Source organism: Carcharodon carcharias, chromosome 20 (assembly GCF_017639515.1).
Source record: "Carcharodon carcharias isolate sCarCar2 chromosome 20, sCarCar2.pri, whole genome shotgun sequence".
Lineage (NCBI taxonomy): Eukaryota > Metazoa > Chordata > Chondrichthyes > Lamniformes > Lamnidae > Carcharodon > Carcharodon carcharias.
Window position 1 is genome coordinate 77,341,030 of NC_054486.1, and position 250,894 is coordinate 77,591,923.

The following is a 250,894-nucleotide window of genomic DNA, read 5'->3' on the forward strand; positions in this document are numbered from 1 at the left end:
TGAGATTGGCCCCTCTGACCATGGAGAAGCTCATGCACTCATAGCCCTGAGCTATTGTGGAACATATGAGGTGCATGGACTTCTCCATTCTCTACCCATGACCCCATTCTGCTTCAGGGAACGCATCTGCTGCTGCTGGTCTACGTGAGATTCTTCTAGTGACTCCTAAGGCCCTGCATCTGTGCCCAACTGGGCAGGGCTGTGACTGTTCTCCATCCTCCCAGGGAAACTGTCCACAGCTGTTTCATGGATGGAGGGGATGGCATGGTGGTATTGTTGCTGAACTAATAATCCAGAGACCCAGGGTTCGAATCCCACCAGGACAGATGGTGGAATTTGAATTCAATAAAAATCTGGAATTAAAAGACTAATTTGATTGTTGTAAAAACCCATCTGGTTCACTAATGCCCTTTAGGGAAGGAAATCTATTGTCATTACCTGGTCTGGCCTACATGTGATTCCAGACCCACAGCAATATGGTTGACTCTTAAATGGCCTAGCAAGCCACTCAGTTGAAAACTGCGACAAAGTCACAAAAAAATGAAACTGGAGGAATCACCCGGAAACGACAATGGAAGAATGCAGATCGACCCTGCAAAGTCCTCCTTACTAACATCTGGGGGCTAGAGCCAAAACTGGGATAGCTGTCTCACAGACTAGTCAAGCAACAGCCTGACATAGTCATCCTCATGGAATCATACCTTACAGATAATGTCCCAGACTCCACCATCACCATTCCTGTCTGTTCTCCATCCTCCTGTCCAGCCACAGCAGAGGTTGCTGCACAGTTGCCTTGGGAGTCCTCAACATTGACTCTAGACCCCATGAAGTCTCATGGCAGCAAACATGGGCAAGGAAACCTCCTGCTGATTACCACGTACTGCCCTACCTCAGCTGATGAATCAGTGCTCCTCCATGTTGAACATAACTTGGAGGAACCCCTGATGGGGCAAGGGTGCAGAATGTACTCTGGTTGGGGACCTCAATATCCATCACCATGAGTGGTTTGGTAGCACCGCTACTGACCGAGCTGGCCGAGTCTTCAATGACATTGCTAGACTGGATCTGCAGCAGGGGTGAGGGAACCAACAAGAGGGAAAACATACTTGACCTCATCCTCACCAACTTGCCTGCCGCAGATGCATCTGTCCAAGACAGTATTGGTAGGAGCACAGTCATTTTGGAGACAAATTCCTGCCTTCACATTGAGGATACCCTCCATCATGTGTGGCACTACACTGTGCTAAATGGGATAGATTTCGAACAGATCGAGCAACTGAAGACTGGGCACCCATGAGGCGCTGTGAGCCATCAGCAGCAGAATTGTACAAACATAATCTGTTACCTCATGGCCTGGCATATCCCCCATTCTACCATTACCCTCAAGCCAGAGGATCAACCTTGGTTCAATGAAGAGTGCAGGAGGGCTTGCCAGGAGCAGCACTAGGCATCACTAAAAATGAGGTGTCAACCTGGTGAAGCTACAACACAGGACTACTTGCGTACCAGAGAGCATAAGCAGCAAGTGATAGAGCTAAGCGATCCCACAACCAACAGATCAGATTGAAGTTCTGCAGTCCTGCCAAATCCAGTTGTGAATGGTGTTGGACAATTAAATAACTCAGTGGAGGAGGAGGCTCCACAAATATCTCCATCCTCAATGATGGAGGAGCCCAGCACAGCAGTGCAAAAGATAAGGCTGAAGCATTCGCAACAATCTTCAGCCAGAAGTGCCGAGTGGATGATCCATCTCAGCCTCCTCCAGAGGTCCCCAGCAGCACAGATGCCAGTCTTCAGCCAATTTGATTCACTCTACATGATATCAAGAAACAGCTGAAGGTACTAGATACTGCAAAGACTATGGGTCCTGACAATATTCCGGCTATAGTACTGAAGACTTGTGCTCCAGAACTTTCTGCGCCCCCTAGCCAAGCTGTTCCAGTACAGCCTCAACACGGGTATTTAACCAGCTGTGTGGAAAATTGCCCAATTATGTCCTATACACAAAAAGCAGGACAAATCCAATCCGGCCAATTACTGCCCCATCAGTCTACTCTCCATCATCAGTAAAGTAATGGAAGGGGTGATCAACAGTACTATCAAGTGGCACTTCTTAGCAATAACCTGCTTACTGATGCCCAGTTTGGGTTCCGTCAGGGCCACTCAGCTCCTGACCTCATTACAGCCTTAGTTCAAACATGGACAAAAAAGCTGAACTCCTGAGGTGAGGTGAGAGTGACTGCCCTTGACATCAAGGCAGCATTTGACCAAGTGTAGCATCAAGAACCCCTAGCGAAACTGGAGTCAATGGGTATCAGGTTGAAAACTCTCCGCTGGTTGGAATCAAACCCAGCACAAAGGAATTAAAAAAAACTGCGGATGCTGGAAATCCAAAACAAAAACAGAATTACCTGGAAAAACTCAGCAGGTCTGGCAGCATCGGCGGAGAAGAAAAGAGTTGACGTTTCGAGTTCTCATGACCCTTCGACAGAACTGGGTGAATCCAAGGAGAGGGGTGAAATATAAGCTGGTTTAAGGTGGGGGGGAGGGAGGAGGGGGGTGGGGGGTGTTGGGTGGGGGAAGAGAAGTGGAGGGGGGTGGTGTGGTTGTAGGGACAAGCAAGCAGTGATAGGAGCAGATGATCAAAAGATGTCACAGACAAAAGAACACAGGTGTTGAAGTTGGTGATATTATCTAAACGAATGTGCTAATTAAGAATGGATGGTAGGCCACTCAAGGTATAGCTCTAGTGGGGTTGGGGGGGCATAAAAGATTTAAAAATAATGGAAATAGGTGGGAAAAGAAAAATTTATATAAATTATTGGAAAAAACAAAAGGAAGGGGGAAGAAACGGAAAGGGGGTGGGGAAGGAGGAGGAGGGAGTTCAAGATCTAAAGTTGTTGAATTCAATATTCAGTCCAGAAGGCTGTAAAGTGCCTAGTTGGAAGATGAGGTGCTGTTCCTCCAGTTTGCACTGGGCTTCACTGGAACAATGCAGCAAGCCAAGGACAGACATGTGGGCAAGAGAGCAGGGTGGAGTGTTAAAATGGCAAGCGACAGGGAGGTTTGGGTCAATTCCTCTGCTTCTCTCACCCATTCTAATCTGTCTCTCTCTGAACTTACTGCACTCTGTTCTCTCAGGTCCAACCCCAACATTGTCATCAAACCCGCTGACAAGCGTGGTGCTGTTTTGTCTGGCGCACTGACCTCTACCTCGCGGAGGCTGAGCGTAAACTTGCAGACACTTCCTCCTACCTCTCCCTGGACCATGACCCCACCACTGAACATCAAGCCATTGTATCCAGGACTGTCACTGACCTCATCTCCTCTGGAGATCTTCCTCCCACAGCTTCCAACCTGATAGTCGCCCAACCTCGGACGGCCCGCTTCTACCTCCTACCCAAAATCCACAAACAGAACTGTCCCGGTAGACCGATTGTGTCAGCTTGCTCCTGCCCCATGGAACTCATTTCTCGTTATCTTGACTCCCTTCTCTCTCCCCTTGTCCAGTCCCTTCCCACCTACATCCGTGATTCCTCTGACACCTTGCGTCACATCAACAATTTCCAGTTCCCTGGCCCCAACCGCTTCCTCTTCACCATGGACGTCCCATCCCTCTACACCTCCATCCCCCACCAGGATGGTCTGAGGGCCCTTAGCTTCTTCCTCGAACAGAGGCCCGAACAATCCTCATCCACCACTACTCTCTTCCATCTGGCTGAACTTGTTCTCACACTGCACAATTTCTGCTTCAACTTCTCTCACTTCCTCCAAATAAAAGGTGTGGCTATGGTTACCCGCATGGGCCCCAGCTATGCCTGTCTCTTTATGGGGTATGTGGAACATTCCTTGTTCCAGTCCTACTCTAGCCCCCTTCCACAACTCTTTCTCCGGTATATCGATGATTACTTCAGTGCTGCTTCATGGTCTCGTCGGGACTTGGAAAAATTTATTAATTTTGCTTCCAATCTCCACGCCTCCATCATTTTCACGTGGTCCATTTCTGACACTTCCCTTCCCTTCTTTGACCTCTCTGTCTCAATCTCTGGTGATAGACTGTCCACCAATATCCATTACAAGCCTACCGACTCCCACAGCTACATTGACTACAGCTCCTCACACCCCGCTTCCTGTAAGGACTCCATCCCATTCTCTCAGTTCCTTCGCCTCCGTCGCATCTGTTCTGATGATGCTACCTTCAAAAACAGTTCCTCTGACATGTCCTCCTTCTTCCTTAACCGAGGTTTCCCACCCACGGTCTTTGACAGGGCCTTCAACCGTGTCCGGCCCATCTCCCGCGCATCCGCCCTCATGCCTTCTCCCTCCCAGAAACATGATAGGGTCCCCCTTGTCCTCACTTATCACCCCACCAGCCTCCGCATTCAAAGCATCATCCTCCGCCATTTCTACCAACTCCAGCATGATGCTACCACCAAACACATCTTCCCTTCACCTCCCCGGCAGCATTCCGTAGGGATCGCTCCCTCCGGGACACCCTGGTCCACTCCTGCATCACCCCCTACTCCTCAACCCCCACCTATGGCACCTCCCCATGCCCACGCAAAAGATGCAACACCTGCCCCTTCACTTCCTCTCTCCTCACCGTCCAAGGGCCCAAACACTCCTTTCAAGTGAAGCAGCATTTCACTTGCATTTCCCCCAACTTAGTCTACTGCATTTGTTGCTCCCAATGCGGTCTCCTCTACATTGGAGAGACCAGACGTAAACTGGGCAACCGCTTTGCAGAACACCTGCGGTCTGTCCGCAAGAATGACCCAAACCTCCCTGTTGCTTGCCATTTTAACACTCCACCCTGCTCTCTTGCCCACATGTCTGTCCTTGGCTTGCTGCCTTGTTCCAATGAAGCCCAACGCAAGCTGGAGGAACAGCGCCTCATCTTCCAACTAGGCACTTTACAGACTTCTGGACTGAATATTGAATTCAACAACTTTAGATCTTGAACTCCTTCCCCACCCCCTTTCCGTTTCTTCCCCCCTCCTTTTGTTTTTTCCAATAATTTATATAGATTTTTCTTTTCCCACCTATTTCCATTATTTTTAAATCTTTTATGCCCCCCCACCCCCACTAGAGCTATACCTTGAGTGCCCTACCATCCATTCTTAATTAGCACATTCATTTAGATAATATCACCAACTTCAACACCTGTGTTCTTTTGTCTGTGACATCTTTTGATCATCTGCTCCTATCACTGCTTGCTTGTCCCAACAACCACACCACCCCCCTCCACTTCTCTTCCCCCACCCAACACCCCCCACCCCCCTCACCCCCACCTTAAACCAGCTTATATTTCACCCCTCTCCTTGGATTCACCCAGTTCTGTTGAAGGGTCATGAGAACCCGAAATGTCAACTCTTCTCCGCCGATGCTGCCAGACCTGCTGAGTTTTTCCAGGTAATTCTGTTTTTGTCCAGCACAAAGGACGATGGTTGTGGTTGTTGGAGGTCAGTCATCTCAGCTCCAGGACATCACTACAGGAGTTCCTCAGAGTAGTGTCCTAGACCAAAACATCTTCAGCTGCATCATCAATGACCGTCCTTCCTTCATTTGGTCAGAAATGGGGATGTTTGCTGATGATTGCACAATGTTCAGCACCATTTGTAATTCCTCAGATGCCGAAGCAGTCCATGTCCAAATGCAGCAAGACCTGGACAATATCCAGGCTTGGGCTGACAAGTGGTAAGTTAGATTTGCACCACACAAGTGTCAGGCAATGATCATCTCCAACAAGAGAGAATCCAAGCATCGCCCCTTCATGTTCAATGGCATTATCATCACTGAATCCCCCACTATTAATATCCTGAGTGTTACCATTGACCAGAAACTAACCTGGACTAGCCATATAAATACTGTGGCTACAAGAGCAGGTCAGAGGCTAGGAATCATGCGATGAATAATTCACCTCCTGACTCCCCAAAGCCTGCGCACCATCTACAAGGCACAAGTCAGGAGTGTGATGGAATACTGCTTGCTTGCCTGGATGAGTGCAGCTCCCACAACACTGAAAAAACTAGACACCGCCCAGGACAAAGCAGTCTGCTTGATTGGCACCATATCCACAAACATTCACTCCCTCCACCATAGTAGCAGCATAGTAGCAGCAGTGTGTACCAGCTACAAGATGCACTGCAGGAATTCACCAAGGTTCCTTAGACAGCACCTTCCAAACCCACGATCACTACCACCTAGAAGGTCAAGGGCAGCAGATAAGTGGGAACACCACCACCAACTCCTGACTTGGAAATATAACACCATTCCTTCACTGTTGCTGGATCGAAATCCTGGAACTCCCTTCCTAACAGCACTCTGGGTGTACCTACACCACATGGACTGCAGTGGTTCAAGAAGGCAGCTCACCATTACCTTCTCAAGGGCAACTAGGGATGGACAATAAATGCTGGCCCAGCCAGCGAGGCCCACATCCCGTGACTGAGTTTTTAAAAATTCTCTGGCACCTCCTCCTGCACAAGTGCCCTGCTTCTCACCCAGTGCCCGCATATGTGAGGACCCACCGAGGTGAGTGTATCTGTATTGGTGGACAGTGCACCTAGATGGTGTGAAGGTGCTTTTTTCGAATCTTGATCTATTGATCGAGAGGGAGAAGGTCTCCTTGGGTGGACGTTTGCAACTGTGGCAGACAGAGAGATCATGACAGTTAACTCTTAGAAAGCAGAGCCTTTGCAGTGCTGAGGCTTCCCAATGCAACTCAGTGTTCTGGCATGCTGTTGGACAGGGTGGCATTGCTGTCCAATTCATTGGAGGATGCATGTTTCAGTGTTGGCAGGTTCTCAGCAGCACTATGGCTCAGAGAAGGGGCCAGCAATATCCCTGTGCACACACAACTCTCATGTTCTGGTGCAGTATGCGCCCTAAGGCTCCTCAGCTGGTGTGTCTGATGGAGGTTGAATACCCAGAGGCCTGTCCTTATAGTTGGGGAAAGCATGTGACTTACCAGAGTGTATCAGGTTCTTGAACCAATCCTGCACTGGATCCAGATTCTTCTCACCATACTTCTTCCTCTAACAGTGACAACGATGTCCATCCAAGCCTGCTTGGTTTGTGTGCGTGATTTTCTCCTGCCACCCTCCAAGCAGGACTTCCTTCCAGATTGGTGTCTGAAAAATGAAGGCCAGGTTCTCCTGAGACGACGTTGAAATGAAAAATCCAAACCAAAGTTTTCTGTGATTCTTCACTCTCTGGTTAAGGCAGTGAAATGGCAGTCACAATAATGGCTGCTGTGGTAGTTTTAGTCAGGCCTGCACTTTGAGTGTCCCACCTTTGTTCCCATACCCATGGCCATTAATTGACCACCAAACCCATCTCCATATCAATTAAGAGTTTGCCCCCATGAAACTGGCCTTATTTCTGTGTCCCCCAGGGGTGGGTTCAGGACCCAGAAGCAATACCGATTTCTCATGCAGGCTGAGCACAAGTCTGCACTTCAAGTTACAGTAAATGCTCAGTTGTGCAAAAGAATTTAAAGGGCCCATATATTTAAATGCATCTGTTATTGGTTCTTCTTCAGCTCTCTGTCAGAAGACAGGTCCTTGGCGATCATTTAATGAACCTCAACAAAATGCCATGATTTTTTACCACTGAAGGGGGCAGGCTCTGAGTGTACCTCAGCGGGAATGGGGATCAAACCTCATGCCATTGGAGTTAATCTGATTCACACGCTAGCCGTCAAGCCAACTGAGCTAACTGCACCACTGGCAGCACCACACCACCACCTCACATTCTCAGTTCCAGTTTAACATTCTCAGTGATAAAGAGTAAGTTGAACAGGCAGCAGGAAAGTGACTCCCTCTCCTATAAACTGAATTCAAGCTGGAACCTTGTTTTAACCATGTAGCTGTAGGACACAGAAGGATATTGCACTTGGAACCTTTATTTTTCTGTTGTTGCCATGCACAACAACAAAAAATTACAAAGAACATTAGTTACACCTTCACATTACTTTTGGCTGCTGCCATGCTACCTGGCCCAAAACCTTGCTGCCCTAGCTATAATGCATTCCTCCATACCAATTCCCACAGAAGAAACAGAAAAATTAATTAACATAAAAAAGACAAAACGTAAATAAAAAGAAAAACACAATTGGGACTTATAAAAGAGATAAGCAAAAGAGCCACAAAATGACAGAATAAACAGAAACAATCAGAAAGGAGACATACAACCATAATGCAGGTGATACTGACTGGTAAGGCAGATGTCATATCCTGCAATATATCACGAGCAAAGTTATGTGACAACCATTAGTAATATGAAAGTGGAGTATCGCAACCTTTCTGCTTCTGGGGATCTATCATGTTATGAAAGACCCCCTGTTAAACAACACAAATTCTTTCCTGCTTCAAGAGAGAATGGATTACATAACCTGTTAATTTATGCACTTTCAACATGTAATAAACATGCACCAAAGGATGGGCATAATGACAACGTAGCCCACATCCCAAGAATCAATATAGATTAAAAATACCCCAGCTGTCACTTCGAGGTTGAGTAAAGTATGATACCCCAATCTCTATTATAAGATACCCCACATGGATGAGCAAAGCATCAAATATGCCAGGTTGGTGATAAAAGGATCAGGCACCCCAACCCCTTCTGAGGAAATGTCTGATCTCCCTGTTTTCCTATATTTCTGTTTTAGCAATTTGCATTTCATCTCTCTATAAAGGATAAGTTATTATGAGCTTGCACCATATTAATTCCTAGTTTTAGGAAGGTGCTTAATGATGAGTTGTCATGTGTGATCTTTTGCCTTGTTGGTTATTGGAGCAGTGGCCTGCAGTTGACTAAATTGCAACCCCTGTTCAGCCTGAAGGCAGAGCCTAAGACAGAGGCTGTGAGGGTAGGATGTGGGATGGGTAGGAATGCAACCGATCCAGTTAGCTACCAGCACCCTCCTTCCCTCATAAACACCTGAGGAAAAATGGGACTTATCTCTCACTGTGTTGTTCACAATGATATGTTGGTTATAAAGAACATAGAGAATGGGTGAAGGACAGAACATAGTTGTGGAACAACAAATTGCCCTATGTCTGCACAATATTACATGATGGCTTACATCCAATGGTTCTGAATGAGGTAGCTGCAGGGATAGTGGAAGCACTAGTTACGATTTTCCAAAATTCTCTGAATTCTTAACTGGTCCCAGGGGATTGGAAGTAAACAAATATAATTCTGTTATTCAAGAAAGGAGAGAGAAAGAAAACAGTGAACTACAGGCCAATTAACCTGATGCCAGTCATCAGGAAAATGCTGGAAACTAGTTTTAAGGAAGTTTTAGCAATGTACTTAGAAAATAATAGTATGATCGGATAAAGTCAACAGGTTTTTATGAGGGAAATTGTGGTTGAAAAATTTATTAAAGTTTTTTAAGAATGTATCTGGTAGAGTAGATAAAGGGGAACTAAGATGTAATATATTCAGATTTCCAAAAGACATAGTCAATAAGGTGCCATACAAAAGGTTAAGAATGTGCAAGATAAAGAAGCTCATGGAGTTTGGGGTAATATATTACCATGGCTAGATGATTGATTAATGAACAGGAAGCAGAGAGATGGAATAAATGAGGTATTTTTGTGTTGTCAAAATGATCGGTGCTGGAGCCTCAACTATTTACAATGACTTGGACAAAGATTCTGGGAGTAATATTTCTAAAATGCTGTAGCTAGGTGGTAATGTAAGCTGTGAGGAGGACACAAAGATGCTGCAAAGGGATATAGATAGGTGAATGAGTGGGCAACAAGATGACAGTATAACATGGATAACTGAGGTTATTTACTTTGGCAGTTAAGAGAAACTTGGGTGTACTCGTACAAGGAATGTAGAAAGTTAGCATGCAGTTACAGTAAACAATTAGGAAGGCAAATGCCATGTTGGCTTTTATTGCAAGGAGATTAGAGTGCAGGTATAGTTGTCTTGCTATAATTGTATAGGGCTTTGGTGAGACCACATCTGGAATACAATGTGCAGCTGGTATCCATATCTCAAGAAGGATATATTGGCTTGAAGGCTGTTCAGCGAAGTTTCATTAGATTGATTCCTGGGATAACAGCAGTGTCCTATGATGAAAGGCTGAGTAAATTGGGCCTATGCTCTATGCGGTTTATAAGAATGAGAGGTAATCTCATTGAAACATGATTCTGAAGTGACTTGACAGGGTAGACACAGAGGTTGTTTCCCCTGGCTGGGGAAACTAGGAATGTAAATTAAAAGGATAAAATCCATGATCAAATAAGTGATGAGGGCACTCAGTAGAGTGAATAATTCTGCCATGCTGGGTTAACTCAACATTATTACATATTATTCATCCTTGAGGCTTTTTCCTGCCTGGTTGATGTTCTGTAACTACAAAGCTGAAAAAAGAAATCTTTTTATTAAGAGCTTCCATCTCACTGAGGGAGCTTCAAGCCAATCCATGTCCAACAAACTGCTCTGAAAGCTCTGCTCATATTTTGACAGCTGTGACAAATTCCACCACAGCAGCTGAGACAACCCACAATATTCAAAAACAATCAACAAAATTGTCAATTCACTCCATTTCCCGATGTTAACAGATCCTTTAAAAAAAATCTTGGATCCAGATCTGCATTCTTGGCAAAAACTAACCAGTTCTTCCTTGTGCCATTACCTATTTGTGTACCAGGTTTTGTTGAAATCCATCCATTTGTTTTTGAGATATATTGTTCACAAACAGGCCAACAACCAGGGAAGAAAACATTATCACCACCCATCTTGAGTGGCCAAAGCAATCAGGTACAGAAAGAGAAAATATTGCATTGAAAAAAAAGCCAGAAAGGCTTTTAAATAATTAGTTTAAAATCTGACATTTTCAAAACAATCCAAAACAATCCATTACCTGAAGGAATGAGACCCCATACTTGCAATTATTAAATTTTGATGGCAGAGAGGTTGATTGTTTCACATTGTTAAAGGGCTGTTTATGCTGTGGTGTAATGGGTTTAGTTTGCATCCACCATGTAAATGCAACAACTTTGTGACATTCAATGCATGTCAGTGGTGAGACACATGACAAAATGCTATTTTTGAGAAGCTAAAGGTGAAGTGTGCAATTCGAACAGCAACTTCTGGATATTGCACATCTGGCCCTTGCCTGAAGCATTATTAATTTATGTATGCACAATTAACAGGGAGAGTCGTAAGTCCCACCATTATTTTGATACCAAAATCGGGTCCAAAAGAGAACCATCCACTGACTAAAGCTGTAGAAATCTTTATTGACAATGTTGTTGTCACTGGATGCATTTTTAGAAAATATATAAATAAATAATCTGTATATGATTGAGGAACTGTATATCATTTTTACTCAGCAGAGGCATCCACAAACCTGGAACAGGTAAGCTTGATGAAAGAGGACTGACTGTTAGTATTGCCACAAAGAGTAAGGAGGCAATTTGTTGCCATTGTTCCATTGCACATTAGGACTTATCTGCACAATGTAAATCCCTATATCAAAAGGGAACAGTTTGAAAACCTTGATGTAGATTATAATATGTGGATTTCTCTATGTAAATAGAAGCAATGTCACCATTCTTAATGCACATAACAACTGATTATAATTTGGGGCTCTGGTAGCCTAATGGTTACTGGAATAACAACCCTGAGATTGAGTTCAAGCTCCAACCTGCTGAGTAGTGAAGTTGAATTCAATTGGCTGACACCTGACAAGATGACTGTTAATGTCCTTCTAGAGGAGACCTCTATCTGATCTGGTCCATAAAAGCAGAATGTTGTGGATCCTGGAAATCTGTCATAAAAACAGAAAATGCTGGAAAAACTCAGCAGTCTGGCAGCATCTGTGGAGTCTCTGTTTCTGTCTCCACAGATGCTGCCAGACCTGCTGAGTTTTTCCAGCATTTTCTGTTTTTATTCCATATAAGAATGTATTTGATATTGTTTTGCTATGCTTCAAATTCAATTTCATATTCGTCTGTTCTGATCTTAATTATGTTTTCTTTGGTGACTTCTAAATTTAATTTATAAACAAACCAGCTATGACATGTATCTTAGCTGTTGCTTTAAGATTTCAAGTTCTTCACAAGAAATATGTTGCACAGGAATTGGACAGAGTTAGGGTAGAGTTTAGGAAGATGACCTAAGGTGTAGTTGAAGAGGTAAGTTTTGAGGAAATTTTTGTAGACAGGAAGAGACGTATCAAGGTGGAAGAGTATAGGAAGGGAATTCTGGAATGCAGGGTCAATTAAGATTTCAACATTTTATCATTTTGCAAAAATCTCAAATGATCAGTAGATGGCACTCTTTGATCGAGAGTCTCATGTGAACATAAACATGATTACAATCAAACGTGTTCTTAACTAAACATTTGTTGATAGAAGAGCAAGTAATATCATTGTTTATTATTTTTTCAAGTAGCTTAAGTTACAAACTTCAGGAAGTCTAGTTGAAAGTAACTGATGTAAAAAAAGTATACATGTGGTTTGTGTACTGGAAACAAAATATAGAATCCAATGTTCTTGTAACTGTGTTACTAGGTGATTTTTTTAAACTAATGGGCATACGTACGCAGGATAATGTAAACAATCTTACGGCCTGACTATAGAGATGGTGAATATGGGGATATGCTCCACAGCATTCCTACAACAATTGGGTTAAGATGTAAAGTGTTTTTATCTAAGTTGGAACTATTGTTTATGAGTCACTACACCATCAGAGTCCTCTAGTTATTCCTCTAGAATTACATTGGCCCAAACCTCTGGTCTCTGGATCGTTAGAGACCAGACATACGACTGAGGATGTGCCTGTGGAAGTCCTGGCATGCAGACCTAGGTGGCAATTTCCTGGGAAGTTTAAACATCCGATGGGCAATTCCCCTGCTCCCTGTGACCCTCTGAGCTAGAGTCAGAGACTTGGAAGAGATAGTTACCTAGAAAATGTTAGACAGTTTAAAACCTGGTCCAGCATCTGGGTAACTCCACAACTGAACCTCCCCAATCAACTCCCCTGACCACCCTACTGCCCCCTGACCTGACTATCCCCTCAACCTGATTACCCTTCCAAGCACCCAACTAACCCCATTCCACCTGACCGCCTCTGGACCACTCAACTAACCCACCCAACCTGAACAACTACCATCCAACTACAACCCCTGACCAGACACGACTACCAACCAAAAGTCCACTTACTCACTGTTCTAGGGTGTTCGTTACATCTCAGTAGGTTTATTGAAGTCTTTGTAGCCTTTAAAGGTTTACTGTAAATCTTTATTAACTACTAGAACTAATCATAAGTATACAGTAAAGGGTACAAGATGAGAGCTATCTCCATGCTTAGGCCTGCATTTGGCTTTGTCCAACACCAGACTGACTCTGGGTATGGGTCATGTGCTCTCTTACATCACTGTGTGGGTGGTACTATGCTCAGTCCCACATTAACTCTATATGTGCCAGACCCATATACTACACCCCCCAAGTCTTTATCCAATGTATTTTAAGTGATTGTAGTTTACCTTACATCTTACATTGTTATGACTATCATACATTTACAGTGTCATTGTCATCACTACCCAATCTCCCCCTTCAAGTTCTTGAATTCAAAGGTTCTGGTAGTCTTGAGGCCTTATATCCCTTCCATATCTCCTTCCCTGCTATCAAACAACCCTGGGCACTAAAAATTAACTTTAATAATTGTGGAATATCATTTATTCAGATGTTTATTGTTATTGGAGATTTACTAAAATTAAAATTTAAAAAGATTAAGACTTTTTTCTGTCTCTGTTATATCTCTCTCACTAAATCCAATTTTTTTCCTTTCTTTATTTCACTTGTTCTATCTGATTTGGCATTAAATTCACTATTCAACTTACACTTCCTAGTTCAGATTTTGCACTGCTTATTAACTATTCTTCAACCTGACTGGTCACAGAGATGCATAGTTTTTTGACTTGTTGACATGGGTCCCTGTAGAGGATGCTGCACCATTTGGATGTATCCCTGACAGCAACTTGCCATGCAGAATCTCTTGTCTAGGCATATGCAAGTCTAATGAACAGCTGAAGTATCTTTTGTTTGCAGCTCATATCAAAGGCCGGCCCATTGAGTTTATTTACTTAGTAGCTTGGCCATATAGATGAGGTATGTGCCAGATTTGGGCTATGCTTGGTCAGTTGGTCTCAGCAAAAATATTGTGTTGTTGAGATTATGGGTTCCTGACTATCCTGGGAGCTCCAGTAGGAGCAGAGTCAATGACTTTAGGAGAACAAAGGAGGGAAGAAAATTAGTGAAAATAAGAAAGTGCAGACTCCCTATATGTTGATGCTCCATGCTACACAACTTCTGAACAACTAGAATCATCTACTTTTCAGAAACCCACCTGGGTGATTTATATCTTAATCTTGTTTAAAAGTTTTGTTCTAACCTTAATTTCCAAAGCATTAATTACAAAATTTAGCAGATTCTTTATTATCAATGAAAGTCTTTTGCACAAATTCTATCAGCTTATTATATGAAAGAGAAGAAAATACAGTGTGGAATACAAATTAATAACAGGAAAACCAAAGCAGTTTTTAATGTGTTTTTTGCAAATAATGTAATATGACCCAGTTGTTAATAATAGTTACTGAGATTGTGGTTTCAGCACATTTGTAACTTTGCATTAAAACATAAATGTATTTATTCACTAGTGCATTTCTTGTGGCAATCCTCAAATGGATAGTATGATGGTTTTGGCGAGAGCGTTGTGCAGATTGGGCAATGTTTGTACAGTTTGGACTGCAGATCAGAAGCAGTTAAAACACTAACTTTGTTTTCCTTTTTAAAATTGTTTTACGTCTATAATGAAGTGTGATAGGTGAAACATGTATACTGGTTTTATATATTCAGTAGTGGGTAGCCTTTTTAAAATAAGTACAGGAGTGCCACAATATAGAATACAGGATGTATTGTTCTGTTGTTCAATGAAGCAATAATACTTTAAGGCTATGAAGGCTGATTCTGTGAACACCGGGTGAGGTCAATTAAAGATTCATCACCTTGGTAGCTGACAACTGTGGGACTCCTGTGAAGTGCAGAATCTCCATGGAACTTTCTTCTGTGTTAAATATCAGTGGACAAATGTGCTTTTGGCAGAAAGCAAACCACAGAGTATTTTTCAAAAAGGCTATATTTTACATTGCACTGCATAGTTTAGAGCATGTGTATTTCACTATTTGCTTTGATGTTTTATACCTTTTCTAGTGTTCCTGTAATGTTTTTTGTGTATCATTTAGTTAAAATGTTTTAATTTGCACTGTTTGATGATTCTGTTTCCTTTTCAAGTATGAAAGCTACTTCAAACATCAGGTGTAGATTGTGGTACAAACAGTTTCACAGAGTCTGACTTGAAGGCATGTGTCCTATATTTAATCATAATAATCGGTATTCATAGAAGTCATCAAACATCTTAAAAGTTTAAAAAATGCCTCAACAGCCATTATAGTCGTTTAAAATTTATGTCAATGGTAAAATGCTGATTACCCTATGAATCCTTTTCTATCATTACAAATTTCATCAGCACTTGGAAGCTAACAAACAGAAATCATATGTGTTGGAAAATGTATGCACTAAGTTCTGCTTTCTTCCATTCAAAAGGTGAGTGGATAGTACAGCCAAAATCTCTGTTAACATTTTGTTTTAGCGGCATGCTATATTGCATTATTTGGTATAGGACAACTGAAGCACAGGAATCTATTTAGCACTTTCTCCTCATAACATATACATAGGATGGGATCATCCCAGATTTCCACAAAGTGCGGTAGCGGGCAGGAAAAATGTTGTTTTACCCGCCAGCCGCAATGATGGGTTTTCGTGCCATATCATACCATTCCCGCCGTATTAATTATGCAGCCACAGGAAACATGCCGTTTCACTGGTGGGTGGCCTCTGATTTTCCTGCCATGCCATTACCTCGCTGCTTCCTCACGCAGGGCACCATATTTAAACGCACACTTCTCAATGCTTGCAGCCCAGGAAGGCTCTGGTGAAAACATGCCCCCAAATGCCAAGAGTGCACCCCCCCCAGATTCAGTGATGCATACCTAGGGTGCATTCTAAACACCGTGGAGGCCTGCTGCGATGTCCTTTGCCCCCACTCTGGCTGCAGGAGGTCCATCAGTCTCACCACTCTAGCTTGGGTGGTGGTGGCAGAGATGGTCAGTGCCATGCTGCACACAAGAGGTCAGCCATCCAGTGCAGACGTCAATGGGGCTGGAAAATTTCAGCCATAATCTTAAATTTCCTTGTGAGGGAAATTTGGGCACATACGAAGATACAAATTAGAAGATCCCTCCCAGTCCTTCGAGCTTGCTTTGCCGTTCAATAAGATCATGGTTGATCTGATTGTAACATCAACTCCACACTCTCAACCCCCCCACCCCGATAACCTTTCACCCCCTTGCTTATCAAGAATCTGTCTACCTTTGCCTTAAAAATATTCCAAGATTCTGCTTCCACTGGCTTTTGAGAGAGTTCCAAAGACTCACAACCCTCTGAGAGAAAAAAATTCTCCTCATCTCTGTCCTAAATGGGCAACCCCTTATTTTTAAACAGTGGCCCCTAGTGCTAGATTCTCCCACAAGAGGAAACATCCTATCCATATTGACCCTGTCAGGACCCGTCAGGATCTTATATGTTTAAATCAAGTCGCCTCTTCTAAACTCCAGCAGATACAAGCCTAGCCTGTCCAACCTTTCCTCATAAGGTGACCTGCCTAATCCAGGTATTAGTTTAGTAAACCTTCTCTGAATTGCTTCTGATGCATTTACATCCTTCCTTAAATAAGGAGACCAATACTATACACAGTACTCCAGATGTGATCTCATCAACACCCTGTATAACAGAAGCAAAACTTCCCTACTTTTGTATTGAATTCCCCTCGCAATAAATTATAACATTCTATTAGCTTTCCTAATGACTTGCTGTACCTACATACTAGACTTTTGCAATTTATGCACTAGGACACCTAGATACCTCTGCATCTCAGCACTCTGCAAACTCTTACCATTTAAATAATATGCCTTTTTACTTTTCCTGCCAACATGGACAATTTAACACTTTCTCACATTATAGTCCATTTACCAGATCTTTGCCCACTCATTTAACCTACCTATATCCCTTTGAAACCTCCTTGTGTCCTCTTCACAACTTACCATCCTGTCTTGTCCCCAATCAGCAAATTTAGCAACATACCTTCAGCCCCTTCATCCAAGTCGTTTATATAAACTGTAAAAAGTTGAGGCCCCAACACTGATCCCTGTTGGCACACCACTTGTTACATCCTGCTAACCAGAAAATGACTTATTCATGCCTATCCTCTGTTTCCTGTTAGCTAGCCAATCTTCTATCCATGCCAAAATGTTACCCCCTACACCATGAACTTTAATTTTCCGCAACAACCTTTGATGTGGCACCTTATCAAATGACTTTGGAAATTTAAATACAGTACATCCACCAATTTCCCTTTATCCACAGTATATGTTACTTCTTCAAAGAACTCCAATAAATTGGTTAAACATGATTTCCCATTCACAAAACCATGGTGACGTTGTCTGATTTCTTTGAATTTTTCCAAGTGCCCTGCTATAACAACTTTAATAATAGCTTCTAACATTTTCCCTATGACAGATGTTAAGCTAACTGGCCTGTATTTTCCGTCTTTCTGTCTCCCTTTTTGAATAAAAGGAGTTAACATTCACTTTTTTCCAATCTAATGGAACCTTCCCTGAATCTAGGGAATTTTGGAAAATTAACACCAATGCATTGACTATCTCATTAGACACTTCTTTTAAGACCCTAGGATGAAATGCATCAAGACCTGGGGATTCAGCCCGCAGCTGCAACAATTTTCTTGGTACCACTTCCCTGGTGGTTGTAATTGAGATTCTCTCTCCCTTCCATTTCCTGATTTACAGCGATTTAATGGGATGTTACTTGTATCCTCTATAGTGAAGACCATTGCAAAATACCAGTTCATTTCATGCCATCTTCTTATTTTCCAGTATTAATTCCCCAGACTCACTTTTTATAGGACCAACACTCACTTAGTTAACTCTTTTTAAAATATCTATAGAAACTTACTATTTGTCTTTGTATTTCTAGCTAGCTTTCCCCCGGACTCTAATTTTTCCTTTCTTATCAATCTTTTGGTCATTCTTTGCTGTTTTTTATATTCTGTCCAATCTTCTGACCTGCCACCCATCTTTGCATAATTATATGCTTTCCCTCTAAGTTTTATGCTATCTTTAATTTTCTTAAATTAACCACAGATGGTGGGTCCTCCCCTTGGAATTTTTCTTTCTTGTTGGAACATATCTATTCTGTGTATTCTGAAATATCCCCTTAAATGTCCACCATTGCATCTCTATTGATCTATCCCTTAACTTAATTTGTCAGTTCACTTTAGCTGGCTGTGCTTTCATGCCCTCATAATTGCCCTTATTTAAGTTAAGAAAACTAGTCTTGGACCCACTTTTCTCTTCAGCAAACTGAATGTGAAATTCAATCATATTATGATTGCTGTTAGGGTTGTCTTCACTATGAGGTCATTAATTAATCCTATCTTGTTGAACAGTACCAAGTCTAGCATAGCCTGCTCTCTAGTTTGTGGTAGAATGTGCTGTTCTAAGAAACTATCCTAAAAACATTGTATGAATTCCTCATCTAGGCTACCTTTGCCCATCTGATTTTCATAGTCTATTTGCTGACTAAAATCCCCCATGATTGTCACCATACTTTTCTGACAAGTTCCCATTATTTCTTCCTATATACCCCATTCTACTGTATGGTTACTGTTAGGGGCCTGCACACCACTCCCGCAAGTGACTTCTTGCCTTTATCATTTCTCATCTCGACCAAAACCATTTCTACGTCCTGGTTTCTTGAACATAGATCATCCCTCTCTAATGTGCTAATACCATCATTAATTAACAGAGCCACCCCTCAACCTTTTCCTAGCTTCCTGTCCTTCCTAAATGTCATGTGCTCTTCAATATTCAGATCTCAATCTATGTCATCCTGCAGCCATGTCTCTGTAATGGCTATCAGATCATACTTATTTGTTTCTATTTGCGCTCTTAGTTCAACTGTTTTGTTTGGAATGCTATGTGCATTTAGATACAGAGCCTTTAGTTTTGTCCTTTGATTATCCTTATCTGCTTTCATGTCTTAGATTTGTACTCTCTGTCCCTTCCTGTCATTGTCCGTTTATAATTTCCTACATTAATACATTTCTCTCTTGTCTTTTCTCTACTCTTTGATTTACCACATCTTCCCAAATGTTATCCCTTTCCCCCACTATTTAGTTTAAAACCCTCTCCATTTCCCTAGGTATGTGGCTCACTAGAACACTGGTCCCAGCACAGCTCAGATGTAGACCGTCTCAACAGTACAGCCCCCACTTTTCCCAGTACTGGTGCCATTGCCTTACGGACTAGAACCCAGTTGACCCACACCGGTCCTTGAGCCATGTTTTCATCTCTCTAATTTTATGTACCCTATGCCAATTTGTGCGTGGCTCAGGTAATACGTTTTAAGGTTCTACCTTTTAATTTAGTGCCCAGCTCTTCATACTGTCTATGCAGAACCTCTTTCCTAGTTCTACCTTTGTCATTGGTACCGACATGGACCACAACAACTGGATCCTCCCCCTTCTACTGTAAGTTCCTCTCCAGCCCTTAGCAGATATCCCAAGCCCTGGCACTGGGCAGGCAACCCAGCTGTCTGGACTCTCGCTCTTTGCTGCAAAGAACAGTGTCAATCCCCCTCACAATACTGTCCCCTACTACCACTACATTCCTTTTTGTTCCCCCACTTGAATGGCTTCCTGTACCATGGTGCCAGGATCAGTTTGTTCATCCATCCTGCAGCCCCACTTTCATCCAAACAAGCTGAGAGAACCTCACATCTATTGGACAATTGAAAAGGCTGGGGTTCCTGCACTCCTGTGCTGTGGGTCCCCTTATCTGCCTCATTCGCATTCACACCCTCCTGTCCCTGACCACTGACCAAATCAGAAGACCCTATCCTAAGTGGTGTGATTGCCTCCTGGTACAAAGCATCTAGGTAGCTTTCCCCCTCCCTGATGTGTCATAGTGTCTGCAGCTCAGCCTCCAGCTCAATGACTTCATGCCGAAGCTCCTTCAGCTGTAAACGCTTACAGCAGACATGTTTGCCCTGGATCAGACTGGGACTCAGGAACTCCCATACGCTGCAGGCTTGACACATTACCTGTCCTGCCATCATTGTGTTTTAAATAATTACCTAATTATATTATTCACTTATTTATTTTCCTTTTTTTATATATTTTAACTTTACCACCAGTTTGTATGTATATTATTTCAAATCTTAGGACTGAAATAGACATTAATCACTTACCAAATATTCACCAAACAGCTAGATCCTTTCCCTGTAGGATAGTAATGGAAACAATTCCTATAGGGTGAAAAAGGTAGAAAAAAGCAAAAGGAAAAGAAAGGAACACATCCTTCCCCTCCTCACTACCCCATTCACCAAACTCCCAGGTATGCATGCAGTTCCAAAGCTGCACTCGTTTGTCTTGTTTCAAGCATTGTTATTCACCATACCACAGGGACTTAATGGTATTAACAAAGCAGTACTACTATACTGCACAGCAGCCATATCTTTGGTGAAATTAGTTAGCTTCTAGCAGGAAGGAAATGGTTATTTTGTGAAGGTTAATCTCAGCAAAAATAATCACATACAAATGAGACAGTGAAAAAAAAAACACATGGATGAGTTGCATGAATTTTGGAAGGTCTTACATTGGAGGTAAATCTCCAAAATTTTAATGTTGGACAGTATAAGTAAGCAGTCATTACTTTTCAGGATTTAAAATATCTTAATTTGTAGCTATGTGCATGTGGGATTGCATGGTACAGTAGAATGGTGCATTGTCCTTTACCATTGGAGCTTGGGTTATTTGGTGTTCTCCATGTAATCACAGAATCATGATTTGATAAATTTATATCTCATTCATATGTTCAAGGCAATTGTATAATTGGCCTCAGGACACATCTTAGCAAACGTCATGGATCAGGCAAATACCTTTCCTGACTTCTGTAGACCACTGCTTGAACAATTGTTTTGAACATTGCACTGTGAATTATATTTTCAATATTTGTTTACGAGAGGTGGATCACTTCAAATCTGTCTTTATTTAAAAAGTCTATTTTTGAAACAATATTGAGATTTGATAGAAGTATTCAAAATCAAGAGGGGCCTGGACAGGATAAATATGGAAAAACTGTTCCCATTGTCGTCAGGATTGAGAACCAAAGGACACAGATTTTAGGTAATTGGTAAAAGAAGCAAAACAATAGAGATGAGAAAAAACTTTTTCACACAGCAAGTGGTTAGATCTGAAATGCACTGCCTGAGTGTGGTGGAGGCAGGTTCAATCGAGGTCTTCAAGAAGAAATTAGATGATTATTTGAAAAGAAACAATGTGCAGGGTTATTGGGAGGAGGCAGGAGAATGGCACTAGGTGAAATGCTTATTCAGAGAGCAGTTGCAGACACGATGGGCCGAATGGCCTCCACCTGCTTTGTAACAACTCTGTGATTCTGTGAAATGCTATAAGTCAAATTCTGTATGTGTGATTAGAAATGGTATTCCACAGTTAGCTTGTCCTTAGGTGGAATCAGATAGAAGGAAGGTGAGGCATTCAGCCCTGTCACCAACAGCTTGCCAGCTGCTAGAATTTCTGAAAGTGATGGTGAGCATTCAATTTGTTCACCCAAATTTAGGAAGTTATCTTTTCCTGAGGTGCAAATGATGGGAAATCATTACAATTTCTCCCATATTTATGTTAAAGCAGTGCTGAACGCTAGGGGGAGAATTTTCTCCCTGTCGGGCCGGCTAGTTGGGAGCGGGTGGGAGCGGGTGGGCGTGGAGCCGATCGCTGCCCACGATCGGCTGCGCGCCGCCATTTTACGTAGGCGGGCCAATTAAGGCCCGACCAGCGTGATGCGCACCCGGAAGAGCACAGCGCTACCTGTGTGGGTAGGGGGAGGAGGGAGAGTCAGGGCCTGCGCTCTTTCACACATGCATGTGAAAGAGCTTCGTGCCTCAGGGAGATTAAGTTCAGTTCTAATCATGGAAAAAATAAAATTATTCAGGCATGTCCCCTCATGTGACAGTGTCACATGAGCTAGGACATGTTTATGAATTTTCATTTAAAAAAATTATTTAATTAATAAATCCTTCATGAAACCTCATCCCGCCTGTGGATGAGGCTTCATGAAAAATGCGAAGGCCACCTGGTTGGATGGGCAGCCCTAACAATTACTTTAATTAGTTTATTAATGGCCTTAACAGGCCTTTGACAGTTCGGCGGGCGCGCAGCCGACTCCAGTGTGCGCCTGCCAAATGGAAGATCAGAATGATGCATGGTGACGTCGGGATGCATGCCCGATGTCACCGCATGTCATTTTATGTGTCGGCATGCAGTGATAAGCCCCACACATCGAGCAGAAGATTTTGCCCCAGGAATCCTATGCATTCCTGCTGCAATAGTGGAGGGGGTTGGAGTGTAACCATTCCTTCTGTACCAACTTTACAAAATATCTCTAAGGCCATTTTCTTTAGTTGTCCCAGTGGCACACAACTTGGCTGTTGGGTTCTGAGGTATGGAGCAGTGATTGCCTTTTCTAACTTTAAACAAACTTTCTGACAGAGGTAGGAATCCCACCATGAGCTCAATACAAATATTTGAATGACCCTTAAACTGGGAAGCCAGCTCAAGGAAGGAGCAGATCCAGCTGAAGTTGAGACAGCATTGTGGCAGGAAACACAATTGGGCCAAGTCTAGATGGCCTGGATTTTGTAAATATCTTAAATTGCAGCAAAATCTTTCTGATACCTTGCGAATAATTTTCAGTGATTGATTCCATAAGATTGATCATTTGTTACCTTGACTGGAGGCCAATCTTGTGCCTCTTCATGAACGACATCTATTTTTGTTTATGCAGCTATTTTGATTACTTTTTTCCAGCGAATAAATGACATATTTTGTGAAAGTAACCTAGTTATTGATAAGAGGAAGTCATTTGAGTGAGAGGATTGATTGACAATTTTATTTCCTTGAAGAGATATATCTGTGACCATAGCCCTTAAAAGTTCAGTCCCTTACTACTCCTTATGTAGAAATAAAATTGAAGAGTTCCAGTTATCATTATGAGTACTTAAGTGTGAAAATTACAATAGATGTGCTCATTCATGTTCAGCATTAGCATAAAATGTGAAAAGTCATGTATTCTATTATTCTGGTATATAAAAAGAGAACTCACAAAGATGCAATCAACTGTACTGTCAAATTCTGCTGATTATCTGTTCCTTTTAATAAGCCTACTGTGTAGTTTTTAACTTAAGCAATGATTGATATAATACCAAAGTCTGAAAAATCACAAGCACAATGTGTTCTATTTGGCTCTTAGACAATGCTACGTTATCAAATATCATGCATGTGAAGTCACACTGTACTTTGTGGGGAGCAAGGGCTTATGGGATTGTTATTTCCAATTGGAAAAGGTTTTATTTTCAATTTGAAGAAAATTTTAATGAAGAAAATGGTTTATGAAAAACCCAAGCAGACCTGGTATTTTTCAGACATGATCCTGTTGCTGAATTCGGTCTGCTTCCAGATTCCCTTGTAGATTTGATCTTTGCCACAGATCATAAAATACCTAGGTGAAGTCTAAAACCACTTGTTGGCCACTCTCTGAGGCTGAAGCATACTGTTTGCACCTTAAACTTTCTATTTGATCCTGAGGCTGACCTTCTGACGCCATATCCATTGCATCAAGACTGCCTGCTTCCAGCTCCTTAATATCCATAATCCCCCCACCTCAGTATATGTGCTGCTGAAACTCTCATGTTTGCTTTTGCTACCTCCAGATGTGACCGTTTCTTGTGCTCCTGGCTAGCCTGTACCCTCCCCAAAAACTAGAGCTCATTCAAACCTCTCCTGCCAGTATCCTAGCTTGCACAGTCTCATTCGCCAATCACTCTTGCTGACCTATGTTGCCTCTTGGTCCAGCAACACCTTGATTTTAAAATTTTCATTCATGTGTTCAAATCTGTGCTTGGCCTTGCCCCAACCTACCTCTATAATCTCCTTCAGCCTCTAGCCCTCTGAGAACTCTCCGCTTCTCCAATTCTAGCCTCTTGCACATCCCGATTTTTACTGCTCCATTGCCAGTTGTTTAGACTCTAAACTCTGGAACGCTCTCCTTAAACCTCGCTGCCTCCCTCTTTTTCCTTCTCCTTCAACCTACCGCTTTGCCCAGTCTGTGCTAGTATCTCTTTATGTAGCATGGTGAAGTTTTTAAAAAAAGTTATTGTGAAGCATTTTGGTAAGTATTTATGACGATAAAGGCGTATATAAAAACAATTTTTTGTTATAACAACAGGGTCCCAGAAGTTAGAATCGGTCTGCATGATGCAATTCCGAGTACAGACATGGATAACGCATGCACGCTACCCAAACAGTGTCAACATAAAATGCAGACAAGTGGCATACATGAAGTCGAGTCATGGATCTTCACCTAATGCACCAGCAGAAAAATGAGTCATGGTTTAACCTTTCATCCGGAGAACGGCACTATGGACGGTGCAGCACTCCCTCACTGGTGCACTGGAATGTCAGCATAAACGATATATTCAATTATCAGTGGTGAGGGAAAAGTGCTGCCATGGAACCAATCGGGATTGGCTTTGCGACGCCATATCTGAAATGAAGGGAAACGAATACAAAACAAAGTTCCCCGCCCCTGAGAATATTTCAGTGCATCATGTTCTGAGCACAAGTTTACAACCAATGAGCAGTTGTGGTTTCGGAATGAGGTCTTCGATGTTTGCCTTTGACAGGCTCAAGTAACATTTCCGCCCCCAAAGTCACGTGACTGCGTATCGTGCGTCAAAGACGTCATCGCGTCGTGGAAGCCAGCGGTTTACGCAGGCGTCCTGAGTAACATCCGGGTTCGGATAGGATGAATCCTAAATTACAACATGGCGACCGAGGGAGGAGGGAAGGAGATGAACGAAATTAAAACTCAGTTTACTACCAGGGAAGGTGTTTATAAAGTGTTGACCCATTCCGAATATAGCCGGCCGAATAGGGTGCCTTTTAATTCCCAAGGATCGAATCCAGTCAAGGTGTCATTCGTAAATGTGAACGACCAGTCCGGCAATGGGGACAGAATCTGCTTTAATGTGGGCCGGGAGTTGTACTTTTACATTTACAAAGGCATAAGGAAGGTAAACATCGGGATGTTTTGTCTGTGTTTGTTTCGGCCGGCCGGCGGGCGGTGGTGGTGGTGAGGGGGTGGTGGGGGGGCGGGGTGGGTAGGGTAGGGGGCGTGGAAGCGGATGAAGAGCAAGGCCTTAAAAATATATATACACGTACGTTTAATATTGTGCAGTACCTGGTTGGCGATCAGTTGTTATTGCGGGTGTTGAGGATGGGAGCCCACTCCCTTAGGCTAGTTTGTCACCTCTACCCCCGCCCCCAAGCAGTTATGCAAGTAGCGTTCAGTTTGCAATCACGTTTGGATCAGTGCAATGGATTTGTAATTGAGGGTTCGTGGAGATTCCAACCCCTTAAATTGAACAGAGGTCATTTTGCGTATTTAATGTATTATGGTTTATACGAATATTTAATAATTTCGTCCAGCAGTTTAGCCGTTGATAAAAATAATAACTGTGTAAAAAGTAATCGCACAGTGCGGTTTAAATGGTCTTTTCTAAAATGTCAAAAGTTCGCAGTTTTATCCTACTAATTATGGGTGTAAGATTAAAAACGATCTGGGATTTCCTTTAGCATATCTTAAAACGTTATTTAGTACCTTTTCAAAATGCAAGTCCAATGAAGATTTTTGTTGGGGGAGTGGGTAGCTTGCTTAACGTCTGACCTTTTTAGAAAGCACCAGGCATTAAGCTATCAAATTTGACATGTTTTCTGATATTTTTCAAAGGTGGCACAGTGTAATATGTCTTGCAGCTTTATACATATTGCAATTATTTGCTTGATGTCTAGGTTGTGTAACTTTCGTGATGTATCTTGTACATATGTTCATTTACAGGGTTCAAATGCTCTCCTAGTCCAAGGTCCAACAGTAACTGTTTATTTTTTGATTAAGAAATATATTAATATAATTAAGATACAGAGGGTGAGATGAAGAGACAATAGGTTACTTCATTTGAATGTGTTGAATTTGCCTTTTAAAAAAAAACGATTTAAAGAAATGGGGGAAAGTGAGGCAATAAGAAACACAAGGAAAACTGAAAGGGGGGGGCGAAATGGATGTATTTCTTGAGTTTACAATATCTGAAACAGTGAGTTTGAAATTATATTAATATTTTTCTATGTATGTTGGAGAGAGCAATCCAGAAGAAAGGTAATTTCACACCATCTAAGTTATTTAACTATTAGGAAAAAATGGGGAGGAAAAATGAACAAAATGCTGAAGTACTTTGTAGAACGTTGTGAATTATTGAGAACGTACAGTTGTTTTCTTGATCTTGGGAGATGGAGAAGGAAATATCTTCTGAACATTGGACAAACTAAAAATGTGAAATTAGAATTTCACCTATTGCATTTTTACAGAAAGAGATTTGAACATTTTAATTTGCAGATTGAGAGATAGTTGCAGGGCTATGCATTTTAAAATGATCTGTAGCAAGTGTTTTATAAAACTTATAATATTAAAGCATACGTGGGTTGTTCACTGACATTGTTACTGAAACCTTCGTAAACAGTAAGGTAACCATTTTTGGTCAGCAGTTTGTTGCATTTGACTTGATCACTGATCATTAAAACCTGTACATAATATTGGCTGTGGAAGCACAATAATATCTATTTTTCCCAGGTGATTTGTAATCTCCCCTTTATATATTTTGGACGTTGAGATTGAGCTGCTGCAATACGATTGATCTTAGAAATTATACAATAACTAAACAAGTCAGTAACCACAAAGTATTATTACATCCTACTAAGTGGACTTTTGCCAAGTGTTGATTTGGCTGAAATATTTTATAGGTTTCAATAATGTAAAAAACACAAGCTTATTTTGCTCTTTCTCCTTTTCCCATTTTAACTTTGTGTCTCCTTGAAGCATATGCCGTCACTAAAGTTACACAACCTAGACATCAAGCAAATAATTGCAATATGTATAAAGCTGTAAGACATATTACACTGTGCCACCTTTGAAAAATGTCAGAAAACACGTCAAATTTGATAGCAGTTTTAGCAGGCGATTTTCCTCCATGATTATTGATAGTGTTATCCTTGATGTCATTGTGTCTTCCTTTGGCAGGTGTGCAAGTAAGCAACGTTTATATGGGGTTGAGATTGTTATCATGATGACACATGCTGCCAGAAGCTCATAACCGAGTTAACTTTCTGTGGCATACTCAATAAAATGATCCCGGAGGCAATCAGATCTGCAGCGCACTGGAGCACTTTTAATGGTTAATTAGCTAGCTTGGCTTACTAATTGGAACTTGGAGGGGTAGACCTATTGTTCAAGTCTGAGATACTTCCTACTCTTCCAGATAACTAACCCTGTGTGTACGATGGGCTTGGATGGAGAAACAGTACTGTATCAGGTTATGTTGTTCATGCTGACTAAACTCCACTGTTACCTGGTGAATATTTAAAGTTGATGGGGGTGTTGTAATTCCTAAGCCTTAGCTCTGTCAGTCTGCACCTAAGTTCTCTGGATTTAGGTAAGCGAGGTGTGCTCCTAAAGTGTACACTCTATTCTGGATGAAGAGAAACTCCACCTTGTGGATTTCTCTATATCTTGGCTTAGAGACTTAAACTTAAAATGAAGATAGCTTTCTTTGTATGTCAGCCACCTAGCTGACCAAAAGGAAATTCAGCTGCTAAAAGATGCACAAGAGCAGTCCAAGGTGATAGATTTCCTTCCATGCTGTGTGAAGACACTAAGTCTGACTCACTGCCCAAAACCTAATCCAAAATGTTTTTTTTAGTTGGAAACCTATGCTCTAATATTGCTAGTAAATTACAAAACTAATCTAGAATACAAAACAAAATAACTGGTGCAGAACATTCTCCCCTCTTGAGTCAGAAGGTTGTGGGTTCAAATTGTACTTCAGAACTTGAGCACATAACAAAGTTGACCCTTCAGTGAAATAGTGAGGGAGAAGTGTTATCTTTTGGATGAGATATTAAACTGAGTCCCAGTTTTACAGGCCCAGTGGTTTAGGTGGATGCTAAGTTTCCAATGACACAACCTGAAAACAGCAGGGAGTCCTGTAGCTGCCTGGCCAACATGCCTCCCTCAAGCAACTAGCATTCATCTTATTGCTGTTTGTAGGACCTTGCCATATGTAAAATGGTTGCTACATTTGGCTATCTAAGAGTAATTGCCCTCATAACTGCACTTCAAAGTAGCTCTTTGAATGCAAAGACTTTTAGGATTTTTGAGAAACATAAGAAAAGTTCTTGCAGTTTTGGGAAAAGAGTTCCATGTAATAGCAAAAAAGATGCTAAGCAGCAAGTAGAACATCCTTCATGGTAGTTGTAAATAAGTTAACGTTGTGAAGAAAATGCTTTTATGGTAATTTCTAGTTTTATTGTAAAAATGTTTTGATTGAAAAAAAATGAGCTGAAGGTCCAAAGTTCAAGACCATACAAAATACTGTGGTTTCAAGGGCAGGTCAGAGGCTGGGAATTCTGTAGCTTCTATAGAAAGTAACTTACCTCCTGACTCCCAAATGTCTGTCCACCATCTACAAGGCACAAACCAAGTGTGTGATGGAATACTTTCCACTTGCCTGGAAAAATGCAGCCCCAACAACACTTAAGAAGCTTGACATCATCCAGGACCAAACAGCCTGCTTGATCGGCACCCCATCCATCACCTTAAACATTCACTCCCTCCAGCATTGGCGCATAATGGTACAGTGGTGCATCCACAAGATGCATTGCAGCAATTCATGAAACTTTCTTTGGCAACACCTCCCGAACCTGCGGCCTATACAACCTATAAAAACAAGAGCAGTAGACAAATGGGAACACCGCCATCTGCAAGTTTCCCTCCAAGCCACCACACATTATCCTAACTTTGAACTATATTGCCATTCCTTCACAATTGGTGAGTCAAAATCCTGGAGCTGCTTCCCTAATAGCACGATGGGTGGACCTATGCCAGATGGACTGCAGTGGTTCAATGACTCACCACCACCTTCTTGAAGGCAGTTAGGGATGGGCAATAAATACTGGCCTTGCAAACGAGAAACAACATTTTGTTGGTTTTAAAGTGCAGCAGAAATTTGTTACCATGAAGCTAAATTTCTGTAAGCATTCTAACCTTACTTACCTAAAGATGCCATACATGAAAAGACATATAACAGCATTAACAATGCTTTCCAGGTACACTTGTGCTACTGGAAGAATTATTTTGCATGTATCAATTTAGCTTTCATCAGAAGAGTGAGAAAATCCCTGCTGCCGCATAAATATTTGTTTGGAGAGGGATTGTTTGAAAATTTGAGATGTGGTCTTAGGTTAGGTTTTAGGCGAATTACATTTGAGGTGTGTTTGATGAAAGGAAAATCAGATTAAAATTGAAACAACTCTGGATGCTTTTCTGAAAAACACCTTTTGTCGTTTCCTTTTTAAAAAAATCTCTTTGGAAGGAGGACAGGTACAATTTATTAAAACTCCTGGTCTATAAATTTGCTTATGTTTTTATTAAAATAAATTATTATTAAACATTTGGTCAGAAATGCAGCAGTTTAGACATTAGCCTATCATCTCTGCAACATAGATTTAAATCCAGCCCAGACTGATGGAATGAAAGTCTTCCCTGCTGCCTAAACAAAGCCTTGTGGAATAAATTTGGTGATCTTAACCTAGATCCTTCTGAATGTGTACTTGAATTGTAGAACTACCCTCTAATTAACAATCTTGCTCAGAGAGCTGAAATTATTTAGTATTGTGAAGAAGCAGTTAAAACAGATACTTAGAATGGCTGCCTATATAGACTGAACAGCAGGGATATGCTAAAGTTTGGATCAAATTTAGAAGAGGGTCATAAAATTAGAAGGACCTTATTAAATGATATAGGTAATTCAAACCAAAAAGAAAAGCTGGACCCAAGGATGTAATTGGAAATTAATGATAAATTAAAAAACTTTACTCAGATTTACTATTTTTTAATCTACCAAAGAAGGTAATAAAAACAAAGATATGATGCTTATTCAATATACAATTGAATGCCAGGAAGGGGGTGTGCTGCACTATGAGGAATGAGCTTCAGTGGGCTTTTTATTATGTTCTTATGGTAGCTAGCATGGGCAGTGGAAAATCACACATCATCTTGACTAAGTTGTTATTCATATGTGAATTAAGATTATCTGTGGGGGTGCAGTACAGTTAACTGTGACCTTACTGTAGCCTGTGTCCATGCGTGCATGCCACTTTCATCAGGGGTTGTTGAATTCTGATCAGGAGTGGAAGTGCTTGCCATTTCCTGCCTTCCCCCAACCCAGATGCAATGAGGCCAGGTGGGTGGGACTGGAAGCAGAGAGAACTGCAAATGCCTTGCCACCCTGTGGCAAGAATTGAGCATTACAGTGTATTTCAGTATGGTTCCTCATTATGATGTCACTTAACACTTGTTTAAAAAAATCTGGCACATAAGGACTTGAAAATTTTTTCTTGTTGCTATTCTTTGGAAATAGTTTCAGCCTTTGCCTATGATTTTGTTGCTCTGTACCCTATGAGGTATGGAGCAGCAGTACTGGAAAGCTCTTGAATTGTGGTTGGTAAGATGGAAGGCTTAATCAGCTACATTTTTTGGGATATCTGTTTTTAAGTATTTATCGGTGACATATACATGCAAGAGTAACCGTAGTTGTATGACTTCTCTCTAAATTTGCTTATGCATTACTACAGGGCTTCTGAGATTTCCATGTTTTTCTACTGTTAATAAAGACTTGTGTTTATATAGTGCCTTTTATGGTCACTGGACATCTCAAAGTGCCTTACAGCCAACAAAATACTTTTAAAGTGTACTCACTGTTGTAATGTAAGAAGCAAGCCAATTTGCGCATGCAAAATCCCACAAACAGCAATGTGATAGAGACCAGATAATCTGGGGGGGATTTTATGGAGTCTGCAAGAGTGGGAAATGTGGCAAGTGGGGTGACTGAATTAAGCGGGAACTGAAATCTTGATTTCTGATGGCAGGCTGAGATGCAAAGATTAAATCAGCAGCGTGTTTGTAGCATGTCGGACTTAGTGCCATCGGTGGTGGATTTCCACTTGCAATACATAATAATGCCCTGAATACTGATCAGTGTAATTTTCTTTTTAGTTACATCCCACCTTCAAGATAAAGTCACTGGCACATGCGTATCTTATGGCACCCGTTTCACGTTTGTTTAAAGGGGACGTGATTGCATGTGTCCTGTGCATGCAGCTGGCATTTAAATTGTAATCATGTGGGAAGCAGCAAAAAACAAGAGAATGGACGCCCTCTTCCTTTCTGCTGTCAGGAACAGTGCCCCACGACTAAAATTCTCCCCTCTGTTTTTAAGATGTTCATTGAGGGATAAATATTGTCTAGGATACTGGGGATAACTCCCATGTTCTTTTGAAATAGTGCCATGGGACCTTTTACATCCACCTGAGTAGTCAGATGAGGCCTTGGTTTAAAGCCTCATCAGAAAGTTGGCACCCCCAACAATGCCAAACTTCCTCACTACTGCACTGGAGTTTCAGCCTTGATTTTTGTGCTCAAGTCCTGGAGTGGGACTTAAACCCACAACCTACTGACTCAGATGAGAATGCTCCCAACTGATCCATGGCTGATATCCGCCTGAATTTCATGTGTGTAATCCAGTTCCCCAAAGTTCCAATTAAATGGCTGTGGTTTCCTCCATCATTCACTTAAGTTGCAGTCTTTGCATGCTCCCCTACCTGTCCATCTCTTCTCAATTCTGTGTCTGCCTTTGTGTTATCAGACTGTTTGTCCAAAGTTATGCACTCTTCCAGGTCAACAATGGGGTGATCAGTGCCATTATCCATCACCACAAATTCTGCCCCTTTTGCAACTGATCATCCCACCATCTCTGTCAGGCAGAATCAAGCTGTTGTAATCTTGGACAACCTATTTGACCCTGAAGTGAGTTTTCAACACCACATCCAATCTATCATTAAGACCACTTATTTCAACTCTGAAACATTGCTGGCCTCTTCCCACTCCTTAACATCTCTGCCACTAAAACTTTAACACATGCCTTTGCCATCTCTAGACTTGACTATTTTTCTTGCTGACCTCTGACTCTCCACCCTTCATAAAGTTAACCACAAATGTTGCACATATCTTCTCCCTTGCTGAGCACTGCTTGCTTATTAACTGCATCCTTCCTATTAATCCCCAAAGCATTTAATTCAAAATCTTTGACCTTGTCTGTACCTTCCTCAATGGCGTTGCCTCATCCCATCTTTGCAATTTCCTCCAGCTCTTTATTCTTTCCAAAATATTCCATTCTTTGATTATGGCCTCCATGTTCTTCATGCCCCCCATTGATGACTGAAAGCCATCAGCTGCTTCAGTCCTATTCTCTGGAGTTAACATCCTTAAACTTCACCTCTTTCTTTGTCTCCCCTGTTAATTTGCTCCAGGCTAGATTGGATCATCACTTGGAGGCCTTCTCAGGAAGTGGCTGTTGGCCTGCCCCCTCTGTTCAAACCAGCTGAGCAACTAAGAACTGAATAGAACTTTGTGCCTTAGTGCATATATTTTATTAAATATGTGAAATAATAAACAAAACAAAACCACTGATTAACTGAATTGACCTTTTAAACTTTAAACAAAATTTGAATGATGGATCGTATCCTCGTCAGATAACTATGGAATTCATTTCCATTACTTATATTACAAAAGCCCTGTATGATTTTCTGTCTCTAGAAACTGATTATATAATAGAACCTGGACAGGTATTATTTCCTTAGATTAATCATAGAGTCATTACAACAGAGGAGGTCATTTAGCCCATTGAATCCACATGAGCTCTTTGTAGAGCAATCCAGTCAGTTCCATCCCCCCCTCTATCCCTGTAGCCCTGTTCTTAAAATGTAAAAGAGGCTATTTACTATAATTATTTGTAGTGTATCTGCATGCATGATTATAGTCAAGCTGAGCTTTAAAAGAGGGGTGTGAAAAGTGAACACAGGCAATTGAATACAAAAGCAGAATTACCTGGAAAAACTCAGCAGGTCTGGCAATTGAATGGCATTTTTGGGAAATGTACTGGTACATTTGCACCACTTACCTGTCTTGGACCATGGCTACAGTAGCAGTTGCAACCAAACAAGATGCCATTTATACCATCTATTTAGAACTTGCTTAGGAGAGTTCTGCTCTCAATGATTAATTGTAAGTGCTTGGATTTTCTTTTTATTCTTTCCTGGGAGTTTTGGCCAGGATTTCTTGCCCATCTCTAATTGCCCTTGACAAGCTGGTAATGAGACTTCTTCTTGAAATGTTGCAGTCCATTTGGTGCAGGTACACCCTCAGTACTGCTGGGAAGGGAGTTCCTTGATTTTGACTCAGCAACAGTAAAGAAACAGCAATATAGTTCTGAGTCAGGATGGTGTGTGGGTTGGCGGGGAACTTGCAGTTGGTGACATTCCCATGGATCTGCTGCCCTTGTCCTTCAAACTGGTAGGGGTCATGGGTTTAGAAGGTGCTGTTGAAGGAGCCTTGGTGAGTCGCTGCGATATATCTTGTATGTGGTACATGCTGCTGCCACTGTGCATTGGTAGTGGAAGGAGTGAATGTTTAAGTTGGTGGATGGGGTACTGATTAAGCTGACTGCTTTGTCCTGGATGGTATTGAGCTTCTTGTGTGTTGTTGGAATCCATTCATCCAGGCAAGTGGAAAGTATTCCATCACACTCCTGACTTGCATGTGGTGATCAGGCTTTAGGGAGTCGAGAGATGAGTTACTCATCACAGAATTCCCAGCCTCTGACTTGTTCTTGTAGCTACAGTATTTATATGGCTGTTTCAGTTTCAGGTCAGTGGTAACCCCAGGATGTTGACAGTGGAGGATTCAGTGACATTAAGCCATTGAATGTTAAGGGGAGATGATTAGATTCTCTTATGTTGGAGATGGTCATTGCCTGGCAATTGTGTGGCATGAATGTTACTTACTTGTGCTAGGTGTGACTTCAAACAGTGGTGAGTTTTCCCTATGATTCCCATTGACTTCAATTTTACCAGGTCTCTTTGATGCCACACTTGGTCAAATGCATCCTTGAGGTCAAGGGCAGTCACTCTTATCTCACCTCTCGAATTTAGTTCTTTTGTCCATATTTGGACCAAGATTGTAATAAGGTCAGGAGCTGAGTGACCCTGGCGAAACCCAAACTGAGCGTCATTGAGCAGTTATTGCTGAGTAAGTGCTGCTTTCTAGCACAGTCGATGACACCTTCCTTCAATTTTCTGATGATCAAGGGAGGCTGATGGGATAATAATTGGCCAGGTTGGATTTGTCTTTATTTTTGTGGAGGGAACATACCTGGACAATTTTCCACATTGTTGGGTAGATGCCAGTGTTGTAATTGTACTTGAACATTTTGGCTAGGGGCATGGCTGGTTCTGAAGCATAGCTTCAGAAAGTGCCGTTTCTTGATATCACAAGAAGTGAATCGAATTGGCTGCAGATTGGCACCTGAGATTCTGGGGACCTCAGGAGGTGAGATGGATCATCCATTCGGCACTTCTGGATGAAGCTGATTGCAAAGGTTTCAGCTTTGCCTTTTGCACTTATGTGCTGTGCTCCCCCACCCTTGAGGATGAGGATATTGATAGCGCCTCCTTCTCCTCCTCCTCCTCCTGTTGTTTAAGTGTCCACCACCATACATGACTGAATGCGGCAGGGCTGCAGAGCTTTGATCTGATCTTTGTTGTGGGATTGCTTAGCTCTGCCTATTGCATGCTGCTGCTGCTCTGTTGTAGCTTCATCAGGTTTACTCTTTCATTTTAGTGATACATGGTGCTGCACCTGGCATGCTTCTAACACTGAGATAAAAACAAAAAAACTGCGGATGCTGGAAATCCAGAACAAAAACAGAATTACCTGGAAAAACTCAGCAGGTCTGGCAGCATCGGCGGAGAAGAAAAGAGTTGACGTTTCGAGTCCTTATGACCCTTCGACAGAACTTGAGTTCGAGTCCAAGAAAGAGTTGAAATATAAGCTGGTTTAAGGTGTGTGTGTGGGGGGCGGAGAGATAGAGAGAGAGAGAGGTGGAGGGGGGTGTTTGGTTGTAGGGACAAACAAGCAGTGATAGAAGCAGATCATCAAAAGATGTCAACGACAATAGTACAATAGAACACATAGGTGTTAAAGTTAAAGAGTTGGTGATATTATCTAAACGAATGTGCTAATTAAGAATGGATGGTAGGGCACTCAAGGTATAGCTCTAGTGGGGGTTTTCTTTAAAATTTTTTTTTAAATAATGGAAATAGGTGGGAAAAGGAAAATCTTTATAATTTATTGGAAAAAAAAAGGAAAGGGGAAATGGAAAGGGGGTGGGGATGGGGGAGGGAGCTCACGACCTAAAGTTGTTGAATTCAATATCCAGTCCGGAAGGCTGTAAAGTGCCTAGTCGGAAGATGAGGTGTTGTTCCTCCAGTTTGCGTTGGGCTTCACTGGAACAATGCAGCAAGCCAAGGACAGACATGTGGGCAAGAGAGCAGGGTGGAGTGTTAAAATGGCAAGCGACAGGGAGGTTTGGGTCATTCTTGCGGACAGACCGCAGGTGTTCTGCAAAGCGGTCGCCCAGTTTACGTTTGGTCTCTCCAATGTAGAGGAGACCACATTGGGAGCAACGAATGCAGTAGACTAAGTTGGGGGAAATGCAAGTGAAATGCTGCTTCACTTGAAAGGAGTGTTTGGGTCCTTGGACGGTGAGGAGAGAGGAAGTGAAGGGGCAGGTGTTGCATCTTTTGCGTGGGCATGGGGAAGTGCCATAGGAAGGGGTTGAGGAGTAGGGGGTGATGGAGGAGTGGACCAGGGTGTCCTGGAGGGAGCGATCCCTACGGAATGCCGATAAGGGGGGTGAAGGGAAGATGTGTTTGGTGGTGGCATCATGCTGGAGTTGGCGGAAATGGCGGAGGATGATCCTTTGAATGCGGAGGCTGGTGGGGTGATAAGTGAGGACAAGGGGGACCCTATCATGTTTCTGGGAGGGAGGAGAAGGCGTGAGGGCGGATGCGCGGGAGATGGGCCGGACATGGTTGAGGGCCCTGTCAACGACCGTGGGTGGAAAACCTCGGTTAAGCAAGAAGGAGGACATGTCAGAGGAACTGTTTTTGAATGTAGCATCATCGGAACAGATGCGACGGTGGCGAAGGAACTGAGAGAATGGGATGGAGTCCTTACAGGAAGCGGGGTGTGAGGAGCTGTAGTCGAGATAGCTGTGGGAGTCGGTGGGTTTGTAATGGATATTGGTGGACAGTCTATCACCAGAGATTGAGACAGAGAGGTCAGGGAAGGGAAGGGAAGTGTCAGAGATGGACCACGTGAAAATGATGGAGGGGTGGAGATTGGAAGCAAAATTAATAAATTTTTCCAAGCTTCCAATCTCCACCCCTCCATCATTTTCACGTGGTCCATCTCTGACACTTCCCTTCCCTTCCTTGACCTCTCTGTCTCAATCTCTGGTGATAGACTGTCCACCAATATCCATTACAAACCCACCGACTCCCACAGCTATCTCGACTACAGCTCCTCACACCCCGCTTCCTGTAAGGACTCCATCCCATTCTCTCAGTTCCTTCGCCTCCGTCGCATCTGTTCCGATGATGCTACATTCAAAAACAGTTCCTCTGACATGTCCTTCGTCTTCCTTAACCGAGGTTTTCCACCCACAGTCGTTGACAGGGCCCTCAACCGTGTCCGGCCCATCTCCCGCGCATCCGCCCTCACGCCTTCTCCTCCCTCCCAGAAACATGATAGGGTCCCCCTTGTCCTCACTTATCACCCCACCAGCCTCCGCATTCAAAGGATCATCCTCCGCCATTTCCGCCAACTCCAGCATGATGCCACCACCAAACACATCTTCCCTTTACCCACCCTATTGGCATTCCGTAGGGATCGCTCCCTCCGGGACACTCTGGTCCACTCCTCCATCACCCCCTACTCCTCAACCCCTTCCTATGGCACTTCCCCATGCCCAAGCAAAAGATGCAACACCTGCCCCTTCACTTCCTCTCTCCTCACCGTCCAAGGACCCAAACACTCCTTTCAAGTGAAGCAGCATTTCACTTGCATTTCCCCCAACTTAGTCTACTGCATTCGTTGCTCCCAATGTGGTCTCCTCTACATTGGAGAGACCAAACGTAAACTGGGCGACCGCTTTGCAGAACACCTGCAGTCTGTCCGCGAGAATGACCCAAACCTCCCTGTTGCTTGCTATTTTAACACTCCACCCTGCTCTCTTGCCCACATGTCTGTCCTTGGCTTGCTGCATTGTTCCAGTGAAGCCCAACGCAAACTGGAGGAACAACACCTCATCTTCCGACTAGGCACTTTACAGCCTTCCGGACTGAATATTGAATTCAACAACTTTAGGTCGTGAGCTCCCTCCCCCATCCCCACCCCCTTTCTGTTTCCCCCTTCCTTTTTTTTCCAATAAATTATAAAGATTTTCCTTTTCCCACCTATTTCCATTATTTAAAAAAAATAAAAAAAAACCCTCACTAGAGCTATACCTTGAGTGCCCTACCATCCATTTTTAATTAGCACATTCGTTTAGATAATATCACCAATTTTAACTTTAACACCTATGTGTTCTATTGTACTATTGTTGTTGACATCTTTTGATGATCTGCTTCTATCACTGCTTGTTTGTCCCTACAACCAAACACCCCCCTCCACCTCTCTCTCTCTCTCTATCTCTCCGCCCCCCACACACACACCTTAAACCAGCTTATATTTCAACTCTTTCTTGGACTCGAACTCAAGTTCTGTCGAAGGGTCATGAGGACTCGAAACGTCAACTCTTTTCTTCTCCGCCGATGCTGCCAGACCTGCTGAGTTTTTCCAGGTAATTCTGTTTTTGTTATGCTTCTAACACTCTTCATTGAACCAGGAATGGGTGCTGATACATTTATAAATTAATCACAAAGAGATTTTAAAAATGTATGATTTTAAAAAAGCTCCTTGGGTAGTTTTTATACCTGGTTTTACAGTTCATTGGAGTTGCAATATAAGAATAAAGAAAGGGAATAGATTTTAAATGGTAACCTTTTAAATAGAGCAGGGGTGTGCACATTCTCATCATTAGAAGTGACAGCATAAGTATGTAAGACCATAAAAGGCGAATGCAATCCTTATCTTGTATGTAGGCATAACAGCAGCTTGTAGTTATATGGAATCTTTAAGGGAGAAAAACATTCCTGCTGCTTCATTCTATAAAAATAGTGCAGTGGCTAATTAGTGTGCAAATTATTTTTGTAGTAGGACAATAATGGATATTGCACCAAAGAAGAAGCTATTGAGGTGGGATGGAGGGAATGTGGTCAGAGATCAGGACCTTTAAAGGAGATCTTTAAAGAAGAGGGAGGTGGTGGGATTAAAGGTGGAAATCCAGAGCTTGGGGCCTTGACAGCTGAGGTAATGTCTTAATGCTAGTGCCAAGGGGAAGGGCGCAGTTAGGAGAGTAGTGAATTGTGAAGATGGGTGGAGGGTTGAGGAGATTACAGAAATGGGAAGAAGTAAGATTATGAAGGTATATGAAAATGTTAAATTTGAGGTGTTAAGATACTAGTAGTCAACTTAGGTCAGCAAAAAACAGGCATGATAGGTGACTGGGACTTGCTGCAGCATAGAATATATACATCAGAGTTTTGATAAACTGAAGTGTTCAGAAGATGGAGGGTGGGGAGGCCAGCAAGGTTAGGAAATGGTTGGAACAGTTGATTATGGAGGTGACAAAGGCATGGATGAGGGTTTCAATGGTGATTGAGGTAGAGGCAAAGATAGTTTAGAGACAGAGAAAGATTTACGGTATACAGGGAGGCCATTTGGCACATTGGGTCCATGCTGACCAAGAGAAAAGAAAGCTATTCAGTCTAATCCTACCTTCTGGCTCTTGGTCCATAGCCCTTAAATCCATATCCAAGTATTTTTTTATACACGATCAGAGTTTCTGCCTCGATCATCTTTCAGGCAGTGTGTTCCAAACCCTCAACACCCTCTGGGTGGAAAATTTACCCCCTTTAGCTTCTACTAATTTATATTTATATGAGGGAGGTGGTGACATAGTGGTACTGTCACTTGACCAGTATTCCAGAGACCAAAAGTAATGCTCTTGGAAACTGGGTTCGAATCCCACCACAGCAAATGGTGAAATTTGAATTCAATAAAAATCTGGAATTAAAAATCTGATGATAACCATGTAACCATTGCGGATTGTCATAAAAATCCATGTGATTCACTTATGTCCTTTAGGGAAGGAAATCTGCCATACTTAGCTGGTTTGGCTACAAAGGTCTGTGACTTCAGACCCACAGCAGTGGGGTTGACTTTTAAATGCCTCTGAACAATTAGGGATGGGCAATAAATGCTGGCTCAGCCAGTGATGCTTGCATACCCTCAATGAATTTTTAAAAATTATTCAAATCTATGCTCCTTGGTTATTGACCTCTTTACTAAGGGAAATAGACCCTTCTTACCTACTCTATCTAGGTCCCTCATAATTTTATGCACCTCAATTAAATCTCTTCTCAGCTTCCACAGTTTCAAAGAAAACAACCCCAACAAATCCAATCCTTCCCCATAACTAAAATTCTCGCTTCCTGGTAAGCTCTTTGTAAATCATTTCTGTACCACTTCGAGTGTGATCACCTCCTTCCTGTAACATGGCGACCAGACTATACATTATACTTTAGCTCTGCTATAACTGCCATTTTATGCAGCTTTAGCATATCCTCCTGCTCTTATATGCTTTGGCCAACAAAGGAAAATATCTTTGCCTTCTTAATCACCTTATTCACCTTTCCTTCTACTCAGACATGTAGACTAATGTGGGGCTGGGAGTTGTATTATTGTATCAATATTAACCTGATGAGAAGTGTTGTAAAGTATAATTTTGAGTTAAATATCAAGACAAGTTAGAGATTACAAAGCGAATTTCCACCCTGCCACAAAATAACCAACCTGTCATTCTTTTCTGACAAAAGGAAGCTCATTTCTCCCTTTGTGCCATATGTAGCCCTACTTAACAATTTTACAGATTTACCCTAAAGACCAACAGGCGTACAGCAACGTCTTTCTGTACAGCATTGTATCAGATACCTCCCGAGTCCCCTTGAGAGTGCGAGAAACCAGGGAAATTGTTTTTTGCTGCAGGCCTGAAAGCTTGCTTGTTACTTATGCCTGCTTTGTTTTCCACAAATGGGAAAGGAAAGGTACCCACCCTTCAGTATGACCTAATCACCTAAATAAAACATTCTAATGCAAAGCTTCTTTGGATATTAACTTTATTGCTGCATAAGATTTTTTGCATCTCTCATAGGATAAAGTTGCTTTCAACTATTGATTAAAGATTTTGTTTTTTAAACAAAATATTTGGGAAATGAAGTGATTTTATTGGAGAGAGAGCTCTACCTTCAGGTGTCAGGAAGAGATTTTGTAATCAAACAAAAGAGAAAATCCTGCTGTAGGAATGCAACCCATTTAGCTCATCTTACAATTGAGATCTGATTTCAGGACCCAATCTGACCACCTGTGTCTTTTTTAAAACTCTATAGGCGTTTGCTCCTGCTGATTGTGGAGGCAATCTGGCTTTCTTTTGTTTGTTTAAAATTCAGAATAGTTTGGTCTACTTAAACACCATAGTATGTTTTTTTGTTCCTGCATCTGTGTCAAATTTTGCTGAGATTTTCAGTATGAAAATTCTTCCTAACAGGAAAGCACATGCCCTGAGAAAAAGTTCAAATTCAGGAAATGTTGCTGTTGCAAATAATTTGCTACCAAGCATATTGCATTTAAGCTTATTCATAAACAAGTTGCTTTTTGCTTCAACAGCCCAGTATTTTAAAAATGTATTCAAGCTAACAGACAATATTCTCCTATGCAATCAATCTGCTTTTACAGTCTATTATGAATTCCCTGACACAGCACTAGGATTGCTAAGGATGACATGGATAGCTAAAATCTTAGACCTTCCCGCGGTCAAAAATTTGTATCATGGGGGATTTCTTTCAGATAATGTGCAGGACAGTTACACTGAAAAAATATACAAGAGCCAACTTGTAATAATTTTATGGTATGAAATAGACACAAGTATCTTCGGTTGGAGAATCTTTGGACAGTACAAATTATTTCCATAATTTACAGAATTCACCCATACATTGAGAACGACCAATATTTTATGGAATTTTTTTCTCTCTCTTTCTTGAACACATTAGCTCTTTGCTCATTCATTTGATTCCAGGGTCATTCAATAACACGTGTTTGACTATTATCCATGTATTAACCTCAATAATAACTGTAGCCAGACTGTTGAACCGCAGGTGACATTATAGCTGAGCTCACTTCTGACCACACCCCTAGAAGGATTTTCTTGATGGTGCCAGGAAGCCCAAACTTTGTCCTTTTTATTTCCTCATTACCCCTTCCCCTCAACTCATGATGTAGAGGCTAGTTTTATTGCCCTTTACTTTCACCACTTCGATCAGCTAACGTATTCAAAATGTACTGAGCATTGAACCTGAACTTTTCTGACCTATGCCTTAGACACTTATTGGACTGTCAGCAAATCAATATAGTATTCTTGTTGTAGAATTTTTTGATAAAATGAAAATCACATTCTTGGTGCATATGAGTTGGACTGAGAAAACTTTATTTATGTAGCCCCATCAACCCCTCTTTTCTTGGCAGATCCCCTTGTTTGAAATGTCGGTCCTCTGGGTAAATATAAAATTTCTAATGGATTCTGGAAAGGTTCCTGCAGACTGGGAAGGAGCAAATGTAACCCCGCTACTTAAGAAGAGAAGGAGAGAGAAAACTGAGAACTACAGATCTGTTAGTTTGACGTCAATAGTAGGGAAATGTTACAATCTATTATAAAGGATGTGATAACTGGACAGTTAGGAAATAATGATATGATTGGGAAGAGTCAACATGGATTTATGAAAGGAAAATCATGTTTGACAAACCTGTTGGAATTTTTTTGAGGATGTTATTATAACATAGATAGAGGAGAACCAGTGGATCTGGTTTATTCAGAATTTCATAAGGCTCTTGATAAGGTCCCACACAGGAGGTTAGTAAACAAAATTGGAGCATGTGGGATTGGAGATAATATGCTGGTATGGATTGAGAAGTGGTTAATTGTTTCCTGTCAGAGTAGCAATACACAGGTCATTCTCAGGATAGCAGGCTGTTACTAGTGGGGTACCACAAGGATCATTGCTGGGGCCACAGCTGTTCACAATTGATATAAATGATTTGGATGTGGGGGCCAAATGTAATATTTCCAAATTTGCTGATGACACAAAACCAGCTGAGAATGTAAGTTGTGAGGAAGTTGCAAGGAGGTTTCAAGGGGATTTGGACAACCTAGCTAAGTCGGCAAGAACATGGAAGAAAAAATATAATGTGAATATGTGTGAAGTTATCCACATTAGTAGAAAAAGCAGAAAGGCAGAGTATTTTTTAAGTGGTGAGACATTGGAAACTGTTGATGTCCCAGTGGACCTAGGTGTCCTTGTTCACGAGTCACTAAGAGCTAGCATGCAGGCGCAGCAAGCAATTGGGAAGGCAAATGGTATGTTGGCCTTCATCGGAAGCGGATTTGAGCACATGAGTAAAGATCTCTTGCTGCATTTGTATAGACCCTTGGTAAGACCTCACCTGGAGTATTGTGTACAGTTTTGGTCCCCTTATCTAAGGAGGGATATACTTGCCATAGAGAGAGTACAATGGAGGTTCACCAGGTCAAACCCTGAGATGGTGGGATTGGCTTATGAGGGGAGATCGAGGAAGCTGGGCCTGTATTCTCTCGAGTTTCATAGAATGAGAAGTGATTTCATTGAAACTTACAAAATCCTTTCAGGCCATGACGAGGTAGATGTAGATAGGACGTTTCCCCTTGCTGGTGAGTCTAGAACCAGGGGACACAGTCTCAGAATAAGGAGCTAGCCATTTAAAACTGAGATGAGGAGGAATTTCTTCAGAGGGTGGTGAATCTTTGGAATTCTCTACCCCAGAGGGCTTTGGAAGTTCAGAGATTGGGCATGTTCAAACCAGAAAATGATAAATTTCTGGATGCTAATGACATCAGGGTGATATGGGGATAGTGGGGAAAATGGCGTAGAGGTAGATGATCAGCCATGAACTGTTTGAATGGCGGAGCAGGCTCGAATGACCCCCCTCCTGCTTCTATGTTCCTATATATTAGTCGTATGAGATTCCTGGCAGTATTATGCTGCTGACTGCTTATGTACAATCTTACACAGTTGTATATGCTCCGGTATGTTCCCTGATTGAATTAAATTCCCATATAATACTTTTCTTGCGTATACAAAGGACAATTACATACATACAAATTCTCCCCCTTTCTCTCTTCCATTGAGCTGTTTGGAGGAATTGTTTTGCATTGTTATTGTTAAAATGCACTTGTCAAAGATTCACCTAAGGGACAAGTTGAGAATTTATGTCCATGATTTCCCATACTGTGTTATGGATATCCATCATACTGCTGTGCAGGTACAGAGTCTTCACTAGAAGCGAGTAGGGTAAATTGAAGAGTAACTTAACAGGCTTGCATTCATATTCTAATGATCAGTTTGAGTAGCATTAATGAAGGCCTGGATGTAGACAGTGCACACATTCTTGGTCAAGGATGCTGCCTGTTTCTAGGGTACCAAGAAAAAGTAAAACAAAAACAGCTGGCAAATTAAAAGGGGAGATATTAACATAGAGGTAGTAATATAAAGAGGATTTATGCACATTACATGTGAGATGCTGTCGTAAATTCAATGTTTACAGTAAATTTCTTCAAAGCTAGCTGTTCAACATGACTGTTTATGTTTTGCCAGAATTGAAAACACAACTTGAATTTATGTAATGTCTTTAACACGGTAAAACTTTATAGAAACATAATCAGAAAAAAAGTACACCAACCAAAGGAATTATTGGATGGGATGACAGCAAGCTTGTCACAGGGTAGGTTTAAAAAAATCATCTTGAAGGGGGAGAGAAAGGCAGGGAGGTGATTGGTTTAAGAAGGCAATTCCAGAAAATTGGCAGCCATGCCTTAAGGCGTATAGGTACAATGGTGGGGCAAAGGGGGAAAGTTGTTAAAAAGGCAGGAATCAGAAGAACAGGGAAGAAGAAAGGGGCTATAGGGCTGGAGGAGGTTGGAGATTGGGAGCCGTAAGGCCATGAAGGGAATTAAACGCAAGGATATGAATTTTATATTGGCTCTTAGTGCCTCATATCCTCCAAGACAGATTGGGGAGGGTAGCGTTGACAGGTGGGTGGGATTTGTTGCAGGCATGAACAAATAATTGTCTGCTGTAAATATATTTAAAGTGGAATATGAACTTAGAAATTCCTTTTAATTACCTGATTTTTAAATATGGCATTGAAAATTATTATTCAGAAGCCCCTGCTTTTGGGTGAAGATGGACTGCAAGCCTGGTGGAATGTAAGATTGATTTGTGTTCAATGGAATAGCACCATCAATGAAAGTACTTTGACTTGAATTGATGACAATCAAGTAAAACAAAGTTGCAAGGATTATATTTTAACTTTAATTTTTAAAAAAGACATTGTACTGAAATTTTAACTTTATTTTTCTCCAAGTGTTTTTTTGAGCTCTTGGTGGTGAGATATATTAATGCTGACAATTAAAACTAGTTTTGCTTTTGCTATTTTAATCCCTACATTAAACATTCTCAGATCAGACATAGCAGGGCCAGATGGAGAGTAAAGAAGGATCAGGCTTGCTTTTATCTGACATGTCCTCCTTCTTCCTTAACCGAGGTTTTCCACCCACGGTCGTTGACAGGGCCTTCAACCGTGTCCGGCCCATCTCCCGCGCATCCGCCCTCACGCCTTCTCCTCCCTCCCAGAAACATGATAGGGTCCCCCTTGTCCTCATTTATCACCCCACCAGCCTCCGTATTCAAAGGATCATCCTCCGCCATTTCCGCCAACTCCAGCATGATGCCACCACCAAACACATCTTCCCTTCACCCACCCTATCGGCATTCCGTAGGGATCGCTCCCTCCGGGACACCCTGGTCCACTCCTCCATCACCCCCTACTCCTCAACCCCCTCCTATGGCACCACCCCATGCCCACGCAAAAGATGCAACACCTGCCCCTTCACTTCCTCTCTCCTCACCGTCCAAGGACCCAAACACTCCTTTCAAGTGAAGCAGCATTTCACTTGCATTTCCCCCAACTTAGTCTACTGCATTCGTTGCTCCCAATGTGGTCTCCTCTACATTGGAGAGACCAAACGTAAACTGGGCGACCGCTTTGCAGAACACCTGCGGTCTGTCCGCAAGAATGACCCAAACCTCCCTGTTGCTTGCCATTTTAACACTCCACCCTGCTCTCTTGCCCACATGTCTGTCCTTGGCTTGCTGCATTGTTCCAGTGAAGCCCAACGCAAACTGGAGGAACAACACCTCATCTTCCGACTAAGCACTTTACAGCCTTCCGGACTGAATATTGAATTCAACAACTTTAGGTCATGAGCTCACCCCCCCCCGCCCCCCCTTTCTGTTTCCCCCTTCCTTTTTTTTTCCAATAAATTATAAAGATTTTCCTTTTCCCACTTATTTCCATTATTTTTTAAAAAAAACACCCCCACTAGAGCTATACCTTGAGTGCCCTACCATCCATTCTTAATTAGCACATTCGTTTAGATAATATCACCAACTCTTTAACTTTAACACCTATGTGTTCTTTTGTACTATTGTCGTTGACATCTTTTGATGATCTGCTTCTATCATTGCTTGTTTGTCCCTACAACCACACCCCCCCCCCACCTCTCTCTCTCTCTCTCTCCGCCCCCCCCCCACACACACACCTTAAACCAGCTTATATTTCAACTCTTTCTTGGACTCGAACTCAAGTTCTGTCGAAGGGTCATGAGGACTCGAAACGTCAACTTTTTTCTTCTCTGCCGATGCTGCCAGACCTGCTGAGTTTTTCCAGGTAATTCTGTTTTTGTTTTTGCTTTTATATAGATCATTTCCTGACCTCTGGATAGTTCAAAGTACTTTACAACTTAAGTGTAGTCACTGTTGCAAGATAAAGAAATGCTGCAGCCAGTTTGTACACAGCAAGATCCTACAAGCAGCCTCAATATAATGACTAGATAATTTGTTTTATCAGTGTTGGCTGAGGACAAATATTGGCCAGTAATTGAGGAGAATATGGCCTGCTCTTCTTCGAATAGTGTCAAAGATTCTGAGGGTCAGTTTAACCTTTCATCTGAAAGATAGCATTTCTGATGGTGCAGCTCTTTCTCATTGCTGTTACTAAGCCAAGGTTCCTGCTACTCTGCTACAACAATGTATTAAAGCCTCAAACTGAGAAGAACACCCCAGAATTGCACTAACACAGATTGTTTCACTTTCTGCCTGGTAACTTCTGAGTTTCACAGTTTAGTGTGAATTTGTGCCTGATTAGGGGGAGTTTTGTGTTGCAAGCTCACAATCAGTGGGATGAGACTTTTGAAAGTTATGCCTGCAGCTGACGTTCAAAACCAGGTCCCAGAGATGAACACGCTATGTTGTGACCCACTGTCTCACCCAGTTCCTTTCCAATTTTTAAATTTGATTTCTGCTTAACACTTGGCTTAGTTTTCATTTTCCTTGTTCACTATTCTAGTTATTTCATGGGTAGAGTTTTATGTTCTCCTGCTGGTGGGTTTGTAGGCGGGGCCTGGCTGTAAAAATTCTACCGATGGCCTTCCCACTGGGCTGTCACTGTCCTGACCTCTCCACAACTTTGCGGTGGGATGGGCAAGGCCTAGGTTGGACACCCCCCCCCCAAACTGCCCTTATTCCAATCGAGGCCCTTAAGTGGCCAATTAATGACCACTTAAGGGCTGTCTCCCATCCAGCCCCAATTTTGAGTGAGTTCAGGGACAGGCTGGAAACCCATAAAGTGACCCACTTTATGTGGATGGGGAGGCCTCCATCAACTGCTTGCTTTCAACATTGGGCACCTCTCCCAAAAGGTTTGGCCCCTGTGGTTGCCCCCTACCCTGACCACCCACTCCAGCCTCTCCACCAACACCCTTACCTCCCCTCTGCCCACCCTCTGCAGACCTCACCTCCCTTCCCTGCCCTGAGAACCCCATACTTAACTGGTCCTGAACTCCCAGGACAGTCTCTGGGAGACTGCTTACAGTCCCAGTCCTGTCTACTGCAACTCCTGGCACTGCTGGGACTAGAGAGCTGCTGGCCAATCAGATTGGTTGGCAGCTCTCTGAGGTGGGACTTCTCTCAAGGTGGGACCGTTAATTAACCCTCACTGGAGCATTAAGTGGCTGTCGAGCAGCCAGTATCCATGGAAATGCCAACTGCTCGGATGGCAGGAAGTGAAACCCCGCGTTTCTTTTAGTCATTTATGGGATGTGGGAGTTGCTGGCTAGGCCAGCGTTTATTGCCCATCCCCAATTGTCCTTGAGCAGGTTGTGGTGAGCTACCTTCTTGACCCACTGCAGTCCCTGTGGTTTAGGTACACCCACAGTGCTGTCAGGGAGGGAATTCTAGGATTTTGACCAAAAGACAGTGAAGAACAGCGATATATTTCCAAGTCAGAATAGTGAGTGGCTTGGATGGTGGTGTTCCCATCTATCTGCTGTCCTTGTCCTTCTAGATGGGAGCATTCGTGGGTTTGGAAGGTGCTGCCTAAGGACCCTTGGTGAGTTTCTGTAGTGGATCTCGTAGACGGTACACACTGCTGCCACTCTTTGTCGGTAGCGGAGCGAGTGAATGTTTGTGGAAGGGGTGCCATCAAGCGGGCTGTGTCCTGGGTAGTGTCAAGCTTCTTGTGTGTTGTTGGAGCTCCACTCATCCAGGCAAGTGGAGGGTATTCCATCCCAGTGTTGACTTGTGCCTTATAGATGGTAGACAGGCTTTGGAGAGTCAGGAGGTGGGTTACTCAATGCTGGATTCCTGCTTTTGTAACCACTGTATTTATATGGCTAGTCCAGATCAGTTTTTGGTCAATGGTAACCTCCAGGATGTTGATAGTGGGGGATTCAGTGCTGCTAATGCCATTGAATGTCAAGTGGCGATGGCTAGATTACCCCTTGTTGGGGATGGTCATTGCCTGGCACTTGTGTGGTACGAATGTTACTTGCCACTTGTCAGCTGAAGCCTGGATATTGTCCAGGTCTTGCTGCATTTGGACATGGACTGCTTTAGCATCTGAGAAGTCACGAATGGTGCTCAACATTGTGCAATCACCAACGAACATCTCCACTTCTGACCTTATGATGGAAGGAAGGCCATTGATGAAGCAGCTGAAGATGGTTGGGCCTAGGACACTACGCTGAGGAACTCCTGCAGTGATGCCCTGGAACTGAGATGATTGACCTTCAACAACCACAAACATCTTCCTTTGTGTTAGGTATGACTCCAACCAGTGGAGAGTTTTCCCCATGATTCCCATTGACTCCAGTTTTGCTAGGAGTCCTTGATGCCACACTTGGTCAAATGCTGCCTTGATGTCAAGGGCAATCACTCTGACCTCACCTCTGGAGTTCCGCTCTTTTGTTCATGTTTGAACCAAGGCTGTAATGAGGTCAGAAGTTGAGTCACCCTGGCAGAACCCAAACTCGGCATCAGCGGGTGGGTTATTGCTAAGCAAGTACTACTTGATAGCACTGTAGATGACCCCTTCCATCGCTTTACTGATGATGGAGAGTAGAATGATGGGGCAGTAATTGGCTGGGTTGGATTTCTCCTGCTTTTTGTGTACAGGACATTCCCGGGCAATTTTCCACATAGCTGGATAGATCTTAGTGTAGTAGATGTACTGGAACAGCTTGGCTAGGGGCATGGCAAGTTCTAGAGCACAAGTCTTCAGTACAATTGCTGGAATATTGTCAGGCCCCTGAAAAATCCAGGCCCATGAAAACTTTAGCAGCAATTTCTTAACCGAGCATTTGTGTTTTCATGGAATGCTTTTTTACTATTGAAGTACGTGTCATACGATTTGGGGGAAACATGTTGAAAAGTGAGTTCAAGAATGTTTACAGGAAGAAATTTAAAAGCCTTAGGAGGGAAGTTTAAAACTGACAAGATAGAGTGATTGAACTGAAGAGGTCGCAAGCATGATCATGGTTTAGGCTTGAAATACATTTAATACTGAAACATTAATTGATCATCTATGACTAGGCAATTTCCTTGTATATACGTTAAATTCATTGCAAAAATACAGATCTATCATGGATGTCAGTGACAATAACTGAGTTAATAACTGAAGATCTACTTGTTAAACAAGGCAAAGAAATACAATTCTGAAGCAGATGACAATTGTATTGTGAGGGAGAAGCAAGTCCTACTTTTAAGTATTAAGTGTATCAAACAAAAAGCTTGCCTGTGTTGTAGATCAGTGTTTCAGAACAAAATAGCAGTAACTAAATGAGTATACTTGTCATTCTTTTTGGAACTTAATATTAAAAAGCAAGAAAAGTTTATAAGATGCTTTCTAATTTAACCCCTCAATTTTAGTTTTGGGACCTGTTTAATAAATTATTTTTATATTTGGACTGGATCATTGAATGCTACCATTTCATTGGATAATATGAGGAAGCTAATATTTAGCTTTTCAGAAAGCACTGCAAATCAACATCTTTTTTTCCTTTGAGTTGTTATTTTGGGTAAGGATCAAGTAGTTTTGAATTGGAGTCAGTAATCCGTTTACAACAATTTCTATTTATATAGATCCTTTAATTTAAAACATCCCAAGGTGCTTCTCAAGAGCATTGTAAGACAACATTTGACACCACACCACAGAAGAGATATTGGAGAAGATAATCAAAAGCCTTGTAGGGTTTAGGAATATCTTAAAGAGGAAATAAAGTAGAGACACAGAGATCTAGGGAAGAAATTCCAGACTTTATGGCCATGGCAACAGAAGGCAGGGCCACCAATGGTGAACCAGTTGAAATCAGGGACGCTCAAGAGGCCGGAATTAGAGGAGTGTAGATATCTTATAGAGATAGGGAAGGCCGAAGCCATTGAGGGATTTGAAAACAACGGTGAACATTTTAAAATTGGGATGTTGCTTAATCAAGAGCTATTGTAGGTCAGTGAGCACAGGAGTGATGGGAGAATGGGACTTTGTGTGAATTAGGACACAGCTAAAATTTGGTTAGGATTTCATTACAGTATCTGCATACTGACTTTATTTAGTAGCAATATGAAAGGTAAATTTTAGAAATTGAGTAGAACAAAGAAAGTGTAGACTGTTGTTCTGTCACTGTAAATTATCATATGCAAGTAATCCATAAAGTAATAACTTTATATCACAACTTAATCTTAGGTCAACTTAATCCAATGTCCTTTAGGAAAGGAAGTCTGCGGGCCTTAGATGGTTTGGCATACATGTTTCTCCATTCCCACAGCATTGCCTCTTAACAGCCCTCTGAAATGACCTAGCAAGCCACTCAGTGGTATCAAACTGCTACAGAAAAGTTGATGAGAATTAACTGGTTGGACCACTGGCATCAACTTGGGTACTGGAAACAACAATGGCACATCCTGCCCAGTCAACCATGCAAAGTCCTCTTTACTGACATCTGTGGGCTTGTACCAAAATTAGAAGAACTATCCCACAGACTAGTCAAGCAACAGCCTGACCTAGTCATACAAATTATAAGTTACAGCCAATGTCTCTGATTCCTCCATCATCATTCCTGGGTATGGCTTGTCTCACTGACAGGGTGGACCCACTTGTGATTTTGGTGCAGTGGTACACAGTCAGAAGAGAGATGCCCTGGGAGTTGTCAAGATAGACACAGTACCCATAGAAACATAAAATAGAAGCAGGAGCCTGCTCCACCATTCATTATGATCATTGCTGATCCACTATCTCAACGCCATACTCCAGCTCTCTCTCCATACCCCTTGATGCCTTTAGAGTCTATAAATCTATTTCCTTCTTAAACATATTCAGAGACTTGGCCTCCACAGCTCTCTGTGGTAGAGAATTCCAAAGGTTCATCACTCTCTGAAGAAGTTTCTCCTCATCTCAGTCCTAAATGGCCTACCCTGTATCCTGAGATTGAAACCCCTTGTTCTACACCCTCTAGCCAGAAGAAACATCATCCCTGCATCCAGTCTGTCAGAATTTTATACGTTTCAATGAGATCCCCTCTCATTCTTCTAAACTCAAGCGAATACAGGCCCAGTTGGCTCAATCTCTCCTCATACGACAAACCTGCAATCCCAGGAATCAGTCTGGTGACCCTTCACTGCACTCTCTCTATGACAAGCATATCCTTTCTTAGGTAAGGAGACCAAAACTACACACACTACTCCAAGTGTGGTCTCACCAAGGCCCTATATTACTGCAGTAGGACATCCTTGCTCCTGTACTCCTGCCCCCTCACAATGAAGGCCAACATACCATTTGCTGCCTTAACTGTTTGCTGCACCTGCTTGCTTGCTTTCAGTGATTAGTGTACAAGGACACCCAGGTCCCTTTGTGCATCAACATTTCCCAATCTCTCATCACTTAAATAATACCCTGCCATCCTGTTTTTCCTCCCAAAGTGGATGAAACCTCATGGCATCAGGCCAAATATGGACAAGGAAATCTTCTCCTGATTACCACTTACTGCCCACCCTCAACTTATGAATCAGTACTCCTCCATGTTGGACACTATTCGGAAGGAGCACTGGGAGCAGCAAGGGCATAGAATGTGCTGTGGGTGGGGGACTTCAGTGTCCACACAGTGGCTTTATAGCACCACTATTGACTGAGTTGGCTGAGTCTTGAAGGACATATTTACCAGACTGGGCCTGCAATAGGTGGTGAGGAAGGAAACAGGAGAGAAAAACCTAATTCACCTTGCCACCTACCTGATGCAGATGCATCTGCCCATGGCAGTGTTGGTAGAAGTGACCACTACACAGTACTAGTGGAGACAAAGTCCCGTCTTTACATTGAGGATACCTTGCATCATGTTGCTTGCTAAATGGGACAAATTCAGAACAGATCTAGCACCTCAAACCTAGGCAACCATGAGGTGCTGTGGGCCATCAGCAGCAACATAACTGTTTTCAACCACAACCTATAACTTCATGGTGCAGCATATCCCCCACTCTACCATGAAGTCAGGGGACCAACCCTGGTTCAGTGAGGAGTGCAGGAGAGCTTGTCAGGAGCAGTATTAAGTATATCTAAAGGTGAGTGCCAACCTGGTGAAGCTACATGAATACGAAATAGCAGAAGCAGCATGAGATAGAGCTAATTGATCTTGCAACAAACGGATTAGATCAAAGCTCTGCACTCCTGTTACATCCATTTGTGAATGATGGTGGACAATTAAACAACTAACCAGAAGAGGAGGCTCCACAAATATTCCCATCCGCACCGATGGGGGGGGAGCGTGTCAGTGTAAAAGAGAAGGTTGCAGTTGCAACCATCTTCAGTCAGAAGTGCCGAGTGGGTAATCAATCTCTGCTTCCTCCTGAGGTCCCAACACCACATGCCACTCTTTAGCCAATTCGACTCGCTCCACATATCATCAAGAAATGTCTAAAGTATTGGGCACAGCAAAAGGCTATGCACCCTGACAATATCCCAGCAGTAGTAGTGAAGATTTGTGCTCTAGACCTAGCCATGCCCCTAGCCAAGCTAGTCAAGTAGAGCTACAACACTAGTATCTATCTGACAATGTGGAAAATTACCAAGATATGCCCTGGCCACAAAAAAAGGACAATCCAATCCACCAATTACTATACCATCAGTTTATTCTGGCTCATTGGCAACGTGCTGGTAGATGTCATTGACAGTGCTATCAAGTGCCACTTTGGACCTTATTACGACCTTGGTCCAAACATGAACAATGAATTCTAGAGATGAGGTGCGAGTGACTGCCCTTGTCATCAAGGCAATGTTTAACTGAGTGTAGGGTCAAGGAGCTTTGGCAAAATTGAACTCAGGAATTGGGAGGGTGGGGGGGCAGGGTGGCGATGGAGGAAACTTTCCACTGCTTGGAATCATGCTTAGTGCAAAGGAAGGTGGTTGTGGTTGGTGGAGGCCAATCTTCTCAGCTTCAGGACACTGCTGTAGGAGTTCCTCAGGGTAGTGTCAAAGACCCATCCATCCTTAGCTGCTTCATCAATGGCCTTTCCTCAGTCATAAGGTCTGAAGTGGGAATGTTTGCTGATGATTGCGCACTGTTCAGCACCATTCATGACTTCTCAGACACTGAAGCAATCTGGTGTCTGAATGCATCAAGACCAAGACAACATTCAGGCTTGAGCTGATAAGTGGCAAGTAACATTTGCAACATAAATCCCAGGCAATGACCATTCCCAACAACAAAGAATCAAACCATCTCCCTATGACAGTCAACTGTATTACCATCAACATCCTGGCGGTTACTATTGATCAAAAATTTAACTGGGGCAGCCATTTAAAAATACTGTGGCTACAAGAGCAGGTCAGAGACTGGGAATTCTGCAGCGAGTAACTCACCTCCTGACTCCCCAAAGCCTGTCCGCCATCTGCAAGGCAAATGTCAGGAGTGTGATGGAATAGTCTCTACTTTTCTGAATAAGTACAGCGCCAACAACACTTGGAAGCTCAACATTATTCAGATCAAAGCAGCCTGCTTCATCTGCACTCCAACCATCTAACTTAAACATTCATTCTCTCTGCCACTGATGCACAGTGACAGTAGTATGTACAAGATGCACTGCGGCATCTCACTAAGCCTGCTTTGACAGCACCGTCCAAATCCAACCTCTACCAAAGACAAGGGTGCAGCATGGGAACAGCACCACCTGCAAGTTTCCCTCCAAGTTACACAACATTCTCACCTGGAACTGTGTCACCATTCCATCACTGTTGCTGGGTCAAATACCTGGAACTCCCTTCCTAGGATTGTTTGTGTACCTTCACCACATGGACTACAGTAGTTCAAGAAGCCGGCTCACCACCACCTTCCCGTGGGCAATTAGGAATGTGCAACAAATGATGGCCTTGCCAGTGATGCTCACATCCCACAAAAGAATAAAAAAAGATTTTATTTTCTATATTAGTACATCTCAGTTTATTAAAGGATTTATTAAAATTAAAAATTAAAGCATTTTAGTTGTCTTTATGGAAATATTTTTTGTCATCTTGGCATTATTCAAAGCGCAGCATAATTTTTCAAGATTTCGTTTTATGCTTGATTAATTTGCCTTAAGAGCAATCTATGTGCTATGAATAATTTTTGCATTGTCTAGTTCTCCACACAATGATATGAGTATCTTGCTGCCAAAATTAATACTTCTGACAAAGAGCCTAATTTTGTTTATGGTGATTCTTATCATCATTCCCATTTGAAATTGTTGCTGCCAAGCCTCTTTAGTGTCCAAAAGCAGATGATATATATTGGAAATTGGAAAAATTCTTGCTTTGGTACTTATACCACCAGTATTTCGATTGTCCCTATATTATTGTCCCTATATTATACAATGCTGTCCTAAAGGACAGATTTTCACAATTTATGGATTTTTCATTCTGCATCTCACCTGAACTCATGCTGTTTAGGGTTAGAAATTGGCATGAAAGAAAAGACTTTTATTTGTACAATGCCTTATTATGTCCTAATGATATCCCAAAGAACTCTATAGCCATTTGATTATTTTTTGAAGTTAAATCACTAATGTTATATAAGATCCTGAGGGGACTTGACAGGGTGGATGCTCTTCTGGGAGAGACTAGAACTAGGGAATACAGTTTCAAAATAAGAGGTCTCCCATTTAAGACGGAGATGAGAAGAAATTTTTTCTCTGAGGGTCATGATTCTTTGGAATTTTTCCCCAGAGAGGAATTGAGGCAGGGTCAATGAATATTTTTAAGGCCGAGATAGATAGATTCTTGACTAACAAGAGAGTCGAAGGTTATTGGGGGTAGGCGGAATGTAGATTTGAGGCCACAATCAAATCAGCCATTATATTGAATGGCAGAGCAAGCTCGAGGGACCGAATGGCCTACTCCTCTTAATTCATATGTTCGTACATTATATAGCTTGGGCCACAGTTTGTAAGGTTATTATTAAAAAACAGCAATTCTCTTTTCTTGTGTTATTTTCACAGCTCTTTCAAATGGCAAATTTACAAGTATCTAGAATACATTGAAAATTTCAGTGGCCTGATGTTCTCACTAACCTCATGTACTTCTCAACCAACCATGAAATAAATGAGGTATCAATATCATGAACTGCAAATTTACATGCAGTGACACAATTTGTATTTATACAAGTAATAGCCATCATCCTTTGCCCTGTTATAGGTATTTGTGCCTTTAACCATTGACAATGAAGTTTTGCAAATAACTAGCCAACCAGGAATTTGTAAAGGGTAAATGCACTTTTAACCACATATTACTGGTGTAAGTAAGTAAGTGGTCTACCTTGATGCAGAAAGGCTCAGCATCCTCCTGTTTTATCATGAAAGCTTATTTTTTGAAGTTTCTTGTAAACGTGGTTTATTGTAAGCACAAGACAATGAAGGGGCTACATCTACATTAACTTCTCTTTTCTCTCCAGATGCAGGCTGATCTGCTCAATGTTTCTGCCATTTTCTGTTCATGTTTCAGATTTCCATTCTTTGCTACTCTCTCCAACTCTCTTCTGCCTCCTTATTAAGAAAAGCCAAAAAAATGTTATGCCATATAACTAGCAGTCTCTCGAAGGCAAAATCCTTTGTTATGTTTAAACTGATTTTGTCTAAATATGACTGAATTGTATGTCAGGCAGTATGTTTTAATTATGTTTCACAACACTGATAACTCCAGTATGATTAAATATGATTTTAGATTTTTTGAGAAGCAGTTCTCAAACAACCACGAGATTCCATATGTTTCTTTCAACACAAATGCCTGATATCAGGCTATCTGTAGTGCTACGGGAACTAGAAGAATTTGTTGTTTAGTTTGAGTATTGTCCATAGCTTATCAAGCAGGTACACAACTAAAAAATGATTGTCATTAGTAAGTTACATGTGTTATTATATCCTCAGGGTATCATTGAAACGTTTGATTAACTTGACTTCTTCCTAGCTGTAATTCAAAGAGAACGGTCAATGTATAGGTTCAAATCCATAGTAGACCATTAATGCAAATGGTTCTAAATGTTTTGCAGAATAATATCTTCGTGTGAAGTCACTATCTCAAACTTTTTTTAAAAAAAGTAGGAGTCTGCCAACTCTATTCATTTGCACCTACTATTCTTGAATTTGGCCTTTGTTCAAATGACTTGCTAACATCTTGAACTTTGTCTTTCTTTATGATGCCATTTAGTTATCTTAATTAGGCTGCTCCCTTAGTAATTGCTCTAGAGAATTCATGATTCTATATTTGCATTCCAATAGCGAGCTATAGGTGATAGATTTTAACAGGAAAGTCATTTATTAAGATATGAGAGGTTAATGCTAGGAAATTGAGCCTTTTTATACTTGGGGCACTTGATACTATGTAAAGCATTCCTGTGCCTGATCCAATAAGAGCTGACTGCAGAGTGAAATTCCTTTTCAAAAACAAAAATACCTGGAAGTATTATATGATACTAATCTCAGAAGTACACTCCCTCTTGGCTTTGATAGGAAAGAGTGGGAGGTGATGGCATACCATTAGTTTGTCGTTGAGCCCTGGTTGCAGAATTAAAAAGACTTTGCTAACCCATTACACCTCCCAAACTTCTGCAGTTGGCATAAGTATTCATTATAGACTCAAATGTGGCATGCCAGCAAATACAAATATATAGTAGTTGCAAATATATATGCAAGCTATGCTGTTGCAAGTCTGGCAGCCAGCCCCTCCTCCCTGGCAGCTAGCCCCTCTTCCCTGGGGTCCCCAGCACATATCTGTCCCTCTCTTTCTTTCTCACTGCTGCTGGTGTTCGGTGCTGCTCCATCACTAATGAGCCCATCAGCAGCAAATGCAGGAGAGGAGTGGCCTGTGATTGGAGGAGCAGCTTCTTGCAGAACTCTCCACTCCAACTTGCCAGTTTGAGTGGCATTTTGAAAACTGGCTCGGGGGCTGCATAGCGGGGCTTCAGGGGCCGGATGTGGCCGATGGGCCGCGAGTTGAACAAGCTGCTCTAGAACCTTTTTGTGACATGAAGATCAGAACTGTCCACAGTGCTTAGCATAACTTCTCTGCTTTTCAGTTCTATTGCTTTGGAAATGGACCCTTGTGCTTTGTATGGCCTTATTAACCTACATTGCTTTGAGATGATTTGTGAATATGTATCCCGAGGTCCCTTTGCTCGACTGCCTCATTTAGAACTCTATTTTCCAAGAAGTAGGTGTCTTCTAAATCCTCTGAGCAAAATGCACAAATCCTGGCTTGTATAGATTGAAGTTCATATGCCATTTACAGTTCCATTCTGTAAGTTTATTAATGCTTTGTGTTGCATTGCAATTTTCCTCTGTATAATGTATGTAATTTATTTTGTACGTAAGTATTACATTTTGCCATAATTTAATCCAACCTTTTAAGTTACTATGTTAGAATTCTAAATAACTGCAGTATTAATCCATCCAATTCTGTCTACATCTGATATTTTAGGATCAGCTATAATGGCAGGCTTACTGCTACGCGCATATTTTGCTGATGTAGGACAGGCCGCAGATGGATCGAAATACACCAGCACTATTACTTACAAAAAGTTAGGACTGATTACAGCAATTTAAATCTTCACAATAGCAAACTGATTAAATAGTGATTTTGCTGCTGGCAGGATGCTATTAAATTGCACTTGCTGTGATTCCTGAACATGAAAAGAATAACATCAATATGCCTTTATTTTGTAAAACTCCAAATGGAAACCCATCCTGTAGGAATCACTGTGTTTTACCTCTGTCTCCCATGTTTTAAGATATTTGATCTTTTACATCGATTAAATAGACTGCAATTAATGTTTTGATGTAGTTTGAATATTCTTGACCTTAGAGATGAGGTGAATGGCAGTTGATCTGCAGCTATCAGTTTGCATTTTATAATCAATGCATCTGTTCCGACGATACCATCTTTGATACCACTGCTTCCAATATTTCTTCTTTTTTCCTCCAGTGAGGATTCCCCTTAATCATGGTTGAGGGCCCTTGACCATACTTATGAGTTTCCAAACTAAGCTACTGAAAAATCCACACAGGCGGAGTTTCTGTTTGTCCAATATGGAATACAAACGTGCCCCTCCTAAGGGTATAATCAATTATCTAAGTCCAGAGAGCTTAAATATAAGTTACCAAGAATCATAAATATACACATACATACCTACAGGAGAACCGCTATAACAACACAGCTTATCAGCACAGAGCATTAGCAGTTTTCCTGCTGAGTTTCTCTACCAAGGACCACCATACTCATTGGAGAATAGGCTTGTGAGATTATCTGGAACTGAGTGGAAAGAATCTGACTCCCAGATGACGCTTCCATTCTGGATCTTGTTACATGTCCTGGATTACTGTAGATCTGCACATAGTGCAAATTGTGGCAATTTTGAAAAGTGTTTTTCCCATTAATTTCCACATAGCTCACCAGAAGTATGATTCCTGGGTCTTGCTATCTGTTGAGATTTGAGAGCTTCAATCTTTTCACAGAGAAAGGATATGGATTTGACTTATGTTAAAGTTTCTCTTTTAAATTAAAGCAACTTTACAGAATGTTAAAATCTTCCCTTACAAATCACATGGTACAGAAAAGAAGTTTTAGTTTCTTTCGTTGGGGGGTTTGGGAGGGGGGATGGGGGGGATTGGGAGGGTAGTCGGGGGTGGGGATTCGGGAGGGTAGTCGGGGGCAGGGGTTCGGTAGGGTAGTCGGGGGTTAGGGTTCGGGGCTTGGGAAGGGCGGGAGGAGGGGGTTGTTCGTCTTTGGGAGGGTAGCACGGGGAGGGGGGTTCAGGCGGGTAGTCAGGGGTTCCAATTGAGGGGGAGGTTTTGTTAGTACAATAGTAACCCATGATCTAGAGGTGGTTTTAATTCAAACATTTCCTTGCTAGCCATTCTGCTAAGGCAATCGGAACCATCCAAAGTCTCCAATTTAAATCGGAGTATCGAATGGTTCCCATTGGGGTAATTGCCCATTGGAAGTTTGAACTTCCTGGGTCCCTTGCGCAGGGACTTCCAGGGATGTCTCCTAGCGCATCTTCTGGATTACCTCCTAGCTATGACCCTCCGGAGATTGGAAGTTATGGGCCATTAGGACATGCGTTCAAAAGCTTGGTCAAAGAGAGGTTTTAAGGAAGATCTTGAAGGAGGAGACAGAGGCAGAAATTTATGGAGGGAATTCCAGTGCCTAGGCTCTAGGCAGCGAAAGGCATGTTTACCAAAGGAATGTATTAAAATCTGAGCTACACAAGTGGCCGGAAGTGGAGGGGTGCAGAGATCTGAGGGTTTTAGGGCTGAAGGAGGTGACAGGGACAAGGAGAGGTGAGGCCATAAAGGGAACTGAAAATGAGGATGAGCATTTCAAAATCAAGATGTTGCAGGGCCAGGGGCCAAAGCAAGTCAGTGAATACTGAAATGATGAGTGAATGGGTCTTGGTGCAAATTAGGAGCAGAGTTTTGGATGTCTAGTCTAGGTAAGGTGGAAGTTTGGAGGCCAGCCAGGTGAGCATTGTAATCATGAATCTTAGAGGTCACAGAGGCATGGATGAGCTTTTCGGTAGCAGATGAGCAGAGGCAGGGGTAGCAAGAGGTGATGTTGCAGAGTTGGAAATAGGTGGTCTTAGTGAGGGTGTGAGCATATTTATCCTACTAACCAGGACGGTGTCGTTGATGTGGTTCATATTTTTCTTATTTATAAGGAGAGCCTGAGGCTAAGTTGGAAAAATTGAATTTATTTTACAACTGTTCACTTTCTGACTGTAAAATAGACTATTTATTAATATCCAACCCATTTGAAAGTGGTAATCAGCTCATCTACTAAAATATCGGAGAAGCACACAATAGCATGTGACAAGGAAAGGTGCACATTATTACGCACCCTCCCTTACCCAGATTAATGCTACGTATAAGTAGATATTGGGCAGTCCAACTTATGTTTGGTGTATAAGTTGTAGAGTCCTCTTATGGGATTGAACAGTCCTGTTTAAGTCAAGAGACTATCTATGGAAGACCCAAAATTTCTAAACCTATTGTTTAACTAGACATTGGACAGTAAAACAGGAACAGGAGTGACTACTGACATTAAATTTTGAGTGCAAAGCCCCATGTTTATAGCATTCCTTTGTGGATTATTGCCATTGCGCCTCAACTGTCTCCTTCAGTAATCAATCTTTCTTAAGTGCACTGTGCTAGCTCCAGTTAATATATGGCAGACATTTTATGTAGTTCAATGGCTAACTGCTCTACATGTCCAAATGATCATTTTAAAAACAGAAAGTAAACTCTGGCATGCACCACACCTAGCAATTTTACGATTTTAAAAATTCTGCATGTTATTTTCCTCTGCTTATACAACATATCAAATATATCTAAAGGAACATTAGAGTTTGATTCTGTAATCTTCTTCGAAGTGTTAAACATGGCAGATGATATGTGCCAAATGGACCAAATCCACAAGGGAAACTTGATGCACTCACAACGGCTTTACAATTTATGTTTATTATGAGAAGATGTGTGTATTGAATTCAGAAATAATGAGTCCACCAAGACCTTTAGAGATTCTTAAAAAATTAGATTAAAATATTTATTAACAAAATAAAAGATTTCAAGCACATATATATGACTACAATTACTTTTTACTGTAACAATCCTAAAATTCCTAACTGACCTGATTCCCAGTTATACACCCACTTTTAGGCAACAGTCCAAAGTAGATTTTAGATTTAAAATGAAATCAGCAAGTTACCGCACTACCCACTTGACAGTGGAATTCCAAATGGCTTCCCCACCTTCAGTTACTTTACAAAGCAGACTTATGCACAAATGGCTGGGGGCTTCTTGAAGGCTGTTTGCCACACTCCTGTTGGATCTTACATGACCTTCTCCACATAGCCTTTCATTCTCCTTTATATATGTTTCTCTTTTTTTATAGGTAAATTCCATTGTTGCATATGCCTTTGAAACTCTTTTCCTCAATATAAAAATGTTCGTGTTGCCAATATTGTCAGTAACCTTTGGAAAAAATAAACACACCCCTTAGTCTTGCTTATTTGGCTATTGTAAACAGACTAACATCCCTTTGAAATCCAACAATCCCTTCGTTTATCTAAAAATGCAAATTCCCTTCACACCTTACATGCTATTCATGTTTACTCATTAACATGTCAAGTACATTTTTACACCTAGCTTCTTTTGATGATTTCAAGCTTGTAGTCTACTTGACTCCAAATGTAATTAAATCACAGAGAACCACCTATACTTACCACCATAAACCTACTTCACAATAAACCAGAAAAATATTATGAAAATTATTATACTTTTGTCGCAGAAGACATGTCTAATTTAAAATGCTTTTGATGGAGTTTATTCTCGTGAGTTTTTTAGGTGTTTTGATTTGCATGTAATTATTCTAATAACTTAAATTTGAGGTGCAAGTTTATATATTTAATTTTTTAATTTCTGTATCCAGCCAGTGTCAAGAAGATGTAATGATGTCTATAATGTTATTGGAAATTATTTTAAAATGGAGTTCTAGTGGTATCCGTGTGTTTGTATGTTTGTGTGTGTGTGTGTCTGTGTCTTAATTGGATTAAAGCCAGCTGGTCTGGAGACTTTGATGTATAGAAGAGAAGTAGGTTTTATATGTTAATTAGGTAAATTACAAGGTGAAGTATAAAGGGGGAAATTTGCATTTTTAAAGAAACAATTCAAAAGAATGGGTGAATTACCACACCTAGCCTGAAGAAGCCAATGTGTTTACTTTTTTCAAAGCTTACTAATAAAATTGGTGTTATGAAAGAGTTTTATTGCTAGAAGAGGTTAAGTTCAAAAAACCTAGTGATACGATGAGAATTTGCATTCAAAGAGGAAAATATGTATAAAGGAAGAGGAAGTTGTTGGTAAAAGGAAGAGGGATTCTAAGATCTAAAGCTTCCAGCCTGTAAGCCTCAAGCTGTTGTCAGCAAGTACCCAGAGCTGAAAGAAACTTATTTTGAATTCAACTGTCCAGGGCGTGCTTTGCCAGGGGCCTGTTTAAATCTGTGTGTTTTACTGTTGCTTTAATGAAGGTGTAACTGAGAGTCAAATTAATTGGAGAATTTTTGTAGTTATAGCGGTAGTAATTTTGTAGACATATGTATGTGCTTACAATCTTTCTTGTCTTAATTGTTTAATTTAGTTTTATAAAAAATCTCTTGAAACTCTGTGGTCTTATTACTACTGAATTCAAAGCTTGCATCTCGAAACATAAAAATTGCAAAAATGGGTTATGACAGTTGTTTCAAGTTTCCCTCTGGGATTTGAACAACTCAGCCTTTACCATCGGCTGTGTCATACCACCAGTTAATGAATTGTAACAACCTAGCCTTTCTGGAATTTGTCTAGGGTCATATTGTATACTATGTGCCCCAGTGGATCTACTTTCAGCTGAAATTTACACCCTGGTGTACAGTAGAATGTTAAACTCTTCCCAGCCTGGACAACCACAGTTATGAAAGCAACATTCCTTGCTAGTTTTGTGCTCACTTGCCATGAAAGCAGTGCTGAGTTTTTGGTTTCTGGATTCCATGCAAGTAGTGTATCATGTAGAGATGTAGATGATGCCATATATAGAGCCACTGGGAAGGGGGTCATGCCTCCCCTGCACCCACACATTCACTTTTTATATGTTGTACCCTTGCATGATGCACATAATATAAAGTAATGGACAGGCAACGTTCGGTCAAAATTAGGTTTTCTTAAACCTATCAAAGAGTGAGCACAAGAAACAGTTCATGATTGTTAATGCATTTCTGGGTTTCCTGAAATAAAAACAGAAAATCCTGGAAATATTCAGCAGGTCTGGCAACATCTGTGGAGAGAGAAAGAGTTAACATTTCAGATCTGTGACCTTTTGTCTTGTGATTTCCTGCTGTTCTATCAGCTTTCCAGCCATCATCTTCGCTTGCTTGTCAAAATGACAGAACTGAAATGATTTTACAAATTTGAAAAACTTGCCAATATATTTGTGAAACAAGGTGCAGCATTAACATAATGGTTAAAATCCCCTTAAGATCAACATTTAAATATCTCTCATCTCCACATTTTCTGTCACAAATTCCAAACTCAGTTTTGTAATCAGGTCACGGTTCAGTTTATTGTCTGTTCTATTTGGAACTACAGCAAGGTACCAAGATAGGTTTCAATGGAAATTGCCCTTTAGCCCATTTGATATCCACCAGCTAGACTACTATATCAATTTCTCGTGGCAACTTCTGGCTTTTTATTCATTGTTTCTGCCAGGTAGTCCTATTTGTTGATGTGTATATTTAAAAAAATCCTAACCACCCTAAATCAGTAAGTTAAGGAATTTCTTTGCTACTGGAAAACAGAGGCTTATTGTGATAGGCACTGTAATGTTTAGATGTGGGGTAAGATAGCACAAATGGGCTTAAGTAGAAAACCCTAGAAACCTTCTTTCCAAACTGGGAAAGACTTTTGTTATGCCATTCGTGTTGCCTGATGCCAGATATGCAAGGAAAAATTACTAAACCTAGTTGCCACTCTACAGAAGTGAATAGGTTTTACCTTCACCCAAAGTCTTTAGTTTACCCCTTGGATTAAATAGCTTGTGAGCTCAGGTAAAATGGATATTCCTTCCCTTTAGTCTCTACTGCTACATATGATGGGTTTCTTTTTTAGTTAGGATGAGATGTTGAGGATCCTACACTGCTCCAGTGTTGCTGTCACTGCTGGTTTCAGGATTTGAACAGATTTTCTTCAGCATGGTGGAACTGGTTTACATTTCTTTCGATGTGAAAGTGGAGCGAAATGCCTCTATGCAGCCAGCATGCCTAGCATTCATCACTGAGTATCAACAAAACTTGCCTGATGGTGGCCAAGGTTATTTGGACCTGAATTGTCTTGAAGTTTACTGCCCAACCACTGGAGCTGTTCGGCTGGCATTCTTTTAATGATTAAAATTGATTCTTTTTATTCCAGAGAATGTACAAAGTATTTTAATGTGTAAGTACTTAGTAAGTGCTTCAATATCTTTACATGGATATTTGCTGCATGATATCAAAGTATTTATCTTTGATAAGATCTGGATCAGTTAATTTTTGAAAAGCGTGTGTTCTATTAATATGGTCATGAAGGAGATTTGTTTCAATCTGCTAACCATAATATTCCTGGATTACTTATTTCAAGAAAATAAATAGACATTCATTTTATCAGCATCTTAACTTAAAAGTTTGATGCTTTTATAGCTGTTTTGCAGCAGGATCGTTATAAATAATTTAAAAAGACTTGTGTAACCACTTCTTTAAACTGGCTCTTCACTGTACAGCAGCTTGATGATAGCATTTCCTGTTTTTTGAAGGCAATGTCAAACTTTTCAGCAGTGGAAATTCAGTAATACGGGAAGAGAATTTGCAGGCTGGCTGCATATGATGGTAATTTGAAGTAAAAATTAAAAATAATGAAAGGGAGAAGGAAAATACAATAAAGTAAAATTCAAACTGATGTTTATTTTAATATGTCAGCTTAATTTTTGTGTAACTTTGTTCTATAACAGACAATATATCTTTCATCGCAAGTCTGTCTTGATATCGAGGAGATAGACATTCAGCATAGTTTGACTAAATAGCTGGCCTGATTTTAATTTGTTAGAATTCTCTTTCTTAAAAAAAAAAAGTTTGTGTGGGCTATTTCTGAACCTTTCCATAGGGCACAGATACTTGAGACAAACTTCAGTATTCTAGGTACTGTGCCATTAAACTCCCTTCATCCAGAGGATCATTTTTAAATGAAGCAGCTGTATTGAAAATGTAAGCTACTTTTATGTTGTTTATTTGTAATACAAGGCAATATGATTTGGTTCCAAATTACTTGTTTTGAGGGAAAGAAAAAATAGCTAAGGTACATAAAATTTAAACAATCTTAAAGTTAGTGTGCTATATGAAATCACTTTTATAAATTCCTATAAAGAATAATTGTATAATAATTTAAATTTATCTTTCCTCTTTTCCACACCACTATCCCTCTGGCCACCCCTCCTCTCTCTCCCTCCCACCCCCCCAACTTTCTCACAAGCCCTTTGATTGTCATTAGTTACTGCAATTCAGCTTTTGATCACAAAATTGTTACTTAGGAGCATGTATGAGTTAGGGAATTTTAATTCAAAACAGAAAATGCTGGAAATACTAGAGGTGCAATTGGAAGTAGGCAAAATGTTTTTCAAACTGTTGGAAATTTAGAAAATTTATAAATTAAAGTCTGATTATACCTGAGTGACGAATAAAAATATGATAAATGTGCCTTTTTCTCCCTTAGGCTGCAGATTTAAGTAAACCTATAGACAAGCGGATATATAAAGGAACACAGCCCACCTGCCATGACTTCAACCATCTGACAGCTACAGCAGAAAGTGTCTCCCTACTTGTGGGCTTCTCTGCAGGACAGGTTCAACTTATAGACCCTGTAAAGAAAGAAACTAGCAAGTTATTTAATGAGGAAGTAAGTATCACACGATGAGGATTTAATCTTGTCATTGTGCAGCAGTAGTTGGTCAACCTTCGTTTGCACTTATTTTTACTATCCAAGTTCACTTTTGGCAATCATAAACTGATCATTCTCCTGCATTCAGAAACAATTACATACTGCAGGGGTAAGTGTGGTTCTCAAAAGGTAGGACTGCAAAATCAAAGTCCCTTTTACAATTTTCTGACATCATGATGACAATACAGCTCTACTATTCAACCTTGCATAAAGATATCTGTGAAAATAAATTAACTTTTTCCATTACTGTCTGTGGGTAACTTAATGTGGCTTCCTTGAGATAGTGTTCAAAAGCTAAAGAATGGCAGCTAAAAGTTAATGTGGACTAATATCAAATATAAATGAAATATCAGTATAAGAAACTTACTGAATGATGGGTATTCATTAGCAAAGGATAAAAAGTTGAGAATAATTATATGTTACTGAAATTACGCAGTTAATATAAGACAGTTGTTAAGCCCTGTTATGTTTGTTGAGAACATTTAATTTCCTATCAAACAAATTGGTAATAGTTTTATTTATCCAAATTATATTAGACTATTATTCAAAGACTGAAGTCACAAGACACCATACTTTTTAACAGTATATTTGTAGTCATCTTGAGGGCAACATTATCCCTTTATCACGTAGACTGCCTCTGTTCTCTTGCTCCTACGTCAGCAGCATCTCAATGTTACAGATGGTTCAAGACTAAAAAATCTCTCTACTCCCCAATATTTCTTCAATAACCCACTGGGGTTTAATTAGATGATTTTGTGAGCTTTTCTTAAATTTACTTCTTGCCGCAAAAAGGTGATTTGCATGTTCAATCATAAGATGGTCACATTTTGGCATATTATGCTGTACCCCTCCTAAGCCAATGTATCTTTCCTGAAGTTTGATTCCCAAAACTGGAAAAAAAAGAGGTTTTAAGCAAGTACAGAAGCAAAGGTGCGATCTGGTGTGGGTGGTGGGCTAATGGGGGGACCAAGAACCCAAGAAAGTCTGTGATAGGATGGGAGGCAGAAGAGATTAAATGGTAAAATCTATAGTTTGAGAGGATAAGAAGTGAGCTGAGCACTGTTTGGAGGATAAAGCATTGAAGATAAAGTAGCTTGCGTTCAAAAAATACTATAAACTGAGCTAAGCAAGAAAAGACAAAACTCAGAAAGAAGGAGGTTAATAGAGGAAAAAGGTCATTCTGAACAACGGCAGAAGTAATGTAGGAAATAAAGGCAAAGGAACAGATTGTTCATAAAGTAATGGGTAGCGCAATGAAGTGAGGTGAATATAAAACAAGATAAAGGAGATGTAGGAGCTAGTCAGAAAACCTAAAATTAAAAATGAGGTTAGGCCACAGGAATATTAAATGTCACGCATTTCTTCTTAAAAGCATTTCTGCAACAGGCCGATAAGAGAGGAAATTGTACCATTATCGAATCATTCAAAAAGTTACTCAAAATCAAGGGATAGGAAATTTACTGTAAATTATTTGCAGCACAGAAACAGACCATTTGGCCAAACGACCATGTAGGTGTTACCGCTCTGCATGAACCTCCTCCCACCCCTGTTCATCTAACCCCATCAACACATCTTTCTATGCTATTCACTCCAACTGCTCCTTGTAGTAGCAGGTTCCACATATTAACCATTTTCTGGGTAAAGACATTTCTTGTGATTTCCCCACTGTATTTATTAGATGCTGTTTTATATTTATGACCCCGACCTCTGCTATCATCTGCAAGTGAAAACATCTCTATGTCTATCCTAACAAGCCCTATTATAATCTTAAAGACCTCTATCAAGTAACCTCCTCAGCTTTCTTTTTAACCAGAGAAAAGAGCCCCTGCTTATTGAACCTTTCCTGATGGGTACAACCACTCCATGCTGGTTTCACTTCAGTAAATCTTTTTTGCACCTTCTCCAGTGCCTTAGTATCCTTTTTATAATATGGAGACCAAAAGTGTGCTCGGATTGTAGTCTCCGGTCACTAAAGTGTAGTGACATAGGTTAATAAGGCCATAAAATGAATAAGCAAAACACTAGGGTTTGTTTCTAAAGCGATAGAATTGAAAAGTTTAGAAATTATGTTCAACTTGTATAGAACCTTGATAGAATCAGAGCCATAGTCATTATGTGCCATTATGACTGTCATTGTGACTATCTATAAAAGTTAAACATATGTTCTCAGCTTTTCAGTTCAATCTTTCTGGAAACACAGAATCATAGAAAGGTTACTGCATAGAAGTCATTCTGCCCATCATGTCCATGCCAGTTCTCTGCAAAAGCAACTCCGCTAATACCACTTCCCAGCCTTTTCCCCGCAGCGTTGCAAGTTTTTTCTCTTCAGATAATTCTGTTTAGAAAGCCATAATTGAATTTGCCGCCACCACCCTCTCAGGCAGTGCATTCCAGATCCTAACCACTTGTGGTATAAAAGATAAAGTTTGTGCCTGGCTACTTCATTGAGATCTCTCATGATGTTGAATACCTTTATCAAATTTCTTGTCAACCTTCTCTTATCTAAGGAGAACTGCTCCAGCTTCTCCAATCTTTCCATGTAACTGAAATCCCTGATCCCTGGAACCATTTTCGTAAATGTTTTCTGCACCCTTGGTAATGCCTTTACATCCTTTCTAGAGTGCGGTGCTCGGAATTGAACATATTACTTCAGTTGAGTTCGAACCAGTGTTTTATAAAGTTTCACCAAAACTTACTTGCTTTTGTATTCATTGCCTCAATTTACAAATCCCATTTGCTTTAGTAACCATTTTCTCAACTTTTAAATTGAAAAGTAGGGAAGTTATGCTAAACCTGTATTGAACACCGGGTAGATCACACTTAAGTAGGCTTGTCCAACTCAAGGTCCACAGCTAGGTTGTGGCCCACCAAACTTGTTGGTCAGTCAGCTGGATTATATTTGTAAAATGCTGTAAAGCTGTTCATCCAATCACAGGCTGGTTTCCCCCACCTCCACCCTGTAATTTACTGCTCAAAGGTGAGCCTATCAGCAACAAATGCAGAGAGAAATCATCCTGTGATTGGATGAGCAGCAAACCGTGGGAAGGTAAGTTTTTAAGGTAAGTTTCTGGGCTTGGAGAAGAGGGGAGTGGGTGGGGGAAGGGTGGAGGGGGGAGTGGATGGGTGGAGGAGGTGGGGTGGGGGAAGGGTGGAGGAGGTGGGGTGGGGGAAGGGTGGAGGGGGGAGTGGGTGGGTGGAAGAGGTGGGGAGAGGGTGGGTGGAGGGAGGAGAGAGTGGGTGGGGAGGGTGGAGGGGGGTGAAGAGGAGGGGGTGGTGGAATGGTGGGGGGGATAGGGTGGAAGGGGGAGTGGAAGGGAGAAGGGAGGGGGAGTGGGGTGTAGGTGAATGTGAGTGGGGGAGGGGGGAAGGGTGAGGGTTTTGAGGGAGGTGAGGGGGAGAGTGAGAGGGCTGGATGGGGTTCGAGGCGGTGAGGGGAGAGGAGGAGGGTAAAGGTCAGCAAGGGCGATGAAGAGGGGAATGGGGTTGAGGGTGGCAAGATGGAGGGGTCAAAAGGAGGAGTAGGGGGTTGAGTGAGGGGAGAGTTGCGGGGTGGACGGAGAGTGTGGGAGTGAGAGGTGTGTCTGTGTAAGTCTGGCTCGCCCCTCGCCATACACTCCCACCCACATTCTGTGGGTGAGCAGAAGTGAGCATCCTCGGACTAGAAGTGAGCTGGACGCATACACTCGCTCCGTCATGTTTATTTTTTACTTGTTTTTAAAAATTATCAATTCATTGCTTTGACATTGTTTTGTTGCTCAGCAAGTTGTTTCTTTTCATACCTCAACTTTTCTTTTTGAAATTCATGTTTAATGTTTGTGCCAAATCTTCTTTCCAAAATTTGCTCAATGAGTGAAAGAAAATTTGAAATGTGGCCCCCCCCCACATAAAAAGCTTGCGCTTAAGAGTAGTATGCGCAGTTCTGGTCACCATATTATAAAAAGGATCTAGAGGCACTGGAGAGGGTGCATAGAAGGTTTACAAAGATGATACCAGAAATATGTGGGTATAAATATCAGGAAAGATTTGACAGGCTGGGACTCTTTTCTCTTGGAGGGGCGAAAAAAGGCTAAGGGGTGTCCTAACAGAGATCTTTAATATCATGAAAGGTATTGATAGTGTAGATACAGAGAGAATGTTTCTTCTTGTGGAGAAAAGCATCAATATAAGATAGTCACTAAGAAATCCAACAGTGAATCCAGAAGAAACATCTTTACCCAGAGAACGGTAAGAAGGTGGAACTTGCTATCACAGGGAGTGGCTGAAGCAAATAGCATAGAAGGGGAAGCTAAACAAGAATTTGAGGGAGAAGGGAATAGATGGTTACAGTGGTAAATTTCGATGAGGGAAGATGGGAGGAGGCTCAAGTGGAGTATAAACACCGGCATGGACTGAATGGCCTGTTTCTGTGCTGCATATCTTATGTTAATCTGTCCTGCATTCTTCACAGATTTGTGCACATAAACCTCCAGGTCTTTCTGTTCCTGCATTCCCTTTAGAATTTTATCTTTTATTTGCCTATCCTCATTCATCCTACCAAAATGTATCACTTCACATTTCTCTGCATTAAATTTCATCTGTCATGTTCTGTCCATTCCACCGACCTGTCTGTGTCCACTTGAAGTCTATAACTATTGTCCTCACAGTTCACAATGCCCCAAAGTTTTGTGTCATCTGCAAATTTTGAAATTGCGCCTTGTATACCGAAGTCTAGGTCATTAATATACATCAAGAAAAGCAGCAGTTCTAATGAAGACCCCCAGGGAATCCCACTGTATACTTTCTCCTGGTCCAAAAAAATGCATTCACTCTTCCGCTGTTTTCTATCACTCAGCCAACTTTGTATTCATGCTGCCACCGTCCCTTTTATTCCATGGGCTTCAACTTTGCTGACAAACCTGTCATGTGGCACTTTATCAAATGCCTTTTGAAAGTTCAAGTACACCCTCATCAAAAAGTCCAATCAGAATCGAAAGCCAGTGCTTTGTTTACTCTTTTTGTGACCTTAACAATCTGTGCTACAACTTTGTGATCTGTGCATCTGTTTCCCCAGACCCCTCTGTTCCCCCACAGCTCTTAGAGATTTATTTTCCAAGGAGTGTGTGACCTTATTATTACCAAATTGTACTGCCTGACATTTATCTATATTGTAGTTCACCTGCTGATTACACACCCATTTTTCAGGTTTATTACAGCCTTCCTATATTGTGTTGTAGTGCTTCTCTATATTAACTGCAACTCCCCAGTTTGGTGTCATTCACAAAATTTGAAATTGAACTTAAAAATCATTGATGTAAATGGGGAACAACAGTGGTCCAAACACTGATCCTTGTGGAACCCCGCTTCAGCCCTTTTGTCAATCTGAGGAGCTACCTTTAACCCCTACTCTCTCTTTTTTGTAGCCAGCGTACTATCCATTCTGATACTTGGCCCCTGACTACTAAATTATTTTTTCTGTGTTCACTAATGTTATGACCGCAGCCAATGTTAATTGCTCTGCAAACCAAATCCTGAAGGGAAGCTTGTGTTATGGCCCAAACCCTTTTATCATTTGTTCTGAAAACACGAAGAAGTCATACTGATCTCAGCAGCAAGAAGTCTAGTAACACTTCTGGGAGTCTAAAAATTAAAAGTAAAGTTTTACTAATGAGTAAAAGAAAACTTAAGCGCACAAGATTACAATTGCACAATTCAAAATAGTCTTACAAAATATTCCCCAAAAAACTCTCTACTTGGTCAGACCTGCAAGTAAACAACTTCTAGGCAACACTCCCTTATAGGTGTTTAATTATAAAAGTCCAGTTATTATTACCCAAGGCAAGCTGCTGTAGCTTCAATAAAGGCATATAACATGACCCCTTAAATGCTCTTCCACTTTGCTGGATATCCAAGCTTCAGAATAAAACTGCTTTGTGTAGCCAAAGACTTTTCTGGCTTGACTGCATGGCTGATTCAGATTGCATATTCCCCCAGCCCCGAGCCGCAGCTCCCAGTCCTGAACCACAGCTCAGATATTAGTGATTTCACACCTCGTTGAAATTCTCATCCTTCCAAACATGAGACCTTTTATGTCTTTGCTTTTAGGTCAGTAAAATATAATCCCACTTCTGTTTACGCATGGAACTCCTGCAAGACGCAGACATGTCTCTTGTCACCTCTGACTTTCTTTTGATATTCAAACAAACTCTCAACTTATCTAAAAATGCAAATGTTAGATCCAAGTTATTTACTTGTTCCTCAAACCTAACACCTCTATCTTTTCATGTTTTAAGCCCCCTTAGACAACCTGTTTCCTATTAATATTTGCCCATCTTAATTAAATCATACAAACACATACACACACACACACACACACACACACACACACACACACACACACACACCCTTCTTCACACAATAACACATTTCCCCAAAATATTTTTAAAAATCTATCATTTTCATACCAAGGAGACCAGGCAGTCTTACGATATCAGTAGTTGAGCAGGGGAAATACTAAACTAAATGGAAATTTCTGATGAGGTGGTCACTCTGGGACTGTTGAAGTTAGAGGAAGGTGAGGTATAGGCCTTGATGGATTTCATAAGCATACATAAAGTAGCCAATGAAACTGATTATATCAATGCAGCTATCTTTCTTTTAGTGTCATTAAGAGCTGAAGTAGTTATTTTGTATTGGAAAGTAGCTAAATAATTCCGGAAAGGGATATCATCCTGAAAGAGGAATTGGTAAACATTTAGAAAATAAAGAATGGGTATGGTAAGATGTTTGGCTTGATTAAATTTAATGAAGTTCTTTGAGAGAATGATGGACATTGTTGACAGTAGGAATTCTCTAGATGTGATTGTAAAACTTTTGAAACAGTGCCACACAAGTGCATTTATAAGGTAAAAAGTCATGAAGAGGATGGAAAATTAACTAAACCAGAAAAGCAAAAAGGAGCTGTGACAAGAGATCACTCAGAGTTCCACGAGGCCACTGCTTTGGTGAATACAAATGATTTGAAGAAAAGCTATTATTAACTAAGTTTGCAGATGACACCAGTCTGTCTCCAGAGGTAATTGCATTGTGAGCAGTGAGTACAGCAGACTAAATTGAAAGAAGTACAAGTAAATCAGATAATTGTTTGGTAGTACACAACTTGAGTATTGCTGAAAAAAGAGACTTTTGTTGAAGCTTTTCATCTTGCGCTTATCAGGACACTTCTCAAGAATATCAATATAAGTGGAAAACATCAATTTACACTGTATGAGAAGGGAGTGTTAATTGGTTGGCCAGTGGACTCTGATTAGTAGAGGCGTTGCCCTGGAAAATGCACCAGTTGATGGTGACTGGCAGTTTTAAATTGGCTGTCAGCGTAATTTTTAGCATGCTGTGGATTATTTGGTAAATGTTGTCCAATCATTGGACACTGTGTTTTGAGTTTTGCAAGCATGGGATGCTTGGATACAGTCTGTACCTTGCCTGTTGCGGAAGCAGAAGGGACACGATCTGCTAGTCTTTGTGGCATACAGCCTACATATCCAGCATCACATTGGCACTGAAATTCATATACCATGCAACTCATTTGTGTGATAGGCAGAATGTCTTTTTAGCTTGATGGCAATATCCTTTTAATGGCGAATACCACTCGTGTTGCTGCTATAGCAGCATGAAACAGCTAGCTTCACTTATTGCTCAAATTTTTGAAATACCTTGCCCTTCCAGGGTAATCTGAGGTAGACTGTACACTTTCAGATTGGAAAGTAGGCCTGTCTTTTTTCAGCAATACAAGTTAATCTTTGCTTCACCTGGAAGGAGCGTTTGGGATCCTGACTGGCATGAAGGGGGGAGGCAGAAGTGTAGGTGTTACATCTTCCGCGCTTGCATAGGAAGGTGCTGTGGGCAGGGGAGAGGTGTGCTGAAGGTGATTGAAGACTAGCCAGCAGGATGGAAAAGGAATGGTCCCTTTTAGAAGCCTGCAAGGGGAGGGTGAGGGACAGATGTGTTCAGTGGTGGAATCAGTTGCTGTCAGACCTTCTGAGTATTTCCAGCATTTTCTGCTTCTCTTTCACATTCCACAATGTATTGCTCTTGTAAAATTTGTGAGAATAGGGAGAGTGAGAATTCTGTGCAAAGGGGATGTAGGTGCTCCGTTTTGCCTCCAGCATTTGTAGAGTTTGATATATGTAGGCTTGAGGCAGTAAGTATTTAAAAGTTTCGTCCAATTATTTTATGATTTGTGCATGTTAGTGTGTAGAAAAAAACCCAGCAAACTATAAAGTAGATAGTATAACAAACTAAAAGGTAGGCATAAATGAACTAGACTAAGATTAGACAAAGCAGGCTGTGTGGCTGTACTGCAATATGTGCAAATTTGTCAGCGAGACAATTCCAAGTGAACACATCTGCAGTGTATTCATTTCAAACCTCTCCAGCTGAGACTTATTGAATTGGATGCATGTTGAAGACACTCCAACACATAAGCAAGGGGGAGAAGTATTAGAACAGTTTGCTTCAGACCTTGGTTACACTTTGTAGAAAGGTGCATGCTTAGAATGCAATTAGTGTGACTGGTAATGTGCAGAGTAACAGGAACTCGGGTGGGATGGAGAATCTTGCTCCTTTTGAGGATAAGGATTAAGACTGTCGGAAGGGCGGCTAGAATTTGAACCATTGCAACCTGGAGCAGCAGAATGTTCAAAGAGGAAGGGAAGCATAATATGGTAGTTGTAAGGAATTCCGTAATTAGGGGACAGATAGCCTCCTTTGTAAGATCAAGAGTCCCACAGGGTATGTTTCCTAACTGGTGCCAGGGTGAGGGACATCTCGAACAGGCTTGGGAGGATATTGGAGAGAGAGGGGTGAATTCAGTCATTGTGATCCATTTTGGGACCAACAACTAGTGAAGAGTAGGCAAGACGTTCTGTTTGGTGAGTATCAGAAACCACATGCTAAATGAAAGAACCGGACCTCAAGGGTTATAATCTCTGCACTATTATCCAAACCACGTGCTAATTGACATAGAGATTAAGGAGGTGATACATGGAGTGGTGCGAGAAAATGTCCATTTTGTGGGGCATTGGCACCAGTACTGGGGCTGGAAGGAACTGTACCATTGGGATAGACCTCACCTGAATATGGCTAGAACAGGATACTAGTGGAAATGATAAATAAGGCAGTCATGAGGAATGACTAAATGCGTGGTGGGGCATAGGTGGAAAAGCTAGTATAAATAGTTTGAAAACAAACAAAAGATAAGAGAGTTGAGTTAGTCAGAAATTGTGCATTGACCACCACAGGTAAAGGGAAAATTGAATGATGTAATTAAATCAGATGATAGAAATAAGAACCATGTAATTAAAACATTAGAACAGAAAGACAGGTTGGGATATATGGACCAGATGAGTATTTTGTATACAAAGGCACAGGGTATAAAGAGCAAATTGAACGAATTGCAGGCACAAATTCAACTTGGGAGGATAGGACATGGTAGCTATTACTGAGATGTTGCTGCTAGATGGCCAGGACTGGAAAATAATTATACCAGGTTATAAGGTCTACTGCAAAGATAGGAAAAACAGTCGACGGGGAGGAGTAGCTTTAGTGATTAAGGATGAAATCGGTTCAATAGAAAGGAGGAATATAACAAGAGGTAAGCAGGCAGTGGTGACTTTATTGGTAGAATTAAGAAATAGAAAAGGATTAAGACTGTAGTGGGTATTGTTTGTTGGCTCCTTTAGTAGCAGTTGTGAAATATCCTACTCTTATTCTTAAGTTTGAGGTTACTCTAGAATTAAGACATAAAGGTTTAGAAGAGGGAAGATGCAGTTAGTTTACATTAGACTATTACACAGGTGCTGGTGAACAAATGTAATGGATCACTCAAGGAGGCAGATGATGTGGGAAAAGATGTGGCGTAGTGGATGAGTTGTGGATGAGTTATCCAGAGACCGAGGGTAATGCTCTGGGGATCTGCATTCGATCCCTGCCATGGCAGATATTGGAATTTGAATTTGATAAACAATGATGACCATGAAATCATTGTCGATTGCTGTAAAAACCCATGTGGTTCACTAATGCCCTTTAGGGAAGGAAATCTGCCGTCCTTATCTGGTCTGGCCTACGTGTGACTCTAGACCCACAGCAATGTGGTTGACTCTTAAGTGCCCTCTGAAATGGTCCAGCAAACCACTCAGTTCTCAAGGGCAATCAGGGACGAGCAATAAATATTGTCCTAGTTAGCAACACTGCCATCCCATGAACAAATAAAAAAATAAGGGATTTAACTATATATTTAGTGAGGTATTAGTTTTTAGCACCAGTAGAATACTGCATTCCTTTTCTGGTCCTGTACTTCTGTGTACCTATGATTATGCTAATTATTGTATTTTATACTTGCTACTCTTGCAGAATTTCATGAGCAAAGTTCTGACTTGTGAAAGGGTAAGACCAGCACATTTATCACATGGTTCATCACACCTTTTTTTTCACCTTTTTCATCTGATGGATTTTACAATAGCAATTTGTTCTGGACCAAGACAAGAAATATGAAGATGAACTAGAACATAGGTCCCAAGTATTTTGAACAAGATTTTTTCGATACCATGTATAGGGTTGAAGTTTTCTTTGTTTCACTGCACTTCTTTTTGAGGCTTTGAAATTCCCAGAGATTTTTTTTGGTTATGTCACGGATGGTACACTTTAGGATACTGCTACCAAAGCTTTGTGTCAAACATAGTTTACCAATTGGCTATTGAATTCTGGCATAACTTTGTAGCTCACAGATTTGGTTCTCTGCTGTACCTTTCTCATTAGGAGTTGCTAATTTAAATTGGCTAATCTTGTAAGCCAGGTTTTTGAAGTATATTCCCGACTGAAAGATGACAAATTTAGACTTGGATATAAAATGCACCTTTTCTTTTCATGGTACCCTGTATTCATATTTTGACTATTTCCCCAGAACTAAAGTGAAGAAATGCAATTTCAAATATCATCCAGATGGATCACCCAATAGCATAATTAGTTGTACTGTTTTAATTTACCTGAGCAGCCGTATCAGTTCAAGTCCTTGGATCTCCTTCACTGTAGTTGCCTGGAACTATTTTAAATGTTCAATTTTGCTTTCAGGGCCTCATTTTAATTGAAAAATATTGCCCTAGGACTTCATTGTGAGAAATAAATATATGCAAGTATAAAACGATAACTGGAATGACATTGGATCTGTTAGGAAGTTAACAGATGAAATCTGTAACAGCAAAGTATCAAAGCAGAGATGAAAATGTTGCTTAATCCCCTTCTTAATGTTTGTATTGACAATACATTAAGTATCCAATGAGTCATTTAATCAAAGTACAGAATATCCTGTGATTCTACGGCAGGAGAAAGCACACACATGCACACACAATCATAAGTAAATACAGAAAAGGACTATTCAAGGCCTGCTTCCCCATTCACCCGTCACTTATAACTGGGAGGTATAACAATGAAAGACTCATGTATCCCATTGGGGCAATATTTGAGGAAAAAGAAGGAAACCATACCTTCATAAATTTCCCTAGTTGGTATATTATATTCCTTACTTTCAGGGGCATACTGACTTCTGAAGCATAACTTAGTGTATGATATGGAAAGGTAACAGACTTTCATCTTCCTTTAAATGTTTGTGAAATCAGCTGAATGTTCAGCATCATCCAAATTTGTGATATTGGATTTAAAGCCTCTGCAAAAATTCTTTTCTTCAAGTTTTATGAATGTCTATGGATTTAGTATGTTATAGCTTTAACTGATCAGAAGGTGGAAGGAATGGATTCAATTGCTTTTGTAATTGTGCAGTTGGAATGTTATGCTTTTATCAGGAAAAAGTATATTAAAGCAATTATTTTAGTAAGATGCAGAGAGGTTAAACAATGATAAAGTGGAAGGTTGAGTGGAGACTTGATAGAGGCATTCAAGATTATGAGGTGTCTGGACAGAGTAGATAGGGAGAAACTGTTCCCATTGGTGGAAAGATTGAGAACCATAGGGCACTGATGTAAAGTGATTGGCAAAAGAACCAGAGGTGATGTGAGGAAAAACTTTTATATGCAACAAGTGATCAGGATCTGGACTGCACTCCCTGAGAGTGTGGTGGAGGCAGATTCAATTATGGCTTCCAAAAGAGAATTGGATGATTACCTGATAAGAGAAGATTTGGAGGGCTGCGGGGGAAAAGGCAGGGGAATGGGACTAACTGGAAGTTGCTGTCATAGAGCTGATACGGACATGATGGACTGAATGGCCTCCTGCTGTGCTGCAACCATTCTATGATTCTTAAATATGTTTGAAAATAAGGGAGTAGTGGGATACTGAAGACAATGGTCCAAATTTTGCTGTGACTGGTGCAGTAACAGCTTTTGCTATTCACCCTGTGTACAGTTGCCTACAAATTTTTGCGAGCTTGTGCGGAGTCTTCACTCATCCAGTACCTGTTGGATTTGCACCCACTAAATGGGATTTATGGTGCCTATGAATGGGGCAAACAGCACAGAGGTTTGTTAACCAGTCAGACTGAAGAATTCTCACTGAGATATGCAGACTGCAATAACGGTGGTTTAGAAAAAGTTGGAAATATAGACTGTACTTAAATCATGGTATGTGAAGCGAAATAAAGATTGGGACATACAGATGGGATTGAGGAAAAGACATAAAGAGCAAAAAAACTATTTAAAGATTGCAAAATTAATCTTCTGAGGGAATGATAACTCCACACTTTAAAATTTTTTTTCAGGATCAGAGAAGTTATTCAACAATTGTCACTTACTGCACTCTTTAAACATTCAGTTACTCCCAATTGAACAAGCCCCAGCTTTTCATCCATCTTTAGTGTGAGAATAGTGGGTAATTACCCTCAGATCTCACCATGATAGTGATCTGTGTATAGATTACATTGGGGGAGATTACAACCTTTGGAGGAACAGGGTTATCACTCTTAGCAGCTTTCGGATTTCTGCTTTTAATCATGCATGTAGGAATGCTAGAAGTTGCAATCAGTTTTACCCAGTAATAACAGCAAATGCTGATAGCCTCACCGTTATTAGTAGAGCAAAATCTGGGCTGTAGCCCAAGTTACCTGGGGAATGTGCCATGTATGAGATGGAAAACTGTTGATTAGACATGGGCCAAATAATTTTTGCCTAACTCTATTCCCAAGTTGGATTGTTAGCCCGGGGACATCCATGATCTGAAGTTATGATACTTATGTTGCTTCAGTGACCCACTCATGAAGTATAATGCAGTGACTATGTGTTTGTGGCTTGATTTATTAAAGATCAAAATGACTAACCCAGCAGGTATGATTGTGATATATATTTAGATTTGGTCATTTAGATCCTTTTTATTCAACATTCATTAGTAAATGGCTCATTGTTTTAGTTATCAAAATATATAGCACTCACTGTTTGTAGTTGGCTAATATAAGTTTTTAATAGTACTTTAATTATTTGCAAAAAAAAATTGAATGTATTTTGCTTTAATTTTGTTAACTATTCTATCCATTACATGCTTCAATACAGTTTAGAAGATATTGCACAGAAGTATTAATTGGTTTGTCTTTTTCCTCAACAGAGGTTAATAGACAAGTCACGAGTAACTTGTGTAAAATGGGTGCCTGGTTCAGAAAGCCTGTTTTTAGTATCTCATTCCAGTGGCAATATGTACTTGTATAATGTGGAACATTCTTGTGGTACCACAGCACCACATTATCAGCCACTGAAACAAGGAGACAATTATGCGGTTCACACCTGCAAAAGCAAATCTACAAGAAACCCTTTACTCAAATGGACAGTTGGAGAGGGGGCCCTGAATGAATTCGCGTTCTCTCCTGATGGGAAGTACCTTGCTTGTGTAAGTCAGGATGGATTTCTCCGTGTGTTTAATTTTGATTCGGTGGAGTTGCATGGTACAATGAAAAGTTACTTTGGAGGACTGCTATGTGTGTGTTGGAGTCCAGATGGAAAATACATTGTAACAGGTGGAGAGGATGATCTGGTGACCGTGTGGTCTTTTATAGACTGTCGTGTAATAGCCAGGGGACATGGACATAAGTCATGGGTCAGTGTTGTTGCATTTGATCCTTATACCACTAGTGTAGAAGAAAATGATCCTATGGAGTTCAGTGGGAGTGATGAGGACTTCCAAGACCAAATACACTTTGGCAGAGACCGAGCAAATAGTACACAATCTAGGTTGTCTAAAAGGAATTCTACAGACAGTCGTCCTGTAAGTGTCACATATAGGTTTGGCTCTGTTGGCCAAGACACACAGCTCTGTTTATGGGATCTGACGGAAGATATTCTGTTCCCTCATCAACCTCTTTCACGTGCTCGGACACACACAAATGTGATGAATGCCACAAGCCCATCAGCTGGAAATATTGCAACCAACACTGGAAGCAATGGCAACAGCAACATCACAACACCCAGCAACTCCTTACCACCTCCTCTTCCTCGATCAAATAGCCTTCCACATTCAGCAGTTACAAATGTTAATAACAAAAGTAGTGTCATGGATGGTGCAATTGCTTCTGGAGTCAGTAAATTTGCAACCTTATCACTACACGACCGCAAAGAAAGACACCATGAGAAGGATCACAAACGAAATCACAGCATGGGTCACATTTCCAGCAAAAGCAGCGACAAACTAAACCTAGTCACCAAAACGAAAATGGACTCAGCTAAGACTCTGGGAACTTCTCTCTGCCCTAGAATGGATGATGTGCCCTTGTTAGAGCCTCTTATCTGTAAAAAGATAGCACATGAAAGACTGACTGTGTTAATATTTCTTGAAGACTGTATAGTCACTGCCTGTCAAGAGGGATTTATTTGCACATGGGCAAGGCCTGGTAAAGTGGTAAGTCTGAGCTCTTAGACTTAAGTTATAAAAAAAATCGAAGTTCAGTCAAATCCTCTTTGGAGCGAATAAATTATTTTCAAAAAGCTGCTTTTTGACCAAAATCATGATTTTCTTTTCACAGCCACTGTTAAGTCCAAATATTGATAGATATCAATTGTTCTGCAGCAACCTGCTCTTAAAGCAATGCTGAAAATCACTGATGTAATACTAATAAAACTTGAGATGCAGTAAATATATTTTTTTAGATTACAAAATGAGAAGGTGTAATCTCTTTCGCCAGGCCTGCCATTTCAGGTCCACATTGTGGAGGGATTACAACATAATTTCCAGAAAATATTGGACCACCTTTACTACCATTAACATTAGTGTGGTATATCAGATTTATTGTATCCTATTTGATTTCTTTCCCTTCACAAATGGAATTTGTGGATGAGGATGTATTTCCCTTTCACTAATATAAAGTATTGAAATGGTTGTATGTGTGTGTGTGTGTGTGTATATATATATATTTATAGATGTGTATATATACATATGTATGTGTATATAGAGATATATATCTCTGTATATGAAAAGCATCATTTATAAAAGGATAATTTTTTTCTAATGAAGATTAAGTGCTTCTTTAAATGGAGTAATGTGTATAATGTCTTTAAACATGGGGTATATTTATCATGTCCTGTATTAACTACTGTACATCTCTGTAAAAAGTTGTGCATGTTTTCACGATCTGGTGTGTACCAGAACAGTCCACAATTTTTACAGTGGAATTGAATGAGATGTCAATTTCTTTAATTCGCAGTTTGGACAGGAAGACCAGTGGATACTGCTAGTGTATATTAAATGAATGTATGCTGTATATAAAAGCTGTGGTTTCAGTTTTTCTGACTGTGGTAACACAATTTCATTTACATAAATGTCGCCACATCTAAAAATGAAAACTTTTGAATCAAAAATTACATGCTCAATACAGCCATTAATACTCTAGTCTTTTTGGCACTTTTTTTAAAGTACATAATTTTATTTGTTTTGAAACATGAGATAAGAATATACTTTACACAATTACCTCGCTTTTAAAAAGGTAAATACTTCAGATTCATTTTTCCTGTAACTAAGTAAATAGAATTATGACTGCACCATTTCAATTTTATTTGTATTGGAAGCATGCTAGCAATCAACAATTCTCAAATTTGAGTAAATACAATAACAATCAATGAAATAAATGTTGATATTTATGGTCTAGTGCTTTTAACAGTAACCTTATATTGTCAATGATTTAACTATTCATGTTTATGAATAAATGGCACAATGGATGAATGTACAGAAAATTATGAAACCTTATACAATTTGAACAGATGTTAAAATTTTAAATCCAAATCTTAACTCAAGTTATTTAAAACTGATTTCCCAATGAACTTATATGATCTTTGGTAAAATTGAATCATTACTGCATTAGCTGTGATATGTGTAATCCCCAACACGTGTAGGCAAGTGTCTTCTGATGCCATGAATTTATGGAGGGTGAGCAAGCGTCACACAGTAATGGATTATGTAATTGAGTAGTTTTGCTTTATTTTTAAACATGCATTGCTTTCACTTTTGTTCTTAAACAACAATTACTTCACCGGGTATATTTTTTTAACATTAGTACTTTCAGACAAAATATTTCTTTCTTAAAAAGAAAGTGGAGCTTCTGCCTATTGCTCTAGCTGATCTTGCCATTTGTATTGATTATTGAGTTATTGTCACTCCGAGGTCATGACCCATTTTATTTTCTATATAAACTAAGGTATTTCACAATGACCAGCCAACACAACTGTTCCTATGGTTTTTGATTGTATTACATTGCAATATGTTTGTAATTTGTAACTGAATTCATGAAAATATTGCAAATGTTTAATATTTTTTGCTGTGCAATGTAGCACCAATAATCTGTTGTAACACAAAACAGGCTGTATTGATCCACATTTAATATTTCTCATTGTGTTTCATGGATTAAGGAGGACACTGAGTTTGACAAACTCTATTTATGGTCGATGCATATATTAAGTATGAAGATATAAGTTATCTGAAATATACATATTTAAATGTTTAATCTAGTTTCAAAGTAAATGTGAAGCTTGCATTTTATGAACAGTTTCCCAAATTGACTATTATGTGGTGAACAGGCATTTTTTTAGGCAGTAAACTAATTGTGTCCATAAGTAATTTCCATGCAAGGCTAAACAAATAAGAATTTGATACCAATCCATCCTTTTTCCTTTCACTTGAAACGAAGCACTTCAGTAGACCATAATTTGCTCTAGTACTTGGAGCTGGTGTACTTGGTCACCGTCTTTGTCCCTTCCGACATGGCGTGCTTGGCCAGTTCCCCAGGCAGCAGCAGGCGCACGGCAGTCTGGATCTCCCGGGAGCTGATGGTGCTGCGTTTGTTATAATGGGCCAGGCGGGAAGCCTCACCCGCGATGCGATAATTTGCTCTAGTAGGGTACCAAATGGTGCCTGTCTTTGGTTAGATTTACCCGTTTAATCTGGTTGACATTTTAGTTTGCAAGTTGCTGGATTGTGAGCTGATAAATGCTGCTATGGGGGAAACTGGGCACCTGTGACCTGAGTGAACGAGGCAAGCAATTGCATATCTCTAACCAATCAAATTGTGAAATTAACAGCACAAGGACAGAGAAGAATGTTTAAATTAGATTCTGAATACCATGTCAAGCAGGAATAGAAAAAGAGGGAAAGATTGGATTGAGGAAAAAATAAAGGAAAAGGTTTTTTGAAAAATACGTTTTAATTTTGTATTTTGACATCCCTGCTAATTCAAACCAGAAAGAATGAGACACCACACTTGCAATAGTTAATTTTCAATGCTAACGAGGTGGTTTGGCAGTAATTGACACTAATGACATTGTTAAAAGTGTCCTTGGACTGAAATGAACAAGACAACTTTGTAGTAAATTTAGTACGTGTCTACTGCTCAAGTATAACATTATGCTGCTCAGTGCATTTCAATGGGGATGCAGACAGCAAAATGCCATTTCCATGAAGCTAACAATGAAGCGGTGTGACTTGGACAGCAACTTTTGAATTTCCATGTATGTGCCTGCATCTGAGGTTGCTGAGGCATATGCACATAAATAAGAGAGCACCATTGCCCTCTGTTATTTTTGGCAGCAAATGATGACCCAATGTCTCAAATAGTGATCCATGAACATTTGAATGGGTGCTCTTAATTGCTGTCTGATTCCCCTAATGCCCAGTGCTTAGGTCATAGATAGTTTCAGTTTTAAAAGTAGGTACTATTGTCCACACCCTACTTTTCAAGGAAGCTTTCAATAAGCCAATTTTAAACAGCATCAACAGTGATTGCAGAAGAGACTACAGCCCTACTAAAGGTTGCTACTTGGTATTGAGGCAAGGAATAACCAGTTTTCTTCAGTAGGTAACTGGAAATTATTTCCATAACTGGCTATGAATAAGTGAAATTATCATTTGAATTTATTTTGAATACAGCACTAATAAATGTTGGATGCTGTGTACTTGGGGATTGTGTCAATTACTGTTAAAGGAAGTAAAATACTGCATAATTTAATTAACTTATTGGAGGGGTGTTAGAGTTGGATGTTTTAAGGTTAACCGAAAAAGAGGGCTTTAGTCCATATTAAAATAAGCAGCCATCAATGGGAAGAAATCAAAATCGGTCTTGATCTCTTTTGAAACACTGGAACTTTAATCTTCATTATTTAACTCTCAATATTAAGATAAAAAAGTGTAATTGTCATTAATCAGTTAATACTGCTGTGCACCTTTTTGCTAAATTATGCACTTGATTTCCCTATAAATTAATTGCCCCATTGGAGGTAGTTTTGCCACTTGGAAAGAAGTGGCAGTGTTCCTTTTAGTAATGGTCTAAAGGTTAAGTTTAAAGTACCTGACCAATCAAATCCCTTTTTAGCTGCATATAATTCTAATTTTGAAGTGAAAGCAATGTATCTTGCCTAGCAGTAATCTTTCATCAATGAAATCAATTTTAAAGGTGAAATAGAAGTTTTAAATCAAATTCTCTCTTTCCTGCTCTTCACCCCCAAAGCAGCTGCCCCCTACAATTGTTTTAGCTAGAGTTTTATGTAGCTGCATAGGCTTCATGCTTTTTCATCTGTTGGCACCGGTGCTGTTTGTAAGAAAAATCTGGTATATGGTTTTATCCCTATGGCAATGCTCTACTTAGTGGCCCAGAAATGAAATAATTTAGTTGTTCGCACTGACAAATGGACTGGATTGTCATGCGCAATCTGAGAAATGTGAAATGAAGACCTTAAAGGAGAGCTCAGTGTGATGAATATTTTTTTAAAATGTAAATTTTCAAAATGTTGTTCTACAGCAGTCTGTCATTTTGCTCTCAGTACATACTGCTTTATTATGGACAGATGCAACTTCCAACACTATACGCAGTGTTGGTTTGCTGAATTTTCCATGCATTCAAAAACTCGAGCCACTTAGAAAATATCATATTTCACCAAGATTTAGAAAAACACTATAAACGCTGTTCAGATTCAACCATTTGATGAAAAGTACATCGTTATTGTGCAGAACAAAAATGTGGTTAATGCAGTATAAATGGTGAGTAATTAATTGAAATTTCCCAATTTCTTTCTCCTTTAATTGCTTTGTTGCACTAAGCTTTCATGATTATGAATTGGTATTAATTTCAAAATGCTTTGAAACATTGACAGTTTGTTAATGTGTTTAAACTTAGTCATTTTGAAGCTTTGTGTGTATGTGTGCAATTTTTATAAAGATAAAATGCTCTGCTGATCCTTCAACGTGCAGGAAAGCTAGTGAGTAGGCTAGCTTTAATGTCCACTGCCATTGACATTGGTTCAGCTGCTGGATGGTACTGTGAATGACTTACACTTGACTTGCCCTTTTCTCTGCATAGTGCACTTTAAGGACAGGTTTTCTGCAAGTGGTTGTTGGCAATGATCAGACCAGGAGAATTTAAGCTGGACTGTTCTGCCCATGGCTAATTCACAAGTTTCCTTACAGCTTAATGTGCATTCTAATGTCTGTGGTTCACCTCCTCAAATTTTAAATACAGGGAACAGCATTCAAGATAACTTGGGTTGCATGGGAAAGAGTTTCAGTGACAGAAGGTGCATGTAAAGATCTGCTATTGTTTTTCGTGCAGACTTTGTGCACTGTTGAAGAGTGGAAGCAGTTGCAACAGCTGTTCTGTTTTGATACAAAAAGGAACAGCCTGACTTGATCAGGTGATGCTCGTGGACCTGGCACTGAATAGGTTTGATAACTATGGCAGTTCACTGTATATGAAAATTGTATAAATACTAATGGAGACCTGGATTAGAAATTAAAACAAATTGTAACTGCAATTTGAGTTATAAATGTTTTGAAAAGTCTAGCACTAAAGAAACACAAGCTCAAAATGATTAATTTAACCAATACATATTATTGGTATACCTGGAAAATATTTGAGCTTTGTTTTTTTAGTTGCTTTACAAAAATATTCATCTATTGATTATTGAGGTTGACTTCTGGAAGTAATATGCTAATCTTGCATTAATGTCGCAAGGTTTAGTTCAAAGAGTTTTTAACCACATGATGTGTTTAGTCTTTATTTAGCTGAGCAACATCTTGGGGAAATCCAAGAGAAAACCTAATAGTAGATTCTCCCCACCTATTGGCATCAGGTGGTGAGTTTCCAATTCCATTAACATTAAAGTAAATTTGTGCATTTCATGTTGGTTTAATAATATTGTAAGTTCAAACTAAATCTGAAAACAAAAATTAAAATTAACTTCAAAAGCAGACACCATTATTCTTGTGACCAAATATGATTCAATACTCTGGTTGGTTTAGCAAATGCAGCAGATGAGTACATGTGAAACTTTGTTGTAATTTCTATGATTTTAGGCTCATATGTCTAGGTAATCTGGGAAATTCATTAGTTGTCACAAAGAGAAAGCTAAGATCTTTGCAGTAGTGTATATGCATCTTTATATTTATGTATCTAGGATGAGATCCATAATCATAGATTCCATAATTGTCTAACTCCACCCTAGGCTGATTTTATTCTTGCCCCTTAACCCTTCCCCTTGAAATACTTCCATGATCCTCATGGCTAATTGAGGAGGTGCAGGGCCAACTAATTACTTTGCAGATTAACTTAGTTTTATGTGTGCATGTAGCAACTTCTGTGTATGAGTCTCTAGTGTTATTTGCCTGGGATAGAGTATAAATTTTGAATTGGTGCAAATCATTCCAATTTCCTATTATGCAATACCAATGCACTATAATCCCCTGCCTGCTACCAACTCTGGCTAGCACGAGCACAGTTCCTGCCTCAGGCGCTATCACTCAGCCTCGCCTGCGCACGCGGTTTCTCTCACCCGCCCGGCCAGCCTTGCAAGCCTGCGTAGGCCTGCCTTCACTACCCCTGGCCTTGCCATTCTCTGCCCTCGAACACCCCCTGCCTTGACCGCGATCCTTACCCCGTCACGCACTCTCCCTCCCACATGCCCTTACTCTCACACCTCCCTCTTCCCCATGCCGCTCCCCCTCCCCGTCCTGCCCTACCGCTCCGCATCCCCCCCACCCCACTCAGTCGCATGTGCACCCTATTTCTTGCACACGTATATACATTTTCTCTCGTGTGCATGCACCCCCTCACACACCCACATATACATCCTCTGTCTCACACTCACGCACACCCTCTCTCTTCCATGCACGCACACGCCATTTCTCTCTCTCACCCACATGCCGTCCCTTTGTCTCATGCTCACAGACACATGCGCAAGCCCTCCCTCTTGCCCCATCTTGGGCCTGCCCTCAATCTCTCACATTCCCTCTCACTCACTCGCGCCCTATCTCATTCACATGCTACAGCCACAGACCCTCTCTCTCTTGCGCGCGTTACTTTTCTCTCATGCGTGCGTGTTCCCTCTTGCGCGTGCGCACCCCTCTCTCTCCTGTAGGCCCTCACACCCGTGTGCACTGTCTTTTATGCATGCACGTGCACCCTCTCTGTCTCTCACACACCACACACCGTCTCTCGTGAAAACACCCTCTCTCGCGAAAACACCCTTTCCCTCTCGCCCACGCCCCATCTCTTAGGCACACACACACAGGTATCTTTTCATGCGGACACACACCCCCTCTCTTGTGCACGCACACAGCTGCTCTGTATGAGCAAGCTTCAGTATCAGAAGTCGGAAAAGGAAATGAGCTATGTTTTTGATTTTGCTTTAAGAGGGTGCAAGTATTGCCAAATAAGCACCTTTGATTCAATTTGGAAAAATACCATTGAAACATCCTTTTTTGTAGCTGGAATTGTATTTGTGAACTTCTTAAAAATATAAATTTTGAACTTGCCTTTGTAGTATGACTAAACCAGGCAGTGCTTTACATTTGTTATAATTTCATAGTTTGTCACCTTAGAATAAAATGTTTTCCAATTATCTACTTTTTTGTGCTCGGTACTTGAGTCATCTGACTTGCCAAATTTAGATTGTAGCCACCTGCAAAATAGCAGTTTAACAATTTCTATATTAATATTTTGGTCCTTTCTGTTGGTGCTGGACCTGTTGAATGAGTTTAGTTTTTATTTGCATTTCTACATTTGTGAATTCAAGCAATTTACTAATAAAGCATTTATCAGGATTTCCTTGCTTTTGTCAAGGTTCCCAATTTACCTATACTTTATGATGCCTCATCAGAAAAACTTGAAACACTTATTGGGTCATAAATAACAAATGAACTAATATTTAGTACAAACGACAGCGGTATAACAATTTGAAATGCTGTATTTACAGGGCTTATTGTCATCCCAAAACCAAGCCAATTCGCCGAGTGGGACTGTAGTATAGCCATCGCACTACTGCTAGCAAACCTACGCCACAGAATAAGAAGTAATGACATTGGAGCCAGGAGCTGGTCTTCAGCCACAGAGCTTTAGAAGTTTTATTATAGTAGTGTTTTTGTTCAGGATCCTGCTGTGAATTGTGTAGAGTTAACACTGGGGGAACAATGTCGAGTGTAAGCTGTTGACATGGGGCTTATCTGTTCAAGTAAAATGGGAAGGCTGCTAACTTCAAGAATCTTGCTAACTTATTTCTTCGGCGTTAGCAGTAAAAAAACCAAAAACCATTTCATTAATCTTAACTTTTCAATTTTCTTTGGTCTTCTCAGAGTTGGTGTATTTTAATCATATGTATAGTGAAAAAGTTATTAAAACAAAAAAGTCTACTTGCAGTACATTAAATGTTCCTGCGAATTAGTATCTCACTGTATTTTGCACTGATTTTTGTTTTGCTTTTTTCATTTTTAAATTGAAACTGGTTGGAAGGCAGCTTGAAATGCACTCACTGGAATTGAGTCATTACTTTCTGGCTTGAATTTGAGATTCAGGAGGTGGATGTTGCAATTATAGATTTATATTAAAAAAAAGTTGCACTTAATAGTTTAATGCAAGTAGAGAATGACTTAAAATGGGATGTGCAAAAACTCCCAGAACAGGTATGTTGCAGACAAAAAAGAAAATTCTTCTCTATCTATTAAACATTTATTTTAATATTGTTTCAAATTAAACCAACTGTATACTATATATATATATAAATACTGTTCGTCATGGGGCAATAATCATTTACACTATTTGAAGTTTTGTCCTCAATGAAAATGGTTTCTAATTCAGAAAATATACAAAATCTTGAATATAGTTTTTCTGTTCATTTATTTTCAGTTGTAAAAAAATAAATTTGGCTGTAATTAATCCTTTGTTGAATTAACTGTTTGGTACAAAAGAAAATCTTTGTATTAAAAAATTAAGATTATTTCAGCTGTAGAGTTCTCATAACCAATGCATATTTTAAATTTCTGAGCTTTGTATTTCTGTGGTTGATGCAACACCAAGGTCCAGAAACCAGCATATGGATGCCAATTAGGAACAGTTGCATTGAAGAATTGGTTGACGCAATTTTTTGTGGGTTAGAATTGCTAAATCATAACAGACCCTCATCAATGTAAAAAAATTTAGGATGTGCCAAACACTTTACAGTTGTCATGCAATCTAACCCGGAATTGCTGTGGGTTGGGTTATGTTACATTATAAATTTGCTGTACAGATTAATGCTGATTTCTTCGAAGAATGTAAAAGACAGATGAAGCTTGAATAAATGATACCTTACATACTACTTGACAGTTTTTTTCACTTGGTAGGTCATTTAACATGGACGTTAAAGTCTCCACTGATGAGAACTGACTTGATTTTTTTGATGTGAGATCCCTCTGTACTGTTTTTTTTTGCTGAATATGGAAATCATGAACTCACTGAAAGCATGATATTCTACCATCGGTAGTTTTGGCAGATCCATTTATAATGTCCTAACTTTGCTTCAGTGAAAATCAACAAATTATTGCACTAATTAACCAGCCAGTTTGATAAAAATAGGAGCAGGGTGCTAAATGCACTTCTTTCGAGGTGGATACTAAAGTTTGAACATATGCAATTAGCTATCAGCAAATGTCTGCAGTAAACCTTTTTGTGTAAAGAGTATTGCTGTTAGAAGAAGCCAGTCTTTCAAAACTGGACCTGCAGAACAAAAATGTGAAAACAAACAATATCTTTTACTTTGCTGCTCAACTTTAGCATTAAAGTTTCAATTTTTTTTCTTGCAATGTTTGTTTCAAATTCTGAATCAGTCCCTTTTACTAAATACTAAATTTAATTTAAAACTACAGATGGCATTTTTAAATGACTGCTATACATCTGCCTTTTACTTAGTTATTTGTACATTTATATCTATTTAAGTGAGATGTGGGCAATTGTTGCAGCAACCTTGTTAGCGAGCAGTACAGCACTTAAGAGCTGTATGCCTTAAATTAGTAATGTCTCAGGACAGCCCACAGACCAGTGTGGCCTATGAGCTACATCGATCCATTCTGCAAAGCTCCTGATTCTCCTCTTTATTTCTTGCATGGTATTCTTGAATTTGTATTTAGTGAGAAAATGTTAGTATGCTACTTTGTGGCTTTTGTGTCAGACAAATTATTCTCTGGTTATTGAGCTGTGCAAAGTTGGCTTCGCCTTCTAAAGGATTTGAAAGGTAAAAGACAATAAATATTTAACTAAATTATAATTGCTTTCATAGACAGGGAAAAATTCAGAATTTGCTAACTGTTTAATAAATTATCTATATATACACATATATACGTAATTACTTACTGTTGATTTTTGTCATTCCTTGCAAGTTCTTTAGAGTTTCCATACAAAATAGGAACTACTTGAATTCTAAAGGGAAGAAAAATCACAATCAAGGAGATTCACTTTACAAATTTGTTTCAGGCCAGCTCATCTCCCTCCCACCCTCATGGTTTTGAGGCAGCCCCTCACTTCTGTACATAGAAGCATCAGGAAGGCCTTCACATCCAGCAACAGAACTACATTCAAAAATGTAATTACAATTAAGATTTCTCCTACACTACAATTCAAGAAAATAAAATGGGTGTTCCTGACTCTACTCGATAGAATGATTACATCACAGGAAGCCATTTGGCTTGCCATGTTTCACTCCCTTGCCTTTTCCCTATAGCCCTGCAATTCTTTTGTCTTCAGATAAACAGCTTTTGTTTATATGATAACCCTTGACCCTAAAAGCTGCAGCCTGTTTGGTAGAGTGATGCCATCAAAAGTAGGCCTACAGATTATTGTGGCATGTCTCCCTTCATCAAACTGAGTAGAGAACTTGAGTTTTCAAATTTCCATGGGTCAGTATGGAGTATGAATCACTGTTTTCTCATGTTTTTTTTTTTCGTAATTTAGTATTCATATCTTTCTTATTCTGAATATCTTCTCTCCGGTGTACCTTCATGCCCTTCTTCCTTTGATACAAACCATTCAAAGAATATCTGACCAAAGATTTAAAGATGAACAAATTAATGCTCTGTTCACGGAATATTAAGAGTTTTTATATTCATTCATGAGACGTGGGCATCGCCAGCCAGGCCAGCATGTATTGCCCATCCTTAATTGTCCTTGAGAAGGTGATAGTGAGCGGTCTTGAACCACTGCAGTTTGCTGTTATGGAGGGAATTCCAGGATTTTGACCCAGGAGTTGTGCATAATGGGGAGCCATTATCCATGAGCTCCATGTCTAAATATTTCTTGTGGAAAATGACTTAGATGAGCACTTGGAGTGTCCAGTCACATGACTAAGATTGAGTTCTGCTGAGTATATCTGTTGTCTTGATTTAACACTCAAACTGCTGTGCAGGTAGATAAACTGATCTTTGTTTACACAGGTGCCAGATTTTCAGCATGAAGATATGATAGAGTATTCAAAATCATGGAAGGGTCTTCTTGACAGAGTAGATAGGAAGAAACTGTTCTCATTGTTGGAAATATCGAGAACCAGAGGGCACAGACTTAAGGTAATGCAAAAGAATTAATGATGACATGAGGAAAACTTCTACAGTAAGTGGTTAGGTTCTGGAATGCACATTCTGAGTGTGTGATGGAGGCAGGTTCAATTGAGGCATTCAAGAAGGAATTGGATTATTGTATGCAAAGGAAAAATGTGCAGGGCTACAGGGAGGTGGTGGGGGATTGGCACTAGGTGAACTGCTCCTTCAGAGAGCCACCATAGACATTACGGGCCAAATGGCCTCCTCCTCTAAACATTCTGTGTAATATCACCATAGACTACCAATGATGGTTTAGCTAGATCATAGGGTAAGCCACTGGTTGTATTATTCTTTAGTTTGTATTTTGAATATACTCTCCTGACATCAGTTTTCTAAGCAGAGAACCAAAGTCCCCCAAACTAGAACTGGTTCACATGCCATAACATGGAGGGAGGGTGCAGTACTTTCCTTGGATCAGTGTTCTATATGCAAGGAAAGGGTTGGTCACTGCTGGTAGCAAGGTGTCAAACACAGTCTGATTAAGCATCAACTTGGGATAATGGTAAATACATTAGAGACCACTGATTAAAAAAATTTAGTTGCATTGAAACATGGGAAAGATCAGTTGTATGCATAGATATGGCTGTTAAGAGATCAAAGTCAATTAGCAATACTACGTATTAATATGGATCGAATACTTTGAAAGAGATACACCTCCTGTTTGGAAAATTATATCTGTAAGCAAGTCTTACATAGCTACAGCTGGGATTTCCAACCTTTAATAAGTCTCACCCATTGGAGTAGGAGCGATAGTCTTGAACTGATTCTCTCAAGCAATTCTACTGACAGCACATGACGTGGCCAGTTTAATTGAAGTAATTTTGCTTTTCAATATGGATGCTAATAATCAAAGGAATTTGATTTAAAAATTCCAAAAACTGAGAAACCAAATTGCAATACTTGGGTTCAATATTGGGAAGGTGAACAAAAAGATATTTTCTGCAACATTTATCCAGTGATATATAGCATTCTTTTAAGTTGACTGATTTGCAACCAACAATAACTAGTCAATCATCCTTAGAACCAAAATCAGCCACAATGATACCTAAATTACTACGAACAAATACATAGCTATGCAGTGTAATATACAAAAAGAACAAATCTACATTAAAACTATTATATAACCTCTGCATGCCCTCTTGTTGATTACCTTGCCCTGATCCACACTTTTTTTGCTCGTTGCAAGATTAGCATTTTACAGAAGGCCAACTGTCTCGATGGTTAATAGTATTGGTTCTTAAATCTTGTTGCCTGAAATCCAGAAACTGCCTTGTTTGGTAATTTGCCCTTGCAAAGATAAGTACCCTGAGAATTTAAAATTGCTCCAGTTGCTGGTACCTGTATGTTGAATTTAAACATAGTCACAAACTGCATTATCAGCCTTATTTGGAATGGTGGTATTAAATAAAACAGATTTTACTAACCAGATTTTAATGCGACTAATATTTATTTACAATCAAATCAAAATTTGAAGCACAAAAGTTGAGCAAATACTGTAAATTACAAACTAATTTATACATTCAGCAAAATCTTCAATGGGCCAATTATTATGAAACCCAAATGGAAAAATGAAGTCTGATAATTGGACAGAGTTCAATCTGAGAATGGCAAATTCTCTCAGCTTTTGTCTACTTCTGTCACTGCCAGTGTTGCATCACTGTTGAATCAACTTAATACCCACCAGGAGGAATGGAACAAAATCATTTAGCTATCCGTATACTGGAACTCAACTGTTGAACAAAACAAAATTCCACTTTTAGCCTATTTTCAAGTAGAGATAATTCAATATTATATTCAAATATACAACTGACAATTATACATAAATTATCCAAAAAAATAAGATGTGGAAAGATTTAAGACCAAATTCAACAGGAAATACATTTATGACTCCCTTTTGAAAATTGCTACTGAAACTGCTTCACCACCCTTTCTGGTGGTACATTACTGTCATCACAAATTGCTACTTAATAAAAACTCATCACCCCCTCTGGTTCTTTTGCTAATTATCTTAAACCTGTGTCCTCTGGTAGTTCATCCCATCACTCTTGATTTGTATGTTCTTGAGTTTACAGATGGTTATGGCCAAACTTGTTCTCCTTAACTCTTATTTCAACCCCTCTTACTCTTCCAGCTTTGGTCTCTGCAATCTGAAACCCTGTCAATATTTTAGCCAGTTAGATTGATACTGATATTTTTCTTCAAGATTGTTGGGCATCCTTGCTGATTGTAAATTATAAAATATCAGTCTTCCTGGCCAAAAGCTTTTGCAGCTTTTTGTGACAGTGTTAAATCTTTAATGGTTTGTACTGCGCCGAGCTTATCTTCAGTGGTTGTCAAGCTTTAAGACTGGTTTATTTATGATGCTTTTATAATTCTAGTTTAAAACATAACTTGCTCTTTTTCGATTAGTGCGGATCTTGGTACTTTCCATTTGCTTTCCAGTCAAGTTGGGAGGGGCTTGCAGAGTATCTGTCATTACGCCTGACAATGGTGAGAGTTTTCAGGATTAGAAGTGACAGCTGGCATAAAATACGCTGATTTCAAATCTCATGTGGCAGTCTGTAGCCGTTGACCATGCCATCCTCCTCCATACTGCCATCGATGACATTATCTGAATGTCACCAGTTTCCATATGCCCTTGATAACACCTAGCTCTCCCTCACCGCGACCTACCTCCCTTAACAATTTAGAGACATTGGAGTGGTTAAGACTGCTTGTCCAGCATCCAATACTGGATGAGCAGAAATTTGTCCCAAGTAAATATTGGGAAGACTGAAACTATTGTCTTTGGTCCTTAGTATAAACTCTGTACCCTCGCCTCCAACTCCATCCCTCCACCAGACTGTTCACAATCTTAGTGTCCTATTTGACCTCAATGATCTCCTGACTACATATCTGCACATCACTAAGACCCTCATTTCCACCTCTAATTGCTCAATGACCTCTCTGACTCAGCTGCTCTCCTGAAACCATCGTCTATCCCTCTTGCCTCTAGACTTGACTAATCCAAAGCACTCCTGACCAGCCTATGATAAACTTGTCATCCAAAACTCAGTATGATTTACGATACGAAGTCCCATTCACCCATCACCCTTTTCTTGCTGAGCTACATTGCCAGTTGAGCTACACTTTGATTTTAAAATGTACATCCTTTTTTAAAATCTCTCCATGGCCAATCTCTGTAATCTTCTCCAGTCCTACGACCCTCCAAGATATTTGCGCTCCTCCAATTCTAGCATCTTGAGCATGCCCGATTTTAATTGCTCCACCATTATCAGCTATGCCTTCAGCTCCCAACATCCTTAGCTCTGGAATTTTGTCCTGAAATCTACCTCTTTCCTCCTATAAGACACTCCTTTAAATCCATCTCTTTGACCAAGCTTTTGGTTATCTGCCCTATTATTTCCTTACGTGAGTTGGTTCAAATTTTGTTTGATAATGCTCCTATGAAGCACCTTGAGGCATTTTACTACATTAAGGATGTTATATAAATGTAAGTTGTTTTGTTGTGTAGTTCAAAAGTATTATGAAGAAATAGCATGCAGACTACATTTTAACATTATACGAAGAAACAATACAAATATAACAGTTTATTAAATTGATTTTTTTTCCAAATGGATTTGATAAATACCAAAATGCTACTTAGAAAATACAATGATTAGTCTGATATTTTAATTTTACTCTATTTATAATTCTGTAAAATGTTAATATTTAACACTAGAATGTGGATAAATCAATATTCACAATGACTTACCAATAACTTTGGAATCATCCATGTAGTTGAAAAACAAAACATCTACAGGAAGTATGCTTCCATGCAATTTACAGCCACTATTTATTCCACTAAAACATTTTTGAGACTTTGACAACAATTTAAATGGGCTGAAGATAAAGTAAATGAGAAATGGAGCAAAGTAGCATTTTGTTCTCTCTTTTCTCAATAAAGGAGACAAAAATGAAAAGAATATAAACTTCATGAGAGAGAGATGCATTCACCGAAGAGCAAATTCCGAAAAGAATGTTTAACCGTTTTATTAAACTGTGTGTTGTGGTATAGTAAACTATATTTTATCAGGCATTTTATTTATTACTCATTGAAACCTTTTAATAAAACTGCCATTAATTGGCTAGAAAAATAATGTTGAGATCACAGTCTATTAAAATACTCTATATGAACTTTGGCCTAAAGAAAATTAAAAATCTCTTTTGCACAGTCAAATTGTCATATTTCTGTGAAATGTTACTTTTTATGAAAAGTGAGTGAAATTTCACTCTTAAGCTGATTATGTTATAAGATTGATGATAACACACCCTGGCTCCATTTTATGCAGACATTTTGTGGAGATTGGAGAAAAAAAGCATTTGTAACTCTTCATGTATTAACCCAAGTCTTCAGTTTTTGATCAGCAAGTAAAATAACTTTATCTAATAATAGGAACCCTTGTCTCAGGTTAATTCCACAACTAAATTGAAACTTGTTACATGTATTAAAGTGCCAATTTTTTTCAGATCAGCATATCAAATGTCATACTGAAAAAATTGGAATAAGCCAAACAATGTGAGCTTTTAACACATGATCTTCCAATATCAACTGAATGAACATTTGATTGTAATCCTTAGCTAATGTGTCATTTGATTAAAAACTGAAGTTAGGAATAAGGCACAAACCCAATGATTGGCCTGTATCCCAGTGGAAGACAGTTTAAAATATGGTCTCTTACAACTTTTTTTTAAAAACATTACAAGAGCTTTGATGTGTAAAGGAGTGGTTATTGAAATTTCTTGAATTGTAATTGTTCTCAGTAGCCATCACTTTTTCTTTCTGTAGAAGAGGGTAAATTGTAACATTTTGTAGTAGGTTTCCGTTGTCCTGGACACTATAAATAAATGAAAACTTAAGAATGAATACAGTACAGTAGTAACACTATCAACTGAACTTGTTTCTCTGACATCCAATTCAAAATATGAAAACTGGATTGCAAATATTATGCATTATAATCAAATACACAACTGTTTTAAAAATGTTAAGGAGCTTCTATACTGGAGTGTCAAAACTGTTCATTATATTATATTTCAGTATTAGTTTGAAAATAATGCATGGCTTTCAAATTGCTATGCAAAACAGGTGTATATAGTTTAAATTGAACTGTTGATCAAATAATTTCCCTCTGTCATGCTTAATATCACAAATAATGAAAGACCAAGTATTTTTCAATTTGAAATTATTCAAGTGCCACTCATGCTCTTATATCAACACATACCATGGGTAAGGAAAGCTATACAAGTCTGGAAATTGCAAAGGATACTTATTTTTAATTCTTTCAATTAAAAAGTAGCATCAAAACAACAAAACCTTGCATGTCCATTATAATGCAAAACACCCCAAACCATTTCACAGGAGTATTATCAAACAACATTTGGCAGAGGACAGGAAATCAAAAACTTGGTCAAAGTAGTATGGTTTAAGGATGGTCTTAAAGAGAGGGAGGTACTGTGACTGAGAGGTTTAGGGAGAGAATTCTAAAGCTTAAGCCTAGGTAGCTGAAGGCACAGCCACCAAAGATGGTGCAATAAAAACCAGGGATGTGCAAGAGGCCAAATTGAAGGAGTTCAGAGAGCTGGAGGAATTATAGAGACGGGGAAGCTTGAAACACAAGAGGGCTTTGAAAACAAGGATGTGAATTTTCAAATCATTGCTGGACTAAGAACTGAGCACAGGGGTGATGGGTGACTTTGTGGAAGTTAAAAAAAATTATGGATAAGCTAAAGCTTAGACTGCAAGGTTTGAAGCCAGCCCGGAAAGCATGGCAAGAGATAAGTCTGTACCTTACAAAGCCCGGATGAGACTTTCAGCAGAAAGGAAGGAGTGTAGTTGGGTGATATTGTGGAGGTGGAATTAAGCAGTCATGGTGACAGAGGATATTGGGTTGGAAGCACAGTTCCAGGTCAAGGAATATGCCACGATTGCAAACATCTAGTTCAGCTTCACTCAGTTGCCAGGGAGAGAGAGGCTATGGAATGGAATTTAATTTGGGAACTAAAGACAATGGCCTTGATCTTTCCAATACTTAATTAAAGTAATACTGGATGTCAAGCAAGCCACGTAACAGATCAGAAGCAGTGGAGGGGTCAAGAGAGGTTCTGGTGAAGTAGAGCTGGGTGTCATCTAAGTACGTGTGGTACACTTTTCGGATGATGTCACTGAGGCAGAGGTGTAGATGTTAAGTATAAAGAACCAGGAAGAGCGGCCATTTCAGGTGATTTGCTAGCATTACTGCATTGCTAGGAATGAAACCAGGTAAGGACAGTGCCACATAGTTAGATGACAGAAGGAAACATTGGAGGAGTATGGTGTGGTCAACCATTTCAAAGACTGTAGACAGTTTGAGAAGGATGAGAAAGGATAGTTTATCATAGTCACATAGAATATTATTTGTAATTTTGATACAACTGTTTTTGTAGTGTTAAATTTGCTATTCACTGGTTTGAACCCATGCTTCTTGTCCTATTAACACAGTTTGAAATTGTGGTGTTCCAGTTGTACCTTTCCTATACTTTTAATTATTTTATATATTTTTGAGGTCCCTTCTTACTTGCCTTCTTTCAAAGACAAGTTTGTCTTGTCTTCTCCTCAGCCCATCAGTCCCTGGTTCCTTTCTACAGAAGTTCTGAGATTGAATGTCTCCCTTGTACCTTGGTAATCAAAACTGGACAAGTTCTCAAACAAAACATTGGACAATTTTAGAATGACATGCTCTGACTTATATCTACTTAAATCGGCAGTACTATCCAATATTTAATTTACTTTAATTGCTGCTTCATAGTGCCAAAAACCCTTAGACCTTTATTATTAGCTACTGTTACATGTTTCACATAGCACACGTGGACTTCTTTTTAACTTAAATGCTCTTACGTACAATAAATTGTACATAAATTATCAGGGAAACTCGCATGGGCAAAAGAAAACCCAGGCAAACATTCAAGCACGATCTTTACTCAGTCTGTCAACTCATACTGCCTGTCAAGCGATCTGCTGGTCTTCAAGGACACAGTTTTCCACCTCACAGGATGCATGTATTCCTATGGGGCCTTGACTATCCAGTTGTGTTTAACATTGTTACCTCTCCCTCCAACGGAAATGTTTGTCAGAAATGCCACCAAAACGAACAGCAGCACCAAGTATACCAAGAATGAGGTGCCAACCTGATGAAGCGACAATATAGGACTACTTGCATTAGAATAACAAGCATCATGTAATAGAGCTAAGCGATCCCACAAAAGATCAGATACAAGTTCTGTAGTCCTGCCACATCCAGTTGGAAAAGATGGTGGACAATTAACCAACTAAAATGAGGAGGAAACTTTGCAATAGCCCCAACCCCAATTAAGAAAAAAAAGGGGGAGCCTAGCACATCAGTACAAAAGATAAGGCTGCTGCATTTGCAACCATCTCTAGCCAGAAGTCGCGAGTGGATAATCCATCTTAGCCCCTTTCTGAGGTCTCCTGTATTACGGGTGCCAGTCTTCAGCCAGTTCCATTCACTCTGCATTATATGAAGAAGTGGCTGAAGGCACTGGATACAGCAAAGGTTATGGGTCCTAGCAAGATCTCAGTTGTGGTGCTGAAGCATTAGCCATGCCCCTCACCATGCTGTTCCAACACAGCTAAAAAAACTGGAACTTACCCAAAAATGTGGAAAATTACCCAAGCATGTCCTGTCCACAAGAAAATAGGACAAATCCAATCTGGCCAATTACTGCCACATCAGTCTACTTTCAGTTATCAAACTGATGGAAGGTGGTTTTGACAGTGCTATCGAGCAGCACTTACTCAGTAATAACCTGCTTATCGATGTTCAGTTTGGGTTCTACCAGGGCCACTCAGCTCCAGACCTCATTACAGCCTTGGTGCAAATGTGGACAAAAGAGCTGAACTTCCAAGGTGAGGCAAATCAGCATTTGAATTCAATGGGAATCAGAGGAATAAGTGCCACTGGTTGGAATTATACCTTGCACAAGGGAAGATGGTTGTGGTTATTAAAGGCCAGTCATCTCAATCCCAGGACATCGCTATAGTAGTGCCTCAAGGTAGTGTCCCAGGCTAACCATTTTCAGCTGCTTCATCAATGACCTTTCCTCAATCATAGGATCAGAAGCAGGAATGTTCTCTGATGATTGCAAAGTATTCAGTGCCATTTGCAACTCCTTGGGTAATGAAGCTGAACATACCCGCATGCAACAAGACCTGAACAGCATTCAGGCTTGGGCTGATAAATGTCAAGTAACATTTGCTCCAGACAATGGTCAGGCAATGCCCACCTCCAACAGGAAAGAATCTAATCATCTCCCCTTGACATTTGAAGGTATTACCATCACTGAATCCTCCATCATCAACATCTTGGGATTACCATTGACCAGGCACTTTACTGGACCAGCCATGTAAATATTGTGGCTACAAGAGCAGTCAGAGAAAAGGAATTCTGTGGCAAGTAACTCACCTCCTGACTCTCTAAAGCCTTTGTACCATTTACAAGGCACAAATATGATGGAATAATCTCCACTTGTCTGGATGAGTGTGGCTCAAGAAGCTTGACACCATCCAGGACAAAGCAGCCTGCTAGATTGGCACCCTTAAACATTCCCTCCCTCCACCACTGGGGCACAGTGGCAGTACTGTGTACCATCTACAAAATACCATCTGCAAGTACCTCTCCAAGACACAGACCATCCTGACTTGGAACTATATTGTCATTCCTACACTGGTGCTGCAATCAAATCCAGGAACACTCTTCCTAACAGCACAATGGGTGTACCTACACTACACAGGCTGCAGCTGTTCAAGGAGGCAGCTCACCATCACCTTCTAAGGCAATTAGGGATACACAACAAATGCTGGCCTTGCTAGCAACAATCACATCCCATGAACTGATTAAAAAAGAGCACTAAAACCCCAGCTTAGAAATTCAATCACATTGTAGCCATTTTACATTCCTAAGAGTTCAATGTCATGAACCATCTCTTCCACCCCAAATACAGCAACAACTGTCACCATCACATCCTTATCACCACTGTTTGTTTTCTTCAGTTCAACCTTATGGGTCTTGCCCTGATTTCAAATATTAGCATCAATACTGAATCCAGAAAAGTAATCCAACAATTCAATCCCACATGTGCGTAACAATAATAATAGTAAAAAAAACACCCTTGTCAAGCTTAGTGCTGCTCTTAGTCTTTGTTCATCAATCTCTTTACACCTACAAAGTGTTTTCCCATTGGCTATAGTTTGCAAAGTGGAAAGCTGCTGAGTTTTCATTGAGGACACAAGATGGCTGTGATGGACAGCTATAAGCAGCTTTCTTGAGGGTACAGCTGACAGCTGCAGCACCTTGAATGTGGACTGTGGCAGTCTGCCTAGCTGGCTGTGGGGCATAACCAAGGGAACTGAGAAATGGATGACAGAAGAGCAAGCATGCTGTCATCCTAAAAGAGGACAAGACTTGCCACTTTCCTGGTTGGGACTGTGCATCAACATATCAAGTGGCACTGCATGAGAACCGAGTGTAAGAAGCATACAACACTATGAAGGCTCCTGCCAACATTGGCTCTTGAAGCCAAACTTTCTTGGAAGCTGTCTAAACATCCATGACAACAATGCAAGAAGCCACAAACCTGTCAGAGGTATCAGCAGAGGCTCCATCATGTTCACAGAGCTGCATATTGGACAGAATGGTCTTGATGCTCCATGCAAAGCCCTGAATCAAGCTGGAGCGGGACCACTCCATGCTTTGAGCCATTGTGTACAAGTTTGCTGGCAGACTGCCGAGTGCACCTAGTGTTTCCTGGTGTATATCCATTAGCCTTCTTTGATAGACTGAATCTGCAGTCAGCAGGTGCATCCTGTGTCTGCAACAGAGCTAGCATGTGATCTTGCCCTCCAGACAATTGGCATTTTTGGCATCCTAACTCCCTGCCCCATCTCCTGCACATGTGTAGACCCCTCTATCTTAACCTCTAAAGGACACAAGGTACCAGTCTTTGAGTTAGTGTTTGATAGAGTCAGCACAAATGACATTGCATCTCCAAGAAACTGGCTTCCTCTTCCTGAAGTAGCATATGGAGCTGAATTTTATCTGCTGTTTGGGCCAGGCTGGGAGACTGGAAGGCTAGGAAAATGGGGCAGGAAGGCATCAGATGGCAAGCTTGACATCCTTCTGCCACCTGGTATCCAACTGAACTACTTTAATGGCTAATTAAGGATCTCTCAGCCTCCAGCAGCATTTTGCCAGCGGCTAGGGAAAGCCAGGGGAGGGGGGGGTACTTCTCGCTCCACAGGGTGACCGTTTAGTGAAACCTGGTGGTCTGCCAGTGGAGGGCCTAGTTTTTTGGGCACTCTTTGGCGCGTGGAGGTGTCTCCCCCCAATCCCTGGCAGCAATGGCTGTCCCCGTAGCAATGGCACTGCCTATCCATTGAGCCCAACCACCGCCACTCTCCCCCCCCCCCCACCCCCCCCCCGCCCTGCAGGGTTTGCCTGGCAGGCCCTCATGTCCCCCAGCCCTACTTACCCCTATTTGAGGGTGCCAACCATTGATGTGCCATCATCCTCCAGGTGCAACATAGCAAAGGCCACTGCTAACAGTGGCACTGCTTAGCTACAAATCGTATAGCAGCTTTTGGGAGGAGACTGCTATCCTTAAGTGGCAAAATGGCAACAGCAGAATTTCAGCTTGGCAGAAAATTCAGTCCAATGTTCCCTCCCTCCCTCCATCCACATGCCCCATCCAGGCCCCAACCTACCTCTTCTTGTATCTGTCGCGGGGGTAGGGGAATATATCCTTTGGCTCTCCATTCACCACCGCATTTCTGCAGCTACTGACTTGCTCAACTGCATATTTACCTCCACCTTCATGCTCTAGTACCAATAAAACCACTACTCTTTCTCAGCCTGACCATTCTGCTGGTAAGGCCCTCATCTCCGCTCCCTTAAGTCCAAGGGACTAACTTGAAAGGATATGGCAGACAACTGGTTGACCATCCATCGGAAGATCTGACTGCATCACATAAAACATTATCAGGTCCTGTTGTCATCTGATAAAACTACTCACTATTCCAGCAACATCCTGGAATGCAAAGATAACCTCAGCTTCTTTTCAGAACTGCAAATCATCTTAAACCCCTCTCCCCTGTTACCTCCACCAATTCCAACAATGACAATTTTTGTCATTAAGATCAAAACCATCAATCAACTGCCTTTGCTGCGACTCCCTCTCCCACCTGTCAAACTTCCACTAATGCTCCCCCTCCCCTAGCCCTGAACTTGCATCTTTCTCTGGTTTCTCCTTATGTCACCCCTCATGCCCTCTCTGAGCTCATCTAGTCCATGAGACCTATTTCCTGTTTCCTTGATTCTATTCCCACTAAACTGTTGACCACCCAACTTGCCCTGTGGTCCCCATCTTGGACAGTATTGTTAACGGTTCTCTTTCTTCAGGTATTGTCCCTCTCTCCTTTAAATCTGCCATCCTTCTCAACAAGTCAACCCTTGACCCCACTGACCTTGTAAATTACCCTCCATCTCCAATCTCCGTTGCGTCTCCAAAAACCTTGATCGTGTTGTTGTCTCCCACATCCATGCCTATTTTTCCTGGAACTCCTTTTTTGAATCCCTCCAATCAGGTTTTCCACCCATCACATTACCAAAATAGATCTTCTCAAAGTCATACGTGACAGCCTATGTGACCGCAACAAAAGTAAACTTTCCCTCCTATAGTCCTTCTTGACTTGTCTTCAGCCTTTGACATGTTTGACCACACCATCCTCCTCCAATATCCCACCATTGTCATCCAGTTGGCTAGGGCTACTCTCATCTGGTTATTTTATCTAATTGGATCTAGAATATTCACTTGCAATGGCTTCTCTTCCTGCTCCCACACCATTACTTCTGTTGCACCTCAAGGATCTATCTTTGACACTCTCCTAATTTTCATCTACATGCTGCCCCTCAGCAACATCATCCAAAAGCACGGTGTTAGTTTTCACACATACTCCAATGACACCCAGCTCTCCTCACCACCACCTCTCTCAGTTCCTCAACTGTTGCTAAATTATCAGACTGCTTACCCAACATCCAGTAGACTTGAAAGTGGGAGCAGGAATAGGCCATTCAGCCCCTTGAGCCTGCTCCGCCATTCAATACGATCACGGCTGATCCTCTGTGTCAATGCCATATTCCCGTTTTCTCTCCCTACCCCTTGATGCCCCAATATCCAAAAAATTATCAGTTTCTTTCTTGAATATACCCAGTGACCCGGCCTCCACAGCCTTCTGTGGTAGAGAATTCCACAGGTTGACCACCCTCTGAGTGAAGAAATTTTTCCTCAAATTGGTCCTAAATGGTCTTCCCCATATCCTGAGTGTGTGGTCCCTGGTTCTAGACTCCTTAACCAGGGGAAACATACTCCCTGCATCTAGTCTGTCTAGCCCCGTTAGAATTTTGTGTGTTTCAATCAGATCCCCTCTCACTCTTCTAAACCCCAGTAATTACAGGCTCAGTTGAACCAATCTCTCTTCATACGACAGTCCTGCCAGAGCAGAAATTTCCTCCACTTAAGTATTGGGAAGACTGAAGCCATTGTTTTTAGTCCCTATTCCAAACTCTGTACTCTAGCTACTGACTCCATCTTCCTAGCGTCTGAGATTAAACCAGTCTGTTCATAACCTTGATGACCCTGAGATGACCTTCTAGCCACGTATTCACACCATTACTAAGACTGCCTATTTTTACCTCTGTAACAACACCCAACTTCACCCCTGTCTCACCTACTGCTGAAAACCTCATTCATGCCTTCATTACCTCTAAACCTAACTGTTCCAACACACTCCTGACTGGTTTCCCATATTCTATCCTCTCGAAACTTGAGGTCATCCAAAATTCTGCTGCCCATGTCTTAACTTGCACTAAGTTCCATTCACCTATCAGCTCATTGCTGACCTACGTTGGTCCATTAGACCACGTGAAGATAATTATGCAGCAGTGCCTCTTCCCTTCTGTGACTAAACTTCTACCCCTGAATCCATATACAAAAGAGGTTAGATGTCAATGACAAGCTGCTTCTGACGTTTAACATGCAAGTAGCCTTATAGTGTAGTTTCTCTTAAGTTGGTCCCTCATTTGAAATTATACATGGTGTTGACGCTGGCCTGCTCCTCTACACTGTCCATGAACGAGAGTTGATCATTTGACTTGATGAAACTAAAGGAATGATGGATGTGTTGGACCATGATATTACAAACGGTGGGGGTATACAATTCTGGCGGTAGTTCAGAGTACCCCATGGATACCCAGTTTTCAGTTGCTAGTTCTGTCTTTAGTCTGCCCACTTAGCACAGCAATAGTATTCTCACTGTAAGATGAGACTTTATCTTCACCAGGACTGTGCAGGCAGTGGTCACCCTTACCTATCGTGGAAAAACACATCTACAGCACACAGGTGATGACAGGGTCAAGTAAGTCCAACAGCTATGTCCTTTAGGATTTGCCCAACTTGGTCAATTGTGGTACTTCAGGTAATCTTGATGGTAGATGTTGATGGCCCCAACCAGAGTATATTTTACACCTTTGCTTCTCTCTGCTTCTTACAAATGGTGTTCAACATGAAAGAGTATTGATTCATCAATTGAATAGGAACAGTAGGTGGTAATCAGGAGGTTGTTTTGGTCTTGAAATGAAGCCATGAGATTTCATGGAATCTGCTGTCAATATTGAGGATTCTCAGGACCACACACACACATGATTGTACCCTCAGCTCCAGTCTCAGAGGGGTAGGACATACCAAGGATGGTAAAGGGAGACTGTGGGATGTTGGCTGAAAGATATGACTCTAAGCATGACTATATCAGTCTATTGCTTCACTGGCCAGGATTTTCCCCTCGGCGATTTGGGGGCGGGGCCAGCTCGCCGAGGGGAACATGATGTGGGATGACGTCGGGAGGAATCCCTGACGTCATCCTGGTCCCTTTAAATTATTAGGAAGGTGGGTGGACAGCGAAATAATGTTAATAATTTTAATACATTTCTATTTTCAGAGTTTACTTACCTCTCACGAATCTCCCTGAGACAGGACTTTGCCTCAGGGAGCAGTGCGCTCTTTCGCACTCTCTTTGGAACAGTTTTCTATTTTGGGTACCAGTCACTAGATGTGGGTGAGGAGGATTTTGAAAGGTTGACTGGCTGTGATTATCTGAGTTTTGCTCTTCTTTGGTGACTGCAGGGGGCATTAAGAATCAACATAGAGCCTGAATTTCCAGAGTCATCTTTGCTGGTGTTCCTGCCTCAAACTGCACAACCTTCAGGTTATCCACAACACTGCAGCTCATCTTTTCCCCTCACCAAGACCTGTACACTAATCATTCCTGTCCTTACAGAACTACACAGACTTCCCATACTAGTGACTGAACTCCTCCTTGCCCCTCCAAATGTTGAACTGTTAAATTTTATGTATTCATTATTGTAAATGGAAAATGCATCTAAAAGATTAATAATCATCTGTTCTGCACACAGGAAGATGGAGAAAAGTAGAAGTCTAATCACACAAGTTATTTTTCTCCCATGTAATCAGAACTATAGGTCTCCCTGAACTATTAATACAATCATAACATTAATACTATTAACATTGCTTTGAGCTTCTACATTATCATATTTTTATAACATAAAATTATCTTAGTGATGTTAAGATTATCACAAATTAAAAATTTGAACACAAGTCACAAAGTGAAAAAATATGCAAAGTACAAAATGACGTTCATTTGACTGGATCACAATGCTTATGTTCTTAACTGACATATTTAAAAGACATCTCCCAACATTCAGCCATTAGTCTTGTAAGGCAAGAGCCAATATTATAGAGCTATTATCAATCAAAATTCTGACCTTTATGCCAATGTTAAACTATGGCCTGCATTTTGTGGTCCCAATGGTGGCAAACACTGAGACGGTTGCCATTATTGAAGGTTTGCACAGCACTGCAACTTCTGTGCTGAAAACTGGAAATTGCAATGCACCTCAATGGGCTCTGGACGAATGTATGATAATGGTCCTGGCGGGCAGCTTTGTAAAGTGACAAGGACCTGTAATTTGACAATTTGGGCTGATTGCCGACAGCTTACACTCATCTTCATTGATTTTTTTTTTAGAACTGATATAGCAGGTATAGAGCCTGCTCAGGAGCGCATCCACCATTAGCAAGGCACCGGGAGCAGCATGTTGATAAATTTGCTGGTCATTTTTATACATCATCTTAATTATAAATTTTCACTGCAATTTGCAACAAAATATCACTAGTTAAAAATCTTGGGGTTATGTTTGCAAACTGGTTTAAACAGGTTTTATTCTACTTTTACTTTGTAAATATCCTAGAGAACAAATTCACTAGAAACCAATATTACCCAGAATTTTGTTCCAGAGAAGTGAAGCAGTTATCTATTTTTGCACCAGTGCAGAAAAGCATTCATCCAGGGAGCTATTATAAGCTTCAGCAAATCATTCAGAGAGCTCTTGTACATTGAAATGAATCATTCAGTGAGCTCCATTGGTGCTGAGGAGCAAGGCCTGTCAAGAAAATTAAAAAAACATTTCTCCTCAGCTTGTCAGCAGGAGGAGCTGGGTCATCATCTCAAAAAATTAGCGTTAAAAGAAGCGAAGTGTGAAGCAGCATAACCTATTTGCTCAGAGATTGATGCAAGCAAAAGAATGCAGTTTCTGCTTTCCAAAGTAGTGAATGCAAAATTATCTTTACATGGCTTAAAATGCTCACATTAAAATATTTAAAGTTAATCAAGCAGAGTAACATTGCATGCCACATGACAATTCAGCACTCTGCATGTGAATTAAAGAGACATTTCAGCCCGGATTTTTGCTCCTGAGTCAGGTAGCAGGAGTCGGAAAATCTCCTGGCTCGCCCCGTCTGCCTTGGTAGGAACTCATCCAAATGGCAGGATCTGTGCCCAGGGGGCGTGGGTGCAAGATAGAATTGGGCCCCCCCCATCCCTGGACACATGTCAGAGGGCCACAGAGGCTGCAAAGGCAGGGTGTTTAAAAGGCCCATCTCGGTTCTCTGGAACTTTGTCCTAGTTGTTTTGTTAAATATTAGGGCCTCTCACCCTCACCTCTACCACCCCCACCACTCCCCATGCCCCATTCATGACAACTCATGCCAAGTCATGCCCACACACCCCCAATGGCCCCTCATACCTCTCAATGCCAACTCATGACCCCAGCACCCCATGGCCCCTTACAGTCCCCATGCCAACTGAATGGCAATTCACCACCAACGTTTGCATTTACACCCTCCATGTCAACTCACCCGTATCCACCATTGGCAGACCCAAGGAGCCATATTGAGATGAAATAATGTTCTAAATATCTTTTGCAGCCTTTACTCTATTAAAAAATACTCATTCATGAAAACTCATTCAAAACATTTAAATCCCCCCAGTACTTAATCCCTTATCAAAACAAACAGAGGGCTATTAATAATCCCCCAAAGTCAGCTAATCTTTTAATAATCTGGCTGTGGAAAGCAGCCAAGGTATTAATAATGAGATAATGATAGTCCTTGGGGTGATGTCAGCAAACAGCTATTGTAACTGCTAGAACAGATTTTTTTTCAACTCTCACTGACACAAGGAGGCTATTTTAGACTTTTTTTAAAAGGACTGGGGATTTAAGTATCTTCGCAGCTTGTTTTTTTTTAACCTCGCACTGACACAGGCAGCCTGATTTTTTAAAATTTTAAATGGCTGGGTTTTAAATAACTTCACAGCTTGACAGTTCTACAGACCTTTTTCACCCTTCAAGGGCATTTACATCTATTCTCAAACTTCATAACTCCCCCACCATGGGTTAAGACCCTTACTACAGTGAAAATGGGGTCTATTTGAACTCAGCATTGAGTTCAAATGGCCCAGCTGAGCTTGGGTTTCCCTGATGTGAGTCACACCCCACCCCATCTCCTACTGGTGAAAACAGGATCCGTCAGAAATGGGGGGAGGAGCTTCCAAATACAGGTCTCGTCCGTCATTTTTAAAGGTCCACAGAATCTCCACAACGCCATGAAAATCCAGGAGTTCTTGTTTGCTTTGGGGCTTACTATAGCTAATCACATTCACTTCTGCATCATTTTGTAAAATCTGGATTTCTCCTCTTTTTCTTTCAGCTTTTCCCATTTTACTTGGGGCTCTACAATGCTTTTTGATCACCCTTCTCCATTCCTCCTGTCAGTTAGCCATTCATCTTCCAATCCCACTGCATTTAAGTCTCTTGCCACTGTATCTTTCCATCTGATCTTAGGCCTTTCTCTTCTCCTCCCTGGCAGTCCCATCTCCACCACTTGCCTCATCACATCCTCTCTCTCTCCGCAACAGATGATCACACCATTTGAACAACTTCTCAGCTGCTTTCTTTGATATTCCCGCAACCTTCACTGATCCTTGATATACTGGTTCCTGATTTTGTCCTTTCTTGTTACTCCACACATCTCAACATCTGCATCTCATTAATATCCAATCTTTGTTCCTCTCTTCTTGATGTTGCCCAAGTTTCTGCACTATATAGCAAGGCTAGTCTCACAATTACCTTGTAGATTCTTCCAGTTTCAGTGATACTTTATCACATAATGCTCTACTGCACTTCTTCCAATTACCCCAACCAGAGCTAATCTGCTTAATTTCCATTTCTATACTTCCATATTCTGTCACTTAAAAACATTGACCACGGCACTTCCTGCCCCACTTGCTCAGTTAGGACATCCATGACAATCAGGAACAGGGAGGGGCTCAGTGCTGATCCCTGATGTATGCAACTTTGGCTTTGAAACTCTCACTCTCCCCTACACTGCTTCTTACTCTTTTCTGGTGCTCCCTGTACATGTCTTGTAATAGTCTTATGTACTTCTCAGGGGCTCCACGACTTCTAGCACATCTCCAGACTTCCTCCTTATGCATCTGGTCATAAGCCCTCTCTAGATCGATGAATACAATCTTCATGTTGCATTGGCCTTCCCAATATTTTTCCATCATTTGTCTCAAAACAAAAATGGGATTGGTGGTGCTTCTTTCAGGTGAGATTCTGAACTGACCTTCATGGATTTCCGCAATTTTTCTCAATCTCTGGTCAATGACTCTCTCCCATATCTTGAAGGTAGGAGTAGGAGTTTAATTCCTCAATAGGTTGTACAACCTTGAATGTCTCCCTTTCCTTTGAATATTGGTACCAACATGCTTTATCTCCACGTCCTTGAGAGATTTTCTCTCATCATAACAAAATTAAGCTTGATCTGGATCCTGGACCGCATATTCACCTAGGCAGGTCCATACTTCTCCTGGTATCTAATTTGGTCTTACTGCTTTCTTCCAGATTGAACTAGGAGAGAGAGTTTAAAAATAAGAGGTCTCCCATTTAAGATGGAGGTAAGATTTTTTTTCTTTCAAATGATGGTGAATATTTGGAACTCTCTGGTGGAGGCAGGGTCAATGAATATTTTTAAGGCAGAGATAGATTCTTGAGTAACAAAGGAGTCAAAGATTATTGAGGATAGGCAGAACGTAGAGATGAGGCCACAATCTGGTCAGCCATGACCTTACTGAATGGTAGACCAGGCTGAAGGGGCTGAATGGCCTACTCTTGCTCCTAGTTTGTATGTATATATATGATGTTATTGGTCATTCCTTGATTTGCTGCTACCTCTTCAGTCTTTGTTCTTGTGTTATGTTCATTCATAAGCCAGTTAAAGTATCGGCTCCACCTCTCTTTGATCTCAATCTCTTTTGCTAAAGGTGCATCCTTAATCGTATGTATATTTCCCACATCTTTGTTACCTTCAGAATAGCAGCTGCTAGAGATAGGTTATCATTTTGTCCTCCTTTGGCATTCAGACTTTCATCAATTTCTTCCACAGCCAAAGATTGCAATCACTTTCTTTACGTTCCCTTTTGCTTTTTTGATCTGTTCTTTACCTTCTTTGTGACTGTTTCTATTTCTTCTTTTATTGCACTGTGTGTTTTCATTCCATCACTAAGTTTCTTTTCCAGGTTTTCTCCTCCCTGATGATCTTGCACACACTTCTTCACCAGTTTTCCTAATCAAGTCTGCCACCAGGTTCCACCAGTCTTCTGTGGTGTTTGTCATGATTTCTTCTATTTCTCTTAGCTCTCTATCCATCTGCTCTCTGAATTCCCTATTCACTTGAGGATCTTTGAGCTTCTACCTCTTGCCGCTGCCATTTTGTGTCCCATGCAATCAGTTCTGCCTTGCTTGGCAAGACTTTGCAGTTCTTTGTTTCCTTTGCATGTTCTTTCCCAACCATGTTGTAATCCAGCTGTGTTTCTCTTCTACCACTGTTGTAGGTTATAAGGTGATTTCTGCTTTTTGGTATCAGGTATTTAGGATAACAGTCAGTTTGACAATGACACAGTAAACTCCACGACCTTGGCTCCTTCTTCATCTCTCCAAAATCCTGTCCATCATCGACAACCTTGTATTCTAATCTTTCTCTTCCTACATGTCCATTCAGGTCACCTGCCACCACTAGCCTGTCAATGCTTGGCATTGTTTATATAATCTGGCTTTTTGAGACAGAATAAATAAAAGAATCCAAAACAAGATGAAACAAAAGCCGAAGAATTATGGGTTGAAATTGCATTCTTTAATGGAAGATCTTTGTATCTTCACTTGATGGCAGAGTGTGCAGAAGGGAACCTTTGAAATACATGGGCTAAAGATGGCAGCTTGGGCAATATGATCTTAGCAGTTCAAATGAATGAAGCAGAATATTTTCATTAATAACTATCTGTTAACACCATTAAATTATACACAATGTGGAGGGATGATAAGTGGAGATAGCTGTTTACTGTGGGTTTAATAAAGGATATGGAAACAAAAATAAGCAAGCATTTGAGTTTTTCCACTGCCTTCTTTTCTGAAAGCACGGTGTTAGTTGCATAAATAAGGATTAGAAAGGATTATACTAGTTTTTGCCTATCCTTTCTCTATCCATGTTTGAAGAGTGGGGGCGGAGGTGCGGTGGGGAAGAAGCTTCTTCTGAATCACTCTGGATAGTTCAAGTGCAGTTCCAGACTAGGAGGGGGGAGGGATATTATGTGCTACTACTGTGAGATGGGTCTGAATTTATATTTATAGAAATATCGTTCGCTCTTTTCTCAGATAATTTTAAGTATTTCAAGTTCCAAGGCCCACTATGGACTCGCACCTCCTGTTTAAACCAAGGCAGGTTGTCCAAGATATTCCCCAGCAGCAGTCACTGTGGATTCAAAGTGAGTTAAAGTGTTTAACTTTAAGCTTTTTAAAAATGTTTGAAGTGTTTAAAAGTATTTAGAAATATAATAAAAAGTTCATCAGCCTAATAATATTTGGATTATTACCTGAGTCACAAGCAATTGAGTTGGGCAAATAAGATTAGAGAGTTAAATGCATGGCTGAAAGATTGGTGTGGGAGAAATGGGTTTCGATACCAGTAGTGGGCAAATTTGGAACTGTACTATTGGGACAGTCTTCATCTGAACTGGGCTGAGACCAGTTTTATGGCAAGTTGTATAACTGGGGCTGCAGAGAGGGCTTTAAACTAAATAGTGGGGATGAAGTATCAAGTGAGGGAAGCTGTGGTAAATTAGAGAGAGAGCACAAGGCAAGAGAGCAATAAGGGAATTGATAATCTGAGTGTGGCAGGAGGGACAAAGCATACAAACTTAAGAGCAGATAAGGCTGGAAGTTGCAAAAATAATAAGACAAAATTGAAAGCACTCTATCTGAATGCACACGGCATTCACAAAAAGGTAGATGAATTGATGCCACAAATGGAAGTAAACAGGTATAATTTAATTGCCATTACAGACACGTGGCTGCAGGATGACCAAGGCTGGGAACTGAATGTTCAAAGGTATTCAACATTTAAGAAGAATAGGCAAAAAGAAAAAGGAAGTGGTGTAATGCTTTTAGTAAAGGATAAGAAGAGTACATTAGATAGGATCTTAGATCGGAAGTCAAGATATAGAATTAATTTGGATGGAGCTAAGGAACAGCAAAGGGGCAGCAAACAGTAGTGGTACTGTAGGGCACAGTTTAAATCAGGAAACTAGAGGTGCATGTAAAAAGGGTTAATACAGTAATCATGGGGGAACTTCAATCTACATATAGACGAGGTAAACTTAATTAGCACTAATGGTGTGGAAGTAGAATTCCTGGAATGCATACAAGATGGTTTTCTGGAACAGTATGTTGAGTCAACTAGAGAACAGACTATTTTAGATCTAGAATTGTGCAATGAGAAAGGGCTAACTAGTAATCTTGTTCTAAAGAGTCTCTAGGGAAAGAGTGCCTGTATATGATCAAATTTTACATTAAGTTTAAAAGTGATGTTGTTCAATCCAAAACTAGGGTTGTAAATCTAAAAAGAAACTACAAAGGTATGAGGGGCAAATTGGCTGTGGTAGATTGGGAAACTACATTAAAAGGTATGACAGTAGAGAGGCATCAACTAGCCTTGAAGAATTAACAAAAACCCAGCAGGAAAGGTGATCCAACCATGGCTAACAAGAGAAGTTAAATATTGTATTAGATCAAAGGAAGAGGCTGATAAAGTTGCCAAAAAAAGTAGTAAGCCTAGGGATTGGTAGCATTTTAGAATTCAGCAAAGGCGGACCAAGAAACTGATAAAAAAAAGAGAAACTAGAACATGAAAAGGACTAGCAAGAAACAAAAAATGGACTGTAAAAGCTTCTATAGGTATGTAAAATGGATAAGATTAGCAAAGACAAATGTGGGCCCACTACAGACAGAGACAGGAGAATTTATAATGGGGAATAAGGAAATGGCAGAGAAACTAAACAAATACTTTGTGTCTGTCTTCACGGAAGAAGATACAAAAAACCTCCCAGGAACACCAGAGAACCAAGGGACTTGCAAGGATGAGAAACTGAAAGAAGTTAGTATTCATAAAAAAGTAGAACTGGAGAAATTAACGGGACTGAAAGCTGATAAATCCCCTGGACCTTATGATCTACATCCCAGAGTGCTGAAAGAGGTGGCTGTAGAGATAGTGGATGTGTTGGTGGTAATCTTCCAAAATTCTACAGATTCTGGAACAGTCCCTATAAATTGGAAGGTAGCAAATATATTTATTGAACTATTTAAGGAAGGAGGGAGAGAGAAAACAGGGAACTATAGATCTGTTTGCCTGACATCGGTAGTCAGGAAAATGCTAGAATCTATTATAAAGGATTTGATAACTTGACACTTAGAAAATAATGGTAGGATCGGGCAGAGTCAACATGGATTAATGAATGAGAAATCATGTTTGACAAAACTTGAGTTTATTGGGATGTAACTAGCAGGATAAGGGGGAACCAATGGATATGGTGTATTTGGATTTTCAGAAGGCTTTCAATAAGATCCCACACAGGTTAGTAAGCAAAATTAGAGCACGTGAGATTGGGGCTAATATACAGGCATGGATTTAATGTTTTCTGTCTGTTAACCAATAACAGTATGAATTAACACGTCATTCTCAGTTTGGCAGGCTGTGACTAGTGGGGACTGCAAGGATCGGTGCTAGGGCTCCAGCTATTCACAATCCATACCAATGATTTGGATGTGGGGACCAAATGTAATATTTCCAAGTTGCTGATGACACAAAATTGTTTGGAATGAGAGTTGTGAGGAGAATGCAAAGAAGCTTCAAGGAGATTTAGACAGACTAGGTGAGTGGGCAAGAACATGGCAGATGAAATATAACAGAAAAAAGTGAAGTTATCCACTTTGGCAGGAAAAACAGAAATGCAGAGTATTTCTTAATTGGTGAGAGATTGGGAAGAGTTGATGTCCAAAGAGATCTGGGTGTCCTTGTTAATAAGTCACTGAAAGCTAACACGCAGGTGCAGCAAGCAATTAAGAAGGAAAGTGGTCCATCCATCCCCCACCGGGATGGTCTGATGGCTCTCTGCTTCTTCCTCGAACAAAGGCCTGAACAATCCCCATCCACCACTATTCTCCTCTGTCTGGCTGAACTTGTTCTCACACTGAACAATTTCTCCTTAAGCTCCTCTCAATTCCTCCAAATAAAAGGTGTGGCTATGGGTACCCGCATGGGCTCCAGCTATGCCTGTCTCTTTATCGGGTATGTGGAACATTCCTTGTTCCAGTCCTACTCCAGCCCCCTCCCACAACTCTTTCTCCAGTACATCGATGATTACTTCGGTACTGCTTAATGCTCTCGTCTGGACCTGAAAAAATTTATTAATTTTGCTTCCAATTTTCACCCCTCCATCATTTTCACATCGTCCATCTCTGACACTTCCCTTCGCTTCCTTGACCTCTCTGTCTCAATTTCTGGTGATAGACAGTTCACCAATATCCATTACAAGCCTACCGACTCCCACAGCTACCTCGACTACAGCTCCTCACACCCCGCTTCCTGCAAGGACTCCATCCCATTCTCTCAATTCCTTCGCCTCCGTCGTATCTGTTCTGATGATGCCACTTTCAAAGACAGTTCCTCTGACATGTCCTCCTTCTTCCTTAACCGAGGTTTCCCACCCACGGTGGTTGACAGGGCCCTCAACCGTGTCCAGCCCATCTCCCACGCATGTGCCCTCACGTCTTCTTCTCCCTCCCAGAAACATGATAGGGCCCCCCTTGTCCTCACTTATCACCCCACCAGCCTCCGCATTCAAAGGATCATCCTCTGCCATTTCCACCAACTCCAGCATGATGCCACCACCAAACACATTTTCCCTTCGCCCCCCCCCCCCCCCCCCCCCCCCCCCCCCCACAGCGGCATTCCGCAGGGATTGTTCCCTCCAGGACACCCTGGTCCACTCCTCCATCACCCCCTACCCCTCAACCCCCTCCCACGGCACCTTCCCATGCAACCGTAAAAGGTGCAACACCTGCCCCTTTACTTCCTCTCTCCTCACTGTCCAAGGGCCCAAACACTCCTTTAAAGTGAAGCAGCATTTCACTTGCACTTCCCTCAACTTAGTCTACTGCATTCGTTGCTCCCAATGTGGTTTCCTCTACATTGGAGAGACCAAACGCAGACTGGGTGACCGCTTTGCAGAATACCTTCGGTCTGTCTGCAAGTATTACCCAGACCTCCCTGTCGCTTGCCATTTCAACACTCCACCCTGCTCTCATGCCCACATGTCCGTCCTTGGCTTGCTGCATTGTTCCAGTGAAGCTCAATGCAAACTGGAGGAACAGCACCTCATCTTCTGACTTGGCACTTTACAGCCTTCCGGACTGAATATTGAGTTCAACAATTTTTGATCATGAACTCTCTACTCCATCCCCACCCCCTTTCCAATTTCCCCCTCCTCCTTATTTTTTTCCAATAATTTGTATAGATTTTTCTTTTCCCACCTACTTCCATTATTTTTAAGTGTATTTCCATCCATTGTTTTATCTCTACCTTTTAGCCTATTTCAATCCCTTCCCCCCACCCCACCCCCAGTAGGGCTATCAGTACCTTGCTCATCCTGCTTTCTACCCTTAATTAGCACATTCGTTTAGATAATATCACCAACTTCAACACCTCTTTGTCCTTTTGTCTGTGACATCTTTTGCTTATCTCCACCTATCACTGGCCCTCTATCCAGCTCTTCTTTTCCCACCCATCACCCCACCCCCCCAACCAGCTTATATTTCACCTCTCTTCTATTTTTACTTAGTTCTGTTGAAGGGTCATTCGGGCTCGAAACGTTAACTGTGCTCCCATCTGCAGATGCTGCCAGACCTGCTGAGTTTTTCCAGGTATTCTTGTTTTTGTTTTGGATTTCCAGCATCCGCAGTTTTTTGCTTTTAGGAAAGTGGTATGTTGGCCTTTGTTGAAAGAGGATTTGAGTACAGGAGTAAAGAAGTCTTGCTGCAATTGTACAGAACCTTGATGAGACCACACCTCGAGTATTGTGTACAGTTTTGAGCCACTTACCCAAGGGAGGATATACTTGCCATAGAGGGGGTGCAACAAAGGTTCACCAGCCTGATCTCTGGGATGGCAGGATTGTCCTGTAAGGAGAGATTGTGGAGACTGGACCTATATTCTCTAGCATTTAGGAGAATGAGGGGTGATCTCATTGAATATAAAATTCTTACAGGGTAGATGCAAGAAGGATGTTTCCCTAGGCTGGGGGGGTGGGGGGGGTGGGGGGTGCGGTGACAGTGGCCTAGAACCAGGGGACAGTCTCAGAATAAGAGGTAGGCCATTTAGGACTGAGAGGAATCCCTTAGGAGGAATTTTTTTATTCAGAGGGTGGTGAATCTTTGGAATTCTCTACCTCAGATCTCTGTGGAGGCTCAGTCATTGAGTATATTCAAGGCTGAGATCAATAGATTTCTAGATATTAAAGATATCAAGGGATATGGGGTTAGTGTTGGAAAATGGTGTTAAGGTAGAAGATCAAGCCATGATCTAGTTGAAAGGCGGAGCAGGCTCAAGGGGCTAAATGGCCTACTCCTGCTCCTATTTCTTACGTACTGACTCAGTCCCTCTCCCTGGCAACAGTCTGAGATTAAGCCAGTCTGTTCACAACCTTGGTGTCATATTTAATATGAACTTTGATATGAACTTCAGACCTCACATTCGTGCCATACCTAAGGGTGCCTGTTTTAACCTCCGTAACATCGCCCAACTTCACCCGTCTCAGCTCAACTGTTGCTGAAACCCTCATTCGTGCTTTCTTTACCGCTAGGCTTGACTATTCCAACACATTCCTGGCTGGTATCCTACATTCTACCCAAATAAACTTGAGCTGCCCATGTTTTAACTCGCAGCAAGCCTCATTTCCCTTCACTCCTGTGTTCACCAACTTACGTTGCTCCCAGTCAAGCAACGTCTTGACTTTAAAATTCTCATTCTTGTTTTCAAATCCCTGTCCATGGTCTCGCCACTCATTATATCTGCAATATCCCCCAATTCCATAACCTGCTGAGATATCTGCGCACCTCTAATTCCGGCCTTTTGTGCATTCCCATTTATAATTACTCCAACATTGGTGGCTGTGCTCAGTTGCCTAAGCTCCAAGTTCTGGAATTCTCTCACTTAACTTCTCCACCTTCTTATCTCACTTTCCTCCTTTAAGCCTACTTCTTTAACCAAGCTTTTGGTCATCTGACCTAATATCTCCTTACATAGGACTTAGAAGCAGGAGTAGGCCATTCATCTCTTGGAGCCTGATGTGGTTCAGTGTCATACTTTGTCTTTTACTGCTCCTATCACGTGCCTTGTATTGTTTTATTATGTTAATGATGCTTTATAAATACAAGTTGTTGTTGTTTTTGTTGTTATTCAGAGGGATTTGGGGATCTTTGCACATGAATCACTGTAGGTTAACATACTGGTACAGCAAGCAATTAGGAAGAGAAATGGTCGGTTAGCCTTGATTACAACAAGGTTGGCTTATAAGATTAAGGATATCTTGCTGTAATATATCAATCTTTAGTGAGATCATACCTGGAGTAGTGTGTACAGTTTTAGTCTCCTTACTGAAGGAAGGATATACTTGCCTTAGTGGGGGTACAACAAAGGTTCACTAGATTGATTCCTGGGATGACAGACTGTCCTATGAGGGACTGAGTAGAATGAGTCTATATTCTCTGGATTTCATTGAAACATAATATCTACCCTGTCAAGAATTCTGAGACGCTTTCCCTCCTGTTTGATGGGGACATAGGCCTGGATTTTACCTGCCTCCAGGATGCAGGCTGGGAAGTAGGGGCAGTAAAATGATAGAGCCATAGTGGATTGGATTCCTAATGCAGCCCCAGTGTCAGCATTTCACTGATGGTGGGACCAGCTGCGGAAAGGTTGCCTGCTCGAAGGCAGGCAGCTGATGACCATAGATAAAGGCCCAATAAGGGGCCAATTTACAGTGCCTCTGGCAAAATGCCAATGGCGGGGTGACCTCCACCAGGGGTGTGGGGAGGCTGCTGCTAAATGGAGGCGACCTCCCAGCGGCAGTCCAGGATGGGAGAATAGACGAGGTTCTATGCAACAATGAGCGGGCTGTAGGCAGAGCAGGCAGGCCCTGTAATCCCAACCATTTCCCTGGAAAGAATTCTCCTCAGAGAAGGAGCCCCAAGATTTTCTAAATTAAAAAAAAACTTACCAGTTGTAGGCCCCAGGTCTCCTGTATTCCTCAGCAGTGACAACCACTCTGGTTGATGCTGAGGCTTCAGAGCTGCCAGTCCTTTGGACTGGCAGAAGCAAGATGCCTGCCCATCCTTAATTGGATGGCAAGCCCAATTGGATGGCTAATTATGAGGCTGTTGTAAAATTGTCACGCAGGTCCCGCTGCTGGTAAATGCGGGCTCGGGACACACTTTTTATCCCAATGTCAGGGACCTGACCCCCCTCGCAAAATTCAGCCCATCATCTCAGGATAAGAGGTTGCCATTTAAGACTGAGATGAAAATAAATTTCTTCACAAAGAGGGTTGTGAATCAATGGAATTTTCTACCCCAGATGGCTATGGATGCTCAGGCAATGAGTAAATTTCAAGACTGAGGCTGATAGATTCTTGAGCACTAAGGGAATCGAGGGATATGGAAACAGGGAAGGAAACTGGAATTGACGTAGCAGTTCAGCCATGATCTTATTGAATGGCTGAGCAGATTTGGTGTGCCTCCTCCTGCTCACACTTCTTATGGTCTTATTTTTTTATTGACAAAAGTCAACTAGTACACTGTTTCTTTGTTCTTTCTCATTTCAACAGGCACATTCCCATCAGCTGTTGTCCATCTATTCTTTTAAATTTATAATATTGAAACAGCAACCCATCAGTCTTGACATCTAGTACTAATTTTAGGTTTGAGCTTTAGCTAAGCATCATGCTGAATTCCCGCAAATTTAAGCAGCAGGAGCAAGATAGCGATGATTAGAAAGAAGTAAAGAAAATGTGAGTTACTTTTTTAATATCTGTAATAATAATTAAAATCTAAAATAATAATATTCCACACTTATAAAAGTTGATTTTCAGTGCCAGAGAGGTTGTTTGTCAGTAATTAAGACTTATCATGCTGTTAAAACTTTACTCATACTGGAAGTTAAGCTCTAACTTTTTCTGGTGAGGCTAGTGGTTATCTAATTCATTAGTACAACAAACCCATCCAGTTCCATTTATTTCAAGCCAAGTCTCTTGACAAGATGCGAATATAGCACAGCAGCTGGAGGAGCAGGATGACAAGGACAACAACGTCATGATTTCTACACTTCCTACACGCATGAGGTCACTGGAAGTTGTCTGACACTTTAGTAATGGTCACACTGTCAGTCTCACCATTATTTTTACCGTAAAATGCAGCCCTATAGCACCAAAGGAGGGAGTGTATTTTTCATCAGCTGTCAACTGTCCCTCTGCTTTACTAGTCCAGCACTGTCAGTTTATTCAATCGTTTATGTAATCTTAATCTTCTTGACCTTTTTGAACTTTGATAAATTCCAACCATCCATTACAAAAGGGAATATTTTTAAAATGTCAAATATCAATGTCGGAGGAGCCTGAATATTTTTATTGGGTATTTTGGTCAGCTATTTCCTTGCTGTACAGGACTGTGATATTTAAATGTTAATTCTTCCTCGTGACAGAATAGAAAATGAAAAATGAGATTTAAAATCAGAAATGGGAACGGAGATTAAAGCTTGAAATGAGCGCAGTCGTATAAATATCAGAGTCCTTGGAAAATTGAATGAAGCAACAACTAATTAAAACAGGCTCTTAGACTGCTGCTATCTTTGGATAATTTATTCCAACAGCAGGAAAAACCTCAGTGTATCATGTATAAGATGACCTCTCATTCCCATAAATTTAGCCCAGGTAAAGGTTCCATATAAATGCAAGTGGTTCATTATCTTGAAAAAAAATATACCATATAAAATCATCCAAGTTTAATGTTGGAAATGGAGCTTATTAACTGCAATTATTTGGAAAAAATATAGTAACTAAAGAAAAATCTTAACCAGTTGTAATCAAAGGTAACAGCAGGATAAACCATTTGACAAGTTCTTGTAAAGGGAGAGGGACGTAGAACAAGTAGCCTTTCTTGAAAATGAGCCACTAATATTTCTAAACACTTGGGCTACTAGTCACATCTGATCTACAAATATTACGTATGGCTAATTCCCCTTTCATCATTAAAGGGATTTTAGCCAAATGAGTTATGCTACAGTGATTAGGGTATTGTCCTGAAGATGGAGATTCTTTCCCAGTTGCTCTGTGTTTTCAAATTCCAGGTTAATATACTTTGTCATCTTCAACAGACTGGACATATTACTTAGTTTCATTCAATTTAGGACTGCATCACCTCTTCAAGGACCAACAGTAGGTAGTGCAAGAGCAGGTGTAGAAATATTGCTTGCTATACTTAGTAACTTTCTTTCTGCTATATCAAAAAGTGCTCCAGTTCCAAAGCAATTTCATCCTTTGATCTGGGTCCTGGGTCACACTATGATTTGGAGACTGGTTAATCACTTCTACATTCCTCTTGCTCCATCAGCCAAATGTTTCTGGAATAACCTTGGCATCCCTCCTGTAATAGCAAGACGGTAGTCTCTTGTGTTGGTGGAATACAGGTTTGAAGTTCTCTTCATTTATTTGATAGTAGCACTCTGTTTGGGCTTTTGATTTCTTCTTGAAGGTGCAATTTTTGCAGATACATAATTTCATAGCAGATGGAAAAGCTACTTGATTGCTGATGTCACAGAGCATTTTCTTTTGTTTATGTTTCCAGAAGAGAAACTGATATGTTTTATTCTATCTTAATTTATATTGATCCAATGAGTTACAATCACATCAAAAGTTCTTGAGCATCCATGCCTGAATGTCGGAGTTCTACTCCTTAAAAACCGAATACCACTATTTGCTTGCAAAAGGAGAACTAAAGATTAAGTACTAATTACATCCCTGCATGACTGCACCTCAAACTAATCATATTTACCAGATTTCCTCTCTTTGGGTTAAAGGATTAATCTAGTGAGAGATTGTTTGAGGGATATGGGAGTAAAAATTGGATAGTGCTGTCCTGTTGGAATGAGTAGGGGATCTTAGATGATCCCTGCACCATAACAAATATGACTGAGGTCCAATTGAAATTGGGGCTTATTTAAATTAGGCTGATAAACCATGGATGGTGGAGTGGCCATCAATTTTGCAACGCTGAAATGGCCCTCAGATCACAGCTGTGATCCTGTGGGTAGTATGTGATCAGGAAGGAGTCGAACAGGAGCCAGCAACAGATTCCAGGACTGCTCTGGAATTATATGGAGCATTCTTGCAATTCCTGGCTCCAAATTCAGGTATGATTCTTTTTGGTAGCAACCTCAATGCTGACCTAGTTTTCCTGAATGCAAATGGCCTAGCAGAGCAACATTTAGGGCAGCAGAATTTTGGGAAGGAAGCCTAAAAAAGTGATAAGCCTCTCAGTAACATATGCTTATGGACATATTTCGGGTGTCTTTGAATCATAGGGCACGGACACTGGACCTTTTCTGCGCTTGTTTTCCGTGGTCAAATTGCTATGTGCTGCATTTTCATTTAGTGTTGAGTTACTGATTTTCCCTTTCCTGCCCCTACCTCCTGTTTAAACTTTTCTCAAGTTTATCTTTTTCTGCATGTGTAAGTATAATGAACATTGCATCGTATGGATCTTGGGTTATCCTTTTATGTCACACTTGTTGGTCAATGTACAATATAATGGTTATCTTTCAGTTGAATCCCTTATAATAATTTTGTACATTTCTATACACTTAATAGGTTGACCCAGTTTGTCCACGATCTTGTGTTATATTCTAATATTTAAATGTTTATATATTTAAATATTTTATATATTAAATACTTATTAAATATATTGCAAAATGTCGATAATGAGGAATAATCATGATGCTCGATTTTTCTTCCTAGAATTTTGTTATAGATACCTAGACGGTTTTTTTTACATTTCTTTTAAATAAAATCAATTGAGTTATGAATTTTAATAGTGTAAATCTAGCTTTATTCAAAATGGAATTCCCCATCCCCCACCATGTTCATTACTCTTGCAGTACAATTTGTTTTTTGTTGCATTTGCTAATTGGCTTTCTTTAATGTGAAGGTTAGAAATAAATGTTTGTAATGAGGTGCTCTCTGTGTCAATTTAGGGATTTCCGGAAGCATGTAAAAGAAAATCTTACCTAAACTAATTTATCTCCGGTCATCAGTAGTCTTCCTGAATTACATAACCTCGTTCTGAAGAGTAGAAAGATTGAATGGATCCTCCTATTTTTTGGGGGGGTGAAGGGAAAGAGACAAAAAAAAACAAACATAATGCTCTTTCCTTGCTCATACACCCAAAGGTCCCTGAAGCTTTGCCTTCTAAAAGTGTATTTTTGGACCTATCACTTCAACTTATTCCTGCTAAAGCTCTTCTGCTAGTCATAGGAAAGAACCCGACTAAATGGAAAACTGAGAAATTCCTTCTTGGAAAAATTAATCCTTGGTTCATTTTATTAGTCAAAGCCATTGTTTCTCACAACCAGCCAACTGGACACAAAATACATAATATACAAATTTGAAAACCAGAGCCATACAGGAGAGGTTGAAGGGTGTGAATAACAGCAGGAACATCTGCTGGAAAAACCAATTACAAATCTTGAGCATGAGGAAAAAAAACCATCCTTAGTATGACCGATCACTGAACACATGCAAAGTCAGATAATGGTGTACACTGCACACAGCAAAGGAAATAATTGAACAAATATCATCCTTCAGGGTTTGAATACTTCTCAGCCATAGCAGAGAACAATGATAAAAAGAGATACAACTTCAAAATGAATATTACAAATTCTAGAAGACCGTCGATAACATGGACTTTAGCGTTATGTTCAAATATTAAATATATTTCAAAATGTCGATAGTAAGGAAAGGTTATGCTGGTGCCTGATTCACTCAGCTGCTAGGACATTTCTCACTAGTAAAAATAAGTTAGGGGCAACTGCCTTTCTTCAAATTTATATGATCATTTGAATAGCAAGGGATGTTTGTAATAGGACATGAAGCAAATTAAAATCATGATTTTACATTTGCAGAATGAAATTTTAGTAACAAGCAAAATCCAACAAACTAACACACGCGAAGTGTCCTTCTACTTAATTAAAAAATAAGTTTGTGATTAAATTAGCTCTACTTTTGTTAAAGATATCTGATGTTTTCTTACCAATATTCATAGAACTAATAGAGCATGTAATTAATGTAGATAAAATAAGAAATTGTATTTCTTTTACCAAGAAAGTAGTAGTTTTGGAAGTTGCTTTTAGTTAATTAGATGTGAGGGTTCATTACACTGAAAATTTACTTTCTCTTAACTCTACAAAACATGATTTTTAAAATAACGTTAGATTATCCACCGTAGATTTTCTCATACAACATCACATCATTTTAAGGAGAAAATCTCCTAGTTCAAACCATGTGCAGTTAATCTTCCCCTGTTGAGTTTATACAAGGTCTTAGATACATTGGCAGACTGATGCTCCATGAGATTATTTCAAGACACCATCTGTGAGCTGTTGCAGAACGTGCTCAGTGATGTGCTTTCACAGAGCACTGACCCTTGTTCTGCTATTAACACATTCTCCTCTTACCTTTAGGCCACTCTCAGCACCTTCTTTAGTCTCTACCACTACCATTAACACTCCCTTTGTCTTGTGCCCATGACATCTTTGTCAATCTTTCCTTAGCTCCCAACTATCCCTGATCTTCTATTTTGCTCCACTTCCTCTTAAACAGAATAAAATCCATCACATTTCTACTTCTCTTTAGCTCTGAAGGAAAGTCATATGGACTCAAAATGTCAGCTTTGTTTCTCTCTCCACAGATGCTGCCAGACCTGCTGAGTTTTTCCAGCATTTTTTGTTTTTATGCTCAGCAATTGCTTGATTAAAAGTACAGTGGTTTTTTTTCTCATCATCAATTTTCTATCTGAACTGGGAGTGTAGGTGTATTTTATGCTTGGCTAGCCCCTGACATATCTTTATAATGAGAAGAACCAAGCTTTGATATTTTGGTAGCCATGTATCATGGATGAGTTAGACACACTGAGCTCTTGTACAGAGATTGGTGCAGGCCTTACATTTCAAAATATCATAAATGATGGAGGGTAAGAAAGACATGTAAGTAACCAGGCTCATATTGCAGGCCAATACAATTGTCAGGAAATTAGGGAAGATGAGTAAGTAAATCAATGTAACGCTGGATAAATGAGTAAGAGCACTGGATGATGCAACAAATATGAGTGCACCAGATTGATGTAATGCAAATTTCATATCTCTGTCTCTCTCTACCAGCAATAAAGAACATAGGAACATGAGCTTCTTGAGCTGGCACTACCATTGATGTGATCGAATTCCATATACCCAACCTTAGCCCAATATCCCTTATTGCCTTTGGATGCCATAAATCTATCAATTTCAGATTTGAAATTTACAATTGATCTAATATCAGTTGCCGTTTGTGGAGAGTTTCAAATTTCTATCAATATTTGTGTGTAGAAGTGTTTCTTAATTTCACTCCTGAAAGGCCTGGCTCTAACTTTTCGACTATGCCCCCTAGTCCTGGATCCCCAACCAGTGGAAACGGATTCTCTCTATTTACCCTGTTTGGGGGTCAGTTAGCTCAGTTGGCTAGATGGTTAGCATGTGGTTCAGAATAACATCAATAATACAGGCTCCTGTTCCAGCTGTAGGCTTGGGACTTATCTCAACTGCCCCATGCCAGATGTGGAGTGGTGCCCCTTAAGCTATGTAACCAACTGTCTCTATAGACAGATGCCTACTGTTCCTCATGGACTTTGGCTAAATAGCTACCCTATCTATTTCCCTTAATATCTTGAAAACATTGATCAAGTCACCCATTAACCTTCTAAATTGCAGAGAATACAACCCTGGTTTTTGTAATCTATCCTTGTACCTTAGCCCTTGGAGTCCAGATATCACTCTGGTAAACCTATGCTGTACTCCCTCCAAGGTCAATGTATCTGTCTCAAGATATGGTGCCCACAACTGCTCCAGACACTCCAAATGTACTCTAATCAGGGCTTTGTATAGATGATGCATGACTTCCACCCCCTTGTATTCTATTCTTCTAGATATAAAGTCCACCATTCCATTGAGCTTTTTGATTAATTTTCTGTACCCGTTCACATTCATAACATTTTAATGATCCATATAACCCCCAAGTCTCTTTGGGCCTCCACGATGTCTAGCTTTACACAATTTAGAAAGTACCCTGATCTATCCTTTTTGGATTCAAAATGGATGACCTCATTTTTGCTTAAACTGAAATCCATTTGCCACAGTTCTGCCTGTTCACTTAATCTATCAATATCTCCTTGTAATTATTCATCTATGCTCCTTTAAATGCCTCTTATCTTTGTGCCATCAGCAAATCTAGATATGTGGCTTTCTATCCCATCATCTAAGTCATTAATAAATGCAGTGAATAGTTTTGGCCCCAATACAGATTCTTGTGTGACACCTCTAGTCATTTCCTGACAATTAGAGTATCTGGCCATTATCCCCACTCTTTGGCTGAGTGGCAGGAGACAATTTCCTAACCAGGTCAATAATTTGCCTTCGATTTCATGGGGTTTGCATGAGCTAATAGTTTTTCAAATGCCTTATGGAAGTTCAAATAAATAACATCCATAGACATTCCCTGTTCACAACACCACTCACCTCTTCAAAAATTCAATCAGATTTGTCAGGCATGACCTACCTTTTGCAAATCCATGTTGGCTCTTTCTAATCAGCTGAAAACTTTCAAGGTGTTCAATCACACTATCCTTAATTATACACTCTAGCAATTTCTCAACAACAGATGTTGGGCTAACTGATCTAAAGTTCCCAATGTTTCTGTCACCTTTCTTAAATAACAGAGAGACGGGCGCAATTTTCCAATCTAAAGGAATGGCTCCTGAGTCAAGAGATCCTCGGAGGGTTATAGTTAGGGCTTCTGTGAAATAAGGCTGGGCAGTGTGAACTAAGTTCCTAATAAGTATGTGCCTGTAGAACAAAATTTCCACAATTTGGCAAACTCACTGAGCAGGATGCAGAGACTAAGAATATAGGAACACAGGTAGCCCATCAGTCCCTTGAGCCTGTTCGACCATTCAATGAGATCATGGCTGATCTGTATCTTATCTCCAACCATCTGGCTTTGTTCCATATTCCTTAAAATTTTTGCAAGCCAAAAGTATAATCATCTCAGATTTAAAGTTATTAATTAAACTAGCACCTAGTACTCCTTGTGGAAGAGAGTTCCCTTCTTCTATCACCCTTTGCGTGTAGAAGTGTTTCCTGGCATCTCTCCTGAATGGCCTGGCTTGGATATATGGCTTTATATTATGTATTCAAGTTATTCATTAACAAACACAGTGAATTATTGAGGCCCCTGCATAGATCCTCGCGAGACACCACTAGGCACTTCCTTCCAATAAGAGTACATACCCATTATCAGTACTTTTTTAGGTCTTTAAAATCATAAAAGAATTTGATAAGTAGGCACAGAGAGAGTGTTACCACTTGTGCGTAAGAGCAAAACTAGAGGCCATCAATATAAGATAGTCATTAAAAAATCAATAGGAAATTCAGAACAAATTGCTTTACTTGGAGAGTGGTGAGTCTATGGAACTCATTAGCACAGGGAGTAATCGAGGTGAATATTATAGGTGCATTTAAGGGGAAGCTCTCCCAAGCCAATATGCCTAGCATCGAGGCGCTAATCATTTAAAACCGGCTCCGCTGGACAGGGCGTTCATATGGCTGATACCAGAATCCCAAAGCAGCTGCTCTACTCTGAGCTCGGTCGCAGCAGGACATTCACAGGAGGACAGGGTAAACACTTTAGCGATGTCCCCAAAGCATCTCTGAAGAGGTCAAACATCTCTACTGATTTATGGGAATCCCTGGCTTGTGACCGACTAAATTGGAAAAGTTCATTCAGGAAGGCACCAAGAACATCAAGACACTTCATCAGGAACACCGCAGGTGAAGTCGAGGCATCAGAGAGAGCACACAAACCTCCAAACAACTCATCTATCCAACCCTCCAAGCACCACCTGCCTTACGTGTGGCAGAGTCTGCAGATCGCACATTGGTTCGATGGGCTCTGAGATGGCTGTTAAGACCAGAGTGAAAGCAAGTCACCCTTGATTCTGAAAGACTGCCTAAGAAGAAGGGAAATGCTGATAAAATTAGATGAGGCAGGTTGAAAGGAGGCTGAAATGGACTATAAAAGCCAACATGCACTGGTTGGGCCGTATGGTCTATTTGTGCTGTATATCCTATTTAATTCAGTCTTCTACTATCTATTCAATCTCCTAGCCAGGTCAACAATTTGCCTTCATATCCATGAGTTTTGATTTTAGCTAACAAACTCTTATGTGAAACCTTATCAAAAGCCATATAAACTACATCCATATCCTGATTACTACCTCAAAAAATTCAACTGGCTTCAGTAGACATGACCTACTCTTTAAAAATTCATTTTGGTTATCTGTAATCATCTCAAATTTCTCTAAGTGTTATTACAGATTGCAATAGTTTACCCACAACAAATTTTAGATCAACAGATCTATAATTTCCTGATTTCTTGCTCTCATCTGTCATGTGTAATGGCATTACATTTGCAATTTTCCCATCTAAAAGGACAATTCCTAAATTGAGTGAGTTTTGGAGGGCCATGGCTAACGCTTCTGCAATTTCCTTACCAACTTCCTCAAACACTGGAGTGAAAACTATCAAGTCCTGTGGATTTGCCAGTCTTTAGGGCTGTTATTTTTTCTAATACTGTTTTCTTGCTTACATTACATTTAATGAGTTCCTGTCCTTGATTCATTATTAATTTCCCTGGAAAATCAGGTACATAAGCTTCTTCCTCCACTGTGAAGCCTGACACAAAATAATTATCAACAAATCTGCAATTTCCTTATTTTGTTTTTAAAAGACTCACATTACTCTTGACTACCCTTTTTCTTATATTATAATAATAAACATATTGTCAATGTTCCTACTTCTGAAAAGTATACATAAACACTGCATATGCGAAGGCTAGATAAGGATAAGTTAAAAAACAAATCATTGGGGTCATAACACCTGATGCCATCTCTTAACATGAGTCACCACTTTTAGGAGAGGTTAGAAGAGAAAATAAATGGTACAAAAGAAATTCAGTTTGTATGTGCATAGTTGTTGAAATTATCCATCTTCTTCATTTGCATATACATAGAGGTCTTGAGGATTTCTTGTTAATCAATGTCTCAGCAATGAAAACAAAATGAAAATATCTGCATGGAGGCATCATCTATAATGGAGATAGGAATGGCAGTAGATTCTAACTAAAACGATATGAAGCAGTTGATGTCCCTGTAATTTTCCAGGGTAGGTTAGCTGGTTACCCATGGTATGTGTACTTTCATTCAAATAATTGATCATCTGAAGAGAAGCAGTAAATTAATGATGATTGGAATAAATATATCAGGATTCTGACAATGAAACTGCCTTTAACCTGAACAGTGCTTGTTCTAAAAATGTTTAGAGTGAGCATCATGTGCAAAACAGTTAGAATTTTTTAAAACTGTGGCCTTTCTTTAACTAGGGCAGAATAAAAGATCAACATTCATACCTTGCTTTTTCCAATGTATTGTACGGATCCCACTTGGGGTAGAGTTCCATTTTCAGCCCGTGATGCCGTTGGAAAGACAGACTTTAAAGTCTGATTGGGGTAAGCAACAATCTTTGTTGTGCCTGGCACATTCAGCTTTGGTAGTTCCACAGGATATGATGGAATTTGGCGTCGTATCGGAAGTCCCTGTGGATAATTTGTATGCTGAAATAAATTTTGTATGTTTAACAATTGTTTTACAATCCTCCACTAAACTTTTCTTCACATCAATATCCATATCAGAAGTGGTTTAGCATAATAACTTGTAAAAATAGCACCCAAAATGAAAGAATGGTAATAGTCTTAAAATGTAATTTTTTAAATTGAATATCATACATAATGAAAAACAATATTATTTCTTCTGTGAATGACAATGACCATCTGCTCCAAGGTGCTGAAAGAAATTTAACTGTAATCTACAAAATCATAAGTATGCTAAGCAAATGGGGAAAATTGCTTAAACCCTGGAAATAAAATCGTTGAGAATCACAAGCTAAGTTTTGTCCTTACCTGCCCAGGGTTGCCCTGCCTTCTGAATGCAAAATGCTCCTGAAACCCCCTTCCCACAAATCAACTTTCTTAAAAAAATGCATTCTTTAGGATCAGGGCATCACTGGCAAGGCCAAAATTTACTGTCCATCCTTAGTTGCTAAAAAAATTGGTTGTGGGCCTTCTCTGTGAACCACTGCAGTCCATGAGATCAAAGTGCCATTACATAGGGAGTTTCAGGATTTTGACCCAATGGCAATGAGGAAATGCAGATGTGTGGCCAAGTTGGAATGGTTTGTGACTTGAAGGGGAATTTGGAGATGATGGAGTTCTCATGTTCCTGCTGCTAGCTTACCATGTCATTCTAGGTAATGGAAGTCCAGGTTTTGGAGGTGTTGTCAGTGCATCCTGTGGATAGTACACTGCAGCGACAGTACGCCTCTGCTGCAAGGAACCAATGGAGTGCTGATTAAAAGGACTGCTTCATTCTGGATAATGTTGAGCTTCTAGAGTCGTAGCTGCACCCATTCAGGAAATTGGCAAGTACTCCATCACAATGTTGGTGTGCCTTGTAGACGAAGGAGAAGTTTTGGGGAGTCAGGAGGTGAGCTACTCATCACAGATTAGCAAACCTCTGACCTGCTTGAGGTACACACATTTAAGTGGGAGTCCATTTCTGTTTTTGAACAACAGGTGACTCAGAGCATGTAGCTAGTGGGGTATTTGGTTATGGAAATACCATTGAACCTCCAGGGGATGTAATTAGGCTCACTTTTGTTGGAGATGTGCAACTCCAGTTGATGTAATTGATCAAATGTGTTAGCGTGGTGAGCGGTGCATATTGGTCAGTCTACATGTCACCTCTTGATTTTAGCTCTCACCACTGGTTAGCAGTATAACTATTGTGAAATGAGAGCTGAGTGTGTAAGCCTCTCCAGCCAGTACATAGCTTCTTCATCAGCAAGCCCTATTTGGTGCCTCCCTGTGGCAACATACGTAAACTGGGTACCTCATGGACCAGGCTAAACTACAGCTACAGGGGACTTGCAGGAGGCCTGACACCCAGACAAGTTGCAGAAGGCCCATCGGCGTGTGATTACATCTTGGTGCCCACGAACCAGACCCCCAGCAATAGGTAAATAGCCCCACTGCCTTGTGGGTGTCTTGGGAGAGAAGAAGGTTAAAGGAGTAAACCCTAAAAGAAAATCCAGAGTGGAGTCCTGTAGGTGGTAATCTGTCATCTATCAGGTAGCTGTCCAGCAACTCCTGTAGCAGACCTGGTAACAAACAGGGGGTTTCATCTTTTTCTTTGGACAATATTAGCAATGCTGAGGTTGGGGGTCGGCAGAGGCTTGATGCTTGGGCAACTCAAGGTCTCCATACTATTTGCCCAGGCCTGCAGTCTGGACAGTGCATTCTAACCTTATGGTTTACATGGCACAATACGAAAAGAATCAGTTACTGGCTATAAACTTGCACTTAATTCGCATAGAGCATACCAGGATTAATTCCGGTTGGTGGGACAGATCATGGTGTCTCATTGGATAGCTACTGCCCGCCTCAAGCTGAACAGCCCCCAGTCGGTTAGGTGCTGTCCTGCCACAGCCTGCTTGCTTCAAATGGGTGCTTGGAGCTTAGCGAATCATCTCTCAAAGTGGGTTGCTAATCTATGCAACAGGCAAGACAAACTCAAAGACACCAGTCTTTTGCATCGCAAGCTGTAAGGTAAGGACCAGGTATCCTGGCCTAACCAAAGACCTTCTGCAGGTTGATGATGCATGCAAGACAGCTGTGATCAACAAGGAACTTAAAGGCTCAATATAGATATTGCTGCGCTACAAGAAATTAGACTTGCTCAGTGAGTCCCTTAAAGAGAAACCCTACACGTTCTTCTGGAAGGAGAAAATGCAAGAGGCAACACACAAGCATGGAGTTGGTTCCTCAGTAAAAAAAACACTACTCACAATGATTCAACCTCCTAACAGAAGGCTCAGAGAGACTTCTTACTCTTTGTTTGTCAACAAGTACAAACCCAGTCATGTGCAGCTATGCCCTGACATACACCACTACCCCAGATATTAAGGATCAATTCTACAAGGCATTCGACACTATCATAAGCAGAATTCCCAGCACCGAGGGACTGTACATTCCAGGAGGCAACGCAAGGGTGGGTACCAACCACAGAGCTTGGCCAACGTGAAGAGGGCACCAAGGAATCGGCAAGATAAATGAACAGGACAAAGATTGCTAGAGCTATGCTGTGACTATTGACTGTGTGTGGCGAACAGCTATTTCCAAATCAAGCCATGCCACAAGTAGTCCTGGACACATTTGAGATCACACCACTGGCACCAGCTAGATCCCATCATGACCAGATGTACCACTCTCAATAGTGTCCTCATCACTCGTAGTTATCACAGCGCTGACCGACTCTGACCACTTCCTGGTGTGTAGCAAGATCTCACTTGAGCCAAGGAAACTATACCACTCGAAGGAGAAAGGTCGTCATTGGATCAACACTCACCGTACCATTGACTCAGAAAAGACTTGGGGGTTCTTCGACAAACTCAATCAGGCTCTTTAGGCCGACAATGCCCAAAGCCAGGGTGTGGTGTCAGAATGAAATCATTGTGCAACACCGTCTATAACTCCGCACTCATTGCGTACGAGAAAAGAGATTAAAGGCATGCTGACTAGTTTGAGGTTTATTGGAGCCAGTTACACCAACCAAGAGGAGAGCCCTCATGAAGTACAAGCGAGTCCCCAGCAAACAGAATCTAGATGGTCTCAGAGCTGTGAGAATAAAGTCTCAGCACACTGCTCGGCACTGCATCAATCAATGCTGGTTGAAACTCTACAACAACATACAATCTGCTGCTAAGTCTGAGGATGCTGGAGGGAAGTATGAAGGAATCAAAAAAGCAACGTCCAGCAGCAGCTAAAACTGTCCCCTTGAAGACAAAGACAGAGATGATCACTAAGCTTAGCAGGTAGATGGAAAGGTGGGTGAAGCACTCTCTCCAAACTCTGCAATGAGAACATCGTCACTGAAGAAGCTCTCAGTGACATTTCAGACTTTCCTGTCATGGAGGAGCTGGTCAGCGATCCCACCAAGGCCAGTGACAGGACTATGCCAGTGGTAAAGCCCCAGGAAATGATAGCATTCGACCTAAAATCATCAAAAGTCGAAAACCAGCAGTGCTGCAGCATCTCCATGAACTTCTGTGTCTCTGCTGGAAGGAAAGATTTGTGCCTCAAGACATATGCAATGCACAAATAGTTATCTTGTACAAAAAGTAGATTGCAGTGACTGCAACAATTACCGAGGCATCTCTTTGTCATATTGTGGGAAAGGTCTTTGCTCATGTTGCTCCAACCAGATTGCAGACCCTGGCATCATGCAAATACCCTGAGTCTCAGTGCTGCTTCAGAACTGGCAGATCAACAGTTGACACAATTTTCTCACTTCAGTTACAAGAGAAGTACCACGAACAACACATTGCCTCCACATTGCCTTCGACCTTGTCAGCAGAGACGGACTCTTTAAACTGCTGTGGAAAATAGGCTGCCCTCCTGGGCATCATTTCTTCTTTCCACGAGAACATGCACAGTTTCGTCAGTTACAATGGGGCATCACTGGAGGCTTTCAAGATCAGCAGCAGGGTAAAGCAGGTCTGTGTCCTGGCGCCAACTCTCTTTGGCATATTTTTCTCCATGCTGTTATAGTATGCTTTCGACAACTCAAATAAGGGGGTTGACCTGCAAGCCAGTGTTGACTTCAAACTGCTCAACTTGGCAAGACTGAGTGCCAACACCAAATTGCATAATGCCCTGGTTCATGAATTGCTGTTTGCTGATAACACTGGGCTAGCATCCCATAATGAAGTTCACTTGCAACAGCTTGCAGATAAGTTTACCCAGACCTGCAATGAGTTTGGGCTACAATCAGCATCAGGAAGACAAAAGTTATGGGCCAGGACATAGAGACTCCACCTTTCATCAGTATTGACCTGCAGAGTGAGGTTGTCGTCAACAGCTTCACATACCTTTGATCAACAATTACCAGCAACCTATCCCTGGATGCTGAAATTAGCACTAGGATTGCCAAAGCCGTAGCTGTCGTGTCAAAATTGAGAAGTTAAGTATGGATCAACAGCAAACTGACCGAAAATACAAAGCTCCGGATGTACCAGGCTTGGTACAGTCAGCGCCCTCCTTTACAGTAGCGAGGACAATTTATGCAAGCCAAGAAAAGTGACTGAACAGCTTCCACCTCTGCTGCCTCTGACGAATATTGGACATCCCCTGGCAAGACAGAGTGCCGAGTATGGAAGTACATCAGCATGCTGGGACTCCTAGCATGTTTGCTCTCTTGTTGGCGACCCCATTGGCTGGGTCATGAGAACCAAATGGATAACGGCCACATCCCCAAAAACATGCTCTATGCAAACTTGCTATTAGCATGAGACCAACAGGTCACCCACATCTACGATACAAGGATGTCTGCAAACGAGACTTCAAGTTGACTGGAACCAGAGTCAATGCATGGGAAGTCCTTGCTGTTGTTCAGAATGCCGAAAGGCAAGCAGTCAAGAAGGGTGTTGGGGACTAAAGAAATTAACAGACGGCGGAAAAGAGAGCCCACCAAAAGGAAAAAAAAACATTAAAACATTAGTTGACCTTGGGCCAACACTCTTCATGTGTGCCAGTTGTAGAAGGGACTGCCAGTTGCAGAAGGGACTGCCACTCATGAATCTGCCTCTGCAGCCACAACAGACAATGTTGAATACAGAAGTTACATACACCCTGGACACCGTCCATCAACTCCCAAGATGGATGGATGTCATCTGTTGGAGATGGTCATGCCCTGCATTTGTGTGACACACTTTACTTCCCAGTTAATAGACGAAGCTGGGAGGATGTCCAAACCTTACTACATGCAGGAATGGGCTGCTTCATTATCTGAGAAATTGTTAATGGATCTGAACCTATTCAATCATCAGTGAACAGCCTTATTTTTGACTTTACAATGGCGGAAAGAGCATTGAAGGTGAAAAGAACTCCTGCAGCGATTTTCTTGAAATGATTGGCCTCCAACAACCCAACCATCTTCCTTTTTGCCAGGTATGATTCCAGCCCATGGAGAATTTTCTCCTTGATGTCTATTCATTTCAGTTTTATTCAGGTTCCTGAATGACACTCTTGTTTGAAAGTTTCTTTGATGGAAAGGGCAGCCATGGCCACTTCACCATGGGATTTCAGCCATGTTTGCACCAAGGCAGCAGATATCCTATGGCTAACTTGATTGATGTAGGAATCAGCTAGTTAGCATTGCTATGCTTTTTTTTATGCAAGTGTAAATTTTTACATGATTAAATGATTCTTAAGTCACAGTGTCTCAATGTCTCTTGCACAAAGGAAGATGGTTATGGTTGTTGGAAACTGCTCATCTCAGCTCCAGGACATCACTGCAGGAGCTCCTCAAAGTAGAGCCCTAGGCCCAGCTATCTTCAGCTGGGCTTGAGCTCTGAAAAAAAGTTATACGGATTGAAGGGTTAACTCAGTTTTTCTCTCCACAGATGCTGCCAGACCCCTGGTGAGTTTTTCCAGCATTTTCTGTTTTTACTCCAGCTATCTTCAATTGCTTCATGAATGACATTCCGTCAACATAACATCAGAATTGGGAATGTTCGCTGATGATTGCACACTGTTCAGTGCCTTTCGCAACTCTTCAGATACCGAAACAGGCTGTGTCACATGTAGAAAGACCTAGACAACATTCAGGCTTAAGCTAACACGTTACAAGAGACATTTGTGTCACACAAGTGTCAGGCAATGACCATCTCCATAAGAGAGAATCTAACCATCTCCCCTTGACATTCAACAGCAATACAATTGCTGAATCCCCCACTTATCAACATCCTGGAAGTTACCATTGGCCAGAAGCTTAACTGGACCAGCCGTATAAATATTTTGGCTAGAAGAGCAGGTCCCTAACAACACTGTGAATGTATCCACAACACATTGACTGCAGCAGTTCAAGAAGGTGACTCACTATCACTTTCTCAAGGGCAATTAGGGAAAGGCAATAAATGCTAGCCTTGCCAGCAATGCCCACATCCCAAGAATGAATTTTTAAAAAGTAACTTTTCAGTGTCTAAATACAAAACAAATGGTTTCTGAGCTAGTGAATGAATACATTCAAAGTATTGTAAGGAAGGGTGTTCCAGGATTTTGACCCAGGGACAGTGAAGGAATGGTGATTGTATTTCCAAGTCAGGATGGTGAGTGACTTGGAAGGGAATTTGCAAATGGCGGTATTCCCATACATCTGCTGTCCTTGTTCTTCTGGGTGATAGAACTTGTGGGTTTGGAAGTTGCTGTCGAAGCTGCTTTAGCAAGTTGCTCCAGTGTATATCTTGTAGATGGTACACACTGACAATTATGGTTAGAAAGTAATACAAGTGTTGAAGTTGGAGAAATAAGTATTGTGCATCTTTGCAATGAAATATTGCTGTTCTGGATGAGACTCAGACTTGGAAGGTAAAATATTCCCAAGGATAATAACCAGACTTCTGATTAAACAGAAAATGTTAGAAATATTCAGCAGGCCAGGCAGGATCTGTGAACAGAGAAACAGAGTTAACATTTGCGATCTGCCATCAGAACAGCAAAATGTTACATCATATAACAGGTTTTAAGCAAGAACAAAGGCAACAAGAACAACAGGGAAGATCTACGATAAGGTGGAAGGCAGGATTTAAATGACAAAAGGATTGATGGTGTGAGCAAAAGGAGATGGTAATAAGACAAGTTAAGGGTAAAAAAAGATGGGCTTACAGAAGGTGAAAGTGATACAGCAGAATCATTATTAGCATCTGCTCTCCGAATAAAAAGGGAACAGCAAAGCAATCACCGAAACTATGTTTGGCCTCCCCAATGTAGAAGAGACTGCACCGTGAGCAGTGATTTTATGATACTGAATTATGCAAGTAAATAACTATTTGTGGGTCCTTCGAGGGGAAGGGAATGGGAGCAGCTGTGGAAAAAAAATTACAGTTGATGGATTCCGGAGATGAGAGAAAAAAAGGAACTCCAACATTCCAAGGTTTAGTCACGTCTCCCACAGAAAGATACTGTTCCCCACTGACAGGAGGAGGAATCATGCTGGCAAAAGCAAGAAAGCAGTGCTGCAGGTTGCTCAGGAGGCAAGCAACAGGAGTGTGATGCTATTTTCCTGGGTTCAATGTTGAAAGCAGTTTAATGATCTAACCAGAGCAGAAAGATGAATGCAAAAAAATCTTGCATTTAAATAGCGCTTTTTGTGACCACAATACCACTCAAAGCGTTTTACAACCAATGATGTTAATTGGGGGTTAAATGCTAGCCAGGGCACCAGAGTTAACTCGCCACTCTTCCTTGAAATAGAGCCATGGGATCTTTTCTATCTAAACAAAGAATTATGGTATTGGTATAATGGCTCATCCAAAGGAAATAGCGCATTCTACTACATCTTGACGTGTACATCATGTCAACCTGCTTACTCCGTCTTCTCAAGTCTACTTCAGGGCAGCACGCCTCATACCAATTTGCCTTGCAAGTATATCCATCCCTCTCTGACAATGCATTCCCTCGCATCATCTGTCATCTACCATTGAAACTCACCCTCATTTTAACTGAATGGCATGCCTATCCGTTATGGTCACCCTCAACAAATGTTGTCCATCCATCCATTCAACACAATCCATTACTTTCACTCATAAGTTTTTTCTTTCCCTCCTTGCAGAGGAGAGCACAGAACAGGAGGGGGCCCTCCATCAATCCCCTCGTTAACATCTGCAGAGAAGGAGCACTGGAGATCCACACTGTCTTGGCATTGGAGTTGGGAGCCTCCCAGCTACCAGGTGACAGAATTAAATATCTTACAGCACATGGCATACAACACTAATTTATGTTGATCTGACATCAAAATATGATGGTATGCATCATGATCAATTAAACATTTTTACCTTGGCGATTCTGATTCATGACTTTTATTTCCCACAGGGCCTTCAAACCTCATGAGGTGGTTCAGGAGGATGATAATGACTCCTTAGAAGAAGTTCCTTATTCTGAAGGTCACAGGACTTCTGCAGACAATGCACCAGTTCAGGTATTCACACTTGAGTGGAACTGGTAAGGAAGATAGTTATGTTTCACATGGTGATTCTCACATCTGAAGTGAGTAAGAGCACATAGTGGAGACAGGGACAGCAGTAGAGAGTTGGTGTCAGAGGGTACACTTCAAGCTAAGCTCTGCTCAGCTAGATGCAAATGCTGAACCTTGGCGGAGAAGGGGCTCTTTGCTGAAAAGGATACTTTTCAGAGTACAGCAAAGAATGCGCAATATATTTGCAGGTTTTCCAGCTGCACTGAGCACAATTGTGGAGAGATTGGAGGAGTCCATCTCAAGCAAGAATGGCAGGATATCACAGAGCTTGGCAATTGTTTTTGTTTGTCACACCTTAAAAGGATTGGTGAAACCCATGCTTTGGGCACTGCTCATTGATTGTTAGCAAGAGAGTGTGGATGGGCCATGAGAAGGATGGTGATGAAAGGATTCAAGGAAGTGGGAACTTGGCTCAAAATGCTTTTCACCAGTTGCCCATGCCCTGCCCGCCTCAGTAAGTACCCTGCATGTAGTATCTTGGGCAACAATCTGCAAAACTGCATCATGTTGCCCCTCTAAAGAGGCTCTGTGCCTTGCTTCCCACCTCAAGGTCCAGACCTCACTGTTGTGCACAGCATTCTGATGGCCCTGGCTGGTGCAGATTGAAATGCGCCTTCAGATATTTTGAGGCGCCTAAAGCATATCCTAAGCATCCAAGTTATTTGCTTGATTGCTTATCTGATTGTCATATAGTTTTTATTGTATCATTCCTAAGCTTCATTGGTTGGGTCCTTCACAGCTGTGATCAGCCATGTTTTAAGTGTGTACCTCTTGTCTTCCAAGCAGCCAGCCAGTAAGTCTGCTTTGAGGTGTGAAGAGAGGTAGGGTGGACTGGTGCAGGACAAAAGCATCATGGCAGCTCACTGAGAAACTTGCGCACATCTGATCTGGTTGCACACCAGCTTCCATTGATGGAGTGGAAGTCCTTATAGTTGATGAGCACTTCAAAGAGATTTGGAGGGTACCTTAATTGCCCTGTGTGCAGTCAATGACACCCTGCACCTGTGGGAAGCCAGCCAGAGTTGCAAACACAAGTGCTCACTCACTCTGAATGGCATCACCAGTCGGAAAGTGTATCAGCATAACTTCGTTAATAGCATTCTGCCTTTGCAAAAAGCATGCCAGGAGATCAGAGGCCAGTTATAAAGGAGAAGGAACAGGCGGGTTTTCAAACAAAAAAAAAAACGAGCCTGAAGATTAGAGGCTGGGTATAAAGCAGTGGAGTGAATCAAACATGGGGGAAATCCAAGAAGTACATCAGAGTAACATCACAAATAACACAGAGAGGAGCAGCAGGTTCCTAAAGCTTTTAAGGCAAGTATATAGGTTAGATATTATACCACTTTTTAGTATTTAGTATTTTTAGTATCTGATCGGAGGTAAAGGAGTGCAAGCATCAGGGAGAGAGGTGTCATGAAAATGTAATAATTTTCATAATATTATTGTGATTTTTTTGTAGAAATGGGTTGATAGTGGGGTTTAGATTAGTTTCTTTGTGTGTGTGTGTGTGTGTGTGTGTGTGTGTGTGTGTGTGTGTATGATTTAATTGAATTGGAGACAGCTGGTCTGGAGATTTTGAGTTATCAAGAAGAAGATAGGTTTGAAATGCTAAATACATACAGATAGCTGAAGTTTTAGAATTTGAGGTGCAAGGAACGGTTTGCATTTTTAGATAAATTAGGTTAGTTTGAATTTCAAAGAGATGGTAAGATATTACACCTAGCCAGAAGAAGCTAAGCCAAACAGTGTGTTTATTTTTCCCAAAGGTTACTGATAATACTATGAAAAGATTTGTATTATCAGAAAAGTGAAGTTGCAAAAACATATGGGAACAGTGGAATTTGCATTAAAAAGTGAGAAACATGTATAAAGAACATGAGGCTATGAGTAAGAGGAGAAGGATTTCTAAGATCTAACACAAGTGTGAAAAGCCTCCAGTCTCTGTGCATCAAGTTGCTGTCTACAGGAACCAAAGCTGAGAAAATTCACTGTCCAGAATATCATGTTGCTTTGCCTGGGTCTGTTTAAATCTATTTGTTTTTACTGTTGCCTTAATGGTGGTATAACTGGGAATCAGATTAATTAGGGGTTTTAGGAGTTATTATAGGAGTAACTTGTAGACCCATGTATGCGCCTGAAATTTTTTTTGTAAATAAATATTTAATTTAGTTTTCTAAAAACCTCTGAAGTCGTGGTAGTCTTAATACCTCTGAATTCAAGGCACGCATCTCGAAATAAAATATAAATTGCAAGACAGTTATGACCATGTGATCAAGTTTCCCTTGGGGATTTGATCTGCCTGGCACACATCATCTGCCACATCATAACAGAAGTAAAACACCTAAACTGACGCAAGCATTAGGGAAGGAGCTGATTGGCAGATAACTAGAAAGTATTTTATTCAAGTCTTAAATTTATTTTTAATTTAGTTAATAGCTTGATAATTGGAGGGATGGCAGAACACCTCAGTCCTCTGGAATGCACTTCCGGTGCCATGTGGGAACTCCAGGATGCTTCCTTTGATCTGAATAACCACATGCACAGGAAGTGTCACTGGCTGGAGGAACTTGATCTCCAGCTTTCAGAGCTTCATCATCAGCTTGCATCACTGTGACTCATCCATGAAGATGAGAGTTTTGTGGATAGCACGTTTTAAGATATTGTCACCCTATGGCTTAAGAGTGAGCAGTCGAGAGGGAATGGGTGACCCCAAGACAGTCAAGGAGGACCAAGCAGATAGTGCAGAAGTCCTCAGAGTGCATCTCGCACTGCAACTGGCATTCAGTTTTGAATGAGAGTGATGGTTCCTCTGAGAAGTGCCAGAGCCAAGTCCACAGCACCTAGGTGGTTCAGCTGTAGGAGGGACGGGCAGGAGGAAGATTGGGAAAGCAATATTTAATCATGGATTCTATAGTTAGGGGAACAGATAGGAGTTTCTGTGGCTGCAGATATTATTCCAGAATAGTATGTTGCCGCCCTGATGCCAGGGTCAAAGATATCACTTAGCAGCTGCAAAGCACTCCGAGGACAAGGGCGAACAACCAGATGTTGTGCTCCATTTCAGTAGCAACAATATAGATAGAAAAAAGGGATGTGGTCCTGCAGACAAATTTAAGGGAGCTAGGAAGGAGACAAGCAAACAGGAGCTCAAAGGTAGTAACCTCTGGATTATTCCTGGTGTTATGTGCTAGTGATATAGGAAGATACAAAGATGAATACTTGGCTAGAGAGATGATGCAGGAGGGAGGGTTTTAGATTCATGAAACATTGGACTGGTTCTGGGAGAGGTGGGATTTATACAGAAGGATTACACTTCAATAGATCTGGGACCAGTATCCTCAGGATGATTTGCTAGTGCTATTGGAAGAAGGTTTAAGCCAATTTGGCAGGGGGTGGGAACCAGCATTTAGCATTAGAAAGGAGAAACAAGGTGCACAAAGGATTGGAAGGGCAGATAGCACTGGAGTAAGAAATAGTCTGTAATATCTTGCTAAGGTAATACAATCAAGTTTAAATTAGGTTTATAGTGCATATATGTAAGCACATGAAACATAGTAAACATGGTTGGTGAGCTTTAGGTGCAGATAAAGACATGGGAATAATGTGTGTCAATAATAGAGGCCTGGCTCAAAAAAAAGAGTAGGACTGGTACTGAATATTCCTGGATTCAAGGTCTTCCATCTCATCCAAATGACAGAACCTCTGACTGTGCAGCACTTCCTTAGCACTGCACTGGAGTTTGTTACAATCCGGTTAGGGACCGTTAGCGTTTAAAAAGAAATCCAAACACATTGTCTTAACCAATGGGACTACCCTGCAAGATTTTTCAGGTTCAGGAAATATAGAGAAGGAAAGAGGGGGGAGGGGTTGGCAGTATTGATTAAGGAGAATATTACAGTGCCAGAGAAGGGGTCAAGAACAGAATCTATTTCCTTCGAGCTAGAAAGCTCAGCTCCAGGTATTCTCAGAGGTAAAACTTTCATTTATCATCTCCTAGCTGTAGATGCCTCAATATTTCCAAGCAAACCTGCTTTTGCTTTCTTTGGCACAAGACACTGTGGGGGGTGGGTGTGTGTGGGGTTGGTATGTGTGTGGCGGGGGGGGGGGGGGGGGGGGGGGGGGGGGGGGGGGTTGTGTGTGGAAAGAAAGTGTTGGTTTCCTTTTTCTATCTTTCTTACCCCGTAGGAATTGGTCCTTGCTCTACTACAGGGCTTGGTGAGCATCTGGTAAGTGGGGTAAGTTCTATTCTATCCCTAACATTTAAAATAGCACACAAATTGGCAGTAAAGTTAAGATAATATATTAAAAAAAACATAAATATGTGATTAATGTAATTAAGTAATTATTTAAAACACATTAAAGGATGGCAGTATAGGTGATGTCTCAAGGTTGCAGCATGTGGGAGCTCCTGGATAACACTGTGATCCAGGGCAAACATATCTATAGTAAGTGTTTGTGGCTTGAGGAACTTTGGCTCAGAGTCACTGGGCTGGAGGCTGAGCTGCAGCTTCTGCGACACATCAGGGAGGGGGAAAGTTACCTGGATGCTTTGTACCAGGAGGCAGTCACACCACTTAGGATAGGGTCTTCTGAATTGGTCAGTGGTCAGGGACAGGAGGGTGTGACTGTGAATGAGGCAGTTAAGGGGACCCAGAGGGCAGGAGGGTGAACTTCTGCAATTGTTCAGTAGGTTTGAGGTTCTCTCAGCTTGTTTGGATGGAGAGCGGGGCTGCAGGGTGGGTGAGCAAACTGACCACGGCACCGTGGTACAGGAAGCCATTAAAAAGGAGGGAGCAAAAAGGAACACAGTGGTAGTAGGGGACAGTATAGTGAGAGGGATCAACACTGTTCTCTGTAGCAAACAGCAAGAGTCCAGATGACTGTTTTGCCTGCCCAGTGCCAAAATTCAGACGGCTGCTCAGGGCTGGAGAGGAACTTACGATGGGAGGGGGAGATTCCAATTGTAGTGGTCCATGTAGGTGCCAGTGACATAGGTAGAACCAGGAAAGAGGTTCTGCCTAGAGAGTATGAGGAGCTAGGCACTAAATTGAAAAGCAGAACCTCAAAGATTATAATCTCTGGAGTATTACTTAGCCACATGCAAATTGACATAGGGGACATAAAATTAGAGAGGTTAAAACCTGGCTCAAAGACCGGTGTGGGAGAATTGGGTTTCGGTTTGTGGGGCATTGACACCAGTACTGGGGAAATTGGGGGCTGTACCGTTGAGACGGTCTACACCTGAACTGGGCTAGGACCACATAACTAGGGAAGTAGAGAGAGTTCTAAGCTAAATAGCAAGGGATCAAATGTGGAACGATGTGGTATATCAAAGAGCAGAGACAAGGTGAGAGAGGAAAATAGTAATATGGGAAATGAGGGTCAGAGAATAACAGGAAAGGACAGAGAGAAAAAAACCTAAGAATGCACAAAGAATCAAGACTAGATGTCACAAAGATAACAAAAAGACTAAACTAAAGGCTCTGTATCTGAATGTGTGTAACATTCATAAAAAAGTTAATGAATTGATAGTGCACACTGAAGTAAATAAAAATGATCTGATAGCCATTACAGAGACCTGGCTGCAAGGTGACAAGGATTGGGTCCTGAATATTGAAGAGTATAAGACCTTCAAGAAGGGTAGAAAGCTAGGCAAAGGTGGAGGGGTAGCACTGTTAATCAAATATGGCATTTGTGCAATAGTTAGAGTTGACCTTGGTTCAGGGGATTAGGATGTAAAATCAGTTTAGATGGCGTTGAGGAACAGTAGGGGAAAGAAGTCATTAGTGGGAGTGGTCTGTCAGTCTCCTAACTACAATGTGGGACAAAGTATACAGGAATAAATGTTGGGTGCTTGTGATAAAGGGATGGCAACAATCATGGGTGACTTTAATCTACATATAAACTGAAAAAAATCAGATTGGCAGGAATAGCCTGGATGAGGAGTTCAAAGAATGCTTTCGAGATTGTTTCTTTGAGCAACACGTTCTGGAACCAATCAGAGAGCAGGTTATATTAGACTTGGTATTGTGTAATGTGACAGGATTAATTAATGACCCCAGAGTAAAGACACCTCTAGGTAGCAGCGACCACAATATGAATGAATTTTATATCCATTTGAAAGGGACAAGAGTGAGTCTAAGATTAGTATTTTGAACTTAAATAAGGGCAACTATGTAGGCATGAAAGATGAGCGAGCTGAAGTGAACTGGGATACTAGGCTAGGGGACAGATCAATACAGAAGTAGTGGCAGACATTTAAGTGTATATTTCATAATACTCAGAATAAGTACATTCCTTTAAAAAAAATTCTGTAGGGAGAACCCACCACCCATGGTTAACTAAAGAAGTTAAGGAAAGCATCAAACTTAAGGAAAAAGCATATAATTGCATAAAAATGAGTAGCAGGGTCAGATGATTGGTCAGAATATAAAGAACAGCAGAGAATGACTAAATGGTTAATCAGCAGAAAGAAATTAGAGTATGAGAGGAAGCCAGCTAGAAATGTGAAAATGGAAAGCAAGAGCTTCTACAGGTATTTAAACAGGAAAAGTGTAGGTAAAGTGAGTGTTGGTCCTCTAAAGAGTGAGAATGGTAAGTTAATAGTAGATAATAAAGGAAATGGCAGATGAAATGAACAAATATTTTGCCTCTACTATACAGGACACAAAAAAACATTTCAATAATAGCTGTACATTGGGAGGTAGAGGGGAGAGAAGAACTTGGCGAAACTACAATCATTAGGGAAGCAGTACTGAGCAAACCGATGGAGCTGCAGGCTGACAAGTCTCTAGGTCCAGATGGATTTCATCGTAGGATCTTAAAAGAGGTGGCTAATGCGTAGATGTGTTGGTATTAATTTTCCAGAATTCCCTAGATTCTGGAAAGATTCCATCAGACTGGAAAGTAGCAAATGTAACCCCTCTATTCAAGAAGGGAGGAAAGCAGAAAACAGGTAACTACAGGCCAGTTAGCTTGACGTCTGTTGTGGGTAAAGTGTTAGAGTCGATCATTAAGGAGGTTATATCTGGGCACTTAGAGAAGTTCAAGGTAATCGGGAAGAGTCAGCACGATTTTATGAAAGGGAAATCATGTTTAACCAATTTATTAGAGTTCTTTGAAGGAGTAACATGTGCGGTGGATAGAGGGAAGCCTGTAGGTGTATTGTACTTGGATTTCCAGAAAGCATTTGATAAGGTACCACATCAAAGGTTATTAAAATAAAAGTGGATGATAACATATTAACTTGGATAGAAGATTGGCTGGTTGGCAGAAAACAGACAGTATGCATAAATGGGTCTTTGATTGGCAGGATGTGATGAGTGAAGTCCCACAGGGGTCTATGCTGGGGCCTCAACTTTTTACAGTTTACGTCAATGATTTAGATGAGGGGAGCAAAGGCATGGTGGCTAAATTTGCATATGACACAAAGATAGGTAGGAAAGTATTTTGTGAAGAAGACATAAGGAGTTTGCTGACAGGTATAGATTAGTTGAGCGAGTTGACAAAAACTTGGCAGATGGAGTATAATGTGGGAAAATGTGAAATTGTTCACTTTGGCAGGAAGAATAAAAAAGCAGAGTTTTACTTAAACAAAGAATGACTGTAGAATTCCAAGGTGCAGAGGGACCTAGGTGTTTTCGTGCACGAGTCACAAAAAGTTGGCATGCAGGTACAGCATGCGATCAAGAAAGCTAATGGAATGCTACCCTTTATTACAAGAGAAATTGAATATAAAAGTAAGGATGTTATATTTCAGTTATACAGGGCATTGGTGAGACCGCATCTCGAATACCTTGTGCAGTTTTAGTCTCCATATTTAAGGAAGGATGTAAATGTGTTGATGCAGTTCAGAGGAGGTTTACTGGATTGATACCTGGAATGAGCAGATTGTCTCATGAGGATAGGCTGGACAGGCTGAGCTTGTTTCCACTGGAGTTTAGAAGAGTGAGGGGTGATTTGATTGAAATATATAAGATCCCGAATGGTCTTGACAAGGTGGAAGTGGAAAGGATGTTTGCTCTTGTGGGTGAGTCCAGAACTAGGGGGCACAGTTTTAAAATTAGGGGTTGCCCTTATAGGACAGAGACAAGGAGAAATTTTTTCTCTCGGAGGGTTGTGTGACTTTAGAACTCTCTGCCTCAGAAGGCAGTGGAAGTGGGGTCACTGAATATTTTTAAGGCAGAGGTAGATAGATTATTTTTAGGCAAGGGAATCCAAGGTTATCAGGGGTAGATGGGAATGTAGAACATGAAACACAAACAGGTCAGCCATGATCTTAATGAATGGCGGAGCAGGCTTGAAGGGCCGAGTGGCCTACTTCTGCTCCTATTTCTTATGTATAAATGTTCCAACTTCTGTTCCCTCACAAAATTACTGAGATTAAGTCTCACCCACATTCTATACAGTGCATGAAGTTAGTTTTTCACTCTGTGTACAGTTATTGGTCAACTTCTCTCAATGACCTGAAAACTGCACATACCAGTTCCATGTTGCAACTAACTTTATCAGCAAAAACACCCAGATCAACTGAAACCAGAGATCCTCTCTAAGCTTTATCCAACTCCATGACGATATAGTCTGCTCTAGAATGTCCTTAACCTGACCTTTCGGTTAATTATCCCTCATTTACAATTTCTTCTTTGATCTGATGAAGTAAGTGGGTTTTACAACTTTCAGGGTTTATTAAACACTTTTGAACTAATTTAGTTCCAACTCCCAAAACAAAAAACATCTCCCTGGAATGCAAGCATTGCAGACATCACATCTCCAGCTAAGTAAGCTATCTGCTGTTTTATGGCTCTTTCTCTTCTATTCTGACTTTATTAAACAAACATGGGTGTCCTTTTGAATTGCCATTTTTTGGGCATTCTGGCAATCTCTAAAGCCCAACATTAGAATTACCTTACCATTACAACTGTAATTAGAAAAAACAATTTCTAAAATTTTAACAGAACAATGAACTAGATATTTGCAACAAGTGTCAGCCTTTATTTTTTGTGCTCAAGCCATGGAGCAGAACTTGAACTCAGAACCTTGTGACTGAGAGGTGAGTGCGTTAACCAACTGAGCCATTGCTGACACAAGAAATAAGAGAGCTACCATTACACGAATGGGTGTATTCTACAGGCCACCAGCTAGTGGGAAAAAAATAGAGGAGCACATTTGCAGAGATATTGCAGGGAGATGAAAATGCAAGACTGCACGCAATTACTATCCTAGTCCATATTAGGATAGTTAAAGGACAGAGAGAGAGAGAGAAAGATGTTTCTGAAGTGTGTTCAGGAACTTTTCTTGATCAGTACTTTCCAGCCCAATAAGGGAGGAGGTATTGCTGGATCTGGTTCTGGGTAATCAGGTGGGTCAAGTAGATTGTCAGTCGTGGAACATTTAAGGAACAGTGGTCATAGTATCACAAGGTTCAGGTTAGCTATAGAAAAGGACAGAGGTAGAATAAAAATACTTAATTGGAAGAGAGACAATTTGAGTGGGGTGAGAATAGATTTATTTTTTAATTTGTTCATGGGATGTGGGCATCACTGACAAGGCCAATATTTATTGCTCATCCCTAATAGCCTGTGAGAAGGTGGTGTTGAGCCACGTTCTTGAACTGCTGCAGTCCATGCGGTGTAGCTATGCCCATAGGTGCTGTTAGGGAATAGTTCCAGAATTTTGACCTAATGACAGTGAAGGGAAGGCAATATAGCTTCAGGTCAGGGTAGTGTGTGATTTGGAGAGGAACTTGCAGGTGGTAGTGTTCCCATGCATCTATTTCCCTTGCCTTTCTAGGCGGTAGAGGTTGCAGGTTTGGAAGGAGCTGTCGAAGGAGCCTTGGTGAGTTGCTGCAGTGCATCTTGTAGTTGGTACACATTGCTACTCCTGTGCATTGGTGATGGAGGAAGTGAATATTTAAGGTGGTGGATGTGGTGCCAATCAAGAAAGTTGCTTTGTACTGGATTGTATCAAGCTTCATGAGTGTTGTTGGAGCTGCACTCATTCAAGCAAGTGGAGGGTATCCCATCACATTCACGTGGCTTGTTGATGGTGGATAGATTTGGGGAGTCAGAGGTGAGTTATTCGCTGTAGAATTCCCAGTCTGTAACCTGTTCTTGTAGCCAATGTATTTATACGGCTGGTCTAGTTAAGTTTCTGGTCAATGGTAATCCCCAGCAAGTTGATGGTAAGGATTTAGTAATGGTAATGTCATTGAACATTGAGAGAATTTAACCATTTCCCCTTGTTGAAAATGGTCATTGTCTGGAACTTGTGTGGTGTGAATGTTACTTGCACTTATCAGTCCAGGCCTGACTGTAGTCCAGATCTTCCTGCATGTGGGTTCAGACTGCTGCAACATCTGAGTTGTACTAAATGGTTCTGAACACTGCAATCCTGAGTGAACATCCCCACATCTTGACTTATGTTGGAGGGAAGTTCATTGATGAAGCAGCTGAAAATGTTTGGGCCTAGAACAGTATCTGAGGTACTCCTGCAGTGATATCCTGGGGCTCTAACATCAAGCAACCATCTTCCTTTGTGTTAGATATGACTCCAATCAGTGAAGAGTTTTTGCTGCATGACCTGCTGTGTATTTCTAGCATTTTCCATTTATAGTTAAGATTTCCAGCATCTGCCGGATTTTTGCAAGGATATTAAAGTGCTATTTCGGCAACAGGGAAACATTTCCTTGATATGACTTCCTTTCTTCATGCAATGAAGTTTATGTAACGTCTGTGAGGCAAAGGAAAATTGCTGCTGGCACAGGATGCTGAGTTATGAACAGTGATAAGAAAAAGTATAACGATAGAGGGCATTCACCTAGAAGAGGAGCGACAGAGAATCCTCCACAGAAGCAAGAAACCTCTATTGGCATGGCTCCAATGACTGAAATAATCAGTGTCCTGAGTTATAAGAGCTGTCTATAAATAGCATACCCTCACACTGGTAAGGTCAAAGTTGCTGCTTTGTTGGTAGACAAGAAGTCTATCATAATTAAAGTGATGTTTAAAATACACAAAAAATATCATGTTTGATTCAACAGGTCTGAACCCAAATTATATTTAAAGATGGTGCGCAATTATCTAACAAAATCTTCCCCAAAGTTTACTGAGAATAATAAAGAATTTAACTGTTTTGGAATTTAATGATAAACAAAGGCATGGGAAGATGCATATCAGTAGGGTCTTTTAAGTTTAAAGTACAATCCATTTCCATATATCTGTTTTAACAGGGAAGCTGTCTAATAATGCACAATGTTAGTTTTAGCTGACTAAATCTTGTGAAAATTGTCTTCTAAGTGTCTTCAAATATTTTGGGAAAACAACCAAATGAGGCCGAAGAAAATCATTCTTGTTGGGCTGACAACCCAACAGAGGCATTTTGGGAAAGGCTCCACACTGTGCGTACTCAGACTGTGGGGTCTCCCTTAAGCTAACATTGATAACTTCATGGAAAAATATTGAAGATGATTTTCATCTTCATCACCTGGGTAGAATCCAATAATGGAACTAATATTGTGCATCTACAAAGAGCACCCAATCTGCTCTGACAGATTACCACCCAGACAATGAACACCTTATTGCTCTTAGGTACTAAATTATAGTAACAGCTTTAATGCTTTATCAAAGGTGTTAGGTCAAGATGAAAAAAATCAGATTAGATTTGTTAATGCAATTCAGGAGCACTACCCATTAAGTCCGTATTCAATAGTTAAATATTAAATATGTTACAAAACATGAGACCAGAACAATGTTTAAAATGACCATTTCTGCTCAAAAATTAGAGTTGCTATTCCAATTTTAAAGCATTCCAAAACATATAAATATGCTGCAAATAATCACAGTATAACAATTATATATTTATTTCAGGTAACTTTTCACTAGAAAAAATTGGCATTTGTTTTAATGGTGGAACAGTTAATTAGCTGGTGGAACAGTTAATTAGCTGGTTGAACAGAGAAAGGCAAGTGGCAAGTACCAATGTTACTCATTTTACCTGCTTGCGTCCCTTATGAATTCGCCAGAGGTTGTGCACCACAGCTGGACTTAGATTCTCATTCTCTTCTAAGCATTTAACTCTACACTGTATAGTAGCAGCTTGTTTCTCAGCAAATCTACAGGAAAGAGAAATCACAATGAGCATGTTTATTTTTGTTACTTAATGTGAACTAGTATCCTTCTCTCTCAACTTAAATGATCTATTAAAAATCTTAAATCAGCCAGCATTTTCTGTTTAAAACCTTCCTCCAGTTGTTATATTGTGATCATGTTTGCGTAAATTTCACCATTGTAAATTCCCAAGACCACATTTCCCATTCAATTTTCCTATCTCACTTTCACCATTATTTGATAAACCAATCAAATCATTCAAAATGCTTTGACTGGGCACATAACGTAGGGGTTGGGGGCACATGGAAAAGTCCCTGCATTTGAACAATGAGGCCAGAGGCACACCTGATTTTGGGCCTTGGGTCCCAATATAATTGAGCCAGCAAGTTTTGGGCACTAATAGCAGCTTGCCAGCGATGTGGAAAGAAAGATGGGCCAAAACAAAGATAGCAGCGGCCTTCAGATAATTAATGAAAGGGTACTGGGAAGCGAGTGTGGATGGTTGGTTGCAACCTAATAGGCAATCCCTTTAAGAACTGACTGTTAGGCCACATGTAAACCTGGAGCTATATTTTGTAACTATATTTTATTTGTACATGCAAAGAGCCCAATGCCTATTTCAGGTGTGATCATTACACACCAATTTTTTGGCCTCAGTCAATATGGTGGGTGCCATATTTTTGGCTTGTAATGAGTATGAGCTTTCTGCACTTCTTACTGGAGGCTTAGGAATCTGTTCAATGGGCGCTATGTGGCTATATTTCCAAGCCACCATGTTATATGATTTCAAACAATGCACTTCAGATGTCACTACCTCAAAGAAATCAAGGGTTTTGATCAGACAGAGTTTACTCCTGAGATGGTTATTAGTCTAGAATTGCTCATATAATCCTCAGATTTTGTCCTGATAATTGATTCATTGTTTGACATGGAATGTAAGCGAGATTAGTCTGTAGCTATCTGCACCTCTGTGTCACCTTTTTTTGAATATCTGATAGTATTTATCATTAATTATTACAGTACTCTTAAATCAAAACCATCATGAAGTTGGAAAAGACACTAAAGGCTATGGGGGATATTAAGAAAATAGAGTCATGATAGAATTCTATTGTTGTAGCAATTCACAGATCAGACTGAATTAAACTGAATTTCAGTGCTCAATAAATTGGCTGCAAATCTTCAAGTGATAAATTTACAAAGATTCTGGTTTATAAAAGAAATGTATACAGATATGGTACCTTCCATGCTTTGAATGCTTTCTTTCAAACTGGCTTCTTTGTTGCGAAAAATTTAACTTTTATCTATCTTCTGAAATTGCGAAGTTCATGATTTGTTGAAAAACAATTTTCCTTTATAAATTCAGTTCAGTTGACATAGAATTGACAATTCAATTGTCTAATTCTACAAAATATCTATCTTTGCCTAACAAAAATGAAGGGCAAAAATGACTGTGCTTCAAAATTAATTTGTATAAATTAACACTTTAACATGATTCTCAGAGATGAGAGATGGCCCTAAATAAGTGCAAATACTTTCTTTCCCTTTCAACTGAATTGCTCATGTTCTGAAATATATTCGTTTATCCCAGGGTCTTGATAGAGGAAAAACATATTTTGGCACTGGGTGGAAAACTCAGTAGGAAAGTCAAGAGAATGTCAATAATGTTTACTGAAGTAACTGTCCTTTTGAAAACCCTGAATAAAATTTCACCCCAAACACTGAAATTATTACTAATTTTTTATCAAAGTAAATTTACTGCTTTAACATTCCTTTTACCTTTAAACACAAATCAATTTCTGAAAGTGCAAAGTCAAAAATTATGATTTTATGAAAATATTAAAGGGAAACATTTTTAAAATATCAATACATTGTAGAAAATTCACCTATTGATAAACACAAAAGAGTTTGTTCACAAGGAATATCTAGATAAAACATGAGTATTTTTATGGTCAAAGACAGATTTAACACGAACGAGAGAAATAATCAAGTGTCATGCTGGTTGGAAACTTTGGCTCACCTCAATTCGCGAAAATAAGGATGCTGCAATGCACGCCTAGCAGTGATTCTTTCTTCAGGGTCATACTCCATCATTGCATGCATCAGTGAAATACTCTCAGAGGTAGTGTGCGGAATGAGGCAAGATATTCCTGTTCCTTTTTTTTGGGGAAAGTCAAAACTCATAGCCCGTGTTCTACATTTAAAATCATATAAATTGATCATTATTCTACTCAAATAATCTAAACAGAACAGCTTTAAACATTTAAGTACAAGGCATTACAAAAATTAACAGAAGAAACCACACATAATTGTTTGAACTTCACTACCTGTGGTATTATAAATTTCCTACTTTGTACAAGCATCTTCATTAAGCAACCTCCACATATCACAGGAATAAACCAGAATTGCTTACAGGGAAAATTACAAGGATTTAAAGAAATTTTGATCTTGATAATGTGAATAGGTCAACCAAATGATCTTCCTTCCTTTAAACATTGTAAAAGCACCTTCAGTCCAATAGCAAAAGCAGAATGCAACAATAATCATAAATAACTGTCTCTAGTCTAGGGTACAGGTATAATAGCCACCAACTGTCCAACAAGGATTCACAGTGACAGTTGCAATGGTGTTTATCTATAATGGCTGGGATGCACGCATCCCAGCTCTAACACTGAAGACATTAGCTACCAACCAAGCTGCCCTCATCTTTGCTCCTTACAGCAGAGCAGAGGAGAGTTGGGATACACCAGAAAAAAAAGTAGTAGCAACAAAGTAACTATGCAGTACTACACAAGTACAGGTTAAACACAGGTGATGGAACCTTGAAAGAACACTTCAGGCTGTGGTAGTTTAATCAAGACTTCAGCAACAGAATATAAGTTGATCTGCTGTTCCTAGTTGAGTAAAATATGGGACAGAAAACTGAAATGATTTTTCAAGACACACGACAACACAGTGTGGTGAAACTGACAAAGATGGAAATATGTTATGTAATTTGTCTGAAGTGGTGTGACAATGAGGAAAAAAAATGAACTAGGCAAGTTGGAGTGAAATTTCAGGATTTTGGATGAGAAATTACCTAATTTAATGCCACTTGTAGCCTTGCACTGTTCACCATGCTGCCAGTTGCCTTCTACAAGGCCTGTGCATATTCTCTTAGAAGGGCACGTGGGGTGGGGCGGCCCTGCGTGTGATAGGAGACTGAATTAATGCTATTCCGGCATCACACAGCCCAAGCAGCTGATGTGATGCCAGGATTCCTTATTTAATGAGCAGCCAATTTATTCCTACATCACTCAGCAAACAGGACGTGTGAAGCTGCAAGATGGGCTCTGAACCAGGGTTATTTAAAGACCCAGGCATCCAAATTGCAGGCAAAGTGATTTTAACAAACGTTTTCTATTGCAAAGTGTCTAGAGGTATTCTGGACTGTTTTTTTGAGGTGTTTCAGTGAGTTCCTGGATTTGCCAGTTTTGCTGCATTCTCAAAGCAGGGTAAAAGGGGGGGAGGTGGGGTGGGCAGAGGAGCAGCTGATCTGCACATGCAAAGTCTGCAACAGGAATGAGGACAGCAGTGGTAGTGTCTCTGAGTCTGAAGCATGACAAGGAGATGCAGCAGAGAGGGCAAGCTCTGCATGATGCATTCTGTCAACTTGGAGCTAGACTTGTCCATGCTCATTGACAGTGACAGGACGTTGCCTGGCAAGCCAATGCAATTAGCATCTTAGTGTGCATGTCCTTTTAGCACTCTCCTGTATACCGTCTCACCGGAGTTGTCACCTGAATGTTTTGCAACAGTACTTATCCGCTACCTTGTCTTCTGGTGAGCTGGCAACCAAACCATCTTTTTTCCCTGGCCTGAATGCACGCCACCTGTGCCTGGATGACTCACTATGTGCTGATCCCAACTCTATACCAGCCACCAAGTTATGTGGTCACATGTATCATAGTGCCAGCGCTTTTTTATCAGCGCTGTGTGGCAGGCAGCAGCTCTTGTGTGTCTGAATGCAGGAACTCAGAGGAAGTGGATGGTGGTGGACGGACGGACAGATGGATTTTTTTTTGGGGGGGGGGGGGTGGTGTGGTAGGAAAGAGGGCAATGGTCACATGGTGTGCAGCTTGGTCATCATTCCAGATAGCAGAATGAGGGTGTGTTATGAGTTGAGAAAGGGTACAAAACAGTGACATGCCATTATTCTCAATGTTCTCAGTAATATCATGGGCCCTGTTGCAATCAATCCCATGATGCAGGCAATCATCTCCTTCATAGGGCTCAGGAGATGCATACATCCTTGTCCCCAGCAGTTCTGATTTGCTTCCTTTTATTGTGTATTATAAAAGAGGCATAAATTCAGTGCTTGTGTAGCAATGTGTCTGGATGATGTGCCTGCCATTGCTGAATAACAGGAATTATGTGCAGGCGACAAGGAGGATGTGAAACTGGCAGCTTTGATTGGCGTGTGAGGTGGAGTATCTGGATGTTGGGCCTGAGTCCAGGGTGCTAGGGAGTGCTGCTGACTGAGTGATGTGTGTAATTAGTGTGGAGCATTGAGCAGTCTGACAGGCTGCTTTTGTGGTGGGTAGATGTTACATGAAGATGGCAAGTTCATTTGACTTCTTATAGCACTACTGCCAGATCCTTGGGTCCAGACTCTGGAATTTGACCTCCCTGACTATCAACTCCACTCCATTCTGATGGTGATCCTTAAGGGTCTCCTGTGGAGCCAGTGCACATTTATGCCTCCAGTGTTGCATTCATCTGGAACCCTCTATCTACGCTGGGTGTTCACTTTGTAATAATTTATATTGCAGTAATATTTTTGTGCAACTTCCTTTTAAGGTATACTCTGCCTTTAAGAAGAACAGGCTAGTTGTACGAGGTGATCGGCAAACAAACCTGTCACCCCTACCCTGCTTTGTGTAGAGGCTGCAGGCAGCTTGGAGCAGCAGACAGCAGTACAGGAGACGCTTTGCTGGAAAGTACAATAATGCAGCGGAGAAGGGTACACAAAGATTGTGTGGTGCCCATCTTGATTTGCATGGTCAGGTTGTGTATCATGACCCCTGCTCCCCCCAAAAAAATACAGGATACCCCAAATTCCAGCCTGATAAAATAGGTCAGGAAAGGTCCCATGAAGAAAGAGAATACACAGGCTTTGTGGCAGGAAGAAAACATCAGAATGTGAAATATGAAAGAAAGATTAAGAATTAAATATGTATCCATATGTTTCTCAAAAATACATTAAAGAGCTTCAAATGCAATGAAGTACTACTGAAGTTTCCTTTTAATACTTTACAATTTGTATTCAGCAATGAGGGTCAGCAAAAAGGCTAGTGAGATCTTGTTTTATACGATTACATGACCAAAATGAATGTGGACTTTCTTACTGAAGCCCTCTACCATAATCTATTCTCACCCCATCTGCTTGGAATTTTTTAGGCTTCTGCTTCATTAATGTCATTATTCTTGCCTTGCAGCTGGAGGCAGTGCAGCAAAGATTCACTAGATTGGTCCCTGGAATGAGAGGGTTGTCCAATGATGAGAAGCTGAGTAAATTGGGCCTATACTATCTGGAATTAAGAATGAGAGGTGATCTTATTGAAGTGTACAAGGTTCTGAAGGGGTTTCACAGGGTACACAGTATGAAAAGGATTTGTATAGTAAATAACCGGAATTAAAAATTGCTGAATATTTCTTCTTCATTTCAGAATTCTGAGAGGTTGTTTCACTTGACTGGGGAATTTAGAGCAGAGAGTATCACAATACAAGGTTGATCATTTAGGTAGGACTAAGATGAGGAGATATTTTCTCAAATCAGAGGGTTGGATCTTTGACATTCTCTACCACAGAAGGTCATGGATATTGCATTGTTGAGTATATTCATGGCCGAGAGGTTTTTGGTCTCTCAGGGAATTAAGGGACATGGTGAGCAGACAGGAGAGTGAGTTAAGGCAGAAAATCAGCCACGATCGCAAGAATGACGGAGCAGGCTCAAGGGGTAGTATGGTCTACTCCTGCTCCTATTTCTTGTGTTCTTATTGCTAAGAAAAGATACATTGATTACTTACAGTAATTGGTGAATTTATGCAGCAACTGCCAATAGGCCAAAACATCAATCAGCTTCATGGCTACCATGTTTTATGGTTCAGAAAAAGCTTAACATGAAGTTAAACACCTCAACTCTATATATATGTAAAAATAGCAAGTAAATTTTAAAGTAATTGAGTATCTTTAAATCATTTTGCAATCTTTAAGTGTTCCTTTGTGAAGAGTTACACTGGAATTAAAGTATTATATTTCAAATACAAAGGATATGGAGTGCATGGTGTAGTTATCGAACTTTTCTGTTTAGATCCAAATAAATCTACAAGGAAGATTTCCACTACTTTTTATGTATAACAAAATTGTAATTGTAAAAATAATTTTAGAACTATAAAAAGTGAACAGCAGAAATCTTCCCACCCATATGTTTCTGCCCCATGTTTTGAATCAAATTACATACTGCATGAGACAAATCAACATGGTGACTACAGAAAAAAATGCAGCCACAACTATAAATTTTTGCAGCCATCACTTCAAAAAAATTAAAACAGAAGTGTTCAATTAAAAATTACTCTAGCAGTGCTGTATATGAAAGCCCCATAGTATTTCACCACGAGTAGTGAAGCAGTTTCATGCTTATAATTGCTTTACGTTTGTGTTAAGTTCAGATCGCAATGAAGTCACCAAAAGAACATGCTCTGTCGAGGGGGAAAAATTTTGATGTAAAAGAAAAAAAATGAGTCAGTCAACATGCATTCCTCTTGTTCTCTCCTGGCATATGCATCATGTTTCTCTCTGGCAGCCTTCTATCTTGTGAGATGGTAGTTGGCCACCAAGATGCAAACTGTGATTAAACATCGCCTGGAGTGGCTCAGGGGCCCCACTCCGCCATGGGAGTTTCTGCCACATTTGCCGCAGATGAAGACAGAGGGCTGAGAAGGTAGCTTTCTGTATTCCAGTGCCTCTCCAGAGGTCATGGCTGTCAACGAATGTCTCCCAGTTGTGTGTCAACTTTTGGCATCTTCATATCCCGCTTGCAGGTGTACTTGTGGCAGCAGTATGGATGTCCAGCAGGTTGTGACCCAATGGCCAGTTCGCTTTATAGAGGTCTTTAGGTATAGACCTTTCATTGGTCTGATGGATGTGGCCCAGCCAGCGTAGATGTCGCTGGCTTGGTAATGTGCATCATGTAGGGTCAGGTATAAGTATTGACAGAAAATGGTCCAAATCGAAATTCTGAAAGTTATCAATGGTTTATTGTAATTTAGGATGTACTTACTGCTTGAACTTCCTTAGGGTTTCAGATTTTGGAGTTCCAATAACTTCATGGATTTTCGCAATTTGGTTGACTTCATTAGAACCAGGAAAAAGTGGCTGTAGGCTGCAGGTAAAAAATTTCGAAATAAATTTTAAGTAATGATTCGATATTTCACTATGTTTAAAATCAGCTGTGTGCATGTACGTGCGCATATATTGGACCTCCTGTTGTATTAGAAATACACAGACATTACAACATTTGGGTCACCCAGCCCATATCATCCTTTACCCAGCCCATGAGTAAGCCATTCGTCCCACTGAGTCTGCTCCGCCATTCAAAGAGATCATGGCTGATCTGATAATCCTCAACTCCACTTTTTTGCCTTTTCCTCATAATCTTTGATTCCCTTACTGATTAAAAATCTGTCTGTCTCAGCCTTGAATATAATTAACAACCCAGCCTTTACAGCCCTCTGGGATAAAGAATCCCACAGATTGACTACCCTCAGAGAAGAAATTCCTCCTCATCTCTGTTTTAAATGGGCCTTCCATTACTCTGAGATTACGCCCTCTGGTCCTAGACTCTTCCCACCAGGGGAAACAACCTCTCAGCATCTACCCTGTCAAGCCTCCTAAGAAATCTTATATGTTTCTATAAAGTCACCTCTCATTCTTCTAAACTCCAACGAGTAGAGGCCCAGCTGACTCGACCTCTCCTAATAAGAAAATCCCTCTATCCCCGGGATCAACCTAGTGAACTTTCTCTGGACTGCCTCCAATACCAGTGTATCTTTCCTTAGATAAAGGGACAAAAACTGTTCACTGTATTCTAGGTGTGGTCTAACTAATGCCTTGTATAGTTTTAGCAAGACTTCCCTATTTTTATACTCCATTCCCTTTGAAATAAAGGCCAACATTCCATTTGCCTTGCCCATTACCTGCTGAACTTGTATGCTAGTCTTTTGGGATCCAAGCACGAGGACCCCCAAATCCCTCTGTGCTGCAGCTTTCTTCAGCCTTTCTACATTTAAATAATATTCAGCTCCTCTATTCTTCCTGCCAAAGTGTATAACCTCACACTTTCCCACATTACATTCTATCTGCCACTTTTTTGCCCACTCACTTAATCTGTCTATATCCCTCTGTAGACTCCTTTTGTCATCATCCTCACCACTTGCCTTTCCACCTATTTTTGTGTCATACGCAAACTTGGTGATAGTACATTCATTTCCTTCATCCAAGTCATTAATATATATGGTAAATAATTGTGGCCCTAGCACTAATCCCTGTGGCACTCCACTAGTTACAGGTTGCCATCCTGAAAATGCCCCCACATATCCCAACTCTCTGTCATATATTAGTTAGGCAGTCTTCTTTCCATGCTAATATACTATCCTCAACACCATGGGCTCATCTTATTAAGTAGCCTTTTGGAAATGCAAATATATTACATCTACTGGTTCCCCTTTATCTATCCTGCTTATTACTTCCTCAAAGAATTCTCATAAATTTGTCAGGCATGATTTCTCCTTCATGAAGCCATGCTGATTCTGCTTGATTAGATTATGTATTTCTAAATGCTCTGCTATTATATCCTTTATAATAGACTCCAGCATTTTCCCAATGACAGATGTTAAGCTGACTGGCCTAAAGTTACCTGTTTTTGGCTCCCTCCCTTTTTGAATAAGGGTGTTACATGGCAGTTTTCTAATCCTCTGGGATTTTTCCAGAATCTAAGGACTCTTGGAAGATTACTACCAGTGCATCCACTATCTCTGCAGTTATTTCCATCAATATCCTAGGATGCAACCCGTCAGGTCCAGGTGATGTATTGGCCTTTAGCCCCATTAGTTTCCCTAGTACTTTTTCTCTGGTGATAGTTATTGTTTTTACTTTCTCACCTCCCCCCTCCTTTTATCCTCCTCCCATAAGCCAACAATTCGAACAAAATTCACCCATTCATTATCACATCCTTTCATCATCCATCCAATTTAATCTTTACTGTTGACAATTTCCACCTCAACCACCAAACCCTGAAAGTGAACTCCACAACCTCACAAAGCGGTTTCTCCTGTCCTCAATTCTGAATCTGCTACATTTAATCTTGATGCTTAAACTACAGAAAACAGTCTGCTTCTATCAAGCCTATCCTATCCTTTCATAGTTTTATACATTTTCATCATATTACCATATTATCTGCATTGTTCAAGAGCAAAGAAAATTTCATACCAGGCAGCATCTTAGGGTTTGTGCACTGTATCCTCTCTGAAGCGACAATATCCTTCTTATACTATATACTCATACTATATACTCAATACTAGGCATATACTGTAACTGAAGGTTTAAGATTTTATATAGGCTCAATAAAATTTAGATAAAACTTAGAAATTGATTAATTTTGCTGCTTCAGGACCCTGAGGTGCTGTTTTTCATGTCCTATTGACTTGAACCCCCAAATCCCTCAGTTCTTCCACAGCACAAAGCCCACTTCCATTCAGGGTATAATTACTAGTTTTTTTTTACCAAAGTGTGTCACCTCACACTTACTGTTGTAAAATTCCAGCCACCATGTTTAGTCTATTTCCACATCTTATCAATACTCAAGAAAGCCTTCTTTCACAATCTAAGCTCCTGCACTGTGCAATGGGTTTACACAACACTCGAGTACCAAAACTCCAACTCCACCTCCACCACCTGCAGGATGAGAGTGGTTCAGCATGCGCCGGAACTCCACAAGAACAAGAAATATTTACAGGGCCAGAGACAAAACAACACAGTGAGTTGCATAGTTAGTGGTGTGCTTGGGGGAAACTGAGACAAGCCAAGTTTGTACAAGCAAATGGATACGTTTCCCCTCCACCACCCTACACCCCAATTTGTATAGACAGGATTATAAGAAATATAGCTCATGTGCTCCAGAATTCTCTAGTGTCAAACACCTCTTCCCCACGACCTCTCTTTCGCAAAGTAATTTCAATATTTCCACCAGTTACACCACAGTACTGGGACAAACCTTCCAGCTGCATGCACGGCCGATACATATGGACTGCTGGGCGGGACAAATTAAGCCTGCACAGATAAATCCACCATAAGAGGTTTCATTGCTTCAAACATCTACTCCCAAGTGCAACAAAGCATTAAGTTTCCTGATCGTTTTCCAGGGTTCTGCCCATCAGCAACATGATTAATCCAGGGAAACACTACGGGCCGGTCCTGTATGTGGTCCTCTATACAGCAAAAATTTATATGGGGCTAGATTATATGGGGGTGGTGGCGTGGGGTGGAATGACTTCTGGCAACATCAGTATCTTTAACAAAATGACTGAACTAAATGTTGAATAGGCTCATTTCTCTAAAAATTACTACTCCCCATCTTCTCACAACCCCCAAGATGTGGAAATTCTCTGTACCTGGCAAGGCCAAGCTGTAGAAGTACATAATTCAATGATATTGTCAATATTCCAATACTACTGCATCATGCAAAATCTGAGTACAAACCCGAAAAAAGCAGTACCCAGAGGAAAAAAAAGGATGCTCTAGTTTTTTCTAAAAAAAACTGTACAAATTGTACAAGAACACAAAAGATAAGAGAAGTAGACTATATGTCTATATACAGCATGTTCCACCATTCAATGCGATCATGGCTGATCTTTGGCTTCAATGCAATTTTCCCACCTGCTCCCCATATCCTTTGATGCCCTGACAGACCAAAAATCTATCACTCCAAGCCTGAAATATAGTCAATGATGGATCATCCACAATCCTCTGCAGTAGAGAATTCCAAAGATTTACAACACTTTGAGTGAAGAAATTTCTCATCTCAGTCCTAAACAATCCACTCCTTATCCCAAGTCTGTGCCATCATGTTCCAGATTTCCCAGCCAGTGGAAACAACTTCTCAGTGTCTGCTCTTCAAAGCCCCTTCAGAATCTTGTATGGTTTAATGAGATCACCTCTCATTTCTCTAAACTCCAGAGGGTATAGACCTAATTTACTCAGCCTGTCACCATAGGACAACCTCTCATTCCAGGGACCAATCTATAGTGAACCTTTGTTGTACTGCCTTTGATGCAAGTATATCCTTTCTTAAATATGGAGATCAAAACTACACAGAGTACTCCAAGTGTAATCTCACCAAAGCCCTGAACAATTGCAGCAAGACTTCTTTATTCCTGTATTATTGTATGCTGGTTACATACAATTCAAAGAAAAAAAAAGTGCACTAGGATACTTAGAATGTATGTAAAGGCTGGATGGGTTGCACCTGATCAGAGCAAGGACAATGTCCTTGCAGGGCGATTTGAGAGTGCTACTGGGGAGGGTTTAAACAATCTTGGCAGGGGTGTGGGAACCAGGTGATGTTTAGTAAGGAGTGTGATGGAATACTCTCCACTTGTCTGGATGAGTGCAGCTCCAAAAACACTCAAGAAGCTCAACACCATCTAGGACAAAGCAGCCTGCTTGACTGGCACCCCACCCATAAACATTCACTCCTTCCCCCACCAACGCATAATGGCAGTAGTGTGTACCATCTACAAGATGCGTTGCAGAAACTCACCAATTCTCCTTAGACAGCATCTTCCAAACCCATGACCACTACCATCTAGAAGGACAAAGGTAGCAGATGCATGGCAACACCACCACCTGAAAGTACCCCTCCAATCCACACACCATCCTGATTTGCAAAGATTTCGCCATTCCTTCCCTGTTGCTGGGTCAAAATCCTGGAACTTCCGCCCCTAGCAGTACTGTGGGTGTACTGACACCGCATGGACTTCAGCGTTCAAGAAGGCAGCTCACTCCCACCTTCTCAAGGACAATTAGGTTTGGGCAATAAATGCTGGCATAGCCAGCAACACCCACATCCCATGAATGAATGGGCAGTAAATGCTGGCCTTGCCAGTGAAGCCTGAATCCTGTGAATGAATAAAAGGATACTTTAAAAAACTTAACTCTTGACATTTGATATTTCTGAATCCCAGATTATGTTGACTTAATCATTCTCTGGTCGCTGTCCCTCAGTGTATCACAACTTCTATTTTCTTGTAGATATCAGAAAGGCTTCGAGGAGTCAGCAAGTGAGTCACTCGACACAGAATATCCAGCCTCTAACCACAGTCTGTATGCGTCTGATCCAGTTTCTGGTGCCTGACTCCCAGGATGTTAATGGTGTGGGTTCAGCAATGGTAATGCCATCGAATGTCAAGGGAAGGTAATCAGACTCTCTTGTTGAGATGGTCATTCCCTGGCACTTGTGTAGCACGAATATTACTTGCCAGCTTTCATTTGAAGCCTTGATGTTTCCCAGGTCTTGCTGCAACTAGGCACAGACTGCTTCATTATTTGAGGAATTGTGAATGGAATGGAATACTTTGCAATCATCAACAAACAACCTCACTCTGATATTATTTTAAAAAGAGTTAACTTCAAAAGAAATGAGGAAACAACTTAAGCAAATTGATCGCAGAGGGTTGTTCGAGCTCACTCCAGTAGAGGGCATATAGAACATCTTTAAAGGCATAACGTTGAACACAGAGGATAATAATATAACTAGACCAGCAAGTGGAAAGTAAACAAGTGAAGTCCTAAGAAGATAAACTAATAAATCAAAACTGAAACAAAGAGGAAAAATGACATCTACAAATATTGCAGCAAGAATAGGGATGAAACTTGTGATGAGGAACAAGTGTAGAGACTAGAGAAACTGGGGTTGTTCTCCTTAGACCAGGTAGTAAAGGAAGATTTGACAGAGGTGTTCAAATTTTAAAGCATTTTGTTGGAGTAAATAAGAAAAAATTATTTCCAGTGGCAGAAGAGTCAGTAAACTGAGGACATAGATTTAAAGGTAATTGGCAAAAGAACCAGAGGTAACGAAGAAAACAAATTTTCTTAAGACAGTTGTTATGATCTGGAATGCACTGCCTGAAAGGGTCCTGTAAGCAGATTCAGTAATAACTTTCAAAAGAGAGTTGTATAAATTCTTGAAGAAGAAAAATTTGCAGGTGATGGGGAAAAAGTGAAGGCGTGAGAGCAATTGGATAGTTCTTTCAGAGAGCTGGCACAGGCATAATGGGCCAAATGGCCTCCATCTGTGCTGTATTATTCTATGATTTGCTGCGGAAATATGTTAACATAGTGATCAGAGGAGAAGAGGGAAAGCTAGAAAGGAGCACTGCTGCAGAATAAGAAAGTTTAAAAAATATTTACAGTACTTGAACAAACGAGCCTGAAACTGAGGAAACTTAAGTTTCCCGTCTATCCCACATACAACAATCTATGTAATTACTTTCTCTAAGTATTAAAGGTCTGAAAACCAATTAATCCCCTGGGATAGAAGATCAAAGAGTGCCAAGCGACACTAAGGAGGAAATGTATGAGGCATTGGCAATCATTGTGAGATAGTCACTGGATACAGAAGCACCAGCAGTTTGGAATAATACATGACCATCTTTAAAAATTGCAAAACGTTAATCACAGGCAACGACACAACCATTAATTTTACACTAATCCCATGTAAAATGATAGAATTGATTATCAGGAGTAAACTTCGTTGGAATAGCGAAGCTAACTTACATTGTCAAAAGCACTCTAATTCAGGCTCTTCATCTAAATCCTAATGTATATTTTCCATGTCCGTAGATCTGCAATTTGAATCCCTCAGAAACTACATTTAACTTAATAGTAACATTTTTAATACAAATTACAAGGAGACTAGCTGATAATGGTGGTGTCAGAACTCCGTAATTACCTTTTAACCTTGATACCAAATGTAGGGACTGACAACAACTTTTTAATACTTTTGACATAGAAAAGTGTCACAAAGTGCTTCAGGAGAGCTGCAGTTAGACAAAACTGGATGCTAAGCCAAAGAAAAAGATATTGGGTACAGTGACCAACTGATAAAGAGGTTGGTTTCAAGGAGGGTCTTGAAGGAAGACATGGAGGTTAAGAAGTGGAGAGTGGAGGGGTTTAGGAAGAGAATTCCAGCAAACGGAGCCCAGACAGCTGAAGATGGCTATGAATGGTGGGTCAAAGAGAGTTTTGGTTGGGGGGGGGTGCAAGCGGGTGTACAAAAGGTCAGTCAGAGGAACAGGCAGTTTGGGAGGGAACAGCTCCCAAAGCTGGAGGAGGCCACAGAGCTCGGGGGACAAATCTGAACACCTCATGAAAAACATTATGTAATTTAAAATATTAAGTCTTTTTCCTATTTTAAGAAATGTATTTCCCAAGAGCTAAATAATTTTCACAGCCAGTAAACCAGCATGTCTACATGGCACTGTAATTTTGTTTTTTAAAAAGGGACTGTAAATACTGGGTTAAATCGATGCACAACTAGAACAGGAATTAAAATTCATAATCCTAGTGCTGTTAGATCCCCTAAGCTACTACTTGATTAACTAGCTGTACAAATTTGAACTGTCAAATGGTTCAAAGACAAATATTTTTCAACAACACCAAATAATATTTCTATGACAGTAGAGTTCGAACTTCACCTTGTTATTTCATAAAAAACACAGCCTGTGCTCCAGATGTCCATTTTGAAACTGTAGTACCCATCTGTAAGAAGGCACTCTGGGGCTCGATACCATCGGGTGGAAATATATTCTGTATATGGCTGCTTTGAGAAGACACTCCTACAGGAACCAAAATCTGCCAACTTCAGTAAGTTTTGCTGCAACGGTAAACCCAGCATATTTAAAACATGGTGTAGTTATCAATATTATCTTTCCATATTAATAAACTGGTCTAGAAATCAGTTACAGAGAATCATAGCATCCATATCATTTATCCAGTTCTGTCGAAGGGTCATGAGGACTCGAAACGTCAACTCTTTTCTTCTCCACCGATGCTGCCAGACCTGCTGAGTTTTTCCAGGTAATTTTGTTTTTGTTTTGGATTTCCAGCATCCGCAGTTTTTTTGTTTTTATCATTTATCCATTTCAGTTTCCATTTTTGAATATTATTGTTCAGGTATTAAATAGGCAACATCACAGGGACTACCTGAAGGAAGTTACAAAGCTAAGCTAACAGAACAGAGTCATCATTAATAAATACAGGCCATTAATTTATTGCAGGTCAATAATTAATGGAATTTTAATCCAAGACTTAGTTTCTCTTTCAAACCCATTTCCCTATTAGTAATCAAACTCACTAAACAAAAATAAATTCATAATCATGTGTTGCCATTTGACTTTTCACTCAACCCTCAAAATCATTCTTGTTTTCAGTCTTTTTAAAATTTTATTTTATGTAAATCCCAAATTACCATATAGTCCTCAATAATCATTTTTAAGTTGGCTATTCAATTCAGAATAACAGATAATAATGTATAATTTTTATTCATTATTCCTCAGCTATGGCTATCCTATTACATTTTCTAGATAAGCTTGATTTTTGGACAGACAACAATCCTTAATGCTCAAACAACAGTAAATATGGAAGATGAAAGGAATCAGATAGATGATGAATAGAATTAGAACCATAGAAAAACTACAATACAGAAAGAGGCCATTCAAACCATTGTATCTGCGCCAATCAAAGAGAGAAAAAAGAAACCAGCTGCTCATTTTAATGCCACTTTCCAGCACCTGGTCAGTAGCCTTGCAGATTACAGCTCTTCAGATGCAGATCCAGGTACCTTTTAAATGAGTTGAGCATTTCAGCCTCAACCAACAACTTAGGTAGTGAATTTCAGACGCCAACCACCCTCTGGGTGAAAAGGTTTTTCCTCATATCCCCTCTAATCTTTCTACTAATCACCTTAAATCTATGCCTCCTGGTAATTGACCCCTCAGCTAGGGGAAACAAGTCTTTCCTGTCTACCTTATCTAGACCACTCATAATTTTGTACACCTCAATTAGGTCATCCCTTAGCTATCTCTTTTCTAAGGAAAACAACCCTAGCCTATCCAATCTCTCTTCATAGCTGCAATTTTCAAGCCTTGGCAACATTCTCGTAAATCTCCCCTGCACTCTCTCCAGAGCAATTATGTCCGAGCTGTAACGTGGTGACCAGAAATATACACAAAATTCCAGCTGTGGCCTAACCAGTGTTTTATACAGTTCCATCATTATGTCCCTGCTTTTGTATTCAATACCTCATCCAATGAAGGAAAGCATGCAATATGCTTTCTTGACCACCTTGTCCACCTGTCCTGCCACCTTCAAGGACCTGTGGACATGCATTCCAAGGTCTCTCATTTCCTCAACCCCCCTCAATAACTTCCTATTTATTGAGTATTTCCTTGCTTTGTTTGCCCTCCCCAAATGCATTGCCTCACACTTTTCCAGATCGAATATAGAAAGAAGTCAAACAGAACAAATTTTAGGGATTAGAAACTGAAGAGGAGACCGTTGCGATATTAGGACTATTTCCACTCAAGAGGTGAGCTAAGATGCCGTTTTTTTCAAAATTATAAAAGGGGTTGCTCAGAGGGCTTCATTTTGACAGTCAGTGACTAAAAGGTCAATTTAAAATCATTAATAGAGTGAGGAAGAAGGTTGGGTGAAATTTCTTTACGCGGCTATTGGAATACGGAATGCTTTACCACAGGGAATAGTCAAGGTAGATACCATGGGAACATAGGGGCAGGAGTAGGCCATTCAGCCTTTCAAGCCTGCTCCGCCATTCAACTAGATCATGGCGGATCATCTACCTCAACGCCATTTTCTCATGCCATCCCCAAATCCCTTGTTGTCATTAGTATCTAGAAACCTATCAATCTCTGTCTTGAACACACTCAATGACTGAGCTTCCACAGCCCTCTGGGGTAGAAAATTCCAAACCTTCACTACCCTCTGAGTGAAGGAATCCTCATCTCAGTCCTAAATGGCTTGCCCTTTATTCTGAGACTGTGTCCCCTGATTCTAGACACCCCAGCTAAGGGAAACATCCTTTCTGCACTTACCCTATCAAGCCGCTTAAAAAATTTGTAATTTTTAATGAAATTACCTCCCTTTCTTCTAAACTCTGGAGAATAAAGACCCAGTCTCCTCAATCTCTCCTCATAGACAGTCCCACCATCCCAGGAATTAGTCTAGTGAACCTCCTTGCACTTCTTCAATAGCAACTATATCCGTCCTTAAATAAGGGGACCAAAACTGTACACAATACTCTTGGTGTGGCCTAACCAAGGTCCTACAGAATTGAAGCAAGACATCTTCACTCCTGTACTCAAATCCTCTTGTGATAAAGGCTAACATACCATTTGCCTTCCTAATTGCTTGCTTTTAAAACTTATGAACAAGGACATCCAGGTCTGTCTCCTCCTACCAAAGTGGATATTCCATCTGCCATATTCTTGCTCAGTCACTAAGCCTGTCCAAATCCCTTTAAAGCCTCTTTGCATCATCCTCAGAACACACATTCCCACCTAGATTTGTGTAATTCTCATCTTTTGAGATACCTTACCCTTCCAGAGTAATTTGAGATAGATTGGACACTTTTCAGGTCCAAAGGCCTTAGGCCCATTCATGAGTATATGTGACACATAGCAAGCAATGGTCTGATTGGGGTAGCCATTATCCCGTTGGACAGCTTTGATGCACTTATTTTGGCATCAAGCTTGCATGGTGAACAAATGGCTTAGGTCCTATTTACGAATTACCCTCAAAGGATAAGGTATCTCAAAAAAATTGAGCATTAGTGAAACTAGTCGTTTCACCCTGCTACTTTGCAGTCGCAACTCAAGTGGTATTTTCCACAAACAGGATGTTGCTGTCAAGCCAAAAAGATGGTCTGTCTACCATACACATGATTAATGCGGTATACGAATTTCAGTGCCAGTGCCAGATAATTAGGCCGTATGTCCCAATGACTGGCGGATCATACCAACTAGCACGTCTCTTTGGCTGTTTGCAATAGGCAGAGTACTGGACATATAGAAAATAGGAGCAGGAGTAGGCTATTCGGCCCTTCGAGCCTGCTCCGCCATTCATTATGATCATGGCTGATCATCCAACTCAATAGCCTGCTCCCACTTTCTCCCCATATCCTTTGATCCCTTTCACCTCAAGAGCTATATCTAACTCCTTCTTGAAAACATACAATGTTTTGGCCTCAACTACTTTCGGTGGTAGTGAATTCCACAGGCTCACCACTCTCTGGGTGAAGCAATTTCTCCTCATCTCAGTCCTAAATGGTCTACCCCGTATCCTCAGGCTGTGACCCCTTGTTCAGGACTCCCCCACCATCGGGAACATCCTTCCTGCATCTATCCTGTCTAGTCCTGTTAGAATTTTATAGGTTTCTATGAGATCTCCCCTCATTTTTCTGAACTCCAGCGAATATAATCCTAACCGACTCAATCTCTCCTCATATGTCAGTCCCGCCATCCGAGGAATCAGTCTGGTAAACCTTCGCTGCACTCCCCCTATAGCAAGAACATCCTTCCTCAGATAAGGAGACCAAAACTGCACACAATATTCCAGGTGTGGTCTCACCAAGGCCCTGTATAATTGCAGCAAGACATCCCTGCTCCTGTACTCGAATCCTCTCACTATGAAGGCCAACAAATCATTTGCCTTCTTTACCGCTTGCTGCACCTGCATGCTTACCTTCAGCCACTGGCGTACGAGGACACCCAGATCTCGTTGCACATTCCCCTCTCTCAATTTATAGCCATTCAGATAATAATCTGCCTTCCTGTTTTTGCTACCAAAGTGGATAACCTCACATTTATTCATATTATACTGCATCTGCCATGCATTTGCCCACTCATGCAGCTTGTCCAAATCACACTGAAGCATCTCTGCATCCTAACAGCTCACCCTCCCACCCAGCTTTGTGCCTTCTGCAAATTTGGAGATATTACATTTAGCTCCCTCATCTAAATCATTAATATATATTGTGAATAGTTGGGTCCAAGCACCGATCCTTGCGGGACCCCATTAGTTACTGCCTGCCTTTTGGAAAAAGACCCGTTTATTCCTACTCTTTGTTTCATGTCTGCCAACCAGTTTTCTATCCATCTCAATACACTGCCTCCAATCCCATGCGCTTTAATTTTACATGCTAATCTCTTATGTGGGACTTTGTTGAAAGCCTTCTGAAAGTCCAAATAAACCACATCCACTGGCTCCCCCCCATCAACTCTATTAGTTACATCCTCGAAAAATTCCAGTAGATTTGTCAAGCATGATTTCCCTTTCGTAAATCCATGCTGACTCTGTCCGATTCTGCCACTGTTTTCCAAGTGCTCAGCTGTTAAATCTTTTATAATGGACTCTAGAATTTTCCCTACTACCGATGTCAGGCTGACTGGTCTATAATTCCCTGTTTTCTCTCCACCTCCCTTTTTAAATAGCGAGGTTATGTTAGCTACCCTCCAATCTGTAGGAACTGTTCCAGAGTCTATAGAGTCTCGGAAGATGACCACCAATGCATCCACTATTTCTAGGGCCACTTCCATAAGTACTCTGGGATGTAGATTATCAGACCCTGGGGATTTATCAGCCTTCAATCCCATCAATTTCCCCAACAGCATTTCCCTACTAATACTTATTTCTTTCAGTTCCTCCCTCTTACTAAACCCTGTGTTCCCCAACATTTCTGGTATGTTATTTGTGTCCTCCTTTGTGAAGGCAGAACCAAAGTATGTATTTAGTTGGTCAGCCATTTCTTTGTTCCCCATTATAAATTCCCCTGTTCTGACTGTAAGGGACCTACATTTGTCTTCACCAATCGTTTTCTCTTCACGTACCTATAAAAACTGACTGTAAAAGTTTCCATGTTCCCCGCAAGCTTACACTCGTACTCTTTTCCCCTTCTTAATCAATCCCTTGGTCCTCCTTTGCTCCCAGTCCTCAGGTCTGTTGTTTTTTCTGGCCAATTTGTATACCTCTTCCTTGGATCTAATACTATCTCTAATTTCCCTTGTATGCCATGGTTTGGCCACCTTTCCTGTTTTACCATTGCACCAGACAGGAATAAACAATTGTTGCAGTTCACCCATGCGCTCTTTGAATGTTTGCCATTGCCTATCCACCGTCATGCCTTGAAGTAACGTTTCCCAATCCATCGTAGCCAACTCGCGCCTCATACCATCGTAGTTTCCTTTATTAATTTAGGACCCAAGTCTCAGAATCAACTACATCACTCTCCATCTTGATGTCGAATTCTATCATATTATGGTTGCTTGTCCCCAATGGGCCTCACACAACTAGATTGCCAATTATTCCTTTCTTATTACACAATACCCAGTCTAGGATGGCTGTTCTCTAGTTGGTTCCTCAACGAATTGGTCCAGAAAACCATCCTGTGTACACTCCAGGAATTCCTCTTCTACAGTATTGTTACTAATTTGATTTGCCCAATCTATATGCAGATTAAAGTCATCCATAATTACAGATGTTCCTTTATTGCATGCTTCTCTAATTTCCTGTTTAATGCCGTTCCCAACATCACCACTACAGTTTAGGGGTTTATATACAACCCCCACTAACGTTTTTTGCCCCTTGGCGTCTCTCAGCCCCACCCATACAGATTCCACATATTTGGAGCTAATAGCTTTCCTCACTATTGTGTTAATTTCCTCTTTAACCAGCAATGCAACTCCACCACCTTTTCCTTTTTGTCTGTCCTTCCTAACTACTGAATACCCCTGGGATATTCATCCATGTATCCTACTATTTCTACTTTGACTAGCATGTGGCAGTGGTAGTAATCCTGAGATCATTACCTTTGAGATCATACTTTTCAATTCGCTTAACTCCCTATATTCTGCTTTTAGGACTTCATCCCTTTTTTTTTTAAACTTATCTTGTTTGTGCCAACGTGTACCACAACCACTGGCTGTTCACCTCCCCCCTTCAGAATGTCCTGTAGTCGCTCTGAGACATCCTTGACCCTAGCACCAGGGAGGCAACATACCATCCTGGAGTCTCGTTTTCGGTCACAGAGAAACCTATCTATTCCCCATACAATTGAATCCCCTATAACTATTGCATTCCCACACTTTTTAACTCCTTCCCTAGGCAGCAGAGCCAACTGTGGTGCAATGAATTTGGCTGTTGCTGCTTTCCCCTGAGAGGCCATTCCCCTCAACAGTATCCAAAGCAGTATATCTGTTTTGCAGGGGAATAGCCTCAGGAGATTCCTGCACTGCCTGCCTAGTCCTCTTGCTCTGCCTGGTGGTCACCCATTCCCTTCCTGCCTGTGGACTCAGCCTGCGGTGTGACCACCTCTCTATAGGTACTATCCACAATACTCTCCACTCACGGATGCTCCACAGTTTCCCCAGCTGCCGCTCCAGCTCTGAAACCCGGGCTTCCAGGAGCTGCAGCTAGAGACAATTCCCGCACACCTGCTGGCCCCGGGCACTGGAAATGTTCCCAGCTTCCCACATAGAGCAGGAGGAGCACACCACAGCTTTGAGCTCTTCTGCCATGACTCACCCCATTAAATTAAATTAAACTTTTCGGAAGATACTTAATATCAAATAATATAAATTACTCTAGGGCCCCTCTTTCCTGCTCCTCGTTGTTACAGAATATAGCCCTTACAAATGATGAACCACAAAATAAGATCTTAAAAAACTATAAGTGATAAAAGTGGTAAATACTTACCCGACCGTACTCTCAGTACTCAAAGGATCACCTCGTTCCCTCCTCACCGAACTCCCTCAGTCACCAGACTCCAACTTAACTCCATTCTACTGCAGCCCAAAGCAGCACTCCAGTGCAGACAAAGTCAGCACTGTAAGATGGCCTGTTTTTAATACTCTCTGAAACTAGCCTCTGAAAACCTGTTTAAGCCAGTCATCTAATTAACTAGTTGTAGCTGCAAACAGAGCCTGTATAAACCCTGTTTTAAAGCTGGCCTAAAACTTACCTTCTTCCAACCCAAACAGCAATTTTTAGTTAATTACTAACTTAAAAGAAAGACTAGACTTTAGATAGAAATTAATCCTTAAATTCCCTGTCACCAAACTCCAACTTAAGCACTCTACTGCAGCCCAAAGCAGCACTCATGTGTGGACATACTTAACCAGCCTCCGCTCGCAAAACTCAGGACCTAATGTCTAACCTTCAATATGATTCCATGTTTGGACAATACTTGCTGAATAATTGAGTATGCCAAGAATTACACTAACAACCAATTTAAGATTAACAGTCGGGCTTGCAATGCTAGAAGCTACGAATATTCATTCACAGCGACCTGCCCTCTGCAGGCAAATTGAACATGTCCAGGTATTGTGCCTTTTTTGAAGTAAGCAAAAGCCTGGGGGACAAATGTTCCCTGGTGCATTCTCCATGGCAACGCCTCAACCAGAGTTGACCTGCTAGCCAGTCAGCATCCTTTTCTTATGCAGTACAAATAGTTGCTCCCTTTGAAATATGGCATTCTTAAGTCTGTCCTGAGTACAAGATGAAAAGTTTCTGTTTTTCAGCAATACTCAAGTTCTGTACTACCAAGCGGCTATATGTATAACTACTCTTTATTCCTTTATTCACACACACTGCTTTCAGTCTTGAAGCCTGCTGAGAGTAGCAAGGGCATAGAATGTGCTCCAGTTGGGGACTTCAATGTCCATCACCAAGAGTGACTTGTTAGTAACAATACCGACCATGCTGGCTGATTTCTGAAGGACATATTTGCCACACTGGGCCTGCGGCAGGTGGTGAGAGAGCTATAAGGAGGGAGAAACCTCTTTGAACTTGACCTCACTAATAAACCTGCCACAGATGCATCTGTCCATGGCCGTATTGGTTGAAGTGACCACCACCATCCTGATGTGGAAATATACTGTTGTTCCTTCATTGTCACTGGGTCAAAATCCTGGAACTCGCTATCCAACAGCACTGTGGGAGTACCTACACGCGCACGCACACACACACAAACTGCAGTGCTTCAAGATGGAATTTCACAACTACCTTCTCAACAGCAATTAGAGATAGGCAATAAATGATCTTGCCATCCTATGCATGAATTAAACAAAAACCTCAGCTGGCCTTATCACACTGCTGTCTTCCCTGGAGAGTGTTGTCAAGACTTTGCAGGAGTAACCTCACTAAGGGAGTCAGTATGACCAGCCTATGTAGCTTTGGTGGAAGCTCCTGTTTTAGGCTACTCACGAGCTGTCCTCCTAGGCCTACAATGGCAGAACAGGAACATCTGCTAGAACTCCAGATCCAAATATTACTTCAAAAAGGATCTTCTCTTACTGAATATTGTGTGTGATGGTCTTGTTATTACATGTTTGCTTGTGGCTAAGGAAGGAGATGATCAGAAGTTTTCAGGAAACTTTTTTTGGTCTTTGCCCACACTTATTGCCAAGGTGTGGTCAATCGGTATGGACAAGTGGGAATACTCCCCAGTAAAGGAAGCTGACTGATGTTCCATCCATTTAATCCAAAGAAAGTAAATTGCAGGGAATCCTTTACAGGCATTCATTTCAACCCATCCATTTTTTTAATATACTCTGCATTCAGTGCCTATTAAAAGTAGATGGCACCAGATATGAGTCTGCATCAGGCCTCTGGCTTCACTGTCCCTTACTTCCTTGAAGCTCATAGGTAAGGAAGCCACTCCCAAAGGATTCAAGTGCTTAAGTTTCTGATCCTTCGAGTTCCGGCCTGTTCACTGAATTAAGCGTATTTTCTCTTGCAGGCAGAGAAATGGTCTTCAGATGCCATAAATTGAATGGGCTTGTGCTGTCAGACATGTAAGAAACCAGAAGCCCATCCTTTGTGTCAGTAACTGATTACAACAGAACTTACCAGCATGATGCACAATCATTTGCTATGCGAAACAGACTGCCAACTGTTTCAATTCTAAGTTGTCTCAGGAATATGGGCATGCAGGTAAGCAATGAAAGTGACAGAAGATTGTCTGAGGGCTTGGCAAGAACCAGCCGTAAATATTCAACAAGACAACAGGCAATGCATGGTCACATGCACATTTGGGTCACCTACATGGTACTTTTGGGTCACATTACTTAACAGTTTCCTGAAGGTAAGTATTTTCACCCGTATCTGTCCCCATTGTGAAATAGAGCAAGCAGAAATAATATTGACCCTGGTTTCTCTCTCTTAGGCAATCCTTCGGTATCAAGGAGGACTTGCTTCTACTCAGGTTCAATGGGTTCTGAGATGGCTGATTAGTCTAATGCATGACCTACAGACTCTGCCACATGCTCGGCATGTGGCCCTTGAAGGGTTGGGTAGTTAGATTGTTTGGAGGTTTGTGTTCCCTCTGATGCCTCTACTTCATCTCTATACATCTTCTCAATTTAGGTCAGTCACAAGCCAGCAACTTTCATGAGTTAGCAGGGACATCTAACTTCATGGATGCTTTGATGACACCCCTAAAGCGTTTCCGCTGTCCTCCTGGGAGTCTCCTGCCCAACTGAGTTCTGAGTAGAGCAACTGCTTTAGGAGTCTGGTGTCAGGCATAAGAACTACATGTTCCATCTAGCAGAGCTGGTTTTGAGTGATTAGCTCCTCAATGCTGGGCAAGTTGGACTGGGAGAGGACACTGCTGTTGGACTGCCTTTCTTGCAACCAGATTTGGAGGATCTTGCAAAGGCACCGCTGATGATACTTCTCCAGTACTTTTGAGGTGCCTGCTATAGGTTCTCCAAGTCTCCGAATCATAGGAGCAAAGGGATCACTGCTGCCTGGTAAACCATGACCTTAGTCTCAGGTTTAAGATCCTGATCCTCAAATACTCTTTCCCTCAGTCAGCCAAAGGCTGAGCTGGGACATTGAAGGCAATGATGCTGGAAAATGGTCCACATCTTGCTAGTGATTTTAATTTGTGGTGTTATGCTGTGGTAGCTGGTTAGAAGAGGACCTTAGTTTTCTGGGGGTGTTTAATGAAAGGCCCAATTTCTCATATGCTTTGGAAGAGTCATCGACAATGACCCAGAATTCAGCTTCAGAATTCTGAGCATGCACAAAAGCATTATTTGCATACTGAAGATCCATGACTGAGGTTGGAATGGTTTTGGTTGAAGGTGGCAGTGGTTGAGCAGTTTCCCATCAGTTATCTTCACGCCTGTGGGTAATTTGCAGATGTGATGCAGTGTTGCAGCAAGGAAGAAGATCTGGTGCAGGAAGACATCTAGATGGCATTTTCTGGTTTGAACTAGACTGGCTATACCATAAGATCTAAATTCTGTCTGTCTTGGTGATCTCCTGTGACATTTAAAGTATCTAGGCTCGGTCTATTGCCGTTCTCTCACCACTGCAATGATTGAGAGACTTCAGTTTCCTACCGAACCTTTGTTTGGCTTTTTCAGCTTTAATCTGTTCCTGGCCACAGGTTACATATACATCTGCACATGGCCATGCACAGAACCTAGCCTCCAATTGTCTTGCAACACTCTTGCCATTGGACCAAGGTCCTGGTCTGCTAAGATCATCTTGTAGTCTGCATCAATATTAAGTTTGAGACCTGGAATGTCAGGACCCTCATGGACAACTCCAACAGTGACAGACCTAAGTGCCAAATTGCCATCATAGCTCTGGAACTCAGGTGTCTCGAAATCAACATTGCCACCCTAAAGGTGGCACAACACACAGGAGAAGGCCAACTGAAGGAACAAGGCAGTGGGTACACCTTTTTCTGGACAGGCCTTCCAGAAAAGGAATGACGCCTTCATGGGGTGGGATTCACTACAAAAATGAACTTGTCTGGCGCCTCAGTGGTGGTAGAAAGAGCACAGAAGATTGAACAACTCATAGACACCAACAACATGTGTGGTTTCTTCAGGGGTGTCAAGATCATCTATGGCCCAAGCACTCAAGGGCCCACCCTGCTGAGAGCCAAGCATAGAGGGGAGCTCATCATGGATAGGGAAGCAGTCGGTGCTCACTGGAAAGGACAATTTGAAGAACTCCTCAAACTCCATTCCTCAGTACCCTGTCCGACTTGGTCCGCAGCAAGGTTGAAAAAGCCATTCAACAGCTGAAAAACAGCAAGGCCACTTCGGCGGAGATACACTCCTGACCCTGGTATCCACCTCCTGGCAGGTATGCTGCACTCCTCTCCTCATCCAGTAAAATCTATTCTCCACTTTCCATCATACGGGGACGTTCATCATTTAGCCAGAGATTCCTTTTCCTTGCTTCTGCAATTGTTTTTTTTAAAACATCACAGTGAATTGTCAGCTCCTTCTTGGTATCCTTGATTTTGGGAGCCAGAATTTCTTTGTCCTCCACAGTGGCCACTTCCCTTTAAGTGTATTCTTCTTTTACATGGCTGCAGCGGCACTAGAAATTCCAAACGCCAAGAAGTGAGCTCCCAGCACTAGGTGCATTCCATTTGGAAGCTTCTACTGCACAAATAAGAATCACCCATCTGGGGGCTAGCAATTCCAAAAGTTCACAGCCGGAAAGCCAGTACTGGAAAATACCTACAGTACCAATATTTCTAAATGTCCGAAATAATTGATAGTAAGGGTAGTGTGATAACACTCAGCAATAATTAGAGGGCCCAATGTAAAGTCTATGGTTTCCAGATCACCAAATAATCCCTAGCAATTCCTACTAGAATGAATGAACATATTTACACAGTGTCTTTCCTCATTACAGATCAAACTGTTTCACTGCCAATAAATTTACTTTTTGACCTGTAGTTAGTGTTATTACATAGGCAAACATAGCAGCCAGTTTCTGTTTAGCATGATCCCATAAACAGCAAATAAATAAATCACGAGGGACTACATTTTTTGTGGCATTAATAAGCAGCACACTTATTATCTACACACTTGGTTAACCAGACAGATGAAGAAGGGCAAAAGCAAAATACTGCGGATGCTGGAAATCTGAAACAAAAACAAAAATTGCTGGAAAAACTCAGCAGGTATGACAGCATCTGTGGAGAGAAAGAGTTGATGTTGAGTCCAGATGACTCTTCTTCTGAACTAAAGAGCAGAAATGTGGTGAAATATATACTGTGTAAGGTGGGTGGGACAAATAAAGCTGGATAGAAGGCCAGTGATAGGTGGAGGCAAAGGAGAGATTGCAAAAGATGTCTTAAACAAAAGGTCGAAGGGGTGTTGATGGTGGTGATACTGGCTAAAGGAGGTGTTAACGGTGACATTAAGAGTAGAAAGCAGGACGAGCCAGTGACAAAGGGAATGAAGAAGGGAACAAATTTACAGAAAAAGGGATTATATATATAATTTTATTCACAAAATACTCCACAAAGAAAATTTTTTTATAACAGCATTTATGTTTATTGTGGAACAAAAAAAACACTAGGACCATGGGAATTTGCATAAGAGAACAACCTAATGAAAGGACCATTAATTATGAGATTAATCCACTATATATCTATACTGTTCACCACCATGGACTTTCCAGTCAGGGAACGCTCTGTTACTATACATTGCAATGACAGACATCTGCATCTAAGTTGTCTGCTATTGTGAAGCTGGAAATCAATCAGAAATTATGCCATGGGGCCCACAGAAACAAAACAGAAGTGCCATATTTACAAAACATTTTTTAAAATTATGTTTTCCTTCTTTGACACTCAGGCATATCTGCCCTTGGTTGAAATGGTACTCCTGGCTTCATTTAATATCCCACATAGGAGGTCTCAGTAAGGGTGGGAAAGGTGTGAACTCCCTGATCCCAGCCACACCCTTATACCAATGGCCATTTTTGGGGTGGAGAGAGGCTCCAGCACCAACAGGCATCCTGGAATTCCCAACAGAAGCCTATAATCCTCACACTTACAAATTCTAGTGTAGTTTCTCATCCACCACGTGCACCCACTTGTTCACTTTGCCCTCCCACTAATTTACAGCAGGCATGTGCCAGAATAGCCTTGGATTTTTGATCTTAAGATCTCAAAATGTAATATATTAATGCATATAACAATTAAGCATCACATCTCATTCAATTTTATACAAGGTCAAATTAGTCAAAGATTGTGAATCTCAAACCTTTTTCTTTCCATTCTACATGCCATATGTTTCAATTTTTGCATAGGCATATTGCTACTTTTTGTGCCTGTGACAGTAACAAGGTTACAATGGAACACTTTCCATTTTGGCCAGCTCAAATGTGACAAGCAGTTTTAGGTCACATACCATACACGTAGATACAGAATAAACTTCTTTCTGCTCTGCCTTAATTTCAAAAATTCATCCATGCTAACTCAATGTGAACTTCTCCATTTCTCAGTCAATAGTCAAAAGTACAAAGTCCTGACAACACAACTAGGACTGGTTAATCATCATGCAGGTGAGAGTGTAAGCTAGCATTCTATTTTTTGTATATTAGATCACAGATGTGGGCGTCGTTGGGTAGGCCAGCACTTACTGCCCATTCCTTGTTCGGGGGCATTTTTTAAAGAGTCAATCACATGTTAACAAGAGTCATATGTAGGCCAGGCCAGGTAAGGACAGCAGATTTCCTTCCCTAAAGGACATTAGTGAACCAGATGGGTTTTTACAACAATTGACAATGGTTTCGTGGTCGCCATTAGACTTCTAATTTTTAATAATCCCACTGTGGAGTGATTCGAACCTAGGTCCCCAGAGCATTATCCTGGGTCTCTGGAATACTAGTCCAGCAACAATACCACTGTGCCATTGCCTCCCCCATGTACTAGTAGTGCTCCATATTAATGAGTGTTGAAGGGGTATACAAAAAATTACCTTAATTAAAATATTTTCTGGCTTTACATCTCGGTGAAAAATCCCATTTCTGTGGTAAATAAAATAAGCTTTTGTAAACAAATGAGTTGAGCCGTGATTTTCTTATTAATAATTTTCTAACCAATTTTATCACTATGCCATTGATGATAGCAGATTTAAAAAATAAATAAAATGCTTTTTTTTCCTGCAATATCAAATAAAGCTCCTGAATGTGTAACAATTTTCTGTTATTGACTGAGATCCTTTTTCATGTGTATCTGCAGTTTTGAATAAATTACTGGCACTACAATCAGCCAAAATAGTTCTTAAATTTAAACATCTTAACTTAATTGTAAATTAACTCAGCTTAATATTTTCTGCAAAATATTTATGGTACTAATTTTCACTGTCTACACTTTTCTTACCTGTGCATGTAATCAAGGGACTTACATAGTTGATACATGTAACTCTTTATTTTACCTTCAGGTAATGGGTTCCTCCGCCCTGTAAATAAGAACGTTTTGTAAATCTTACTAAAGCCAACTATACTCTTAAACAATAACTACACCTGCAGTCTGTTGGCTATATTCATAGACAATGTAATTCAAAAACACTTTCAAAATACTCCCAGGATAAGTAAAACAGCAAATAGATAGAAGGGGCAGTTTCTTGGAGTATTATTTTCTTGTATATTTCATAAGTTTCTCTTTTGGTCTTGTCAATTTTAAACTAATGACAGAATCATTGATGGAAGTGGCCTTAAGTCTCGAGTTTCTAAATGTTATAATGCTTTTTCCTTTATATTCACCAGCATAGATATTCTAATAACCATTCCATGTTGAGGTTTACTTAATAAAATTATGGAATAATGGTAGTGGCCGTGCCTAGAAATGTTGTACAACTCTAGTTATCCACAATCCCATAATCTGAGATTAATTAGCAATGAGAATTTCAAAACTAATGGGTGATTGGTGGGAGTTGAGACTGCCAGTAATTTTATCCTTTACTCACCTTTGATGTTCTACACTTATCAGTATAATTAGCTGGCATTTAAACGTCTGATCTATTATCTGGCCTACCAATTTAGAACTTTGCCATACAATTCCAGCCTCGCAATGCTAATGAGTGGAAAACATATGGATTGTAACACCAGTAGCTAATACTGAAACCCACTTTAATATAAATTAGGCTGCATCTCTGAACAGGAGCCAGGCTCATTCTTCACTCTAAGATCTAGCATTGCATTCCCTGCCCCAGCCCCAAAAACAAGACTGTTACCATCTCCAAAGCCTCAGCAGTCAGGTCATCCTGAGACTAATCCTGAAGTTAGGGCTGTTGCTTGACTGACAATATGAGATAACCCGGTCATAATTTCCAGGTTCAATGAGAATTTCATCACACAGGCAAGTTCCAAGCAGTGTAACTACCTTCGACTGGGAGTTTGCCTTTATCACATGAAACCCAAATACTTGCTGCAGTAAAAATAAAAGCAAAAAGTGCAAATGCTGGAAATTTGAAATAAAAACAAATACTGTAAAAACTCAGCAGGTCCAGCAGCATCTGTGGAAAGAGAAACAGAGTTTCGAGTCCATGTGACTTCTTCAGAGCTCAAGAGAGGCAGAAATGTGATGGGATTTTATACTGTGGGCAGACAGTTGAAGCAAAATAGGTCAGGGAGAGGTGGGAGCTCAGGAAAGATTTGACAAAGATGCCATGGACACAAGACAAAGGGAGTGTTAATATTAGTGTTAAAGACTAAAGAACATGCTTGCTGCAGTAAATGCTTGAAGAGAAATGAGTTTTACTGCATCAAATGGTAAACAAAAGGTAATACCCACTGCTTTAAATGTTGTAACTTCTCATACTATAATACTTTTTAAGTGAAGATAGGAGCATTTGGTGACAGGTAGAGGAACTTGAACCTCAGATTACTTATGCCCTAGGGAGAAACCATGCACAACCTATGGAGAGAGGCTATCAAGAGTAGAAATGGTGCCAGTTGAAATCTTGTCAGAACATTCTGTTTCTCCTTTAATTTTACCACTGACTAATTGCCAACAAAGTAAATCGGAAAAATCTAATGTTACTTCTTCAACTGAATTTGACATCCACTCACCAGGAAATCATTGTTACCATTCTTCCTATTCTAGATCTTATACATGCAAGCCCAAACAACTGCTGGAGCAAAATGCGAACAGAAGAATGGACTAAAAGGAACTGCACAAACCTAAATGCATCAACATCAAAATCCCTTAAAGTGAACAGAATCGCAGCAACATATATCCTGAAATCAGCAAAATTCTCCCCCCCCGGCCCGGCTGAAAATAATCTGTGGTCACTGAACCATACCACCGAAGTACCCTCTAATTTTTTGTAGCTTGATTCATCAAAGTGTGCGGGCCCTTTAAAATGTTTTGCATAGCCGTGCATGCTTGGTAAAAGTACCAACTTGTACTCGGTCTGCATGGGTACTTTTGGATTGCTGTGTGGCGCACAGTTCACAATATAATTACAGTGCAGAAGGAGACCATTCAGCCCATCGAGTCTATACTGGCTCTCTGAAAGAGCATTCTTTCCCACTCCCCTGCTTTATCCTCGTAACCTTGCACATTCTCTCTTTTCAGGTAGCAATCCAATTCCCTTTTGAATACCTTGATTGAACCTGGCTCCACCACTATTTCAGGAAGTTTGTTCCAGACTCCAACCACCCTCCAGGTGAAAATATTTTTCCTCACATCTCATCCTTTTGTCAATTAATTTGAATCTGTGCCCTCTAGTTCACTTCAGTGGAAACAGTTTCTCACTATTTACCCTGTCCATACTCAAGATCTTGAATACCTCTATCAAGTCTCCACTCAGCCTTCTTTCTCCAAGAAAAAGAGTCCCAACCTCGCCAAACAATCATAGCTGCAGGCTGGGGTTTTCTGTGCCCGCCAGCATCTAGCATCTTCAGTGGCATAGGCGGGCAACATAGCGGGAAGGCCAAAAATCGGTTTCACAACGTTGTGAAACCAGTTTGCAATTGTCTGCTCTGCCAGCTGATGGTGAGCCACGTTATCCGTCATCGGATATCAGCATATCATTGTAAGGTCAGCCCACCGAACTTATCTATCCATCCCCCACCCCCCGGATCGTCCACCCACGTCGACGGGAAAATATTTCAACATGTTTCACAACAGCATATATAAGGTGTGTACTTGGCAGGCTGCACTTCATTCAGGACTTCAGACAGCACCAAATAACTTTTAGGGGGGCTCATGGATACGCCTCTACCTACCAGGTCAGCCATATGTGGATGGCTTTTCAATGGCTGCAGAGCAAGGTCTTGGGGAAGGGGGAGAAGTGGCTTTAGGCAAGGGAAGAGGCTGCAGGACGATGGCTGTACTTGGGAAGGAGGGTATCCCAGGATGTATGTGGGGGCACATGTTGATCTGTGCAAGTGGCCTCAAGATGGTGAAGGCTGAGGAGGCAGTCTCCAGAGGGGCTGAGGCCAGATGGACATGTGAGGGTATGTGTGTGAGTGGGTGACGTCCCTTGAGCCGGCAGTGAGTGAGATGCCAGTGAATGTGTGATGGGCTTGAGCATGAGAGTTTAGATTGCTGTGATATTGCCATACCCTGGCTGCACGGACGAGATCATTCATCTTCTATCCGCATTAGATGGACAACCGTTTCTGTGCAACACTGGCAGAGGTGATCAGTGCTATCGCCTACCAAGCTGGAGTGGTAATGTAGCTGCCCCACCTGTAGCCAGAGCAGAGGTAGAGGACATCACAGTGGGCCTCCACGGCATCGAAAAGGTGCTCGAGAGCTGCAGTCTTCCTACCTTTTGGGGGCCATGTCTTCTTTGCTGCAGTGCTGGGCTGCAAGTACTAAGCGCAGCTGTACTTTAAATGTGGTGCCTGGCGTGATGAAGCAGCGAGGTGATGGTGTGGCGGGCGAATGAGAGCTTGCCCACTATGGAAATGGTGTGTTTCTCATGAATGCGTAAGTAATGTGGTGGGTTTGGGATGATACGGCATGAAAACCCGCCATCACAGCCGGCGGGTGAAACATCGTTTTACCCACCCACTACCACGCTTAGTGCAAATCTGGGATGATTCTGCCCACAGTTCTTTATCACTGGAATCATTCTTGTGAATCTCCTCTATACTCTCTCCAATGCCTTCACATCCTTCCTCAAGTATGGTGCCCAGAACTGGACACAGTACTCCAGATGAGACCTAACTAGTGTCATATACAAGCTCTACATGACCTCCTTACTCTTGTAGTTTAAAGGCAACACTGCACACCACCACTGACCAAAATCCTCATCTTCTCCATTAAGAGTAAATGTACTCAAATTTTCACCAAAATCAGTCAGGTAGCTGAGAAGAAAGAATGTGCAGATTTGAATGGCAAGCTATCATTTAGAAATGTCAAACCTCCCCAGGAGGAAAAGACATTGCATAACTTGTACTTATATAGTACCTTTCAGGATCTTAAGCATACCAAAGTACTTCACAAGCAATGAAGCGCAATCACCATCCCAAGTTCAGGACTACATTCCTCTATCTGAGATCAAACCCCTCCCTCTCCCGCAGAGGTTGGGGATTGGACTCATCCCAGAGACAAAGCCTCATCAGGATTGGCGATTAGACTTCGCCCAGCATTGGAAATCGGACTACCACCAAGCTCCCGCAAATACATCACTAGGTTCCTTATCAACATCAATTAGGCTGGCTTCAGGCTAAGGTTCCTGTTAAAAATCAAGATGCATGTTCCAGGCTTCTAAGTTTACCAATGCATACACCACACCCCATTCAGCAAATCCAGATCTATCAATATCAGGGCTAAAGTGTATGAACCAACCAGCCCTTCACGCAAGCAACATCTTCCTCCAACAATCATTCAGGTGACCTGAACCCAGACTCTGTTAAAAAATACTTCAACCTGCTCTTCCCCTCACTTACCTTCATCTTCCCATTCCACCTTTTCTATTCTTCCTTGCTCCTCCTGGCACACAAGCAGTGCTATAAAGGCATTTACTCTTTCCCAAGCATTTTGCATGTGTATAGGAACCTTCCTAAAGACTTGTGTATACCCATGAGAAAACTGTGATGGAATCCGGGGTTTTACAGCTTGTATTTTTTGAGACAGACTGTAACTTAAAGAGGAAATGGGGAAAGGAAACTGCCCCTTCCAGTTTCTAAGGAAACTGAGATTGGAAATCAAAACCTCTGGGGAGACTGAAACTGATTGAAACCATACAAAAGGACACAGAGCCATCAGATGATGATGATAATGAACTCAGTGATGCAGCACAAGCAAACTAAAGGACTGTGGCTAGATCCAGAAGCTGGGAACAGGCAAATATACAGTTGCTGCAGCTGTTTCTGTTACTTGAAGATAACATTGGTAGATCTAGGCCATCCAGATTGTTGTAAGCAGAGGTTTTGCAGCCATGTACAATTTTTGGTGAACACCGTGCCCATGAAACTTGCATTGGTTGTGCGCTGTTAGCTGGAGATCAGGCTAAATTCTAGAAGAGGAGCTGAAATTCTTCATGATGAAACAGAGTTTTGAAGGAACTTGTGACTGAGATTGTTGGCATAGATGCTGAGTGCACTGCCAAACCAATTTGTGAGATTTGTCTTATTTGTATCTGCCATTTAATGTGTAATTTATAGTTTATAATCAACCACAATTTACCTGTTGATTCACGTTTAACTTATGTTGATTCTAGGTTTTAGAGTATAGGTGGTTACCCAAGATAGTACTGACTCTTTGACTTGTTTGACTTTTGTAAAGTAAAAATTCATTTGTTTTAAATTGTGGAATCTTGTGGTTCAGTCTCAGTAAATAACTAGGATTTTGGATTTCTTTTTTAAATAAAAAGTTACCAGTCTCATCCAAGATCATAACAAAATAGAGAAAAAAAAGTTAGGCTAGGGGGCAGGAGGAACAAGAAAAATGCATCATTTAATGAGACAATAAATGAAAGAGAGGGAGAAACTACCGGGAAGGGGAGGGAGGAAAGATATTCTCTGTTTTTCTCTTTTGATTGCGGGAGAAAAATCTCTTCTCCACAGTTCATATACACGAATAACAAGTGAAGAGAACACTCAGTAGAGCACATACCTCCACAATGCTGTGTAAACTCAATGCTATTACAATTACACAGTTCTTCCCTGAGACTTTTCCTGCTCTGTAACTACAAACCTGAAATGACGTCTCACTGAGGTGGCTTCAGGTCAATCCACATCCAAACAACCTGTTCTGAAAACTTTACTTACGTTTTAACAACATTCTAAAAAGTCAACTTGCCCTACTTCCCAATGTTATTGGGTCCTTCAAAAAATTTCCAGAATCCAGATCCGCATCTTCGCCAAAAAAAATCAGTTCTTCTTCAGGCCATACCCTGTGTACCAAGTTTTTGGGATATATTGTTAACAACCAGACAAACAAACAAGGGTGAAAACATTACCTTCACCCACCTTCAGTGGTGGAGGCAATTAAAATAATCCTCAACCTCAAGAACTAAATAGTCTGTTTAAGGGGTGAGCTTATTTGGTGGGTGCTACACTCAGAACACGATTATTACAATAAAGTTTGAAAATAGCTAACTGATCAAGTCATCCCATAGTGCAGAACAACAGAATTTTACAGTACAGCCTCACCAAACAAAGCATTTCACAAGGTTTGGTGTGAGGGGGAGGGGGAATGGCATGGGAGGTATAGAAGGGGGAATGGGATGGCATTGAAGAGGTGGGATGGGGATTGCTATGGGGATGATGAGAGGAATGAAAGGAAAGGGATAAGTATGACATGAAAGGAATGGCATAGTAAGGATGGAATGGCATGGGATGAAGATTTAAAGTTCATTCGTTTTCACATAGCCTTAGTTGGCATCGTTTTGCTTCTTCTCTGTCAAGCCTCCCTCTGTCCACATCTCAATGTTATCCACCCATCTGATTTTTCTCCGTTTTTACCCCCAATTTCTCCTTCAATTGTTGCCAGGTCCAGGTTGCCAGGTCTTTGTTTCCAATATCTGGACTTGGAGACCTTTCTCTCTATAACTGTATTTAGGAACCCTTTTGATTTCTGAACTTCTGTTCTTTATCTAGCCCACTCATTTGTCTTTCTGTCCATCCAGCTGATTCCAAGCATAACCACATTTCAAAACTGTTATCCTCCTCTCGTCTTCTTTCTTCGCAGACCAACTCTCACATTAAAAGAAGTACTGTTGCAATAAAGATACTAGTTGCACTACAACTGTTCTGCGGTCTCTGTTAGTACAAGAATAATTACAATAACCCTCGACATCAGAAACTAAAATATTTTTAAAAACCTTCAATAATTAAAAACAAACTATTCCCTTGATGGGAAAATGATTGATACTTGTGAATGGTGATCCAATGCATTCACAATTATAATCTACAATCTAGAGGATGTGGCATAAAGGGTGAAATTATGACAACAGGCCATGTATTTCTCAAATTTAGACGGTTGAGGAGTGAGCTAATTGAAGTATTTAAAGTGATTAATGGATTTGATTGGGTAGATAATAGATTCTACATGGAAAAATTGCTTTAATCACTGCTTATTGTGGCACTGTAAAGGCATTTCCAAAGAATGGATCCCAAAATTTCAGGGTATGGGGAGGAGGGGTTAGTGTTCTACTGATCTCATGCTGTAACTTTGGAAGGAGACAGGAAGTACCCCCAAAGAAATGGGGGAAGAACATGATTGAATATCCAGATAGTATTTTAAATCAAGTCCCCTTGCCTGGGACCGATCTATAGTTACAGTGACAGGGAGGCTTAAGCAACATCCACTTCCCCTATCATCAGCCCACCACTGGATCCCAACACTTTGGCAGAGCGCAGATAGAGGGCACTGGCAGGTACAATTCCATCATCACTGCCTTTAAAATTTCCCTAGGAAGTAACTAACTCCTCCCCCTGTATGGAGATTTTTAACATCTTTTTTCATGTGTAATATTACTTTTGGGGAAATAAATGATTTAATATGAAAGTAAGAGCAATGGGAACGAATTGCTTGGAATACAAATAAATTGTGTCAAGGTTTCCAGAAGGCTATTGTTATGTTCAGAATAAGAGCAAGTCACAACCAGCCCAGTTTCAATAATAAATTGATCGAAGAAACCTTGTTCACATTGGTAAAAAATCTTGAAGATTTTCTTAGTTAAAATTTTATTTTACAGGGCCTTTCAGAGCAAATTAAATGTTTCATATTTATTCCATAAATGAAAACTCCCAATATCAAAGATATGGTACAACAATATTATGTTTTCCTTGGGTCTCCTTGCATTCTTTTATCTTTCCCTTTTACAGGAAACAAAAAATCCATTTGTAATTTTTACTTTCTTCCATCCTTCAAAGTCACCTTGCACAATGGCTGCCATTTTAAGTCTTTTCACTTGGTACAAAGCAGACAGGTGGAAGTTAAATTATGGACAGCAACTGTGATCCAGTTGCCTTCCTGTTTGTAAAGTGTTATCACCTGATACTGATGTAATTATGATACAATGTCACAAGATTAAGTAAACAAGATCTGGTGAGAAGCAGTAGTACTTCTGTAGAATAATGAAATGAATATAGATCTCTAAATAAACAAGAATGGTTTTTAGGAATAACAGTCTACGGTAGCATTCTTGGGAAACAGGCAAACCCTAAAGAAACCTCATCTAGGCTCTGAACTTAAGATGAAACACTGTCAGGTTTAGATATTAACCTGCTTTTTTGAGCTGACAAACAGAGCAGCCCACACAGTTCAGGTCTTAAATGATACCCCAAAATGCAGTGCATGAAATCCACTTTGCAGATATAAACAAAATAACTGATTTAAATTTCACACATTTAAAACTTTGTGCAGCTGCAGATAATTCATGAAAATAAATAATCAGTCTAAAAAGTTACTTCAGCTCAATGTTCTCTCAAATTTTCTTACAGCATGCATGGCCTGTTCTTGCACTGCGCGGTCACTTTAAGATCTGCAAATCTTAAAGGAACCACTTCTTGTATGCAGCTGACTTGTCTCCTGCATGATAAATTCTGGACTGCTGCACAGCCATGCACCCACACAGCTTACAGAAAATGTTGCTTCAGATATTCATTAATCCTGTTTTGACATCGCTAGGAGTCAATCAAAAGGATTTATTCCACACTGATCAGGAGTTGCCTTTTCAAATTAGTACGAAGTTTAATTAGTTCAATTCAGTAGCAATAGCCCTAACACCACTGCAATTTATTTCTAAAACTAATAAAGTACTAGTCAATCTCCCATGATGTTATACATGAGAGCAAAGAAAAATATTGTTGTACCATAGCTTTGATATTGGGGGAGGTGGGGGGTGGGTGGGTTGAAGTCTAAGTGCAGTCTTCCGGTGATTTGGAATTAGAAAGCTGACATAATTGAGCAAGGACGCTCGGATGTAATTCAGCCACATTTTATAGTCATATTTACTTCCCTTATTGTTACATAATTCTTTGATAACAGTTATGGTAATTTGGGAAGAGCATAAGGGTTTTACTACAGTACAGCTGATGAGCTAGGAAATTTCAAACTGAGGTGCTACAGAGATACAATTGGCTAAAGGTATAAATATTTAAGTTTACATAAACATCTCCCATTATAAATACAGGCATAGATAATTTTAATTGAAAAATTGTTGGCATGCACATGACTTTGCCAAATGGCTCAAGATCCTGAAACTGGAGTCATTCCGAGGACATGTGGATGGATTGGGGCTTCTGTAAGTGTCAGTTAACAGCATGCCTGCAAAATTGTGAGCAATAATAGGTGGTGGGCAGGAGTTAGCACTGGCACTGAGCTTGAGGGTGCCATCTTTAAAGGCCAGTCTGCAGCTTTCGTACTGGTTGCATACAGAAAAAGCTGAAGGAGTGCAACATAAGTCAGTGTGTGGAGGGATGAATGGAATGTAAGGAATGGTCGCTTTGTATTTCAGGAGATGCCTCCCTGGAGATGCAGGAAAGCAGAGAGATATTATCCCTCGGGGTCAGAAGAAAGAGAACAGGCAGCCTCACAAAACACCGAAAAACTGAGCAGCCATGGCATCATGCCAGAAGAGCTTCAATGTCCTGGCAGGCCTGTATATATAACATGATGGCATGACGTGCAGCAACAGGGACTCAACAAGGATGAATGTGTGCATCAAGAGAGGGTAGTGTCATTCCAGAGGACCATGGCCAATCATCAGTGCTTGATGCAGTGCCAAGCATGGATGAACACACAGCCAGCCTCCCAGTGCTGCAATAATGGCCCCTGAAAGTGGCACAGCCTTATGACCATCAGGGAGGCAGCAGAGTTGTGTCACACTGTCTTATGCCATTGCAGGAAATGAGAGTTCATAATGCAAGGGTGCAGGGAAGGTGGTGGTGTGCCCTCCCTCGCAATGATAATGCAGAGATGATGACAATGGATATTGACAGAAAGCCAGACTATTTCAGAGGGTAAGGCAGGTGTGGAGTGCAGAGAAAGCAAGAGATGTGATGGCTGCAGTCGCGAATCCTCAGTTATCTTTTCAGTGGTCCCCATGATGACCATTTGAGGCTTAGAAGAATGTACAGTCAAGAGAAAGGGGAAGCAAAGGGATGTTGTTAACTGCGCTCTTGCATCTCTCGCAGGGCCAGTTGTGGAGGCAGCACAGCAGAGGGCATCAAAGGCAGCAGAGATCTCAGAGAAGGAATCCTCATCACATCAGTCCAGTGCACCCTTTACCAGCACAGATACTCACGTTGATGGGACATGACACACGATTAGAATGGGTGGCACCAGTCGGTGAGCACAGCATAAACAGAGAAGTGGGTGATGGAGACAGTGACAGCTGCAGCCAGTTCCCATCGGAGGAATGAGGACAGGCTCAGCAATGCTCAATGCCATGCAGATGCTGAGCCTTATGGGTCATCAGCGAAGTGGGTGCTTATAGGAAACATGTGGACATTCATCAAGAGTTTCCAGAGACTGTTCACTTCCATGTGCACATGATGCAGTGGTCCATCCATGCCATGAATACTGCCATGTCTCTGGCTTATCTCCACTGCGAGAGTGGCGACCCTTACGGAGAACCAAATGCAGCAAGCCACCAAGTCTTTGATGGAGGCATGAAAGGGCCTTCACAATGTGTGTCAAATTTGAGCAATGACAAACCCTGGATTGATGTGATAGGTCAGAGATGCATGGACCCCTTGCCAGGTGGTGGTCCACTCCTGGCAAGCAGGGGAGTGCAAGTGGACCATGAAAAGATCAAGGGATGAATGGCTGAAGTCCAATGGGGGCTCTGCTCAAGGGACATCCCATCCCATCCCCCTTCCCCCCCCCCTCCCCCCAACCAAGCTTTCACAAAAGCCCCTCAGCTGCTTCTAGTGCCAAAGAATGAGACTACTCCTGCACAGACACAGGTGGCCAAGCCTGTGCCTATCAACTCAAATGTTCTGGAACCCAGAATTCAAATGCCACAGGCATCTAACAAATGGGAACAGCAAGGCCAGCAGCCTGTCCCCACATTAGCTCCAGCTTAAGGTCAAGTACAACATAGAAGTGCCCGGAAGCAAACGTGTAATCGCACCGAGTTGCACAAGGGGTCTCATGGGGTTGCTTTCATTTCATGTATGGCAGTTTGTTTTTGATTTGTTCACCTCAACATACATTTATGCAAGATCTCATATGCTTCTTACTCCCCCTGGAGCTGAAGCCCATCCAAGGCAGAGCAGTGATTGTAGGGCTAGAATGCATGGACTTGAGATGGGGCTGTGACATTGCCACGGCATCACAGGCCACCAGGGCATCCATGAAGACTGGCTCTGGTCCAGTGGCAGCTTGGGAATTCTTGGCTGAATCTAGTTGGGATGAAGGAGTCATTGACACCTCCTGTGCACAGCCATTGTCCGCTGGGTCTAGCGCTGCTCCTCCTCATCCTCATCACAGACAGTGACACGCTCAAGAAAATCATCCTGCACCAGTTCAACTCTTCCCTGCTGTGACAGGTTGGTGTAATGGCAGGATTCCCTCTGACCCTTGGGCCTTGCACTGCCATTAAGGCAGCCAGGTGCTTTCGTCTACAGGAAGGGGTTGCACTCAATGTGCAACCACCGCAGAAGTGCTTGTCCAAAGCACAGCACACCACCATGATACAGGAGACCCTTGACGGGCCATATTGACTGGCTTCCCCAGAGTGGTCTAAACCTCTGAAGGCCAATTGCCTGTTCAATGGTTAGCCGATTAGTTAGCTAACTGCGGTTGTATATTTCTTCTGCCATGGTGTTGGGGTTCCACACTGGGAGGGCAGCCATGCCCTCAATGAATATCCCTTGTCACATAGGATCCATCCCTGAAGGTTTTCTGGTGCAGTGAACAAATGAGACATCTGGGACTCTCTCCGAATGAAGAGTCATGGCTGCTTCCCATGAAGCTGGTCCATACTGGCAGGATCCTTTTGTAGTAGTTGCATGATCTGCAGATTGAGTGAGTGGAACCCCTTCCTGTAGATGAAAGCATTAGGCCTTGATGGCCAGATACGTGTAGTGCATGACCCCCTGGATTTAAGGGAATCCTGTCATGGTTCCAAAGCCGTTTGTCCTCCCAACCTGATTTGCATGATTGGTCCAGAACCTTCATGACTCCCCTGCCATCACAAATAAGGCATCCATCACCTGCCTGATGCAATGGTGTGCCGCAGATTGCGAGATCCCACCAATGTTCCCAGCCAATCTCTGAAATGACCTATAGCGAAAAAGTTGAGCATGACAGTCACCTTCATAGCCATAGCCAATATGTGCCCACCGCATTCCAGAGGCCTCAACAACACCTCTATAGATCAGTGACCAACTGTCTTGATAAAAGCAGTCTGAGATACTGGTGCTCCAACAGGTCCATGAAGCGAAACCATTGTTTCTAGATCCTGTTAACTGGGCATCACCTTCTTCAGGCACCTGACTGCCTTACTGCCACTTTGTGCCCTCCACATGTACATGCTGTTGATGCTACTCTGCCCACTGCAGCCCGCTCCCATGTGACTTAAATTTCCGTCCCTCATTCTCCTCCTAACCAGAGGAGACAAATTCTGAGTGCAGGAGACCCATCTCCATTTGCAGCCTTCAACCTTCAATGGGTGTCACACCCCATCCCCAGCCTTGCCTGGACTTGCTGCAGGGATCCTGGGAGAAAACCTCAGTCACTGACTTCCACAGCAGTCCTTCCATCAACGATCCCTTTAAGGTACAGTCCCTTCCAATCACAGCACCGAGTCTTCCTGCTTGGAAATGCTGCACAACTTAGTGCCTGTCAGTTAGAGGCAATAATCATCCCCCCCTGTGCTCTCTCCTCATTTAAGTTGGCGAGTCGCTCAAGCTCCATGGCACCTGTGCGCCTTCTACAAAATTCAAATCCATGTGCAAAGTTGCTGTTAATGATCTCCTTAACAACTTCAATTGGATACCCTTCGCCAGCCAGCAGGCTCTCATACCTGCTTCCAGCTACTCCTGGGAAATTTGCTAGCCAGTGCGGAACCTGCCTACATGATCTCCCTCTATTTTCCTGGCCACCCCCATCCCCACTTCCACAAGGTGAGAAAATTCAGCCCAGGAAGTCTGTACAGACAAAAATGGGCACCAAATTCAGATTCATAGCATTGGTGGTGATGGTGCTCGAGAGGCCAGAGATCCATGGCCCACATGTTGGAAAATGCACTCATGCAAGCATCCCCTGCGTGAACAAGAAGTCTCCACACCAGTGTTGTCATGACAGCAGTCAGCTTAACCGGCTGATTTGACAATCTATTTGTAAACGGGGACCATGAGACATGTCCGCTCAAAATATTTGCTCGTCACTCACTAAAGAATGTGCATTTAGCTGCAGAAGAGGCCCAACACCAGCATTATTTAAAGGGCCTGGCAAGGACTCCTGAACAATGACAGGAGGCTGCCTGCAGGCCAACCAACACACTAAGTACTTTGGTATGCATCCTCATTAGCGATTTCCTTTATGCTGACCCATCCATGTCCTCATCTGAATCCCCTGTAGCAGAACTCATCTGCAACAATGCCCTCTGGGGAGCTGGCATATGGACTGTCCTATCCTCCTGGACTGTAGCCCATTCATGCTCAATGCTTTACCACTACATGCAGATTCCAACTCTATACTAGACTCTCAGAAACATGCATTGCTGAGCTGGTGGCTAGAACTGTCAGATCAAGCAAAGGGACAATTATACAGGGCATTGGTGGGACCATACTCGAATATAATGTGCGGTTTTGGTCTCCTTATTTAAGGAAGGTTAAAAATGCATTGGAGGCAATTCAGAGGAGGTTTACTAGATTGATACCTGGAATGAACAGGTTGTCTAATGAGGATAGGTTGGACAGGCTGGGCTTGTTTCCACTGGAGTTTAGAAGAGTGAGGAGTGACTTGATTGAAGTATATAAGATCCTGAATGGTCTTGACAAGGTGGATGTGGAAAGGACATTTCCTCTTGTGGGTGAGTCCAGAACTAGGGGGCACTGTTTTAAAAATAGGGATTTCCCCTATAGGACTGAGATGAGGAGAAGTTTTTTCTCTCAGAGGGTTGTGTGATTTTGGAACTCTCTGCCTCAAAAGGCATTGGAGATATTTTTAAGGCAGAGGTAAACAGATTCTTGTTAGGCAAGGGAATCAAAGGTTGTTGGGGGTAGAACGAAATGTAGAACTCGAAATGCAAACAGATCAACCATGATCTTATTGAATGGTGGAGCAGGTTCGAAGGCCAAATGGCCTACTTCTGTTCCAATTTCATATGTTCATATCAGTGCTATGCTGTTGATCTCTCTCTTCCTCTTGGGCTGCTGTGGCTAGGCTGGTGACAGTGTTTGGGCATCTAAGAGCAGGATATCAGAAGAAAGCGGAAGGTCCGAAGGTGGGAAGGGGGGTAGAAAGCAAGAGACCCATGGTCACACCCATCTACAGTTTGGTTATCATTCCAAACTGCAGGATGAGGGCGAGCTAGAAGTTGAGAAGGGACATAAGGTAGTAATATATCCTCAATCTTGTCAGTGACACTGGATGTCACAGTCTCTGTCACAGCCCACCACATGATGCAGAGAACCATCTCCTCCACAGGGCTCAAGAGATGCAGCATCTTTGGCTCCAATGGTTCTGCTCTGCTCCCACCTGTTTTGGGCCACCTTCTCCTCCAGGAAGAGAGAAGCATTAGTGATTCTGTTGCAACTTGTTTGGGTGACGTGCCTGTTAAGACTTGAATAACAGGACGTATGTAGCAGCAGCAGTAGGAGTTGGGTGTGAAGTTGGCATCATTTGTGTGTGTGTGTGTGTGTGTGTGTGTGTGTGTGAGAGAGGTGAGCTGGAGTATCTGGATGTTAGGCCTGGATCCTAGATGCCAGGAATTGCTGACGGGAGAGTGGTGGGGGTGTAGTACATTGAGTGCATCTTCACCTGACATCTACACCGACCTCTCGCACTGCTCATTGATTTTGACCACTCACATGAGGTTATCGTACTTTTGTGACACTGTTACCAGGTCCTCGGGGGCAGGCTGTGAGAACTGACCTCTCTAGCCAACAGCTCCCTTTCCCTTCTGGGTGTGGTCATTGATAGCCTCCTGGTCTCTGTGAAAACATGGCGTCTTTCCTCCTATCCACCATCACCACCACCAAGCGCCATATCCATGAATCTGGAAGCCTTCTCTCTTCCCTGGTGTCCTATTTTCCTTGTTTAGAATTGCAGCAATAATATTCAGCAACAGCCTTCTGTGATTCAATACAGTTCCCTCTAAGAGGGACAGATAGCCTTAAAGAAGAGCAAGCCATCTGCACCATGTGATCTCTGAACACTGTTCAGTTCCCTGCTGAGTGCTCAGGCAGACATCAGCATGTTTAGACCAACACTACAATTATTTAAATTTAAAGCCTCATTTAAACAACTGGGGAGAAACATGAGTGCTGCCTACCTCCAAGGTAATAGGTGCAGGGGTCACAATTCACAATCTGTCTGCCCCCCAAAAAATGGCATGGTTTCCAGAAATCCAACTTCTAGCACAAGGTTTTTAATTATATAGATATACAAGCTTCTCAATTACACAATTTCTCTAGCTAATGCTTTCTTAAAGTGTTATGAGTTTTGTAGTAGTCATTCCTCCCACAAAGGAAAATGAATATAGTTCTGGAGGCAAATAGTCTCAGTCCCAGTATTTCTCTGCAGGAGTTCCTCAGGGTAGCGCCTAAGCCCAACTATTTTCAGCTGTTCATCCGTGATTGTCTTTTCAGCACAAGGTCACAAGGTTAAAAGCGGGATGTTTGCTAATGATCGCATAATGTTCAGTACCATTTGCAACCCTTCAGATACTGAAGTAGTTTGTGCACACATGCAGCAAGACCCAACATTCAGGCTTGGGCTAATAAGTGGCAAATAACATTCACACCACATAAGTGCCAAGCAATGACCACCTCCAACGAGACAGAATCTAACCACTTCTCCAAGACGTTCACAGCATTACCATCGTTGAATCCTCCACTAACATCTAAGGGAGGCTAACATTGACCAGACATTTATATGGACCAGCCACATAAATACTGTGGTTACAAGAGAAAATTAAGAAGCTGGGAAGTCTACACTGGGTAACTCATTTCCTGACTCTGCAAAGCCTTTCCACCATCTACAACACACAAGTCAGGAGTGCGAGGAATACTCTCCATTTACCTGGAGGTGTGCAGCTCCAACAACACTCAAGAACCTTGACACAATCCAGGAAAATGCAGCCTGTTTGATGCGCACCCCATCCACCATCTTAAATATTTGCACCATCTACCACCAGCACACAGTGGCAGCAGTACCATCTACAAAGGAGCCAAAGCTCCTTCGACAGTACCTTCCAAACCTGTGACCTCTACCGCCTAGAAGAATAGGTGCAGCAGGCGCACAGGAACACCATCACCTGCAAGTTCCTCTCCAAGTCACATACCATTCTGACCTGGAAATCGCTGTTTATTCACTGTCGCTGAGTCAATATCCTGGAACTCCCTCCCTAACAGCACAATTGCTGTACTACCTAGCCACAAGGACTGCAGCAGTTCAAGAAAGTGGCTCACTACTCACTTCTCAAAGGAAATTAGGAATGGGCGATAAATGCTAGCCATACCAGTGATGCTCATATTCCAGAAATCATTTAGAAACAGTTATGGCATAGAAGATAACTTGGATTTAACCTTTCTATTATTGAACAAGATGTAAGTAACAAGCAATTTATTAAAAGTCAGACAATATAATAGTACTGGCCTCGTATAAGCTCATAGATATTCATGTCCATTAGTTCACATATTAGAGCAAGAGACCCAGACTTCTTATCACTGGAAAGAAACAGACAAGGAGAAACAAAACCAGTTAGTAACATTTATTCAGATGTCATGGAAAAACGTTAACATTCTTTAATTAAAGAAAAGTTATGGACTTAATGTTAAAATGTGTTTTTTCCTCAAGTGCTCCATTTTCGACTTTAAACTCATTACAAAATTAAAATTAAGTACAACTTGTGTTACATTGTGGCTGAGTGTTTAAAGATTCACAGATCTTCACTGAATCTCAATTATCACACCAGCAATAATTTGATGGAGAAACTGGTGCACAGTTAAAAATAAAGTGTTTTACATATATATTCAGAAGGAAGGCTTTAGGTATCAACACAGTAAAAGAGAACAAATACTCAGCAGGTGGGGCACCATCTGTGAAAAAACAGAAGGCAGTCAATGTTTCACGTCTTAAAACCATTTCTCAGGACTGAAATATAGATGCACAGAATTTAAAAAGGAACAGAATATCAATATGTGGAAGGGTAAAGAAATAGAGTAATCTGAGGTTCTTGAGTGGAGAACAGGAGAGTGTTAAATGGCAAATGTGAAATTAGCAGGAGATAATAGGAGAACATAATGACAGACAAAGAAATAAAGACAAATACACAATAAAGGGAGTTTGTGAATAGCTAAGGCAAGATACTTAGGAAAGGAAACATAAAAAACCAGCAAGGTAGTATAGGCTTCAGTGCTCTGGGTGTCTGGTGGAAGAAAGAATAAAGCAGGCCAATACCAAGGGTGCAGACTACCCCAGAGCACTATTGGTGCGACTTGGTGAACCCTTGACAATTTTTTGCTTCCTTTTCTACTTATCCCACCAGCTATTCACACATTTTTTGCTTCATATACCATAGAACCAGAGAAAAGTTACAGTGCAGAAAAAGGACATTCAGCCCATCGTGTTTGCGCCGGCAAGAAACTAGCCACTCATTTTAATGCCACTTTGCAGCACCTGGGTCGGTAGCCTTGCAGGTTACAGCACTTCAGGTGCAGATCCAGGTACCTTTTAAATGAGTTGAGCTTTTCAGCCTCAATCACCAACTCAGGTAGTGAATTCCAAATGCCAACCACCCTCTGGGTGAAAAAGTTTTTCCTCATATCCCCTCTAATCCTTCTACTAATCACCTTAAATCTATGCCCCCGGTAATTGACCCCTCAGCTAGGGGAAACAAGTCTTTCCTGTCTACCCTATCTAGACCGCTCATAATTTTGTACACCTCAATTAGGTCACCCCTTGGTCTCCACTATTCTCAGGAAAACAACTCTAGCCTATCCAATCTCTCTTCATAGCTGCAATTTTCAATCCCTGGCAACATTCTTGTAAATCTCCTCTGCACTCTCTTCAGAGCAATTATGTCCTTCCTGTAATGTGGTGATCAGAACTGTACAGTTCCAGCTGTGGCCTAACCAGCATTTTATACAGTTCCATCATTACATCCTTGCTTTTGTATTCAATACCTCGTCCAATAAAGGAAAGCATTCTATATGCTTTTCTGACCACCTTGTCCACCTGTCCTGCCACCTTCAAGGACCTGTGGACATGCACTCCAAGGTCTCACTTCCTCAACTCCTCTCAATAACTTCCCGTTTATTGAGTATTCCCCTGCCTTGTTTGCCCTTCCAAAATGCATTACTCCACACTTTTCTAGATTGAATTCCATTTGTCACTTCTCCACCCATTCAGCCAAACCATTGATATCATTCTGGAGTCAACAGCTATCCACTTCACCATCAACTACTTGGCCAATTTTTGTGTCATCTGCAAATTTCCCAATCATGCCTCCTACACTTAGGTCTATATATACATGTTTGATTTCTCTCATTAATCCTCCTGTGAAAAGTCCCGTCTGTCATTTAATCACCTCCTTTCCATCATCTGTTCATAATATCTCGAGGAAGGGTTTTAAGACCTGAAACAAGGACTGGTTTTGCCAAAGATGTTGTCTAAATCCTGACTATTTCCAGTTTTTGTTTTAAAGTTTTGAGAACATGAGTGCAGTATTTTTTTATTCAAGAAAAAGAGAGAAACCTGGTTGGTGAGCAATCCTGCAACTCTTTTGCACTTCCTTGTGACTGGCTCAACAGTGGCATTCCTTTAGTCACCTACTTCTAGTCAAAACAGTCAAAATGCCATGCCTCATGCACAATGCAGGAAACAACATGCAAGGAAGAATACTAATATTAATAAGTGTATTTTGTAAAGAATAAAAGACAAGAGAATCAAAAACCTCAATTAAACATCTCAAATGGTCAGATGAGTCAAAGATTATATGTGTTATACCGCACTCATGATGATGCATTACTGATTTAAATGTAAAACAAAATAACTCAGTTACTGCAGACGGGAAGGATGGAGAGAATTTTAATATGGGTGTGTGTTGGGGGGGTGGTTTGCATGCTGGATTAAGTCCTGCAAAAACACAAGTGCATTGAAAGCTGGTTCTAACCCACTTCCGCATTTAACTCCAGCACACTAGGCTACTTGCATGCAATCCCTTCAAAGAGTCAGGTTATCAATTTCAATAAGTTAATTGCTTAATTACAACAATATTACCATGGCTTTTGCAATGTAACTGTAGATCTACAGGCATCCTGCGATTCCTGGATCTCACTAGTGAAAGTAAAGTGAGAACACAATGGCAATTAAGGGGACGGAGTACATGACAAGCCAATAAACTGACAGCTCACAGATGCTTTCTTGCCGCCTTGTCTAAAAGGCTTTGTTCACCTTGTGTTGAAAGTTTACTCTTACAACTTTGGAGATGTCATCCGCGCTTTCGAGATTTCTATGTTTGCTCTGCACTTTGGAGCTCTGAACTACTACATCAGCATGGCTGCTGTTTATGCTGTGTTACTTTGGATCTCAGAGGATGACCAAGATGGCCGGCATCAGCAGGAACAGCTCACAGGCCTGTAGCTGTAAAGCAGAGAGGGGATCGGCAGATAAGTGCAGCTCGCAGGAGACCATGCCAAGCACCCATGGTCTATAGGCGGAAGATCAGCTTCCAGTGTCTCAGGAGACCCAGAGTGTCACATCAAGTGGTGACATATTTGCAGCCTGTTGGAACAAGACTGGCTACCAGGTGGACCTGATTACTACATCAAGTCAACAGCTGTCAAAGCCACCAACACACACAACTTTTTTGCCTCCAGATACTTCCAGAGTTCTACTGGAGACATCAGCATGAACACACAGCCGCTGATGCAAAAATACACAAGACAGGTAAGTAATGGCTTATTTAGCAGGGTCATCAACTATACAGACTTTTCCTGTAATGTTAGCGGAATGTTAATAAGTCTCTGCAGTTAAAAAGGAGCATGTTTCCCACTGTAGGTCCAGACCAGGCAGCATATGCATTCCATTCACTTTCAACTTGATAACTAGTGCAGCTCTTAAAATCTTCTCAAACTGCTGGCCAATTTTTTTTCTCCTTTCCATAACCTACAGTTCTCAAAGTTTCCACTTAATGCTGCAATTATATATTTGATTTTATTACCAAAGGGTCCTGTGACGTATATAAGAACATAAGAAATAGGAGGAGTAGGCCAGTTGGCCCCTCAAGCCTGCTCCACCATTCATGGCAGATCAGCCCCAGGCCTCAACTCCTCTTTCATGCCAGCTCCTTATAGCCCTCAACTCCCCAATATTTCAAAAACCTATCTAACTCCTCTTTAAATACTTTGTGATCAGCTGGTTGATTAAGTAAAATACTGATCAACAAACACTCCTGAAAGTTCTCACATTCCAATTTTGGAAAGTACTAAGTTAGCTAATTTCACTTGTAACAATAACTGAGGCACTGCAGTTGACCTCAGTACCCCTGGGTTATGAAGAGGAAATTGGTTAGGCTTCCGGCTTATGATTGATTTTCAACAACCTTTGTTGTACAGCATAAATATGGACACAATGACGCTGTTGTTATAGCTTGGACTTCCTCTCAGCATTTTATTCTTATGATCACAGCCAAAAAAGATGGTTTCCATTAGCAGATAGCCTCTTTTGTCAATTAAACTTTACGATCAATAGGAAAGCAAGCTCAGGATTAATAATTTTCTCTAATTGTGGAAATCACTTGGGTTGCTGACCACTTACATCTTTTTCATCAGACCAAGGCACACATGCTAAAACAAGCTTAATTTACAGGTTGACTAATATATAGCAGTAAGACAGCATGAAACTGAGCATGCAAAGCTTCATAATAGTAATAGTATTAGTTAACAATAGACAATTTTAAGAACATATACCTTGCACAATTTGATAAGCAACAGGGCATTTGGATAAAAGTCTTTTGTAGACTTTTAATAAAGGATATTGTACATCATAAAAATGAGGAGCTGCTCACGTGTCTGATTATGTATAATATTATTAGAATCCTGAAGCACTTGTATCCTGAATGATTTCCAGATTATTCAACCCTGTCTAAGTCCTACAGACAACGCATTTTCTAGCTTCTATTTTCAAATTTGGCAAAGAAAGCTTCCATTTTAACACAAACTATTTTATAACACTATGTGAAATAAAATAAAACTGTCCTATTTTCTCGTAGCATCTATGATCAAATAGTCTGTCAACACTCACTGTTTAATTTCACACATGAAAACTAGCTGGATACTGAACAGTGTTACTACCAATGGAACCAGTACCTCGGCAAGAACTTCACACAAGGAGGAGAGGTTAGGAAATTCACAGAAGGAAAAAAAAAGGGTAGATTTACCAGGAATTGCCACTCTTCGCAATGCCTGCAGAATTGAACATTCCATTAGTTACACCTGAAGTTGAGTGTGTTACAGAATCCACTGTATATAGCAACACACATCAGTACTATCATTTTTAAAAAACATATTAGCTTCTACTAATAAGTTCTGGAGAGATCTTGTGGTGCAGTAGTAACATCCCTATCTTTGAGCCAGGAATTCTGGATTCAAGTCCCACTCCAGAACCAGATGGCCACAGAAGGAACATTCATAACATTGTCAAACTGTTGGATTAATAACCTGTAAATGCTTCCAATACGCTTATGGCAGGCAGTAAGAGCAGGAGAGTCTTCTGATCAGCAATCCTGATGCAGAGTGGCACCCCCAAGCTATAGCCTCTAGCGACAGACTAGCAATCTGTTCCAGGAAAAACTAGCCATGGAAACAGACATAAGCACATGCTTCGTCTGCCTCATGACCCACTAGGTGTGGGAAGAGAAAAGAAGAATAAGTTCTACTCCTCAAGTTGGCAGGAATTGGTGTGAGTTATATTTGTACTCTGGTCCAAAAGTTGAAGTGCCATCATGCACATAAATACACGGACAGGATACTGATCCTGCACGCATACGTATACCATAGGAACACAGGAGCAGGATTAGGCCATATACATCATTCGTGAGATTCTGAGTTTTGAAAAAAATGCCAAAATTCTTGCAACAATAAATTAGCATTACAAGACAAAAATAAATGTTACAAAATAATATCAGCTAACTACATTGTCAAAATGCTTAATTCAAACTGCCATAGGGGAAACATTTGGGCAAGTAATTGCAGAGATCTAATATATGGATTTTCAGGAAATGTTTGATAAAGTGTCTGACGAGATTTTGTTCGAAAAATTCAGATATATGATAATGATATGAGGAAATGTAGCAACATGGCTAACAGACAGAAAAGAAAGAAGGGATAAATGGTGAAAGGTTGGAAATGATATACACCTGGCGTCAGTTCTATTCTCAGTATACACTGATGATCTAGAATTTTGTGTTTCCTATACTTGAAGACACAAGCATTGATGATTTGGCAAGGATTGAACAGGATTTCAGGAAGACAAAGGTAAGTTAGCAGAGTGGGAATACCTGTGGCAGGTGCAACTTAATGTGGATGAGTCTGGTCTGTGCTAACTCAGCTGGTGTTTTAATTGGCAGTGTTCTGAGTTAGGGAGGGGAAGGTCAACTCAGTTCCCACTTGTTAATGTCGAACGTACATGAGCATGGACACGGATTTATGAAAGGGAAATCATGTTTGACAAACCTGTTAGAAGTTTTGAGGATGTAACTAGCAGAATAGATAAGGGGGAATCAGTAGATGTGGTGCATTTGAATTTTCAGAAGACTTTCGATGAAGTCCCACATGAGGGCTTAGTAAGCAAAATTAGAGCACATGGGATGAGTGGTAATATGCAGGCATAGATTGAGAATTGGTTAACGGACAGAAAACAGAGTAGGAATAACGGGTCATTTTCAGGTTGGCAGGCTGTGACTAGTGGGGTATTGCAAGGATTAGTGTTTGGGGCCCAGCTATTCACAATCCATACCAATAATTTGGATGTAGAGCCCAAATGTAAAATTTCCAAGTTTACTGGTGACACAAAACTAAGTAGGAATGCAAGTTGTGAGAAGTATGCAAAGAGGCTTCAAAGGGATTTAGACAGGCTAAGTGAGTGGGAAAGAACATGGCAGGTGGAATATAATGTATGAAGTTAGGCATTTTGGCAGGAAAAACAGAAATGCAGAGTATTTCTTAAGTGATGAGAGATTGAGAAGTGTTGATGCCCAAAGGGACCTGGGTGTCCTTGTTTATTAGTCACTGAAAGCTAACATGCAAGTGCAGCAAGCAATTAGGAAAGCAAATGGTTTGTTGGCCTTTATTGCAAGAGGATTTGAGTATTTTCTTGCCCAGAAGACATGAAGAAAAATATATATATATCTCTACATCACCCTAGCTACTTCATATTTTCTTTTTTAAATGGACAAAGGTTTTACACTGACTGCAGCCTGACTAGCTACAGTTCACACAAAAGGAATTTTTAGCCTTCAAAAAAAACAGCAAGGATCTCATTACGTCTAAAGAGGCACTAATGCCCCCATGACTGAAGAAGTCATATTCCAAGGAAATGCACATTTACATTTCTAAGGCAGAGCTCTGGCCATTGGAGACAATACATCTGTGGCCCTGAAACCACAAACTTATTAATGACTACAACATTAACCATCTCAAGAATCCAGACCAAGAATATATATTAAGACAAAAGCAAAATATTGCGTATGCTGGAAGTCTGAAACAAAAACAGAAAATGCTGGAAAAACTCAGCAGGTCTAACAGCATCTGTGGAGAGAAAGACAGAGTTAACGTCTCGAGCCCATTTGACTTCTTCAGAGTTAAAAAGAAGTAAAAATATGATGAAATTTATACCGTTTAAGGGAGGGTGGAGCAGGTGAAGCTGGATAGAAGGCCAGTGATAGGTGGAGGCAAAAGAGAGATTGACAAAGATGACATGAATAAAAGGACAAAGGGATGTTAATGGTAGTGATACTGGGTAAAGGAGATGCTGATCGTGGCATTAAGGTCAGAAAGCAGAATGTGGTAATAGTAGGACAAGAGTAAGCACTCTGGAAAGAACAACATGAACAAGTGACAAATGGCCCTAGTGGGGGTGGGGTGGGAGGAGGGGACAGTGGTTGGAAAAAAGATCAAAAATAGGATAAAATTGCCTACCCTCCAATCTGCAAATACAACTAGAGGAGCAGAGAATCCTCACAGCTAGAGATGCAGCCATCAGAGCAGACAGCCTGAAGGAAGGCAGATTATTAAGCCCGAAAAGGAAGAGGGTAAGGACTTGCCTGAAGTATGACTAGCAGAAACCTTCCTTCCGATATTAAATAGGGACAAAGGGAGTTTCCAAACCAATGTGCAAAAAGATTGTGAGATGCCTCCCCCAGTTGAAAAGCCACGAGAGCGTGTAGTAGGAACAGCAGCTCCACTTGAGGGCAGGAAAGTTCCAAGGAACATTGAACAAGTTGGCAAAGTACCCACTCCAAAGCCAAAGGTCCCAGCATGGAAGCCATTTATTGGTCTGGCCAGTGCCTTTATGGCAAATTTAAATATGGACCAGAAAACTTCCCAAACTGGCCAAGAAAGGGTGAGCCTAACCCCAGTCTCTGGGTCCAAACAGATAAGCCCACAGATTATCACAAGTGGATAGGCAAGAGTTAAGCTGGACAAAAGTAGCTCAGCCCTATGATCCTAGGGCTGGGCACCCACTAAGTGAAATGTCCAGCATTCCCCTGCAGATTGCCCACAGCAGCTTGAACATTACTCACCCCGAGTGCTAACCATTCTGTAAATCCCTCAGACCCTTTTGAGGATGCTTAATCAGAAGGTTGGAATGCCTGACCCCCAACAGAGGGAAGTCAGAACTCTAGCACTGAATAGGCTTCCTCATGCAGATGAATTTCGAATCCTCCCTAGTCATCTAATCTTCCCAAATCCCAGGACTGGACAATGTCCTTGTGAAGCTCTGTCCTGGGTTTAAACCACAAAACAAAAATGCAACAAGGAACTGGCATTTCCCCTCTGGCAACAGAGACAATATACCTGTGAGGACAGAGGGGCCCTGAAACCGTTGAAACTTATTAATGGATGCAACACTAACCATCTCAAAAATCCATACCAGGGATCTACATCTTTTGTCCAAACCAAAGGAAAGAAGTGGGAGTTATGTCACATGACACCCCAATCTGCTAGAACCTGTAATATTGCCTTGTGGAGTTGAATCCAGGCAGTTTGCCATCTCCCATCAACAAAGCAGCAACAGAAACAGGTTTAAACTGCCTGGCCCTCAACCACACTGTTTTCTACTGGAATATCTGAACTTCGGCACCAGTGCCTACTGCAAGACTGATTCATCCCTACGTGCTTCTCCTATAGTAGAAATCAGCGCTACTGGAAAAGTGGATCACCCTGCATCAGTTCCAGCTGGCTAACCTCTCTGATGGAATACACCACTGCACTTTTGAGTCTGGACTCAGAACTCACGTGAAACAATAATTCTTATTTTGTCTGTGGTCTTTACCCTGTACCTTTGTCTTTTATCCCTCTTTTATTGTGTGAATGCACCAGGGGATGTGTGCAAACCCCTTTAATGCTTTTTTTTGTTTGTGTTAAATAAAATTACCTTATCTCGAGTTTGCTGTGAAGTTATTAATAGAGGATTCGATCCCTCCAAAAACTGAAGAGTTGGGGAAAATACACCACCACTTATAAAGAGGGAAATCAAAATTCAAAAACACCTTTCTGTTTACGGACGGGTGGTGAGAGGGGAAATCAGGGCTGTTTAAGTTAAACGTAACAGTATCAAAAGTAAAGTAGTCTTGCTGCAATTGTATAAAGCCTTTGTAAGACTGCACCTGGAGAACTGTGTACAGTCTTGGTCTCCTTACCCAAGGAAGGATATACTTGCCATAGAGGAAGTGCAACGGAGGGTGGAATTTTCCGTGCCCACTCGCAGTGCGCGTGATAGGTGGTATGGCAGACAATATGGCATGATCGGTTTCAAAATGGTGGGAAGGTAGGTCGCAAACTTCCGCTCCTGCCGACAGCAGGCCACATTTCCCACCAAAGATCATCGGGGAGCTCATTGTAACACGAGCATATCATTAAAAGGCCATCCCATCATGGTCTTGGAACCCTGCCGGATCGTCCAACCACATCAGCGGGAAAGCACATCGACATGTCACTTGGTGGCCTTCACTTTGGGGGAACTGAGTGAATAGTATCATTTTTCACAGCTCACCAGGGTCGCCTGTTGCTTTGAAGGCTTCAGGGGTGCCAGGGGGTGTGGGTGAAGTGCCGTCCTGCCTTGGAAGTGTCTATTTTCAGGGGGGTGGTGACTGGGGGCAACTGTTGCCCTGGCATTGGATCCCATGCACAAGAAATCGAGGTGGGGGGGCAAGGTAGGTGAGGGAAGTGGCACGCAGTAGGGACACCTGTATAAATTGACCATTCCTTTGCAACTGAGACAGTTCAGGCGCAGCCAAAGTGATATGGTTGGGGTCAGGCTCCAAGCCCTGCCTGCCCTCGCAAGCAACGCGGAGGCACAAAAAAGTGCCACAAAGGGCTCCAGGCCTCACCACGCCCCCCAACCCCCGGCACAGACTGTGAGTCCGTGACTACTTTACTGGACTGCGGAGCTGTTGGACTGCACACGTTGTACAATCTCTTCAACAACACTGGCCATGTAGCAGTCACTACTGGAGGCACTCACAGCCCCTTGCAATCTCAGCAACCCAGTTAGGAGCTGTCTCCCCCATGTCGCAGGCTGACAGGGCAGCCATGCAGCGCACTCATCTGTGGCCATCTGAGGGGTGGCCAGCACTTTCTGGAAGCGTGAAGGGGCCATCACACAGGGCCAGGAAAGGTGTTAACTTCACCCATGCTAACCATGTCTCTCTCTCTCTCATGCCACAGGAGGACCACATCAGGAGCATGGAGTCTGGTGACCTAGCTGTATGCCTGATGGCTTACAGAGAGCAAAGAAGATGGAGGAGAGAGCAACTAAGGCGCCTGGCTGCATAACGGCAGGAGCAGCAACCTCAGGAAGAAGGGGCTGCTGGTGCTCCCGCACACGCTGCCCAGGAGTGACAGCAAGCCGTGGCTCATTGGTGCTTAGTGATACCCAAGATCTATAGACACCGCCTGTCATTCCTGTAGATGACCGAGATCCAGAGTCGCCAACAACTGCACATGTCTAGGGACCTGGTTGCTCACTTCTGCCACTTACTGCAGGACCTGGCGCCAAGGGGACATGGAGGGCATCCGCTACCAGTGGCTGTGAAAGTGACCGCAGCGCTCAACTTCTATGCCAGTGGCTCCTTTCAGGGCTCCACAGGTGGCCTCTGTGAGCTATCACAAGCCACTACCCACAAATGCATCCCTGAGGTCACGGATGTCATCTTCTTGAGGGCACACAACTTTGTGCATTTCGACCGGGACCAGCACAGCCAGGATGCAAGAGCCATTGGATTCGCCCAGATCTCGGGATTCCCACAGTTGCAGGGTATGATCGATTGCACCCATGTGGTGCTCAGGTCTCTGTCACTGCACACAGTGGATTACATCAACCATAAGGGATTCCACTCACTGAATGTGCAGCTGGCATGCAACCACCAGAAAGGCACGCGCACGGTTTCCAAGGAGCGTGCACGACATCTACATCCTCAGTCGGTCACAGATCCCTGGAGTCTTCCATGGTCCACAGAAGCTGCAGGGGTGGCTCTACTGGGGACAAGAGCTACCCACAGAGATCGTGGCTGATGACACCTGTGCGGCTGATGACACCTGTGCGGCTGCCTCAGACTGCAGCAGAGCGATGGTATAGCAAGGCTCATGCTGCAGCTTGCAACTTGGTGGAGCAGACCACTGGGATGCTGAAGATGAGGTTCTGGTGCCTGGACCGGTCTGGTGGAGCCCTGCAATACAGTCTGCAGAGGGTGTCATGCATTGTCGTCGTCTGCTGCGCCCTTTACAACCTGAGCTGCACATCTCCTCTGATGAGCAGGACGCCGATGAGGATGAGGGTGAGGAGATCCTCGGAGGTGACGATGACAGGGGTGAGGCCCTCGCACTGGCTAGACAAGGCAGGTGCACTCGGAGGCCCTCATAGCTGCTAGATTTGTGGAGATGATGACGACATGCAGTAGGGTGACCGCATATATCCTCACCTCACATTTGTGAACGTTTGTCTCCAGTCTGGTTCGTGACAATGCAAATACCCTCTTTGAGAATGCTCCTATCATGGCGATGCAGTGGATACCCTAATAGTCGTTTGATCGCAGGAGGATGATGACAACATGCAGTGAAGACACTACATAGCCTCTGAGAATGTCTGACTCCTGTCTGGCTGAGGGCAGCTCTCTTGCACTCCGTGATCAGGATCATTTGATAGAGAGGCAGCCAAGAAACTTTAGAAGCATCTGATGCTTTGTCAGCCTTCAGCACCTGAACCCTTCAGGAGCTGGAGCACAGCATCAGTGGTCATAGATGCTGAAGAGATGGGGGCCAGAGCCCATTAAAGGTGCTGAGAGCACATCGAGAGAATGAGGGCTCTGTGAGAAGCACCGCCAAGGTGCAGGCATCAGTAGTGTTTCCAGGGAGTGTGCGGCCACATCATCACTTTGGTCTGAAGGCTGGACAGAACACAGGGAAGAAGCCCTGGACTGAGACACCTGCCTTTATCTTGTGCAGAAAGGTTTCACATGAGTGACAAGCACACTGCTCATCAGAACAAGAAGCCATAGGCAGGGAGACATGCTTGAGAGTTTATTGAAAATGGTGAACAGTATGTACAAGTAATTAACACCTGTGCACAGGCTGAGCAACTAATTCTCCTTAACTGTCCTAACCCTGTCTCCATGTCTTGGTGCTCCCCAAACATCTACAGCAGAGGTGGAGGCAGCTTGCTAACTGCGACGCCCTGTCTGTGATGACTTTGGCAGGCATCCTCTGGAGGACTGAGATGAGGGCCCTGGACTGCTTTCGGGGTCCTGCTGTGTGGCAGTGGCACACTCCTCGGCCTGTGAAGCTGAAACTGCTGAGGTCACAAGAAGAGGGGATTCAGATGGGCCGGTCACTACAAAGTCACCTGGGTGGATGGGCCAGGAGTATGCACCTGCTGATTCTCCTCCCTATGGGTGCCCGTGGACCCCTGACTGACACCTTGAGGGAGAGGGGTAGCTGGAGTGAGACTGAACTCCCCAGCACCCCTCTCGCATATACACTTTTGTAGGCCAACTATGGCATCAGCGATGGAGTTGAGCCCACACAGCAATGCAGGAGCAACGTCCTGGACCAAGGTCTCCATGGCGGCTACCATCCTACCAATGTTGACCTTGGTGCATTGGCATGCTGGCGCTATCACCTCAGCCTGAAGGTGGATGGACTCCTCCATCATGCCTTGCAATCTGAGGAGTGCAGTGGACATCCCTTCCTGGTTTTCCTGAGCTTGCCTTTGCAGCTCCAGCAACTGTGACAGAACCAAGTCCAGAGGCTCGTCATCTGACTCGCACTCAGCAGATTTCTGACCTCCAGCAATCCTCCTAATGCCGGAGACCTGGGAAGTCTCCTGCCGCTGCCTGCTATCGATCAGACAGTGTGATGTGCTCACCAGGTTGTGATCTTGTGTCTCTTCTAATGCTAGGTCCCACCAAGTTCTGTGTGTCTGTGCTGGTGGAAGGTGTGGGTGAGCGCCGTGATGGGACTTCAGGGAGGGTGCCTTCAGATTCCACTTTGGCGGTTTCTTCGGGGCTTGTTTGGAGGCCCTGGGTCATGGATTTTGTCGGCTGTTTGGCAGATATGCCTGCAAAAGCAAGGGGACATAATTAGTCCGTGGCAGTGGCCTGTGAAAGAGGACACATCACTTACGGCATGGTTGCATGATGGATGTTGCACTGCTGGATCCTCACTTGGTAGAACAGCGCCAACCTCACCGTAAACACAGGACTGGTCCAGATTCTTGCCAGCCAGCTGGATGGCTCTGTTTTCAAAGTCCTTTTGGACCCTGATTTCGGGCATTCCGCCACTGGTCTGCTACCCCTCTCTCTCTCAGCCAGCTTGTCCTGCATGAATAGAGATGGACAAAGTGTAAGCAGGATGCTTGCCGGGCCAGATGATAAATGTGCTTTGCTGTGCGGGTGGTGGGCAGTCCCATGGATGGACTGAGGACAATGAAGGTGTGTTTTAAAGAGTGAATGGTGATGTCCCTTGAACTGGCAGTAAGTGAGGGCCCTATGGATGTGTGCGCATTGACAGTGATGAAAAGAGTGGCTTACCCTGGTGGAACGGAGATCATCATTCATCCTCTTGCAGCACTGGGTGGCTGTCCTCTTCTGAAGGGTGTTGGCGCTGACCACTGCCTCCCAAGCCTGATTGGTCACGTTACTGCCCATCCTGAGGCCAGAGTGGGGGTACAGGACATCCCAGCGGGCTTCCACGGCATCCAGCAGTAGCTCGAGGGACCCGTCATTAAACTGGGGGCTGGAGTCTTTTTTCCTTTGATGGCCATGGTGAACTGGTAGAGATGAGCAGTGTGCTGGCAGCTGCCTTTTAAACATGGCGGCCAGCTTGATTTAACAGCGGGGTGATGGCGGGAGGGTGAGTGAAAGCCCGCCCACCATGGAAACGGCATGTTTCCTGGAAATGCATAATCAACAAGGTGGGTCTGGGATGATACGGCATGAAAACCTGCCATCGCGGCCAGCGGGTAAAACATAGTTTTACTCACCCGCTACTGCACTTAGTGCAAATCTGGGAAGGTTCCACCTGTAGGTTCACCAGACCGATTCCTGGCACGGGTGAATTCTCCTAAGAGGAAAGATTCAGAAGGCTGGGCTTATATTCTGTAGAGTTTAGAAGAATGAGGGTTGATCTCATTGAAGCATACAAAATTCTTACAGGGCTCAACAGGGTAGAAGCAGGAAGGATATTTTCTGAGGGGTCTAGAACCAGGGAACACAGTCTCAGAATAAGGGGTAGGCCATTTAGGACTGAGATCAGGAGAACTTCTTCATTCAGAGGGTGGTGAATCTTTGGAATTCTCTAACCCAGATGGCTGTGGGGGCTCAGTTATGAGTATATCTGATGGAGACTGATAGATTTCTAGATATTAAAGATATCAAGGGATATGGGAATTATGTGGGAAAATGGCACTGAAGTAGACAATCAGCTGTGATCTCGTTAAATGGTGGAGCAGGTTCGAGGTGCCGATTCGTCTACTCCTGCTCCTATTTCCTATGTCCCTAAAGATCAGAATTGGCTCTGATTGCCTGTCTCCTCTTCCCAACCAACTCTCTGCTCTTTATTCGACAAATAACCTGCTAGTGTCCGCAGTCAAAGCTGAAACATAAATAATGGCCAGTTCATAAGAAACTGGAGATGATTAGTGTTGGGAAAACAGAACTCCAGCAAGCAGTCAATGCCGTCATGAGAAGAGAGGGAAAAAATTCAAAGACAACAACGTGGCCACGAATAGAAATATTTATTACAGTTAGCAGCGTAGTGGAAACAGTAAATCTCTTGTATATTTAGCATTTTAAAGATTTTCTACAATAAAAGCTCATTAAAAAATGAGGTGAGTTTCTTTACTAGAATATCAGTCTATATACTGTAGCTTTACGCAAGAAAACAATGGAATAAAGATTCTATCCATAGACCAGAAAGTCAAAAAATCTGCATGCAATAACAACAATAAACAGTCACTTGTCAAGAAAAGAAGAAATTGTAATATTTTTATTCTGTTAATAACCCTGTCATATTTCTTATGTACTGTTAGGCACAGTTTTTTATTCATTCATGGCTAGGCCAACATTTATTTAAGAGTCACATTGCTGTGGGTCTGGAGTCACATGTAGGCCAGACCTCTCTAAAGGACGTAAGTGAACCAGATGGATTTTTACAACAATCGACAATGATTTCATGGTTATCATTAGACTCACTATTCCAGCTTTTTATTGAATTCAAGTTCCACCACCTGCATGGCGGGATTCGAACCGGGTCCTTCGTTTTAAAAACGAGCGGGGAGAGCGAGGAGCCTTCGTTTTAAAAACGAGCGGGGAGAGCGAGGAGCCTTCGTTTTAAAAACGAGCGGGGAGAGCGAGGAGCCTTCGTTTTAAAAACGAGCGGGGAGAGCGAGGAGCCTTCGTTTTAAAAACGAGCGGGGAGAGCGAGGAGCCTTCGTTTTAAAAACGAGCGGGGGAGAGCGAGGAGCCTTCGTTTTAAAAACGAGCGGGGAGAGCGAGGAGCCTTCGTTTTAAAAACGAGCGGGGAGAGCGAGGAGCCTTCGTTTTAAAAACGAGCGGGGAGAGCGAGGAGCCTTCGTTTTAAAAACGAGCGGGGAGAGCGAGGAGCCTTCGTTTTAAAAACGAGCGGGGAGAGCGAGGAGCCTTCGTTTTAAAAACGAGCGGGGAGAGCGAGGAGACTTCGTTTTAAAAACGAGCGGGGAGAGCGAGGAGACTTTGTTTTAAAAACGAGTGGGGAGAGCAAGGAGCCTTCGTTTTTACCTTATTTACTTACACCTTTTTACAACCTGCATATATCCCCCTTTGAACTAAAACAACTCAATTCAAATCTACTCCTGTTATTGCTTTATATAAAACTCTGATTGAAGTTCCTCTTGGTTCATTAACATATCAAAACCACTTCTTACTGTTGGCTTTAAACTCTCGCAGTCATTCTGGCTCTTACTTAGGTAATGATACCCAGAGTGGATAGAGGATTGGCTAACTAATAGAAGACAGAGAGTTGGGATAAGGTGGGCATTTTCAGGATGGCAACCTGTAACTAGTGGAGTGCCACAGGGATCAGTGCCGGGGCCACAATTATTTACAATATATATTAATGACTTGGATGAGGGAAGTGAATGTACCATCACCAATTTTGTGGATGACACGAAAATAGGTGGGAAGGCAAGCGAAGAGGATGGTACAAAGAGTCTAAAGAGGGAAAGAGGCATATAGACAGATTAAGTAACTGGGCAAAAATGTGGCAGATGGAATATAATGTGGGAAAATGTGAGGTTATACACTTTGGCAGGAAGAATATTATTTAAATGTAGAAAGACTGCAGAAAGCTGCAGCACAGAGGGATTTGGGGGTCCTCATGCATGAATCCCAAAAAGCTAGCATACAAGTTCAGCAGGTAATAGGCAAGGCAAATAGAATGTTGGCCTTTATTTCAAAGAGAATGGAGTATGAAAAGAGGGAAGTCTTGCTAAAACTATACAAGGCACTAGTTAGACCACACCTAGAATACTGTGAACAGTTTTGGTCCCCTTTCCCCTTATCCAAGGATAGATATACTGGCATTGGAGGCAGTCCAGAGAAGGTTCACTAGGTTGATCCTGGGTATGGAGGGATTTTCTTATGAGGAGAGGTTGAGTAGGTTGGGCCTGTACTCATTGGAGTTTAGAAGAATGAGAGGTGACCTTATTGAAACATATAAGATTCTCAGGGTGATTGACAGGGTATATGCTAAGAGGATGTTTCCCCTCGTGGGAGAGACTAGGACCAGTGGGCGTAATTTCAGAGTAAGGGGTCACCCATTAAAGACAAAGATGAGGAGGAATTTCTTCTCTCAGAGGGTAGCCAATCTGTGGAATTCTTTACCACAAAGGGCTACAGAGGCTGGGTCGTTAAGTATATTCAAGGCTGAGATAAACAGATTTCTAATCAGCAAGGGAATCAAGGGTTATGGGGAAAAGGCAGGAGAGCGGATTTGGGGATTATCAGATCAGCCATGATCTCACTGAATAGTGGAGCTGACTCAATAGGCTAAATGGCCTACTTCTGCTCCTACGTCTTATGGTAGTTGGAGTAAGAACCAGAGTGACTGCTAGAGTCTAAAGCCAACAGTAAGAAGTGGTTTTAATATGTTAATGAACCAAGAGATACTTCAATCAGAGTTTTACATAAATCAATAACAGGAGTAGATTTGAATTGAGTTGTTTTAGTTCAAAGGGGGATATATGCAGGTTGTAAAAAAGTGTAAGTAAATAAGGTAAAAATAAGGTAAGTTTACTTTTTTTAAAAACCCTAAGAACTAAAGAACAAGTGATAAGTCTAGGAAGAAAGCATTTCTAAAGAGACTGGTTAAGACGATAGAGAGATCAAAGGGAAGGAACGCATTTAAGGAAATATTGAAGCCTATGAGGGGATAGATGCTTAGGTCTCCCAAAAGACAACAGGATAGCTGGTCAGAACTCCCAGAAGATTGTGTGAACAAGGCAGACTGAGGGAACCAGTTGCTGTCAGTCTCAGAGGACACCCCAAGAAGAAAAGGCACCGTGTGGTAAAAATTACTGGAATTCTATAGATTTTGAAAATCTATAAGGATAGTTGCTGAACAGAAAAGGGGAAGGTTAGCTCTGAGGGTAGGTAAGATCTTGTGGAACTGTTTTAAAGTACATTTTACTATGTAAAGCCATTCTTGTGTTTAAATGTAATTTTTTTTTGCTTTATTCTTTTAATAAACATTTACTCTAATATAAAATCATCACAAGTGGTCGGGACATCATTTTCTGATTTCAGAACCTTTCCTCATACTGTGCAAATTGCAAAAGCTGTTTGGCAGCTGTTTCAAGTTTCCCTTTGGGATTTGGGCAGCTCGCCATCAGCTATGCCATAACACTCAGTATAAAAATAAATATTCAAAATGTTTTACAGCATTAAAAGGAGACTATTTATATAGTGTTGGTGAGTATTGGAACCATGTATCCTAAAAATGCAAAGCATTTCTCAGATTCAGACATTTTGCTTAACAGGCAAAATTCAAACCAACTGCAAGTATAAAACAGATCTATAAATGTTGTTTGGAAATATATTTAATTACAATATGCATCAATGAACAATACTTACTAGGCCACTTCATGTAACTGAAGAATATTAGGATGTAAACTCAGTCTGCGCATGGCTTGAATTTCACGTAGATTGTTCACTTGCTCCATGCTAATTACAAAATTTGAATAGAGGACAATGGTTATCTGGGAGCTATCCATCATCAGCTATAATGCAAGAGCATGAAACTGCAAAATTTATAAACATCAACTGAACCTGAAAAAGTCTATTACTTTTTAAACAAATTTTCTCATGTCTTTTTAACCAGTATAAATGGCTCAATTTGTCTGTGGAAATTTGCTGCATTTCAAACTGTTTGTACTGGTTGCATTTGACAGCACACATTTAAGTGTCTGATGTGCAAGTTCACCCAGTGATGTAATGCCAATTTTAGAAGTGGCTGTACTGCAATCATAAATGAAAAATTACTTTTGTGTGGTGCTCATTTGTACGCAGTTTCCTCAGAAAAACTTCATTTTTGATATTGTGTTTGGTTCATTGATTCTCAGTTATTTTATCTGGTTAGTAACTGGACCATACAGTTCAGGAAGATTAGATAAATCCACCATCCCACTCTCAGTTGAAGGGGTCAAAAGATTGGTGCGATGGGTAAGAGGAAGGGGGGAGTGGGTGTTAAAGTCCAGATTTGGTTGGCTCAGCAGAGCATAGCTGAACCACAATATCCTCCAGTGCCCTGTTGTTGTTCACTTCGTACAAAACAGCAAGTGATTGGGAGTGAGATAAATTATTTGGAATCAGTTTTGGCTGAGTACTGTCATACAAAATGAGTCAATGTAAAAGTGATGGGGTGGCGGAAAGAGATGGAGGATCTCAAAAACTGGGCACTGGCTCTGCCACTGTAAGGGAGTCATGAGCCAAAGGCTGGGAACTGGAGGCAAGGAAGAAGAGTTTGAGACCTGACCTGCGGATGAAATTACAAAACAGAATGCAAAAAATGTTGGCTGCCGCAAATCATTGCTGTATACTGAGGCTGCAGAAATCAACCAGCTATATCAATGGAACATTACAGAATAGGCATTAGGGGCTGGATTTTTGCAGGGTCGGAAAGACTAAGAATGGAAAGCGGGACCTAAATGCACAAGTCCCATCCCCATTTCAGGCAAATCCAACTTTTGCCAGGTGGGGAAGGCAGCAGGGCGTGAATCACAGAGGAGGGAAATCCAAACTCAGAGGGCCACCGGAGCTTGGTTCCGAGTTCAAACAGACCCCATTTCGGCTCTTCCAAAGATCTTACCCTCAATGTGGAAGTCATAAATTGATGGAGTAAACCTAAATGATCTTGAAGTGTGGATACGGTCTGTATACCTTTAAAAAAATCGTGTTGGGCAGCTTTGCTTTACAGGCCATCTGCTGCTGGTTAGAAAAGGAACAGTAGCATCTGTTCATGAAGTTTCAATAGAGCTCTTTGTTGATACTTCCCCAAGGGCTATCATTATGATTATTTGGCTGAGTTTCAAAAACTATAATTATCTCAGCAAGGGGTTCAGAGTTCATAGTTTGATTGACAGTTTAGAGAGGCTATTAAAGGATTAGCTGTCTTTGATGTGCATCTGAATAAAGAGACTTCAAAGTTTTGAACAGGTTTTACAAGTGGGAGCTTTTTTCACTATCATGTAGGTCTGACAGCTGCATTAGTTTGTTAGAAGTTTATTTCTTTCAGATCAACCTGGCTCCAAGGTCTGCCCATGGTCAATATTGGATGAGTGGCTCTGGAGTTGGCACGGAGGTAATGAGGGGCCCCGGGGAGTGAGTGATGGGCATAAGTTTGCATGGAGGGTACGAGGAGCCATGAGCAATGGGTGAGGGCTATAAGGACCAAAAGCTTCTGAAACAACCTGGACAAAGTCCCAGAAAACCAAAGCGGAACTTTTGAGCAGCCCACCTTGGCAGTCACTTGCCCGCTCCACCACTCCATGAGGTTATCTGCTTCCAGATCTGGCGGGCCCAATTCAATTCTGCATCTGCCACCCCCAGAGCAAAAATTGCACTTATTGGGGTACTTTTTAACCGAGCCACGTCTGGCAAGTCAGGAAATTTCTCAACTCGAGCTATGCACCTCGGTAGCAAAAATCTGGCCCTAGATATTAGGTCAATGTTCCAAAAGTAGGCACAAGTTGTTTAAAATCGAGGTTGCAAGCACAAGAACAAAACTAACAGGCTCTCTTTTTCTTCCAGTCAAACCCATGCTGGGTCTGCCACCATCCTACCCAAGCTCATGGCGGTATTATGTCCTTTCTCACCCTCTCTGGCATATTATTTAAATGGAGATAAATTGCAGAACTCTTAAGGTACAGAAGGACCTGGGCGTTCTGGTACATGAATCGCAAAAAGTTAGTATGCAGGATATAGCAAGTGATTAGTAAGGTAAATGGGAAGTTGTAATTTATTGCAAGGGGGTGTAAAATAAAAATAGGAAGGTTTTGCTACATTTGTACAGGATGTTGGTGCGACCATTTCAGGGACTACTGCATACAGCTTTGATTTCTTTATTTAAGAAAGGATATAATTACATTAGCAATGCAGGGTAAGTTCACTCAACTGATTCCTGGAATGAAGGGGTTGTCTTATGAGAAAAGGTTGGGCCTGTATCCACTGGAGTCTAGAAGAGTGAGAGGCGATCTTACTGAAACATGTAAGATCCTGAGGGGACTTAACAGGGTTGATACTGAGAGGATGGTTCCCCTTGTGGGAACGACTAGAACTAGGGACACAATTTAAAAATAGGGGGGGTTTCCCATTTAAGACGGAAGTGAGGAGAAATTTTTTCTCTCAGAGGATCATTAGTCTGTGGAATTCCCTTCCCCAGAGAGCAGTGGAGGCTGGATCATTGAATACTTTTAAGGATGAGTTAGACAGATTCTTGACTGACAAAGAGTCAAATGGCATAGGGGGTAGAGAGGGAAGTAGAGCCCACAATCAGATCAGCTATGATCTTATCAAATGGCAGAGAAGGTTCAAGGGGCCGAATGGCCGACTCCTGCTCCTGCTGACACCAATTTCCATCTCAAGGTTAGTCCATACTGCACAGTACACTTCCTCAATCCTTTCAGTCCATGTTTACATGGTGTGCCCCCTTCTCCAACCCACACCTCATCATGGAGATGGACGTGGAGCCGGAGCCCCACCCCGACATTACTCCCTGGGTTTCCCTCCCTATTCTCTCTCCTATCCCAATTTCAGTGCAGTTGTCCATGTCAATCCCTAAGTTTCCACCATATTTCCTACTGACTTATTATTGCTAAAATAAAACCGGAAATTGGTGACTGCAGTTGCTTTATGTGGTTATATGGCTAAATGCAATCACTTCAGTTTGTTTTTAACTATGGCAGCAACAGGACTCAAGAGGCACGAAATCAAGACGCGGATCGAGGCAGGCTGGGACTGATTTGGGGAGCTCAGGTCGTACAAGCAGTTGATTTACCAAACACATGTCACCGTTTCTCACTCTACAGAAATTTAAAGTGGCGACATCTACATTACACGAAATAAATGGTCAGTGACAAAAAGTATTATTTTAAAATCCATTGCTGATTACACGAGGCTTTACTACATACTCTTAATACATACTCTAATTAATTGAAATGACAACTTTTAATAAAATATTTAGAATAGTACATATAATTAAATATAAGTCCTAAATATTTTATAAGTTCATTAAGATAGCTCTAGGATTTAAAGCGATTTCACAACATATTAAACTATCGTAAATAAGTTAATTTCACAAACTGTACGGTTACAATAATTTGAATTTACCTTTCAATATATTGTTTCATCTTTTTACAAGCGTAGTAGGTCCCATCTTTTAAGCTTTGCGCCTTCCAGACTTCTGAAAACGTCCCTTCGCCTATTTTAGCTACCAGTCGATATTCTTTAAAAAACAAACGACAGCATTTAATAAAACAAAGTAAAGCTGGTTTACAACAAACCTGAGCCCCTCTATTTTTAAAAAAATTACACTGGTAGATCCCATGCCCTTCAGCAGCAGATTACAAATTTTCACACATCTTGTTTCACACACACACAGATACCCAGGTGTGCACAAGATGGCAGACCATCTCCGACTATGGCCGCCTGTTTCTCGGCTGCTCTATTTCGTGAAAGTTTTTCATTTTTACTATTCATCGTCGGCTCATTGTTTTAAAATCTAAATACATTTCCAGGATTCGACTCTTTTTTTTCAGTCTAAAACCTCAACACACACGGGATCTAAGGAATTCGAGCAGCGGCTGAGAACAACGACCGGCCGCCATCTCACATCGTCGTTGCCCTGGAAACTGGGCACGCCTGCCCTCTGACCTGGGCTCCAGCAGGTGACCAGGTGTGGACAGAGCACCTGCACCCTCTGTAACCTCTTATGTGAGCCTGCGTCTTTTTCTTCGTAAGTCAGCGATTTTTTATTCCTCATAGTTGATACTAGGCAACTGTTTGATTGTACATATTTTCTAAAAAGTGATACATTTGAGGGTGGGTGGCTGGGGTGGAGCATGAAGAGCATCAATACAGCTTAAAGCAGCACCTACATCCGTTAGGTGGGCCTCCGAGTTCAGGCAATCTGATTTAACTCGTTACATGCGATATTCCGTTTGATGCTGCAGTGCTCGGTCACGAATTCCACCGTTCAGTTATTATTGGAGTGACTGAGTCTCCCGATACATTTGGGATAGGTACTGCACTCAGGCAGACGTCGTCTTATAAAAATCACTCAGAAGAGTGGGCACCAATTGCTGTAGAAAATCATATGGTATGACGACCCACTTAATGTGTTGCACTTTTAACACTTAAGTCTCCAGTGACCTATTTCAGGACCATGCTTCCCTAACGTTGCAATGATTTGAGCATCACTGTGGTAAGGGATAAAAACAAAAAAACTGCGGATGCTGGAAATCCAAAACAAAAACAGAATTACCTGGAAAAACTCAGCAGGTCTGGCAGCATCGGCGGAGAAGAAAAGAGTTGACGTTTCGAGTCCTCATGACCCTTCGACAGAACTTGAGTTTGAGTCCAAGAAAGAGTTGAAATATACGCAGAGAGGAACAGAACTTCTTCAAGGAGGTAGGCATTTCTTGAAGAGCAGTGGCAGTCAATTAAACACAGAGATAAAAACAAAAAAACTGCGGATGCTGGAAATCCAAAACAAAAACAGAATTACCTGGAAAAACTCAGCAGGTCTGGCAGCATCGACGGAGAAGAAAAGAGTTGACGTTTCGAGTCCTCATGACCCTTCGACAGAACTTGAGTTTGAGTCCAAGAACGTCAATTCTTTTCTTCTCCGCCGATGCTGCCAGACCTGCTGAGTTTTTCCAGGTAATTCTGTTTTTGTTTTGGATTTCCAGCATCCGCAGTTTTTTTGTTTTTATCTCTGTGTTTAATTGACTGCCACTGCTCTTCAAGAAATGCCTACCTCCTTGAAGAAGTTCTGTTCCTCTCTGCGTATATTTCAACTCTTTCTTGGACTCAAACTCAAGTTCTGTCGAAGGGTCATGAGGACTCGAAACGTCAACTCTTTTCTTCTCCGCCGATGCTGCCAGACCTGCTGAGTTTTTCCAGGTAATTCTGTTACTGTGGTAAGGGACTTGGAACTCACTGTCAGAAAGGGTGTGAGAGGCAGAAACTCTCACCACATTTTAATATGTCCACTTTAACCTCTGTGACCTGTAGGGCAACAGACCTAGTGTAAGAAGATGGAAGTAGGCTGGGAAGCTCTTTGTCAGTATGGATATGATCGGCTGAATGGCCTGTGTTGTAAATTTTCTGATTCCTATAAATAGAATCCAAACTGCAACCTTCAGGTAAAAGTGGCATTAATTTATTTTTCTTCCATGCTTTCTATCCTGCTTTTTCTTATTATCTCTACCTTGCTTTCTCTGCCTCTTTTCATCAGCTCTCTTCAAAGTCTGCGCTTCCGTGGGATTTGTCGGCACATGTATCATGTTTCGCTTACTTTCTCTGCCTGCATGGAGAGTGAGAAAGCAATAGAATGGGAAGGTGGGATTATTCCAAATAGTATGATGTAAGTGAAAGCACTCTGTTAAAACTGTATGCCCTACAAGTTTAACAGAGTGTGATATTTGCACTAATGCTGGCATAGTCTTGCCTCCAAGCATTCTCTTGCTGGGGAGGGAATGAAAAAAAAATCAATACTCCAAAACTGTAAATCATAGAATTTTACAATACAGAAAAGGTCATTTGATTCTTGGCACCAGCACCAATTCCAAGAAAAAGCTGTTTGCTTAGTCTAATTTCCCTGTTCTTTCCCCAGACCCTTTTCACCTTCAAATGTTTATGCACTTCAATTTTAAAAGCTATATAGTGCGATTTGTTTATTTGCCACTGCTTGGGACAACTACACAAATTGCATGAAGTGACAAAAGCAACAAAAATCAAGGCTGGTCTGGTGCATAACAACTTTTACTTGTCTAAATTTAAGAAAAACATTTGACAAGGTTGAATACAGTTTAACATCCTAAAAATTACATCTTAAAAGGTGAATGCAAGGTAACATCTTAAAAAAGAAAAATGTACACATCTTGGGAGTTTTACGAAGAAATATGTGAATTTTTTTGGTGGAGTTCAGAAGTCATCAAACTCCACAGCTTCTCTTTCAGTGCATAAATTTTATTAAACGTTTCACAATCCTTGGGTTGATGAATCGAAGCAGAATGCACAGTACAGAAGTTACTTCTCTAGCTTTGAGAATATCCAGTGCTGCAATATCTTTACTATATACTCTGCAGCCAGTAAATCAAGGTGGTGTGGTAATGTCATGGCTGCTTTTATTTCAGACTCTGAATAATTTCCAGATATAAATCCCAATACGAGAGGAGACCCTGGAGTATAATTGACACAAAATGCTTGCTCCCATCAGGAGCCCTCTAGTGTTCATTTACACAATATACCAGTACAATATATAAATATAGGTTGGACATTCAAAATCTGGCATCCTCTGGACCAAGGCCATGCTGGATTTTGGACCTTCCCTGATTTCAGACAGCCAGGTCAGGTGGAATCGAGGGTTATTCGGGTCAACTCAGAGCGCAAGAACTAGACTGGCACACCACTGTAAACAAAGTGGCAAAACTGATAAATAAGAAAAGCAGAAAATGCTGGAAAAACTCAGCAGGTCTAGCAGCACCTGTGGAGAGAGAAACAGAGTTAATGTTTCGCGTCTGTGTGACCCTTCAGAGCTGAAGAGAAGTGGAAATGTGATGGAATTTATACTGTTTAAGGGGGGTTGGAGCAGGTGGAGCTGGCTAGAAGGCCAGCGATAGCTGGGGAGAAAGGAGGGATTGACAGAAATATCATGAACTAAAGGACAAAGGGAGTGTTAATGGTAGTGGTTAGTGCTAAAAAAGGTACTGATAGTGGCAGAGAGATAAGAAAGCAGAATGTGATAATAGCAGAATGGGGGTAGCATTGTGTGAAAGAACAACATGGAACAAGTAACAGATGGCCCTGTAGGGAATGGGGTGGGGTGGGGGGAAGGGGGGCAGTGGTGGGGAAAAATAGGATAAAAATGGGATAGAAGTGGGGATAAAAAAGGGGATAAAACTACAGATAAATAAATAAAAATAAGCAGATAAAAAGTAAAAATGAATGTGTAAAAAAAGGGGGTGAGGATGGGGGAGGGGGAGAGTTCATGATCTGAAATTGTTGAACTCAATGTTAAGTCCAGACGGCTGTAAAGTGTCTATTCAGAAGATGAGGTGCTGTTCCTCCAGTTTGCATTGGGCTTCGCTGCAACATTGCAGCAGGCCAAGGATGGACATGTGAGCATGAGAGCAGGATGGTGTGTTGAGATGGCAAGCGACTGGAAGGTCTGGGTCATGCTTGTGGACAGACTGGAGGTGTTCCACAAATGGGTCACCCAGTCTGCGTTTGGTCTTCCAACGTAGAGGAGACCACATTGGGAGCAGTGGATGCAGTAGACCAAATTGAAAGAGGTGCAAGTGAAGTGTTGCTTCACCTGAAAGGAGTGTTTGGGCCCTTGGATGGTGAGGAGGGAGGAGGTAAAGGGTTAGGTGTTACACCTTCTGTGATTGCATAGGAAGGTGCCATGGGAAGGGTATGAGGTGTTGGGGTGATGGAGGAGTGGGCCCGGGTGTCCCGGAGGGAACAGTCCCTATGGAATGCTGACAGGGCGGGTGAGGGGAAGATGTGTTTGGTAGTGGCATCATGCTGCAGTTGGTGGAAATGGTGGGGGACGATCCTTTGAATGTGGAGGCTGGTGGGGTGAAAAGTGAGGACAAGGGGGACCCTATCATGGTTCTGTGAGGGAGAGGAAGGTGTGAGGGCAGAGGCGCTGGAGATGGGTCGGACACAGCAGAGGGTCCTGTCAACCACAGTGCAAGGGGAACCTCGGTTAAGGAAAAAGGAAGTCATGTCAGAAGTGTCATTTTGGAAAGCGTCATCATCGGAACAGATGCAACGGAGGCAAAGGAACGAAGAGAATGGGATGGCGTCCTTACAGGAAACAGGGTGTGAGGAGCTGTAGTTGAGGTAACTGTTGGCTTGTACTCTTAAACTGATAAATAGCTTTTTTTTTTAAGCTAATAAATAGCCCAGCGCACCACCAAAACTAGTGCCTAACCGAATTGTCCCGGTATTTGGACAATAAGTCTGAATTTCATTCAACCGAATATCAAAAATAATATTTTCAAAAATGTCTGGTTTTCGGACAATTCCGACAATTCAAACAGCCAGATTTTGGCAGTCCAACCTGTAATATCATTTTTGTTCCCTTAGTGAAGTTGTGCAAGTCTTCAGCACCAAGTTGGCTTTCTCAGTCTGCATTGTATCATATTATGTGCAATGGTTGAGGATCAGGCATCAGTGTCCAGTGATATGGATCACCTCTCCCTGATAGTCTGCATTGCATTATTAGCTCCAAATTACATTTAGAGAATTTATTTCATACGTACATACATACGAACATACGAATTAGGAGCAGGAGTAGGCCATTCGGCTCCTTGAGCCTGCTCTGCCATTCAATAAGGTTAAGGCTGATCTAAATGTAACCTCAATCCTACATTCCTGCTACCCCTGATAACCTGTCACCCCCTTGTTAATCAATAATCTATCTAGCTTTGCCTTAAAACTATTCACAGATTCTGCTTCCACTGCTTTTTGAGGAAGAGAGTTCCAAAGATTCACAACCCTCTGAGAGAAATAATTTCTCCTCATCTCTGTCTCAAATGAGTGACCCCTTATTTTTAAACTTTGACTCCTAGTTCTAGATTCTCCTACAAAAGGAAACATTTTCTCCACATCCACTCTGTCAAGACTCCTCACAATCTTAGGTTTCAATTAAGTTGCCTCTTACTCTTCTAAACGAGCCTAACCTGTTCAGTCTTTCCTCATAAGACAACCTGCCCATTCCTTGTATTAGTCTAGTAAACCTTCTCTGAACTGTTTCTAATGCATTTACTTCTTTCTTTAAATAAGGGGACCAGTACTGTACACAAACTCCAGATGTAGTCTCACCAAGGCCCTGTACAACTGACGCATAGCCTCCCTGCTTTTGTAATTAATTCCCCTCACAAATTATAACATTCTATTAGCTTTCCTAATTACCTTTTGTGATTCATGCACTAGGACACCCAGATCGCTCTGAATCTCAGAACTGTGCAAACTCTCACCATTTAGATAATAAGATTCTTTTCTATTCTTCCTGCCAAAATGAATGATTTCATATTTGTCCACATTATATTCCATTTGCCAGATCTTTGCCCATGCATTTAACCTATCTATGTCACTTTGTAGCCTCCTTACGCCCTCTTCACAATTTACTTTCCTACCTATTTTTGTGTCGTCAGCAAAGGTAGCGACCATTCCTTCAGTCCTTTCATCCAAGTCATTTATATAAATTGTAAACAGTCGAGATCCCAGCACGGATCCTTGTGGTACACCACTTGTCACATCCTGCCAACCAGAAAAAGACCCATTTATGCCTACTCTCTGCCTCCTGTTAGTCAATTTTCTATCCATGCCAATATGTTACCCCATACACCATGAGCTTTTATTTTCTGCAATAACCTTTGATGTGGCACTTTATCTGTTGCCTTCTAAGTACAGTACGTCCACCAGTTCCCCTTTATCCACAGCACATGTGACTCCTTCAAAGAACTCCAATAAATTGGGTTAACATAATTTCTCTTTTACAAAACCATGTTGACTCTGACTGATTGCCTTGAATTTTTCTAAGTGCCCTGCTATAACATCTTTAAAAATAGATTCTAACATTTTCCCTTTGACAGATGTTAGGCTAACTGGCCTGTAGTTTCCTGCTTTCTGTCTCCCTTTTTGAATAAAGGAGTTACATTTGCTATTTCCCAATTTAATGGAATCTTCCCCGAATCTACGGAATTTTGGAAAATTAAAATCAATGCGTCAACTATCTCGTTAGCCACTTCTTTCAAGACTTTAGGGTGAAGTCCATCCGGACCTGGGAACTTGTTAGCCCGCAGCCCCAACAATTTGCTTAATACCTCTTCCCTAGTGATTGTAATTTTCCCAAGTTCCTCCCTTCTTTCCATTTCCTAATTTACAGCTATTTCTGGGGTGTATCTTGTGTCCTCTATAGTGAAGACTGAAGCAAAATACCTGTTTAATTCATCCGCCATATCCCCACTTTCCATTATCAATTTCCGAGAAGCACTTTCTATAGGACCAACGGTCAGTTTGTTAACTCTTTCTTATTTAAATATCTATAGAAACTCTTACTATCTGTCTTTATATTACTAGCTAGCTTTCTCTCATACTCTAATTTTTCCCTCCTTATTAATATTTTTGTCATTCTTTATATTCTTTCCAATTTTCTGACCTGCCACCATGCTTTTCCTTTAAGTTTGATACTGTCTTTAACTTTTTTAGTTAACCACGAATTGTGGGCCCTCCCCTTGGAATCTTTCTTCCTCATTGGAATGTATCTATACTGTGTATTCTGAAATATCCCTTTAAATGTCTGCCACTGAACCTATATTGAACAATCTTTTAACCTCATTTCCCAGTTCATTTTAGCTAGCTCCACTTTCATGCCCTCATAATTGCCCTCATTTAAATTTAAAATACTAGTTTGGGACATACTTGTTTCTCCCTCAAAATGAATGTAAAATTCAATCATATTATGATCATTGCTACCTAGGAGTTCCTGCACTATGAGGTTAGCAATTAATCCTATCAACACTATGGGACCTGCTCAAAACCAGGTCTAGCATAGTTGGCTCCAGACCGTGCTCTTCTAAGAAACTATCCCGGAAACATTCTATGAGCTCCTCATCTATGCTACCTTTGTCCATCTGATTTTTCCAGTCTATATGTAGATTAAAATCCCCCATAGATTAAAATTCCCTTTACTTCGGTTGACAATTAATGGCCCGCTGTATATTTTACTCTACCATTATCATTAAGCCAGCGGACCAACCTTAGTTCAGTAAGATGTGAAGGAGAGCACGTCAGGGGCAGCACCAGGCATACCTAAAAATGAATGCTGGAAATCTGAAATAAAAACAGAAAATGCGAGAAAAACTGAGCAGGTCTGCTTTGTCCCCCACCAACAGTATAAATTCCACCTCATTTCTACTTCTCTTTAGCTCTGAGTCATATGGACTTGAAACGTTAACTGTTTCTCTCTCCACAGAGGCTGTCAGACCTGCTGAGTTTTTCCAGCAATTTCTGTTTTTATACCTAAAAATGAGGTGGCAATCTGTTGAAGCTACAACACAGGACTACATGCATGCTAACGAATGGAGGTAACACACTAAGATAGATCTAAGCAATCCCACAACCAACTTACCTAGCAGGGGAGAGACTATGATCATGGCTGTCCCTGGACATGTGCCTGTGTTTTTTGTGGGTTTCGTTTCTTTTTCTGGAGGATTTCTGCAAAGGCTACGGCCTTCTGCCGTTTGGTATTGGAAGCTCTTCCTTGGTTGTTTGTTCTTCTTGGCGGGGCTTCAGTGCTTCACAGTGGAAACTTAAAGTGGTGATAGCGACAACCTTGACGTGACCTTCAAGAATATTGCTGCGTGCATGAAATTCGAGTGTTTGAGGAAAGAGAGACCTGCCACAGATGAGAATCCTCAAGGTAGTGCCACTGTTTACCCTACCATCATGACGGGATAGCATGGTAGTTGTGCACCTGTACAACCCCCATGTTCCTGCAGTCGATGTGCTCACCTTCCTCGCCAGGTACGTCGACAAGGTTGGAAACTGCACCCAGGTCAAGGACACCTTCAGGATTTGGACCAGCAAACAGCATGTCAAGGTGACTGTTAAGATGGACGGTAAGAGAGCAATCCTCCATTCTCTTAAGCTTCACTATCAGGAGAAGCTGCGGGGCTACCCTTGTCTATGCTGGACAGCCCAAAGATTGTCATTTCTGTGGCAAATCTGGTCATGTGACAGCCACCTGCAAGAACTTCAAGCAGGAAGGGTATCAGATAAAAGATTGCAAACAGGCTAAGTGCTGCAATCTGTGCAGTAGATCAGGCCATCTCTACAAAACCTGCCTGGAACACTGCCTCAGTTATGCACAGGCAGCGAAAACCAAGGAGGGGAATGCTGGCAGAACGGTGAGTGTGACGACCACCAAGGAGACTTGCAAGTCTTCACCCTCCAAGGCCTCCAGTAAGCAGAATGGGACAAAGGAGGACAGGGAGAGAGACAAGAGGAAGGAATAACGTGAGGCAGCAGACCACCAAACACCAGCATGGCCCCCGAACCTTCCACTCCTCAGCAGACTGAATCAATGGAGGCAAACCAGCAGAGGACCAATTGGGAGACTGGCAATTGGTAAAGAAGACCAAAAGGAAGAAGGGGCCAACAAGGGAGCAAGCCACTTCCCAGATAAGCGGCAAGAGGCGACTCCCACCTGACACAGATAACCACGGACTGCTGTATTTTGAATGAAGAAGGACAAGGGTAGCACCTACAGAAGAAGCGGCAAAGCTCGAGGGAGCTGGAGAAGGAGGCACCTGAGCTCCAAAGCATTGGAGACAATGAAGAGGCCAGCATACCCCAGCTTCAATCTCAAAGTGGAGGTTAGCATACCCCAGACCCAGGAAGCTGGGAACAGTGAAGCACTCAGTGCATCCCAGCTCCTGGAAGCCGGAAGCAGCAATGCACCAGAGGGGGAATGGATGGGAGAAGCCCCCCCCCCCCCCCCCCCCCCCCCCGGCCCCTCCGCAATATCACCCTGGCAGAACATTTCTAACCAGGAGAGTTTCCTCAGCCCATCACAAGTGATACAATTTGCGAATACTATGGGTAGGCAGGAGCAGACCAAAGGACTAAAACTGTCAAAGACAACAGGTCTGGTAAGTAACAAAATGCTTTAAAATGGGGATAAAGATTGTTGTCCATTAACGTGTGAAGTGTTAAATCTATTACACGATGTATTGTGACCTTGGATTACTTTGTCAGGGTCAAAGCTGACCTGTTGTTTCTGCAGGAGTGTGCAATACCGCACCTCAGCTTCTACAGACAGTGATCATAATGGTGGTCCCAAGGGCCATTGATCCAGTTGGGAGGAAGCAACTCACAATACTCCGGCCTGTGTATTCTGCTATGGGGAGGCAACTTCACCACCTTCAAAATTAAGGAAGTGGTGGGCGGGCACCACCTCGTAGCAAACGTATTGTATAATATTGCTCCACTCTGGATAATTAAGCCCTGGCTCAGAACAGCAAGCGGTTAGCCATCCTTCAGCAGCTGCCACTGCTGCTGGGGATATCGAGGCCGGTCATTCTGGGCGGTGACTTCAGCTCCATCATTGATGTGGCTGAATGATCCGGCAAGGCTGAAAGCAGACTGGAACAGAGTCCTGATGGAAACAATAAAAGATGCTGAGCTGCACAACGTCTTCAGCAACCCTGTAGATGGAGCACAGTGTAGATACACCTGGTTGCAGCCAGACAGATCCATCCGTTCCAGGATAGACTTCCTGTTGGTGTCCCGAGCATTCACGATCTGACCCACTGACATCAAGCCAGTGTTCTTCTCTGACCACTGCCTCTTACTGGCTGACTGTCACTAACAGAAAGACCAGGGATTGGCAGGGAGGTTTGGAAGCTGAACATGAAACTGTTGACCCCAGAAAAAAATTGAGGAACTCAAAAGAGATTACAAAGTTTGGAGAACCCTGAAACCCCTCTTTGAGTCCCTGACACACTGGTGGGAAAAGATCAAAGCGAACATCAAGAGGTTTTTCATCCTTAGAAGTGTTTGAAAACTAGAAAGGAACAGAGGGAAATCTCCCGCACCAGAAAACCATGCAGAATCTGCTCTAGCTGCAGTCGAAGGAAGTTGATGTCAAGGAGGATCCCCAACAGGTGAAGAGCCAGCCAGCTTGCTCTTTGTCACAGAGACCTCCAAGATCATCTTCCGGTCCTGGGTCTGCTCTGTGGAGCAGGATGAGACGTGCTCACGTTTCTTCATCTAAAAGGTACACAGAGAAAGCTCAGTGATCTAAGTATGCTTCAGACTAGCAGCATGTCAGAATCCATGAGAAAAGGCATCATCACTCGCATCTTCAAGTGGAAGGGTGAAAGGGAGGAAATTAGAAATTGGTATTCATTTCACTGCTGAATGTGGGCTATAAAATTCTGTTCTGCCAATTGTGTCAAGTCTACTCTGGAGTTGGTGACCCATCCTGACCAGACCTGTGCTACACCTGGCAGGAAGATCTCTGATAGTTTCGTGCTACTCAGGGATACAATTGCCTAGGGGTGTGGACATCTGCCTCATCAGCCTGGACCAGGAGAAGGCCTTTGACGGAAGATTACACACCTATATGATGGATGTACTCTCCAAAAAGGGGTTTGGGGAGGAAATCTACAATTGGATCTAACTGCTGTAAATAAACAATCAATGGGTGGGAATCAGAAAACTTTCCAATTGAATTAAAGAGAGGCGGTGGCAGCGGCATAGTGCTATTGTCACTGGACTGGCAAACTGGAAACCTAGGGATAATGCTTTGGGGACCAGGGTTCGAATCCCACCATGGCAGATGGTGAAATTTGAATCCAATAAAAATCTGTAATTAAAAGGCTAATGATGACTGTGAAACTATTGCCGATTGTCAGAAAAACCCATCTGGTTTATTAATGTCCATTAGGGAAGGAAATCTGCCGTCCTTACCTGGTCTGGCCTACATGTGACTCCAGACCCACAGCAATATGATTGACTCTTAAATGGGCAATTGGGGATGGACAATAAATGCTGGCTGAGCCAAAGGACCCCACATCCCATGAATGAATAATTTTTAAAAATCTGGAGTCAGGTAGAGCTGCCCTCTCTCCCCTATCCTGTTTGTGTGTTACATAGAACCCTTTACTAAGTTCATCAAGAAGGATTCGGGCAGTGTAGGACTCGGGTCAAAGCCTCCCTGTACATGGAAGATGTCGGCATCTTCTGCTTGGTTCCACTGTTGGTGTGAAGACTGATGAGCATCTGTTACCAGTTCAAACTAGCCTCGGGTGCCAAGGTAAATTGCAGCAAGAGTGAGGCCAAGTTCTTTGGGAACTGGGCTGACCAATCCTTTGGCTCCTTCACTGTCAGGTCAGACTGCCTGAAGGTGCTGGGGATATGGTTCAGAGGGACCGGGGGATGCGCTAGAAACTGGAAAGAGTGAGTAGCAATGGTCAAACAAAAACTGGGAATGTGGGAGTGACATTCCCTCTCCATTGCGGGTAAGAACTTGGTCATCAGTGTGAGGCACTCTCGGTGTTGCTGTACGTGGCGCAGGTCTGGCCTATTCTTCAGTCCTGCATTGTGGTGATCACTTTATCTGGAAGTTGAAAATGGACCGTGTTCTCCGGGACACAATGCACAAACCTCTAAATAAAGGGGGGAAAACATACCCAACATCACCCTCATTCTGATAGCCACCTTTGTGCGTGGCTGCATCAAGCTGTGCTCAGTACGCAAACACCGAGTGTCACTACACACTGAGGTTCTACCTGTTCCCAGTGTTGCGAAGGATGGGTCTGGCCATTGCTGCAGAATGCTCCAAGTACCACCTATCCCTCATGGAAAAGTTTATGCAGAGAAACACCTTTGACCACAAATCCATCAAGCAGTGGTCTGCATGTAATATCCTACAGGCCCTGTGGGGAAAAAGAGATGGTGGATCCTGCCGGATGGTTCCCTGAGCAGGCTGTCAAAGTTATTTGATAGAATGCCTCATCGCCAAAACTTTCAAACAAACACCAAGATGTAGATTGCTGGTGGTAAGAATGGCTCTCCCCATCAAATCCTTCCTACACTCCCGGAGTCTCAACCTCTCTGCGTGTTACCCTCGAGGTAGCTGTGATGGGGAAGGGACCGTTGTTCACCTCCTTCTGGAATATATATTTGCAAACAATGTCTGGAGAGAGATGCAGTGGTTTTTGTCAAGGTTCATCCCACGCAGTTCTGTGACACACGACTCTGTGCTCTATGGGCTGTTCCCAGGGACATCCAGTGTGACAAACATCAACTGCAGCTGGAGTATAATCAACTTGGTGAAAGACACTCTTTGGTCTGTCCAAACCTTGTTAGTCTTCCAGTGCAAAGAGTTGTCCACAACCGAGAGTTGCAGACTGGCACATTCCAAGGTCCAGGACTATGTGCTGAGGGGAAGCCCTAAAGTACTAAAGCTTGGGGAAGCCGCTGCAGAGTTACAGTGGGAAAAGGTTACTCTGTACGGTCTTTCAGCCATAGTGCACTGAGGGGCTGGAAACCGTACAGAATTCCTCGAGCTGTATGCATCACATTGAATGTATACAGTAAATGTTACATGTATCACAATTGTATTGAAGCACCTCAGAGTGCAACATGATCTACATAGGAAATTTGAATATCATTGCACGTTCTGTTATGGCCATTTTGAAATGCTTTGTAATTTTCTCTTATGAATAAAGTATATTTTTGCAAAAAAAAATCCCACAACTAATAAGTCAAAGCTCTGCAGCCCTGCCACATCCAGTCATGAATAGCAGTCAACAGTTAAACAACTAACCAGATGCTCCATAAATATCCCTATCCTCAATGATGAGGGAGCCCAGCAAGTCAGCGCAAAAGACAATGGTGAAACATTTGCATCCATCTTTTGAGTGGATGGTCCATCTTGGCCTCCTTTGGATATCCCCACAATCATAGGTGCCAGTTTTTAGACAATTTGACTCAGCGCCCGTGATATCCAGAAAAGGCTGAAGGCATTGGATACAGACAGTAAATACTATGGGCCTGACACCTATACAGCTAAAGACTTGTGCTCCAGAACTAGCTGCACCTTTAGCCAAGCTATTCCTGTACAGCTACAACGTGGATATCCACCTGACGATGTGGAAAATTGTAAAAGTCTGTTGTGTCCATAAAAAGCGGGACAAATCCAATCCAGCCAATTACCGCCCCTTCAGTCTACTCTCCATCATCAGCAAAGTGATGGAAGGTGTCGCTAACAGTGTTATCATGCAGCACTCACTCAGCAACAGATGCTCACCGATTCTTATTTTGAGTTCTGCCAGGGCCACTCAGTTCCAGACCTCATTACAGCTTTGGTCTAAACATGGACAAAAGAGCTGAATTGCTGAGGTGAGGTGAGAGTGACTGTCCTTGACATCTAAACAGCATTTGATTGCGGTTGCATCAAGGAGCCCTAACAAAATTGAAATCAATGAATCAGAGGGAAACCTCTCTATTTGTTGGAGTCATAACTAATGCAAAAGAAGATGTTTGTGATTGTTGGAGGTCAATCATTTCAGCCCCAGGAGATCGCTGCAGGAGTCCCTCAGGATTGTGTCCTGAGCCTAACTATCTTCAGCTGCTTCGTCAATGACTTTCCCTTCAACAAAAGGTCAGAAGTGGAGATGTTCGCTGATGACTGCACAATGTTTAGTACCATTTACAACTGCTCAGGTACTGAAACAGTCCATGTCCACATGCAGCAAGACCTGGGTAACATTCAGGCTTTGGCTGAAAAGTGGCAAGTAACATTTGTCTTATGCAAATGCAAGGCAATGACCATCTTCAACAAGAGATATTCTAACTATCGTCCCTTGACATTCAATGCTATTACGATTGCTGAATCCTCCATCATTAACTACCTGTGGGTTATCATTGACCAGAAATTTAACTGGACCAACCATATAAATACTGTAGCTACAACAGCATGTCAAGAGGCCAGGATTTCTGTAGCAAGTAACTCACTTCCTGACACCCCAAGACTGTTCACCATCTACTATGCACAAGTAAGGAGTATGATGGAATAATCACCACTTGACTGGATGAGTGCAGCTTCAACAATACTCGAGAAGCTCAACACCATCCATGACAAAACAGCCTGCTTGATCAGCACCTCGCCCACCATCTGAAACATTCACTCCCTCTGCCACTGGCCCACAGTGGCAGCATTGTTAACTATTTTTGTCAGCTGTGGCTCAGTTGGTAGCACTCTCACCTGTTGAACTACCAAGTCCCTGTTCAAATCCCATTCCAGGGCTCGAGTGCATAAAACCAAGGCTGACACTCCAGTGCAGAACTGTGGGAAACTGCAAAGTAGAGGTGCCATCTTTCAAATGAGATGTTAAACCAAGGTCGATGTAAAAGATCCCATGGTACTATTTCGAAGAGCAGTGGAGTTACCCCCGGTATCCTGGTCAGTGTCTATCCCTCAATCAACATTAAAAAAGTAGATATTCTGTTCATTATTACATTGAAATAATGATGGTAGTCTGTGATGCGAACATAACTAAAGCAGAAGCATTTACAAGATACACCACAACAACTCACCAAGGCTCCTTCAACAGCATCTTCCAAATGCACAACCTCTACCGCCTAGAAGGAAAGGGCAGCAGAGGCATAGAAATACTACCTGCTACAAGTTCTCCTCCAAGTCACACACCATCCTGACTTGGAACTATATCACTGTTCCTTCACTACTGCTGGGCCAAATTCCTGGAACTCCCTCCTTAACAGCACCCTGGGTGGACCTACACCCCATGCACTACAGCGATTCAAGGAGGTGACTCACCACCACCTTTTCAAGGGTGATTAGGAATGGGCAATAAATGCTGGTCTTGCCAGTGATGTTCACATCCCAAGAATGAATAAAAAAATCTGGGCCAATGAGGACACTGATGCTAATGGGCATTTCCAACTTTCAAAACAGCTGTGGGAGGCATTCTGAATCTGACTTTTTAAATGATTCAATTTAAATTCTTTCGCGTGATTCTGATGTAATTTATCTAACTTAAAATTATTACATTTTAATGACTTTTAACATGATTCTGATATTTGCCAGATGGTTAAGTCATTGAATTCAAATTACTTTTTAATATAATTCTCTTAAGACAGTTGCTGCAGTAGCTTAGTTTTGACAGGTTCTGTGAGCATGTCTTCTATTCTTCACATTATGTGATCTGTCCTTTACTGTTGCAGCCCCCACCACATTAGAGAATGTTGCAGAGCTTTGGTTTAGCCAAGGTCATGATGGAATCCTCCTGCCTTTCAGGTGGAATTCTCACCCCCACCATCACCCCACCATCGCATTAAGTAAGTCAACGGCAAGTACCATTGCTTTGCTGCTGACTGCGTAATCTGGGCCAATGTATTTAGATAGTTAGGGATTACTTTTTGTGTTTCCCATTTGCTTAAATACTCTTTGCATGATGTTGATTTATGTAAGTGCAGTGTAGTGTTCATTTCTATGACATTTAACTGTTAGAAGCTCAAGGCAAAAGACAGTGAATTAAAAATAAATAAATATGCACTGTCCCCCAACACTATTCTGCAAGCAAGCTTATGTATGTATGTACTTACCTAGGAAGCAACGTTTCCTGGTATTTTGGTCCTCTAAATTTAAAAGATGATATAAAATAGTTATTATGATCCTGAGGTAGTTCTTCCGTAAAATGTTTTGATTCATTTGACATTAAAAAATTCCATTTACAGTAGCTTTGTAAAAGTCAACAAGGTATTTTGAAGCGCAGAAACCTCTCATTCTTATTTCTTACTGTATTGAAATCTACCTCTGTCCATTATCAGTTCTCTGGCGGACCCTTTTGGCTTCTCTTTTGTGTAAAGTTATAACGTTTTAATATCTCTCAGAAGGTAAATCTGTTAAATTTATCCATGTCAGACCTTTCAGACTGTCAGTCCATGAGGTCATATCAGTTTATTATTACATCATCTTTCAACAGTACAAGCCACAGTGATCAGGATATACTTTCCACCAATAAAGTATAATAAATATTCCCAACGGTAAATCCACCAAGATGATAAGACATTATGGTCAGCTTCACCACTGATGTATTTATCATCACATTGCTGTCAAATGATATATCCATTTCCATAATCTTGCAGATAATGTGCAGAACCTTATCAGCCACACGGAGATAGCTTTGGAGGTAGAGGGGGAGTTTGGGTTGTATACCTGATGCAATCTGACTCTAGTGATCTTCCTGAAGGCGGGTTCAGAACAGCAATGGGTACCTGCCCAAAGAGACAGGTAGCCAATTGTTGGCACTTAAATGCTCCATTGTGGGCAGAATGGTAATGCTGCTAGGATCTGAACTGAAGCCCGGTAGATGGCTGGAAGTAGCCTCCTCTCGCAGGTCAAGCGGGATGGTGGTGTTATCCAGCGACGCCTCCTTTAATTTCCCCCATGCCCCTGGAGCCAAGAGGGCCAGAGAGCTACAGCTGCAGCCGCATGCGGAATTGCCTGACAGCTGTGACCACAGTTTATTTTTGTGCTATCAAAATGCTTAGGGGGACACCTCCATCTTGAGGCACTTTTATGGCCCCCCATCAACAGCAGAACAGCAACCCCCACCTCTCCTGGTGGGGCTGCCAGCCACTCAGAGCCTTGGGCACTCCAACTGGCCTGCCTGCTGTCAACTGGACAGGGCTACTGAAGGCAACCTGTTAATTGGCCACCTACAGGAAGATTGCACAGGCAGGCGGACCTCATAAACCATCGGGGACAAGCCCTTGAAATGGTTCCAGCCCACACTTAAAACCTAAGGCGGTAAGATTCCATCCAATTTCTGAGTGCCATATCACTGTCAATATGTGTCAGGAAATGGTTAGAGACTAAGTACAAAAAGGGAACTGATCTTATTTCTAAAGGACACTAAGCACTTTAGCTTCTCAAACAACATTAATTTTATTCTGTGAACACAGCATGTGAATAATTCCAATTTTTAATATGAAGGAAGCTAAAGATCACATTGTAATCCTTCCAACTTAACACTGTAGAAAGAAAGTTTTAGAATTATATCGTGCTTTTCAAAGCCACTGAATATCTCAAGGTACTTTACAGTCAATGTATTTTTGTAGTGTAGTCACTGCCGTAATGTGGGAATCCGACAGCCAATTTGTGCACAGCGAACTCCACAAACAGCAATGTGATAATGAACAATATCTGTTTTTTTTCTGATGTTGATTGAGTGATGAGTATTCGGCAGGACATCTTGATAACTCCCGTGATGTTCTTCAAAATAGTGCCATGGGATCTTTTACATCCACCCATGGATGTAAAATGAGGCCTTGGTTTAACATCTCATCTGAAAGACAGCACTTCTAACAATGCAGCACTCCCTCAGTACTGCACTGAAGTGTCAATGTAGATAGTTATACTGAAGCCCTGAAGTGGAACTTGAGCCTGGAACCTTGTGACTCAGAGGCAAGGGTGCCATGAGATGAGCTAGGAATTCAATGATGCTTTGTGATTTCACAAATGTAAAATGACACCAAAGTGCCCAATATGACAGGAGGTGTTTGCTGAAATATTCTAAACTGGAAGTGCCATATTGGTATCGCCATCAAAAGAGTCATCAAAGGCCTCAGGTCCTTCATATCTGGAAATGAATGGCCTAACCCCTGTTTGATGCCACTTTTACCAATCAGCTTGGCCTGAATCCATCCAATGCCAAGCCTCCAGTGTTCAATAAAACAGGGCCTATGTGCAGCATATCCACTAGACTTTAAAGGAACCACTGGGGGCCATCACCAATGAGGTGAATTTTGTAAAACATACTTATCTGAATGTGGCCTCGGAAGTAGCAGGATTGCTCCTTTATTTTGCCCGTCCAATTACCACATTTCCCAGTATGTTGTCAGCATGTGGAAATTTTCCCAGGTGCATCCTGTCCATAAATAGTGGAACAAATCCAATTCGTCCAATACATCCTGTTAGTCTGCTTTTAGTCATTAGCGAAGTGGTGAGAGGAGTTGTCACTTGTACTGTCAAGCAGCACTTACTCTCCAATAACCTGCTCATTTTGGATTTTGCCAGGACCACATGGCCCCACTGCTCATTGAAGCGTTGGTCCAAATATGACCATGACCTAAATTTCAGAGGTGAAATAAGAATAATTATCCTTGCCATCAAAACAGCATTCAACCAAGGAGCCCAAATAAAATGGAAATGAATGGGGATCAGGAGGAAAGCTCTCCAATGACCGGAATCATACCTGACACAAAGGAAGATAGTTGTTGGAGGTCAACCAACTCTGCTCAGGACTCTGCTGTAGGAGCTCCTCAGGGCAGTATCATAGACCCAGCTATCTTAAGCTGCTTTATCAATTACCTTTCCTCCATCATAAGATCAGAAGTTTGCTATGGGCTGGTGATTGCTCAATGTTAGATCCATTCACAAAAATTCAGATAATGAAGCAGTCCATGTTTGCATGTAACAAGACTTGTAACGCATCTAAGGCTTAGCCTACTAAGTAACAAGTAACTTTCAAGCTATACAAGTGCCAGGCATTAACTATCTCCAACAACAGAGATCCAGTCCAATTCCCTTTGACATTCAATGACGTTACATTTCCAAATCTCCCGCTATCAATGACTGAGGGTCACAATTGATTTAAAAAAAAACAACTGAACCAGTCTAAATGCTCTGGCTGCTAGGCAGATTCCCCAAAGCCTCTCCAACACCTTCAAGGCAACAAATCAGGAGCTTAATGCAGTATTCTCCACTTGCTTGAATGAGTGCAGTTCCAACACTCAATAACCCCCTGTCCCCCTCATTTAAGACGCAGATGAGAAGGAATGAAGGAATTTCTTCTCTCAGAGGGTCTTTAGTGTTTGGAATTCTCTTTCCCTGGAGCAATGGAGGCTAGGTTATTGAATATATTCAATGCTGAGTTGGACAGATTTTTGATTGACAAGGGAGTGAAGGGTTATGGGGGACAGGCAGGAAAGTGAAGTTAAGGCCACAATCAGATAAGCCGTGATCTTATTGAATTCGGGTGCAGGCTTAAGGGGCCAAATGGCATATTCCTACTTCTATTTTTTATGTTCTTATAACCCAGCCTCTACTGCTCTCTGGAGAGAAGAATTAGATTAACCACCCTCCAAGAGAATAAATTCCTCCTCATCTCCGTCTTAAATGGGAGACATTTTATTTCTAAAACAAAAACAAAAATACCTGGAAAAACTCAGCAGGTCTGGCAGCATCTGCAGAGAGGAACACAGTTAACATTTCGAGTCCGTATGACTCTTCAACAGAACTAAGAAAAAATAGAAAAGAGGTGAAATATAAGCTGGTTTAAGGGGGGGTGGGACAAGTAGAGCTGGATAGAGGGCCAGTGATAGGTGGAGATAACCAAAATATCTCCACCTATCACTGGCCCTCTATCCAGCTCTACTTGTCCCATCTCCCCTTAAACCAGCTTATATTTCACCTCTTTTCTATTTTTTCTTAGTTCTGTTGAAGAGTCATACGGACTTGAAACGTTAACTGTATTCCTCTCCGCAGATGCTGCCAGACCTGCTGAGTTTTTCCAGGTATTTTTGTTTTTGTTTTGGATTTCCAGCATCCACAGTTTTTTGCTTTTCACTTTACTTCTAAACTGTGCCTCAAGGGAAACCATTTTCTCAACCTTCAAGCCCCATCAGAATCTTATATGTCTCAATACAATCACCTCTCATTCTTGTAAACTGCAATGAGTATAGGCTCAATCTGTCTTTTTAAGACAGCCCCTTCATCTAAACCTTAACTAAATTGCCTCCAATGCAAGTATATTCCTCAATAAGACCAAACAGTATGTTGTCTCATGAATACCCTGTAAAGTTATAGCAAGACTTCCCTACTTTTATGTTCTATCCCTCTTGCAATCAAGACTAACATTCCATTTACTTTCCTGAATTATTTGTTATACTTAAGTGCTAACGTTTTAGTGATTCATGTACAAGGACACCTTCTGTACCATGATATTCTGCAGTCTCTCTCCATTTAAATACTATTCTGATTTTCTATTCTTCCTGCCAAAGTAGACAGCCTCATATTTTCCCACATTATACTCCAACTGCCATTTTTTTGTCCACTAACATAACCTATTTATATGCACATCCAGGATCTACGTGATCAGCCAAGGAGGTGGATTCAGTGCTGTATGCACTTTGAAGATCTAGCCAGAACAGCAAAGTTGAAATTGAGATTTTTCTAGCTCTATACCTCCACATGTCTCCTGACTGGAACAATTCCCCTCCCGCCCCAACACACTGAATATTTCTCTCCCCTCCATCAAGTCTTTCCACTTAAATGTGCAGGATCAACCAACTTTCTTAATTTAACTGAAACACTCATGTTGCTTGCTGCTTTTGCAACAGACACAAACAGCATTCTGTTTTTACCTGGTAACAAACCGCTAAATATTGCACTCTTCTGCTGATTGCTTTCTTATTTCTCATCAGTGCTATTACCTTCTTGCATATGACTTGCTCCCATTCCTGCTGGCGACTTTCTGCTTGCTACATGAATATGCTCCACACATCTGCACAGTCTTTTCAACGGCTACTCACTAACTCTCTCACTTTCCATAGGAGAAAATGGCTCACAATAAAGGGAGAGGACCAGAACTGGTGGAGAACTAGCATACATCCAGGACCTTGGCGAGATGGAGCTCTAAGCAGTAGTTACAATCCAGGCATGCAGAGAAAAGAGCATTGATAATATGGAGGCTAGAAACCATGCTCAGCACAGGATCTGCTTATTACTTGAACCCTTCCTCCTTCTTTAAGAAATTGTTTTATTCAGGCAGCATGGCAACCTGATGCTGGATAGTGTTGCCAATCACCTTCTACTATCCTTTCTGTGTCAAATTGCCCCTTGTCTCTTCCCTCTTTTTCTAGGTCCTTCTCAACATCTAGAGCCTGAAATTTTGCTTGCATGTCAGAAAGAAATGTCCTGAAGCATTGGATTAAAGGTCTGCATTCTTGATCAATAAAATCTAGAATATGCTGTCATTCTAGAGTAAGGAAAATCTAACAAATGTAATAACATTCTGAGCACTCATTTTAAAAAAACTAATAAAGTTAACATTGAGATATTTGAAGTCAAGCTATTATTTTCCTTTCGTTATAGTCAATGTAAAACGATGGAAAATTATTGGAAAGTAACCTCCCAAATGTTTTAGCTGAGATTAAATATGAAATAGATCATTTCAAGCTATACATTTGAAATCTAATTCATGAAATATTCAGTGAATAAATTAATGAAATCAGCTTTATCTCAGTTCCTGCATTTTAACTGGATTGTTTAAAATGAGGAAATAATATGTAAGATACCTTAGAAATAACAAACCATAACATTAATATGTTCCAAAAGAGTGTTTATCAATAAACCAAGCAACTATAGGCCTGTCAGTTTGACCTCAGTGGTGGGAAAGCCTTGATAAAAGATAATACAGGAGAAAACTAACAATCAATTGGACGAGTGTGGATTTAATTAAGGAAAGCCAGCATGGATTTATTAAAGGCAAATCATGTTTAACTCACTTGATTTGAGTATTTTGGTGAGGTAACAAAGAGGATTGATGAGTGTAGTGCAGTTAATGTGGCCTACATAGACTTCCAAAAGAAATAAACTACCATGTAGTAGACTTGCCAACAAAGTTGAAGCCCATGGAATGGTCTCCTTCTAACCATTCTATAATTCTGAACAAATCATATGAACAAGCTTGCACCTATTGTGTTGTTCAGTTGGATCATAGCTGATCTCTACCTCAGGATCATGAACCCATCTTTGCACCATATCCCTTGATATCCTTGCGTAACAAAATATATTGATTTTAGTCTTGAAAATTTTAATTAATTCAGCATCCACAACCTTTTTAGAGAATAGGGTTCTGGGTTTACACCACCTTTTGTTTGAAAGTGTGCTTTCTGATTTCACTCTGAAATCACCTAGCTTAATATTACAATTATGCCCTTTTGTTCGAGATCTCCCAGCAAAGAAAATAGTGTTTCTGCATCTACTCTATCATATCCTTTTGTCATTGTAAACACCTGGACTAGATCTTCTCTCCACATGCTAACCTCAAAGAAATAAAAGCTAAGTTTATGGAACATGTCCTCATAATTTAACTCTTTATGCCATGGTAACATTCTACTAAATCTGCACTGTACCCAATCCAGGGCCATTATGTTCTTCCTGAGATAAAAACAGAAAGTGTTGGAAATACTCAGCTGGTCTGGCAAGTCAACTCGAAACGTTAACTGTTTCTCTCTGCACGGAGGCCGCCAGACCTCCTTGAGTATTTCCAACACTTGGTTTTTATTTCAGATTTCCAGCATCCACTGTATTTTGCTTTTATGTCTTTCCTGAGGTTCTGTATCAAAACTGAATGCAGTTCTCTGGAGTCTGATCAAGGGTAAGACGTAGGTAGGGTTCTAAGTGAATACTTTTTGTCGGTGTTCACAAGTGAGAGGGACGACATGGGTATGGAAATCTGGCAGAAGGACTGAGATATAATTAAAGACATTGGCATAGAAAGGGAAGAGGTTCTAAGTTGTCTGGCAGGCTTAAAAGTAGATAAATCTCCAGGCCTGGATGAAATGTATCCCAGGCTGTTGAGTGAGGCAAGGGAGGAGATAGCAGGGGCACCGGCAATAATTTTCAATACCTCTCTGGCCACAGGAGAGGTGCCAGAGGACTGGAGGACAGCCAATGAGGTACCGTTATTCAAGAAGGGAGGAAGGGATAAACCAGGGAACTACAGGCCAGTCAGTGGTGGGGAAACTATTGGAAGCAATTCCAAGGGACAGAATGAATCTATACTTGGAGAGGCAGGGATTAATCAAAGGACAGTCAGCATGGTTTTGTTAAGGGGAGGTCATGTCTGACCAATTTGATTGAATTTTTCGTAGAGGTGACCAGGTGTGTCAATGAGGACAATGTATTTCACGTAGTCTACTTGGACTTCAGCAAGGCTTTTGATAAGGTCCCGCATGGGAGACTGATAATGAAGGTAAGAGCTCACGGAGTCCAAGGCAATTTGGCAAATTGGATCCAGAATTGGCTAAGTGGCAGGAAGCAAGGATAATGGTCGAGGGGTGTTTCTGTGATTGGATGCCTGTGTCCATTGGCGTTCCATTGGTGTTGGTGGTATATTTAAACAATTTAGACTTGAATGTAGGAGGGTTGATCAGTAAGTTCGCGGATGACATGAAAATTGGTGGGGTGGTAAAATTGATGAGGATAGCCTTAGGTTACAGGAGGATATAGATGGGCTGATCAGTGGCAAATTGAATTTAATCTGGATAAGTGTGAGGCAATGCACTTGGGCAGGTCAAACAAGGCGTGGAAATACACGATGAATGGTAGGACCTTGGGAAGTACTGAGGGTCAGAGGGACCTTGGTGTGCATGTCCACCAGTCCCTTAAGGTAGCGGGACAGGTAGATAATGTGGTTAAGAAGGCATATGGGATACTTGCCTTTATTAGCCGAGGCATAGAATATAAGAGCAGGGAGGTTATGCTGGAACTGTATAAAATGCTGGTTAAGCCACAGCTAGAGTATTGCATGCAGTTTTGGAATCCGCAATATAGGAAGGATGTAACTCTTTTGAGTACAAACCCATTTCCATCTGTTTCAGATGAAGTTATATTGTTTCATAGTTTGCCATTGTGAGATTTGAACTCTTGATCTTGGGGTTACAAACCCAGTACCATAACCACTTGGCTATTTAGGCCAAGCCATAGGAAGGATGTATTTGCATCAGAGTGCAGAGGAGATTTACCAGGATGTTGCCTGGGCTGGAGAGTTTTAGTTATGTGGAAAGATTGGATAGATGGGGTTATTTTCCCTGGAGCAGAGGAGATTGGGGGGGGGGGACATGATTGAGGTGTATAAAATTATGAGGGGCATAGATAGGGTAGACAGGAAGGAACTTTTCCCCTTGGTGGAGGGATCAATAACCAGGGAGCATAGATTTAAGATAAGGGGCAGGAGGTTTGGAGGGGATGTGAGGAAGAATTTTTTTACCCAGAGGGTGATGGGAATCTGGAACTCACTGCCTTAAAGGGTGGTAGAGGCAGAAACCCTCATAACATTTAAGAAGTATTTGGATATACACTTGCGATACTATGACATACAAGGCTATGGGCCTAGTGCTGAAAAATGGGATTAGAATAGTTAGGTTCTTGTTTGACCAGTGCCGACTCGATGGGTCGAAGGGCCTTTTTCAGTGCTGTAGACCTCTATGACTCTATAACTGAAGCATAACTTCCTTCCCTCTGTATTTCAGTGCATTTCAGATAAATGTCATTTAAAAAAAAAGTTTTTTGCACATAGCTCCAGTGCCTTGTGTATCCGGACAACACGCAAACCCGCTCCTCCAGTCTCGTGTTCCTCATCAAGAAAATTTTCAGATTTTTTTTCTTGGATCCAAAAGTGGATGATCATAAAGGATGACAAGCGAAAGTGACGATCGCTAGTCTTAAACCATTTGCAATTATCCGCGTTTTCACAATATTCAGTAAACATGAAAATCATGTCTCACCTTTAGGCTCTGAGTAAATTGCTGAACGTGAAATGAACCAGCACTTTTTGGTTGTAAAAAGGTTTTTCTCTAAGGGTCCCATTGTTCAACAAAGCTATCATATTTGTCATCCCGAATAAGATTGTTATCGTACTCCACTTCGGCGTAAATCAGTAGTACATAACGCTTAAAAAGAGGGGACATATGTCCGCCGATCCTGCAATTTGTTTAATTCGGTTTCCAGGAGATTTTAGATTTCAACCAGTTTAATTTTTTTTCCAAAACAACAAGTTTTTGTTTTGGATTTCCAGCATCCGCAGTTTTTTGTTTTTATCTCTTAATTTTTTTCCAGTTTAAACCACTCGTTTCCAAATATAAATCTTCGAATTGAAGAAATGTATAATAGTTGAAATGCTCTTAAAACATATAAAGATTTGGTCTTTAAAATATACATTAGTGCTTCAATTACTTCGCCTGAACTTCAGAAACGCTGGGCACGTCATTTGTTCTAACACTTTTAATTGTTAGCTTTACAGATGGCTTTGTGCCAAAACAAATATAACACGAAACAAGCTGAGGACGATTTCAAAAACACCTAAGTCACAGGCTACTAGTTGGAATAACAATCAGCTAATAAATGCAACTATAAAGTAATCACAGGTTGATTTTTAAAAATTCCATAAGAGGAAGCTGCTGGCATTTATTATTTCGGTTACTTTCGTCTAAGAAATCTGACAACAGTCCAACATAGAAAACTTGCAGTTTCGACTTTCTGTGATATCCGGTTCAAGTGCGTAATTCAAGATTCAGTTCTATACCGTTGATTGGTTACACGGTAAAATTACCAAAACTTATCTGTACAATAATGCAAGTGCAAGTATTTAAAATGCATATGTGAAATGGTGGATACTCTGAAGTTTCATAGTAGTGGCAGTACCCTGTATTTTGCCTGTGTAAACTAGGTGGCAGTGTGATTCAATTCCTTTCTCCATATATATATATATATACATAAACCATTTAGGGGATGGTGTAGCCAATAGTACAGATTGGGCAACAGGGGAAGTGAGAGAAATTTGGAAGTACAAATAGACAGGGCTATGGACAAAAGGACACCACTACCAGCAGAAGCATCAAGTGAGTAAATGGGGATAAGATTGTCAGGACCATAGTAAGGTGTTTGCTTAAAAGGATCACCAGCTGTCTTTAGGGCTACACTCCTGGGCCTTTGACTTTCCTGAACCAGACCCAAAAGGCAGAGGGTACTATTCTCTCCGTCAGATCCTTCCAATACGCCAGGAGTCTCACCCACTCTGCACATTGCCCTCAAGGCGGTTGTGGTGGGGACGAGACCGTTGTTCACCTCCTTGTGGATTGTGCCTTTGCAAAGAAGGTCTGGAGAGAGATGCAGTGGTTTCTGTCGAGGTTCATCCCGAGCAGTTCTGTGACACAGGACTCTGTGCTCTGCGGGCTGTTCCCAGGGACACACATCGAGGCAAACATCAACTGCAGCTGGAGGATCATCAACTTGGTGAAAGACGCTCTTTGGTCTACCCAAAACATGTTGGTCTTCCAGTGCAAAGAGTTGTCACCGACCAAGTGTTGCAGACTGGCACATTCCAAGGTCCAGGACTATGTGCTGAGGGACGCACTAAAGCTTGGGGCAGCTGCCGCAAAGGCCCAATGGGGAAAGGTCGCTGTCTAAGACCTTTCTGCCACAGTGCACCAAGGGGCTGGGAATTGTATAGACCCCTCAGGCTGTATGGCTCACAATGAATGTATGCATTGAATTATAATTATATTGAAGCACCTCAGAGTGCAACATGATGTATGTTGATAACTCCAATCCCATTGCACTGTCTGACTGTATGTAATGACCATATTGAAATGATTGTAATATTCATTGATTGTATTGAAGTACCTCGTGATCCATGTATAAAAGTCGAATCTGATTGCTCTTTTTGTGATGGCGATTTGGAAATGTTTTGTAATGTTCTTCCAGATATTTTATGAATAAAGTATTTTTTCCAAAAAAGGGTACTATTTGACCTGGTTATGGACTCCAGGGTGTGTCCGCATGCTGATGGGCCTGTATATCATATCTCTGGGGGCTAAGATTCCATCAAGATCCGCTGCTGTTCAGCCTGGGCTGTGGGGTGCCTGAGTTGCCATGTGTCATCGTCAGGATGGACGACAGTGAAGTTTTGTGATATGGGGGGCTGTGTACTGGCACTCAGCTCTCTTCACAGTAAGCTATACAGTGGCAGTAGAACATGCAACTGCACTTGATGCATAACATCACCTTGTGATAAAACCATTGACCCACAAATTTTGGATTTGCACCATGAATACAAATTAAGCTGGCTATAGAGAGCTTGGGCTGTTAATACTTTTAGGGGGGTGATTTATAGTCCTGACATGCCTCATAGTCTTAGTGGCCCAGAAACGGAACAACTGAAACTGTCATGTCACACTTGTACAGGTAGTACATATATTGTTCCTGGAGATGTTAGTTTTAATTCTAAATTTAAATTTTGTTTTATTCTTTTCCTTTTTGTTTATTTTTCCTTCTCAACCCCACCTATCTTTCCTTTTCTTAAGTTTTCTCTTTCTGTGTCTAAACCTGAATTTAATTCACCCTACTTCTTTCTCAGTGCTTCACCAAGATCGCAGATTCCCTGTTGAGCTCAGCATCCCATTATCAATTCACACTTCCAGAATTTGCAAAACAAAACTCATTGGAGCTGAAGGATAAAGAAGAAAACCTAAATGTACAGCTCTCACTGTCAGATACCTTTCTGCAAATTCTAGCTATTGTATTTATCTACATTTGGGGACCTCAAGTTGCATTCTAATTTTTAATGAAATACAAGGGGATTCTTTATAATGATTTCAGTGTATATATAACTAATATGTATATTTTAACCGTTGATATATTTTGTTGTGATCAGAGCAAAACACAGCACATTGCATTAGTAATGATTTTCTGTCATTAAACCAGAAAAAAATGTTTTCTTGTAATCTTGCCACACATTCTCACTACCAACAGAGGCAGATACTCTATTTCAATACAACAAATACCCAGCAACCATAATAAAGTAGTACAAATGCTAAATATCTGAGATACTATTTCACAGCATTCAATTCCATGTCATATAAAGCACTATACTGGATCAAAACTTCACTGCTAAAATGTAAGTTTAATTAAAGTTGGTAGTACAATAACATGAAACAAGACCAAATATATAAATAGAACACTGCATAAGCAATTGTTGAATGTGATTTTTATTCCACTCATTTCACTCATAATGTTCTTCTGAGTGAGTTAAACAAGCTCCTTCACTTGTGGAATAAACACTGTAATTAATAACTATGTGTTTACAATTGTCCCACAGCTAAGACCTCACAGTCTTTTTATGAAATATATACATATCAACATGGCTACTTCCTAATTTTTTTTTAAAACTGGCCAAAGACTTTCAAAAGGCTGAAGCTATGTCTGCCTGTAACCCTGAACTAAAGGAACTTTCCGGCAATATCCGAGAAGCTGATAGCTCATTAGCTCTGAAGAGATGCTAATGACCCCTGTGGCCGGAGAGATTAATTCAAAGGGAATTATACAGAGGTCATCTACATTTCCTAAGCCAGGCCTAGACAATGGAGACCACCAGTCTGCTAGGAAAAAGGACCCTGCAATCTACTTTCAAATTCTTAATGGTTACATCATTAACAATCTCAAGAATCCAGACAAAGTAATATACATCCTTTGTCAAAGCCAAAGTGGATAGGTGGAAGTCGTGTGACATGGCCCCCTAGCTGGAGGAACCAGTTACACTGTCCTGCTGTACTGCTAATCAGTCTGCCATTTTCCATCTTGTAAGCACTAGCTCAGAAAAAGGGCTCTGTCCAGGTTTGAATACCTGGCCCCTGAAGAAGGTACACCCTCCAATCCTGCAACTACCACATAGGCCAGTTGAAAAGGAGACGTTACACTCTCCGATCCCACAGCAACCACAGAGACTCAGGCTTCCTTTAACCGGTTTTATTCAAGCATATGCAAGGGAGCCGCAATTATGCCTAAGAATGAAGACCCAGCTCCCGGATTGATTACATTTCGTTACTTTTGTACTTTTTCTTATCATAATACATTTGAATACATCCAATCGGTAACTGACACACCGGTCCCAGGCTAACTCTATCCTGTTGAGTACATAAACATGTGATTTTATTAACCAATTATTCTAAAGGCTATATAATAATTATATTATGCAATCAAGATTAAAACACGTACGCAAAGACTTTGGTTCTCACAACTCAAGACTGTGTTTCATCAAAGCCCCCTCTTTGTTCATTGTATGTTTTCCCATGTCTAAGCTAAAACCATCTGCCCCTTCCCTATGTGAGAGGGGAGTACATTTAATCTAATTTATGTCCCACTTTTGTCTCCAGTCTGACTCTCAAGGCTGTGCAATGTTCATCTGGTAATCTTCAACTCTTAATATGTTTAGCAGCCATGTCTGCCTGGAGATTTTAAGGGTTTTTCAGTAAATTCTTACTTTATTCTCTTTTAGCATTTTTAAATTTTCCCCTAACACCCCCATCTACACTGCTTCTTCTGGAACTTCTGAACTTCTGTACCAGTGTCTACAAGAATAATTCATCTTTATGTACCTATTCCATCGTGGAAGTCATCTCTACTGGAAAAGTGAATTATCCAGCATCAGTCTTCAAGTTGCCAACCTCTCTAAAATAATCCACCAATGGACTTTGATTCTAGACTCTGGGCTCATGTGAAACAATTCTTTATCCTGTGGTCTTTGCCCTGTAAATCATCCTGTCTCTATCCTCCCTCTTGCATTGTAAGAGTGAAAAAGGAGGCTTTGTTGTGCCCCTCTTGTGTTTGAGCATGTGCAAATAACCTACCCCTCTGAGTTTACGCTATCTCAAGTTTGCTGTGGGATTATTAATAGAAATTGGATCACTTCAAAACTGAGGGGTTTGGAAATATGCCACCGCTTATAAAGGGGGAAATCAAAATCTAAACAACTTTTTGTTTATAGGCGGGTGGTGAGAGGACAAATCAGGGCTGTTTAAATTAAACTCCATCCTGTCTGTAACATCCATTTGCATGTTAATATGCTCATCAATAGCATGGTTTAAAGTTACAATTCTTTCTCTCTGAAGCAACCCAAGAGCAGAGTTCAGTTGCTTAATGATTTTACATGCAAATTATGCCAGCATTTACACCTGTTCAAGTATTAACTAATATATTCTGGTAACTTGTGTGTGACTCCTTCTGATGAATAGTGTAACTTTTCAGCTCAAGTATTGTAACAACAGAGTAACTGACATTGAGGAAATTCAGAGCCAAATTTCACTAATGTTTTTCAGGGACGGAAATCAGGTCTGGCCTCCATGTGTCTCCAGACATACAGCAATGTGATTGACTCTTAATTGCCCTCTGAAATGGCCTAGCAAGCTAGTCAGTTGTAACAAGGTGTTGCAGAGAAGTCAAAAAGAGAAAAAAATAGACTGTCTACCTGGTATCATTAGGCACTGGAAACAACAATGGCACACCTAGCCCTGTGGACCATACACAGGTCTTCTTACTAACATGTAGGCTTGTTCCAAAATTGGAAGAGCAGTCTCATAGACTGGTCAAGCAACAGCCTGACATAATCATATTCACCGAATCATATCTTACAGCCAATATTCCAGACACTACTATCATCATCCCTCGGTATGTCCGGTCCGTTTCTAATGTAATAGCACTCCGGAACTTCTTCAGCCTCAGCTTCAGTGTGAGCTGACTGTGCTAACTTGTTTAACTCTGGATCTGCTTTCTGAGCCTCAATTAATGAAGACCTGCCAAACAATTCCTTTGAATTATCCTCATTCTTAAAGGAAGTTTTAGCTACTCTAACATCTGCTCATGGTATTACTTTGATCTCTGCTGATGGACTTTGCTTAGCCATTGCTCTGGTCATCAATGGAAAAATACCAGGAACTTGCTCTTGTAACTGCTGTATCTCTTTAGCCTCTCTTGGACTTTCCATAATTATGGGCGAAGCTATAACCTTCACTCCTGCCAAATCAACTTCATCCACAGGTAATTTCTGAACCACTTCTACAACCACTAATCCAGACAACAAATCACACTCCAATTGCACTTTGTACAATCGAGCCAGGATATTCTCTCCATTGATCCCATTTACCAATACTTTAGCTTTCATTGAACTTTCTGGAGGGAAAACTAGGTCCTTCTCCAGCAACAGAGTTTGAGTAGCTCCTGTGTCCCTTAATATAGTTATGGATTTAGCTGCATCAATTGATGAAAAAGGGGTTATCTTTCCTTTAGACAAAAAACCCTTTATATCTCTCATCCACCTTATTCACTTCACCTACATTCACAGCGGTGTTTACCTCCAGACCATTATTTGTAGTTAAAGCTACAATTTAATCTGTGGCATTTTCTTTTTGAGTTCCCTTTTCGGGCTCATTCTTACGAACTCTAACAAGTCCCATGGGCTTCCCTCGCAACTCCAGCATTCCGAACGAATGTATCCCACTTTATTACAATGGAAACACTTAAGCCTTTGAGTTTCACCTCCACCCTCAGTACCTTTTTCCTGATCTGGGGAGGAGATTTCAAGTATTCCCAGCAATTCATTCTTTACCCTGGCTACTTGCCTTCCTTTCACTCTCGCTCTTTCTATCTTTTTAAAATTTATGGCAGTGCATTACTGCTGCCCATCTAGCAGTTGTAACCCTTTGGTCTTCAACAGAAGGGAGGAAGTTTTTAAATTTTTCCAAGAAAATGGTCTGTCTGAGAATTTCACAGGTAGTTTCAACTCCTAATGCTCGTATCCACCTGTCAAAACTACTTTGCTTAATC

The 250,894-nt window shown here is 41.5% G+C and overlaps 2 protein-coding genes and 1 long non-coding RNA gene across 6 annotated transcripts; 2 read left to right on the plus strand and 1 right to left on the minus strand.

Annotated features, from left to right (window-relative positions):
* Positions 1-25,009: 25,009 nt before the first annotated feature.
* wdr20a (WD repeat domain 20a) lies at positions 25,010-90,023 on the plus strand. 2 transcript variants are annotated; one of them, XM_041214662.1, is made up of 4 exons: positions 25,010-25,313; positions 65,731-65,913; positions 79,534-80,817; positions 88,647-90,023. In XM_041214662.1, the coding sequence occupies exons 1-4, from the start codon at positions 25,065-25,067 to the stop codon at positions 88,698-88,700; spliced, it is 1,770 nt and encodes a 589-aa protein (XP_041070596.1). In that variant the 5' UTR covers positions 25,010-25,064; the 3' UTR covers positions 88,701-90,023. The 2 variants fall into 2 exon arrangements, with proteins under 2 accessions (XP_041070596.1, XP_041070597.1); XM_041214663.1 differs by lacking the exon at positions 79,534-80,817.
* Positions 90,024-96,703: 6,680 nt separating this feature from the next.
* On the minus strand, positions 96,704-219,529 carry LOC121292186 (MAPK/MAK/MRK overlapping kinase-like). 3 transcript variants are annotated; one of them, XM_041213843.1, is made up of 12 exons: positions 219,455-219,529; positions 219,007-219,121; positions 215,254-215,343; positions 197,022-197,092; positions 180,162-180,240; positions 179,758-179,806; positions 165,637-165,815; positions 158,166-158,267; positions 152,865-153,038; positions 150,735-150,852; positions 130,007-130,210; positions 96,704-97,169 (listed from the first exon to the last, which is right to left on the minus strand). In XM_041213843.1, exons 1-12 carry the CDS (start codon positions 219,501-219,503, stop codon positions 97,092-97,094), a joined length of 1,308 nt encoding a protein of 435 aa, XP_041069777.1. In that variant the 5' UTR covers positions 219,504-219,529; the 3' UTR covers positions 96,704-97,091. The 3 variants fall into 3 exon arrangements, with proteins under 3 accessions (XP_041069777.1, XP_041069776.1, XP_041069775.1); XM_041213842.1 differs by lacking the exons at positions 197,022-197,092; positions 215,254-215,343; positions 219,007-219,121; positions 219,455-219,529 and adding an exon at positions 184,688-184,924 and having other exon boundaries at positions 130,007-130,192; XM_041213841.1 differs by lacking the exons at positions 197,022-197,092; positions 215,254-215,343; positions 219,007-219,121; positions 219,455-219,529 and adding an exon at positions 184,688-184,924.
* Positions 219,522-240,354, plus strand: LOC121292187. The gene is made up of 3 exons (XR_005946211.1): positions 219,522-219,631; positions 220,912-221,042; positions 240,064-240,354. It is a non-coding gene; the product is annotated as an uncharacterized LOC121292187 (long non-coding RNA).
* The last annotated feature ends 10,540 nt before the right edge of the window (positions 240,355-250,894 follow it).

Coding starts and splice junctions, on each gene's coding strand:
- wdr20a (XM_041214662.1), top strand. CDS start 25,065: ATGGCGACCGAGGGAGGAGGGAAGGAGATGAACGAAATTAAAACTCAG. Junction 25,314..65,730: donor TTTACAAAGGCATAAGGAAG/GTAAACATCGGG, acceptor TTTCTCCCTTAG/GCTGCAGATTTAAGTAAACC. Junction 80,818..88,646: donor GGGCAAGGCCTGGTAAAGTG/GTAAGTCTGAGC, acceptor CTGTATTTACAG/GGCTTATTGTCATCCCAAAA.
- LOC121292186 (XM_041213843.1), bottom strand. CDS start 219,503: ATGGCGGCCGGTCGTTGTTCTCAGCCGCTGCTCGAATTCCTTAGATCC. Junction 153,039..158,165: donor ACCCTAAGGAAGTTCAAGCA/GTAAGTACATCC, acceptor TTTTAAATGTAG/AACACGGGCTATGAGTTTTG. Junction 97,170..130,006: donor AATACATTGGAAAAAGCAAG/GTATGAATGTTG, acceptor ATTTATTTATAG/TGTCCAGGACAACGGAAACC.